The sequence below is a fragment of the Chaetodon trifascialis genome, chromosome 15 (genome assembly GCF_039877785.1).
Source record: "Chaetodon trifascialis isolate fChaTrf1 chromosome 15, fChaTrf1.hap1, whole genome shotgun sequence".
NCBI classification, from domain to species: domain Eukaryota; kingdom Metazoa; phylum Chordata; class Actinopteri; order Chaetodontiformes; family Chaetodontidae; genus Chaetodon; species Chaetodon trifascialis.
This window is the reverse complement of record NC_092070.1, coordinates 11,099,107-11,383,729: the sequence shown is the minus strand read 5'-3', so window position 1 is coordinate 11,383,729 and position 284,623 is coordinate 11,099,107. Positions and strand designations below refer to the sequence as shown.

The window sequence follows — 284,623 nt, the reverse complement described above, 5'->3', positions numbered from 1 at the left end:
GTACTCAATTGTAATGGAAACTCAACCAAACCAAGTAGAGTAGAGTAGAACCAAGTCGAGTAGAGCTGGAACTGTGTAATGGAAATGCGCCATATATGAGTTTTGTGAGCTGGTGCTGGAGCTTCCTCAGCCAGAAGATTTGTGTAGTCATCCCATCACGCATAGTACTTCAGATACGTTGGGAGTTTCCTGACCCCCAGGGAAGATACGCCCCCAACTGAATCTTGACTCGTAACTGGTGATGACCTCCTTGTCTGGATGCTCATATTGTGAGGACACGTCCAGCAGGATGTTTATCTTCAGAATCTCAGCTCTGTACTATGATGGGTCGACAATGATCTTCTCCATGATCATGTCCATCAAATCATCAATATACCCTGTGCAATACACAGACACACAGAAAAACGTGACTCATTAGTATAATTTATTAGATTATTCAACAACTGTTAATATAGTGACATTTTGCAGTTTGAATTCTGTATTTAAGTGTGTAGTTTTTGGTTTATTTATTGTGTGACATGTACAATATAAATGTTTGTTTTTTGAGTGGAAAAAAAAGAAGTTAACATGAATGTGGCCTCAGCCTTCACTGGTTTGGCTCTGCACTCTCTCTTCATGAACTTTGGAAAGCTCAGTTTGAAAAGAGGACCCCCTGATGATGTGGTGGTTTGTCCTCTAACAGCATTCTCACTGTAATGCAGTGCAAAAGTATATTTTTATGATAACAGGCCATACTTAGGAGTAAAACATGACAGCACTGTTACAGTGTAAATTCAAGCACTAAAGGCTGCAACAGCTCACTGCTACACTTGATCAACAGCAGGTAACTGTAATGATGCACTGGCCTATGTAAAGAGAGAGAAGTGACATCGGCTTTATCTTATGTGTATAGCTATGCCAACAGCTGCATGCAGCGTTAAAAAGGATCACTCATAAATAAAATCCAGAGAAAAAACGCTTGGAGTGTAAATTGTGCTGGGATGTAGCAGTCTCAACCATACACTCGTTTTGAAACGGGCTTTTCTAACATACACCAGTTTAGAAGATATTTCCAAATGCATTATTTTCACAAATTCCCGAAGCTTAGACCCGGTGAAGCGACCGTCTATGTATCGCTTGACCGACCTGGTCGCTGGGTTTGCATATGAAGACCGTGCTGATTGCTAACTAGAAGCTAGCGGTTAGCGTTAGCTTGTACTATATGGCAAAACGCTACTTTGTTAGTTCGTGTAGAACTGAAAAATGAAGACAGCTAAACATTTGTAAATGCTGGCATCTCCCTCGGACATGCATTAAATCATTTGCAAGACCAGAAACGTGATGCTGTACCAGAAGCTATGGTAGCAGCGAGCTAACGTTTGATGGCTGAAGCCGTAGTCTCAATGGCAAAACACACACGCTACAACACGCAAGAATTCGCGTTAATCTACAAAAGAAACACACAGCTAATTATTTGTATACTTACATGTCCCTCCTCTGCAGGTATTCCACGCAAAGTTGGAAGTGAGCCCTCCTTTAGACGAAGTTTCTCGGCTAATCCTGCCTCGTACTGACCGAGGTTGGGAAAACGGTCAGCCTTGGAGTGGTTAGCACACGCCAGCAGGTTTTTGCCAACTGTAGTGGCGACGTTGCCTTCAAAATGAATTCAATCCACGCCGCTCTTTTGTCCTCTGCGGCTGGGAGCCGATGGGCTCGTTCTAGATTTTTTGATGCCTAACATTCTCAAGAGCTCTTTGATGAGACGACTCTCGAAGTCACGCCTTTGGTCAGAATGAATTCTGGATGGCAGCCCATAATGCACAAAAAAAAAAAAAAAAAAAAAATTCGACCAGCACCTTGGCGACGGTGGTTGCTCTTTGATCTTTGGTCACATATAAGCCTGTGCATAATGGGTAAAGTGGTCCGTTACCACCAGAACGACAGAAAGTTTATACACACTACATCGAGAGAACCACTGCTGGTTATCTGTTTCTAAAGTGAGGCACTGTGAGGTAACGTTGTACGAACGAAACACCGGCCACACAGGGCAAAAAACAAACAAACAAACGAACAAACAAAAGAAGAAGAAGAAGAAGAAGAAGAAGAAGAAAGCTAGTGAGAGACATGGCTGACATAAAGGATATCCAAATGAGGTAATGAAAATTGTACTGTACTCTTCTGGAGGTTTAAAGTAGTTTTTATCTGTTGGCAGTGAAAAGCGTTTGAACAACTAGCATTTTTGGATTTAATAAGTTAATGTTCAAAGAAATCTGACAAGAAACTGCAGTCTGGTCAAAAAAAATATTTAGACATTTTAGGAGATGTGAATGTACATTTTATATAAAACCAATTTCGTATTTTACACATCTGCATTTCATAAAAGAACATTTCACGTATGCAGTCTTATGAGTCATAATAATGGACAAGTGTACTCTATAGTTAGGTCCCATCTGTTCTGCAGGTGAGGAATGTGTCACACTGATCATCATCAAAATATGCAGATTTTGAACATTAATTTTTGAATTCATAAAGATCAATTTACAATTGAAATGTGGCATTTACATGACTAAGAACAGTTTACAGTCAGATGCATTGATTCCATTTATTTTACTTTTCTTTTCTCTTAGTTTACGATGTGAAAATTCTGGTGAAGAACCAGAAACAAATGGCAGAGAGGCTGAAGAAGAACATAGCAGAGGAGAAACTGAAGAGACTGTGAAGAAATTGCAAAGCCGAAGCAGATGGCAACTTGTTTTGATTGGGATATTTTTTGTGATTTTTATAAGTGAGACCATATATCTGATATTAACACAGCAAAGTCTGACCAGAAGTCTTGCAGAATCACAGCATATGGCAGAGATGATCCTCACTATGCGGAATAACACCAAGCAGTTTCAAATAGAAATCAGTCAGCTGAGGCAACTTCTGAACTCCACTAATGAAAACTTCACCCTCCTGGGAAGTGAGTATGGCCAACTGGAGCATCTCATAAACGCAGCACTGTATAACGTCACCTTGCTCTCCACTGAAAAAACACATCTGAGCCTGCGCTTGAAGAACACATCAAAAGAAAAAAAACATCTGAGCATGCTCTTGAAGAGCACATCGCAAAAAAAAACACATCTGAGCCTGCTCTTGAAGAACATGTTGCAAGAAAAGACACAGTTGGAAGTGGAGAACAAAGATCTTACCATGTTTCTAAACTCGACCCTGGACAACTGTAACGTTGTGCAAGAGGAGAACAGACAATTGAACCTGCTTCTGAAAAAATCACTGCACATTCTCAGCATGACGTCTGCAGAGAGCAGACAGTTGCGCAGGCAATTATACAATGAACAGCAAACCTCCATGCAGCTGGAAGCTGAAAATCAACACCAGCGTTCAATCTTGTTCTCCAACAAACTGTCTTTCCTCTGGAGATTCTGCAGCGAGAGCACACTGCAGTGTTCACGCTGCCCGCCTGGCTGGAATGAGCACAATTCGCGCTGCTTCTTCCTGTCCCAGGAAGCAGAGAAGTGGGAAGATGCTCGCAGGCACTGTCTTGACTTGGGGGCTGACCTGGCTGTTGTATCTGATGCCGAAGACCAGGCATTCTTGACCAACATGACATTTCAGTTTGTACAGCGGCACCCTCAAGAAAACTTTCATTCAGCGTGGATCGGTTTGCAGGACATGGTGAGGGAGGGCACCTTCATCTGGATCAGTGGCAACAGAATTCATTCAGATGTCACTTACTGGAGGCCTCTGGAGCCAAACAATGCCATGGCCTCCTGGGACAAAGAGAAGGCAGGACAGGACTGTGTGGCAATTGTCCCGCCAAAACAAATTGTACAGGAGGGTTGGTTAAACTCTTGGGATGACATTGTTTGTGTTGGCAAACGGCACTACCTGTGTGAGACCATGGCTCTCAGTTGACTGACAGACCTGCAATGATGAAGGGCAGACAAAAATCTGATGTATATGGGTGATTCTTTAATTCTGGGCACTTTTGACCATTGGAATTTTTAAAAAATAATATTCTTTAATCTCTGTTTTTTCTATTTCATAGGGTTTATCAATTGGTCTGGACCAAAGATCTTAGCATAGCTTTGATTGTACTTCATGATCATTTTGATATTATGATGCTTTTTTCAAAGTTGTCACAGCAAAATGTCATTACATTAAATGTCATCACAACAATAAAACACTGATTTTAATACAAAATGATTTGACAAGCCAAGTTTTCACAATCATTCCAGTAAACACAAAACATGCTCTTTAAGAATCATGTCCTCAATATTTGTAAATACATTTAAAATACATTTTAACAACATGTTCTCCCTAACTTTAATCACTTGGTAAACTCATATGATGGGTGCCAATCCAAAAATGATAAAATAAAATAAAAAATTTCAGCAGTTTTCAGCACTCCGGGACCTCCCGGTGAATATCAACCAGCTTATACAAATCATTGGAACAATGTCATAAAAGGACAAATACTTGTAAGAAATACAGTATAGTAAGAAAATAGTATTTAACTCATTAAAAAACTTATATCACACTTATATCACACAATATAAAAACTCATCATGTGCAGAACCTCAATAGCAGAATTAAAGTGTCTTGCTTTATTTTTAGCACTTTTTTAAATGAACAGCATTCAAATATCACTTTGTAAAAAGCTATTTCGACAGTTTAGAGTGTGCTACCAACATCAACCTTAGACACAAGTTTGTTTCATTCCCTGAGGGAGCACAACATCTCCCACACATTCTCTGGTAGCCTCATGTGCCTTTTTGTAACTGGCTGGGGCTCTGGGACAAGACCAAACAGGTCATGTGGCTGATACCACAGAACATCATCTCTCATAGGCCAAAAGAAACGGTTCTTCCCAATGATGCTCATTGTTTTCACAAGGGTACAACCTGCTGCATCTACATCCTGAATGATGCCTGGATACACATCTTGGTCATATTGAATGACACACCATTGTCCTATCAGTTGATCTGTGATCTCTGAAACAGGGACAAGTGTTGATGGCTGTGTGTCCATCTCAGGTGGCTCCAGGATCAAATTCACCAGTTTGCATCTCTTTTCCTTTGCAGAGGTTACACTCTCTGTATGCACGTTCTTTTGTTGGCTTTTCACAGCGTAAGGTCTCGTCAGGGTTTTGACTTTGTATCACTCAGTGATAGGTTAGCTTGTCAGCCATATACTGCACATTGGCATGTATTTTGCATAAGCGGTATCTCTGCCGCGTGAAGCAGGTGTCACAACCCAAAAAGGTTGGTTTTTGCAAAACTCTGTATATGACAGCTTCAACAGTGGACTTTCCATCTTGAACTTTAGATAAAGGTTGTGAAGTGTGTCATTTAGAAAACGCTTCTGCTTTTTCACCTTCTGTCGGGTGAGTGTCTCCCTTTTCCCTGTTGTTGCTCTGCTGTTATCGTCTCGTTCAAAGAAAATCTTGATTTTCTCAGTGGTATTCACACTGATCATGTTTTTGTAGTGAAGACCAGCGGGCCGTTCGCTGTTTTTCCACATCATCTTCTTGTACTTCTTTAGAATCTTCAAAGCCAAAATCTTTGACACTATATATATATATATATATATATATGTGTGTGTGTGTGTGTGTGTGTGTGTGTGTGTGTGTGTGTCTTAGTTACATCTGACTATATATTTTGTTATTATTAGAATCTTCACATATAAAAAAGGAACAAAAATGAATGAGTCCTCCATACAAATGTCTAGAAGGAGAGAACTACTGCATTTCCCCAATGAAAACTCTGTCATCTAACGAACAGTTCATCTGGAGATTTGCAAGCGGGTCAGGTGAGAAACCAACACGCTTCGGGCGATTGCAGAAAGATCAAACTACAAGTAGCGAGTGTGGGAAGCTTATTTGTGACTGAACCCCTGTCAGCTCCTCAGAGGGATTTTGTTTAAATTTGAGTGGGAAGGTTGTAGGTTAGAGAATGGCAGTGATATCAGGGTAGGCAGACAACATTAATGTGGTACTTAATGAGTGAATGTTTCATTTTTCATTCACGTCTCTCACAAAAGGGGGTGCTGTTTATTAACTGTCCACTTGAGGTCCTCAGTCCATTACAAATAACTGGAAAATGAAAAAAATCAAAATCAAAAATCCACAGGACATTGAATGTAATGTGTTATGTGAAAATTACTTTTCAACCTTTTCAAAATAATGGAGGTTGAAGTAGGTAAACGAGAGGTGATTTCACAAAATAAAATGGCAGACGTAATACATTTTGCTAAAACCACATTAACAACATACCAGGATGCTCCTTACACCTCATGTCTTTCAGTGCCAGGGACAACTTTGCTCCCTGCAGGTGGGAATCAGCACTGTGGGGCTGGGATCAAGCTGACACTCCAGACTGTTCTCAGCAACTCTAGAGTTTCCTCCATAAGCACAGCCTGCAGCACCAACACACTGTATCACATTAAAATTCAGAGCATCTCCAAAATGTCTCTGAATTGCCATGTAGTGAAGGATACTGTGGTTTTAATACGGAGGGTTGTATTATTATTCAGGATCACAGCTGGTGTACTCTTCAGATTACAGCTTTTCACACCCTTCCTGTGCATGCATAAACTGTAAAATCTCTCGGATTAACTGGAAAATGTCACAAAGCCGAAAACGGGCCTGTTTTTCTGAGGTCAGGAAAAGTTGGAACTGAAACAGGTTTCTCAAATGACAGCAACAAACATACATTGACTTGTAGAATATGATGCATTGCTGCAGATTAAACAACCCAACAGTATATAAAGTAGCCAAAATGAGCTCAACCTTAAACTCTACAGCAGTAAAATGCAACATAAAAATTAATGTGGTAGTAATATAAATCCAGCAACATTCAGTAGGAGCACATTTTCCTGTATGAGCTGTCTGAACCCCAGGGATTTTTTGTTATTGGGTATCTTATTGAAGTGAGTTAACTCTTTAACTGGTGCAATACAAATGCAGTGGCTGAGAGAGTCTACTTGTGTGTTTTTAACAGCGAGATAATTTCCGCCCCTGGTCTCATCCACCCACACACACTAACCCTGTGTATAAGCACCACGCTCTTTACTTGGTACACAACAGAGCTAGCAAGGAAATACAAACCAACACAAGGAGAAGTTTTGGGCTTGGCTTGATAAAATTGTTTTACCTTATTCGATAAATGTACTGATATTTTGGCCATTAAGAAATACAGCAGAACAGCTGACAGGAGCTCCTATGGTATTTAGTCTGTATGTATAGCGCAGCAGTTACTTTTTTGTCTTGACATTTTTTCAGAAATCAGAGGTGATAATGTATTCTGTCTTACAGAGAGTGGCATGACTGCCACCTCTTGACGTCACCTTGAAGCTTTTTCCAGCGCAGTGTCAGACGTCCAGGGCCCCAAACATCAGCACGGTCACGCTTTCCAATAATCACAGCTTCACAGCGCACAATCTAAGGGTAATGAAATACAGCCCCTTTAAACCCCACATCAAACTGTGCCAGCTTCTAGTACACCCCTAAGGATCAAATTTGAAACAGAGAGGAGAAATGAGGTATGATTTATGAAATCCCATGCCTCTCATCTCAGAAGAAAAAGACATTCTTGTAGTGCATACCCGTTCAAAGAAACATCAAGCAGAGCAGGGAAACTTAAAATTAGCCTCCTAAAATCACTGAAAGACAGGAAAATCACATTATTGCCTGGGAGCAGGCTAAAATAATTACATCTGAGAGCGATACATTCCAGCATTGGATTAAAGAGGATATGGAGAACAGGAAATAAACCCAGCAGACAGTGAAACAAGATGAGGTGGGCAATCAGCTATATCCCACACATGCAACACCATGCTGATAAAACTATAACAGATGCTACATTCATGTTTCTTCCAGTTGAGCAGGCATATTAGCCCAGAAAGCATACTTTACCACAACACCTGTGAGGTTTTTGTACAAAGACTGCAGACTTCAGAGCATGCTAAAAAAAAAAATGTTGATGTTAAAAAGTGCTCCCCAGTTTGTCCACATAAAGGTAATATGCTACAGCAGGCACGGAGCAATGCTAGGTGGTGTGCAGGTGATGCTTCAATCATAGAGGTGGTGTGCAGGCAGCTGTGATTGCCAAAAGACATTCAGTATCCAAAGAGTTGGCAGCTGCAGCCACTTCTTATTCAGGTGTAATGATGAGCTCAGAATTACTAATAGTAAATCTATAATGTGTCGGTCTTCTGATATCAAGACGGATTGCAATGCTCTGGACTCTGAGGCACAACATGACGAATGACTCTTCTCACAATCTGCTCGGAATCAATCACCATGATGTATGCTTCCAGTGCCCTTTCATATTCAAATGAGGAGGACGCTGGAGTGTACAGTCCGAGCAGCTGTGGAAAGAAGAGCCCATTCAGGAGATTTAATGGAGGGATCATCATCTCGTATCAGTCATCTTGTCTTGTCTCTGTTTCCCTGTCCCAATTTAGGATCTCCATTATCCAGTGTCTGTCAGTTGTTTAATAGCGATTTTCAACTTGTTAAGTTGAGAAATATCATGTTAACATGTTGAATTTACCAGGTGTTCATGATTAGGGGGTCATCAATTACTTCTGAATATTGGGGGAACTGTTGCAAGGTATAAGTTAAATTAATCACATGGCATTTAATGGCCACAAACCTGAAGTGCTGTTAAAGGAAAGATTATACTTTTTGGGAAATGTGCTTATTAACCACCTTGCACAGATTTAGGTGAGAAAATCGATACTACTCTCATGTCTATAGTATAAAGCTACAGTCAGTTAGCTTAGCTTAGCTTAGCACAAAAACTAGAAACCGCTAGCATGGCTTTGTCCAAATGTAATAAAATCCACCTATCAGTCCTGTTCAAGTTGAAAGTCATATTCCTAGGCTACTGTAAATTCAGGTATCATGGACTTAGCAGCCCTTGTTCACACAGGACACGTTGGACAACAACTCATGTTGAATTCATTTAAATGAACTTGAAGAATATGGGTTTCTTCCACATCAATCTGTAATTGATACTTCAGCTTTCAGCCTCCCAACACACACCCCTGGGTGCAAGTGTGTATTATTCACTGCGTGACAGCTGGAAGGCATTGCCTCCCCCCGAGCTGTGACTCGCTGATTAGCAGCCTTATTCTCTTTTCATGCTTCATTTTTTCGGTAAAGATATCACCAGTCTAAGCACTGAATAAGATACCCACATATATATATGGCAGCAACATTTATTCTTCTGTGTGAACAGACAGCGTGGTGTGTGGGAGAAGATTCAACACCGTGTTCTGCCATCACGCTTCACAGGTGATGTTAGAAAGAGGAACCAGAGGTTTTTGTTTTGCTTGTGAGGCCACTCTATGCTGCCAGAGGCAACTTGGTGACACCTGATAGTGGTGACATGTAATTAGTTAGCTGTGACAAGCCAGGCAACAGCTGTGTCCGTCACCGCAGCTCAAATGAAATCAATTAAGGCCGATCAAAGTGGGAGATTTTATCAGGGAGATGTGACAGCAACATGCCATTCTGATTTATTTGTTCACCCTGATGCCCCTGCGAGCACCACGCTCTGATAGGACTGCCTCTTATCACACACACAAGCACACTCACACACACCCCCTGCTATATTTTAATGTCACTCTGTGTTGCATTGAAGAATAATTATCGGGCCATTACGGAGATCTAGCAGCTCAGGAAACAATTCTCTGTAATTACATTGTCAGCCTGTAGGAAATGACTTGCTTCTGCATGTGGCTTAAGTGATTGGAATAAGTAACTCCTGCAACTATTTTTATTAGATGTCTCAAACAAGCTGATGTACCAGGCAGACCATTTCTGCGACAACTGGCAAGACAATTATTTCTCTCTTGAAGAAATAATCGGTACTGACAGAAAATAACATAACTGTCCGGGGAAACTATGAGGAAGACCGTAAGTTCCCTGCGAGAATTCTCTGCTGCGACTGTCCTCTCATGTGGAGACACCAAAACAATTGCACACAGAGGTCAGTTCAGCTCCTTCCATTATCCAACCCTTAACAGAGTCAAGGTTTAACTCTCAACAACAAAAAGGAAGTCAGTGGAACTGATTAGCCAAGCACTGAATCATTTATGAAACATCATCTTTTTTTGCCTGCTAACAGCGAGCTGAGGAACTCATCTGAAACGTTTCAGGGAGAAAGAACATCTTTAATCAAGGATAAACATCTTAATGATTTACCACACAGGATGTGTGTTTTGGCACAAGGCCATTCACTGCTGAAGGGAAATCATCTGTGGCAGTACCTGCACTGAAGAAGCCCAGCAAAGCTGAAAGAGCGATGAAAGCGCCATCATGATCGCTCCAGATGAGTACAGAGATATGTAGGGCCATGCAGGAAAAGCCTGGAGCAGAAGGCATGCTCCTGTATAGATTTACATTCATTATTATGATTGCATGAGAGCGAAAACATTTCACTGTAATGAGGACACACGCGTCACTTGAGCTATACTTGTGGTTTATTTCTGAACTAATACTTCTTATGAAGTCAGCTGCGTCATTCTGCAAATCTAAACAATTGACTTTCACAGCAGGTGTAGAGGCAGAGTTGCTCAGTTGATTGGTCTTCATTCTGCAATGAAATGAGGACTCAGGGAACTAACTTAGTCACTGTTGCTATGCCTGGCAAGCCTAAACCAAACAAAGAGCAGGACAACAACATACAATCTTGACACCTCCAGTCCTGATCAGGTCCTTTTTTTAAATGTCACCCCACACAATAATTTGCTGCAGTTAGTTGGTGTCATGCCCCTTGCCTTTGCAAAGAACACTTGGTTACTGAAGGCACCTTTGCTCTTTTGTTTTTTGATTGTGTCAAGGCTGAATAAGAAAAACACAACCCTCCAAACTCTTTCGATACTCGAGTATTGCTTAACAGGCCTGCTGGTCCAAATTTGGGTTGCGAAGCTATGACTGAATCTCTGTTTGTGAAAAGACGAATGGTCAATTTAGAGGGTGTAATCCATCTTCAGAAGGTTGATTTTAGAGCAATCCAACTTCCTACTGGTATTTTAGATGCATAATGAAACTGGTACGGTACACCAGCTTTTAATGATATTGTAAGATCACTAATCCTCTCACTGCCTCCTCAGAAGCCAGTCAAACCAAGAAGAAGACTGCACTGTGTATCTAAACATTGCCTTGGGCAGCTGGATTCACAAGATCATGTGACGTGAGAATCCATCTTGCCAGTGAAAGGTTAGTGTAGATGCTGCTGTGGCATCAGATATGTCAGAACTGGAAAGCAAGTCTTCATTGAAGGAAGAGCAAAGAATGACACTGAAGACTTTTTTCCAGCTGGCTTCAGCGAGACTTTTGCTCTCCTATGCATTATATCATATGGTTTGTTGATCCGATTGGTTGAAGTTAGCCTACGATAGACGGCAACAGACAGATGGTTCTTCCAATCATCTGGCAAGTATTTTTTTGAAAGTGCCTGCCCTTTTCCAAACAGTTTGCATGGACGATTTCCCAGATGGTTCTGTGTAGCAAACCATCTGGTGAGTCAGGTTAATCAAAACACACTGTCTGAACATTCTCAGGACCTTTTATGTATTTTGTCCTTGGGTATTTTTGATGAATGTGACCCTTTAAGTACAAGCATTTGTATCCCCTCACTTTCCCAGCTTCAGGGACCAACTACAACTTTTAATGCTGGTACAGCTCTTTTCTTAAATCTGTCTCTCTCTCTCTGCAAGTCATCACTAAGAACATACCTGCACTCCCACATTCAGTCTCTATCATCCTCCCTTCCGTAGCCCTCTCACCTCCCTCATCAATCCATACTTCACTAAATAACTCATGAGGACATGCAGCATGCTGACTGCAAAACTGTGAGACACCTTTGATCTCTTCAAAAACTTTACATCAAGGTCCTAACAACGCTGATCCGAGAAAACATGTTTTTCAATGATTCCCGTTTGAGAGCTCTGGCCTTTTACTGTACAGTATATCCTTGGTATGGAGTTTGTAGAAGACCACTCTGAAGTTCCCCACAGAGGCCCTGATAAAAACATACAGTATATATATATATTTATATATATATAGACACGCTGCTTTTCCTCTTCTGTCATCTCTTTCCCACTCCTCTAAAAAGCAGCCCCTGGCTTCTGATCCATACACCTTGATTCTTTTCCCTACTTTTCATTAATTGTCATCTTCTATCGTTTCCTTCCTCTGATTCATTTTCTCAGCAGGACGGTCAGTCTTTTTCCACTTCTCTCCCATACCACCAATTCCTCTCACACCTTCTCAATCACTTCTATTACAGCTTGACAGTCAACTCAGACAACAGGGTCACCAGGGCGAATGGACTGCCTATAAGGGATGAGGATCTGTCTCTCTCACTCTCTGAGCCTACCTTATTTGTCAGGACTAAAGGTATGCAATCACCAAGCCTCTCTGATCTACCTAAAAGCTATGGCCCAGACAGCCAGCCAGCCCTTCTCTTCAGTCAAAAGCTGTCACTTATTTTCCCACACAAAGCTGTGGAGGATTGGTTCGTATATGTCTAGCGTGCTACACATTCAGCTCTACGGATTCAGGAATGGAGCAGCTGTTGCAATTGTGCAGGGGCTGACAGTAAGACAGCTGTGACAGATGCAGTTTGGGTGTCTGTTGCTGGAGCTGGCAGTGGAAGCCATGGAGGATGACTGTCAGGGATGACTCAGTAACTGAGAGTGACTGCAGAGTAGCCTCTTGACTTCTCATTGTGCTCTAGACTGCCACTCAGGGCATGCATTACAGTAGAAATACATACAGATAGGCCTAATGTGAAATGTGTCTATTTACTGTAAGAGGGTTGAATATCCAGCAGTATGAGTCGCTGCCTGGAGGCCATAACTCTGCTGGCAGGGGGCTGGAAATGTAGCAAATATGAACATAAGAAAAAAGATTTCCCAGGACTCATGACTTAGACTCTTACTTGAGGGAAAAATTGAACTTAAGTGGAACCATCACAGAATATATTTGCACAAAAAAGCACCCTCACCTGCTTTCCAGCCAAGCTTTGCTCCTGGTGCAGTTTTAAAGAATAATTCAACATACATGCTCATTCACTGTATTGCCAAGAGTCAGATGAGAAGATTGATACCACCCTCGTATCTGTTGGGTACGACCGGCAGCCGGTGAGCTTAGTTTAGCCAGCATAAAGACTAGAAAAAGGGGAAAACCTACCAGCACCACTGAAGCTCACTAATTAACACTTCATATCTTGTTTGTTCAGTCTGAACAAAAACCAACATCAGAGCCAAAAATAATCCTGCTGGCTGGAGCTTTATATTTATCACATGGTTAAGAGAACGGTATCAAGCTTCTCGTCTAGCTCACTGTAAGAAGGTGTGATTAAGTAAGAGTCTATAAAATGAGTTTCCGAAATGTCTCACAATTCCTTTAAATATGCCATGGCTGATTTCTTGGGCTCTTGGGGGCAGTGGAAACAAATCCTGAAGACAACATTGACTTATCATCACCTTTGAAGTTGCACAGCTGGCGAACTTTGGTCCAGTATTCATTCTCTTTGCACTGTTCTTGGTCCCCACCAACTTCTGAGGAAATATCTGCCTGTTTAGATGCTAAATGCTCCATTATGCTCATCAGCTCGTTGCTAACTGTGCCTGCCTGTTGTTCAGTGCTGAGCATGAAGTGTGCCGTGGGTTTTTTTTTTTTTTTTGAGCTTCTTAGCTGAAAACAGACGCCTGCTGCTGCCACTGAAAGTGATACCATGAGAGTGGTGAACCAAAACAGTAAAGTTGAGGGCCGACAGCTGAACAATGAGCTGCCACTCGCTATAAAACTGAAAGTGAAGGGAGCCGCAGATTCAGGTGATAATTCTCTGTAGCTTCACCACTATGAACAACCCCTTTCACATTTATAATATGATATAAAATATAGATTATACCTGCTTTAAGTGCAAGTTTGGTTTGATTCAAACAGGGGGATAAAACCTCCATAGTGTTTAAATAATTCTGCCACAGAGTCTGCATTAATAATGAGATCGTTTGAGGCAAAAATCGCTATCTTTAAGCAGTATCCATGGGAGTTGGTGTGTATATACAGTATATATTCTTCTCTGAAGGTGTGAGGCTGAAAACCAACATGGACCTCTGTGATTCGATATGTGCTCTGTTTGCACTGCCCCCTCACACCTACCTGTGATGCTTCTGAAACAAAGCTGACTTCACTGTGGTAGACAGGAGAGTCTTATCATAGAAAAACAGAGCTCTCTGCAAATGATGAGCAATCTGTTACCTCAGGTGCTACACACACATCCAGTCCTGCGAATACAGGCACACAGACCTCTGGCAAGTCTCAATTCTCTTTGTTAAGTGCAATCGAAATATTAGTAGCAGTGATTGCTGCAGCTGAAGTGGGATTCTGCGCTCACCTCAAGTGGGTTTTAATTGACGAGGGGTATACAAAAAGCACAAAAGAAGAGTGAAACAAGCTAAATTTTCAAACCAGCTAATTAATCTGCAAAATGAGCAAGAGTGCAATCACAAGACAATGTTTTCATGGAGTGAAGTAACACGAAAACAGGAGCAATCAGTTATCTTTAACAGCTGTTGGGCATTTCGGACATTAACAGCTGTTGGGTGAGCAAACTGAACACAGGCAGAGATGGAGGAGGAGGAGTGAAAAAAGAGAAAGTAGGTGGCAAACACAGGGAGATGATCGTTTTCTTCCCATCACTTACGGGATATCAAAGATTTGTATATAACTGCATAGCTTTATTGGTAAGCTGCTATAACTCATATCATTATAACTAATAAAACTAGAGCATTTCTATTTGAAAATTCTATCCAGGATACACATCACTAACATGTTTGATATTAAAAGCTCTCTCAAATTGACTAATGTGTCTTTCACAATGCACTTCTTTAGTCATAACAGGCACCTATTATTATTGGAGAAAGGTATCTGCATACAATATGTGCACACACACACACACGCAAGCACGCACGCACACGCACACACACACACACACAAAGAGCGGGGCAGCAGAGTCATTATGTGTGATGCATTTATCTTTGTGGGAGGCAGCGGTAGGGCAGCGCAAGCAGAAGGCAGCTAGTCTCCACTCTGTCACACACACCAAAGCGAGACAAGAACGAGCAAAAGAGAGAAGTGATTAGAGATGAGTAACGAACGCACAGCATTAATGTAAAGTGGTGGTAATTGGTCATGGAGAAGTTTTCATCATCTGAAGAATAAATGACAAAATAATTTTAATCTTGAGCAAAGGGGGAGAGAGAGGAGAAGGAGGAATCTGGATAAGCTGAAAGAGAGCAGGGAGCGAGCAGGGAAGGCACTGTGGTGTGAGTGTGAGGCGGCAGGAATGAAGATGTCCGCTGTGTGTGGAGAAAAGTCATTTATCCTAGTCTGCATGGCCTCTCTCTTCAGAAAAGGTGGTCTGCTGTGCCATGAATCACGCTACGTCATGGCCGCTGTCTGATTCTTTAGCGAAGAAAACACACTGAGAGCTGTTCTCTGGTAGCATTCACTGCTGAATCAACCAACAAATGCACTTTGTCCCACTTATGATCCATACATTACATTGTGTATATCCAGTATACAGTATGCAATCCATTCATATGTGTAGATGTGACAGGGCCCAGTTATTATTCTGTTAAAAGCATATAGTGTGAAAGGATCATTCTCGTCTACAGCCATGCTAACAGCCCTGTGAGACATCACACAGCATTTGCGCACAGCTGAGCTTTAAGTGAAATGCTAACAGTGCTGTTTCATTGGTAAAATGTCTAACATAGTACTGAACACAAAGCACAATGCAAAGGGGAATATTATCAATTGGCAAAGCAAATAACCAGATGGTGGCGCTACATGAGAAATCAGCTCAGGGTGCTAAGCAACGGGAGCATGAACGCCCAAATCTCCAAACCACCAAAGTGAACCTCATGGTGGCGCTAGAGGAAAGGTCAGTGCATTACTAAGTCATGTCGGTATGGATAAACAGAAACCAGAGTCTTGAAAAGACTGCATTTCAGAAGGTGTTTTAAAAAAAAAAAAGTCTTAGTGAGCCAAAAGTCAGCTTGTGTGTGATCGAGAGGCCCAAACGCAGAGGAAAAAATATCCGTATACATGTGGACTGGGCCTATGGCAGTTCTTTCTTTCCAGGAAATTCATGAAACTTTCCAAGTGCCGAAAAGCTACACTAGAGGTGAGCCTTTCTCTGTGCAGCTGAATAGCAAAGTACTTGGGTTCAGCACTTCAGTCCACTCTGAAGTGGTATATTTATATTTCTTATTTCTTTATAACTTGAAGTTCCAGAGGTTATTGTTCAACACTTGAATTCTCACCATAAAAGCCCTGAAAGATTCAAAGCCTTCCTCACCACAGCTACCTCACACACAGTATATTCTTCCATCAATTTCTGAGGAGAAAGAGAAAGTTCAATATTAGTTCAGAGATTAGAAATTGAAGAGGAGGACTGAGCGTATTTTGAAAAAGTCCGCACTATCAGTCAAAGAGACACCAGCACCATCATTAAATGAAAACTGGCAAATTCGAACTCTGTCTTTTCAGGACGTCTCATTAAAATCCTCTTATCTTGGTGGAGTTTTCGGCTTCTGTGGAGCGGCAGTGCTCCTGATAATGACTTTAGTGACATTGCAGAATTTCTGTGCATATTATAATGTCCATCTGTAAAGGTGATTTAAAATAGCTCCAACTGCTCAGCCTCACTTATTGGTTTTATTCATGGAGCCCACACAAACAAAACCGAGGGGAGAGAAAGATTACAGGGGAAATATACCTGGAAAGTTTCCGTCTGAAAATGCATCTGTATATTTGCCTCTGAAGCTGCTTGTGAAGCACAGTTGATGACACACTCCACCTAATTTAAAGAGTATTTCAAGTTATGACTGAAGCCGGTAAATACCGAATCAAGGCAAAGCGCTTATCTTGATTGGTTATATGAATACAAAACAACATGATTGTTGTGACTGAACTGAAGGACATTGTTAATAATCACAAATCTTTTTACAAAGCTCTTGTTTGATGTTTCTTTTTCAAGTAAATTGGCCACATGACAAATCCGCAGCACGCCTCCGTCTTTCAAGAAATAATTAGTCTACAAGATGCCTCTGTTCTGTTTGCTATCGCTGACCATATTTCACACTGTGGGGAAACAGAATGTGGTCACATTGAAATTCAGAAAGCAATCAGTGTGCATTATGAGGCTTTACCTGCTTATGAAGATGTGCAAAACATGTGGAAGATACACTGAACTCATGGAAAAATCCCATCTGTGTCTCTAATGTGTAATAAGTTACACATGTCAGAAACGCTGGAGAGAGCGGATCATTTAATGTCAATGTCACACTTTGTGTTTCAGAAATGACAAAATTCTTTCTTTGGAGATAGTAACTGGTAAAGTGCTCCAACAAATTCGGAGATATGAGGTCACTTATAAAGGTTACTCAAAGTAATTTCTCTGAAGAAAGTTTATGGGGAAGTGGCAGATATTTGGTTGAATTATTGTTAATAGCATGAAAAAAGTCATTACAAGGAGCTTTGTGAAGGTAGCACCACCAACAAAGGAACAATGTCTAATAATTGTTGAAGAAACCTTAATGAAAAAACTGAGGCGCATCGCGAGACGAAAAGAAGCACATGCTGGAAGAAAAACCGACATTATACGAGACTGAAAGTGGTGATATTGAAACAGAGCTGTAAAGTAAAATTTTTGTTTTGTTACTGTGATTGTTTAGTGTTGAAAACTCTTTCCCAATGAAGATCTAAATGAAAACCAAACCAATTAATAAAAAAAAAAAAAAACAATTTTCAGTGATAAAGAAAATAACAAAAAATAGTAGACTTACATGTTCTTCCAAGTGGTCCCTGAATGCAACACAGAAGGAGTGGTTAATATCATGTCAATGCATCATGGTGCGTGCCAACAAAATGTAAGCAGATGGACAAATTATTATTTCTTTATTGAAGTAAAAGACAACCAGTGTGGACCTGTAAGGATAAATTATCTTGGATAAAGTTAATATTCTTCAGCAGAGTTTGGGTGACCAACAAGTTTTCAACAAGTGTATTCCTTCCTCCTCTTCAAACTGGAAGTCTACCAGTTGTACTTTGAGAGATGGGGAATCCACAGTCCTGCTCTGAGCAGAAAGGCATCCTAAATGTCAGCTAAAGCCGAAATGAGGCTTCAGCAGTCTGAGTTAGACTCATCAACTAGGTATCTTTCAAAAGCTACCATCTTATCAGTGCAAATTTCTCTCTTTGTGTAACTGTTCCAATGCAGCAGCTGAGCAAGAAAACACTGTCTGGTTAAACATTTTAGGGGGAATTCTAGAAGATATCTTTATTTGTTTTAACAGACTGCTAGAGCTCATACAACCCAGAAAAAAAACAAAAAAACCCCATAAAAACAAAGGAAACAGGATGTGCTCATTTGCTAATCCTTTAACATATACTTGTAGATTTTAGTAAATATATTCTTATTCTAAGTATGATGCAGCAACATGTTTCAAACGCAGGAGCAACTAAAGACTGGGACATTCCACATGTAAACAGGCTCATTGGTAACAGGTGATAGTGTCATGATTGGGTATGAAAGGGGCATCCTGGAAAGGCTCAGTTGTTAACATGCAAGGATGGAGAGAGTTTCACCACTTTGTGAACACATGATTGTATAAAGGATATTAGTACAAGTCCAAGCAGACAATATGCATATTATTTTCACTTTCTTACAAGTGTAATGTTATTTCTATGAGCTTTTATCAGTGTTAGCAGACTCCTAAAATCATGGAATATACGCAACAATAACTCGATACTGAAGGAGAAAATGCTCTCAGAGCTCTGCCAAGGAGGCAGTTAGTGCGCAATTCCAAACCAACATCTCAGCTACCAATGAATGAGTCCTTATTTCAGAAACAAACTCCTCTTCAGAATCCCAGGCAGCAAAAAAAAAAAAACTCAGTTTGAGAATCTTAAAGGCTGAGTTGAGTTTGAGTTTGAGTCTTAAACAGCTGTGGCGTTACCTCGGAGAGTGTGGGCAGTGTGCTGCTGTTGGCACCAGAGGACGTCCGGCCAGGGAGTCGAGCTGTTTGATGGTGGATCCACGGAGCAGAGAGGATGGGGTTGGACAATAATCTGATTCTGTCGAACAGATGAACTATGAATTATGGATTTATTTGGCTTTTTGCCTGGAAGTAGAAATCTAAGCTATGATCACTCTCAGGACGGACTGGACCTCTTCCACTGGTGAGTAATGTTAGATGTGCACATCTGAGGCCCATCGGACTGGATGGGAAGCTTTGTCACGCTGGATGTGACCCATATTATAGCTGAAAAAATAATTGCTGTCTAGAGACTTTTTTTGTATATCCAGGTTACTTTTTTGCATTCACGGATTCACTCGCGGGCGGCCCGGAGGCCGGAGGTTCCCCACCCGTGCTTTAAACCCTGAGCCCCTGTCTGTCAGCCTACAGTATAATCCCATACCAAAATGATGCTGCGATGTAGCGAGCTGAGAAAGCTGTGATTTTATCTGCTGCTACCAACCATCAGTCACTGTACAGTAATTCTGCAGCTCATCTCTGTACTGAAGGTTGACGTCTGCCTCTGCAATTTGCACAATAGTTTCTGCTTTGATAGAAAGTTTATCTAGAAAACACAACACAGTGTGAGCTTCTGTGAGGGTGAGAGTAAATGAACAATGCTGAAGAATATTGTGTTATAGACAAATATATGCTTCAGTAAGAGGGAGGCAAAAAACCCCCAAAACATGGATGTAGGAATCTCTGTACTGGAACACGATTGTCATCTTGTATCCAAAGACTGCTTTACAAACTAGCGCCGTCTGCATATAAATCACAGGCTGAAAGACGTAATTAAGATATTTCCGCACGCGCTTTATGAAACTGGCCATAAAAGATGGATGATATCTTATAATTCAATCAACTTTTTTTTTTTTTTTTAAAGAAAATGAATGATGATCATTTACACTCATTTCCTATCATCAATAATGGCAACATCTTTCTTTCCCCTGTGTTTTATTAAACAACACCTATATACAAATGTTTTCATTACAGGACATGTAAAATAGTACATCTCAACACCGTGTAAATGGCTTTGGGTGCATCTAGTACAAATATCCAAACTCCACTATGATACTTTACATACTCACACAACACTGAGTAAACACACTTGTGAAATTCAAGCATTTGAAACGACGAAGCTCTCCGTTTGATTGCCCACGATTTCTTTACCAATGTCACCGGCCCATCACAACACACATTTCATCACGGCCTCTGCAAAGACTGTGGTCCTAATGCAGCCATGGAAACCTTTAAACCCACCAGATTCAAAGTACAATCATGCAATTCCCTGAGAGGTAATACCTACTTTGGCAGCCGGTCCCTTGGTCAGAGGTAATGGAGCAGAGTCACTGCGCTGTAAAACAAAGTTTTACAGCAATTCACCACAGACTCTGCTTTTTTAAGAGTCTCACGGGACAGCCAGGATTCTGCCTTAGAAAATAGTCTCCATCCACGGGTCCTCCTCTGGTCATAGGCAGTCCCTGCACAGTGCCACCTGGCCGTTCCGATAGTCCCTGCAGGGGCAGAGGCGCTGGTATTTGACGCTAGAGCCGGCACAGCTGAACAGCAGTGGATCCTGCTGCAGGCCACATTCGGCATGCTCTGCTGAGAAGGCAGGGAAGAGGTGATTCATCTCGAACTCCACTCCCTCACACTGCAAGTCCAGCCTGGAAACAAACACGAGTTTAAAGGGTATTGATTATTATTCCTAATGCCACACACTTACATAATTAATATTAATGTTAGCAGGATTGCCAGAGGATATCAATGATTATCCCACTAATATATTTAATATGTGTGTTATAGTGCTGCCACTTGGACCTCAAGGAATGGAGAGAAATATTACAGGGAAGAGGTGAGCTGGTGTCGTCTTCTGTACTTTGTGTCGCTGTATAATTTTGAAAAGAGAAGTGCAAATGAGCCATGTTAGTCAAATTTAGTGTTGTAACGGGATGAGCCCCTTGAGGTGCATTATTTTGTTTTCAAGAAGGTCCTTATGAGGTGTGATGGTGCCTCGGGCAAGAAAACTGCTTCATTTTGTGTTTGAGGACGGCTGATGTACTGGATATCACTGGTAATCACTGGTATAAAAGGCCCAGTGTGCAAGATTTAGAGGGATCTATTGGCAGAATAGGGCAGAAATTGAATCTAATATTCATAAGTATGTTTTCATTAGTGTATAATCACCTGAGAAATAAGAATCATTGTACGAATCTTAATTTTCGTTACCTTTTTCACTTTTATCTTAGTTATATATACATGGGGAGCCAATCCTCTTCCATGGCACTGCCATGCTTCTACAGTAGCTCAGAACAGTTGCTCTCAAGGGGGTATTTTGCGTTTTTAGCAGCCACCATAGGGTGAGGTGAGGGCTATTCAGCTGGTTGTAATCTTCACGCTCACCGCCAGATGTCACTAAATCCAACACATCCAAATGTACACCCAAAGATCTTTATGTCAAATATAAAAACAGTTTCAGCACGTTTAAGAAACTATCCAGCAGAAGAAATGATCCAGTAGCACTAAGAGCCATGTGTCAACAGGATGAAATGAAAAGATAAAAAAAAATGTTCATTTAACAAATCATGCTAACGAGGAAAACATCTTACGCGTTGAAGGCCTCCTTAATGTTAATGAAACGATACAAGGCGGGTTCACAGATTAGTCCTGCACTCTGGCACGCCATCACACACGACTGGCCCTGCAGCGAAGCCAAGAGCCGCAGTGCGCTGAGGGGTGGCCAGGATGCGTAGTAACTGCTGTTGGAGGCCCAGGTTAGGATGCTGGAGTTCGGCAGGAGAATGAAAGGACTGGGAGGGCTGCCCAGCCAAGCTCCAGATGAGTTTACAGGAGGAAACGGAGCTTCAGGGGAGCAAAAGTCCTGCAGGTGCAAAGATAAAATGACCCAGATCTGTAATATTTTCAGTGTTAGACTGCAAACACTTTGACCTGTCAGCTACAATAAACATGATCCTCCAGTACAGAGCAGAAAAATATACAACTTCTGGGTGGCTGTTACAGGAATAAGAAAAGAACCGTTACTGTAAATAAGGCACTCATCAGCCGTGATGACGTGATGACATGATAGGAATGCAGGTATGCCTCCCAAAACAAATGAGGTCAGGAGGCAAAAGGTCAGGAGGCACTGGTGAGAGCCCTGATTAGATTCACCCTCCAGCTGGGGCTATTCATAAGACCCAGGTAATAACATTTCTCTGACATGTCCCAGTGGACTCCAGACCTGTTTATTAAACAAGCTCTTAGTGCCTGCAGGCAGTAACTAGGCTTCCAATCTCTCCATCTCTGCTGCACTTCCACTGCTAAACAGACAACATGCATGCCACACACACACACACACACACACACACACACACACACACACACACACACACACACACACACACACACATCAGATGTACCATCTCCACTCATGTCTTCTTCCCCTTGTCCTGTGCACGAGCAGGAACGCCACCTGATTGGCTGGAATAGTGTTGTACGGCTCGGTCCTGAGAGCGCCTTTGTTTCTTTGCTATTTTCAGAGGCAGGGCTGTGTTCAAAACCCAGATTTTTTTCAGTGAACACACACAACGGACAGCTAGCGGACTGTGAGGAGATAATTGCTGAATATCAACAGTCTCCGGAATGACTCACTCCACCTTTAAGAGACAGAAATGAAGAGCAAAAGTGTGTGGAGATGCTACAATTTGTAATTCTGTTTCTTTTCCTATTGAATTTGAACAGTATATTCCAGGTGCCTCTCCGGGGATACACAAATATGTAGGTTTTACATGGTGTTTAGCAGAAGTTATTATCAAATGATAGCATGCTGTAAAGTGGAGCATTTTGTATGCGGTGGCTTGTAAGAAAATTCCCAGGATTCATCAGGTTTATTGTCTCCAGCAATCATCGCCGTCATTGTTGACGGGGCTTAATCATTAACAAAGCATCTCTAGAGTTACATTTTTCTAATACTACCAGTATGACTCATCAAAGTCGGAAAATTTCCAATCCTACACATAAAGAACAAACCTGGGTCTTATTTTTGGAGATTTGATGGTAATATTTGACTCTGACAAACGAATGTGTGGTCAGATGAGCACACAGTCTGGGAAGAACTTTCGTGATCATCTGTTGGGCTCAGGTTTAGTGAAGCTGTTGCTTTCCCAGGTGTCACTAATTCCAGTTTCCAGATCCCCTGAATCATAGGTGGCACTTTCTGGCCCACTGACTCATGCGTTCTGGCAATGACCCTCTCTGAGCTGAGCTATTCAACATCACTGCATGATCCAACAGACTGAGCAATGCCAAATCAAAGGCAAGCACAGGTGTTACTAATAACATTAATCATGGCTCTGTTCTGTTCCAGTGTCCTAGTAAACCCAGTAAGAACACATTTACAGGCGCAAAATATTCTTAAAAAAACAATATTCCTTTGAAGCTGTTTACATGGCTATTGAAAATGAATATCCTGTAATATACTCATTTACCTGCAGCTGTGCATGCTCCGATTAACAAACACGGCCGCCCTCTTTCATTTGTTCAACCACCTTCTGGAAAAGGTCGGCGTTATTGCACATATCCAAAAATGTGCTGATATCCAATTCTTTCATAATGTTTAAAGGTTATGTGTGTTTAGGTGTGTTTTCTCCCTCTGACCAGAAATGTGTGCTTTTCTTTTGTGCATGCATCTCTTCCACAGCCCTGGTAAACTGTTGACAGGGCGAAGAGCTGCACAGAGCTGACCGTAATCTGCAAAGAATGTTCCTAACGCCTGAAAAACATCAGCATACCCCACATTTTAATCAGAAGCTGCTCCTTTCAGAATAAGGCCGAACAGAATATGCTATTTATATGCTGTCATTTACATGCCATTACAATGCCATCATAAATCCTACAGATGACGTTTACAGGGGAAGAGATTCAGCCGCTCGTATATAGCACGAGGGTCACAGTGGGACTGGAGCTGTGCCAGTGGACGGAGGTGAGAGGAAGTTATTGTGGGAGATAACGAGGATGAGAGATTGAGTCAAAGAGTAGAAAAAAAAGGTGTGAGTGACTTGAGAAGTTGGAAATGAAATTGGTAAAAGTCTGAAATGGGGGAAGAAAAGGTTAAAAAAAGTGGAGAAAAGAAAGGGATTCAGAGTCTGATTGGGAGTCTGACCACGCCGGGCGGGCAGTCACTGTCGGTCACGGCACGTTGAGTGCGCGCGCGCGCGCCTGTGTGTGTGTGTGTGTGTGTGTGTGTGTGTGTGTGTGTGTGTGTGTGTGTGTGTGTGTGAGAGCCAGGAAAGAGATGGTGTCAGGCAGAGGCTAATGCATTTCCTTAACCTGCCACTGCCACACATTATCCCAACACAGCATGATACTGTAGATGCACCAGAGGACAACACATGTCAATCTACAGTATATTTATGCATGTATACATGTATGTATGTGTTCTGGTATTTTGGTATTGGCTGTACCATGGATTACATTGGCCAATAACATATCTTGATTACTGATTAACCTTTATTTGAATGAACAGTTGGATAACGTGCATGTTTATGTATAAGCGTTATTTTTGTCTTTCATCGATGTCCTCGAGGACCGTCACAGAGGAACATTAGTCACTGCGCAGGTCTATTAAGCTTGCAGCTGGCACCTGCTCAGGATTAAATAGCTGACCCAGGCAGGGTAGGAACAAATATTATGAACAATTGAAAAGTTCCAGAAAGGGGACTTCTTTAATAGTACAGTCTATGTAGTATACTAGTTAGCGCTGTCAAAAATATCGCGTTATTTACGCGTTAACACAAATTTTAATGGTGTCATTTTTTATGACCTGGTGAACTTGTAGTTATTTATAAGCTGTGGCCACTGCTAGTAATGTAAGAAAAACTACAGGATCTGGTTGTAAACCGGAAACAAAGCAATAGGCGCCCCATGCACGTGTTTGGTCTTGTCTGCTCGCTAGCTGTAAAAGAGTAGGCTACCGGTTTGTGTGGGTGTCAAGCACGAAACGCCGAAATGGATGTGAACAAGATTCTGAATGGAAAGTTTAGTTTCAAAAAGTTGCCACATGGGTCGACTGACAAGACCAAAGTTATCTGTGTGTATTGTTGGTGTGAACTGAATTATCACCGTAGCACATCCAGTCTGAAATAACACTTGATGGTCAAACACACGGCGAATGTGAATTCTCCGCAGCCTCCTTGTCAAAACCAGGCGACAATGGATGGCTTTCAACAGAGGCATATGGATGCTATTATGTTGAAAGGAAACCTAAGAAAGGAAAGTTTAAGTCATAGTTTAACTGCACTGTAGCCTGAGTCCTGTTTACAATGATGTGCACTTTGTAACTTTATTTTGGATCACCCTGTTTTGATCTCTTAGAAAGGGTTGTTGAAGGAGCTTTTTTGTAACCAAATATTTTTTTTTTTTGTCATCTGTTTATTGACAGTGTGAAGTTGTGTGAGATTTGATTCATTCAAATGTGAATGACTGCTCAAAGTGAGAATGTTAGTGTGAAATATAACACTACACGTTGCTGTTTTCAATTAAAAAACATTTGCACAAAGCAAGTCTATCCACTTTTCCATGTTGATAACAGTATTAAAATGGTAATTAATGGGACATTTAGAATAGATAAAAATGTGCTATTAATTTGCGATTAATCGCGAGTTAACTATGACATTCATGAGATTAATCGCGATTAAATATTTTAATCGATTGACAGCACTAATACTAGCATATAATATATAATAGTATAATGAAGTCTATTTGTTGAATTCATATCAACTCAATGGACATAACATGCTCTAAGGAGGAGGTGACCTTGTGCAGTTTTATAACTCCAGTTGCTGTTGTAATTCTTCTATTATCAATCGTTTATTCATCTAATGTTGCTTGAAATTCCTACAAGCATGTGCTGAGATGAAAACAGTCAGTCGCCACGCAATGACCAAGGTAAGCGGAGGGATGAGAGATTCAAGAGGGCCGCATGTGTTGACTGACACTGTGGTTTAGATGGTGTGCATCTGCTCCAAGAGAGACTATTCAATACTCAACTGGCTTGCTCACGAACAAGGGTCCAACATGCAACGGTACGCTCCTCCAAATCAGTTCAGGCTTCAGAAAAGAGCCAATTAATCCCCCCCTCCTGTCAATGAAGAAGCTGAGAGGCCTCACAATGAGCAGAGGCGAACAAACCCTCCATTCTAATGCTGAGATGTTACGCCTCCTGCACACATTCATATTCTGTCCAAGTATTGTGTTTACAACCATCAAGACACGTTCTTAAAAATAGGGAGATTGTAGGTGGTTGGAAAAGCTCATGTTTGGTAAGTGGCCCATGTGTTCAGTCAGTTGCCCCTGAAGTGTCCGGTCCTCACTGGAAAGAGTCGAAACAAGCCTTAAAGGTCCAGTGTGTAGGATTTAAGGGGGTATACTGGCAGAAATGGAATATAATATTCATAGTTCTGCTTTCATGAGTGGATAATCTCCTGAAAATCAGAATCGTTTTTCTTTATAGATTTTTTGACTACTATCAAGGCGACAATATGGGTTTTAATGTGCACCATAACATGATGCAATAAGAGATGACACATGTGACACGATGCACATTTCAGCCATTCCACTGCTCAACACATGGTGGGAACATGTAAAGAAACACATGGATGTAAACAACGCAGGTTTCAGACTTTTGAGAATAATCAGCTTTGCAAATGTCTTAAGAGGAAGAAAATGGATGCGTTTGTTCGAACTCAAGGACACACACAATGTGTCTTGATGAGCAATACTGAATATAAACTGTATATAATACAGACTGTTTGTTTACCAGAGAATTCCAAAGGGAACCTTTTAAAAAGATTGTAAACAAGTGGAAGGTTCCTGACTTTCAGTCAATTCTATGAGTCAAGCTACAAAGACGTTTGATCCTACATTTTCTGCAACTCGATAGCATCTTCTTATTAGCCTGGTAGATACCCACATCATTCAAACTCCACACCTCCAGTTTGTAACCCGAGCGTTCTGTTGTCTCTGAATCTAAATTGAAACGACACTACACTTACTTTTCTGCCAGAGCCAAAGACAAATTTATGCATCCGTTTTGTGTTTCCCACACATACATGCTGATTTTGAGTAGCGATTAGTGAAAGAAGAATTACTACAGTAACACTAGATGACACCGCCTGATCGCCTGAATGTATAAAAGATACATACTGTACATGAAACATATTGGACACAGACTGCCATTTCACCTAAACTTTATAGCAATGATCAAAGTGGTGATTTAGTATTATTGATGAACTAAGCCATAATAGTTCTAGTCACAAATGACTGAACTGCTCATTTATTACCACAGGTTACTCAAGGGTGTCACCAGCCGCAGTAGTTGAACCAGAACAAGTAACTGAACAATTAATCTTGTGGTTCCAGCTCACATTTCACCTCTATTTCTATGTTCGACTCAACCAAGCTGTGACTGACCCGGTCTGCTGGGAGGCAACATATGCACCAACAAACAACATCTATCACATCATTATGACCCGAACCAGCTGCCTGCTGAGTTTTCAGACCCACCTGGTTCTGAATGTAGGCATGAACTCTTTCAAGCATCCCCTCACAGGTGTACTCATATGGCAGGAATGGCTCCACCTGCAAACACAGATGTGCACACAGATGAAGAAGCTGTGGAGTGGAGAGAAAGAGTGTGTGTGTGTGTGTGTGTGTGTGTGTGTGTGTGTGTGTGTGTGTGTGTGTGTATACATGTGTGTGTGTCCACGGAACCAAGCAATTGTAATTACAGGAACTGAGCATCTGATAGTTAATCAAAGCTGACATATTCATTAGCGTAATTGTGAAAGGCTTATATCATGCCACGAGCCACATATTAAAATCAATGACATAATACATCACAGGTGACAGCTTTAAAAATTGATTTCATTATTTTTAGTGATGACTACATAAATACGTCAAACAATGGATTAAAATGACGGCAGACCACTGGTCACCAGTGCTGAGGAGGCTCATGTTTTTGTGCATTCTGGCTCCTCTGGGTGCAGCTATCAGTGTGGCTGTCAAGGCTTGTCACTCATTGTCTCACTTTTGATGGCAGGCAAAGGATTAAAATTCACACAGAGCGCTGATCAATAGCTTCTCTTTCTGCTCTTTCATGCTAACAGCCTTACAGACAACACAGCACTGACAGGAAGAAACAGGGTTGCATTAATTACCTCACTTTGAAACATGCTGTGGATTGATGACAGATTAATTAATATTAATTATGAAATATATCAGAATTGGACACACTTTCAGTGCAGAGTCCCCTTTGAACATTTCCTGTGGTAGCTAAAGTGAGACCTCATTGTTTACTATCAGGTCTTTAAAGCACTCAGGCTTTTAAATTGATAAATGGTTCCTTTTAGTATTGTGGTCCTTTTAGCACTCTGTTATTACTTTATTTCAGTTTAATGAAATGTATCTGGCACTTCATCAGCTATTCAGCAGTGCAATTTGCCTTTTGGGCATCTTTATATAATAGAATGAGACGGAGAGAGAGAAAAAACACTTCATGGGGGGCGATTTGAATTCAGCAGTGGAAAACATTTTTAAAATGACTGTGCAATTTATATACCTAAACTGATTGCATTGCTCGGCCGCAAAAATATGTGAGCGACATTCATTATTTCATGCCATCATTGTTGACAATAAAATGAAACGTTCCTGAGGAGAGTTCTGCTGGGAGCAGCCATGTCCCGTAAAAAGCACACAAACCCAGCTGGCGAGTACGATTGGGCAGGTGTCACAGGCATTTTAGTGCTTCTTTATCAGCCGCCTGTTTCCTCGTTTCCATCATTCACTGTTGCCATGGTGCCATTAAAATCTGAGGCAACAGTGTTTCAGATGTGCAGGCAGCTCTTGAGCTCGAACATCAACAACATGAGCAGCGGCACTAGAAACAAACCTTATCCAAAAATGTGTTGAGAATGTGCTGAGCTGGCACTGAATACATATCAGTGAACCCCCTGTAGCCTGTGCTGTACACAGACTACCAGCTGTAGCTGGACCAGCTGCGAGTTACATTATCAAGCTTACATCACATATACTAAACTACTACTGTCCAAATACTAAATACGTTAAAGGAATAGTCTGACATTTCAGGAAATGTGCTTATTTGCTGTCACAGCAGGACATGGTAATTATGAAGCTGCAGCTGGCAGTTGGTTAGCTTAGCTTAGCACAAAGACTGGAAACAGGGGGAAACGGTTAGCCCGGCTCAGACTTAATGTAACAGAATCCACCCACCAGCACCTGAAGCTCACTAATTAACATGTTGTGTCTTATTTGTTTAATTGGCACAAAAACTGAAGTGACCGGCTGCCAGGCAAGAAGCAGACACTCTAGGAAGTCACTGCTCCCAGTCATTGTTTTTAAACTGTTTTTGTTCAGATTAAAGCTACGAGATATAACATGTTAATTGGACATTTTTTAAGGCTAGCTGTTTCCCCCCCTGCTTCCAGTCTTTGTGCTAAGCTAACCAGCTGCTTGTGATAGCTTTGTACTTACATGTAAAGATGTGAGAGATGAATCACTTTTCTCATCTAATTCTTGGTAAGAAGTCGAATGAGCACATTTCCTAAAATGCTTTTGTCTCAAGTGTGTCTGAATTAGATACACATAGACAGGTCAGGTATGTTGGTCAGGATCATGGAAAGTAAAGCCGGTCAGCCTGCTCTTCCTTTCCCCAAGGATCTACTTTTTAAGCATTTGCCAGAGCCACAATTGGTACTTCATTTTGCCTCTATCAGCAGGAAAACACAAGGTCTATTTAACACACCTGGCAGGTAGAGAGGCACACATGCATCTTGGCACTGCAAGACTCTTGGCTGTGGGCTCAGTGTTGTTGTGGTGACAGATTGAGCACAGCGTGATTGATTAATATGATCTGCTGCGGATAATGCTCACTGCCTGTGGGGCTGGCCTCTGGAAAACTGCCATGTAAACCCAGGTGTGTGCACAGTTTACCTACTGAGCCGCTCAATATCTCATGCAATTAGCGATGCGGAGAGCTGAGAGGGAGCCAGCTAAGCATTTTGCTGTAATGTCAGATGCCATGATTAAGAGCTCTATTAAAGGCTGAGGGCTTCAAAAGTGGGTCAGAGTAGAATATGAGCAAATTATCATTATTGTCATCATTATGCAGCAGTGTAAAGTGTACTGCGGTAAACTACACTATTAGAAGACCATTATTTTTAATGATTTTGGAAGGCAAACAGCAAAAACTTAACATACATTGATCCTCATGATCTCTCGGATGGTTGCGTCAAACTCTTCAGAGTTGTTGAAGTCAATGGTGATGACATGCGGCCTGCCAATATACTGCTCTGCGTATGGATGCTGAGAGGACACCTGAGGGAGGAATAAATGGGATGTACTCATAAGCACATTAAAACAGCAGCTGAAGGTCTGAACAGACTGTGTATTTATTCTTATAGTGTATCCTGCAAACTCTAAAATGGATCGATAGTTGTAAATGTGTAAACATGTGGACGGGCTATATTTTGTACCAATGTCATTAGCCGTCACATTAAATCACTGACAGTGCTGATAAAGATACAATTGCTGGCTGAGATACAGACAAAGTGCATCTACCTTCCTGGAGGTGGGCTTCCCTCTGAAGAACTCATGATTGAGAGAGCTGTGAGGGGGATTAAACCTGGGTTGTAGGAAGATGCAGCCATTGGCTATGGCCTCCAAAGGGGCGGGACCTTCATAGGGGAAGCCAAATCCAATAAACAGCTTGACAGGAACATGAAAAAGAAGAAGGATGAGTTTTTACACTGAGCTCCTCATATCCAGGTCAATACTTGCGGAAGACTAAGTTCAACTCTACAAAAGCATAAAAACTTCATTGCAACCCAGAATTTGAGTATGCAAACATCTGAGCGCTTTCCAAGCTCACAAAAGCCTCAGCAGTGTTCCTCCCCCACCTTGGCCTTTCTGAGGAGCTGCTGGAGCTCCTGCTGAGGCAGCAGACCGTGGTTCTTGACAAAGGCAGGCACCTCCGGGGGACGCTGAGTCTCATAGTACACTGTCCCATGGATGTCCATGTAGCGATGCAGAATGGCAAGGAACTTCTCCTTTCCCTTTGAGACATACAGGGGAGCAGGCAAAATGCATTAAGGAGTTAAAAAGGGGAAACAGGTAGTAGCTAATTCATGGTTTCAAACACTGCTACAAAGGTGGGTCATCTTCATTTGCATTCGAATTTTTATTTTTTTAGTCCACCATATCCCTATTGGTGAGCTGACTATGTGTTTGGGAGACTGTTCTCCTTGGTGTGCAGTTTGGAAATATTATTTACCATCTTTGTAGAGCCGTTAGTTGAAGCAGCATGTGGCACGATGATTCAAAGTTGAAGTCTGTTTCTCTGAACTGATTACATTAACATTAAGCTATTTGTCTCATTTGACTGCACAGAAAGAACATCTGAAGATGCCAGCTATGCTTTTGTTAGCTTTTTGATGCCGTTCTATGTTTACTTAAACACGTTGAAGTTTAACCTGCAGCACAGACACTGCTATGAACAGCTGAATGAATTAAACACATTCATCAGCAGTACATGCAACCACTCTTAAAAAGGTGGGGGAGAAAAGCCTGAGGTGCTGGGGAGTATCACCCCATCCTGAGCAAAAATCTGTCAATGGAAAGCAGGTCTAATGAGCTGAGTGTGCTCTTGTTAGCACCTCCATCATCATTTTGCAAGGTGATAACTATCTGGTACCTGTGAGGTTACAAAAAACTTGAATCAGTATATATCTCCCGTGTTGCCCGATGGACACAATGTGTTGAATCAATGCACTGATGTAAAATTGAATGAGTTTATCTCAAAGAGTGTTTCTGGGGGAATGTTATGAATTATTCACTAATGCTATGTCTTCCAGGCATAAATCATTTATAAATGTCATTTGAGTGTTATTCCTCATTTTTCATCTTGGGCCATGTTAATGCCTTTGAGCAACATGGATGGAGAGCAATTCACATTTTCTTTTACTGAAAGTTTTACTCCAACTAAAATCTCTTTGGAAAAGAGAAAACACATTATTGGATTCATGTGATCAGCATGACAAACCACTTAAACTTCATTCATTCATGTTTTTAAATGTTGTTTAAACATTGTAAACATTTTATATGATGTCCCTCTATGCTAGATTACAGATGAAGCTCATATTTTCAGTAATAAATCTAAATGTTGGGGGATATTTTACATATTTAAGTTAAAACTTTTTTTTTTTTTAAGTATACAAGCTAGGCTCTTATATATAAATTCATGGTAACACATCTAAAGTGGAACATTTTTAGGCATTTGGAGAATCGATGATTACTTTAAAAAGCAGGTGTACTTACTTGAAGCTGTGTGAATCCATCAATGATGCACCATGGGATGATGAATACAGAAGAGTAACAGGGCGAGAACAAAAGTATGAGGAGGAGGGAAGTGAGCAGAGAGAGGCAGACATGGCAGAAAAGAGAGAATATGACATGAAGTATTAGTCATTTTTCCTCTCGTAGGACCTTTACAGGCCCAAAATCTGTCATGTGAACCCAAAAAGGTGGAGGAAGAGACTGCTCTCAACAAAGGAGTATTCATTGTCTGGAGAGACCCCGACTGCACCGGCTTTTCCACTGCAATCTCACAGAGTCACAAATGTTACTGCAGCAAGTCGTTCTGAGAAACAGGGAAAAGCTACGGCAGTGTAGGAACAAAGCTGCAGTCAGATTCAAGTGAACCAAACCTTGGGGGAGGCTGTAGCTCGCTTCAAAGATACAGTAAGAGTGAGAAACCTTGCCAGTGGCTCGAAGGGAAAATTTACTCTAAACAAAAAACAGTTGTTTCTCTACCATCACACTTCAGGACATCACAGGTTTTCAAAGCCGGATTAGCTATGAGGAGTTCCTGTTTGCAGTGTGCCCATGGATGTACAGACAACTATCACTGGGTTAGTTAGATACTGAAGAAACCTAAAAAGATGATGATGATGATGATGATGATGATGATGATGATGATGATGATGATGATGCAAATTCAAAATATACATGTGTCTGTGTTCAGATTTGACTTCAGTTATGGCTCCAGTATGTTTGCCGAGCAGCTCTCCTGCTGCTCCCCTGCAGAGGAACGCCTCGCAGTTTGAAAACCTCAGCCCTAAATGGTACTATTGATACTTTCGTAACTCAATAGTTTATCTATTTTTCACAAAAACAACTTACACTGCTAAACAGAATTTCAACAAAATTAAGGTGTTGTGTGTTAATTCACCCCATGTGTTGAGAACCATGCGAGGTATTAAACCATACGATAAACTGTGCATTGTCGCTCCCTGGGGCACATGGCATCTAGCAAGATGAATGGGACTCATTGTGCGATCTTGAAAAAGTTCCATCACTCATTTCGGAGGCTTAGGCCGTTAAACTGAAACAAAAAGTTATTGGAGTCCTGTGAAACCATCCAGGACGTGGTGGGAAGCCTCTCATTTGAGTTGGGAAATGTTATGAACGTTCCATAAAAAGTTTTATCCTTGGCAGAATAACTGTTACAGGTGCTACTGGAGTTGAGTGATAGAAGTTTGAACACACTGAAGCAGCTTTTTTATTTCTACCTGAATATTTTTTGCTAATAGATGCTTGCAGATGACTTGATCTGGGATTTATTGATTTAGATTTAGATAGATTTTTTTTGGTATCTATACGTATATTTTGCCATGCCTCTTTATATTGAGGCCATTTACAAAGTTTAGCATTTCAAACCATGCGCAATATCACTTGGTTGCAGATTGGTTGCAATTGGCTGGATTTTTACATGAAAGAAGAGAGCGAGGTCATTCCTCTTTCGTTAGCTAATACTGGCTGTGGAGATGAAATATCCTAATTGGTCAAGTGAGATGTATTGAAAAGTCTGAGTGTGCGGTCATTGTGAGACCAATTGTGTTACATGATTACTGGAGTTTTAATGGATACGATGTGGAAGATGAGCATTTTTGTGTTTTTCTTCATCTCAAAGGCACATTGGGTGTTTTTTTTAACTAACTTAATGACACAGAACAACTATAGATCTGAGGCTCTTCTGTGGATATCTTGATGCCGACGTGTTATGAATCCATTCTTTGTAAAACAATGTCTACCTCTCTCTGATGACAAAAATACTAAACAAATGTGTTAATTTTATTGACAGTTTCTGTGGGGTTTGTTGTGTGATACTGACCTTCCACATGCTGGCTTCTTTGCCGTACACAACAGCCATATTGTTAACCTTGTTGTGCTGAATGTTCAGTCTCTCCGTCTCATTCAGCTCCTCCGCCACAAAACCCATAAAAGAGTTATCAGGAGTGTGGGCTGCCAAGGACAAACAAAGCAATCGGCAAATACAATGTTACAAGTCCATTTTCATGTCTTAAAAAAGAAAAAGAAAAAAGTGATTAAACTAAAGGAGCCGCTGTGGAGATCCAGACTGCTGTGCATGTAGAGGATACAGAACAAAGGGGGCACTGTGGGAATTCTGTAGAGCTGAAATTCACAATGTTTTATAATGAATTATTTAATTCATTTGTACGGCAGAGTGTGGTAAAAACACATATTTTCAGTGCTAACTTCATCAATTAATGAAGCCATGTTATGCTTTTTGGGTTTTTCCCTTTCCTTAGGATTGTTATGTAGTTTTTTGTGCTTGTACAACATCTGGAAAGTTGCAAAGCCCAAAGTTCATGCCAAAGAGAGTTTTTGTCTCTCACAGAAAACACTGCTGCTCAAATGCCTGAAACGCCCTGCAGTCCAGCCTTTTCTTCTGTGACTTGACCAGCTCAGAGACCATCCTCCACCTACACCTACGCGATTAACCACGCCCCCCGCCGACAGATGGTTCGTTTACGATGATATTCGGAGCCGGCGAAGTTCCTCGTAAACTTGCCGTAAATCGCGGAAAATCAACGAACTTCGCGGGGATTTACGGAAATGTAAAAAAAAAAATCGAAAATGTGGTTTTTCATGCAGTGGTACATGCTGAAGGATGGATCTAAGATGGTTCAAAGAAGCTGTAAGCTTTGCCATATTCATGTTGTTTTACTGTTTAATTTGTTGATTAGCATGTTTAACTTTGTGCTCGCATGTTGCATGGCTAAGGTGGCTACTCGAGTTCTATAATACTGAGTGACAGCTATGTTGTTATATGAAGCATGTTCTGTTCTACGATCCCTGCTGATATGTGTGCATGTAGCCTCTCTATCATATTCTGTGTATCCCAGTCATTTGGAAAAGAGGCCCCACTGTGTGAGCCGTTCTGTGACGCATAAAAAAATATACAAAAACATACAATGTTATGAACTTTTAACTTTCAACCATCAATGTGTTTGTGGTGGTTAAGATATACAATCAAACTACTGCCTCCTGAGGTACAAAGTGGTATTACAAGACAAGATGGGCCTAGGTAAGTTGGTGAGCATGCTAACTTCAGTAGATATCTTTGCAACACAATACATACAGCCCTGATCCCTGAGCCTGTGTAGTGTAATATCCTTTATACAATCATGTGTCTCACAAAGTGGTGAACCTCAGCATTCCAGCATTGTTGCTCCTGTCCCAAATTGTTTGAAATGTGTTGCTGGAATCAAATTCAGAATAAGCACATACTTACAAAGATCAACGATGTTGTTGAGGTAAACATTGAATATATTGTCTTTCTACTGTTCTATTGTCAAAAAGTATTATAAAATTGTGAGTGTCAGGCTCTGTGATAACACTAAGTGCTTAGGAAACGGTGAGGCTGCCCATTGCCGCTGAATTACTTCAAGTTTCTCCTGCCACCAATTCGACCACGTGCCGTGTGCGTGCATGTGTGCTTGTGTTTTTGTACATTTCTGTGTGTATTTATGAGTGTATGGCTGGTGGTACTTGGTCACAGTAGGAAGCAAGCATTAGGCATCTGCACAGGCACAGCTGTTCCGAGTGGCGTTTCTGCCCCCTGTTTGCCTCTTATGGGCTCACAATCTGCTCACGCTCTCAGCGACATAAACACAGACATATGCGTGCCCACATACATGCGTCACAACGCATCATGTTCCCACAGCAGCTACATGTTCTCAGAAAGAGCTCAGAGAAATTAAGGCTCACGTACGGAACATGGTCATGTACTGCTGGCTGTGGAGGTTCCAGTAGCCCCAGTTGGTTCTGTAGCCATGCAGGGTGGCGTACTCCTCGTGGTTGTAAGCAGGCTCGGTGCCAAAGGTGTCAATCACCCGGATGTGGCACCTGGGACAAAATAAGAAATGGGCTGAGCTAAAATTAGAACAAAGATGTCTCTCACTTTCAAGTCATACAGTCTCCCCTGAATGAGTGAGAGAGACAAACAGCAAAGGCAGTGAAAAATAATTCTATTGGCTTGGTTTATTTCACCAAATGTAGCACAGTATGCACAATCAGACTCTATTAGAATAAGTTATAACATGCTGTTTGAATCAGACCACAGCAACAACATGACAGCCGTGTCAAAGCACATTTTCTCATTCTGACTTATGAGAGGTCCACTCAGCACTGTAACTGTCTTGTTGTCTTGGTTTGTAAAGCTGTCTGTGGTGATGGATTTCCATGTCCCCCCCTCACTGAGCAGAGCTTACATGTGCCCCAAGGTGAGACGCCTGAGGCTTAAATCACAGCCTTGTTTCACAGCTACCACAGGGGCCTCTCTGCTGGAAGAGGCCATGACACAACCTGTCACAACACATAGACCAACACTGTTCTCCAATATACGGTTTAAAAGAGATGCTTAACTACCTCATCTTACTCTTTGGATAGACTGGGAAATGCTTAAAGTTCTTTCTGATAACATTAAGGCAGCACTTCAGTGGGAATAGATTACACTCCTTCGACTGCACGAACTCTAAAACATCTTAAAATATGTTGCGTTCATGTCCTTTCAGATCAAACTCAAACAGAAAAGAAGCAGAGTGGAAGAGACGTTACGGGTTTAGTTTACAACGCGCGGCTTCAGATAAGTTACATCCGCACCTTATCAGAGCTGAATATTCACACTGGGAAGCCAAAAATCAATTGATGTAATCCAATCTGGGAAGATTTATCAATGCCTTGCATCTCTAATCAGTGTTGGGGCAGAAGAGGAAATTAAAGTATTGGTCTGACAGTGACAGCTGAGGAGTGCTGGTCGATCAGCTGACCTTGGTCTGGAGCTGATTGAAATCTGTGGAGGTGTTCACCGTTGCCCCGCCAGAGCCTCATTTAGAGAGTTCACAATGCAGGTGAATCAGGCTGAATTATTGGGAAATACATGTCTGCTTTTCAGTTATTTAATGGATGCAGCACCCTTCTCCTCTTATACATTCAGAGTGGAATGTGGAGTGAAACAACTGACTCGCAACTGTATTATTCTGTTTTGTTTTCCTTTTTCATGTTTGCATTGTTTCTCTTTATTGGCATAAAAGAGAGGATTTGCTTTGACACTCTGACTGCTCCAGTGCTGCCCAGTTGGAACCCAAGAACAAAAACTCAACCAAATAAATGTACGGAAAGAACAGACACTGCTGGGTCTTATTGGAGTGTTTGATCATTTTCAAATACATGAGTTGTTTTCTGGCAGTTCTGTAAATAACTATGCACTTGTGTGCAGGCTAACTCATTCATTTCAAGCCGACAACCTACTTAAACTTTCCTCTGTGATGCTGCGAAAATAGGAAATGACATCACCCCAGAAGCCTGCACCTGGTTGATTGATCACTGTGTAAAGAGCCCAAATTGGATGCCTCCAAAGGGAGAATTTTGCTGATGCACAGTGAAGCTACTGGCCTGTAACAGCAAACAGCCAATAAGCCAATAGTGAAGTATTTCAAGGCAATTACCGGTAACAGAAATGGACAAAATAAACAAACACTGCAGCTTGAGCTGAGTGAAGAAACACAAATGATAGCTTTTGATGAGACACACATAGAGAACGAGATAGAGTACAGAAGACTGACTTGTGCTTCCTCAGTGACAGACCCATGTGCTGCTTCATTTGCTGCAAGCCGTGGTAGTCGGTATAGATGAGGTCAAAGGGCAGAGGTCCTGTCAGAGGGCAGCTTCCTCTTCCTGGGGGGACCCCCAAAAACCTGCAGACAGGTCAGGTGTGCTTTTAGCGTCAAACCGAGGAAACTAAATGTGATGTGGGCAAAATATTAAGGTGCAAGTGTGGCGAGCTTTTACACTGGTACAGGTGAGACTGCAGTCGACTGAAGATGTCAATCAAATTAATTAAAGAAATTGCTAATATCACTGCTCCAGTATTGTTGTCCCTGCTTAGCGCTGTCGCCTCAGAGCAACAAGATTCCCATTTCCATACATACATACATGTAGAACTGGTCCACTGCTCCAAATACTAACTGGAATACTTTCAATACACCAAAATACTTCTTAAAAAAAATCAGGTGACAAACCAGTTTCGATGGGACTGCCCTACTTTTTCATGGCTGTTTCTCTGAAGATGTGTGTGCTTGTGTGTGTTAGTGGTTGCATGTACGAGTTGATTGTGGTTGGGGGAGAGATGGACAGAGAGAGTTGAAGACAGGAAGAATGACAGAGGCCAGTTGTGTTGTGAAGCATGTCAGTGAGACGACAGCAGAGCCATTCAGCAGAACAATGCAGAACTCGATGCGACAGGAAGTCACCCGGTTCATATGCACAACTTAACATACACACACAAGAATTCATATTATCTGAGACACGCAGCATGTTCATGTAAAAACATCCTTAGCAAATACAGAGGGATGGTTGCATTTGAGCATTATTGGTGCTAAATCTGCCTTTGTCATGATGCCATCTGAGCACTTGCAACATTTGTTTTCTCTTGCATTGTTTGCTCTCTTAGCAGACTTTTTCGGCATGCTGGGAGCATAGGTCTATGGATGGCAATGTCAGTCAGCCTGTTGGTCCGCTGGTCCACCGCTTTGGTCCAGACTGAAATATCTTAACAACTATGTGACTGACATTCATGATCTACAGAGGATGAATTGTAACAACCTTCGTCCTCACAGTGAAGATGATAAACATTACACCTGCTTTGCCAGCCAGCCAAGCATTGGCTGTGCCCAAAATCCCTTGTTTATTCATTCACTACCCCATATAATAAACATTCAGCTTACACAATAGTGAGCAGTAAATTGGGATTTCTGACACTTACTAATCATCATTATTTTGTGTCATCACCGAGAGCCGTTGAGTTGCTCAACATTAATTTTCACATCTGTAAAATGTGAAGCATTATATTGCACAATTGTCAGTAGAAAGTATAAATATATAAAAGATACACTTGACACATATCGACAGTCCACAATATGAAAACAACTTTCAGTACTCACGGATCCATTCTTAGTGTTCCTTTATTTTCACATTTGTTCCACAATTCCCATTATTAATGCGAGAGTCCAAAGGCATAATTCATGATCAAAAAATTAAACGGTCAAAAAACATTTGCTGTGATGCTCTTCTTCACCTTCACAGAACAGAAGGACTCACCGTACCACCTGTGCACTATACAGTGTAATTAGATACTCCACCCATAACCAAATATTACTAAGATAAATTCAAACTAAGAGAAAAATAAATAGTTTTCTTTCCTTAATATTGTTAACATAATGCAATTCATAATTTACTGTCTACTTAAATTAAATGAAACTCAAATTCACTGTAAAACTGAACTAATAAAGACCATTATAAAATGGCTTCTACAATATGATATAGTACACTATATAATAAATAGGTTGTGATTTTGGCCACAATGGTTGATTAACACAGGGCTGCAGTAGAGTATGGATTAATCTAGTTTTAATATTGTTTTATATCATTTTCCACACACATTTACAGTAACATTCTTGCATATTATATAATTAAAACTTGTGAGATTGCATGTCAGTGTTACATTGAGATGATTCACCCTTGTTACTTTGTGGCTCTGTGCAGTGAACCAGCCCGCTTAATCAGTCTCATATACCGAGAATCTGCTGCCTGAAACATTAAGTCATAAATAAAACCAGACAACAGCAGTTACAAAAGAACCTTGTGTGACCAAAAACAGGAAAGACAGGAATATAAATTTGTTGCCTGCTATAACAAACTACAGCACAGCTTTCGAGCGTGCTGCTTTCACTTGGGATCAAGGTAGCACTTTGTTTGAGAAAAAAGCAATCAAGTGTGTCTGTTTTCATTACAAGAGAAAGTATTGCTTTGTCAAATTTCAGCAGCTCTTAAGCACAGAAACAGTACGGCAGAAGAAGTGGATGTACAGATCTGTAAAATACTTTATACACTAAATGCAGTTTATAAGATAATGAGGCATGAAACATTTTTAGACAGTCTGTAACAGAGGAACTAGAATATTTCTATAAATACAGCCTCACAGTTCTGTATGACCACTGCACACACAAACCACACACTACTGTTCTTGTGAGGACATCACATTCAGCACAGAGGATTTCTACACGTTAATGGAGGGGCTAGGAACACAGCTAACGCTAACTAATACGAACTATATTTAACCCACTAGTAATTTTAAGATTTTGAGTTTCCCCTGGCTTTGGCAGAAAATGCAATTAAGATGTGAAAAATGTCGAGCTACATCTACTGTGGCCTCTTTCATGCAACGTGATTCATTACAGGGGCTATAAAATAGATCCTGAACCGAATTACTTGCAATAGAAAATGGACTGAATATCAATTAACTAAAGCTTACAAACTGTAAACTCTCTGAGATCAAGGGAGTTTGTGGTATATAAAGCTTCATATTTCAAAGAAAAAGATACCAAAAGCAAAGAAAGCATCTCTGTGAAAGACAGAGGTGATCAAACTTGCACAGGAAGAGAAAAGACTGTGTTGACTCACTGTTGGCTGGAAAATATGGAGGCTTTTTGTGTTGTCCAACTGCAACTGCAATGAAAGTTTCTGCAGCAGGAGCCACAGACCCATGACCTTACACTCTTTCTCTCACTACCTGCTTCAGAAACACACACTGCACAACCCAGAATCCACACACACACGCACACACACACAAACACCTACAAAACAAGAGCCTATCGATCTCTGTTTGGACACTGAACATATTTAGTCAGCAGTGCAGTCTTGTGGAAACAGACATGGGTGCCGGTTCCCCAACAGAAGACGGGATAATGAGCAAGAGCATGTCAGTTTTTAGCTGCGGTCACTGAAAAGGTACACACCCAGGCAATTCAGTGCTTACACAAACAAAGACGTGCTTCACTCAAGCTGGATTTCTGTTCTCCATATTGTGGGCAGGATGTAGCCAGGTGGATACAACACTGTGCAGCCGACGGCATCTTCCCACAATAAGGGCCTAAAGCAGGAAAGCAAGTATTGGGCTAAATTTTTGGCCTGATGATGGCGCTGGACCAAAAGTTAAGGGAACACCAACGTTTTTGCAGTTCATTCTGTGAGGGACATGAATATCTGAACCGCATTTCATGTCATTCCATGGAATATGTCATCCACAGAGCCGCTCCACCAGCACGGCTGCAAACACCCAACACATAATAATGACATAGCTCTCACAAACACTATGAAATCACAGATGAAACTCATTCAAACATGCTGAAGGGGCACTTTGTGGAGCGGTCAATCATATGTGTGTGCCGTTTTCTGCGCGTGTGTATTCTTTCAATCAAGTGTGTGGTTTCACCTACCAGTTGTGTGCGTATGTGGTATAAATTATGGCTGTGTGCTTTCACAAGTGTGTGTGTGTGTGAGGTTTCACTGTGTGAGCTTTAGTTTGAATTATGGCCTTTATAGACCCTCATAGTTTAATGCCAATGTACACTAACGTGAGAGCAGATGTATTACAGTGACTGAGTGCAGGACTGCAGGTTACTGCGCTCCTCACTGAAGACCCACTGAAGCTGCTGCTGTTCAGAGGTTTAATTGGATATATGCAAATCTAGGCAAACTTTAAGGGAAGAGCAAAGGGATTAAAGTGCATTAAGGAGCCGGCAGTGCGGAAATGGGGGCACACACATAGTGTACTGTGACACACCAGCATGTACACACATACAGTATGCATACACAAGCAGGCACAAACAACTGTGTCCTCTCGTTGGGTCTTCATCTCCTGCACAGATGCTCAGACACACACACGAGATTAAAGGATAAGGCTGGCATTATTTTATCTTTTTATCATTATCAACAAATCCCATGAAAAGACCATCACCACCAATGAATGTATCTCCCCCAACAAGAACCCACTGTGCCGCCAAAACCTGACACAGCCTGTGCCTCCGCGATTTACAACTCCATTGTTTTCCAGCAACTATCCAAAGCATGTAAATGTCGTGATAATTTTGACATTTTGCTTTATTGTGATGAACGCAGCAAATGTAGTTTCTTCCTCTCAGCAGCATAAACAGACGTCATGCTCAGCGATGTCTCCCAGACACAGAGCTACTCTTCAAATATTGAAAATGCAGTTAGAGAGTTGTTTCGGAATAAATCACGCTGCCTGCATTCATGCTGATGAATAATGTATGTCACTGTGTGGAATCTTATGTTTCTGAATGTGCTTTTAAAAGGTTTTGGGCGAGTTGACACAACGGCATATGCTTTATCAGGCTCTGACCACACAGACAATGAGTAAGTAGGATGAATTCATTCACTCATTTTATTCAATAAAAAGATCAAACAACGTCAGCATAATCCTTTAAAGGACCAGTGTGTAGGGTTTAGTCTAGCAGTGAGGTTACAGATTACAAGCAATTGAATACTCCTCGCCTCATTCTCCCTTTCCAAACATGTAGGAGAACCTACGTTGGCCAGTAAAAACTCAAAAAGGGCTCTCTGGAGCCGTGTTTAGTTTGTCCATTCTAGGCTACAGTAGAAACATGCAGTACAACATGGTGGACTCTGTGGAAGAGGAGCCGCTCCCTCTGTAGATATAAAGGGCTCATTCTAATAACTCTTATTTTCAGGTGATTATACGCTAATGAAAACATGCTTCGGAATTCATATTCCATGTCTGCCAGTAGTGGCCCCTAAATCCTACTCACGGGTCCTTTAAGCACACTATGAAAGTGACTTTGATGACCTGCTCAGAATGAGAGGAGACATACGTTTTGACAGAGGGACTGCAGAGAGAAGAACAAAAGGTGCAAGATTTGCGTGCATTTCTGGACACCACTTGAGAACCACCATCTGGCACAATTTCTGTGTTTCACAGCGAGCCGCTGGCACCATGGCAACTCTCCAGTTTGGGGAACGGGAGAGAGCCAGAGCAACAAACTAGTGTAAGAGACTCCATAGTCACACTGCATTACTTCTTAAAGGAAGGGTGCATATGTCCAGCAGGGAGGGGAATTGGCTGAGGGAGATTCCAAGGGGCTGAGGCTGGGGGCAAGGAGTTTACTGAGGGCTGCAGGGCAGCTGCAGAGAAGGCTCGCAGCATGAGGGCAATGACATGGGCAGAGAGGAAGGTTGATGTGCCACTGTTTGTGAAGCAGAGGGAGTGGGGTCTGCATGCTAATCGACCACTTGAGACAGCAGGAAAGCAGGAGGAGATAAAAACTCAGATGTTGACGCTGGTATGATCAGATACAGCTGATGTGCCACTTTGATGTGCGAAATCTGGCGCAAATTTCATTTTGAAACAGCTTGTGAAAATCTTGGCTATAGCAGCGTAGGAACAACACTGTCTTATTTCCTTTTGAACAGCTAGATGTATGAAGAATAACTAGGGCTCATTATTTTCAGCTCTTATTAAGTAAAGAAAATGAAATGCATCTAGATTTATGAGGAAAAAAACCATCAACAATACAAACATCTGGGATGAATTCTGATTTGATTTTTGTGGGTTTTTCTAACTATGGGGGACTGAAACGTGAAATCAGTAATTCATTTGTGTTTTCTTCGCATTTTCCTCCTTCTACTCTAGCAGCACTTTCTGAGCTGTCAACATCACAAGAGGACCTAATTTTCTTAAACTGTGGTAAACAGTATCCTTATGCTGCAACAGTTTTGGGTGTGTAGGGACATAAAACCCCTGAAAATTGGTTTTAAAATCTTTAAAAACAAACAAAAGAAAAGCGCTGAGCCCTGTGATTGAATATGAAACATCGTCCAAGGTTATTTTTTAGGCAACTTAAGGCTCTATAGTATTCAAAATTGAGGAATATCACACAAACCAGGCACCGCAATGTTAACCTCAATTAGCCCCCTTTCCAACACTGCTGTCCTGTAGACAAATCCTTATGTTATCTCTCCTGCTCTGGTTGTTCTTCACAATATTGCTGTTTTGCTTTCCATCTCAATGCACAGAAACAAAGGCACATCAATCAGGAGGCTGCGGGCTGAGAGTGCATCACCACAACCTGAGACTGGCAGTATGATAAGGCTCCCTGCTGGAGCTTTGATTTCAAGTTTCTTATTTCACCCTGGCCTACACACGCCTGTCATCACTTCACATGTTTGCAAGGGGAAACAAGGTGAAATAACCTGGTGACTGCGTTAATGTGCTCTGTCAACTGCTCAGAAGTCCCGCTTGGCATAATTGATATGGAACGGCCATCGGCAAAATGTCTACGCACAGCGGCACGTGTCAAACCAGAGAATAAGAAAGTGTGCGAGCCTGGGATACAGCAGTGTGGAAAAACGGTGAGATTACAGACAGACAGACAGACAGACAGACAGACAGACAGACAGACAGACAGACAGACAGACAGACAGACAGACAGACAGAGTGTGAGTGGACCCATTCTGTGTGAGACTGTGAGGGCTGAGCACTAAAACACTGGTTTCCTCAGATTATCTCTGCATCGCAAGACTACAGGGTGACAGTGTGTGTGTGTGTGTGTGTGTGTGTGTGTGTGTGTGTGTGTGTGTGTGTGTGTGTCTGTGCACTTCTTCTCCACTGAGCTGAGAGAACATGCCTAACTTGACAGGCTGTAGCTACTGTACACCTCCACCCTCCTTATTCTCTGTGTTTTCTCGCTCTGTCCCCCTCCTCCATCCGCGGATCCTCAGGTGCTGAGACGCCATGCTCTGTCGCCGGCTAATTATCCGCGTCGCTCTGGGAAGGAGCCGAGGGTAGATCCCCGAGCGGAAGTGTCAGCTGTCTTTACCGCTCTGCAAACTGCCGTAGGACCCTCCCCTCGGTGTGCGACAAGTGGCAGTGTTACAGAACAGACAGGGATGATGTCACAACACTTCACTCTCCACCTCAATTACAGTAAAGCCCAGGAAAAATGACTGCACTTCTCTTGTTCTTCTATTATTGGAGCGCTCCCTCTCGCAGGAGAGTGGAAATGATTGATGGATAATACTCTCACTTTGTCACATGTCACTAGTTTTACAGGAATTTGGTCATAATCCAGTTTGGACAAATGAAACTTTTGGCCTGATGGCAACCACAAATGAAAAGTCAGGGGATTACAACAGCTGTTATAATTTGTCCTGAGCGGGATACATCATGTGGGAACCTTATATGTCTGTACAAAGTATTGTGCCAAAGCAATTAATAATTAATACAAAATATTCTTATTAATTCTGATGTGTTTTTGAATCCTATATATAAAGAGAGAGGATCTTCAAGTGTTTTCTTTCTGTGTAGTAATTGCAATTAGATTAATTGCACAATCACAACCATGCTGCATCAGCGTATCCCTTGAGAACATTTTGCAGTGTGTGGAAAGAGAAAAACGTCTTTGTTCAGAGACAGCACCTCAGTGGAGTATCTGCAGGAAAAACAAGCTACAGATATTGCTGTAGAGAAAAGACTGGCTGAAGGGGGGATGTGTGAGCAGAACTGATTTGTCTAAAGCAAGACAGCAAAGGGAGACGCCAGCCAAAGAGCTCCTCAAAGAAGCCACCGGAGAGCATGAATGTTGCCAATTAGAGGCAGTTATGTGATGCAAACCAACAGCTTGACTCCCACTGTAACTGAGATCCCGGCGTGGCTAATCTGTCTATCAGAGAAAAAAGGTTAAGCATATCACCAATCCTGGCCACATAAGAACCACAGTAGGCCATCCAGTGATACTAAGCTCCTTTCCAGAGCCTGGGTGGGAAAGTGAAGAGTAGGAAATGTAAATAGATACAAGCCTGAGGGAATCTGTGGGAGCACAACCCACATAACGATCTGTCAATTTAATAGCATGTGGGAGAGTAAGAGTAAGGGAAGGAGAGAAATGTTCCCTTTTTCTCTTCATTAATAGTTACAGAAAGGGGGATTTATGAACGTTCAGCATCTGCCATTAACCGGCCAATTTAAGAACCTCATGAAAAAGACTGGGATATGTATGCTGGGTTGTGTTTTGCGGAGCTGCGAGCTGCAAAAGAATATGGTCAGAGCCTGATAAAGCCACTTGACTTCAATTCCAGCCCTCTATTATATTTTCTCTAAGGCTGAACATTTCATTTCCTCATGAACAGAGGCCAATGTCAGCCCTAATGGAACGCCACTGCACACTTAAACAAATATACATCATACACCAATGAAATCTCTCTCACTGCTGTAGCATGCACACAAACACACACACATATATGGGCTATATTCAGTTATTGGAAAGTATCCGCCCTAAGCCTGGCGGTTGTATCTTTGTGAGTCTTTGTCAGAACTTGTGCAATTTTCTAAACATTTCTGATGGTGTTCCCAATGGAGGCAGACCGCAAGTGTTTCAATACGCCATGACACCAATTACTGGGGTAAATAATAACACGGGCAGCACAAGCATTCCCTCTGCAGCATCTTCCCCATCTCACTGATCTACCTAGTCTGTTCATATCAAAGCAGCTTTCTTTGCAGTCCAAAATTTAAGATCAAAGGGCAGCTCTAACTCATCCATGCTCTTACCTGTTCCCTACAGCAATGGACACATACGGTAGAGAGCTCAATAATGAGCGCATGTTACCGCCCGCCTGTCTGGTCTAGCTTCGCACCACGCACTGGCAGAAAAGAATCGACAGCAAATCTCGTCTTGTACATAGTAATTTTCCCGAGCAGCCAGCGTAAAGCACCTCTGAAAGATCACAGTGACGAGAAAAGTCCAAGACAGGACTGGACCCGTCTGCTTTCTGAACACGCTTGTGTGACAATCAATAGTCCTATATTTTTAGATGAAACTGCGAGTGTGTGTGTGTCCACTGGTATAAGCACTTCTGTTTGTGATGACGAGCATCGAGCCGGTTATCGCTCCGGAGTCAGTGAGCTGCTGCAGGATGGAGCAGCACAAACTGTAGAGAAGCTGTCAAGCCTTCAGGCTGAAACGGCGCTGTGCAGGAAGGAGAGATAGCTTATCTCGGTGTGGCCAAAGGTGATCGAAAACAGTGTGTGTTGAAACAGCTCAGCGGTTGGGGCTGCTCATCAGTTGCAGAATGGACAACAAAGCATTTTCATTCAACAAAATAAGCCACGAGAGTTGTTAATGGTTTGCACTTTGGGAAAAGGACAGAAGATTCCTGCCTCAAAGATCACCAGGAAAAGCTGAGCATTGTCCAATGACTTCAGCAGTCCTGCCTGCAGCTCGAGAATAACCGGATAAGAGAGGAAAAAGTCAAATCTGAGCTTACCCGTGCAGCTCTTTGAGAGAAACTGAGATCTTGAGATTGTGTCCCAGCACATGGAGGGCTGTGAGGATGTCAGCCCATTGCACCATCTCACCCAGAGGACCCCCCTTCAGCACCTTGGGACTGAAGACGTCCCCAGACTCCTCTGTTAGAAAGCCCACGTGAACGAGAATCTGAAAGGACAAGCGAGAAAAGTCAAGGCAGGAGAGCAGAGCGCACTGCAGTGTGGTGTTTATGGTAAACACTTTGTGCAGTGTTGTTGTAGAGAAGAAGCCATTATATTCAGCAATTTTAGAGGTTTGGATTAATACAGTCACCAATGCTGCACAGTGAATAATTGAGATTTTGTGAGAGCGATTTCCACAAAACGCTTCAAAGGATTCACATATGAATAAATTCAGATATTTGGCATGGATCAGTGATGTCACATTTTAAATGCAATGGAGTACAATGAAAGCCAGAGAGCAGAGTGACAGCATACTCAAACCAACACAACTCCCAAGAAAGACAATCATACTGTGCGTGGAGTTGAAATGAAAATTGACCTGCTGAGGGCTAATTGATATGCAGAACGATACACGAGCCGTTTAATTGTGATGGGGAAGGGTGGAATTTCCAGGCTGTTAAATATGTAATGAAATTAGATTTCTCAACAGATGGCATTTTTTCAATTACTTTTGACTTGAAAAAAACTTTCAAAGACAATTTGATTCATTTACTAGACCATACATTTATTCATGTTTGTTTAGGAGCGTGACAGCTCTTCTAGTAGATATCAACATGAACCCTTTCGATGCCTGTTTGCACACTGTATGAATGTACAGATGCATATTCATGTTTCATTTTATATCGACAAGGCCTGCTTTAAAAAAAATGGTGTCGAGCTCTATTAGCATCTAGACTTTCCCTATGTCTCACTGGCTGGCAGGATGCATCTGACTGAGCTAAATTGGGTTTTCAGTTTTAAATCTTATAACTAGAAATGGCTCAATATACCACATACCAATCTAATTCAAAAATTCATTTCCTATGCTGCTGACACAATGGATTTCCCCTGTGTGTGAGGCACCAAGCTGTTCAGCCTGCGGTGCTGTCCACACATATGAGCACCACATGTCAGATGTAAAACTCTCCACCTCAGCAACAATGCCAAATGTGGTCAGACAGAAATCTCCATTCGGTCGGGGAGGGTAAGGCTTTTTGTAGTTTTGTATTTGGACATAATGACTTTTGACTCACCACACACTGACAGAATGAAAGAACAAAGTAAAAAAATGAAAAAGAAGGAGAATCATTGAACAGTGTAAGTAGAACAAAAACAAGGCCCAAGGCTGGTACGACGCTTGAAGTCCAGAGGAATCACAATGAGTCCAGTTGCCCTTGATTCAACATGCTTTGGATAAACAAAGTATAGCTTACAAGCCGTGGGCAGACGGTATGTTTCCTACGGTGGCACTGAAGAGTCATGATGACGCCTGAATCTAAATGGACCAAAGTGACATTTGCAGGTACATTTAAAGCACATGGTGTTTACTGTGCTGCAGATGAGCAGCTAATTGGCCATCTAGCCTGGAAATGACATTAGCAGCGCAATTTCCTCCTGTGAATGTTTGTTTGGTGCAGGATGTGTGATGTTTGCGAGTTAGATAAGAAGGAAAGTTAAGCATTAAAGATAATGTGGCTGTTGTTCAGAGTCACTGTGTTGTATAGCAGGCTGCTGTCTGTGTGACTCACTGCTTTACGCGAATATGGTTTCAAATGAGCCGATGTTACTGGTTATATGGAAGCAGGTTCTCCATCCACACAGATGCAGAACAGTGTTTTGAAAGATTAATGCAAAGATAGGAGCTCTGTCTATCATATCACTAAGCAAACTAAAAAATAAATGGATTTCTGCCTTTTGGTTTCTGTGCATTCTTATTTGTGTGCGCTTTCCAGAGCAGATGCGTGCGCTGTAGCAGGGGAAATGAAACAAACATGCAATTTCAGTTGGACTGAGTTAGAAGCGCATGCATCATTTTACCTTCATTATCGTGTCCTAAACACAAAGTAAGTCATCATGTTCAAGCCATTGTGCTTTCAGTACAGCCTGATTGAATATGACCATCACATCACTAATGAGTCATGACTCAAACATCACATGGACACCGAGTACAGAGTAACTCAAACACGAGAAGAAACTGAGAACAGCAAGGCAGAGGAGGAAGCAGAGAAGAGAGACAGGTCCATAAAATATCTCTCTTCTCCACAAATCTGTCCATGTCTGTTCTCTCAACAGCACTCAGTGTTTCAGCGATGGAAGCCGAGCCTGCAGGGTCTGGTTAATGGACAGTAACCATTACTGTCAAACACACCATTACAATAAACAAAGCCCTCCTCTCAGTGGGGAAGAAGCAGGCATTTGGGAAGAGCGTAATGTTATTTACAGAATGGGCTTTGATTTATCCAGCTGAAAACTGGCCGATGAAAGAACCTGATCAAACTAGACACGCACGCATGGCAGAACGCCAGGATCCTGTCAGCTAGTTTAGACGAAGCAAAACACTACAAATGAATCTCTTTCATTCCTCATGTTTCATTTAAGCTTGTGGAGTATCAAGCCTCTTTTCAGCTTCAGAGGGATTTGTGGAAAGCTGTCCACATGAGCAATATGACTAGGTGAAAATGACATCTAAAATACAATGCTGAGCCACATCACTATGAGCAGACCTACCTATAATTACACCCAGCCATGATATAATACTCTATGCAGATTTGGACACAGCATGCATGCAAATGTGTAGAAAAAGGGCCAAAGATGAAGGGGCTTCAGGCGAAATAAACTTGAAGTGCCCTAACTAAGGTTGCATTTTTATTTTCATAATGAATCATGTTATACAAATGCAAATGAGTTGGTTTCTGTACATTGTCTCCCTGCAGTGCTGTTCGTTTGTGTTGAGTGCACAGTATGTTTCTACTAGAGTGCTGAGTTTGAATCAGATTTAATGCTGAAAAGAGCAACTTAACTATAATATGACATCATTTTACCAATCATTTGACTCCAGCAATTTAGTATTATCCTTCCATTGTGTTGGGGGACTCACAAGAGACAGTTGCTCACCTACAGTGTGGATGCGAAAATACTCTGAGTCACGTATAGGTTGTTATTGTGTGTGCCAAGATTTCATAGCATTAGTCATGTGTTTGTCAGCGTAACTGATCCCACATGTCAGGCAGTGATAAGAAACCTTATACGTACATAAATGGATGTGTAGAGTGGATAAGGCAGAGAGCCACACTGAGAGCTGCGCACATTATTCACCAGGACTGTGGCAACTCTGGTGGAGTTTGTCTATTTTGAGCGTGACGGCGACATATCATACAGATTATTCTCTAATCTCTGCAGGTCTGAAACAAAGCGAACAGATCGACTGGTGGAATTTCTGACTGTGTCAACCACCACTTGGTTATTCTTACCCCTGCAGTCTACTCTGGACCAACAAAAACAGAGCAATCAAAGGCAAAAGAAAACGGCTGGCACCCCACAGGCAGCAAAAGAAGAACATTTCAGCACCAAACAAATCACTGTGTCATCAGCACATCACACAGCCACAAAAAGGCAGTAACTCGACCATTAAAGGATGAAAGTGTAGCAGCGTGGAACAGTACACTTCCCTGAGAGTGGGATGGTCTGCATGATATAGAATATCTCATCCAACATAAGTGATAGACATTTAACATTTACTGTGTATCGCCCATCCTGAGGATGCTTTTCGGGATACTACCTTCCAAGTAGCAGTATTCAGTGACAGTATTTCGTAAAAGCTTTAATATATACAATAGAAGGGACCTAAAATTATCGCCATTTCTTCACACGTCTGCTCCAGCAGGCTGAACTCTGAGACACTTTGCGGAAATGCCCTTGTAAATGTTAGAGGGGAATGTGCACCAGAGCTAATCAATGCCTGCTAGGAGTTCCTCTGCATCATTATCTACTTATGTCTGTTCCTCAACACTCTGCGATTGACGCCGGGTAGCCGGGGATAAAAGAAGAAAACGTTAGTCCAACAAAATGTCACAGCTGTTCTGGTAACAGCCCGGCATGTGGGCATTAAAGGACTGTCTGGCTTTCTCAGAACTGTTTGATCCAAAACATCCTGTTTTTTTTTTCTCTTCAATGCCTAGACAGATGGATTTATGTCAAATTAGGAGCTGAAGAATATGTTTCCAGAGTCATAGAACAAAACAAGAAAGGAAATCTGTTGAAACTGAGCAAAGCCCTTTTTACTGGCTCATCATCTGCAGTCACAGCCACAACACTTTGAAAAGATGAAATCACAACACAGGCTTGTTCTCTTATCCTCCACTTTCATCCTCCAGCGTGTGAACAATGCCTCATATTCACCCTTTTCTGCTCTCTCCAGTGGCTGCGGAGCTTGTCATCCAGCCGTCGAGCAGCGGAGGCCCATTGTGCCGCCAGCCTGCGTATGCGTCTCTTCATGAAGCTCAGTGATTCCTTCCCGGTGCCCACCTGCTCCAGGAGAGTGCCGATGTCAGACTGGAAAGCAGCCTGGATGACAGGAGAAGTAAAAACAATCATTGGAAAGGATTCAGAGAACTTCTGCATGTGGCCTTTTCATAAACCAGTGTTTCGCGTCTTTATGTGAATCTTGTGCAGAGGTTCTACACCTGAAAATAACATAGAACAGGCTGGTATTTAGGTTTATAATTGGCCTAAAGCAGAAGGGTTTGGATACTAAAAAGAGCTCCAACTGCATAGATATTATAAGGCTGTTTTACACATTGTCATTGGAGGTAGTTAAGACAGTATAAAGAGCACAGAAAGCCTGTCACATCCTGTTATCTGCTCGTATCAGATAGGTTGCCTGAGGGATTCCTGGATCATCCTCATAAAGAGCCTGCTCTCATTTTACATCTCTTCCTCTGCCCACTATAATCACTGCATCACAGCGCAATACCAGCATGTGAGTATTAATCAATGGAGTAAGTGCACGGGGGAGCACAGAGGACTTATAAAAATACAGAAGAGAAACCGATGCATACAAACTGTCTCTCAAACACACATACTGTGAAAGAAACTGAGATGCTCTCTGAGGTAAAATCAATATGCAGAGCTGAACTGTACTCTCGCAATGCAGGTGAATTATTGCTCTCAAGAGCAACTTGTGTACGGCACAGCAAAATGCAGAGCACCCGAGGGAAGCCTTGGGATTAGTCTCAGTGAACTCAAGCTGGCAATTAGAGCAGAAGGTAGAGCTGCGGAGTGAATTCACATCAGGGCCCGCCATGCCGGCTGTGCGTTACTCTGGGGAGAGACGGGGAGGAGGAAACGGAGGCGAACAGTGGGATAGACCTTGAGGAGCGATTGTAAGCCGAACGCATCATGCGCACGGCGCTGAAATTAAAAATGAAACGATGCAGGGAGGCAAACAGCAGTGAAAACTGGGGCTGACAGCCAGCGCCCTGTGAGAGACAGAGTGCAGTTGGGTGTTTAGATTCTCCCAAGATCTGCTTATCAAAAAATGAAGCAATAAAGATAAGATGACGAGCAGCTCTGTAGCATCAGCGTCAAGCTACCGAATCTACAGCAGCAGATTTTTTTTTACGGTACCTTGATGTTTAGCATTCTGCTCTTTCTATTTCTCCTTTCCTTCAGATTCCTTGTCGTTGTTAAACGCTTGACACCTGTGAAGAATGTAGACTACTATGTGCCTCTTCAACCGAGTCATCAGCCGGTCCCTCTCACTGCCAGCAAACATTTTAACTGAGAGATTTTCATAATTTCTCCCCATGATCTTCTCCTCGCGAGATGAACAGATGTGAGGAACAGATTGACTGCTTGTGCTTTTGAGGAATTGCACTAGTCTGCTGTCGTGCTCTGTTCCCACCCTCCTCTCCAGCTAACTGTGTTGTTGTGGAACGATGAGGAAATGTCGTGTTACCTGTCTCTTGGGCGGAGGCTTCAAGGTGGGTGTGGCAGTCTGGTTCCTCCAGGCCAGTGGGGGGCAGAACCACTCCACCTCACTCAGGTAGACAAGGAAGGAGCAGTCGGAGCCGTCCACACCATAAAAGGCATAGCAAGGATCTGAGGTCCAACGAGCACGCATCCACTGGAAGGCAAAGAGACGGTTGTCTCTCAAAAATGTCAAGAATACTCCTTTGGAGCACAACTTCATTATTAGCAAACTTTTACATTAAAAGAGGTAAAAAGGTGTCACAAGAGTTTCTTTAAAGTCCATCTCTAAGGTCCTCCCATCATTTTGAAACTGACAAAAGGTGAACCTGTGGAACAGCGCATCGGCACTTCGCTGTCACAGTTTAACTTCAACTTCAATTTGACGCCTCTGGTCCTTTATTATGGGTTACATGCACAGAAAGAAAGATCCATTGCCTTCATTAATGATTTGCTTTCTGGGTCAAGCGTCTATGGCTTTAACATTTTTCTTTGTGGGCTGCTGGTGGTGGACATCCAAGTTTAGGAACCAGACAGGATAATGAAATAATGAAAAAGTCTGGCTTTGCTATTAGGCTGAACTAACTTTAGGCTAGATGGTTTTCAGGAGGTGGTGGCTTTTTTTTTTTAGGGAGGCGAGGATTTTCCTGAGCTCCATCGCAGATGACATGTCCGACCCTTTATTTGGTGAGCTCAAGTAACATCCATCTTACTCCCACAGGGTAGAGAGTCTTCTTTTTTCTGCCGACAGATCTGAAACTGTTTTCTGTTCAGAAATGCCTGAAACTGTGCGGTTATATCAAAGCAGGTGGGCTGTACACCCAACACAGAATAGAACAGTCTGTAATTAGTACATATTACATGTATACAGTGCATCCATATAGTGTGTGACTGATTGACTTATGCATAGAAGCTAACTTTGTCCATAAACAGGATGACAGAATAAACAACAATGCACCTTATACATGAATGTTTTTTTTCTTTACATATGCTGTATTTGTACACGTGGTAGACTGTTAATGCGCACCTCTTAGCTGCAGCTATATACTGAACAGATGGTGCATGGTTTTCACACCTTTTGTCTCCAAAATGTTTTTTTTTTTCCAATTCCTCACTAATTTCAATACATGTTAATTAACAGCCTTTTCAACATGCTGTAATGTTTATTTTGCTACTTGACCTTGTTTCATTACTATTTTCATTCTTGGTGTTCCTTGCTGTCAGTCAGAATTTGTTGCTCAGACAACCCGGCTCTCTACGAGGAGCCTTTATATATCCTCTTATCTTAATATACAAAATTCATGTTGCATCAAGGTGAACCACCAAGAGAGGACAACGTGATGCTTGCTCTGTGCGTAAAATTGCTAGGACTTAAAGTGAGATCTGAAGACTTACATCCATCTTGCTGGGACAGTCTGGATAACGGGGATCTTTAGGAGTCTCACATTGTCCTAATGTTCCATCCCTAACTGGAGAAAAGAAAAATGCAGGGTATTTTTCAAAGCCTACACACACAGAGACCTCACAAATCAGCAAAAAAGTTGTTTGGATTTTTTTTTTTCAGTCAGCACATAGAAAACAAAAGTCAAACAAAAAGAGGAGGGTGAAAAAAACAAGCTGGCAAAGTACATCCAGAGTATTAACTGTGTTTTTGGTTGTTTAAATCATGTTGTGTATTACTTTATTCCATTATCTAGAAATTCTGTTGATATATCAGAGAGCTGCATACAACTGATAAGTATGAATAGATAGAATCACTGGGCTTTGAGCCTCTCGATTGATCATTTATCAAACAGGTCTTTACAGCATTTCCCCCACGCCTTAAGTCTGATCGTCTTTTACATTAGAGCATATATCCTCGTGCCTTTAGGGTGAGCAGAGATACATTAGAGAATAGAGATAACAAGGAGCTAACAAGCTCCTGTAAAGGCTTGGCCTCCCCTGCTGAATGGCTGGTCTCTGTTCCATCCCACTCGCTGGATTTCTCTTCTTGCTCCCTGTTTTTCTTCTCTTCCCATCTTTCCTGTCTCTTCTATTGCTCTCCTTCCTTTTCCCTTCTTTCTTCTCCCAGCACTAGCAGGGCTAATTAAAGGAGCAGTTGCAGCTCCTCGGCCAGCATCCCGCCAAGTGTCACAGAGCGCAACCACGGACAACCAACTGCCAGCCATTCTGTCTGATTAGTGTGATAACGACGGACCTCTCACGATGAAAAGCGCTATAGCCTGTCACTGACAAAACTTAGCCGGGTCTAGATCAACCTCTTTTTAAATAATATCATACATTATGACAACAGACAAATTACCTGACGCTACTTTAATGAGACAGTGAGCTGAAGAGTCATAAAGTGCAATGTAGTCGATACAGGAGAGGAGTTGAATAGTGAATTAAATTGCACTGTCTGATTTCCATTCTGTGCCCAATAAAGAAATTGAGAGTGAAGGCTAATAAAGAAAGCAGACAGGCTTGGATCCCATTAACTAGGTAGCAATTCATCAGTATGATTTAAGCATCCTTCATTCGCGTGGTTATGATAAGGCAACAACAGAGGAGCACTGTGCTGCATAGGAGGTCTCCCACCCTGACACAAAGAGCGGCTTGCTACTTGAACGGGTAATGTCGCGTGAATAATGTCTGTCATGTTCTATATGATCAACCAGCAAGAGCACGTTAGACATAAATTGTGCATTCAAGTGTTAGACTGGATCCAGGTTTGACAGTCGGGCTTAGAGGAGAAGTGTCTGCAGATTGAATGGATTTGAGATGGACGGGGGGGGATTCATCTGAAGGGCTGGCTGGTGTGTGTGTGTGTGTGTGTATGTGTGTGTTTCAAATACCTCTATTGCTGGCCATGCTGCGCTGTAGGATTTGCTCCACCCTCACTGCCAAGTCGGACATGTTCTGGGCTATGGCCTGAATCCGCTCCACTAACCCTATGGGCTGAATCCTGATCACGCACGGCACACACAAACACAAACAGACACATACAAAGAATAGGAGATTATCTAAAAATATGCCAGCAACAACCATCTATAATTCTCTTCAAACTGCCATCAGGCACCTTCAAAAGAAACACTATCTTTCTTTTATAGCTTCCCTTCATCCAGCCGTATTTGTTGTTTTCCACCCTTCACAGTGAGTGTGAAGTAGTGGAAGAAATGCTAATTGTCTAGAACTTGAGGCGTGAAATCGAAAAAGCTTTTAAACACTGACAGATAATTTATTTGTCGAGATAAAAAAGTAACTCGGAATATTAAAGCGGGACCCCGGGGGAAATAAAAACAGAAGACAATTAGATTGTTAGCAAATGTGTTTCACTGCACTTGACCTCTGTGGCCTGGAAGCTGTTTGCAAAACAATCAGGAACCAATATTTACTAAGGAGAAGGAGATATGGGGGATGAAACTCAGAGGGAATAAAGAGAAGAAGAAGAAGAAGAAGAAGAAGAAGAAGAAGAAGAAGAAGAAGAAGAAGAAGAAGAGCATTTATAATATTCATCACAGTGCAGCGCTACAGTTCCGAGAGATTTTGGAAATCTGTAACATGTCTATGAAACAGAGCACCAGCAAATGATCTGAAACTTTGTTCAGTCCAGAACGTCAGTCCCCGGAGCCCAATTTCATCAAAATATATTCCAAGGCTTGCTACAATATGTGCAGTCTTTCCAGAAACAAGCCCTTGGCACATTAACTGCTCTACAAGGTGCAAACACCAAAGGAGAAGAGATAGCTTTCCAAATGTTTCTGCCTGTGTAACTACCTTTCTGTACAGTCAAAGGAAAGACGCCTGAGAAATGCACTGCGGGAAGCTGCATTAGCGGCTAATGGATTTATGCAATGAACTATAAAATATTCTTGAGACAGAAAAAATATTCTATTTGTTGTCAAAAAAAAAAAAAAATCTGAAGTTTAAAAGTCAGGTTGACTGTAATTGTCATTTTCTGTGCAGCAAGTAATGATCTTCATCGTTGATTAATCCAAAGATTCATTTCTAAATGCATCTGTTAACTGTTGGGTCTAACGTCAGGAAATAGTGGAAAACATTTGGAACCAGTGAATTTGTGGCATTTTTTGCTTGAAATATTACTTACAAAATTAATCGATTATCAAAATTGCTGGTGATCCTTGTAGATGTCACCATAACTAACGCTTATTCACAAAAAGAGGAAAGAGAAAAAAAATTACAAATAGAGAAAACAATTGATTATTAAAACAGTTGGAAATGAGTTTTCAATTAATTGTTTCAGCACTCCAACCTAAAGTTGTAAATTTCTCTAAAATCCCTAAGTGACTGGGTGGAGGCTTTTATTTTGGTGATTTTTTTTGGAAAGAAACTCCTTTTATTTGATTTGCATTTGTTTATGATGTTACACTGTCACACTGAGTTTGGGCACTCGTAAATATTTAGTAGCGATCATCATTTGGAAAACAGTGTGTGTTGCACTCGCTGGTTGAATTTTGCAAGAGGAAAGCTTGTAAATACTTTATGCTTGCAGTTACTGGTGGATCCCATTAAAATGGTGGAAAGTCTTTTGCAGCGTGATCCTCGTCTCTGCTCAACTCAACACATATTCAGGCCCACTGGATATCATCAAAAGTAAACCTTTACCTCAACTTCTGCACATCAACGCATGACTTTAATGATGCGCGCAACTGCATGTGTTATAATCAACCGGCATTCATTCGTCGTACGACCGTATCATTGCCCTGTTTTACATGGAAACAAACACTCCAATGAATGATTTTAATGAGCTTCTCTTGTTGTGTGGTAGTTTTGCTGGGATTTACATTTCTCATTAAACAGCTCTGAATATGTAAACTCAGGAAACTCACAGCAACGAACGGAGCATTGCTGAGCCAGATGAAGATCGAGCAATAAAACTCTGATTTCATTGAGGCAGCGTGTATTTCTGTGCGTGTGCCAGGGGAAAGTAAGCTAAGCATGCTTATATGCATAACTTAACATAATCCTAAACCCCAATTACATTTTTCCAAGTTGCGCCCAGGAGGCAAGTGGTGGCCAAACCTTCTCTTCTGTTCTCCTCTATCCTTTAGAGGAGCAGGTCAGCACAAATTAATTGCCAATTACACAGACGCTCCGGTACAGGAAAATACACACACACAGCAATGATTGTTATGCAGTGGCACAAAAGCTTCGGCTGTCTGTTACAGCAGACACAGTCCTGGTCTCAGACTGAGCCATCGCATATTTACACTGCAGGGACCCGCGTGAGTCTGTCTGCTGTTGAAGAGCATGAGGACAATCTAATTGCTTTTTAACGATATACCAGGTGGGCAAAGCTTTTCCCGCGTAAAGATCTCACACTGATCTCCGGGGTCAACCCTGACCCTGAGCCATACAGAGTTTTTTAATCACCTGAGTGACATAAAATACAGCCAAGAAGTATCAGCATGAGGTACATTTTAACCACCAAGTTGGTTTTAAAACTATTTGGCCTTTGTCACTGTAGCATTTGCAGTTTACTCCCTAAGAAGCCAATTAAATGACAGAACTATATGACTGAGAGTATATCCACGGGGCATTTTGTGGAGAAAATTAAATTCTGTTAGTGTAATATGAAACCGCAGATAAAAATAATGGCATGCGGAGATTTGGCAGGAGTACAATAAATATCTCCCCCCAGGCTTTTGAAAAGTCAGGTCAGGTGAGGTGTGGCACCTCTTCTGTCATTGTTCATTATTTGTAGTCGGCAGCAGTTACACAGAGGCCGGACTAAATTGCAAATGTTATTACAATGCCTTTTAATATGATCAGAGGTGGTTACTGTTATTGTTTGGCAGCGCAGGCTCTATTGAAATGGATTTCAGTGGAGATATTTCCCGGCTGTGAGGAAGAGGGAGGCGATGTCCGGGAGGGAAACGAGCGGCAGAGGCAGAAACAGGAGGGGAGCTTCCTCTCCTCAAACCCTGAGCAGGTGCGGGCACGAGAAAAAAATGTCTGTTGCCACGGCAACCATAGAGCACCCACAACTCAGGGCTGGCAGCAAGACCCCTGCTCTTTTTTTTTTCTTTTTTTTTGATATGACAGTCTCTTTCATTTCTCCAGCTGCCCAGGGAGAGGAATGGGGTTTGTTCCAACACATATCATCCTCTTCAACACCAGGTTTCCGCAGCACGGGTCTCTTTTCACAGCAGGCGCCTACTCCACTGGGATGCTCCAGGGCTCCATACTTGGCCCGCTTCCTTACTTCACACTGTATCTCTAAGGATGTCTTCAGCCTCCATGTTTTTATCTTACCGTTGCTATGCCAATGAATTTAACCTTTAGCACACAGGTGAGAGCTGAACTGAATATTCTGCAGTTCGACCTTGACAGCTTTGAGCTGCTGCTCTTTCCCAGACTTTCAGCATGATTCCATCACAACTGGCAGTGCTACAGCGACCGACTCCAACACTTTCCAGTTTTGCTGATTTAAAAAAGTTAAACGTCCTTGGTCAGTTAAGACTCCTAAGTCGTCAGGCTGGCTCTCACGAGAAAGAGGCCTTTCATAATAATTAGATCATATCTGTGTAAGCCAGAGAACCAGGATATTGATCAAATGCATACATCCTATATGTGATGTAGACCACAGTGATGGTTAAGTATAGCTATCATCAGCAGATTATTTAGTCACTGACATTGAAGACATAGAAATTTTATCCAAATACACATCAGCCCCACCCCATACCTCCAGTGTAGCTTTTGTACTTAGTATGTCTGATGCACAGTTTTTGAAAAGCGCTCCAGTGAGTACCATTGCTTTTAAAGAATGAGAACAAAGTGCTTTTTCACCAGTCTACTCCAATTTCCTCATGTCTGTGCGGATAATACGCAGCCTTCCTCAGACACCTTACACAACAGCACGTTACATTTGCCGGATCTAAAGTGAAACACATTTGACAGGCATTAGAAACCAACCAGACAATGGACACCAAGATGTTGTACCTGTCCAGGGCCGAGCTGAGCTCATCCAGCCTGTGGGTTTCTGTGGTGTTACCCAGTTTAGACAGAGCATCCATCCTCTTCATAATGACCTCCAGCATGTCACTGATTTTCCTCAGCACCCCACGGGATTCTTGGCCACCAAGCACTGAAAAAGACACACACAAATAATATGAGACAAATATTACTAAAGTAAATCATGGAGACTGGTAGGAGTAGGATAAACAGTAAAGGGGGGAAATAGGTCATTCTGGAGAAAAGACCAACTGACGAGGAGTGTGTAATAAATTAGAACAAACAATAAAACTCAAGTGTGGATTTGACAATTTGATGGCACGGCACAGTGTGTTTCAATGTAAAGTCATTTGGCTTTATGGAGACGAGGTCATATGAACAACACAAAACTGCTTGTTGTCTGATTTCCAAAACAACTTTTCTCCAAAATATTTACTGTACAAGCCTTTCAAATTCAACAATGTAGCACAGACTCGCTGAAGGTCACTTTGAAATCCATTTATTTCATGTCCTGTTTTACTGTTGGTTTACTTAGAAACATCACTTCAGACTCTACTTTCTTTGTTCCTCCATTACCAAACCAGCAGGTCCTCAGGGGCCAGCTTCCAGCAAAACACAGGAAGGCAAATTAGTCTGATGGTATTGGTTTTGTCTTCCAGCTCGGCTCAAATTATTAACGACCTGACTGGTGGTAAACCAGAATGATGCTGCCAGCAAACACCTAGTCAATTAACGCGCCTGCAGTTACAAACATTAAGGTCAAAGCAGGTCTCGGACTGCATTGCTTGTGAGTTAAGGTCCTGACCCCGCACTGTTTTCTTTGATCGCATTAAGCACCACACTCAATGCTGAGCGTAATCATTCATACCTAATTGCATCACAGTTCAAAATCACCAACGGGTTCGTGAAGACAGCACAAGCAAAAAGTTGCTTTTGATGAAGAAAATTCAAAGATTCAAGATAAATAATGCCACTCATGGAGCTTGGGAGTGAATTTGTGGCTTGAACCCCCGAGAAAATAGCAGAGACCAACAACAGCCCCGTATTGTTCTTGCGGAGTGTGAGTTAAAATGAAGCCTCACCTCTCGGCGTTCCCTCATCAACTGCATTAGGCTTTAGAAACTGCAATGTGTGTGCACTCACTTCTGCTGTCAGAGTTCATTTGTCACTGACCGGCAGAAAGTCACCTTTCTCTGAAAAGAAATTCTATTACATCACCAGTAAATGAAATAAGGACCAAGCCAGCCACTTCTCCTGGTCTGTGTGTATGTGACTGTGTGTGGGTAGTTTAGGTTTCTACAGGGAAGAAAAGCACTCGGCATCAGAAACAAGAAATTCAGAAACAGTTGCAGCTCAAAAGCGAATTGTGTTAGCCGGAGCCAACACATCCCTCCAAATCTCTTCCCTTTATTGCTTTTACATATTTTCTGTTTCAGCTACCACAGTCTCAGTCATCTCTAAAATATCTTCAAACTGGCCAAAAGACGTCTGCTTTTGAATAATTCAGCAGTTAGACAACTATTTTTCCTTCCACAGACGGCAAGAGAGAGACTAAATTAATTCCCATTCAGGCTCACAGTCTTATAGCAGCAGTTTATCAATACATGTGATGAAGGAGAATGATACAGGATAGGAAAGGAGATGAGACTAAGGAAGGAGCAGAGCACTGTAGGACACAATATTACTGTATTATCCAAGTAAACACAGTCTGAGGCTTTCTGCAGGTAACTGCAAGACCAAACCTTCAGCACCAAGATCTATAGAACCCCCCCCTCCAAACAATTCTACCATTGTTATGTGCCTTTAATTGTGAGGATATCTATAGATTTTCAGAATATTTGCTAAAATCAGAGGATCCTCTACCAGCTACTGTGTACCCGCTGGCTGCACTAAATCTAAACAAAGCCTCTGTGCTATAAAGTGTGGGAAGAACATTTCTTCACAGCAATGCTCCTTGCACACATTGCGCTCGTATATCACCATTATTGAGACCGAACACCCTTCCTACACAGTACATTTTTAGAGCTCAGCCTTATATATGTTTGTAATCAACTGTTCATCAGGCTGCTTTTTACTCTTGCTTCTTGCCCCCTCTCGGGAAACACTGGCTAATGTGGTTTTTCCGATGCACAGTCCGGGGTGCTGACAGTGGTGCAGCAGGAGTTGATGGTATCTATGTGCTAATGCACAGCCTCCTCTGTGTCATTCCTCATCTGCTGGTTAATAAAGGACCAATTTAGCAGCAGCTAATCTCCTTTAACGACTCAATTTCGGAAGTGCCACAGCACAATCGATATTATGAACAAATTCCAATTAGATCACCATTTGCACTGTAGCCTGCACTGCGAAACACTGGCCAACCAGCTACAAACAGCTGCCCATAGAGACTATGCACTGCTGGTGAACCTGTGTCTCAGCCAAAGCCTTTCACCGGTCTTATGTGGCTATATGCAAATTATTTTCCCGCCCTCCCCGACCAGCTCTCACTGTGCTCTCACTTTCCCCGTCACCAGACCCGTCGAAAAAGAGAGTTGCGACCCACTTTGATCTCACCATTACAAGGTCACAGGGTTCATATATCTCTAAACAGCTCCTGTCAACCTGTTTGAACGGTTTCCAGTGAGTCAGCCGGCAGCAGAGACTCCATTTGCAGCAACTTTCAGTAAATACTAATGCATAATATGAAATGATTTCAAGGTTGACTACACTTAAATTCAATATATAATATAATTTTTTCCTGGAGAATGGCGAAGAGACAGCAATAATCAGTTTTTCTGTGTTTAATTTGGGAGAGAAGGAAGGTGGGACTGCTCCCATAACGTAGAATACATTGGCAGTATGTATGCATTTCCATATTTACCGTGCTTCTATGGTCATAATTACTCACATCCTAATCTTATCTTATGTTAAGACGTTCACACAGCATGCACAAGGGAATACAAATGAATGAAAGCAACTGCTCAATTTAGGCAAAGAAAGAAGTGCAATCAATAGTGCAAAATAGGCAAGCAACTGCATTCAAGCAAATATTTAAATATTTTTTCTTTAAAGAAACTCATTCAACCCTCTACAGGGAGAGACGGTGGAAGAAGACACTGTTCAAGTGTTCAAAATAGCCACTGCAGTCTTACACTAGCTGTTTGTAGGGAAAGTCCAGTTTTCATAGGCACAGTATCTATCAGGCAGGACCAGGGCTAAACCCTGATCATGGACGAAGCATTTATGCCTCACTCATGTCCACTTTGTTCCTCCACCCATGGTCCACTCTTTTGTTGGTCGTGCTAGATGCAGGCCTTGATGTCATGGCCGCCGCTCACAAAACTAACAAGCCATTATCTTATAATACACATCCACTAAAGCTGGCTACATCAAATACCACTATTGACTACATGAGAGGTCAGCTAATGCCTGAAAATGTGAAAAAAAAGCTGTCTTTTTATAAATCATCCAGGCGAGCGTGCTTGGGAACATTAAAAATGAATGGGGATCAGTGCAGGTCTGCCCATCAACTGATCCCCACGCTGTCACACATTCTCCTAATTCTCTCATCTGCTCTGCAGTTAAACCGTATGCACTGCCCTCCAGCTGCAGTTCTCCACCAGATGGTCCACTGGGCCGTTGCAGTGTTCGAGTCGTTTGTCTGCTCGTTGCTGAATTCTGCTCGTCAATGACCTCAGCACACTTTGCTCTGACCTCACCTGTTCAGTCTGAGTCATGCTTTTAAGCCCTCACCCTGAGCCAATGCAGCCTAAGCATTTTACATGACTAACACATTAGTATTTTGATAAGCTTAAAAAAAAAAAAACATCTGAGTGTTACATCTCCAAGTCAGACGCCAACAGGTGCCACCGCTTTTATTGATCGATCCGTCCAAGGTTGATTTAGATAAGGCCTCTAAAAAATGATCTTGGTCAAACAGCATTAAAGACTGAATATCTTTCTTGAGACATCAAAGATTCAGCATATTACATTCAATCCCCACGTCCTTGGATTTTAAATAGTGATACTCAATTGATTTACAGAGAGCCATAGTGAATCACTTCACAAACAGAATCATTTTTACAAAGAGCAGTGGCACCACCTCAGCCCTCATGCAGAGTGTGGATTAAGACGCTGCTTGACACAATCTTGGACGGACGATCCGGACATAGAATCGCATTTTTCCCCGAGATGCTCCAATATTCAGATGATGGATGTAATTTCTGCACAAAGTATATCTAATTTATTCCCTGTTGAGATAAAATAGCAGAATACCGTAACTTAATATGCTGCTTTAGTCAACCTTCTCTTTAAATAAGGACAATGAGCAGCACTTGCAAGGAAAGCTCATGAGCCGTCAGCCACAAACACACACACAAAACTGCCACAACAAAATAACTGATGTAAGAAATAAGCAATAAAGTTGCTGCAATAACACCAGTCTCACCTTATTTCTCCAGGAAAATGAAATGACCAACAGCACAAAGACCATAAGACCACTTCAGATCTACTGTTCAGCACCTTGATTACATAGGTGGGTGCCCAATATAACAGAATCTACATGTGGACAGGAGGAAAAGAGTCTTCTTCACTGTTATCACACGTGTTTTGAGTGATGGAGACGTTTTTCCAACGGCAGCATCAACAGAATCCAATAAAACATATAGTTCTGTAAGACCTCATGGACAATTGATAATAGCAGTGTGTCATATTCAGTATAAATGAAAAAAAGATTGGCAGTATGGAGAGCCAAAAAAATAAATCCTGTCATCTCTTACATGCCTGCTGGCTGCCTAGTTTTCTTCATGGGCGAGCTGAGGGTCAGACCTCTCTATCTCACCTGTCACCAGGATAAATTCACATCTTCCCTCCTGCTCTGCGCTCTGACATGCACATGCACAGACAGACCTTTCCCTGCCACTCCTAATTCAAATATTCATTACAGAAAAGGCTGATTTAGATTGAGTTTCTCTCTTCTTTTTTTGGCTGCCAGATCCAGAAGCTATTAGAGCTGAAAAACCTCCGTCACTTATCCTCTGTGCGGCTCCAGCCTCTTATTGCGTCTGACAGCCTGGAAAAGGGAAGAAACTCGCACTATTTTTTAAAACGTGGCTCTCTGTAGCTTCAATTAAAACCTGAATCTTTTTTCCTGAGTTGTTTCTTCTGACCCTTCCCACAGTATTTAGGCTAAGACGTTTACTTTGAAGCATAGTGATGTTTGTGCACTGAAAAACTGCAGCCTACTGTTTATTGATCCACCACAGCTTTAAACCATTAAACTGTCATTTGATTTTCGATATATGGGTTGTGTAGACTTTTGAAGGGGAAGAAAGGCTTATTTAGATACAGAGTTCAAAGTCTGCTCATATGTATACCTTTACTAAAAACCCATTGTACCTAAAAACACGGCATACAATCATTTTCCAGGACGGGAGTTTAGTAGTTTTATTCTCTTTTATGCTCTATTCTCAGATTTTGCAGAACCATAAAAACATGATGAGCATTTGCATAAACATATTTCCTGTTTTCACACACACACACACACACACACACACACACACACACACACACACACACACACACACACACACACACACACACACACACACACACACACACACAAAATCTTGCATGAATGCAAGACACAACAAGAATAGAAAATGCTACATAAACCGAGTCTGGAAGTGAATTTCCTGACCCAGTTTGCAGCTCATGATCGACAACACATTTGCTTCAAAAGAAGCTGAAATCGACCTGCCTACCACACTCACTTCAAGTTCATATTATACAGTGATAGAGACGGTGTGTTGTCGCTTTTCAAATTAGTGGCCAAACTGTCTGTGGATTAATTACTTTGAAAGTGATTGTCTGGTAACATTTACAGTGCACATTTTCACTATTAACTAGTTGCTTCTTAGCATGTATATTAAGAGTTAACTCAGCCATTAACCCAGAGTTTTCCCTCAAAGACCTCCTAATTACTGCTTATTCAGAGTAATAACCCTAACCCCCAGAATAAGGCATTAATAAGTGCTTAACGATGAGTACTGAAGAGCCAATATGCTACTAATATGCATGCTGATATGTCCATGTGCACGCAAATCCTGCCTGGCCACCAACAGATAAAAAGGTAATAATGTTGCAGCAGCTAATTTACAGAGTGGCAATCAAAACTAGTGGTGCTACTTCGTATGCCACTGTTTCCCCCAGGAAACAATGCAATCAAGCGATGGGTCGACGTCGGCGTGTCTACACACAGTATTAAACATACACTGAGCGCTTCTTAACAGTCATTGCTGTACGACTAATAAGCGGCAGTGGTGACAACAGTCTGTCTAAAACGTCTCTCTTGATGTGAAACAATGCCACTAACATCAAAAGCATCATTTATTTAAAGCATAATAAAAAATGCTGATTGCCACAAAGCCATAAACAACAAAGCAATCCGAGACACGCCTGCAGCTGAATCTTGTCGAGTGTCACTGCCCGCTTCAAACAACAATCAGTACAACCTCTGTTGTTGTACCTGCCTCGCAATCCAAGAGAAAATCACTGGTCTTTCCACAAGGTGACAGCAGCATGAGACAGAGTGAACAATGAGCATTTCTTATTCACACCTCTTTTTTTTGCAGAGGCGCAAAGCCAGGCAGTCAGGCACACATTCATTTCCAGTTATTCTAATCTACCGGTGAAGTTCCATCAGTAGGCAAAGGTCAGTTTATTCTGTTCATAACATCTACAAACACTGGATAAGAGCGCTTCTATTTCGGGCAGATTAGTTATCCCCTTTCTCATTTCAAACGAAAAACTGAAGTTCACCGCTTTGGTAGACATGCAAACGCCACACCACAAACGCGATGTCCATTAGGACTCATTTCCACGCATCGCATAGTGAAGTCTGCTGAGGCGTGAAATAAAAAAGTTCTGTCAGTGTGAAAGGATCGCAGTCAACAGGATAGTGAACATGATGCTCCTTGCACACCTGATGCTCTGCTCAGTGATGGATTCAAATTTGGCAAAGGCAGGTTTTCTTTTACCTTTGTATCATTTCAGCAGTGCAGCCACCAGCATGTGAGAAGAAATTTCAACATATATTTATAGCAATATGGATTCAGCACGACAAATATAAAAGGAGCAAATGTAAGAGTTTGAATGGGTAAAGATTTAAGCTTTAGGTGAGAGATGCATTACTCTGTTTTCAGCAAAATATGTTTTCCCGTAATTTAGAAGATGTAGGTTTAAAAAAAAAAAAAAAACTCAGGTAATGGGGCTTGCAGGTTGGAATAGAAAATGCATTAACATCTGAACCATTAGTCTTGCTCTGACCGGGTTAAGACTTGAAAGCATCCAAGGCCCATTTCTCCCTTTGTGGCAAAGCTGCATTAAGACCTCGGTGGTAAAAAGACACACTGTGAAGGTGGTCTTCAAAGAGCTTATTAGAAAGCCACAGTGCACCTCTGGAGCCTTTAAGATATCTAGGATCAAATGCCTCCGCCTTTCATGCTTCCCACTCTGGTAGAAATAGTCTCCCTCTGCCCCCCCTCCCTTACTTCTTTTCCACATCATTAGTTTCCTGTACCTTCAAAGGGACGTGAAGAATGAAATGCATGCATTTTAAATCTGGATATTGCTTACAGTAGTATCCCAGTGCAACTAAGTGGTATTCTAGAGTGTCAAAGAGTGCACACTTTGATACACAGTAATATAATAAACAGTACATAGAAATCTATAATTCTGCAGTAAATAGATCCTGTGGAAATCTGGAAAGAAGGTGTAAGAGTCTTGATGCATCTTAGATAAAAAAATTTTTAGAGAGACAGAGCTGGAGAGAAACATTTAAAAAGAGAAAAGTGGAGGGGGACAGAAAGGCAGGGAGAGAAACAGCAGCAGTGAGACAATAATTACATATTTTTCTTCAAACCTTTTGCTCTCCAGACAATTGTTGCCATTCACAAGACGGGCACTAAACGAGGCAGTGGCTGCTCTCAGCACAGCCTGGCCATTTTGCTTACCCTTTCAGATTCAAAATAGTGCGGATGTTAAGGTGCCCCCGCTGCTTCTCTGACATTTCTACATTTCCTGCATGAGTGCATGTCGCACACATGTTGGTGCACAGGCTGACAACATGGGTGCAGGTGCATGCGTGCTCCGCGGCTCTCCGCACCGTCCAGCAGCAGAGGCTGGATGGGTGTTTACAGTTAGTGCCATCAAGGTCCACTGAACAGTTCATCCTCGCTCACTCATATTACGCGAACTCCCCATGCCGCTAATCCTCATTCCCAAACATGCACATGTGCACAAACACACGTACGCACTCTGGGGGTGAGAATTTGCACAGACTGGCTCTCCCTGGTCAGCGGCGAGGCAGTGTTTAATGAGCTCGAGGCCCGATGCCTTCCCTTGACTGCAGCCTATGACTGGTTAATTAATCAGACAGCTCTCTTGTTTTCCACCCCCCCCCCCCCGCTTGATCTCTCCTTCACCCCAAACCAGCTCTGCATACACTAGTTTGTAAATAGGTGAAATCCTTGGAATTGTATCCCATGATGACACCTGCATAACTTACATGCACCAATTTTCCCCAGGAAGGGCTCCAGCTGTCTTTTGGCAATAAATAAATAGATCGGCAATGATTTCTTGAAGTAAAACAAGGACAAAACTGAAAACTCCCTGGATTAAATCGGAGGTTTCAAGTCCCGCATCAAGAAAACTGACTCGTGCCTTTATTTCAAGCCGACTCGATTATTGTAATGCACAATTCACAGCTCATTCAAAACTCTGCAGCTCGGCTATTAACCAGAACCAAGAGCAGAGAGCACATCAGTCCAGCTTTAGCTGCTCTTTTGTAACATTCAGAATTGATTTTAAGGTCACCCTCCTTGTATACAAAGCCCTTAATGGACAAGGACCAAGCCACATCGCTAAATCCCATCCATCGTTCACCATTTGCCTTAAAGAACGCTGTGATCATCTGCTGCTGGTCTGCTGGAGGTTTCCAGCAACAGTTGAAAAAAAATTGAGGATGCAGCCTTTGTCCATTACGCCCTGAAGCTCTGGAACAAACTATGTACAGATATGAGGGAAGCAGCTCGCTGAATATTTTTAAAAGAAACCTAAAAACTCTCCACTTTAGCCTTCAACTAGAAAACTATGTTGTTTTCTCATTCTGTGTGCTAATTTTATTATCATCATTACTCAGTGGTTTTATTACCATCTCATATTATGCATTCTATTTTCATACTTATTTTTTTATTTATTTTCACTACTATTATCAAGTGGGTTTTATTCTCCATCTTATTTTAAATTAATTTTCTATCCCTTTTTTATGTTTATCCTTAGTCTTTTTTAACATGAAGCACTTGTTGCATGTGATGTGCTTGTTGTAAAGCACTTTCAGCTGGATTTCTTCTATGAAAGGTGCTATACAATTAAAGTTTACTATTTTTATTATGACTATGTGCCAATATTAGTCCAGTCATTCAAGTGAATCAGTCAAAACCAACACTATCTTTAGATCTTACACAACCACCACGAGGCCACATGCTGGTCAGTGATTGGCCCAAAGGTGGAATGCATTATTCATTTATTATAAATTTAGATCAGCGTAATATTTTCCGTACAAACTCCAAATAACGGGCGTCCTTGGATGGGTTCTGATAGATGGCAGCGTGGCTTCTCCCCGTGCCAGCTGGTACCCGTCACAGAGGATGACACGCAGCGTCAACCTTGTGCCATGCAGAGATAAAAGGTGAGAGACAATAGTCCAAAAGCTAACACTGACTCTCCCAAATGGCTGCTGCTGTAGTGATTTATATGCAGAGGCACATAGCGCAAACACAGAGAACGTGCTGAGAAAGATAACAGGTTGCTCTCAGGGAGGGGGTCTCTGAAGTGTTTCGGACTTTGTTTCTAGCTTTGATTTGTTGATCTCCGCGAAGGCAAGGTCAATGTTGCTAGCTACTACTACACCTGAGCGGCCATTTGGACTTTTTTTGAGAAACAATTTGATTTATCAGAAAGGAAGTCATCAATAAGACCTTTTTATCACTAAAACAAGTACTGTTACTTTCACATTTAAATCCTCCTCCCAGAGTGATTCCTGTTTGCAATAACCTATTTTTGCTTGATTGAGCTTTCCACATGAATCCCAATGGGGAACTACTTCCTCTACATGATGAATTTTGTGTCTCTGCTTTATTCACCTACATGAGTCAACATAACCACAATATCAGTATTCACAAAACTCAAGCTCTACAAATAATCAGCCAACTACTATAAATGAGTTCATGTAGGTCAGGACGGAGCCATGTGGGCACTGAGCAGAGATGAAAGCAGGTGTAAAAAAAGATGGAGGAATGAGAGGAGAGAGCAGCTTCTCCGTGCGACAGTGCCCCCCCAACGCACTCCCGATGAGCAAAGTGAGTCAGCCCACTGGCGGCAATCAAGGAAGCCCCGTGAAGCTCTCAGCATGTTCCCAGCCTGTTCATTACCAGCGCAGGGCACAGCCGCTGTAGTAACAGGCGACCAAGCAGCAGTGACATGCAAACCCAGGCTTACCTTCGGCCCTCACGGTGAAGGGGGAATCTCCGGGTCTCTTGGCTGAGAACTGGCCCCCGAGAGAGGTCATTAGAAAGCACAGGCTGAAGAAGCCAATCCCCACCACGAAGATCCTGCAGACAAGAGGGTGATTACATCACACGAGAGAGTGACAAGGTTCGAGCTCATGAGGCAGACAAAGAGTGACAGTAGAAGAAGAACATTATGAAAAAAGGCATGTGTGCAAGAGAGTTCACTTGGAGGCGAGCTCTTTGAGACAGCATCACTCTAGGACCTTTGTGAAGCTTTATGGAGCGTGGACATATTTCCCAAAGTTCATGTTGTACCAATGAACCCACAGAAAAGCATTGTGTTCTCGCTTGACTGTGTCGGCTCAAATGAACCATCACATGGATGGGCTGTCTGCATCGCGCTGTGCTCAGTGAGCTAACATCCCAAATAAAAGCATTAAAATACAGGCGAATGGCTGCAGGGTTTTTTTTTGGGGGGGGGGGGGGGGGGGGGGGGGGGGGGGTCAGTGAACATTTCTCAAGTTCTCCCGCTTTGAAAACAGATGCTTTGGATCAATTTGTTGAAAACAGCTCGTCTCCAGGAGTCGAAATGTTTGGAAACAATCCTTTTGGGGGGGGGGCAGGACAGATTGTCACATTTCCATTCTGTACACCACAGCTTGCTTTCTTGAATTAGCACAAGGCAGACAACTGCCAACAGAGAGGCTGCAGACCCTCATCGAGAGCCCGAGTGAATGATGGCGCCATATTAGTATCTAACATGTGAGGTAATGGTGAAAAACTGGGATGTGATGTTCAGGGACGCCTGCGTGCTGTGAGAGAAAACACAATACTTCTGATTCTGCAGCAAGGCCTCTTCTCTGCCATTCACTGAGCTGAGTGTGAGAGGTGCTGGCCTGGAGCCCTGACAGACCATAATGTGGTAACACTGCGTTTACTCAGAAAGCTGTAAAACATGAGGGAACTTCACACCTGACAGTGGCTGCCTATCCTGGCCTGCACACCATCACTGCCAGTGGTGAGCACTCATTCCTTAATGAGTCCTGGGGCTTGTGCATAAAATATCTGGTTAAAGCCAGTAGTTAGTTTTAAGGAGTTAATGACTTTGCGGCCGCTTGATCTGCCTTCGCTGGTCTCCAGCTGAGGGAGGTGAAACTTTTAGCTGAGTAAGCAAACGTTAATCACGTTACAGCACAGCGGGCTCCTCGTTGCTCCAATTAAAACCAATGCGCTGAACTTGCACGATTTTGCAGAAAATTGTAGAAAGCAATAATTATACGTGACATCAAGATATGCATTAAATGTTTACATGGCGACTTAAAAACTATCGATTTTGCATCTTAGTATTTTTCCCTTTAATGGTGCAGAGTATTATTATTATTATTATTATTATTATTATTATTATTATTATTATTATTATTATTAATAATAATAATAATAATAATAAACGTCACAATGTATGAAATTAGCCAAGGAAATGTAATCTACTGTCAACATTTTACTCGTCAGTGAATAGAGAAAAGGTTTCCCATTCTTACCTGAACGGTTTGAAAGTGAGAAGACATCTCCTCACCATAATGAAAAGGTCGGAGCTGGTTGCAATCATTTTCCACACACGCAAAAAGCGCCGGATCTCCTTAACATTGTGCAAGTCTGTGTGGCAATCAGCGTCAAAAGCGTAAGTTTGGGCCGGAGAGCCGAGGCGAACAGGCACCAGCGGTCCGCTGCGTGAGAACAACTTCAGCGGGAATCCCGGCGGTGCGTCCTGAAGCGGCGGGTCGACAGTCCTCCTTCAGGTCCTGCGGAGGAGTAAATAGGAACAACAACAAGGACAAAAAGTGTGACTGTCCTTTAATCACGTCTCACTGTATCCCTGATCAAAGTCGTGGAGCACAATAACACAGGACCGCTGACTTCCTTGAATTCCTTGAAACTGACTGAGTCTCTTTCTCACTGTTTGAGCACCTCTTTGGCCTGATAGCGCCATCTAATGATTCAGACTGGAAGACGTATTTCATTTGTGTGTGTGTGTGTGTGTGTGTGTGTGTGTGTGTGTGTGTGTGTGTGTGTGTGTGTGTGTGTGTGTGTTTAAGAAAGCAGAGTATGGATGAAGAAACAGACAGAATTAATAAAAGCATCTCAATCCAATCCAAGTTGTAAAAGTCAGATTAAGGTCAGTGTTAGTGATGTTCTTCATGACGTGCAGTGTCTGAGACTGTGTAATCTGATCTAACGATATATTAATTTAGCAAAAAAGATCACTGCGTATACACACACAATCAATCTGTGTAATCTATCGATGACATGCAATGATTTTCAAAATACATTCGGCACAATTTCTGATATTGTACATCGTTCATTCACTTTCACTTCATTCCGCTTCACAGTTCAGCACCGCGGACAGCTCCGACTGAGCGGCGGCAAATTGACAGCAGCTCAGCAGCGACCCCCAGCGGACTGAACGCAGAATACACTGAAACAACTGCTGAATTCAAGGGGAGCAGTAAATCTCATTTTCGTAAGGAAAACATCACTAATCTTCATGTAAATGTGAAAATAATGATTGGCCCGTCTTTGTGAGATATTTAAATTAATTCGGTACCTCCCTGATTAAAAGGAAATGTTGGCTTCTAATAAGTATTACATTAACAAGGCTGATCAATTCAGTTTTGTTACATTATTGAAGAGTTGGAGTTAACACACAGTACAGATGCTGCTGTGGTGGCTTTCGCATCGATTGAATGAAATCTGGCATGAGTACAGACGGGCTTTTGTCATTTAAACTGCGTCATATTTGTGAGCATGTCTTTAAAAGAACTGTGGATGAAAACATATAAAAATAAAACAGGACTTAACTTCAGTGTAAATCTAATGATTTACACTGAAGTCAAGTCCTGTTTTATTTGAAATGAGAAATGAGAGACATCAAAGGACGAAACACACAGAAAGGTCGTCTCGGGCCGCATCCACTGTTGGCCTAATGGACAGCAAGCAGCAGCATCCTCTGTTGCCGTGACAACTGTTTCCACTCTTGCTACCATGTTGGGCCTTGGCTCTGCCTGTCACTGCTGTTGCCTCTTGGCCCACAGCCTGGTGAGAAGGATTCTGCTGACATTACAAGGCCGGCCTGAGATTTAAAATGCACCGCTGATCAGCTCGCACTCACGCACTGTCAGATGACAACATGGCCGGTCTTCACCTGTCAGGCCGCAGGGCTTCATTGCAGGACCGAATGACAGAAAACCTCAGCAAGATACTGGTGAAGGAAAGCAGGTTATGCGTGTGTGTGTCGGATTGACAGAAACATTCCTTTAATTCGAAAGAAGCATCTACCTTTGTTCATTGAAGCTGACCCTATGGATGAGAAGATGAACCCTCATGCCACCCATTGAGAGTTTGGCCGAGGACACCAGCAGCACCCTCTCAGGATATCTCTCAAACTTTTTTCTTCCTTTCATGTCTTTTTCTTTCCTCCATCTTTTGAGAAATCCTTGTCTATATCGTTGGATTTTTCTTCTTGCTCTTTAGTAATTGTCTCCTGCTTCACGTTGGCCTCTCTGCCACTGCATTATCCGCAATATTTGTTATCTCACTGACAAATAGAGCCTCGCTGTTTTAGTCCCCCTATCTTCCTCTCTGCCTGTATATTTGTCTCTTGAGTATCCACTGGCACGGCAGTTTCCCTCTCTCACTCCCACAGTTTGATTTGGACTCCCTCTGCTTTACTGAGGCTTCACAAAAGGAGACGCCCAAGGACAAAGAACTCTTAAAAAGTATCGCCTTTAAACACCGTATTTGTATTTAACAGAGAGATATGCTGCACATCTGGGAAAAGTGGAAAATACAGGCTCAGGTGTTATAAATCGGGAGAAAAATCAAATGCACGGAGCACTGTAGGTTTGATCACAGCAGAAATAAAACCCAGACATACAGTGAATCTTTAGTATATCTGGTGTTTTTACTATTGTTTGTCTGCCAGCAATGTGGGAGAAAGTCATGAGCTGAATGCTAAGCAGGGCAGTTCTCAGTACTTGGGCCCACATATCTTTCATTCTTTGCTGAGCTTCACTCAAAGCAGCTAAAAAAACAAAGACTCTGACAAAAAGTTCCTGTCTCCAGTGCCCTTCTCTGGACTCGACCTCCATCATGTTGGTAGCGAGAATGCCATAATAGTTACTGTAAGTGTCTGAGTAAAGGCAGGGTAATTATGGGCTTTCAGGGGAAAGAAAGCTTTCTGTGCATTTAAATATGATGCAAACAAAGGATGGCAAACACTCATTTAACAAAGTGGCTAGGAAATGATTTTAGTGACACTCAAGTTCATGCACGGTTGATTTTTGAGACTTTTGGTTTGTTTCAGAAGAATTGGCTGTGACTAAAACCTGAAGAAAGGACAAACAGAGAGGTCAGATATCAGATATTGGAGGCCGTCTGAAGACAAACAGTAAACGCTTATCCTTTAGGATAATATTACTGACATTATATTATTATGTCAGAGTTGACATGCTGTACTTTATTTTTCTCACACACCCTGAGAGCCTCTTACAGATAAACACAGGTACTGTTTTTTGTTCCAATGAACGGTTCCTTCTATTGAACCGCATGTTGTTTGTAAGTGTATATTGTTCAGTTTCTTCATATACCTCAACTGTCACTCTTTCAGTTTGTATGCTACCACGCTAACAGAAACTGGATGTTTCAACCCTTTTATTTCTTTCAGTTAAGCAGTTTCCTGGCGAGTTAAGGCCTGTAGAAGAAAATCTTGGACCCTGTACAGACATTCTCTGTAGCCCTCTCCCCAAATCCACATCTTGCCATTGTATCATTGCGGGCCCGCCCAGTGTGACGCCCCTGCGTAGCTAACTAGCTATTTCAACCATTCATCCATACTCTTAGGTAACTATTTTAGCCATTTAGACCTTATTTTTATATAGTGCACTCTTTCAACCATTTATCCAGTGCCTTTATATAACTTACTATATAAGCCATTCATCCATTGCTTTTAGTTCAACTCGCTACTTTAACCAACTTGTGCCATTGAACTGAGCCGCACTGCTTTTTGCCATTGACTGACTCCACCCGCGAACACTTGAAAGACATGATTTTATGTAAAGTCTTTATTTCCATCTCTCCAACCTGCCACCAGCAATGCATGATGAGTTGTTTCTCAGAAAGGAGCTCTCAGCACGTATCTCGCCTCTCACTGATGGATCACCTGCTTTGCATCGCCATAAATGTCCATAACGGCCATTAATGTAACTGAGAGTGATGCACAGCACTTGTGATGCTCCAGTATTGGTGCTGAAAACGTAGATATAGTCTTGATGTTCATTTATGCAGCTCCATCAAGACTGAGATCCATTAAACTCTTAATAGCGGTGCATGAAATAGCAAATGAGCTAAAAGATGTGTGAAACTGACATCTTACAAACCCCAGGGTCCAACAGAGAGGATCTATGAATCTTCGTCGCCACGTCTTTCTCCTCTCTCTCCTCCCTCTGCAGAGGCTTTCACGCTTAAGTAACAATTTAATAAAATATATACTTGCATACTTAAATACTTAAAATGCACTCCTCAACAACAGTTTCAGAGCGAGTGTGTACATTCTGTGTGAGTGACTGTATGTGCAGAGCAGCGCCTCGCACGGCATTTTCAAGGTTTCTGGGGTTTTCTTTGTCACCGTCATGCTGCACTGCATGAAAAGAGCTGCATCTGTCAACATGTGGGAATTCTAAAAACAGGTGTGAGCTCACGTTCTCTCTTACTCAGGGGTCCGCGTATATAAACAGATCAAAGCTGTGTGAAAGGCAGACTTCCCAGAAAACCCTGCATGCATTTGTTTTTTGGAAGACTGGTGGTATTTTGGGGGAAATTGAAGTTTCCAGTGAGTTGACTGCTGGTCAGGTTCACTCATTGCATGCAGAAAGACATACTGCTCTTTGTGCTATATTCATGTGACCGCTGCACTAATAAGCTGCATTACAGTTCAGCATTTTAAAGAATGAAACACATTACAAGCTCATGAAATATTAAGGACGGTAGCTATATTGGTGCACATTATGCAGACTATGAAATGTAAGCACAAACAGCGTGCACTCATATCTTGATCAGATTTGCCGTCTGACTGTCCTCAAAGGTAGCCCACGTCCAAATCAGTAACTTGCCACTGTTCTTGTAATGATGAGTATTAGCTGTGTTAGCAACATTGGCTCTGATCTGTATCCTTACTGAGGACTTGAGGAAAACTTCACTGCACACTGGATGGACCTGAACTCTTTAAGATGTTTATCTGCCATCACGTTGTGTTTCAGCTCAAAAAAAGAGGAAATAATATGAAGACTGAACTCCTCTGTGCTGTGTCTTAATATGAGTTGTACAATATCCCATTGAAGTGGGAAGGCGTAAAACTGCAGACAGACATGGATATCCTCAAGTTTGCAAGACTTGTGAAGTGAAAACAGCGCAGTAACCTTGAACTTTTTAAAAGAGCTCAAATTAAATGAAAAGCATTTAGAAAAACACAGGGTTTGTAAGGCTGCGCCTGTGTTTGCTCAGCCTTCATGCTGTGGTGCACCGTGGAAGCACACATCAGTTTCATTCATTTTGCAAACCGGTGCTGGCAGAGTGAAATGGTTCTCATCAGTTCTTTGGCACAGGCAGGATCTTGACACATTAAAGAAAATCTTTCCCACCACTACAGACTTTGTTTTCTACTCCTCTTGTCTGTCTTTCACTCAGGAGGAACACATTTTCAATAACCCCAAGCTGAACTGCTTTCAACTCTGACATATCTGAAAAATAGTCTGGCAATTTTCTGATTGTTTCGATTTACAAGAAAATGCTGTTTCACTTACGTACCTCTCTCAGTCTGTCTGTCTTTGTTGTGACTCCAGTTGCTCTTGTTTGGCCATTCCTCACCTGTCCACCAGGTGTCCTCATTGTGCTCCCTGGCCCTGCACACCTGTGACTCATCACTGATCAGCCCTGACCTGCTGCTTCATTTCCCAGCTGCTCCACATCTCCAATTACTGTCTGTGTGTTAAGACAGGAGGGTACTTTTTGGCTGCTGTTAGCCAGAATGTTTAATGGCTTTATTATTTTCACACATGCCTGCCTGCATCAACCTGTCTGGACACCATCTACCTATTCTCGCCAATTTTCCCTCAACACAAAAATCATTTCTGGTCTTGTTATCAATAGTTATGTGATGGAATGCGTGCTTGGCTCTAACTGCAAATGTCTTAATATTTGTGCATGCAAATGTACTTTTGGGAAATTAGCTGAACTAATTATAAGTCATTTTAATAATAGTTGAACTTTAACCTTAAACCCTGATGGCACCTCTGATGTACTGTTTTTACAGCCAGACAGAGGTATTAACTCATCTCTATTGCAGTTTTTATGTCATACTTTGGTGTGTCTCCATGCTTCAGATTAAGATAGATTTTGTCCACTGTGTAAAATAAAGAAGAAACACACAACAAGCATTTCTCAAACTATAAACTTTACTTTATTTCTATTAATGTGATGAAATTGCTCTTTGATAAGTATCCTTATATTGACATGTAGGCATCATTTACACCTGGTACTAAAATGCAATGTATCTATATATATTTGCATTAGGGAAACCACATGTTAATGCCAAATTTGTTATCTGAATAAGGAAAAATGTCGGGATCGACTGGACATTTAGAGGCGTCGCCCAACAGGTTTAAAGAGCTTGTAGGACCCAGAAGTTGAACGGTAGACAAATCAATGCAAGCAGATTATTAGCGCAGTACAAATGTTCAGAATGTGCAGTTCGCTGGAGCTTGATCCGGACAGGCGACGAGGAATAGCAGATGAGGGAAGATCAGGGAGACAAGGCAAGGAAAATTTGGCTGACTTACAGCAGGAAAGGAAAGCCAGGTGGAGAATGGCTCAGAGGTTTCTAGGCAGAGGAGACAAAACACAGATGTGAGATCAGGAGCACAGATTAGACCAGGAAACACAAACCAGGAGCTGAGACAGTACCACACAGGACAGGCTTTCCAACCAAGCAGCAGCACACCAGACTTGACTCATTTCATCAGCTGATCTCAGTCTTCAGACAGCTGATTGGTCAGACTGCATCCTCTTGATTGGTTGGAGGAAAAACCTGCAGCCACGCAGCTCTTTGTGGAATAGTTTGGACATGCCTGATGTAGGATAACTGCCAACTTGGCAAAGACTGGATCTGACTGTAGTTTATATACTGTGAGTGCTGATTGCTTGATGAGCCTCAGGTGTGCAGGTGGGCTGGCAGCAGGAGGGGAGCAGGTGAACCAAGTCCAGGTCAGCCCAGGCACAAACAGAGACACACTGACAGGGAGAGAGAGAGCACACAAGAAACACAAGGGAGGGAAACAAGAGACAAGGAAACAAGCAGGAGGATACTGACAATCCTGACAGTAGTGTTAATACTGATCTAAATGGGGCCAATCTGGAGTTTGTCTTGCATTGTGATTGGATCTCAGCCAGGTGTAAATGTGATCCTTATAGTATGACCTCATTCTCAAAAACGAAATCCACAAAACAAAGTGAAATGTTACCTAACTCTGCCTCTTCATGCTAGTTTAAACAAGCCCAGCAAAGCTGCAGCGGCGAGCTCGTCTTCCCTCTCAAAAAATGAAGGATACCAGTATTTGGCATTCCTCTCCTTCACCTGGGGTGTGCCATGTTTGTCGACGAGTCTGCCACCCAAACCTAAGTAATGTGCATATTGAGATCCAATCATAATGTGAGCCAAATCAAGACACAAGGATGCCTATCAGGTGTAAATGCAAAGATCGGACTGGATGTGATTCTCCAGATAATGTATGCAGATACACATTACATTTGATTCCAGGTGTAAATGGAGCCTTAGCTCCACACAGAGGAACCTTTGATTTAAAAAAGAAGAGAAACTGATAATGCCTCATCGTGAGGAAGACCAACTTATTATTTCTCGCTTCCCCGCCTTTTCTCACAGGCTCACTGTGCTGTTGGGAGATGTCTGGACAGATAGCTTTTCTGCTGTTTCTGCCAGTTTCTGGCTGGTACAAGCAGATTACTTGCTTCTCTCTTCATAATCAGGCCGATCCTCTGCACACACAGTACAGCTCCTTTCCACTGTTTACTGTGAAAGTGGAGAATGTGGGTGGGACGTGTCTGTGGTTTTAAAATGCAGAGGATGAAAGTGATACAAAATCAATATATCTTGAGTGCAATTCTTGCTGTGAGTTACAGACAGACGTGAAATGTTTCGCATAAATTATTTACGCTGAGCAGTTGATTTGCTCTCAGCAGGGCAACAAAATAACTTATATCTTGTGCAGGAGGAGAATCTTGAAAATCAACCTATTATGCTTGTATCTTCTTAAAATATTAAAGTCTGCACTAGTTGTTCTTTTGGTTTGTTTGTTGGTTCTTTAGGCAAATCAAAATTCAGCGACTTTGAAAAGAATCGTACAATTTCATTGCCCGCTCTCTGAGGACAAAACCATCACCCTGCTACACTTATTCTTGAACAAACAATAGCCAATCCCTGAATAACAGAGAAGATTTAGTGTTTTCAAGAATTCATATAACAAACTCAAGTGCCACGTTGCTTCTTTGGAGAAAAAAAGAGCCTTTAAGTCAATCTTAACCTCAGCTTTCCCAGCACTGCCTTGTGGGGAGCTCACATCATTTTGGAACCTGCCTCCAGAGATAAGTGCTTTGAGTGAGTCAGAGTGAGAAGTATTACACAAACCTATCTGAAAGGAATCTCCTCCAAAGCATAAACAAATAAACTGGTGTAAAACAGGCTGTTTACAAAGTGACTGAGAGAATATATGTCACGCTGATGTATCAGATAAAGCGATTTATGTTGTGTACGCTGTCATTTGTTCTGTCAGTGAAGGCAGAAATGTCACTCGTTTTTCATCGTCTTTACGCAGCTCATACCACTTTAAATTCAGCTGGTCGATGTAATCTGTAATTGACACTCAGAGTAAATCTCTCAGAGATTCAGAGAGGCTCTCGGGTGATTAAAAGGAAGCATTTCAGTCTGACAGCCTAAATTAAGGATCTGCACTGTCAAGTCAACAGATAAGTCAGAGAGCGGTACAAACAACCTCAGGGACAAATATGAATGAACATGAACTGATGTTATCCTGAACCTGCTAATGTGACAAGGCTTAAGCCCCAACTTCAACTCTCAGTTCTTCTTCTCCTGACCTATCAAAGGATGACAAACATGGCTGGTGTTACAACTGCAGTCGTAGTCTCTGTTAGTTCTTGTTTTTCCTTGTCTGTATTATATAATTTTCTTTATGCAGATTGGAGTGTGTCATGGCGGAGACGTGACTGGTCAGTGGTTTCCGGTCTTGGCTGGTGGATTGGCTGTTTCCAGAGGTGCGAGTTATAAAAGGATCCAAGGTGGCGGCCGGCGGTGGGACAGTAGCACGCATTCAGCATCTCCCTCTTCTCCCAACCGGCCACACGTTTCCTAGTAGGGGTGCCAGTTTTGTTAACTTATTGTTTTCTCCTGTGTTGTGTAGTTAGGGAGGTAAGTTTCATGTCTTTTGGTTCTTTTATTTTGGTAGGTAAGTTATATCTTCCTCAAGTAGAATTGTTTTGTTTGTTGTTTTGGCCTTGGTCCATCCTGAAGCCATTATTGTTTGGAACCTTCTGTTCATTCATTTTCTGTTATAAATAAATATTGTAATCACTGGTGAAACTTGCGCAGGATCTGTGGCTACTTGGGACTTGGGGAAGATGGGGGGCTCTTTTCCTGTTGTGCCTGTGCACCCCTAAGCCAGGCGTAACACTAGTAATGGGAACTACAGCACTTTCTAAAATATATGTATGTAGCCTCTGTGTTTTAAATATAGAGGCACACAGAGTCGATTATGTGATAAATAAATGTGTGCAGATCGCTTTTTAGAGTAAAAACCGATTCAATCCACACATGTTGCTAAAATGAGTATGACTTTTAAGGCTAAAAATAACAGAACAATAATGTTTTCTGTCAGAAAAAAGTGTAAGTTGGAGATGACATACCAGGAAAGCAGAGCCAATTTGCGAGACATGATCTGTGTGTGTCACTTATTTTCTTTCCATGAGCGTTTCATGAAGGAGGTGGGAAGCGAAACCTCGGCTCTTCTTCGTGTCTCTCGGTCATTCATTCCAGGGCATGTTAGCTCACGCTCAAGTACAACCTGACACCACATGATCTGAGGATTCTTTTAAAAAGCTGAGGCTGACTCAGTGGATGTTCTTCCACACAACACGTCCTCTTGGGCTCCAGCACATTTAGTGAAGCAGACCCTGAACTGCAGGACCGCAGAAATCTACACTGGATGAAAGACAATTGGTAGCTGAGTGTTCAGGAGAGCACCATGGTGAGTGCAGACGAGCTTGTTTTACTTCATGTAGTAGCTCTCTGTTTGGCTTTCATCTGGTCCATCTAATGAGATATATATTGGTTTTAATACAGAGCAAAGTGATGAGTTTGTACCCTGCTGTGAGGACGCGGCACGTTCATGGCTGGGTTTCTATCATCTGGTTCACTTTGGCAGTCACTGGTGAGGCTTTGTTTTGTGCATGAAAAGACATGTTCGTCAGAGTGCTTTTGTAAATGATTTAAAAGGTTGTGGCTTATAGAAAATATGTGCTCATCATTGAATGGACACTTATGATTTCAAGAAAAAGACGAATTGTAAGAGGAAAATGCAAACAGGAGACCTTCAGTCACTGACTTTTTCAGTCGATTTCTCTTGTATTTATGGTAAATCTCCTGTTCTAAATCCGTTTTGGGACTTAGAGGAGCAATTCAACATCCTGGGAAACACAGTAATGGCTGTAGCTGAGAGACGGATGAGATAAACGATGCACTCTCACGTCTGTGTGGTGAATACACAGCAACAAATCTTTAACTTGGCAACGCATAACATGCAGCTAGCATGGTTCTGCCCAATGTCAGTCCAACACAAAGCCCCATGTATCGCAGTTGTCACACTTCCGTTTCAGCATGGATCAAACAAATAAGACATCATGTGTCAAGCAGCGAGTTTAGACATGCTGGTAAGTGGATTTTGTGATATTTGGACAGAGCAAGGCTGGCTGGTTCCCCCTTTTTCATGTTTTTGTGCTAAGCTAAGCTAATATCGTACAGACTGTCTGCAGCAGCCCAAAGTCCAAGTCAACTGTAACTCATAGAGAGCATCTCTACAGACTGCTTTCACAGATAATTATAACAATTTGAATCTTTCTATTGACCTCAATATAGTTACTTAATGGTAATGGTAATAAAACGTCACTGAAACTGATGAATGATGTGATTTTGTAGGAATCGTTCTTTGACCTAAACATCCCTCTCTCTGATAATTCAGTCAGTGACGGTGTGGAGCTGCAGACCATTTCCCAGGTGGCGGCACGGTGTGGAGAAAATGCGACACTGACATGTGAGGCCACATTACATCATTCGGATATCACATTATTTACCTGGCTCGTTAGAAATAAAACGTGTCAATATGGAGACCTCAAACCTGACCCTGAGCTTCTGTGTGAGAGCTCGGCTCCGACATCCCAGTATCACGTTCTCACTGTGACTCTCCTCAACGTGATGCCGGTCAACCAGGGAAGCTACCTCTGCAAGCTACGCTCCAAAGTGGGAATAAAGTCTGCTACAACTCTTGTCACAGTAGTGGGTGAGTTAACTTCTAATATTTATTTTTAACATTTTCTGTCATTCATCTTTCTAAAAGACCTCGATCTTCGTAGATTGTTCTGGAAGTTCTAATTCGTCCATCAACGGGTCTCATGCTAAGTGCTGGTTCGGTGGAGTTTACCCCAGTGGCATCATCCACTGGTTCCAGGGGGATGTTAACTTGACGGACTCTGCCAGCACAGAGGTAGAGGAGGACCAACATGGAAGATACAATGTCTGGAGCACGATAGATGTACAGAAAGGAAACTCAAGCCAGCCTTTTAACTGCTCACTGTGGATACCTTCCGCCAGGAAGTACACCTCCAGTCGTCAGCTGGCTAAGGTTAAAGGACAGGAGTCATCAGGAAGCATGGTCAGACTGCAGGGGATCTTTATAATGGTGGAGATCATGATGTTGAAATTAATGACATGAAGAAGCCAAGAAAAAGGTTTTCAGTGCAGGATTTGTTTCCAGGTGGCATTTTGTAAAGCTGATTAGGAGTATTAGACTTCCTCCACAGAGTGGGCAGTTCTGGTTTTACTATGATCATTTTGTTCTGGCCCTTTTGCCTGCTTGCTGAAATCATTCATATCTAATGACTGTGAACTGTGACTGTGCTGAAGGACAGAATTAGAAATGTACAGTTTAAATGAAAATAGGCTCCTTTTCTGTTTTCAAGTTACATATTCAGCCTTCTTTTACTGGTACTGGTTTTATGCTCACTGTAACCTGGAAACTATGTTTAAAAACCTTTACTTCATCCTGATGGCCAGAAGGAGGCACTCTTCCCATGCAAGGATTTCCTGACAGCTCGATTCAGCATTTTGAATTCACTGAAGTATATGAAAGGAGAGGAAATACCTACTAGTGCTTCATTTGAGTGGATCAGCAGTTACCTGAAAGGTTATATAAAAAAACATGAAAATCTATAATACAGTAAGTATTGGGTTTTTTTTTTTTTTCAGTAACTGTTTTATTTTGTCTGAGAACAGATGTTTAGATTCAGCTCAGTGCCTATCGTGGACACCAGTCTAAATACAGCCACCGATGATTTTGTCTACACAAAATGTAGAGGATATTGTGTATTGAAGATTTCATTTTTTTATAAACCTGCTTTATAATCATGCTACATAAAGGAGTGAAATATCATTTCATGATGCACATGGCATTCCTCAAAGCTAAGTTTCTCCTCCTCTGAATGGGCAAATACCTTCTGCCCTGGCCACATGCGTTTGTTCATGTTTGGTGTGACTGTGTGCCACAAGTTTAGGCACCTGTACACTCCTCTCTGCACATGTGATGTTTTGGCAAGCAGTCAGTCAGACAGAATGTCACAGGTGCTGCCTCAGTGTATCACCAGGCTTGAAAAGCATGGAAATTTTACCCTTTGCACATACAGTATTCTCTCTTTTTGGACTAGTTTGGGTTTTAATAAAAGGTTCACTTAAGGTCACCAAAGGTCACAAAGCTTATTGAATGCGCTTTTGTTCCCTGCACTGTATAATTCCTCTCCTCAGTGGGGCAAGTTTCACATTTCACCAGAGGTTTTGCTCAGGTGGATGGTGAGAAGTTAACAGTAACCGATCGTCTGTTGTGTTTTCTGCTAGCTTATTGTTACAAATTTCTTCTTTTTTGCGAATCTGATATGATCATCCAAATCCAGAGGAGCTGATGAAGTCTCTTGCATGAGTGCCAAAACATCCTCAGTGCTTCACCCATCCAGTGGATAGATTAAGAAAAAGATGAGAGATGAGGCACTGAGACAATATTGCTGTAAGTCAGTAAGCTGGGCAAGCAAGAACACGTGCAGGTATTGCGTTGCACAGTTATGCTCTCACATGCTTGGCTTTCATCACAGCAGAGACAGCTAGGCTACACAAACAGGAACACAGCCTGAAGAATGTGAAAGCTGATGCATCAGCGCAATAGAGGAAACTGCTCTCCTGCATTAAATCCAAGGTGTGGATGTTGAATCTCTGAGAATATAAAATGCATTTTCTAACCTGCTGCTGCACCACAGATGCGGACAAAAGACGTCCATCCTGAGGACCTTTTACTTGGTAAACCAAGCTACTGGAGCAGGAGAGGCAGTGTGAGTGTCACGATAACATGACCTGAGGAGACCCCGCTAAGAGCAGATACGCACTACAGATTAGTTACCAAGGACAGAACACAGAGACTGGATTTATTTGCTCTAGTAGAGCAACAGCAACTTTCAATGTGTGTGAGTGTAAGTGCGTGCGTGCGTGCGCGCGTGCGTGCGTGCGGGTTTACTGGCTAGATGTTGTGCTAGATGTTTTGGACAGAGCCAGGCTAGCTGTTCTCGGGCTTGATGTTAAGATAAGCTCAAAGGCTGCAGCTTCCCACTTAGCATAACAGAGCTGATGTTTTCCCATCTGAATGAAACACTGTTGCCATGTTTTTCTTCTTCTGGTCCAGAAAGTTGTTCCTCTGAAAGACCAGCAATTAGATGTGCTTTGCTTTCAAAGGATTTCTCATCAATCGCAGGTCAGACTCATGCGCATCTGAGATCAGTTGCATTTGCTTTTATTTGCAGTCATTAACATTCGAGTTCAATGGTCATGCTGTGCTGAGTTCCTGGAAAAATGAATGGATTGTGGTTTCATACAGAGCTCTTCGTGGAACTGGGAGACTTTCATCAGAAAAGCAATTCTGTCAAATAATTAGCCTATTTATGAAACTTATTTTGACACGTGAGGTTGGTCTAACATGTCAGCTTCTACTGCTTCACACATGATCTGAACAGTAGATTCATCATTTGTCTGCTGATCTTCACTCTGCAGAGGAAACAGTGTGCAGCCTAACAATTCAAACCTTGTCAGATACTGTACAGCTACACACAAACACCTGTCTACAGCTGTTGGGTAGGCGGTGAACGATACCCAGGGCCATTTTTCCTTTCTAGGTGACTGACAGTTTAGCCCTCATGTTCATAGGCGCCCATGCAGAGCTTGACTGACATAATGATGGAAATTGCAGGATATTACTGAGAAGCATGCGGCAGATCATGTCCTGCATTAATGAGGAGAAGAAAATGAGAAAATAAATAACAAAGAAAAACAGTGCGAACGGTAAGAGGACTCATGATCACAAACCTCTTTCAGATCCACAGCAGCTGCCTACTTCTGCTCTTACATGCAACAAATTATTAGCAATCATCCTGAGGATCAGTATTGTTTCCTACGTCTCTCTGTCAGCCACATGTTCTTTCAACTGTCAATTTATATGCAGGCAGCTCAGGGTGTATGTGTCCCCAGCTGCTAAAGTGGCAAGATTTGATTTCATGACAATAGTCACAAGACTGCATGAACCCAGACCTGAGTTCACAGCTCCTGCTCAGCCTTATTCTCACGTGAGCAGAAAGTGGATTCTCAGAATCAAGCACAGTGGAGCTGTTACCTACTCGTCCGTTTGCTTCATTCGCTTTTTCACACAACCATTGTATGTCTGTGTATGTGTGTCTATGTATATGTATGTTGCAGGAAAGTTGGATCTTAAGTGACAGATTCATCATCCCACACAAACATCACTGACATTCAAACTAAACACAAACAGATCAATTAAGTCTTGCAACAGGAGAGAGTTTCTAACTTGTTATGAAACTCTCTGACTTTAATACTGATGCTTCTATGTTGCTAATATTTAATCAAATGAATAGTTCTGATTACCTTGGCACCTGGCACATCAGATACTTGTGAAAAGCTAAAGGGGAGTTCAGACAGAAAGCAAAGGGAATCATCAGACCGCTGCTCTGACTGCAGCTTCGCTGTCAGCTGGCTAGCAAAGGATGCTCTGACCCTGTGAGTTTGAGCGTGACATTGCAGGTCTTTCTGTAATTTGATGTCGAGGAGTTTTAAAGGTAACTTCGGCTGTTCTGTCCTGTATGCAACAAGTCTTTTCGTTTGATATTTTGACATGTGACAGGAGACAAAACAGGTGAAATGAAGAACATTAACGATAGATAATACTTAGGAACTATGAGCTACTTTGGAACTAGTGATTCACTAAGTCGGGTTGATCATCAAGACATAAGAAATGTCATAGCTCGTTAAGACTTTGGTAATGTGTGAATCAGTTGCTAGGAAACATCTGACATACCATCCAATCAAATGCAATGCAAACAGGAAGTAACTGCAGTATCACAAGCGAGCATAGCTTTTAAAAATGACATTTTTATTGTCAATTAAGATATAAAGAGATAGAGAAAGTAAGTGGTATTTATATGGTTTATAATGACTGCGAAATGTACTGTTTAGGGCAGATTTTATTGGCATAACGTGCCATAATTTGAGGTATTTTTTGTGAATTCAGAATCAGTCAGTGGCACTGACAGTGAGTAATAGAAGTTTGAACAGGCTGAGCTGAATTTATCATGTTTCAGGTCAGCCCTGTTCTGCGTCACCTCTTTAGCTTTTCACTCTGGAAAAGGGTTTTGTTTCAGATGTGTAGATGTTCGATGTGGCAAAACTTTCAATCAAACCCTGCTCATGCTTGTTTATGCACCTGCTCCTCTAATGTATCGCCATCCGACTAAACAAACCCATCATTTCACTTCAGCTGCTGCGCAAAATAAATCTGACAGTGATTACAGGCACTATTTTATGAGTCACAGTGACAATTTAGATGAGCAAGTGGGAAGACGAAAGCTAACCTGTAATCAGTAAATGTTTTTAATTGACAGCAAAAGCGGAGCTCTGCCGCAGGAGAGCCATCAAAAAAAAAATAATAAATAAATTTAAAAAAAAATCCAACATCAGACATTGAACAGTTACATAACCTTCCAATTATTTTATATAACTGTGACCGTTCAGGCTCCTCCTCTTCACTCTGATCCTCTGGCATTCTTCCATCTGTGGATGCTGAGCACTGTCAACACACACACCCATCACAACACTTACTGTACACACACACACACACACACACACACACACACACACACGCGCATGGTCTGCAGCGACGTGACAAAAGCACCAGCAAAAGTGATAAAGACGCCACATCTAGCAGATAAACAGCTGTATTAAAGAAAATGAGATCAAATGTTGTTTACTGTCTGTGATTCAGTGACAATGCAGAACAATAAAGAGTGATCTGTTAGTTTAGTGAAACAGCACAGTTGTCTTATAAAGCCACATCACTCTCCTTCTTTTCAGCATCTGCAGTACACTGTGATTCAATGATTAAGTAACTGGAGAGTTGAAAAAGTGTGTGTATATGTTTCTATCACTTTAAAAATATGTCAAATTATGATGGATTTATAAATATGGCTGTTTGGGTGCATCTTCTTTCAGCTTCTTTGCAGTATGGGTGTTCAAACTATGAGATTTTACTGTCAGTTGTTTGGTTTTGATGTATTTTTATTATGTTTTTATTATCTTTTGCATTTTTATTGAGTGATGGTGATTGTATCTGTGCAATGCAAACATGTATTGATTGCAGTGTACATTTATTTTTGGTACGTGTCCAAGCTGTTGCCAAGGTAACAACTAATGAGGATCCAAATAGACACTTATTTGTCTGTGAGAAGCATCTTGATCTTTATCTCATCTCAAGGCCGGCTGAGGTGAAACTTCATATTTGGTGGAGACGAGGATCCATAAGACAAATAATGAAATGATGCGTTCTTAAACATATAATGTGATGCTGTTCAAGCCCAAACTTTAATCAAACAGCTTCATGGGGACATACACAGAGCTTCTGGTGGCTGCAGAGTGATGGCGATGAGAGGCAGACAGGTGTAAGATGACAGCTGTTTGAAAGAACAGCCTTAAAACTATGCATATAATTAAAACAGCAGCAACTGTTGTACTTACTTACTTACTGTTGTTATCATTACAAATATTAGCACTCAGTATTTCTGTAAATAAGGATGAAAGCTGCTGCTGTGCTGGGTCCACTGAAGTCTACAGTCGTCCCATTGGTAGACATCGCTGGTTACATTACTATCCATTATCTCGCTGCATTACACAGTCAAACAAAGCTTAGGGTCATGTGCCCTAAAACCCAAACAGAATCAAGCCACTACGCCTTCGCAATGAGCTTCATGACTCTTAAGAGTTTTCACACTTCCGCCTCAGAGACAGAGTGCAGTGTGTGTGTGTGTATGTGTGTATGTGTGTGTGCTTCCCTGTCCACAGCTGGCAGCTCACTAACATTAGGAGCCACACTGGAAAATCGGACGAGAGCTCAGCATAGTTGAACTCAGTGACTGGTGAGGAGGAGCACGTCACTGCTGATTCCACACAATCAGCTCTGTGTACAAACAGTGGAGCGTTATCACTGCGCTTTAAAGCGTCACTGTGTGGAGCCACGAGGTGTTCAGGGTTAAACAAATAAAACAGACACAGTAAAAGTACAAATGAGCCAACAATCAGTGACATAACTAAGGAAATTATTAAGTTAATATCATGGTAAATGGAGTGCTTCTCTAGTCTGATAACCACTCAAAGTGCTTTTTACCACACAAGTCTGCATTCATCCATTCACACACACAGCCATTCTATGGTGGCATTAACCATTCACACACACTCACACACTGTGGCACAGCATCAAAGCCAGCGATCGAACCACCAACCTTCGGATAAATGCACCAACAACTCTCCCTCCTGAGCCACAGCTGCTCCAATTATGAAATGCTGCTCCATCACTCGTTTTCAGAAGAGTTTCACTGGATTCAATTTTACATTTACAACAATTTTAGAATAAAATGCCTCTTTTCAGAAGTCTGTTCATATTTCATATTGGCATTTTCCCCAATCACAATGTTATTGTTTCATTTGGTCGTACGTGTGCGTTTGTGTGCGTATCCATCTGTCCGCAGTAAATCTTCTACTGCTGGACCAAAGCTTGACATTCTTTATGGATTTTTAAGACTTTGCGCTCAAGGAGCTTTTGTGGTTTGGGTGATTCACAGTTTATTGGAAAACCTATTTTACTGACTGTAAAGTTCAGCATAGCACCAATTCAACATGTATTGCACAAAGTTCAGCCCACTGAGCAGGTTTAAATCCATACCACTACTTTTTCTTTAATAATAACAATAATGAACTTTCTTTGTATAGCACCGGTCATAGAGTATTGAATTGGTGCTCAAAGTGCTTCGTAAGAAAGAAACCACATGCACCAAGTGAGTGCTTCATATGGAAAATACAGAATGGACATAAAAACAGATAAAAGATGAATGGAAAATGAAAAGAAAAGACTTTATTGATCCCACACTGGGGAAATTTAGTTGTTACAGCCAGTAAATATTAAAAAAAAAGAATAAGAAAATAAAGTAGAAATAGACTAAAGATGAAAATAAAAATAAGGATAAAGCATCAAATTACTATTTGACCTTAATGTATATGATGGAGTTTTTTCATTTAAAGATAACAAAAGTAAAAGAAAACGTGTGTGTGTTGGTAGCATCTTCCTCCATTTCAGCCATGCTGATGCATATTTAACCAAGGTTTGTGCGCGCCTGAAGTTATCTGCAGCTCAAGAGTGAGTTCACCTTGAAGAAGGTCTTGAGAGGCACGACACAAACCCAGGGCCTTCAAAACAAGAGATGAGAGGGTATGTTTATCTTGCACGGGGCAGAATATGCTTAAAGATGGAAAACAGGCATCTCTGTAGTAATTCTCAGTGGGTCCCTCGATAGCTGGGATTTATTATTCAACATTCCCCTAAAGCAGCATGTTGCATAAATTATAAATGGACTCACTGACTTTACAGGATATTCAGATGCGGGGCTAAAGTCTGACAAGATAAATTGGATCACGATAGTGCTGACTGTAGTCTCCATGGTAATGATCAGCAGCTGGGAGGCAACCATGATAATGATAAAAAGGTTTTTGCAGGTTGTGTCCTCCATTTTTCCAATATACTAAAAGTGTTTATATATTCTCAACCATCTCCTTGGACTGTCACGCTGTCAGGATTCGTACTTCCATGTGAGTAAACACTGTGGTGATTGAATGACTTTGAAAGAAGAAAGTTTACTCTGTCACCTCTCACAGCAGAACCAACCCAGGAACTTTACTCTTATTATAATTTTCCTGGCAGAGCTGAGGGTCAGGTAGTTCTTTGCGGATCTTCTTGAAAGACTAGTCAGATATTAAGAGCAGACAGACTCGTGACGAGAGCAGCACATGCATTAAACCAGCCCTATAGGGGCATTTTTGCTCCTGCATGACAGGGAGCAACGCAGACCCTATGAAATCACATCATACTTAAAAAGAATGCTTAACGGATCAATGTGTAGGATTTGGTGGCATCTACATTCACAAATCCCTTTCCAGTAGTGTACGAGAACCTACAGTGAACACAAAACTCTATAGAGCCTGTGTTTGGTTTGTCCATTCTGGGCTACTGTAGAAACATGGCAGTGCAAAGGGTGGACTCTGTGAAAGACAACCCCAACATCTCTTCAGTTCAACAAATAGACGCTATATATTCCTTGAAGTCCTCCCTCTCTCATCAGGCAAAAAAAAAGAAAGATAAACAAAACAAGAGGAAGGGAAGCGCAAAGACAAAGTAGCACTATGGACAACAAACAATCTGGTGAAGATTAAAGTGAAGAGCTGGGGTTTATATACTGCAGGAGGTGATTATCTGATGGACCTCAGGTGCGCAGGTGGGCTGCAGCTGAGGGAGCAGGTAGCCACGCCCCGCTCAGCTCAAACACACACACTCACACAGAAAGAGAGAAACACACACGAAACACAGCGGTCCTGTCAAACCCTGACACTCTTTCTTATTACATCCTGACATTTTTATGGGCGTGATAAGACCCCAACACAAACGGGCAGAGGTCGGCCTTTACGGTATATGTCAGAAGCTGATCTGGCAGGTTATTTTACGCTGATTGCACACTGATTTAATTTGCATGCACTGTTCATGCTGTTCAATGCATGTCGATTGGCAGAACTGAAACTGAAAAGTAGCAGTATGGATTCAGTATGCTGACTGAGGGCATGCAAAGCCAAATGTTAATTTTCTTGAATTAGCCTCTGGACCTCTTCACATAATTTCATTTCAGTCCTGCTGTAGACTGAAAATTAAGCTTCTAGTTCTATTAAACTTTATCATAATAATCATAACGGTTAGTATGGTATACACCCTCTCCCCTCCATCCCAACTGTGCATTTTTAACACTAACGCTGATGGATTAAGTACTGATGGACTTATTTTATCCGCTCACTTAATATGCTCGCTCCAGATGTCCAGAAGAATGAGAGACAGGTGTCAAACAAAACTTTGTTCTGATTTATTGGTGGGAAAAACGCCTTCAGAATGCTGGGAAGATATATAGCTCGTGAGAAATAGGTCAGTGTTTGGCCCGATGACGATGGGGTTAAAAAATCTGTCATAATCTGTCTTCAAGACCTGAGGCTGGTATCCAAAAGGTCTGGGGCAGTGGCGAAACCCAGGACACAGATACAGGAAATGACTCAATGTGCTGTCTCCTTTCTGGGATTAAGACAGATTAAACAGTGTGTGCTCATCTACTCTACTGTAAAATGTAACTGTAAGCACTCCAGGCTAATTGGCTCAGTACCTACAGTGACCAAGTATTGCAAAGGGCATTAACTGTGCTACTATGTGGGATAAAGGTTGAATCAGAAAAAGGGAGCCAAGAAGCCAGTGGAGTAACGTTAAGTCTCCCATGATGATTGTGGCTCCGTCCTGTTTGATTGGGGAAGTTCACATTCTAGCAAAAATAACCTTTTATCCATCCATCCATCCATTATCTATACCGCCTATCCCTTTCGGGGTTGCGGGGGGCTGGAGCCTATCCCAGCTACAATGGGCGAGAGGCGGGGTACACCCTGAACCGGTCGCCAGCCAATTGCAGGGCCACATACAAGGACAAACAAACACACTCACGCCTATGGACAATTTAGAGTCATCAATCAACCTAATGAGCATGTTTTTGGTCTGTGGGAGGAAGCCGGAGTACCCGGAGAGAACCCACGCATGCACGGGAAGAACATGCAAACTTCACACAGAAAGGCCCCGTCTGACCCGGGGATCAAACCGGCAACCTTCTTGCTGTGAGGCACATGCACTACCTGCTGCACCACCGTGCAGCCCAATAACCTTTTAATTACAGTTTAATTTATAATAGGCCATTGTACTGTGATGCTTGGACCATAGTTCTGCTTGTCACACAAGAACAATGCTGCTTATTTACCTTGCGGCGTAGCTGGATTCAAGAGCACGAGATCACACAAGATCACGTGAGCCGAGAATCCATCTTGCCAACATTCAAGTTACTCTTTGGACCAATCAGCGTCTTAGGAGGAACTGCTGGCAGCTGCAGACCGGCCCTATTTTCCGATGGCGGCTCCTCTGCAGGTGAGCGTAGATGCTGCTGTAGCATCAGATATATCAGAAATAGACAGTTTCTTCACTGAAAGATGAGCAAAGGGAAGGCTTTTCTTGATGGAAAGGATGTTTTTCGGTTGACTTCAGCAAGAGTCTGAGTGAAATCAAAGACCCATTGTTGCAAAAATGACTGCAAATTTACTGTTACCATGTGCTGTGTAGAGTGCTTGGTAGGTGCAGCAGCAGTAGCTGAGGGGAATGAGGTTTGGTGCACAGTCAATTTATCATCCCATCATTACTACATGTGCCGAGGAGTAGCTGTCACAAGGATGTTTGCCTCGTTTTGTCACATTTAATCTGTTACAGTGTGACTTGGCTGTCTAGTCTGTGGACAGTATCAAGAAACCAGGAAGCAGTCACACCTCCACCACCAACAAACCTCACCTGACACAACCGCACAACAGTCTGCACAAGCATACCAAACCACCAATAAAGAAGATGAAAAACTGGAAAGTTTCTGCGCAGACTTCAGTGTGGAAAATGTTGTGGAACAGTTTGAAATGTAAAATTGGGTCAAGTAAAAAAAGAAAGAAAGAAAGAAAGAAATAAACAGCAATAAATATGGGCAGCGGCAGCAGCAGCAGCAGCTCTGACTTCACGCTCCAAGGAATGTATCCAGAGGAAAAAACTATCTATGAATATAATTGCACATTTTCACCTCGGAATCCCTCTGATACGATATTCTGAAAATAAAACTACAATTTTGAGAAATCCAATTATAAGTGCTGCCCCATGGGCTTCCGTCTCAAGCACTCACTAACAGCATAATACTGAAATGTCCAATCATCTGGGGAGGGCTAGCAGTGCTCTGCTAAACAATAATGGCGTTTATTTAAAGAGATAATGCTGCTGGAGGTGCCAGTGAGGAGCAAAAGAGCAGCACTTATCCTGTTTTATAAGCTGAACACTGAAACTTCTGAATATTTAACACCTCTCTGCCAAGGAAACTCAAAACCAAGCACTGAATCATCGAGCCTCCAGACAGAAACCAGCAAAGCGCTGTTCGAATGAAAAAGATGCTTGCTGCAGACGGCTCCCCGATGCTTTGGACAACAGCTGAAAGCAGGCTGGGGAACTCTTAACCTCGCAGTAATGAGCACAGAGGAGCACATAACATCTGCAACGGTCTTTGAGGATATGTGAGAAGCTTTCTGAGGGCTCTGTTTTCGTGAATCCCAGCAGTGGAGCACAGATTGCACAAGTTCGCCCAGCCCAGCGCCTCCGAGGTGTGCCAAATGCACTTTTGGTGATTTCGTGGTGAGGCTCACATTGTGCACTTGTGGCACACTACATACATCATAGAGAGGCTATATTAATATTCACAAGGTGCTTTTGGACTATCTGCATGACTCAATAGGGATTTATAGCAGCTTTTTTAACTCTCCATCTTCTTAGGCAAAACAAGCCAACTAAAACGTGCTGGATGATCAGAAAAATGTATTATCACAGAGCTGAAATCAGAGCTGATTTTCTGCGCGAATTAAACTTTAAATTTCCATGTTTCTGGGGAAAATATTTACAAGTTATATAAAAAAATGAATAATTTATTATACTTTTATATCATTATATAATTTTATATAATTTATTTATATCAATTCATAGAATAATCTATGACTCATGTCTTTATTCATGTTTTTAATTAATGTTTTCCATTGCATAACAGATCAGTTAAAAGTCATAAACAGAAGAACTTTTACCAGGTTGTGAAGAAAATCTGCAAAAAAAAAATAAAAAATCCTCATCAAGGAGCAAAAATCAGAGAAGAAGTGATTCGTTCATTAAAGAGCTAAAAAGGAAAACTGGAGGAGGATAAGCACACATTATTTATTTCTTAAATTTGACAAGCTGGCAACCCTGGACTAATAATCCAGTAGTATTATAAATGATGTACTAACCACTTTTTAAAGCCATCAGGACAGCTCATGCTGGTACAAAGTGATGCAACACTCAAGACTTTTTCCACTTTATATATCTTGCGACTGCGTGGAAGCTGAGTGAGTGCCTGAAAAAGGACACTGCACATCATACCTTCCTGCCATTTCACACAAACCTAAAATAAATATCTGCTGCTCCTCCATGCCTCGTACCCAGCTGTCCTCCCCCTTCAAGGCCACAGGTTGCATAACAAAGTCCTCGTACACCCAGTCCAAAATGTTTTGAGCTTCATCATGGGATTTTCTGAGTAAATATGTGTTCTTATGTGTCTCCACCTCGCCGTCCGTCTCTAATGGCCTGTCAGTGCTGCAGACGTCTGATGCACACAAAGGCTCGTCTTCAATCAATCATGACACACTAAAGAAGCTGCCAGTGTTGTTTTCTCACACATCTGCTGACCTAGAAAAAGAAAGCTGAAAGAAGACACTTGGCTCTATTGTGCTGATTCAATTCTTATAAAGATATGAGGTGAAAAAATACATTTAAAAGTTCATTCTCAATCTTTCCATTTAGAGTGAACTGAACAGACAGGCAAAGCCTTATAACAGAGAGGACACCTTCAGCTGTAATGAGACCAGGCTCCACTGGCTAGCTGCTGTTGTTCCTGCCCCCACCATCGCCACCACACCTCTCATTATCCAGGACATGATGTTCCAGAGCCAAAGGCCAGTGTCAGAGGACCTGTAGCCAAAACTTCAAGGGAGGAGGTTTGAACACACACACTGGTGAGAGTGACCTGCATGTGTGCTCTCATTCTGCCTAAAGTCGCAAAGCCACTGAATGAAAAGGATGGATTAAGAGACAGGATAAGAAATTAGTGGGCTGGTGTTAGTGGGTTTTCTGCCGTACTCCGTGTTCACACACATGTAAAGAGAAGCCTGTAATAACAATAGGAGAATATGAGAACAAGATATAAAAAGAATTTGCATATGAAATTTAGCAAGCTGTCTCCTGAGTCACATGTGTGCTGTGGAGCTGTGACGAAAAGCCAAAATCCTGAAATACCCAATTTCTGTCAACGCTAGTCAATCACTGGTTGGTAGTTCTGGTCTTTCATTTTAAAATTATTCACAAAGCCTCCACAGGGGAAGAATCCATCCAGAAAATCTTCCGTCAGATCGCTCCCTCGTCCAAATCATTATCATGCCGTTTCTTGTGCGAGACGGATGATGGAGCAGCCTGCAGAACCCGACATCTGTGTTACATCTATGTCAGGTAATGTAACTGCAACTGTTCACCCCCGCCAAAATAATGAGACAGTCCATCAAAGTCACGCCAGCGTGGCCTGAATCCCTGCTGCAGTTCATGGAGGAAACAGTTGGGGCTTGTAAAAATGTAGATGCTGGACATGCGGCATAGTGATCAGCCAATTAAATTTGTGGTGCAAATAAATAAGAACAAACCATACTGTTCTGCTCTGCACATGCACACATCGGTGTCTATACATACACCAGTTTAATTAGATTAATAGCTATTGACCTCGTCTTTACTCTATGGCGAACAGATCGTGCAGACCCGGTGTCTGTTCAGATTGGAGGCCTTAGATTGCCCGCTTCACTCAACTGGAAAGAGCAAATGACTTCACAGCATGGTACAGTGTTTTTTTGGGTCAGCCTTATTGTACATCTTTGTTTATTTATGCCACACAAGAAGTAGGCCTGGAACACTCACGTGAGACACTCCCATATTAGCAATTATTAGGAGCTGTTTGTTTTGCACTCTAGATCCCTGCATGCAGTGCAAACTTTGACATTCCAAGTATAAACTGTCCTTGTGTCCTTGTGACCGGAGTACACATAAGCAACGTGGGACACAGCTACACGTTCTCCTCGCCACGTCAGGCTAACATGCAGTGACCGCCGGGTTACCGCTCAAATCACACCCACCCCGCTGATCAAACGCACGCAAACAATGCTTACAATACAATTATAGATAATTACCCAGCAATTGCACATTATCATCAGCACTCCAGGGGATCTGGCTGAAATGTGAGGTCACATTGTGAAGAAGAAGAGGTGGCAATATCAACAATCTTTCTCCAGAATAACTCACCCCACCTTTAAGTAAATGTCATCAGGTACCATCTCCTGAAACTCGATCCTTGCATTTCTCTTTGCTTTTCTTAAGACGCTGCTGAACAAACTGCAGTTACACAGCCAGAATAAACATCCCTCCCCTCTTCATCATTTGTCACTGGTGAGTCAAGCCCTGAGAGAGTGTTCCCCACCCAATGAAACCCCTTGTTGTCTGAGAAGAGCACGTCCTGCCATCAGCACACCTCTGGCTCAGTTACACCTCTGAGCCAGTGAACTGGACAAATTCAACCACAAGAAAAGTGACGCGATCATTGAGGTCATTATAACTGATCCTATGATTAACTATAGCTGTCCAGTGCTGTGCTGAGCCCTGCAGATTGTTCTGCAAACCCCCGAGTGACCAAGACAAATTCACTTTCTCTTCCTCCGAATCCCTCCTTGTGTTGTCATCCCTCAAAGTTCACGTTATTCTTCTACATTCATGACTTGTGATACTGATAAGAATGGGCAGTTTGAGAAAAATCAAATATACAGGCTCCCATGTTTACCGACGTGAAGAACCTGAGGGATGGAGATGAATTGCTTAGGGGCCTTGAGCTTTAGTTTCAGACCAGTTTCGCCTACAGAGAGGGAAGGAAGCAGAGGTCAGAAAGTTCAGAGTTAATTTCCCAGAGTCCCTCGCTGAGAAAAATGCAGCACATAACAGTAACATGTGTGATTGACACAGACATTTATTGTCAAAGAGGCTCTGCTGCAGCACTGCAAAAGAACAAGGTTTGTGTTCTCAGCAGAAAATACGATTTACACACATCTGTAACACAATAATGAACACAGGTAGACACACACGGGGATGTAATTGGTTTAAATACACACTCATCGCCCAGACATGGTCCAAGAGGGACGCAGGTGTGAAATGTACCTGGGGTGTAAGAACAACTTCTGAGATGGCTGCATTAAAATATGGCCGTGGCTCTAAATCACATACTGACATAATGCTGAGATGAAATGGGCTTTTCATGTGCTTGATTAGCCAATATACCCCATTAGAGGTCATAACCAGTCTCCAGTGTGAACAGCTGGACTTTGAATAATGAATGACAGGTGCACAGTTCTACTTAGAAATCCCTTTGAGCTGAGGTAATGGATTTGGTGGTATCATAGCAACAAGTGAAAAAGTCTGGGCTCGGAGATGGGAGAGATCTGAGTATGATAATGATAACTGTAATCCATTTTTTTTTTCTACATTGTGCGAATTGAATGCAGACTGTGGAGCTTCCCACACAGCTGACATTTGAATCCTGGGAGCGCTGCATAGACAATGATACCAAACACGCTCTTTTTAATTGAGGTTAGCCAACCAGCGGTGATCGTGAAGAGCCCGGGAACAGAACGTCTGTCCCTGCATTCTCAGCCTCAGACACGTGAGCAGACGACAGTGAAGCGTCACCCTTTGTGACCATTGGCCATAAGGGTAATTAAAACCAGGAAGAAATGTCCAACGACAGGACATCTATTCTGAAATAAATACGACCTCAGATCAGCCTGTAAGTACCATGTTTGGACATGGAATAAAATTATAAATATATGGAGTAAGAGGGCGTTCACAACCTTACTTTGACTTTAAAGTTGAGTCTGTGGAAGTCTTGGTGGATCACATGACACTGATGTTGTTCTGGTCTGGGCAGTCCACTTAAGACTGCTTTAAAGTATATTTCATAAACTGTAAAACGAAAGAAAATCTAAATTTCACCAAAATAGATTAAGTCTAATTTCCCTAAATTTGAGCCCAAAAAGTGCCTGTGCCTGGAGAATCTAAGGCACAGATTTCCCCTCACGTGACAAAACAACCAAAAAGGTGAGGAAATAGACTACATTCTGTTTACTGTAGCAGCTCTTCTGGGCTTTCAATCATATCACCAGATCTTCATCAAAGGACAGATCACATGATGAAGGTGATCAGAACAGATCCTACATGAGCCCTGAGCTCAGGCTGTTAGCTCCACTGCTGTCTCCAATAAAAGTGTGAGATGAAGGATTCATGGATAGTTGAAGTATCACACAGATACATGAACACATACTGTGACATCTTCAAAAATACTGAGAGTGGATGGAAATATCTTCTGCTTTGCACACTAAGAATTCCAAGTAACTTCTGTCGCCTGTTTTGTTCTTGTACTGCACTTGATTTGCATGAGTCTTTGTGATTGGCTGCTGTAAGTTCAGACAGCGAGGGAGGCACTGCCCTCTCCTGATTGGCTGGGAGCAGAAGAGGGCAGGAGCTGTGTGTGAACATAAATACAGAGTGCAGCCTGACAGGCACGTTCATCTGCCATCACCTCCTCTCCAACACAACTCCGTCCAGCTCCATCACTGACATCAAGACCAGTTTCCAGACAAGGCAGAGGAGAAGAGGATAAAGGACAGAGCGGAGACAGTGTTCTGAAGAAAGAGAGCGTCATCATGTCTTTTGAAGCAAGGGAGAAGAAGGAGGTGCGTCTGGTGTTTTTGGGAGCAGCTGGAGTGGGGAAGACAGCCCTCATCCAACGCTTCCTCAAAGACACTTTTGAGCCCAGGCACCGGCGCACGGTGGAGGAGCTCCACAGGAAGGAGTACGAGGTGGGGGGCGTCAAAGTCACCATCAACATCATGGACACCAGCGGCAGCTACTCCTTCCCCGCCATGCGTAAGCTCTCCATCCAGAACAGCGACGCCTTTGCCCTGGTCTACGCCGTGGATGACCCTGAATCCCTGGAGGCGGTCAAGACTCTGCGAGAGGAGATCCTGGAGGTCAAAGAGGACAGGTACACACCCATTGTGGTGATAGGCAACAAGATAGACCGTCACAACGAGCGTCAGGTGTCCAGCGAGGACGTGCTGTCCACGGTGGAGCTGGGCTGGAACCACAGCTTCCTGGAGTCCTCTGCCAAAGACAACGTCAACGTGCTGGAGGCTTTCAGGGAGCTGCTCCAGCAGGCCAAACTGCCCAGCTGGCTCAGTCCAGCGCTGTGCTGGAGACGGGATACCTTCCCCAACGAGAGCAACAAACGACCTCCTATGAACAAGACCAACAGCTGCCTCATCTCTTAATGATGTGGAGCTGCTCAGCGAGAAGAGAGACTGAGAGAAAACTGGCCAAAAAGACACTGAAAGGACTTTGCTGGTGGGGAGAAGCAAGCCAAGAGACGGCGTTAAATGTGTCAAGATTCAAATCAAACACTGAGTCAGTCAACTGCGTCTCTTCATGAGGTGTAACAGCACTGCATCGGACCAGCATGAGGCTACAGTGAAGAAAACAGATATCACCTGAAACACATGAAAGAATGTGGTTGAACAACAGTGAAGTGAAAAAAATGAAACAGACGCTACTCGCTGTGAATGTTAAAAACAGATGCAATGAATGGTGATGGAGGCAGCGTTCTGTATCACATCTTCAGCTTTCTCTTCAATCAATATTTGATGTTTCATTTTTTGTTTGTGTGTTGCTGGATAACCCATGTAAAAGTCTGTTTACATAAGAGAGTTTTCTGAATAAAGTGAACAACACAAAGAGAGCCTGACTTAGAAACTGTGTATATATATATATATATACAGAGTGTAATTGCAGCACAGCAAACATTATGTTGTGAGTTCTTGTGCAGTCTGTCCTGCAACCCTGAAACGCTGCTTTGCAAACCCTCATGATGCACTTGGTGTGAACATTACTTTGCATACTTACTGATGCTTTTCTTTCTCTTATGGCATTATTGGGTTTGCCTCACTGGATAACTGTAAATATTTTCTTTTCCTCATTACTGTACAAGACCAAGGTGATGTTTCATGTTCTTATTCAGTGCTTATTGCAAGGTAAATAAAAGTTGTTATTTAAACCGAGTATTAAATGATTATAATTCCACTCCAGGATGTATTGGGCTGACAAATTGTCAGTTAGTTTGGTTGAGACTCACGCTGGTCTGACCAGAAATGCAAGTTTTAGAGTGAAAAACAAGATCTTCTACATCTCCTGACCAACTCTTCTGTTTTAAAAGTGACTGGCATTGATTCACATGCATCTGTCAAAAACTCCCTGAAAAGCCATATTGATATTGAGTGAATTATCCCAGTGAACAAAAAAACTAAAATACAGACTTATTCATTGCTCTAACACAGCTGTGTTTCCATCACTTTTGGGGACATGACATAGACTTACATTCATACATACATACCCTATGGGTACTTTGTCCCCATAAGGATGGTGAGTCCCCACAATGTGACTCTGGAAAACAGATTTATGTCCCTACAACATCAGAAATACATGGTGTGTCTCTCTCTCTCTCTCACACACACACACACACACACACACACACACACACACACACGTTCTGTTTTTATCACTTGTGGGGACATGACACAGACTTACGTTTATTTCCTGGAGCCTTACCCTAACCCTAACCATAACCACTATTTGCCTGTTCCTAACCCTGTACCTAACTTAACCTTACCTAACGTTGTGTTTCACACACAAAACATTACTTCCAGCAGCTTCCTGTTCTGCATTGCACTGCCCTCTGGTGGACATTATTCAGCAACTTGACTGCAGGGCAATGAGGATGCCACAGCATCACCAAAATGAGATTACAAAGGAACCAAAAACCCTGTAAATGACATCTGTCTCCAATTACAGGGCATGAAGTCCTGAACATCCTATTGTGTTTCCTATTGTGAAAAAGGATGATGGGATACCGCAGACACTTGTAAATACACTATACTAATATTTACGACGACTGGTTAAGCTGATCAGTTTATTTGTTCTGGACACTTGAGTGTTCTCTGAGACCTTCGTGTGTACACTTCACACAATCTCCTGACTTGTTAAATAGGTCGAGAGAGGGCGAGAACAAGGTATGCTTCCTCTTTCCAAAAACATCCAGAGACAAGGTGCATTGTTTCCCCAGAACCAGACGAGGAAGTGACCTGTGATTATCAGATCTCTGGTTCCTCTTCGTGTCCTGTTTTAACTCACAGCTATGTGCAGTCGGTCCGCAGCGGCACACAAACTCGTCTTTTTTGGCTCGTGGACGGACACGGGGAGGCAGGCTGTCCTCTTTAAAAGCTCAGGTGCGAACTCAACATTCCATTCAGGTTGTAGATAGAAAATGTAAACCAACCAGATGTAATGCAGAAACGTAGTTAACAGATTCTTTTCAGACACTGACTGAAGCCTTATTATGGCAGCTCAAACTTCGACAGTAAATGAGGAGTGCTTCCATGTGTGTCTCTGCTCCTCGACTTGGTCAAAGCTCCTCAGTGTTGCATCAGTTCCTGAGCAGTTGTGAACAAGTACAGGATCAGATAATACTAACAACACTGCACTGTGCATCGCCGTTAAAGGTAAGCCTTCTCACATGTCAATACACTATTCTAATGTCAGTATTATCCCTCACTGCTAATCTGTTTAAAACAATAAGATAAGCTGATAAAAAGTTGAATCAGAACAGCCAGCAAGGAGAGGAAAAGATCCATCAATTAGCTGCATCACAGTGTCTTAATCAACACCTATAATGTAATCAGAAAGCTTACTTTTCTGCTCTGAAATGGAACATTTTGACTGTGAATTTCATTAAAAACTCAGATCAATATTTAAATTAATTCATTTAATTAATAATTTTCTTCTATGAGGCTATGATTTTATTTTTTTGCATTTAAAGATGTAGATAGCTGTCAAGATAAAAGAAATATGATCATATAATACTGTACAGCATATCCACTTTGTGTGTGAAGGTTCAAAATATGTCGTCTTCTGTCAAGTTAAAGCAAAATATTGACATTTTAATACAGACTTTACAGACAGACACTGTTTTGGGATGCTCTTAGGACAAGAACAAGATGCCCATTCCAACCTATAACCTAATTATACATAATAAAATATAACTTTACTGTAATAAAGTAAATAAACTGCACCCATAAGGTCATTCACCAAAGCACAATAATATGATTCCTTTTTTGGTAGAGACAAGGCACAGCAAGAGGCAACCGTTTTATTTCCATACACATTGATAAATGCCGTAGAGCGAGACAGAAGGGTTAGTGCCTAAACTACACGTCCTCAACATCAAAGACAGGTCAGGAGAACAGTGGATACAGAGAAGACATCATGGAATACACAAATGACAGGTTTGATACTGCAAGCTACAGCATTTGTTACGGACAGCCTCCAACGACACCGGCGTGAGCATCTAGCTGTCAAACAAGCATCCATTAGCACATCAGGGGAGAAATACAGTACCTATAACACAACCAGAGCGGTAAAAAGCAAAGATGTACAGTACTGCTGTATGGAAGACATTCTCTACAAACATTTTGCAACATGTGAAACAGGAACAAAGCATCAAAAACAACTGAAGAAATAATTATGCATTGGCTTACGTATAAAGTGTATTCCCCTGAGCAAAAGGCTCAGTCAGCATAGAAACACACTATTTTCACCTACAGCATCACTTCAAAATTTACTCAGAGAGCAAAAAAAAGTGCACATGTAAAAAAAACTGGAAACACCACCGACATTTGTGGACAAATATTAACACCATAATGGCGTTTCTGCATGATTTTTTGCCAATTTCTTAAAAAAAAAAATGCACCTATTTAACATTACTGCTGGACTTTTTTTTTTTTTTTTACTGCACATCCTGTCTTTCAGACAGCCATCGGTTTCCATTCACTTTACAACAAGTTGCCTTTATAAAGTAATGCACCTAAAGCATGAGTCAAACCAGAGCTTCAAGCCTTCAAATCTGGCTGCATACGTGAGCCCTCCTGTCCAAAGGTCTAAGTTGAAGGGTCAGTTGGAGGGTGTGGATTACTAAAAACACTTTTCCAACACATAGGTACATTAGCACATAAGCCCACCACACAAGCAGACTCTCAGTCACATCACCAGATAACAACACTGTGACTGAGAACAAGGAAAACCAAGCAGGAGGCAGACTGTGAAGATTCCTGCAAAATGATCTTCATAACAAACCAAAGTGAATTCACAATTAAAGCGTTAAGAAAATCTTTGCTCTGCTTTGAAAAATAGTCAGCAGTGATGTTTAGTATTGTGGTTTTGTAGTTAATTGGCCAAAACAAAGGTGGTCTTTTTGGATGTAATCCATCTGCACAGTGAAGATACTATCAGTCACCATCAGACAGTGAAAATAAACACAACATTGGACTAAGTATGTTCAGTATACTGCTGGAGATGTATGGCACATTAAAGGGTCGGCTCATCTAAATAAGTGAATCAAATGTGTCCCTCTCACTGCTATATGTAACCATGCACAGCTGGATATCTGCTACAGGCGCAGTACAATGGAAGTATATGGAATTTAATTTGTGGTCTTCAAATCTTTTAAATATTTGCTTTTCCAGAAAATAATGTCCAAGTGATTCAGGATCATCTGCAGACCTCTGTGAGCATAGCAGAGACTTAATTCCTTTAACTCCACAATTCAGCCAAATCTACTGAGTGCCATAAATTAAACTACATTACCATCCATTGTACTGGGGTTACAGCAGGAATCACAGCAGCAGATTTCCCCCAAAGCCCCATCAAACCAAAACCATCTCCTTGGCTAGATACTGATGAGGTTAAGTCGGAAAAAAATCTTAAAATTTAGTTGAACTGACCCCCTAATATATGCATTATAAAATGGCCGCCCATACATTTCTGCAGAGACTTCTTGTGTCACATCGGACAGTTCACCACACATCCAAACATTCCCACAAATGGTGCAAAAAAAGCTGCATAAAAATATATAAATCGGGCACCAGTAAGCAGGAGTTTGCCCAGTCTCGTCTGTGTGGCTGGAAACGGCACGCCACGTTTAATGGAAAGAAATCAGAAATCACAGTGTTGAGCTGCCGTGAACATGAGAGCGTCTGGATATGGCTGGTAAAGCACAAAGTCCTGTTACTGGAGACATCTCTCTCCTCTCTTTCCGCAGGTGGAGCTCAGTCATTAGATGTGAGGTACTGCAGTGTGTGAGCAAGACAAAGACGAAGGCCTCGAAAAACGACTGGACGCATCAAAGCTCAAAGTCACTCGTTTGCTCTTTTGTCATCATTTCTCTGCAAGAATAAGATGCACTTCTCAACCGAACAAATACATTTTTACAACTTTAGATAAGAAGTTAAATAACTGGCTAGTTCTTAGAATTTCAATTTCCTTAAATGAATTTGGATACAAGTGATCCTGACACACATGGAACGTGACAGTGGTGTGTTTTTTGGGAAGTAGCGCCCTCACTCACTGTCAGACCCACCTCGTCTCTCTCTCTCTCTCTGACACTCTCTAGTCATCCGTGGTGATGTTGCGGAACAAGTAGGCCATGGACTCTCCGTTGTGGATGCGCCGGATGGCCTCAGCCAATATCATGCTGACGTCCACAGTCTTGATTTTGGGACACTGCAGCTTCTGTACTTCATGGGGGACTGTGTTGGTCACCACCACCTGAGGGGCGAACAAGCGCAAACACTGTGTTTAGTCTCAATGAGATGGTGTCCATATATATTAGAAAACAGTTCACCAATATGGTTTCTTGTCTGGCTGACTTCTTAAGAAACACACTAGACTTGACGTGGAAGTCAAAACTGCAAGTAATATGTTCAAAATTAGATATCACAAACCTAATTATTGAAAATATTAAACTAATTTGTCAAGACTGTTTTCTGAATCCTGGATAGTCAGGAGGAACTGAAAATAGAAACTAACACTTCACAGATACTGTATGCAACTGCGGGATGGACTGACCCTGTCATTGTTCTAAGCCAATTTCATGCCACAACAATTGAGCTGATAAACGTTGAATTCAGAGGAAGTATTTTCTCTTCCATTGTGTCCATAAAGAATAAATGAGAACTAATAAACAGCCACATTTCACTGCCTACAAATAAGCTCTTCAGTTTTGCCTTCCTTTGTCACTTCTCCTTTTGCTTCCTTATTGATAATTAACAGGAACGATATCATCGCACGACAGCTATGACATATCAGGTTTCATTCAAACTCAACAGTGATGGCTTCAACAGATTAAAAACAAATATGAGAGGAGACACAAGTTTAGGTGTCCTCACCTCATCAATGGCGGATTCCTCTATGAGGCGTGGAGCATCAGCAGACAGTAAGCCGTGTGTGGCCATGATATAAATCTTATAGGCTCCTCTCTCTTTCAGGATCTCTGCAGCTGCAACAAAGTCTCCTACATCATCTATAATGTCATCCTGAAACAAGAGAGAAAAATAGAATCTGTGGCTGAGACTTAACACCACACCCCCACCTCTTTCTCTTTGGTTAATCAGGTGGCTGTCCACACAGTATGACTGGCAGCTTAGGATAAAGGCAGGAACATATGAACAATAGTATGTGACCACAGCGACCACAAATGAGAGTTATGAGGTAACAAGAAATGCCAAAACCTAATATACTAGTCATAAAGTCAGTGAATTGGCTCAATAGGGTCCATTATAATTATCTAAAGTTTGCCAAAGTTAGCATTAGCCACCATAAGCTACTGGTCGTACCTGACCAAATTAGGCTGTAGGATGAAAAGTTCACTGAATTGTGCATCAGTCTGTTTTACTGATTATGGATTCAACGTTTTACATGTACGAGGAAGAAAGTGTTACTACTTCTTTAAGAAATGACATGCTTTAAGGTGTGAAAATGATTCAAAAACACAATTAGTTCACATTTGCCCAAAAAAACATACTGTAGGTGAGCTTTTAGTGGCAGTACATGAGTGAATTCATGACTTATAATCAACTGAAATGCTTTGAAACGCTGCAAATGAGAACTATGAGAGAGTCATAATTGAAAGATGGCAGAACAGCTCACACTGACAGCTCAACCATGTAGGCTATTAGACAGTGACTTCACCGCAGCTTACCACAATGATGGCAATTCTCCCTCCCACGTCCCCGACCACAGTAATGGGAGGTTTCTCCTTGGCCATCATTACTGCAAAGCAAAGCAGGGCTGGTTACCTGTGAGAGCACTTCAAGGAGGTTATACGTACTGCATTTCACCTAATCAAAAGCAAATCTCAGTAGATTGGGTAAAATGGGTTGAGAAAATGTGATTTAGGCAAATTTGCACCCCTAATTATGGGGTCCTTATTGGGTGATGTGAATGATTTGTAGAAGCTCTGTAATACAATGCTGTATTAAATTTAAAATGGCAATCAAAAGTTGAAAAATGTTTCCCCCCATTGTACCACACCTACCCCAAGGAGGTTAAACTGAAATGCCAAACTTAGTACAGCACATGCCATGCAAAATCAAATGACAGGGTTTTCTGCCCAGGATACCCAATCAGAAGGCAATGTATAACCGCCTGGACACACACAACCTCAGGCCAGGCTGTGGCAGGCATATGGCAGCAGTCTGCATATGAACCAGTATGCACCACCAGACAGTCGTATTTCACACAGGACAACAGTGGCTGACAAGCACTGATGAGGGTTTCTTCATACACACTTGCCAATGTTCTGGGGTCAGTCCTCAGTCGAACATCACTGCTGCCAGCGGCTACTTTTACATGCACACAATAATCTGATGGCATCTCGCATGCCAATCACAGGCGATGCAACAGCTGCTTTTCTTTTTAACCAATACCAGAAAACAAATATACTTCAATTATTCACATCCAGGCAGCTTCGTCTGTCCGTGGGAGCACTTCTGAGCTGAGCTGAGCTTAAGTTATCTATCAAATTACCTTCCCTAATCAGAGAGTGTCTCTTTGTTTTGTAATTGACCTGATGTCATTGCAAATGATGGACACCCCTCAATGATGTCTTGAGTGTAAATTAATGTTGAATGAGGGTGAATTAAACTGGGATTAGATTAAATGTAGAGTATTTAAACGATTACCCATTACACCCATTTTTGACACATAACCCAATCTTAGAAAAACGCAGCTGTATTTAAAGCATTGTCGTGCATGTAAATGTAGTCATTCAAAGGGTATAAGGAAACAATCAACTGGTAAACAATCAGCCAGCCAAGCCGATTGTAAAGGAAAAAGTATACAGAAGCAGAGAAAAGGAGGAGCATGCCTTGCAGAACACGTTGCTGAATACCGTGAGTCCCACAGCATCAGAAAACCTGGCAGTGTCACATTCAGACTTTTACCACTATTAACCAAAACAGCAAAAGCCACGTTGTTAGCAGTACACACACTTCCCAAAAATAGATTTTTAAAGCTTGCTGAGATACTGCAACAAGCTACCTGAGAAATGTTTGGTCAGATGTCTTGGAATTAATTGATGTTGTCAATAAAACCCATTAATCAACACGATCTTCTGAGAGATTTGAATATCTTAAAGGGAAATTTCAACAACAGGTTGGCCTCACATTCCAGAGACTTCTACTGTAGTTATAAAACTTATACTCCACTAAATATTATTGGTGATAAAATAAACTATGCTTTTAAGCACGGTATTATCACTGAAAATTAATACTTTGATTTGGGCTGTTTTTAATGTTTTAACATACCAACCGTTCCATCCATATAGTTTCTTCTTCCCGTCATTAGATGTTAGGTTTCACAGCATGCGCTACTGTCAACGTCACATGCACGTATGACCAAATGTTAATCAGGTTTTTAAGAGCAGGTTTAATATGGGTGCACTATGTGTTGATTGGCAAGATGAGTCCAGATATTTAAGTAAAAAAAAGTAAAACATAAAAGAAAAAATGTTTGGCATGGTTCTGGTTTGATTTATGGATTTTAAAATAAAATCAGAACACAACAAAACAAAGAGGGGTTTGGCCATCTTGTAGAACTGGCTGTCTGGAATCGTCGAAAGGAACATGAGAGCTTATTACTTCAAGTCGAACATGCCATGCAAGTAGCATTTGTTTAGAGCACACTGTAGCTGATGGGCCTGAAAAACTTGCAAAATTGTCTTGGCACTAACAACCAGTTTGCGCGTTTCTCGCTAACTCCCCCTCCTGAATCCAGACGGTATTTTCACAAGATGCAACACAAACCCTTTACTTTCACATGCACGATTTGAGGAGCCATTTGAAGAGGAATCATTTTATAGTCAGATGTAAGTTAATGTTTACGGTCGTACTTGGGAGCTCTATGCCAGGGAACGGAGCTTGTTGTTTGCCTGCTATTACCAACAAATAAACACCACGTTAACACAAATGCACAAATATTTGACATGACAAACACATGATGCCAAGACTTGGAAAATCCTCTCGCTAGGTTGACAGAAATTACAGAAAGTTCACATCAACGAATCAGAATCATTGTGTTAAAATCTGAAACAAGTTCTTCTTCAGGTTGAAGCATTTTGTGGGTTATTGTTCCAAAGGAGGATTTTTTAAGTCGAGGGTGAGAATATAAACACAAGAATAGAAATATTATTACTAAATAATAAAGTGAATACTGGACGCAAATACTTTGGAGTCATTTGCCAATTACACAGTCATTTGATATTATTATATAATGGCCTTACGAGGAATTAACACTGTGCAGTAAATATATTAAAAGCTGTGTGCCAGAGTCTCGTTAGTATTTCTCACCAAAAAGAAATATTTTAAAATCAAAGTATGTGCCAAGACACAGGCAGCAATTGTGATTCTATGATTATTAAGCACGTCACTCTGTAAGTTAGGAGTTGCAGCTTGCAGAGGATGCAGCATGAGTAGAAGTAGTGTATCTGTGGAATTAAAACATGCAGAAACAAAAAACTTAATTTCTTGGAATATGGTTGATGGCATGAGTGAGAAACAGCAGAATCTACAGCTCAACAACAGGTTAGCACATGAGAGCTGTATTAGGCTGTCCGCAGGATTTCTATTATGAATGCAGTGAAGAAGCTGAACTAACAGAAATCATAAGAAATTTCTTGGTGAGTTTGACAACATAGTGACAAAGAAAAGCACCTGTGAGAAACAATTAACAGGAATATGTTTTTTTTTACGGGTAAACATCAAGCTTTGCACCTACAAATCTGCAAAGAAAAACATCAACAGCACTCTACAGAGATGGGTGATCTTACAAGGAAGCTCCAGGCCTGTGTGTCCGGTGGTGTTGCGTACACATGGTGGGGAGTGTCTTCCATCAGCCATGTCTGACTCTGAGCACTGAGCCTCGCCGTGAATCACAGCCAGGCCCAAACGCAGGCGTTCTGCATAGGACTGAGCCCTGAACAACAAACATAGACAAAAGTCAGAACACAGTGATGAAACCTTAATCCTCAGTCGTTGGATGGAGCGAGGTTCACCACTTTCTGAACACATGATTGTCCATCCATCCATCTTCTATACCACCTAACCTGGTTGGAGCCTATCCCAGCTGTCAACAGGCGAGAGGCAGGGTACACCCTGGACCGGTCGCCAGTTGATTGCAGGGCAACACAGAAGACAGACAACCATTCATGCTCACACTCACACAATTTCGAGTCACCAATTAACCTAATGAGCATGTCTTTGGTCTGTGGGAGGAAGCCGGAGTACCCGTAGAGAACGCATGCATGCACTGGAAGAACATGCAAACGACCTTCTTGCTGTGAGGCATGCACACTACTTGCTGCGTCACCGTGCAGCACACATGATTGTATAAAGGATATTACTACATGGACTCTGGAACACTTCATTAAACTTGTAAACACAGTTTGTTTGCAAATGATTGCTTCTGTTTTTATTGACATTTTAAACAGCATCCCAACTTTTTTGGAATCGGGGATGTATGTAAAATATACTATATATGTATATTAAAATTTAATCTCAACATAACAATGCTAACAGAAAGTGGAACTAGCAGAGTTGAAATGTGCTTTTGTTATTATCCATCACTTACCTCTTAGCTGCTGATGGGGACTTTGCCACAATGATGGCATTTCTGTAATCAGGAATCTGATAAGACGAAGGAAAACAGACGTCAGTGCTTCATATATCAGATTGGTTGATTGATTTGGTTTATAGATGGTGTTCCCGACACTTAAACACACACAGCAGACATCTGAGTGGAATTAGCACCTCTTCTTGGATGTACTGAATCAAGAAAGGGGAGGCTCGCAGGTTGTCTACTGGAAAGCTGAAGAAGCCCTGGATCTCCTTCTGATGCAAGTCCATGGTGATGATGTGTGTTAATCCTAAAAAAGACAGGTGAGTAGCACAGACTTAACACGGTTATTTCACTGTAAACAATTACATTGATAAAAAGACATCACAAATCAGAGGTTGACATTCATTTTCCTCTCTTTACCTGCTTTAGCTAACATTGAAGCCAACAGCTTGCTCACGATTGAGCCCCTCTTTCTCATCTTGCACTGTTTGCTGTAGGGAAAGTAAGGAATGACTCCAATGATGTTCTTTGCACAGGAGGTCTTGAGGGCGTAAGCCATAACCAGCAGCTCCATAATGGCTGTGTTGACATCTCTGGTTGTGGGAAAAAAGGAAAAAGAAAAAGCACACGGACTAAAATGACATGTAAACTTTAGCAAGTGATAACCTTAAAAACCGTGTGACAAGGACTGACTTGGTGGTGAATTTGTGCAGGTAGGCAGACAATGTTTTCTTTTTAATTTCCATTGCCATGCAAATGACATGCCTTTCTCTTACTCACCGTGGTATGGTCTGAATGATGAAGATAGTTTGTCCACGAACAGATTCCTTCACATCCACTCTAGTTTCTATTGTGAAGAAAAAGACGGGGATGCAATCGGTAAATGGAGAAATCTGCATTTTAATTTCAACATATAACGCTGTGCACATCTAAATCACAGTATATGGCCTGAAACCTTATTTAATAAATGGAAAAGAGTTTTATTTGCAAGGCTAATCAGACAAATGCCTGACATCACCGAGATTACAAATCCTGCCATCCCACAGTAACAATCATCAGTCTCCACTGTTGATAGCATTTGTTATTTTACCTATAAAGCCATAATGTTCCCCCTCACCTCTGTTAGACTCCTGATAGACCACAGACTTCCCCAGTTCAACTCCCAGCCGCCTGTGAAACAGGAGCACTAAATTACAGCTCGACTGTAACCAGGTGTGACCAAGTTAATGATGACACTGCTCTGCCAAGTCTCACAAGTAAACCAACAGGAGACATTTGGCACGTTATCCATTCATTCATTCATTCATTCATTCATGACCACACAGACTTGTTGGCAAAACATCTGGAAGCGTTCCTCAGTGGTCAGTGTCACACAACATACGATTTATGTCGCATGTTACACAACAATTAAGTATCAGATATTTGTCCTTGTGGTCGCTCAAAGTGGGACGTGATGTCTGAGTATGAGAACAACAAGGGTTTTTGTTTAACATTAACAAGAAGTCACGTTACTGGAAAACAAAAGAAACTTAACACTGTACTTACTCTGTTATCTTCTTAGCCAATTCTGTGCATGCTACGGAGGAGTTTGCGGAAAAGACGCGATAGCCACTTTTAGCGACGTTCATTCTGCTTCTCTGAGTGTTTTCTTTCCCCGACACCGACAGCCGTGTTTTACAACCGGTCACAGCGTATGTGTCCGATTTTCTTCTTCTTACGACGTTGTCGTGAGCTAACTAGCTAGCTAGCTACCTACAGCACACTAGCCTGCTAGGTGAGCTACTTACACGAAATTACCGTCACTTTAAGGCAATAAGCTTAGGAAGAGCATAGCTACAGAACAAATATTTAGCACTGCCTCTATTTTACTAATGTATTCGACGGCTGGCGGACAAACGGCTGACACCTGTCACTTTGGTACTACTGTAGCCTGCTAAATGTGACACCTCGAACTACGGAGTCCGCTATGGGTCAATATTGCCGCCTACGCTTTGCGGAACAGGCTTTGGTGGTGAGTCACATAGATATGTATAGAAAGGCCTTTCTATACATATCTATGGTGAGTCATTGTAAACGTTATTTCGGTTTAATTATACCCATTAAGTATTTTATTTCGTTTTCCTTAGAAGTAAGGTCTAACTATATTATTTATTTATTTAATGATTTTTTTTTTACGTTTTTTTTTTTTTTTTTTTTTTTACGTTTTTTTCTTTCCAATTTTTTCTTCTAGTGTATCAATCCAATCTTGAAGACACACCACGTGCAAATTTTATCAGTCAGTGTGGCTGAAATCTCTTATCTCTTATCTAATCTCTTTTTAAGGAAAACATTTTTTTTTTTTTTTTAAATCATGGATCGGCTCAAAAATGATGTTCAAGTGAAATAATGTTGTACTGTAGTAATAATCTCTCAACCTAATTATTAGGCTTCTGTAATCTTAATAAGCAGGATGATGCATGAAGCATCATAGTTTAATGACATTTTAGGTGATTTTAGATTAGATTAAATCATATTAACTGATGTATTCTGCAGTTATCTATATGGAAAAAATGTTGTGTTTACGTGACTTTTGCCCTCTGTTTTTCACAGAGGGGACTTTCTCATAGATAATTAATACATATGATAAAATACATTTACATGAACTGCCCACATTTCATTCATCTCAAAAAATGCCTTTCTGACAGCACCTGAAGAGCAGTATTTCTCCAATTGTCCACTAGATGTCATTACTCGTCTGCCGTGGATCTATTGAGTAGACTTTGTCTTTGGATGCAACTTAATGAGATCATGAGATCTTTGTTTGTCAAAGAAGAGAAGGCTGAATGTGATTATTTTAAACTAAGAATGATTTGCTAGTGTGGTTGTGGACAACAGATATACTGCAGTACTGCAAAATGTATCTGGGTTCCCGTCTAGAAACATAAACCAGTACGGACAGAGAACATTGATCTACAATCATTAACCAAGTTGCCTTGTTTGTCTGATCCACTACTTCCTAATCTGACCCAAACTATCTGATCCCAGACCGCCTGGTCTGAAAATCATAAACCTGTGCAATAAGAAGCTTGATACATGAACTCTGGTCATGTTTTTAATTGGGAATGCCCGATGGACTTGAATAGTTTCACCTTTAACAAAAGTTAGAATATTTACTACATGATTCTACTGTACTAAGTGGCCATAACCCTGCTGTACTGCTGTTGGGGAAGATCATACAACTGCTTCCGAAGATAATTTTTCTGAGATATTTGAGATACAGCAATCCCGGAAATATGAGAAGCGTCTACTTTAAGCACAGGTTTTTCACTCCCTTGATTGTTAACGGTATACTCCCAAGGACTCTGTCAATGTTTAACAAGGTTCCGTACGTTGCTGGCACCTACTGTACACTGTACCTCCCCAGTGAGGCAGTAAATGTCACCTCAGTCTTAGCTTTTGCTACACTATCTTGTGTCTTTTCTATTTGCTCTCCTTTGAATGTTAACTCACATACTCCTGGCTAATTGGCCCTGTTGGTTCAGCCCACCATAAAACTTGATTAACGACATTCTTAAGTTTTCAACTGTCGCAACAAAATGAGATATGAATTCCCTCTGATAACCCCTACAGCAGAGGTGTTAAATGCATGCTTTTGAAAAAGTGCAGTGAGAGGTGTGTGGGTCCCTTGAGGGTATGTGTGTATCATGAGAAAACAAGAAAAACTGACTGAAAAAAACACTGATATAACCTGTATCTTGTTAAATAGAAGTTGCCCTATTTCTGATGGGCGTCACGCTGTTTAATTCTCAGTCAGCAGAAGCGTTTTGACACGTACGTCGGCAGGGCTTTGTGAACAATTCAATATCGTTACAGGTTAATCTCCTGGATGGTCTGCAATGGTGACGATGGAGGAAAAAGGTCAGAGTGGGCTCCTTTATCTTATTTTAACGTCATAATCTTACATCGCATCCATGCACGCACTCCATAACTGACTCTCTTATTAAGGATTTGTTTCCTCATCTCATCATGTTTTCATCAAACGCCACCTACAAAGGTGAGGTGGATAGAGTGAGAAAGAGGGAGAGGGAGGGAGGGAAGGGAGAGTGTAAAAGAGAGCGTGCAGAGGCTCCTCCTCGTTCGCTGCGTGCGTTTCTTGTGTTTTTACAGCCTGTTCTTCACTCACACTCTCGCTCAGCAGAAATTCAGAGGTGGAGAGCAAAGATTCTCACTGGGAAAAAGGGGGGGAGGGATTTTCTTCCTCTCTCAGCAAGAAAGGGACATAAACAAGAAAAAAAGGTATATAGTGTTTATCTCGAAGATGCATACTCTCATCAGAGCCCTGCCTTCTGCATGTGCTCAACTCTGCACAACTGTGTTCCCAGATGGAGAGGATGCAGGGAGATGGAGAGGTGGACCAACTGGAGCAACCAAGCCCCCTGACTGACAAGGAGAGGGTGATGATCCAGGACTCCTGGGCAAAAGTCTACCAGAACTGTGATGACGTTGGAGTGGCCATACTGGTCAGGTATTTCTTTTCCTTAGTTTACTCTCCTGGTTTATATGTTTGAATTTTTAACACGGGTTGAGCACAGAGTTAAGGAGACATTTCTATGAAGAAAAAAACAGTAGAGAGGTACCAAAGGCGACAAATGCTGTATATAATTAGAAGGGAGTGGTTGCATATTTACCGATCAGCATTCATATGTCACACAAAAGCGTAAGCACAGTATCTAATTCCTATTTCGGGACTTTTCATCAATTTTCTCCTCATTTCTGCAACTTTAATCAGTTCACTAGTGATAAGGTCAAATTTGCATTTCCCCCTCAGTCATATAACTGCACCTGCCAGAGTCACAAGACCCACTGATGCTTTTCTGTCACAGACAGCTGCAAACATATCATCTAAACCAGTTTAAATCAGGGTCCAGACTGCAGGATTATCCTCCTGCAAAATGCAGTTGATGTTACATTTGAATGAGTTCACAGACTTTACGAGTTTCTGTCCAAAGGAAAGGAAAGGAAAGGAAAGGAAAGGAAAGGAAAGGAAAGGAAAGGAAAGGAAAGGAAAGGAAAGGAAAGGAAAAGTTCTGTCATTTTGCAAGTCATATTCTCACTTCTCCTCCTTTTTTCTTAATCCTACTTATCAAGTAGCAGAGATAAAGAATAAACATTATAATCCGTCAGTCAGACATCTTTGGCATGCAAAGGGTTCCCTCCCCTTTAACAGGCCGTGTTTTGAATGCCTCTGTAGAGGGCCAGGTAACCTAGAGTTGCATGACTCCATCACTATTGATCAAATCTTTGAAATCAAGGGATGAGATGTTCGTTGTTGTAGGTGTTGCTGCACATTTTTCAACCGACTTTTAAACATTTCTTTGTGAGCATGCAATGCTTGCCCTGTTGTTACTTCGAAAGACTTTGATTGTCTTTCCAATATATCAAATAACAAGATTCACTGCCAGTCCCAGCAGGCCTTTATAATCCTCTGTGACTGCAGGAGATGAAAGCAGAGATGGAGTTTAGTGAAAACTGTGCAGTAGCCATCAGTAAAATAATGTATTTTTTCACCAATCATTGACTCTTCAGTATCCCACTCATCTTCTCTCTATGACATACATGTTAAATGAATTGAAATAAATTGACCCTTATTTTCCACCTCCACATTCTTTCACAAAGACCCTACAACCTTGAGGAATTCCAGGAATGGGGGCAGATCCATATGTATGACCGTAAAAAATTCTCCTTATTGCAGGACGAGCAGATAAAATATGTGCTCTTCCCGCTATAAGGAAGGAACCTCTACGTCAGCTTGGATCCTTGAAACTAACTGTCTTTAGGGGAACAGATCAGATACAAAGTAGCAAATTATAGCTCTGAAATGAGAAACTTTCTCTGGATTCAGCTCTTCAGTTAGTCTTGAAGAAGAGATAAGGAAGGATTAAGACTCCAATGACCATATAAAATACTAATGAGGCTATTTATATGCAACCACAGGTCATGCAATTACAAGAGAGAAAGATTAAACGCTGCAGTTCCTCATTAGTTTGCCGTGAAACTAGGAAGACTTTTCTCTAGCGTTTGCCAAGGCGCTCCACCCAGAGCTGAGAGATTAAGGTACCGGCTTCAATCCTCCTTCATTTCCAAACATTTAAATTAACAAATGAAACTCTAACATCTAGCCATATGCTTCAGGGCTAACAGAAAAGCATTTGCTGTCTTTTTGTGTTAGTTGCTTCAGAGACAGAGGGAGATGGGACACCAGGATTAGATAGCCAGCGAGAGGCATTGGCCCTCATCCCAGAGAGTGGGAGGGGGAGTTTTTAGGCTCTTCTTGGGGGTCAAACAGGGATACAAATCAAAGAAAAATGTCTTTGAACTGAATATTCTTTCTCAGAAAGAGTGTGGAGTGAGCCAAAGAAGTATCAGACCTGGATCTTGAACAAAAATGTGAATAATTTGATATTTATGCCACACGAAACATGAAATGTTAGCTGTCTTAATAATGATTACACTCTCAACCACAAAGTAAAAGGTGTTCTCCGGGTAGCCTGAGTAGGCAGTGACATTCATTTTCTTCATCTCATCGCCCTCTCTAATTAGCACATTTCACCTTTTCTCAGAAATTGTGAAATGGTGCAGGATCCTATGCTCTTTTTGTCAAGGCTTGACAGGAACCACAGTACAAAACCAGTCAGACACCTGAGCCGACAGGTTCACATGGGGTTACCACATACAGTAACCAAGAGGGCTGTGTGAATTCAGAGGCCAGCTTTGTGTGAAATAGAAAAAAAAGAAAAAAAAAGGTTGATTTATTCCCTGAGTTTTATATATAACAACAAATAAATAATGGAATATAAACGAATGTGTAATTAACAATTAATGCTTCTTCAAAACCCTAATTCAACAAGTTCACTATCACACAGGGTTCACACGGAACAGTCAATTATGTCGATATTATATATAATATCGACATAATTGACTGTTCCGACAATAACAAGACGATATATTATATAGTCTTATTATTGTTATTATATATTATATTATTATCAAAGCTAAAGCTGTTATGAAACAGAGTTCCTCCCACACATAATCACAGCTAAATCAACCCTCAGGAAAAACCTGTTATGAGCGTTTTATCTGAGGCTGCAAGATATATTTCGACAATGTGAAATGATTCATTAGAGTAAATAAAGGGGGCATAACGTGTTATTTTTGCCCTGTACGCTAAAAAAGTAATGGTGCCAAAGTATGCAGAAAAACAGACAAGTCAATGAGGATGAGGTGAACTGACGAACTCATCATGGTTATAACAAGTGTGCATAACAGATGTGTAATATCTACAGCTATTGTGGTTAATAATTTTTATGTCTGAGAGGAGATGTTTTTCCTTCAGTTTTTAAACCACTTTCAGATATACAGAATACATACCGTGCAGTACCTAGATGGTACTTTAAAGCAAACATTTAAAGTGAAAATATGCAGCACTCTCATGTCAGTATTTACTTAAGATATCTTGCCAGCTAAAAAAAAAAACAGAAAGAATAAAGAATGTTGGTTTCAGAATCGAGCTGGTGTGGGCTGACAAGTGATGAGATTAGCTGAGCTTCGCAGCAGCTGCTCATACCTCTCATGTAGTCTAACTCTCCTCCTTTGCAGGCTGTTTGTGAACTTCCCCTCATCCAAGCAGTACTTCAGTGACTTCAAGCACATCGAGGAGCCGGAGGAGCTGGAGAGGAGTGCCCAGCTTAGGAAACATGCTCGCAGAGTCATGAATGCCATTAATACACTGGCGGAGAGCCTTGATGACTCAAACAAGGTGGCCTCAGTGCTGAAGCTGCTGGGCAGGGCCCACGCGCTCCGGCACAAGGTGGAGCCTGTGTACTTTAAGGTAAAATGTGCGCGAATGAAAAAAGAAGTCACACACACACACACACACACACACACACGTTCAGACAACTCTAAAGGTTAGGATGCTTGTGTTTAACAAACTGATTAGTTAAAAAAAAACATTAAAGCTGCATAAAGACATTTTTGACCACTAGAGGGCAAGAAGTAGCAAACATTAACTGCAGATGAGCACAGAAGTACATAAAGGACTCTAGAATCAAGACTGGTATCGATCGTCTCATCTAACTCTCTGCAAGAAAGCAAATAAGCATATATCCCAAAATGTCAAACTATTCTTTTAATGGACCTTCAAGTTCTCTTAAGTACTGTCCTTTGCTGTGTCTTGGCCAGATCCTTAGTGGTGTGATACTGGAAGTGCTAGGAGAAGAGTTTTCAGAGGTTGTGACACCAGAGGTGGCCGCGGCATGGACCAAACTCCTGGCTAACGTCTACTGCAGTATCACAGCCGTCTACGAAGAAGTGGGCTGGCCTAAGCTCTCGACCTCAACTGGGTGAAGCTTTTAATCTGGGTTTGTTGGACCATGAGCACCCATTGTTTTAGGCCACGGCCTCATAAGACGGATGAATTGACTGTGCTGACCACTGAAGTGAAGCAATGTATCCTTACACATGTTTTCTGACAAATTATGGGGAATACAGTTTAAATAATCTAAGATAATCATGGGCTTTGGAACATATTCTCTACATAAGGGCGTGTGTGTGTGTGTGTGTGTGTGTGTGTGTGTGTATGTGTGTGTGTGTGTGTGAGAGAGAGAGAGAGAGAGAGAGAGAGAGAGAGAGAGAGACAAAGAGAGATACCTAAAGTAAAATCTCTCCGATTTATTGTTTTATACTCTTGTAAAGGACCGAACCATTCAAAGGAGAGAGCAAAGAGGAAGAAATGCAAACGCAAACCCAAAAGTGGAAAAGAGGTCACATTTGACTTGGATGTGCCTTTGACTGAATGTGCATATCTAGAAACTGCCATGTTAATGATCATGTGATGTTTTTTCTGATGTCTCCTTTTTTCAGTCTGTATCCACTTGCGGCCCCTTTATGAGATATCGAGAGGACTTTTTTTTTTTTTTTTTTTTACATTTTTAACAGTTAATAGTGATGATTTTACATTTTTTCATTATGACTCACCTTTGTATCTGTAAGTTTGAAATAAAAAATGCAAAGAAAACACTGGGGTCTTGCCACCATTTCAAATCCTTTCATATCTGCTCTAAAGTGTCTCTCCTGCATCTCTGCTCACCATTACGTTGCCAACATTAGACCTTTCCTCTCTCCACGTTTGGCCTACTGCTCCCTTATTCTCTGCTTGAGTCAGCAGTGCTAAGTATAATTGGCTCAGCCGCTGAAACAGCCCATTTATCCCACTACGCTCTCTGTTTTCATAATACGTGAACTCCACCTCTGCTCTTGGCCAATTAGGTTTATCCAGATACACTGTAATTTGATTGGTGTGTTGATCTGTAAACCTGCGCTGTAATGTGCCGCTCAAAGCCAATTTCAGCAAACCCTCTTACAAAATGCAGCAGTTTTTTGACAAAACAAAAAAAGCGACTATGTCGAGTTTGAGGTGGTTTGCCATGTTGACGACGCGGTGACGAGGTGGGTTGTTTTCAGAATAGAAATACACAGCATGCTCTGTTTACCTCCTAGTCCTACCAGCGCGAGCCAGCACCCCCCTCCTTGATCCTAGCTAATCCTCGGAGCTAATCTCCCCAATCATGAGTGAGAGCCAGGAGGGAAGACAGGAATAGTCAAGCCTGTTTCCTCACAAACTCTGCCTTTTACCATTCAAGCCTTTTCGATGGGAGGAGAAGTCTCAGTGCTCTAAAACCACCATCAGTCCCAAAGGCAGGAGGTCGTTGGGGGTGTGACCATGTGCACCACTATGATGGTCCTCACCACCATCGCTCTCATCCTGCGGCAGAGATTCTCCAACAAAATCAAGCCGTGAGTACTGACCATGAGATGATTGTGATTTTTAACTGGCAGTCAGTAGATGATCTGTCTGTGTTTTCAATCACAAGACAGAAATAAGAGAGTCTTTTCATTTTTATTAAGGTTCAGTCCTTTAGATTTGGATTCAGGCTACATTTTCCAGTGCCTGACAATATAGACACATTCAACAGCTTGAATCTTCTGGGAAAAGCTTTAAATTCACATAACATGCTTCCTCCCATACCACGCATACAAACCGAGAAAGTGCATGTCTTTTTCATGTGTGGGAGAGTGAGGGAGGTAGGGTGAGACTCATCTGCACCATTGATTTGAAATCACTCCTGTGATTATTTTAGGGTTCGCCTCGAGCTGCGTGTGGATTAAGTGGCTTGATACATAACAACAGGGTATTCCAGTTTTTTTAATGGAGACGTGAATGGAGGGGAAAGCATCAGAGCTCTTGAGTTTATGGCTGCTAATTGACGCAAAGTGCAGCCTTCTCAGCCCCCGGCCCTGCTCAGCCACTCACACAGCGGTGGCAAACAATACCTGGTGGCTGCAGCACCATGCAGCATGGCAACAGCTAGCTGACACAATTATGAGCTAATAAACAGCAAAACCTCCATTTTTTTCCGTGTTTACTAAACCAGATTTCCAGATAACTGTATGTTCAAGAAGGCACTGTGATGGTAGATGTGGAGCATTTAATATTGAGTGTTATGTATCATCCATCACAGGCAGAAAGAGGCTGTTGAGAAAGACGTGCCATACATGAAGAGCAATGGAGCAGCAGAAACCCAAAAATGACAACAGTGAGCATCCCGGGGTGAGTACACACAAATGGTCAAGATGTATCATAAGTCCACAGGAGGCTTTAAGGGGTAGTCCTATGATGTTGTATCGCACAGCAAAGGCCCACATATCCTGACATTTAATACTAAAAATGAGCCACTTCAAATTCCATTGATGCAACTTGATGCATGTATTGTTAGAGTACCTTGCCTGGTGAACACACACATACCTCCAAACTCCACACACCCAGTTTATAAAACTATTCGAGTAACACTTTTTTTATTCCTTACAAAACTGATGAGTAAACTCTTACAAAAGCTCCTTGAAAGGGACCATGTAACCTCTGTGGGCCAGTTATTTTAGAGAAATGGGCACAGTGTTCAACTGGTACACTTTCAGTTAACTAATTCTAACTAACTGATTAATTGCTATTAATATTATTATAATCACTGCAAAGATGGTCAGCTAAACATGCACAAAGTTGAAATAAAGTTCAAATATATAATCATTTAATATAGATTGATTTAAATGGAGTAGTTTTGTTAAGGAAATTACTCAACTGCTTTTAAACTCAACGCAACAAATTCAACTCAAACAACTCTTTCAGAGCTTTGTCTTATTATAAATCATCTAGTTATTTCCAGAAACCTTCCTTGGAAATTATTAGGAAATGGCAGACCTTTGAAATAAAGCGTTGCTGCTTGTTGCTGTGAAGCTGTAGGCTGGCATAAGCCTCTCACCAGACAAGGACGCCAATACTGGATGATTCTGCGAAACTACGATCACTGACAGTCTCTCGCTCACACACCTTCCTGCATTAGCTCTGCAGCATTAGACGTAACACTGATGTAATTCCTGGCAGTATTGGGCTGAGGTGAGGTAACCCCAGTCATGTCATTAGGGTCATTTTCTGAGACTTGACAAAGCTCCTCCGGAGCCACAGAAGATGTTAATGCAACTGCTGATGAGTAAACTCAACTCAAGGCTACAAGTACTTTTGCTTTTGGTGCTATGTTTTTTACAAAAAAAAAAAAAATCATGCTAAAGCTAAATCTAATCAAATCTTTAATCTCAATTAATTCACACTACAACACCACATATAAAGACCAAAACTGAGAATCCCAGTAAGTGAAAGTGAGGCAGGAAACCATCCAGACAAACAAAGAGACATTGACGTGTGTGTGTGAGCGTGTGTGCAAGTGTGTAAGTGTGTGTGTAATGTGTGTCAGTGTGTTAGGGGAGGTTTACAGAAGAGGCTCCAGACAAGGGAAGAAAGTGGAGCAGTGGAGCATGTTACAGACGCACAGATGCATAAAGAGCTAAGATGCCTGCCCCACATTTAGCTTTTAAGTATTCGCTGCTACACTGCTAATACTAAATGATTCAAAGGCAGAACAACAATCCATCTCTTTGCACGGTCATTATAAATACATTACCTCCCTACAAGCACATAGTTTAATGCAGCTGTAATAGATCGTAACATAATAATAATAGTAGTAGTTGTAAACTAAATACTGCAGGTCACGGTTTGTGATCTTTCACTTATCTGAATGATTTTCATGGAGGCAAGTGTATTCAGCTGAGTCAGAGTGATTCACTCTTTTGTGAATGATTATTTTCCTACATCATTCATGACTTTGCATGTCAGCTTTTACTCCCCTCGTGCTCCTCCTCCCCTGCAGACATGAACCCAGGCCAGAGTGGGAAATCATCTGAAGTCTGGTGAGCATCAGGTGAGCTGCTGTATTTGATGAACAATAAAACAAATGGACAAAGTGTCAGAAAAAAGTGGACAGATGTGTGTTTGCTTCACAACTTTGGAACGCAACTAACCATGATTTGTTTTCATATCGTCTTTTCAGCGGCCTCTGCTATCAAGACTTATTTCACCAGATACTACAGGAGAGATTTCCTGTTATGTTTTTGGTTGATTTCTCTCATTGATCTGACTCTGATTCATGTGCACTTGACAGCTCACACCAAGACTCCCACTAGTTTTCTTTTTCTTTTTTTTTTAAAGTGGGCTAGAAGAACAATAAGACCGTTTTGATCATGGCTTCCCCTGTGTGTCCTGCAGATGCTGTCAATTACAGAGACAGGAAAACAGCCACTGAGTGAATTCCAAGAAGATGAAGCCTGACAAATGCTGTGCAGTCACCATGAAAACCGAATTTACGATATTGTTTTCTGTTTCAGAACAGATGTGATCAGGGTTTGATAAAACGTGTTGTGTGCCTCCACATAAAAACCAGCCACAGTCATTTCTTTGATTCAAATCTTTTGCATGCTTTTAAAAAGGTGCGATTTGTATTAAACATATGTATGAAGATAGGATGTATCTTAAAGAGTAGCTTCTCTTAATATCTCATAAGTGACCTAATTTCTATTGAAATAGGGGCTGAAGTCATGCATAGTATTGTGCATGGCAGGTGTGGCCATTCTGTGAATCCCTTTAAGGTTTATGTTGTTCTCAGGGGGGAAGCTCACTGATTAATTAAAGCAATGAAATGCATTTGTGTACCTTTGTGTGCTTCTGAGTGTCTGATTGTCTCTCGTATGCACAAAAAGTAACTGTTTTTGACTTGTTGATGACCTGTTAAAAAAGTTTATTAAGCATTTCCCACTTCATGTCAGGCCACCTTAGTTGCATTGTCATCACCATGTGCTATAAGTACGTATTTTCCCTCTTTTTGTGCAGTTTAATCTATCGAGATAACTAGTTGAAGTGCTGCCTGCAAAACTTTATCATGACAGAGAATGCATAAATACTCCCCTCCAAACAACTCCGCTCTGCTACACTAATACAGCAACAAGGAAAGAAAATAAACACTGGCTGTTTGCTTGTTCGCTGTAGTCATGGAACACATATCAGTTTTAACACAATGATGAAAAAAGCAAACAACATGTGGTGTTGGCACGTGAGTGTGATCCCAACTCTGTACCACCTGACAGCCTGTGTTGTGATGATGGAGGTGGAGGAGCATAGGAAGGAATGGTGTTAGAAGCCAAACTCTAAGAAATGGGTTTCCAGGGGTTGTCATTGGACTGATTAAGAGTGCAACATCAGGCCTACACCTCACTGAATAAAACATAGGCATAAAAAGATAAATGATTCAGCTCTTCAGCCTTCATGTACCTGATTTGCTTTGACTATTTTTTTTCCGAGCTCTAGTGCCACCTGGTGGTAAAACTGTTTTAGATTTAAATTTCAATAAATGACCAAGCAGGTTAAGGTGCTGAGGGAAGTCCAAAATAAGACAAAACATCATTCAAACGCAGCCCAAAATAAACATCTTTTCAGAATGACATTTCCCTAAATGGTGCGTTAAAAACTACTCTGCCCACAATGCACTGCGAACTGTAAACAGGAAATGTCCGTCTCGCGCCGGTTTGTATGGTTTTTGTGTTCGCGTTACTGCTGCAGTAAATCTCTGATGCGTCTGATTTGGCTTTTGTTTTATGTACGGCTCAGAGCTTAAACCTTGCACAGATTATCAGAAAGTTTGTTTTAGAAGACTCAAATAGCCTAAGTGTGCAATATGGCTAACGAATAGCCCTGTCCATGTATACCATCTGACGTTAGTTCGTAGCGGCAGTGTAATTTGTTTCAGTGTTTCAGTTGCTACCATAAGCAAAACTGGCCATTTGTCAAATGAAAAAGCATGGAGCAGGACGAAATGTAGCCATATTAACTGACTACAACCATGTATTGTGTCCTTCACATGCATGCTGACTGGTGGAGCAGTGGTTACCAATGGAGACAGGAGACGCCTCATCAGATTTAGCTAGGTTAGCTTGCTAGCTACTCTCAAATGTAACGCTCTCTGGAGAGATTCAACATGGTGAGTCAAACATTATCAACATTTTCACGATTTATCAGTGCAAACACGATCCTTAAAGGAAGTTAAGTGCATGTTTTCAATCACTTTATATGTATACATCAGATTTGCTCTTTGCAGTGGACCCCCGAGTTGCATTAGCATCTTGCTAACCTGTTCAGCTGTAAAGTAACTCGTGCTTCCCTGTTGATTGCAGGCTACAGTGCAGAAGGGCAGATCTTCCAAAAGTAAGTCCTTCAAGTGTTATTTGACCTTTGCTGTATTCATTTTACCTTTGCAGCAATCAACTTTCAATGAAGGTTATTTATAGAGCCTAAAATCACAGCTTTGTCTCAGAGGGCTGCGCAGCACTGACGCCCTCATGTCTATAGATCCTCAAATCATGTAGAGGATCCCACCACCATAACACAACAGTAATATAACAGAGAAACAGATGCACTTACAACTAAGAGCTTCAATGTTAATGCTACAAATACCCTCACGCTTTTCTCAAGGTTCATTTGGAGATGACGATTTGCTGGACAGTTTATTTGATGATAAAAGTAAGTGAGCAGTTCTGCAACTTCAAACCAAACAGTTACATCATTATGACTGTGGTATTACTGCTGTGAAAGTTTAATTTTGTTTTGATATTTTCTCTCAACAATTCACTCACCAGAACACCCAGTGAGGGGGAAAGCAACTCGTGGCGGACCACTGCATCGGTAAGTTGGAGGAATTCAAGAGTTGCATATCATTAATTATAAATTTCAAGTCTTCCTCTTTCAGAGTTACCTCATTTTTTCTCCTCCAGCTCTTCTGCCACTGATAACATCTTCAGTATGCTAGCAGAGGAGGTGAAGCGGGATGGTGGGGACACTGAGGTATGTAGGCAGATGTAGATATGAAAAGGGACACTTCGATACACAATTTTATTGTCTCTTTGTTAATATTTTCTTTGCTGTCCAAGGACTCTGACGTCTCAGCAGCTGATCCCATTGACATACTGAAGAACATGAAGGTATTAACTGTGGAAATGTTGACACAAAGTTCAGCTTTGCAGCTGTCGCTGCGTGGTCTGAGGTCCACTCAACGGTGCATGTTGTTTTCCTGTTTATCCTCCTTGTACAGGACATGGATGATATGGATGCTGACCTTTTTGCATCAAAGAAAAAGCCAAGTTCAGCTCCTGCACAAACAAAGCCGTTTGATAATGAAGGGCCGAAGAAAGACTCTTCCTCATTAGAAAGTGATGTGAAACCAGAGGGAGCAGGTAACTCAGTGCATAAATTACTTTCTCATCATTAGCTTCACATTGTTACCGGCTTTGAAGTTTACTTTAATAGCAGCAATCAGAGAGAGCTGTCTCTCCCCCTCTTGACTCAGATGAACCCACCGCAGGAGGGAAGAAGCCAAACTCGTCTGCTGCACATAACTACAAGAAGTTCACCTTCTCTGGTGAGTGAGCCTTCCTGTCCCGGCCGAGCTTCATATCACTCAACAGCTGTTTACTGAGAGCTTTGATTTGTTTTTCTCAAACTGTTGCATTGATTTAGACAGTGGTGGTGACGATGAAGGTCTTGATCAGACAGCTGGCACTAAAGGTACATTAGTGCAGATATGTGTTTGGTCCTTGCATTGTCGTTGAAGAATATCAGCTTGTAGTTTCATGGGTGTCTGTGGGTAGTTTGGACAGGAGAGGTAGTCTACAGGTGCAGTTGAATATCCAACACAAATAAGATCTGGACATAGATTGGCTTTTAAGAAACCCCAGCACTCAAAGAGAAGTGTCCAATCAGTGTATTGCCATATAGCGAGTGACTCGTGAGTTACAGTTTATTTGGTACACCTGTGCAATGTCATGCAACCCAACGCAGCTCCAGTAAATCCTCTATTCGTAGAGCTCACAGCCCTTTATTAAAGGGTTTTTCAGCCATGTCCAGTAGCAGTATATAAAGAATCTTGTTTCTGCTGCAGATCCAGACGACCCCCTGGCTGATCTGCTTGATGATTTACTTCCTGATGAAACTCAGCCCAAATCCAAATCTAGCATTCAGCGGGCCAGACCTGCAAAACCTGCGCTGTCTCCTGCAGCATCTCCCATCCTGAAAGCTGAAACGCGTGAGCCTTAAATGACCCAGAACTCTTTACTTTCAACCTTTAGATAAACACTGAAGTCCTACAGGGTCACATGTGTGTATTCTTTGTTCATCAGCTAAGGCAGCGAAGAATCGAGGTGAGCTAACGTTTGATGATGATAAGGACGACCTAATGGGTGCTCTCGGATTTGACAGCGACAAAAACGCTCCAAAGAAAAAAGAGACTGCACTCTGGTCCAACAAGGAAAGGTAACAGCTTTGTTTTTACTCTTACTGTTTCCCTCGTATTGTTGTCTTTATTTATAGTGCTCAAATGATAAATAATTGCTGCTTCAGTGCTTTGGGCTGCGGCTAAAAACAAAACATTGACAAGTGTTTCACAGAGCAGCATCTTTCAGCATCAGGCATGTCGGTTCTTTTCTACTTCGTTTTGCCTTCCCTTTGCCTGCTTTTTTCTTTGCCTTCCTTTCTTTCTTAACATGATTTTGTAATCTCAGGAGTGAGGCTCCTCAGAGAGCTCGCACAAGACTTGATGAGATTCTGGAGAATTTGACTTCACCTCGTCCTCTGGAGCAACCTCTGACGGGCGAGAGGAAGGACCAGCCTCAGTCCCAAGAGAAGCAGCAGCAAGAGAAGACTCCCAGTGTGAAAGGTACCAGAGCACCGCGGTCCTCTGCTCAGCATAAGTATGACTTCTGGAAGAATCAAGTATTTGAAAACTAATTTTGTTCCTACTTATCAGAATCGCTTTTAGAAGACGACCTCACGTTTGGCTCCTATCAGCCCACGCTGGTGTCGACACCTGAAGGGCGCCAGTCCCGCAGACAGTCTGTCAGGTGTGTGTGAAGTCCAGTCATAATGGTTTCTGGTGTTTTTTTGTCTGATGTGCTAAACTGAACACTACATGTTTTTTTTGTTTTTTTTTGGTAATCATCAGATTTTCTACAGAGGATGTCAGCTCCTCTACCCCAGAGAAGAAACAAAAACCCACCTCCACACGACAGCGCAGCTCCGCTGACTGGCTAGGCCTCAAGACAAACGACGACCGTACCTTTTGGGAGGGTGATGCCAAAGAGACCAAAGGTTCAACAGAGTCTCCAAAGGCTCCGTCGTCTCCTCCACTCGAGAGAAGACCCTCCCTAACTGGTAGCCACGCCACATCTGCTGCAAAAGTGGCAACAGACACCCCAACACCTACTGATAAAATCCCCAAACAAACCAAGCTGGAGGTCTCTAAGAGCCAGAAGCGAGAGGAGGAGGAGGATGACTGGTTAGCAGGAGCACTGAGCAGGAAGAAGGCTCAGTCGGTGTCAAGCTCCGAGACAAAAAGGTCCAAGCAGGAAGACTCTTTAGGCCTGGGAGAAGAAGTGGATCTGGAGTCGATTGTTAGGTACCGTGGAAGCCGCACACACAAAGGAAACAGGATGACAGAAGAAGCTTGTGTCTCAGCACTGAATGATAGTTTGTTCTTCGTTTCAGTAAACAAGACACTTTACAAGCTCCCAGGGGCAGAGAGGACACTCTTACATCTGCCATTGAAACTAGGTAAGATATTTATGGTGTATATCCTTTAAAACCCATGTCCTCTAAATGACGATATTTTACTACTGTTGTTTCATCCTCCTTTTATTTTCTGCAGCAACACTTTTATTGGACAGCCCAGCCCCACCGCTCACTCCACTCCTGTCAGAGAGCAGGGGACAACGCAAGGTACTTAACTCAGCTGCACAGTGACTCATCCAAATATCTGTTTAGTTTGCATAGGAACCATCATTTTCAAAGCATGGGCACAGCACAGTGGTCATTTACAAGATCTCATTCTATCTTGCATCACGTCACGCTCTTAATCTTAGCAAACCGTCTCATTCTGCTCCTCCTCTCGCACAGATACCATTCCCAGTTGCCCTTCAACTCCACCACAATCCCCCTCTAAAGTTGCAGAGTATCAACACGCCTCCCAGCCTTACCTCCCCTCCACCTCAACAGCCGCTCTCCCTGCTAAAATAGACCTTGAACAAACTCTTGGTTCGTCTCATCCCTCAGATTGCCCTCCTCAAGTTCCTGGTCCTGTCCCTGCTGCTAGCATTAGCCAGCCTCAGTCCCAACCCCACCACTTACCATCCGATAAGGGATCCAGGGTGCTCCCAGGGTCCAGTCAAGCTTCAGATGAAACCCAACAACAGCTGCCATTGCTCAACCCTATGCCTGCTATGCTGCCTGGCTCAATGTGGTGTAGGTAATCTTTGAGAAATCTGAAGTAGCTGTAGATACACCATTTCTTTAATATCTAATGTGAGCAGCAGGTCAGTATGATTGTTACTTGTGGCTGTTTTCCTTCCAGCACTTCCACAGCAAAACCAAATGCAGAATACGTCGGCTGCCGTCCAACAACAGGTAGTCGCTCATCAGCAATTTCTGCAATCAGGTTGCCATGATTTAGGAGATCACACGTGTGGCTTTTTTAATCCCTTCCTTATCTTCTGAAAAGGTGACGCAGCAGCTGCTTCTGCAACAGCAGGTTAGGAACATAGAAGTCTTTGCTTGCAGATTGATTCAAAATGGCATTTATCAGCTGGTTTGTTCTTGACTTGTTACTCTCCTCCTACAGATAATGCAGTCTCAGTTGCTGGGTCTGGGGGGTGTTGTGGATGCAGGAGTCCTGCAGAGACTCAAAGAGACAGAGCAGCAACCTGGGGACTATCGAGCTTTACAGGCTCGCATCATCCAGCTGGAGGGACAGGTACATGAATGCAGTTGTAGTGATGAGGGAGAAATATGAGAACTGCACGTCTGCTGTATTTTCAGGAAGGAATCCCATGTGCCTGTGCAGCCTTAACCGCCTATGTGTTATTGTCCAGGTGAAGACACTGCAGATGGAGCAAGACCAAAGCCAAATGTTGCTTGAGAATGTCCAGCAGCGGCATAAAAAGGACATGGAGCTCTTGGAGAACGCACACAAGTAATTAGACCAAATGCACACACTCTGTCGTGCGAATGTGCAGCTGCTGTGCACATGTTTAACATACATTATGCATAAATCCCAAGCAGCTTCTGTGTGTCTGTATGCATCACACATACAGTGCTCCAAGTATTTCTGTGCATGTCCAGGGCTCGTGTGAAGCTGCTCGAGGAATCAGCAGCCCAGAGGGAGACGCAAGTGCGGCAGGAGTGTGAAGACCTCGTGGAACGCCTGGCCACAGCGACGCGATCGGCTGAGCAGGAACGCTCAGAGCTGCAGTCTCAGTACCAGCGCAAACTGGCCCAGGCCCAGCAGGACAGAGACCGCGAGGTGGAGAGACTCAGAGACCTCCAGAGGTACACCACGAAGCCTTTTCTACAGCGATAGATTGATTCTGTTCAGCAGTTAAAATCAACACACTTCAACCCAGAATCAAAAATACATGTTTTTCCTCTTACCTGTAGTACTATTTATCCATCTGGGTTGTTTTGTTGTGACGCCAGCTGTGTCACTCTGCGTCTACTCCATCAACCTTAGTCTGACATTGCTAGCTTGTGGAGATTCGTTTATGGCTAACCAAGACTGCTAGCTAACGTTACAGCACAGCCAAGGATGGTGGCATTAATGTTTACACCCCACACTGTCACGAGGACGAGCCTCTCATCTGCGCAGTGGCACGGTTGGTGGATATAGTTTGATTTTTGGAAAGAGACGTTGCTTTGAGTTGTACCATTTAGTTCCATTATATACATTACACATATGCATTATACTCAGCAGCTCACATTAAAAGCATCTGGATAGATGAATAGAACTATAGGTAAGAGAAAAAAATGTATCTTTATGAGTTTTTGAGTTTACCCCGTATATATCCTGCTTTGCCACTAAGGAAATCTATATTGGAGATGAAGAAAGACCACGAAGACCAGCTGCAGAGACTGAAGAAATTAAAAGATGAGGAGATCGATGCCGTCACAAGCGCAACATCTCAGACCAGGTAAGGTGTTGTCCAAGGTCACCGCTCCCATTTAAAGTTATACTAGTAATTATATGCTAGATGATATACAGTATGTTGCACAATGTTTTTATTCTATTTTAACAGTGAGCCTGGGCCTATTCCTTTTTTATTGCTAATTTCCTGTATCGAAACAGATTTTCAGTGTTGCCCTTGGTCAGAGATTTAATATCTACAAGTATGTCTGCGTTTTTTTTTCTCCAGGTCTCTCGCAGTGGTCATTGAGCAGATGGAGCAGTTCTCCTCTCGGCTCGGAGAGCTTTCATCTCGGGTGGAGAGCACACATGAACACACGGCTCATGGCCTGGAGCAGGGGGCACGGCACAGAGACGAGCAGCTTCGAAGTACCTCAGATACACACATACGTGCACACGCATTGTTCAAATAGGTCAAGATACAAGTTGTCTAATAGCGCGCTGTTGTTGGTATCACATTGCAAGTGGGTTAAGGTCGTTCTCTAATGTTTCAGTTATGCAGGACCGTCTGGCCCAGCAGCAGAAATCCATGGCGGAGGAGAGAGCTTACCTCAAGGAAATAATTTCCAGGATGGACACTCAGCTCAATGAACAGCAGAGACAGCTTGAGAAGGTCAGGGTGAAATCGGCCTTTAGAAACAGACTATTTAGAGGGTCGCTGCATTTGCTTTGTCATAGCGGTAAAGCACCAGTGCATACAGACAAACACCTGAAATAAAACTGATGCTTTCCCCCTCGAGGACTGAAGATGACATTTTTTCTGTACACCTCAGGAACGCTGGAAGATGACAGCAGAGCAGGCCAAGGCAGAGTCTACTCAAAGAGGCCTGGAGGAAGAGCGGCGTGCTCTCAGCATGCAGATCAACATGGAAAGGGAGGAACTCGAAAGGGCTAAGGTGAGGCTGATGAACGTCCACATCAGCTTGAGTAGCGGACAAACGCTCCATCTCCATTCCATGCGTCTCCCCTTTCTTTCTCCTCCATCAGAGTGCTTTATTGGAAGAGCAGAAGTCAGTGATGCAGCATTGCGCAGAAGAGAGGAGGAAGCTGGCAGCTGAGTGGGCCCACTTTCACGCCCTGGAGAAGCAGAGGCATGAGAGGGCAGAGCGGGAGGTCAGCAGTCTGTTGGAGAAGAGAGAGGGCTCCATTATTAGTCTTGCACAGGTGAGCTTCACAATGGAGAAAAGAGCTTCTCAATGTTTTGACGGTCTTGTTTTGTGAATTTACTCATTTTTTTACAGGCTACTCTGTTATTTGAGTAGGGTTGGGTAGGGTCCATACACAATAATTTTCTTTCTACTGTAGGAACAAGCTGACCTAAAGCTTCATACTGCAGAGCTGAAACAAAAGGAGATGACTGTGGCACAGGAGCGAGAGACTCTGGAAAGATTAAGAGAAGAGCTGGACAGAGAGAAAGAGAGAATAAGCAGCACGGCCTTGAGGCTCAAGACACGAGCCCAGGAGGTGGAGGCCTTCAGCAAGGTAAATCCACACCACACGGACTCCTACGTGCGGAGTGGACTAAACAATATGTAATGCGTGATTGTTGACCACACTGTGTTCTGTACAGCTCGCTGCAGAGAAGCACGAGGAAGGAGAACGAGCGTTGCAGGAGTCAAAACGTGTGGAGGCGGAGCACGAAGCAAGGCTCGCAAATATCCATATGCAGACAGAGCGGCTGAGGCAACAGGAGCAGCGAATTCTTCAGGTGTGTGTCATTTCAGCTCACCCTTCAGATTAGTCTTCTACTTTACGAAAAACTATGAAAAGCACATAAATGGTAACTGTGGTGGGACCGAAACACGTTACAGGAGCGAATGCGGTTAAGTCATCTGCAGAAGGAGACAGAGAGGCTGAAACAAGACCCTCCGATTTCCATTTTATCACAAACGATTCCACCCATTTTCCCAGGTGAGGGAAATTCTGGCTATCCAAAGTCTATGATTAAATAAAAACTAGTTACTTATACAAATTAAACCCATTTAATATTAGGTTTTGTATCTGCAGACTCTGCTTCAACGTTTCCAAACCCTGAGCTGGCGTCGACCCTGAATATCCCTCCTCCTACTTCAGTTACCAGCTCTCAGTCCATGGCTCTTCAGGCCAGTCTGGCTCTGTGGAAGTACACTGCAGAAAAGGTAACCAGTGAATACACACTTTGTGCAGAAGGTATAAGAATGCTGAAAGTCAGACTGTTAGTACTAAACTAATAACTTCATGTTCTGATCTCTGACTGTGCTCCAAAGACGTAGTCACATGATCGTTTTGATTGGTGCATGACCCAACACTGAAGACAGCAAACCTTCAAACAGCTTTTTGCTCAAAGATGGCAAGTGCTGCAGAACGATACAGAATCAGTCTGTGTGCATGTACAAGGAATTTGACTCCAGCTTAAAACACTGCAATGTACTTGCACAGGAAAAAAAGATTGAATTTACAGTGCATGTATGTTATGCCTTAGAATAACTTTCAGACACATCCCATCACAGCAGTAGGTCACAGTTGTCTCTTGCAGTGGTCTAGTATTATGTGACATCAGTCATCAGTCCTAAAAACAAATCACTGTAACAACAGTGAAGACAACCTCACAAGAGACGGTTATTATTAGACACTCAAGGCGTCAGATTCCTTGAAACAAACGAAATTCAAATCAACACAAGTAGGTTACTTTAGAGGATTTTATTGTTTATATGAAACACAAACAGGCCAATTACACCAACATAACACACCAGCTTTTCAACACATGTACAGTTAGTGACAATGACCGCAACATTTCAGGTTTGAAGTTTGTGTTCGTAGCTACTTTCTGTTCCTGCACACAGGACCGTGAATACCTCCAGGAGGAGCAGATCTTCTTGGACAATCTGAAGAAGAAATCTTACAGATGACCTTTCAACACAGATTGACCGACTCATGGATTCATGTCACATTTCACGTGCAGAATACTTGACTTTTATACAACACCTCTTGGGTTTATTAAACGTGTTTTCGATCAAACATGGTTTTTACTTTGTCTACAAAACAAATCTACAGTGGTGTCAGACTTCTGGATCAGTGCCAAGCTGATGTTGTCCACTTCTTCATGGATTTCACCTGAAAGTTAAAAAAAAAAAAAAAATCAAGACTCACTAGTGTAATGCAAACAACTATTGTGAATGAAAGCTGTACTGGTCCTGCATCTCTAATCAAGCCTCAGGTTACCATGACTCCACACTGAAGTTCGGACAGGGATAAGTTTTTATCATCACTGGCTTGACTTAATTATCAAGTGTTACACTTGCAGCATTTACCTGTTCAGCTCATCTCAGCACCCATGTGTCACCTTGTGGTCTTCTTGGCAGAACTTAAGCCCTATAGGGAGACATTTTACATCTAGATCATCCAAATGTTCAGTTTATGCACACCAAAAGGCAAAAAGGTCGACATTTCTCAGAACTGCTATTGCAATCGTCAGTTATCGCATAAGACGGCACTTCCTATGCAGCAGTTTTAATCACTGAATCAGAGGCAACATGGATGACAAGAACAAGGTGGTACAAACCTTTTCACTATGCTCCCCTGTCCTTCCTTCTGGCAGTCAATGTCTGGTGGAACACAGGAGCCATGAACCTGCAACAACAAATTTTATTAGTGCTAATCAATCAGCAGCACGTGACAACACACGTCAGTCTGCTGCAAGTCAGATACCATTGGTTTCCACACTTCGTTTTTTCAGACAGGGATAACAAACTCATCATATGCACTGCAGAGACGAATAAAAGCCATCACAGCATTTCTCACGTGTTACCTTTCATTGCGATAATGAAGCCTTCTCTGACAGCAAGGCGAGCCTCGTTCCTCATCAGCCACAGCTGCCTGTTAAATTGAAATATATTAAAATCACACTTTAGATCTTGTAATCAACACAAGCTCGTGACCAAAGGAAGGCCACGTGTGGCCGTCCCTCTATTAAGTTACGCAATGCAAATGATCATATTGTAGTCATATTAATGTACGTGGTAGTGGGTTTAATCCATATTCTCTGATTGTCTAAAAATCATTTAGTTTACGTCCCCATTTGTAACAATTCCCCAACACCTCCTTGCACGTGTTAGCCAAAGTTGAGGACAGCTAGCAGCTAGCATGCTAGCACAGTCAGTATTAAACCGCCTTTAGACTTCCATACACTTAATACTCATTAATAACTCATCAAATGATTACCTGTCCACGGCGGCTCATCAGCTTTAAACTCCATATTTTGACATAAACTCATCACAACGTGTAAAACCAGCATACTCTACTTCGCGCTTCCTAGCACCGGTCCGCTCTGCTACCAACGAAGGAGCGCAAGACTGGAAATCTCGCGTGATAACCATTTTATACGTCTTAAACGTCACATCCCACGTGATTACTGACCGGGTGTGGTTAAAGTTCGACTTGCAATTTGCTTTCAAAAGTATTTCCATAAATACTACACTGATTGCTAATTTAGCCATCATTTCACAATGAAAATATATGATGTAAATGATTGTAAAAATTACAATTATCCGAAGAAAATACATAAGCTGATCATATGAGAGGAATGAAGTCACAATTATGCGCATTTAACCGAGTTTTTATTTTGTCTCTTTGTACATATTGTTTTACATGATTGGCCTGATGAAGTGAACAGTGTGTTTGTTTGCTAGTGTTAAACTCGGTATTCAACAAATGATTAGACATAAAAATACCTTATAATCAAAAACACACCTGTGCTGAAAGAAATCACATATTGTCATTCAAGAAAACAAAACATTTCAATCATTTAATCATTATAAGAACCTTTCAACAGTTTGACTGCAATCATTTTCTTATTTTTATTTTCTTATTTATTATTATACTGTATTTATTATTTTTATATCTATGTACATAATACATTAATCAAAGAGGCAAATTCTAAGTGCATGTTTATTTCAGTGTAAGTCAAAATGAACAAATTACAGTTAAGTCTGCTTTTGGACAAGTCAATTCAAGTCCACAGGCCTCTAAACTGGTTCACGAGGAAATGTGTTATATAACTGAGGTTTATCATTTGGATCACACTCAACAAACAACTTGAAAATCTCTGATGTCTTCTGGAGGACATTTAGGGGGCACAGACTGTCAGTGCATCTAAATTTTTAATGGACTAATTCCATGATGAAAAAATTGATAGACCTTGCGGATATCCTGCACAAAATTACACAACACACGAAAGGAATTCATTTGTTGGACAAATAAGAGATGTCAAAGCGTTTGTAGACACACCCCTCCAGTTATTTGAGTGGCATGTCCACCTCAAAGATGGACAAACTGTACGTTCTGTTTGTGGCATCCTGTAAACACAAAAGCAACTCTAGATAACAGATCATGTAGTTTAACTACAACCACATCTCATGATCTTCATCGGAGAATGACTCTTAGTTCATCCCCTCGTTCTGAAAGTGCTGTTATTCCTGCAAATGGGCCCAAGACTCAGCGTGAATTGGAGAAACTAGTTAAAGAAGTTCAAATATTGCAGTATCTGGGCTCATCGGACATGACAGTTCACAGAAAGAGTTTCCTGCAGGGGCGGTAGGAGCGTCGGATGCGCTCTCCTCCACCTCCATCACTGCCATTCCCGCTTTCAGTCACTAGGGAGAGACTCTGAACTAGGAAAGCTGCTTTTGTCACTCTCAAAGGGTCCCACAGCAGACACAGAGGATCAGAGTCTGCTCCGCACCGCCATCCGCACACCGGCCTGCGGGACGCGTCGCACTCTCCGTGCGGGATGGAGAAAGACGCCTCTGAACCGGACCCATCCCGCCAGCGGAACGGGGTCGTGGGCGTGCTGTACGGGGAGTTCACCGACACGCTCAACGACAGGGTCCGGTACTCGGTGAGCCTGACGGAGAGCGCCTTGACCATCCAGAGGATCTCCTCGTCACCCGGCCGGACTAAGGTGGTCTATAACTTGGCTGACTGTGTCGGCTGCCGGGCGTACAGAGGGCCGGACAGCGTGGACGTCGGCGCCTACTTTACAGCCTATTTCTACCCGTTCAAGAGGCGCTGGATGAGCGCCGGAGTGGCCCGACAGAGAGTGGAGCAGTGCTTTCGGGTCGCGCTGGTCCAAGACCCGCTCGCCAACCTCCAGGAGGCTGAGAGGTGGGCTTGTGCCATCAGAGATGCGTCTGTGCTGCATGCGCCCCGGAGAGACGGTGAGCACTATGGGAAACATCAGCTTGAAAGCTGAGAGATTAACATGCAACTTTATTATATTTATCACAAAAAACTACAGGCCTGCTTGTAACAAAGGGGGTGGTTGTGAAGTGAAGATGATAAAATAGCGTTTCATGAAGTGTGCAGGAGGCTGGAAACGCACCTGATTATTCTCATGCTCATCACAGTGATTTCACTTTTCTTTGTACATGAGGAAAGTCCTGCAAAGTGAGAAAATAGGCAGATGAGGCTGACCTGACTCTGAAAAAGCCCCACATGATAGATTAACCACAGGACATCCTCTTATTGCCAAAAACAGGTTTGGCACAGAGGGTGCACACATCTCTGTCACTCACCTGCTCTCCCTGCTGCCAATGGTGATCCAGCAGCAATCACAGCTGCCTCATTCATTCAAACAGCCGCATAAGAGTGATGATCCTGGACCTGGAGCCTGCTGTACACACACACACACACACACACACACACACACACACACACACACACACACACACACACACACACACACACACACACACACACACACACACACACACACACACACACACAGAACTGATCATTTAAGTAGTAGGATTTTTCTACTGATCCTCCGTCAGCACAGAGTGTAGCCACTGCTCAAGCTTTGTTATTCCTACTCCATGAATTCCCACTGAGACTTAATTGTTGATGGGTGGAAAAACCACATCAAAACAAAGCCTGTTTTTCATCCAGCTTCACAGCGGCTTCGTCTAATTAGGTCTCATCATGTCTCGCTCTGTTTAAAATGCAGACTGTCCTCAGGATCCTCTGTCTTCCCATCTCATTAGCTTCTCTGTGCTCCATCCTGGAGTACAATGAAACAGTAATTAACATGAATACAATATGAGAAATGTTTATGCCGCTAATTACCCCTATCACTCATTTGGGAGAAACTTGTGATACTTGCTGATGATGAGACAAAGCTGTTTGGGACCCTGTTTATCATTGGAGGGTGCAAATTCTGAATCAGCTACATCAGGTCAGGTGATATCCTTCTCCTCATATAGAAGTATTTAACTCTTTAAAATATAAAGCAGGCATGCACTCCCGGGCTGTCAGAGCAGGGCAGAAAGGAAGCGGATATTTGACTTGACAGTGACGAATTAGGAATGTTGGATGGAGGTGAGCGTTGGTGTAGGGGGATGAGGAATGAGGTCGCCGTCCTGGTAACAGCCTCCAGGTGGACACTGCGAGCACAGACAGGTGGATAAAGAGGCAGAGAGACTGGACTGTGTGATGAGGAACATCCAGCCTCCCCTCTGGTCTGCAGCCAGCAGGAGTTTGGGTTTCAGCCCTGAATGCAAGGCAGGCAGGCAGATGGTAACCTGAGAGGTAACTGGGTGCCCCCCCACTGTCCTCTTACTGGACTCATCAAAGACCTCCCGCTTGGGGGTTTTCAGATCACACACATTAACGAAGCAGATCAGCCATCTAACAGCTTCGCAGGGTCTCTCATCCCCAGATTTTTTTTTAGCCTTCTTTTGAGCGTCTCAGTGATGACGTGATCATATCATTAATTTATGAGCTGGTTTTAGCATTCCACATCCAGGCCAGCCAATAATACAGCATTTAACAGAATGTGTTATGTGATTTAAATGAGTAATGTTGTGGTAATAGGTGCAGCAGAATAGCGGCCTGGCGTAGAGGGTGTGTGAAAGTCAGCGTGATTCACTAATCCCTTATAGTGTATTTACCCCTGAAGTTAATTGCGTGTCATCTCATCTGGCATTGCAGATGGAAAGGTTGGATTAAAAGTGCAATTGCAGCGCAAGACTGGCATTTAGTCAGAGAGCTATTGCCGTGACGCACTTTCACACAAGTGTAAAATTAAAAAACACTAAACATGTGAAGGTAGCGTTCACAATGAGGCCATAACTCCACTAATTTACTCTATAGCACAGCTAGTCTCACAGGGTTTTTATTCTCACTGCAGATTCATTGGAATGAATGAGCTGTTAATAATGAAGTGCATACACTATGATACAGTCCTGCACACGCTAATGGTCTGCTACAGTATTTCCCCCTCTGAGAAGAACCACAGTGAGATTGCATGCAAAGGAATGAGATGATGGTTACTCGCTTTGACTTTTTCTACCAGTGACTGCCTTTATTGTTGCTGGCTGCATCCTCTTCTCCTTCTCAAACAGCTGGAAGGAGGTCAGATACAGATTTAACACTATAATTTTACATTCTTCTGACTCCATTTGTGCTATAATGGTATTGTGGATTGTCTTGACTTCTGTGTCTGACCCTTTGAGTGTGCAAATTCCTTCAAGCGCAAACGTAAGCATGACTGTTGCGCTGAGTGTGTGTGTGTTGGGGTAACAAGTTGGAGAATTCAAAAGACAGGGAGGAAAGAGTTGCACTGTCTGCCAGCAGCTCCAGGGTCAGGTGTGTGTCTGTCAGTGTGTGATCTCTGCTCCCCGAGCCTCAGCTGAGGCCGTCACGGCTTCCTCATTGAAGGAGGGCTAAAATGCGTCACCAGACGACCTCTCACCCCCGTCCAGCATCTCGGTCCCTCCGGAGCCTTTGTCCTCCTCTCTGTGACACACGGCTGTGATGGCCTGTCAACACCCCACCCCTCCACCTCCTCCTCCCTCCAGCCTGGCGATGCCTCAGTGGGCAGTTGTGTTTATACTCTTTGGACCTCCTCTCCAGCAAACACTCACCCAACCTCGGAATGCAGCTTGTTTGCAGACACGTCAGTCCGGTCTGGATATAGAGTTATTCCTGAAACAAGACAGCTTTCAGTGTATAACCCACATATTTGTTTCTGCTTTAAGACTTTTCTTGAATGGTGTCACGGTTTAACAAATCCCACCTGTGTTGCAGTATGAGACACTGAGGGTACATTACATCTTTATTTAGCATTTTGCAACAATCAGGGTACACTTGTGGCAACGAGATGATAACTGTCAGCTCAGCGCTTGTTAGCACTGACACACCCGGTCTGCCTGTCGCTCGGCTGCCTGCCTGTGTGTGTTTAGCCACTTGTAACTGTGAAATACACACACTGCAGTTGAAAGTTTGCTTGCCGGTGTGACGGGATGGATCTGCCTGCAGGTGTCTGACTTCACATCACAGGCGGCTTTCACATACACCCTCATTCCGCTCTGCATCTGCCTTCGTGTTACACGGGCACAGCTGAGGAGGAACGTCTGAGAAAAAGCTATTTTCACAGACAGAACTTTGGGGCAATGCATTGAGAAATAATCATGAATTAATCAACATAGTATTGAGCTGCCTTGAAATTGGGAGTCTTTTTGGTTGGAAAGACTTCAAATCCTTTAAATCGGGGGTTCCCTAATGTTTTTGGCTTGGGACCCGTTAAAACAGTGCAGTGTCTATTTGTGGCCCCCTCCTTGGTGGTTATGAGCAGCAAATTTTGTGTTTTTTCCAGGCGATAATCTTGTGACCCCTCAGATTTATCTTGCGACCTCTTATATTGTGTTCCACATTTGGGAAGCATTTGCGTTTTGTCTTTATATGCAATTTCTAACCTGCGTATGAAGTATTCTGACAGCAGATCAGGTCACTCACGCTGAAACAACCTGATTAAATTTCTTTGCAAAATGAATAATCATTAATAATCTCCAGAGAAATTTTGATCACGTTTATGCATTATGAGAATAAAGTTTATTAGCCACACCTAGCTAAAACTAAATCCTCCTGTCATGAAGTTTAGAATATTTAGTTTTTGCTGAAACTTCGTTGGAGACGTGTTGTGATCGTTTTAGAGGCTGTGGCCTTTGGTGCAGTTGAATTCGTTTATGCTGAGAGGTGTTTCTAATATTTTGCTCACCACATTTTTATCAGTGAGTAGACTTAATATTAGAAACACATCTTAGTTGACCCCAGTGGGTCAGGACATTTCTGTAAAACTTAGCAAATGCAACCTTTGCGCACAGTGTAACCACTCATACTGTGAGTGATACATATGTAGCTACTGCATGTATGAATGTAGTCAAAACGTACTCATCTTGATTTGTTAGCTGCTATGTTACATTACATTGCAAGTAAAAGTTATTGTCATTGATTCATCTGCTAATTATTTTTCTCAAGTCATAAATGACTGTCACACCTCTCCAATATCCGAGGTGATGTCTTCAAATTGCTTGTGTTGTCTGACCAATGCTCTAAAATCTAAAGCTATTCAGTTTATTAAAGCATAAAACGAAAAAAAAAAAGGATATGTGTATGGAAACTGAACGATTAATGAATTATCAAAAAAAGGTGACGTATGCATTGTTTTAAATTGTCATCATGTTTCCTCATTACAATACAAAGAGAAAGGGAGATGTAAGATCTTAGAGAATTCCCAGCTCCTGACTGTTTTCAATCAGCAGAGTTAACAAGCAGATTCCCGTGAATGACAACTGATTTGAGTGCAGTGTGTCAGAGTAAAGCAGCGTGGGGCTGAAGCTGTAGCATGATAATAAATTGCCACTTCTCTTCACTTTATTATTCATTATTCTGTTTGAATCACTGAAAAAATCTGAGATATGTGCATCCATTCAAAGATCTGGATCCATGTGGGAATGCTGAACAATGCTGACATTTCTCCACCTTATCTGTGCTTTAAACAGCGTGAATCCAATGTCAAAGTTGCAAGAGAAAGCTGCAGGTCTGCATTTGTTTAGGTTTGACCTTTGCAAGGGTGTCTGTGGCTTTATTAATGGCATGCTATTCAGCTCAGCACACTTGGGTGCAAAACCTGAATCCAAAGCTCTCTCGCTGTCAAAAGCCAGTTTCCACTATATTCTGGAAGTGTGAGGGGAGCTTTTGTGTGTGAAAAGCCACATTGTGCTCTGACACAAGTCAAAACAACAATGATAACCCCGTGTGGGTGAGTGGAGGCAGAGTTTGGCATGTGCCTGTGTGTTTTTCGCACTCTCTCCTCACTTTTCCAGGTGGGTTCACACCTCTTTCTCAGAGATATTTTTGCCTCTGTGTCCTATCATCACGGGCCAAATGAGGCAGAGGGTGGCAGCGGCAGCTGCGGTGCATCCCAGGTCAGGAGAGGAGAGGATGAGACACTCAAACAAAGCACGGCGCCTTCCCGTATTTCCCTCAATTCATTTACGTGATGAACAAAATGTGGTCACATCTTGTGCTTCTGCTAATATCGCCTGCCTGATACCAAAGTCGTGTCATCTGCAGCCAAGTAATTATGGTGGAAACTGATAGTGAAGTTTCTATCCTCCCCAAACCCCAAAATGGATTTTATTTTTTGTCCTCTCAGATTCATTTGATATGGTCTCTGGTGAGTCTGTGTATGCTTTAAAGGTCAAGGGCATCTGCTGAAAAATCCACCTCCAGAGGAAGCTTCTCTGCGCAGTCACTTCAAAAAGCTATAAACCCTTTCAGCTGCCCATATTACAACTCAATCCTCCTTCATAATTCAAAGTGAATGGAGACTTGATGAGGTGGAACAAGTAACTCATTACTCATTAAGGTAAAAGTCATGTAATGGCTATTAATGCAATGAGATAATTTGATCTTCATTACATCACATTAAAACCACTTGGCAGGTTTTAGCCGACCACTGCTCAACCACTCGAGCTCATGCCTCCTCTCTATCTCATCATCTGTACAGTTTAACTTCTGGGGCATTTTATAACCAACGCACCTGTCTCCTCCTGTCTCTTAAAGCAAAATTTAGGGAAATGTACTCATTCGCTGAGAGTTAGACGAGGAGGTTGATACCACTCTCTAGTTTGTGCAGTAAATATGTAGCAACAGTTAGCATCTGGCTATCTTAGCTTTGAAAAAAGAGACAGGCTCTGTCCTCAGGTAACATAATCTGCCTACCATCATTATTAAACATATAATATCTTGTTTGTTTTATCCACACAAAAATCCAAGTACAAAAATGGAAATTTTCTGCTTTATGTGCCAGACTCTTTCCTGGATGGACCAGTAACCTTTCAGACGCTCCACTGTTTGCTTGGCAGCTGTTCCTGGTTTAGACAAACAAGATATGTGTTAACTACCAGCCTTTCGATAAGATAACTGGCTCCCGCCTGTAGCTACATATTTAGCATACAGACATGAGAGTGCAATCAATCTTCTAAACCAACTCTTGGCAAGAAAGCAAATATTTCCCAAAATGTCTAACTATTCCATTAACCGACACACATCTTTAATTTGTTAGGCTCGTCTATATTTTATACCTAATTATCAAAATTTTTATCTTCACCAAGTCAGTTGAGCGCTTGCTAAGTAAAGCATCCATTCTGCAAAAGTGCCCCAGAGCAAGATGCTGAATGCCTGTCAACCCCGGGGCAATAAAGTGCAGTCATTCCATTACTCTGTCGTCCCTGGAGAGGCATTTGCAACAGGAGGATTTCCTCTTGGGGATTAATGAAATGTCACAGAATTGCTATTAATAATCGGTATGATCCTGACTGAGAGAAATGTTGGCCCTGTCTCCTTGAAGAAAGCAGCGCGTCACATTAACATTTAGCTTTAGCTCTATGTGAATGCTGTCACAACCTATGACTTTTCTGTTTCATGCTCTTTTTTCCCCCGAGGTCTGAGCTTGTCCATATACACTCTGTGAAATATTTGATCATGCATAACAAGACCTCCTCTTGTCCTCTTGCTTCGTCTCTATGCTTGCCTCCGCTCACATCCACCTCTCTGTCTGCGCCAGGTGTGGTGTACATGGAGGTGCGTCGGCCTTGCAGAGTCATGATACTGGTGAACCCTCACAGTGGTCGCGGCCAGGCTCTCCAGCTCTTTACTGGCCATGTACAGGGCATGCTCACGGAGGCCGCTGTTCCCTACACCCTCGTCATCACAGGTCAGTAGCGTTCATGCAAGTACAGACCCTTCTTTATGCATTTTGCTGGCAATTATCTCAAGGTCACCCTGACATGGAATACGGTTGAAGGCATTAAACCTTCACAGAATAAACAGACTTCTATTTTCTGCAGCAATTGTGCTCTCTGCAGTTGTGATGCATTATTTGTGAAGTCACAAATTCACAAACCACATGTGCACACACACGCACGCACACACAGATGTACACTGATAGTCATTAAATTCTTGTTTCAGTCTCCCCAGCTGCTCCACATTCTGTGCGTGCTGCTGGTGGCTTTTTGTGACCTTAAACAGTGTCATGTGTTGGTTACTGTCATCAGAGGCTCTAAACTCCAAGTGACCCCCCTCTGAATACCAATGAGCTGCTGGGAAACAGGGAAAGGCTTTAATGGCAAAATGAAACATGCACAGTGCATCGTTTAGCCTTTGAGCTTTTACTTTCCACCGCTCTCCACTCCAACAACCAACCATGTTTGACAGGACCCACAGTTTGACAGGTAGGAATTAGCTGTCTCTTCCAGCATCAACTTGGCAGTGCATCAGTGCCTGAATCTCAAATGCAGCTCAAAGTCAGACAGAATATGACAGCAGGGAAAGAGGAAAAGGAGGCAGAAACTGTGTTTGCTTATTTGAGAAAGATCACTAATGCGCATGCTGGCTCTTTGTGTGGACTCCTGGGGCTTAAACAAAGGTCAGCAGCTGGATGATGATGAAAAAAGACAGAGTATTTATTGACGTCGACCCAGGTCGAAGAGGAACGGAGCAGAGCAGAGAGGAGGGGGGAGAATATGGGTCGCTGAGGGCCTTCAGTGGTCGGATGTGGTGGCCGGTGAAAAGTGACTACGAGTGGATTAACTGGCATAACCCATTTAGCCAGCACGCAGCTCCTTGATGAATGTATCACACAGCCTTTGCCCGAGGAAGGACAAGTTCCAATGGAGGCGCCTCTTGTGTCAGCATGTACCTTTTACATACTGTATGAAGCATCCAGTGTACCGAGCTTTATCTCTACCCTGGTTAACCTCAGAAGAGGGCAGTAGAGTGTGACACGAGGAGGAAAACGCTGCATTTAAAGTGAAACAACTGGAATTTACCCCAGATTTCAAGCGTGCATTCATGTACTCCCTCAACGGAGCGTTATTATCAGCCATAATCTGTGCAGCTCAAAGAGCAATTGACAGTTGGATTATGTGAAAACCAAGAGCCGCCTCAGGTTTAGGTTGTGTGTTTGACAGTGACCCCTTGAATAAGGAAGTGGCTGGGAAGTAAAGCATCAGTCGGAGGTTTGAAGCGCTGAGTCAGCTGTGCTGCTGCTGTTACTGCCTCTGCCTGTGTCTGTCAACACAGCACTGCATCACCGCCTCCAGCCTCCTCAGCGCACAGCAAACAAGCAGCAGCAGCATGGGAGAGAGAGGGAGGCCCAGGAGGGTGTAGAGGGACAGGTGGAGGTTGAGCAGACTGAAAAGAAAGGAGAGGATAGTTGTTTTTATTTTGCTCCCGTCCTCGATCAATACTTGAAGCCTGAGCGAAAAAATATTTCCTTCATGATGGCTTTGCATCAATACTCGCAAACTTCTTTGCTGTCTGCCTTCCTCCCTCTCTCTCTGTAAAGCTGTCTTCCACACACACACACACACACACACACACGCGCACACACACACACACACACACACACACACACACACACACACACCACTGGGGAGTCTCGGCTGGTAGGACTGTAGACTTTAATGCTGGCAGGACGAGCCCACAGAGACCCCCTGCAGAGGGACCCACTCAAGGATGCTGCCAATAAAACTAGGCTGAACAAATAGCTCAGTCCTTCGCCAGCGCATTAACCAACACTTAGATGCATACGCACACACACACACTCACATGCACGCAGTGAATGCACATATACACATGCAGATAATTGTCAGTCCACAGATGTTTGCAGGGAGGCTAAGCTGCCTTGGAGCTGTTGAGTAGCCACTGGATGGGCTAATGTGATGTGGGGAAATTGAATCTCTTTTCTGCCTAATCTCCCTGATCCTGCCCCAGAGGCTGGCCATGAAGGCAGCATGTCTCTTTCTCTGCCCTTGTTTTCATTTTGCCACTTTGCCCTACAATTTGCCACATTTTCCGTTTTATCTCTCTTATTTTTCTCTCACTTGTCGTTGCTTCAGAGCACCAGAACCACGCACGGGAGCTGGTGATGAAGGCGGACCTGTCGCAGTGGGATGCCCTGGTTATCATGTCTGGAGATGGGCTGCTGTTTGAGGTGCTTTGCGTTCACGCAGCCTGTTGTGGTTTCACAGTGACATGACAGCCAGCGTAGAGGATTTGAAATGCTCAGATGAAAACAAATCAAACCGAAATGAAATGAAATGCAATCCACATTATACTATGTATTTTTGTTTTATGTATGTGTTCAGCAAGTCATAATTAAAAACTTACATAAAAAAAAACAATTAATTAGGTTCTTATAACCTCTCTCTCATGGCTGCCATCAGCTTTGTAAGTAATTAGAAGCTCCGCCTCCAGGCTGTGATTGGACAGTTGAATTTATTTTATTTATTATCTATTTTGCCATGTGAAGCATAACTCCCTCTTAAAAAGAAAAAGGTCTCTTGCACCTTCTCCTTAAAACTAACAACAGTCCAGTGACGTTGGCAGCTCTGATGCTCTCTGCTGGACAACACTGAAATGCAATACTGTTTAAGGACAAAGAGCTAAATAAATATCATTTAATGTTTTTATTAAATTATAACAGTGAGTGCCCGAAGTGAGCTAGTACACACTGGTACACAGTGCCAATAAGCAGTACTGGCACACAGTACTCTCTGGTGTACCGTGACTTTTTCTTGTGCACCGGCACTTTCTACAGGCTGCTGGTACTCGTCTCTGCCCTCTCCATATCAGGTTCTCTGAGTGATTCGTAATGACCCTGAATAAACTGCATTAGCCAGGGGGCACACTTGGATGCTCACCTGTTCCCAGTCTGCCTCTGTGCTGTTCTCTGTCAGTGGCTAGTCAAAGGAACGTTACATTAACCTTACAATCCAGAGGTCTCCGTCGCAGGCTGAGTGACTTCACCGCACTGCACGCTGAAGTTTGTGTGGATGGCCTGAGGGACAATTGGACATAGAGCATGGGGATGCAGAGGTGCTTTGTTTGTGTGACTCACTAAAAGTAGAGAGAAGAGAAAGTATCCAGGGATTTCTCAGAGAATAGAAGGAACTAAGGCCATCCTGGCCTGATGACTTCACTGCACCACACACTGGAGCTAGTGTACACAGTCAATTATTTGCTCTAATAATTGAACTGGTTGTCCTTTCGGTTAAATACATTTTTGTTGTGATCATCAATATCTCCTTGTATCTTTGATTCGCTGAAGAAATTCAGAATGTAATGCTTAATTATTTGCAATACACACGGCATCATGTGAATGAGGGTTACCATTTATTTTTTTCACATCAAGCACAGGATGTAGTCGATACATACATAAAAAAAGAAATATACTTAACATTTTCAATCTTCCATAAGTCAGTCAATCACAGATTGAAATGATATAAATCTTCTCACCCCTGTTTCTATTCTGAGCACTTTTCAGGATAAGCTTCTAAAAAACTTAATTTGAACTCAGGCATGACACAAGAGCCCAGTACTAAAATCTTGATTATCATTGATTAAGGGTCTTGTATTTGCTTCACTGTTTTTAGTTTTTTCAACATGATCAGAATCAGAATTAGCTTATTGGCCAAGTACACATACAAGAAATCTGAACAGCTTCCTTGAACAGAGGAACACATTTTATCGTAACTTTTGTTCACACACACAGGCACTGCTTTCTATTTAGGACCATGATCTGATTTCATTTTGTATTTGTTCTTGTTCAGGTGATAAATGGTCTGATGGACCGAGAGGACTGGCAAGAGGCCATCCAGATCCCTCTGGGTATTCTACCAGGTGGCTCGGGCAACGCCCTGGCTGCCTCTGTCCACCACTACTCACAGTGAGTCAGTCCATTAATGAGTCATTTAAATGCATGGACCAACAGTACCAAAGAAGAGCAAAGAAGAACTTCCCTCAGCCTAAAAAAGAACAATTTATCTCCTTACTGTGTAATTATGCCAAAGGCTGACTGGGCACATCATTCCTCAGGAGGGAGGAGAGACAGAGCAGACTGGAACTGCTTTACTGTGCAGCAGAGGTCATTTCAGGCTGCTGATAACTCTCAAAGGAGTGATGTAATGGGTTTAGAAACTTGCACATTATGAGTGATTATAGTCCAGAGTGCAGCTGTGGAACCTGTCGACCCAGCGCTTGCCCAGGGTATCATCTCCATCTGCTGGTTAGCTTTGAGCACAACATCAAAGAAAGAAAAACAGAAATATAGTCTAAGAATACTGTGGTCATGAGTCCAAGTACCCCCCTCCACCTTCAGTTGCTTTTCCCAAAAAATGTCAAATGCCCTCCTTCTGCTCAGTTGTACTTTGTGTTAACTGCTAATTAGCAAGTGTTAGCATGCTAACATGCTAAACAAAGACAGTGAACATGGTAAACAGTAGACCTACCACAAAAAAAACAACATGGTATTGACTAGGAGCATGTTAGCATGCTGATGTTAGCATTTAGCGCAAAGCACCACTGTACAATCACTTGCATATTTTAAACTCATTCTTGTTGACTCCAGTTTTTCTCAGGAAATACACGTTTAGATATAAACTCTAGACATTATGGCTTTTGTTGAATGTTTAACCTCACATTGCCCTGTATGCAATGCGTAAACTAGGATGCGTAGTTCCATCAACGATTGCAAGCAAAAAAGCAGCCCCACACAACGATACCACTAAAAGCTTCATAGTTAGGATAAGTTCCTCATACTGGAATGCAATATTAGGTTTTCACCAAAGAAGATGCTTCTCATTTAAACCAGAAAGTTCTATTTTGGGCTCATCTGTCCACAGAAAAATGTTCAAACAGCACTCTGGCTCTTCCACGTAGCCTTTAGCAATCTATAGACAGGCAGTAGTGGCTTTCTTCTTGCTATCCTTCCTCCATTGTTTGTCTGGTGGTGGACTCAAAAGAGGCCTCAGACGTTACCCTGGGGTTCTTCGTAACCTCTTTGAGTGTTGCACACCTTGCTCTTGGAGTGATTTTTGTTTGAGGACCCAATCTTGTTGAGAGCAATAATGGTGTTTAATTTTCTAACACTAGACTGATGAAGGTCAGACTCTTAAGAAATGGTGTTGTAACCTTTTCCAGCCTGGAGACCATCAACAACATTTTTTCTGAGATCTGCAGGAATCTCCTTTGATAGAGGCATGGTACACTTCCACAAGCCTGTGTAGTGAAGACCAGACGATAGACGCATGTTCATATTCGTCAGTAGGGCAGGCACTGCTAAGCTTACACCTGATTGTCATCCCACTGATTGAAACTCCTGATTTTGCTCATTTAATAAGTGAATAATGTTTAACTGGGTCCTGGTTATCAAGTTTTAGTACTTGAATGAAGATCCGGTCACTTTTTTGGTTGTTTTTAACTCTTAATGTGTGCAAACATGTCTCAGGTCGCCTCCAGCGTGGAATGAGGAGCTGCTACTGAGCTGTGGTTTCATGCTGTGCAAAGGTCTGGTTGGCTCCATGGACCTGGTGTCGATCCACTTGGCCTCTCGGCAGCGCCTCTTCTCCTTCCTGTCCTTGGCCTGGGGCTTCGTGGCTGATGTCGACATTGAGAGTGAGAAGTACCGCCATGTCGGAGCAATCCGCTTTCTGATGGGCACCCTGGTGCGCCTGGCCTCCCTCAGAGTCTATCAGGGGAGGCTAGCTTATCTGCCTGTTAAGGAGCCGCCAAAACTTCCAAAAGGGAGCACAAAGGCTAACCACCCCCCCTCCACACCTCAGCACCTCTCACTCTGCTCCTCCCTTCCCTGTCGGCTCATCCCCAACACCTCTCCAAACCAGAACTCTCGCCACAATCACAAAAGCACAAATTCCAACCACAACACCATCACCAACTCCTCCAACAACGCTATCACCACCAAGAGACCCGAGACCCAGAGCGATGGCAAGACCAGTGCACCGGTGGACTCTCTGCTTCCTGGCCTGGACCAGCCAGTCCCAGAGAGCTGGACTGTGGTCAAGGAGGAGGACTTTGTCTTGGTGTTGGCTATTTACCAGTCCCACCTGGCTGAGGACCTGTGGACAGTCCCTGGCGCAATGGCAGATGACGGGGTGATTCATCTGTTCTATGTGACAGCAGGAATCTCCCGTCCCGCCCTCCTGCGCCTTTTCCTCGCCATGGAGAAGGGCGCCCACTTGGCGTGCGGCTGCCCCCACCTGGTGTACGAGAAGGTGAAGGCCCTGCGGCTGGAGCCCATGTCTCCACAAGGCATGATCACTGTGGACGGGGAGATGGTGGAGTACGGGCCTGTTCAGGCTCAAATCCACCCAGGACTCGCCAGACTCATATGTGGATAAACTTGGATTGTCTTAAGGTTTTTCTGGCTTTAGAGCTTTCTAGTTTGGCCTTTTATACTCAGTGTCAATTTCTCTATGTATGCTGTGTTTTCAGAAGTGCCAAAGACGTTTTATCAGCCTCTGAAAATTCCTCTATTTTTCTACAAAAACAACTTGTCCTATTTTTACGCCCTCCCACCCTCTCTTTCTGTCAATGTTTGATTCAGGGTCAAAGCCATGGATGGTTGTTCTTGCTGCTGGCTGGTCCCAGCTTAGGGAAATAGGGAGGAATTGTGTGTGTGTGTACATAAGATAGATCTTTATGTATGTTTGTGTGCACTCGTGTGTGTATGTGTGAGATTGTGCATGAGGAGCTTTGGCACATAGCGGCACGGTGCAGTGGCTGAGGAGTGCATTGTACACTTTGCTGTCTGACCTCATAAGCATGACACACATGAAGAGAAGCATATTTTCGCATCCTGGGAGGCTGGTGGAGAAACCACGCCCCTTGTCCCACCGTACTACAACAGGCCAACAACCTCCGTCCTGGGCTCTGAGAGCGCCGCCTCCCCCTCAGCGTGGCAAAGAGGAGCTTTCTCACTGAGAAGATAGAAATCCTCTGGGGATTTGATGTTGAAAAATCTTTAATCTTTGCATAGCTTATATAAAAAAAACTTGAATAATACCAGATCTAAGCATTAGCACCCAGTGAATTTAACCCCCCTTTCTCATTCCTGTGTGACAACTTCCTCCAGCTGATCATGCATGAAGTGCTGGTGGAGCAGAGAGAAACCTGGCCTGGCCGCCTTCACTGCTGGCCGATCCATTTCCTGTCCTGTCCGTTCTCTTACCCTGCTCCAACTGCAGCGATCATTAAACTGTAGCAACTGCCTCCACTCACACATAAATACACACTCTCACTTTCTTTTCCCCATCCCCCCTCCTCCTATGCACATACACTCATGCACGCACATCCCCTTGCATCTCTGCAGCACTTAGTGAGGGGGAGGGGCATGGTCTGCTACTGTGCATATGATCCCCATCTTAAGATTGTACTCTCTCTCCCTCCTTTGGTTAATGAGCCATCAGCACCTAATGTGTCCTTAATATTAAGCTTTATGTCTGCAAAAGTGTGCAAAATAGTGTTGGAGAGGGTTTCCTTTTAATCATACGAAAGCTTTTAAGTCGGCTTCAGTGCTTAACACTCCTCAGACTGGTCGCAGCTCTCTAAAGTGGAGAGAGCAGGGTTTCGCTCTGGATCAGTCACTGTTGCATATTGAGAGGCATGCGATCAATGTGAGCTGCAGGGAGTCAAGTGCTCTGCTCAGCTGTATGGCCTTTTTATGCTGGTCTGCTGGTGCTGTGGTGATGAGCATTAGTGCACCGGAGCAGAGGAGAGTGCAAATGTTAGCATTATCATCAGTGCCCCCCTCCACACTCTCACACACCAGTTTATTTCAGGTCACGACGGCCTCACTAGAAGTGCTACACCCACAGGTATGCAGCAGCTGAATATCATCATTGAGACAGAGTGGGCTGTCTTTCCTGACCTTAAACTCATATTCAGTTATAAACAGAATGTCAACAGCGTAGAAGAGATATACTGTGCGAATGCTGATGCATTTGCTAACACCAATTTGCTAACACTAATGCAGAAAGTGAAAACTAGAATGTTGACAGATTAATGGGGAACAAAGAAATGCTGATTACAAGTTTTTGAAGGTTTTGATGAATACATCACTGTCATCCTGAGTGCAGTACAGTCAATGCAATGAGCTGAGCTGCACATTATGTTCCTGCTGCTGCTTGTGAAAGGAGCGGAAATATTAAAACACCTTCACACAATGCAAACAGGAGGAAGGTCTCTTTAGGGCACAGGTCTCAAACTCATTCCACAAAGGTCCGAGTGGCTGAAGGTTTTCTTTCTAACCAAGCAGTCGCACACCAGACTTGACTCATTTCATTAGCTGATCTCAGTCTTCAGACAGCTGATTGGTCAGACTGCATGCTCTCAATTGGTTGGAGGAAGAACCTGCAGCCACACGGCCCTTTGTGGAATGAGTTTGAGACGCCTGCTTTAGGGACTGTATGAAAATTATTTGGGTGTGGCAGAGGGCTGAAACTTTTTTTTTTTAAATTCTTCTCTAGATTTTTTTCCAGCTAAGATATGATTGAAATTTCATTTTTAGGACTCCATGTGCAAGATGTTTGAGTGTTTATAATAAATAGCCTGCACCACCATTATGCAAATTAAAAACACAAAAAGTTATCCCAAAAAACGTTTCTCAACGAGACCTCAGCCTGACATCTGCAGATAGATGCTAGCTAGCGTTAGCCACCCGGCAGGTAGCGACAGACTGAATAAACTAGAATCCGCACACTGATGCTCGACTCCTTTGACTTTGCCTCTTGTAACCAGACACAATGCATCGTTAACAAACACAAACTGAGAGCTCAGATCAGCACGTGGAGACATCTTTCAGTCAGATCCACACAGATGTCTAGATGACCATTAAATTCACTACAAGAAACGAGTGCGGCATGTGTATTTTTTCAACTAAAAGTAAAAATAATCAACTTTCCCCTTATCTGACCCCTACTCAATAACTTGTATACAGTCCCTTAATGAACATACTTGTAACATACTTGAAGTTGACCTCTTCCATCTTCTGTCTTCACTGCAGTGCCGATTTTTTGCCTGTAACTTGATTTTACATATTTACATATATTGTATGATAGTCATAGCTTGTGTACAACATACTGTACCTTCTACCATTACTGTATCCTCAGTGAAGCTATCCAGGTGCTTTGAATGCATTATCATGCTCTGCAGGCAGCACTCATGAAACTGCAGCTGCCCACATGCACTGTTCATTACTAAATGTATAAAGTACATCTCATAGGGGTAGAGATTAGCTATGCAAACGGCTTGTCATGGCTGCCGATATCTGGAGTGAGGGGTCCCTCTGCTGGACCCTCTCATACGCAGTATTGCTCATTGAGTCACATGGAGGGCAGATTTTATCCTGAAATATATCTTTACGTTATACAATGCAATCTCTTCAAACGTGCTTCTTCTATTTACAGTCATGAGTGGATTAGTCTTACAACATTAAGCTCAGCTGCAGGAGACGCCGCATTCTGCATACAAATCTGCATTAATGGCAGTTAACATCCAACTTATTGTAATTTATCATCAGAGAAATGTACTTGATACTTGCAAAGAAACACAGCTGCAAACAGTAATCAATGTCAACATGTCGAGTGTGGTTACACTGCTGTAAACTTTTGGTACTATACTGTTACATTGTTTATTCCACTGGCTGCTTTAATGTAACAGCAGTGTTTTTTTGTTTTGTTTTTTTAAAAACACAAATTCATATTTGTCTCTGTCAGTGCTGTCATTGCATTTTCTAAGTGATTAAAGAAAGCTGTGTCACAGTGAATGAACTGAAATGAGACAAACCTCTGTGAGGCTGTGACCCCTATAGGTCTAGGAAGCCAAACGATGTTTTTATGATGAAGGACATTTACGTCATGCTGTTGCAGCCGCACTTGTCAAAAGCTGATGATTCACAGATTTGTGATGAATGTTTCTTCCGTTGTTTTGTTGTTCAGTGTAGTACTGTAAGCTGGCTTTTAGTACAGTAGATCAGGGGAACCACGTGGTATGGTTGAATGTGTTATACTGTTAGTCTGAAAAAATGATGTAACCTTTTTTTAAAATGTGTGCCACTTATTTGCAGCGTTTCACTTTGAGGTGCAAATAGGGAAAAAAAAACTTTCTCCAGAACGTGCCTTAGCCAATACCCAAGACAGAACAGTGCTAAAAAAAATCCTTACCACATAAAACTCACATTTTAGCAGTGAAGGATGATACATTGGTATGTCTCAGTGTTACACTCCAGGCTGTGATCTGTACAGGGTGCGATACAAACACAAAGAGGAGACACCGATTCTCTAGTTTAGGCATGAGACTGTGTGATATGTGCAGCTTTCTGGAAGAGGAATCGACTGGATTCTAAGTTTTAGTATCCATAAGGTTGTTATTGCATTCATCGGCTGTTGACAACCGGGTACTCATCATCTCCTTTGATTTCCTTGTAATTCTTTGTTTATAGACTTGTTTTTTTAAAGACCAATAAACATATTCATATAGAAAAATGCCTCTTTCTTCGTGATTTAATCTTATTATTCTTATTAATATATTTCAAACATATCCAGGTTTCCTCAGAGCTGAAAAGCTGAGATTCAGAAAAGGTCTAAACACGAAAAACAAGGAATCTTTGGTGGAAAACAAATTCATTTGTCAGAGCCGCCACTGATGGGAGGTTAAGGTTGGAAAATGAACATAATTTGAGCTACTGTCTTCAAGTTAGACCTGAACACTGTTTGTCACAAAATGTTACTGATGTGTGTCTTCCCTGCGCTGTTTGTCCCCTTTCCTCTCTAACTCTGCCCAGGTGTGCAACATCTGCTGAATGAGGCGCACCTGAGCTGGGCCTGAAGTGCTTAAAAGCTCCTGTGCCTGCATCAAAGAGAGGCTTCCGCTGTAGGGACAGCTGGTCTAGCTGCCTCTCAGCCTGGGTGATCTGCTGTGTTTTTGTTAGCTTTGCTAAATCGTCTTGGTTGTTTGTGTGTCTTTATGTTGTTATTTTAATTGACTTTGGTCATTTTAAAAGTTTTTTTGTGCAGTCCACTTGAATCAGTGGTGGAGAGTTGTTTGCTCCATAGGGCTACCAAAGGGTGGGGTTTAACAACATCATGTAAGTGGAAGGGAAATGAAAATCATTCACCCAACAATTAAGTGTTCTTTTGTTGTTTTAGTCATTGCAAGTTGATAAAATGTGAGTATATCTGGAAGCAGATGAAGAGTTTTTTTCCCCTCATAAACATTTCAAGGCCCATTTTCTTTTCTTTTTTTCCTCTTTTCTTTTTTTTTCTTTTGTCCTTTTTTTTTTTTTTTTTACAAGAGACATGTGCTTTGACATCAGAGCTCTGGGAACATCATTTGTAGCTTATGTAGCCCAAAACTGATGGTGCTGAGAGAATTCTTTTAGGGAAATACTTAATGATGGTATGACTGTTATATATACCTATAATGGATTCTGTATCAACTTGACAGCTACAGTTGAGAAAATTAAAACAAAAACACATAGTCGCACCAATAATTAATGGTCAGTCCTTTATTCAAAGCTCTGCTCGGAAACAAATGCAGTTTAATCTGGTTCCAGAACAAAGCCAGTGGGACCATGACAAGTCACCTTATTCATAAAGACCTTCTGATTTAAGATCAAATACTTTATTTTACTGGTGGAGCTGAAGAATCAGATCCAACTGAATCAAGGGTAGGGGGGCGCTGGAGGACTGTACAGCTGTGAACACAGAAAAGAGCCTCAGGATGTCCCTGAAGACAGCAGGATGTGGTCACTGTAGTGCACCTCATCTCTTCCTCCACCAGGAGGAGACAGAGGTTATATCTGAAATCACTCTTAACTATCTACCCAGAGCTTTAAATTTACTTATTGACGTTGTATTTTAGTGCCTGAATGGGCAATTTTGCACTATAAAGTTCACTGAAAAGTTGATTTTGGAGGCTGTTGAAACTGCAGCCATCAAACTGACCATAAAACTGGATTGACACAGTTTCAACAGGAATTTGACTTAATATTCATAGAGGTGGGGATTTATTGCAGGACCATCTGCATCAGTTTTAGCAGTGCAGATACATTGATTTGAGAATCCATGACTCTGGATGGCCTGCAGATGGCAATATTGTCTAACACCTTCTAAGATTTCAGTTTGAGCAGAGCATCATTTATGTGTGTGCACAGTTTAGTGGCCAGAGTGCACACATATTGTTCCACAGGAAGCCGCAGATCATTGTTGTGTGTCCTGTCTTTGTCCTCATCTGACAGCCACAAACAAGAGTCACAGTGAAGGTCACCTGTAAGCTGCCGTCCCAAATATGGCAATACATAAACAAAATAGAGCATTGGCTGTGCAAACATTTAACAAGTTAAGCAAAAGTTGTTATTTAAGACCTTTATTATCCTCCGATCACTAGTGGCTGTCTCTTATTGCACATTTTATCCCCCTTGATGACAGTGGAATTGACTCTCAATAGAGAGGAGCACAGATCCATCAGAGGAGGCAAGAACTCACAATGCGAGCTACTGTCTCGACGCCCAGGCAAAAATGCCTTCACAGGCGCCTCTCTATGAATGAGAGGATGAAAATTCAGCGAATACAGAAGACAGAAGCTCAGATCCTGATGAGATAATTAACGACCTTATCAACTGAATGCATGCAAAAGAGTCCGTGTTGAGGATGTTTGGTTGAGCTTCCTTCAGTCAGCTTGTGACATACACTCACACCTGTACAAGTCGTCTCCTGCAAGGGTTGAATACTTTCCACAGGGGCTTGATAATTCTTGCCAAGGGAGGGGATTCACGTTCACTTTCACCACCTGGATATATAATTTGAGGCAGCAACCTACAATGAGAGATCAAGAACGCCAGTGCTGTAAATTACTGTAAAGCATGCTGTAGATTTTTTAATGACAGGCTGCAGATTTATAGCATATCTCAACGCTCACGCCTCCATCACTTACCCCATGTGAGCCTTCCGTCGTCAGTATGCCAACTCAGTTTTGCCCACATAAGTGTTCAGGTATACCTTATTCAGTTGTCTGCAGAGTGAGACCAAACTAAATTGCCTCAGTGAAATTAATTGTTTTTCAGTTGGCAAATGAAGCGTCTTACAGTCTCTCCCTCTGTCAATGTCTTTAATTTTGTTCCCTCCCTTCTCTCCTCTATCTTAACCTTTTCTGACAGGATTAATTAAATGCCACTCCAACAATCAGCTGCATGCCAGAGGAGGGAGTGGGCCAAAGTGTGTGTGTTTGTGGATGTGCATGTGCATGTGCATGTGCATGTGCATGTGCATGTGCATGTGCATGTGCATGTGCATGTGCATGTGTGTGACCTTAAGCTGTTTTTTTTTTTTTTCTTTTCCCGGACCCTCCCTGCTGATCTGCCTGAACAGATCCAAAATCATATTTCTCTGTCTGTCTGTCTGTCTGTCTGTCTGTCTGTCTGTCTGTCTGTCTGTCTGTCTGTCTGTCTGTCTGTCTGTTTGTCTGTCTGTCTGTCTGTGTGTCTGATTGGCTTGGATGTCCCCATCTGTGGTGAGACTGGGGTTGAAATCTAACTTTACACCATCGAGCTTTCAACAAAACAACAAAGGCAATCTCAAGTGCCGTTCAAAATGTGCCCTGAGCTAGTCTCCAGATATCACAGTTTGCTTACTCTCCATCCTCTAAAGCCAGGTGTGGCCCGCTGCTCAAGGTGCCACTGTGATAGTCTTTTATTAAGCTGAGTGCTGACGTGTGAGTCACACTGTGGCTCTGTCATAAAAAACACAAAGCCTTTGCTTCACTAACAACTTTTGTTTCAGTAATCCATTTTCCATCCATCCATTATCTATACCGCCTATCCCTTTCGGGGTTGTGGGGGGCTGGAGCCTATCCCAGCTACAATGGCGGGGTACACCCTGAACCGGTCGCCAGCCGATTGCAGGGCCACATACAAGGACAAACAAACATTCACACTCGCACTCACACCTACGGACAATTTAGAGTCATCAATTAACCTAATGAGCATGTTTTTGGTCTGTGGGAGGAAGCTGGAGTACCCGGAGAGAACCCACGCATGTACGGGAAGAACATGCAAACTTCACACAGAAAGGCCCCGTCTGACCCGGGGATCGAACCGGCAACCTTCTTGCTGTGAGGCACGCGCACTACCTGCTGCGCCACCGTGCAGCGTAATCCATTTTGTTCTACCAAATTTCTACACTTGGACTTAATTTTTTTTGTTTGTTTTTTTTACTTTTACTGACATCAAATGCAATCAGTGAGCCTATAACAAACAGCTGCTTTACCTTTAAAAATGGAGGTTTCTGCCAGGTGAATGACATCTGCTTTCTCTCTTATCAAAAACAAACTGAAGCGCTCCACTAAATGAATTTCTTCTTTGAGCACTGATTTCTCCACTTAGCTGATGCTGAAGTCAAGATGACGAAGAGAGTCAACATGATAAAGCAAACGATGTTGATTAATGGATTAAATCAAGTATTTCATGCAAAAATGAATGCTTGTCAACTCATGAGATTTGCCTCAGCCTCAGCTGTACTTTGTTAGCATGCTAACATGCTACATGGACTGTGCTCTTATTATACCTCTATATTTGCTGAGGAGAGGGTAGTCTGACTTGGAGAGCAGGGGAGGGTCTTTTTTCTTATTCCAAGCAAGATTTATTTAGTAAGAAAGTACTTAAAAAATACAGCTTTCCTGTGTATTACAGGGCATAAAGGTGAGGTTTACATGCTGAGATCAATCCTGTCTCCACATCAGGGTTTCATTTTTCTCATCACCATCAAACAGGTCGCTCGTTGAGATTCATTTCCTCTGAATTCAGCGATTGTTCAGAGCTTGCGATTAATCCCTGCTGAACTGTAAATGTTAACTCCAATACTATAAAATGATTTAACAACAGTATTGTCTTTATATGTATATCCTGAAACAGGTTCAAGTCCAAGCTTTAATTCCAGTTTTAACACCTTTTTGTTATATCAAGAGGTAAATGGAAATTCCCTCCTGCCATAAAATAACAATACAAAAATGACTGTGCATTAGATGTGACATTTCAAGCCAAGCAAGTTGGCACCAAACTGTGACCTTTAGAAGCATTTAAACAAGCCTGTGCACCTGACTGTTTGGTGAAATATGTAAAGTGCCTCTCACGCTCTTCCTCCTTGCAGATCCAGACACATAAATCACCTGGGTGAGGTGCAGCTCGCATGGTCCCTTTTCTTTTTTTACCCAAATAGGGAGTCTGATCCCGTGCCACATATGTATTCTTTCTCTAAGTGTATTTGACACCCTGTCAGCTTGTATTATAGACTGTAGGGCCTCCAGTACTTGAGACCGTGAGAGAGTTGTTTTTCATGAAGTCTGTGCAGTCGGTGCCTGAATCCACACTGCTTTGTGCTTGTTGCTCCCCAAGGAACGCAGACAGACAGTAAAAACAGCCAGGTGATCAAACCATTGTACGGACATAACAATTGGTAAATGGGCGAGCCCTGCAATTTCTGCAAGTCACTGCCACAAATTTTAGTGTCTCGGTTTTCCACAGTTCTAACGCTGCTTCAGTGGCCTCTCTGCTGTCCCACCTTTTCTCACACCAGATTGCAACAACCAACGACCAGCTGTGACTGCAGCAAACACCCTGAAACCACCAATTTTGTTTAAAATTCAAAGCTGATTCGTTCCTCTCTGCATATAATCAGCATTTTCCTCTGATTATTGCTCACTGCAAGCTGTCTGTAGGTGGATGCTTTTAAACTGTACGTGTTTTTCTTGGTTTAAAGCTCCTGGTAGAGCCAGAAAGCAGACAGCTCACATTCAGGCTTTCACTTTTTCAGCCCAATCGGCAGAATAAATGATCATCATCATCATGAAAAAAAACATGTTTTGGCTTAAAGTACCTGGTTTAATCTCCACAAACACGGCTGGAAAATATATAGTTTCATTGCCACAAACACAATTTGTACTTGTTCACTAGTCTGGTGCTTGGCAGTCTTCTCGTCTTCTGTGCCACCGCCACCATCCCCTTCTCCTCTTAATGAGACACTGAGCTCGCCTACTGTACATGCACTGCTTATCTGAACTATGCCACTTTGATAACTATTGCAGAAATGTTGAAATTATACATGTATAACGTATAAAGTTAAAGTATCTGCGCTCTGTAGAAGCATATAACGCCAATATTTTATTCTGGGCTGCATATATACACATTTCATCACCACTTTGCTAAAAACATCTGGAATTTCTGCAGCTGCTGCTCCTCCAAGTTGTTAAAAATGTCTTTTGGATGGATCTTTAGGATTGTTGCAATGATTTGATCATATAGCGCCAACCAGCTCTGAAATGTAAATAACAAATTTAATATTACTACTTTTTGTGCTTCCTCATTGTAGAACTTCTCGTCTCTTACCTCTTATAACTGTGATTGTTCCTTCACTGGTGGGAAGCCAGTCAGAGATTCTGTCTGCTTACTTCCTGTTGCAGGTCGACAGTGACAAGAGTAAAAATGGTCAAAAAAAACACTGAGCTTGTTATGAACTGCCTTGATCAGGAAGCAAAGATAAAACACAGCAAACAATAAGACATGTCTGTGAAACCTGAGCTGCTAGCCTTCCACTGACACCTGTATTCTCCTTTCTGTCTGCCAGACGACAGCACCAAAGCAGCAACGAGGAAAAAATAGATTGAACACAGTCCCTGCTCAGACTTGACTTAATTCTCAGACTTCAGAAACTCTAACATTCACTGGTCTCCAGCTGTTTAAAGGACCACAGCTTTTTCTTCCTCTTCTGTCACATGAATGATGCTTCTGTAATGAAGAGACCAGAAAGAAGTGAACATGAAACTTAACGTCTTCATCCTCTGTCATCGCCCAGTGTCACAGAACGAAATTTAAAAGGAGACGTGTGTGTCTTTAATCAAGTCCAAACTGGCTAATAGGACACTTCATTACCCAGAGGAGCAAGTGAGCATGAACACACACTAATTAAAGAATGACTCACGTCATGTGTCGGAAATTGTTGACATCAGAGGATGTCTTGACTAAATCCTCTGTCCACCTCCACCTTCCTACACACACACGCGCACACACACACACCTCTCATATCTGTGTATCTGCTAGGCAACAATGTCTATATCTATGTGTGTGTGTCAGTGTATGTGTGTGAGCTGCTTAGCAGTTGAAGGACCCTAAGGGCTGTCCACAAAGCAAGAGACCCAAAAGAGGGCTGAGTCACCGCTTAGTGTTGTGCGCGTGTGTGTGTGTGAGACAGAGAGAGAGAGCGAGCCCATTGTGTCATCCTTGTCTGTACTGCGACCCCTGAGGCTGGGTGGGAGTCTGGCATTATCATTTATGATGAGCTTGGAGGGCTCAGCTGAATGGAGGATGTTACGATGAGCCCTATATGCCACTTTTGTGTGTGTGTGTGTGTGTGTGTGTGTGTGTGTGTTCGCTTGGTAAGCAAGTCCTCTCATCTCCATATAAATGGCCCGAGGGAGAGGGGATGGTTTCTATTTAAATGTGAGTGTTCAAGTGTGTGTTTCGTGCTATTCTGGGATTGAGCCGCCACTATCATACAGTCCAATCATCCACAAAAACAAAGCTATCATCACAACACTTCCATGAAGGCTCATGTGTGTGTGTGTGTGTGTGTGTGTGTGTGTGTGTGTGTGTGTGTGTGTGTGTGTGTGTGTGTGTGTGTGTGTTCACTGGTAAAGACATTTGCATGATGTTTGAGATGAGTGGTGAGGTAATGAAGCCTGGCAGTGAGTTGCTGCTGAGTTCCGGCTGCATGGCTCGCTGACTTCTGTTTCACAGAACAGGTTACCTGAGTCTGGCACACATTTACAGTACAGATGGCTCCATCGCTTTCTTTTTTTCTTTTGTTGCTACATGTCTGTCCCACCTAAATAACATTCCAGGTTCCACCCTCTTGATCAGATGAGAATAGACAGAACAGATAACAGCGAGCAGCAAACACACACTTGATACAGCGATGCATGCGTCTTTCTGCTGAAACTGTTCATTTTTTAAGCTTTTTTCAAGGCAACCAGTATTCTGTGTTGTCAGCTTTTTTGAGCATTACACAGTTACCGGTTTCTCTTGGTGGCAACAATGCCACGAAAAGACCAAAACCAGCAATGAACTGTGACATGTTCCCTCATTGTAGTTTATTTTGAGTTAGTCCCACATACACAGCCCTGTTGCTGTAAATACTCACTACAGCACCAAGTCCGATTAATCCATGGCTGAAAATAGTCCCCAACAAATGGCAAAGGACTCCTGTTGGAGATATTAAAGATATACATATATCTTCAGTAGGAACCAGTGGACTGACAGGGACAGACAGGGTGGTAAATACTGTGAGACGCACTAATAAATCGGTCCATAGCGCACTTAAATTGAAAAGTTGAAAGGTTAACTTGAGAGGAAGCCTGTCCGCACTGTGGAAGCTGAGGTCTACAGCCTATTTTGCAGACTTCATGTATCTCCGCGTATATCTCTGTCTCTCCGTCTCTCCAAGCCTCTCGCTTTATTCAGTTTCCTCGCCGTTTGCCTCTCAGTCACTTCAGATAAGGAGGGATTTTATGTTTCTCTCCCTCTCTACCTCTCTGCATCTCAATCACTGCTTTGCATCCTCCTTGTGTGATATGAGTGTGCGTCTGTGTGTGTGTGTGTGTGTGTGTGTGTGTGTGTGTGTGTGTGCGTGTGTGTGTGTGTGACTGTGACTCATTCTAAATCTGGATGTGTGACCCAGAAAACTATTCAAAAAGCATATTTCATCTCATGTCTATATAAATTTTATTTTGTTCCGATATCTGTCACTTTTGTGTCTTGCAGGGGACGCAGACAACATCACGCTGCTTGCACTTATTAGTGCATACAGTTTGTATACAGCACATTGTCATTTTTAGCATATGCTAAATATAATCATATAAATATATAATATCAAAATGCTGACATACCTTTTATGGATGAAAAATCCTGCAAATTATTCAAGTATGAGCTAAATACTCGTGATTATCCAAGAAGGGTTAAAACAAGGGCAACTTGGTTTGGTTGTAGATCCGTGAAATACTTCTCATCTTCATTTACACTCCAACCATTCAAATGACTGCTGTTACAACAGCCAGGAGCACTACAAGTCCACTTGCTCTATATTTAACCCTCCTTGGATATAAAGGAATACTTCAACTTTTTGGGAAACACACTCATTTGCTTTATTGCTGGGAGTTTGATGAGAAGATTGATACCACTCTCATGTCTGCCCCACAAATATGAAGTGGCAATGAGCACAAAAACAGGAAGCACAGGCAAAGCGCTAGCCCTTGTTTGACCCTTACAAAAACGTGAGTGTAAGAATGACAACAATTTGTGGTATTTGAGCCACATGCAGTGCATCCAGGAAGTCACTGCAGCTCAGAAAAAGTCCAACACAAAGCCGTATGTAACACACAGCAACCTTTAAAACGGCAGATTGTCTGTTTTGTTGGTGGATTTTGTTCCTTTTGGACAGAGCCAGGCGAACTGTTTCCTGTGTCCAGTCTTTGTGCTAAGCTATGCTAATCATCAGCTAGTTTCATGTATCAGATATCAGTGTGCTATTGATCCTGTTGTCTAATTCTCCACCAGAAAGTGAATAAGCAAATTCCCCCAAATTAATGGTTGCTTATTTGGGTTATTAGCTCTGTCCAGTATGTGTTTTGCATACCCTACAATAAGGAGATATCTCTTTCCATGTCTCTCCCTCTTGTTACTTCAGCATGCAAATTCAGGTGAGTCAGCCAGGCTTTGGACGCATCACTTGTCTCTGCTGGCATGCCATCAGTTTTTGCAGCACACGGAAGACAACTTCAACAAAGCAACTTCACACATTAAAGCTTCATGTTCGACTGTGAAAATAAAACATTGATCATCACACCTCAGCCGAAGGTTTTCATGCAGCTCACACAACCTCGCCATTTTTGTCAGGAGGAGCTTCTGTGCTCAATGTCTGAATATGAGGTAACATCTGATAAAAATGTCCTTTGGGATCATCTTGATTGTACTATTTGCTAGAGGACATTTGTTCACAACTCACAACCGTCTCTGACATGGATTACAACTGATATTTGCAGAATTGCAACGTGCTGGGAAAGGTGATTGAAGCTTCCACAGAGGGACCGTACAGTACCTCTGCTGGATCATTTTGAACTCTTTCCTGACAGGACTGGAGCTAGAAGAAATACGCTGAGCTAAATCAAATGTTTAGCACATCCTCTCCTCTTCTGCTTCAATGATGTCGAGTTAAGTACCTCAGTCGGCATGCAGAGCAGCCATTCACAGCTCCAAAGGGCGGCCATCCGTGATTCACAATCTATATTTTATTTCAAAAACGAATTCAATCGCAGTTTGCGGCGGGAGAAAATCTGCACCTCCCTCGCATCCCCAAACAAAATGAACCAAAGTTCTCACAGAGCCAAACAGTGATATGGGGGATTCACTGCAGTTAAATAAAGCTGCTTTAGAAGCAAAGACACAGACAAACATTCAGCAAGCGCACCAATTCATGCCTGCCTCCATCACAACATGACAGACTGGAGCGTTGCTCGTTTGTAGCTTTGTAAAACAGTTTGAATTATGTGAACTTCAGCCATTTTGCTTTCTCCGGCACATTTCCACTTTCCTTCAGAGAATCTCAAGTTAGACTCTGCAGGGCATCTGTATCTGTCTTCAGAGCAGCGAGCCTGTCCTGTGTGCTGTTTACTGCGCTCGTCTCCGCAGATAACTTGTGCTTTGTTTGGGCAAAGAAGCTTTGTGTTCCAGGCAAAAAGCATTTCGAATGTAAATGGGATTTGGTGTAAACAAAGAATAAATCAATAACCTCACTGCTTTAGTCTTTCACTGTAAGGCACAGAATGGAGGAATACAAAACAACCAAAAAGAAGCTCTGAGGCATCAAAAAACAGTAAGATAAGATTCTGCACCAACAGTTTTAGCAGTCAAATCTGCATCGTAAGCACTCTGTGAATGCGCAGAGGAGGAAGCACTTGGCCTGGCATAATACAAATGTGGGACAAATGGTCCCACTCAACTCATTTAAACACAATATATATATATAAATTATTTTTTATTTGTGTTCACCTGACATGAGGTCAGCCACTTGAACATTTACTTATCTGTCTGCTCGCAGAATGTAAAGTGCTGGAAGCGAACAGTGAATCTGTGGAACACCATGTTGTGATCACACAGAATACAGTGCATCTGTAAATACAGCATGTACGTTCTCACGGTTGAAACAAACTCACAAAGATAGTAAACAGATAGCCAAGATAGTACCTATTTTAACGTTATTTCATGTGCATTTTGATGAATGACTCCCAGTCACTCATACAGTTTTACTGGAAGACTTACCCAGGGACTTAACTCCTGGGTTTATATACCCTTTACGTATGTTCTTGGTGTTCATTTTGTTTAGCCATGCTAATAATTTAAACATACAATATCCAAACATTCATATGAAAATGCAGGACAGAAGGTCTGAAAGAATTCCATTATTCAGTTGTTCAATAACTGAGGCCAGGAGGGTGAAAAAGCAACAAGAAAACCATTCAGCGCCATGTAATAACTTAGGAGAGGAAGCTATGGTTCAACTCCGGATATCAGATGCAGCAAAATGAATAAGAATCACGTCTGGAAATGAGACGCCAAGAGAAAAACACTTATCCAGTCACAGTTTGTTTGGTTCACAAATGAGCAACAGAGTGGTTTCATACTGATAACTGCCATGTGGAAATCAGCTTGAAGCGCTTCCTCCAGCAGACGAGGCGACAACACAAGTCGCGGGTCAGATATTCACTAAAACCGTCAGCAAGAACAGCAACACTAGTGGTGCAGAGGCAAGTCTTTGCTGTGCAAACAGGGCTGATGCTGTCTTTTATTTGAACTTGCCTCATCTTTGGCCTGATGTGTTACAGTAATATAAAAATTGATGCCAGGATGGCTGATGGTACCAGACTAGCTGGTGCTCTTACGTCCCTGTACCGAGGAGCTGGTGCTGCCTCTCTTGCTCTGCGCCGGCAGCTTGTTCATCTTGTCCTTCAGGCCCTTGAGGCTGTACAGCCTGCTAAAAGAGATGCTAAATGGAGCCTTTCCTTCTTCCTGGTGGTGCCCCTCCTGTGGTGATACCGTCTGGTTCTGGGAGTGCGGATGGAGCTGCTGCACTGCGCCAGAGGAGGCCTGGGGTTTGATGTAAGGAGGCCGATTCGGCGACTGTCCCGCTCTCACCCTGCCCTGCGCTGCTACAGGCTGTCGAGAGGGGGGGCTCTGCTGGCCGTGGGAGCTTTCAGCCTGCTTCCGCCCAGCTGCGGACCCGCAGGCACCCGCTGACATTGGAGAAGGTGGTCTAGATGGTCTGCGAGGAGATGAGGCGTTATCCAACGTCTGGAAAGTACCATGCAGGGCCTTGCTATCTGTCTGGTTCAGCTGACGGCTTCCAGAGGGACGAGGGGCCAAGAGGGGTCGAGGGGATCTGGATGGTCGGGAAGGGGAGGACGGTCCACTCTCTTGATGCTGTCCTCGAGGAAGTCTGGGAGAAGTATGAGAAGGCTAGGGAAGGAGACGAGAGGGCCGAATAGAGGAAATGTATCAATACATTTGACTACACATTATGTCTAACACTTCAGCAGACACTCATCTTGTATTCTATTAGTGTGCTGGCAATGATGCAGTGGAACTTTCTTCCACTCTCACATGCAAAGCCGAGGGACATAAAGGTTTTCTCGCAAATGGAAGAGAAAGGTACCTCAGTGCAAATCAGCGAGATGTGTTTTATTGTCGCCTCTGTTAATATTACATGACAGAACTCAGTTGAAACGTGCCAACAACACCTCAGCGGCTTGAAAAGACCAGCGTTAGATAAAAGGCGTAGACTCAGGTCAGCAGCGACTGAAGTCAGCGACGCCAATAAATGTGAAACTATCAATCATTTACCAGTTCATTAATATTGCAAGCGGGGTGAACGCGCGCAGTGCATCATTAAAAGTGTGTCACTTTAAATCACACACAGACTCCTTTTTCAATAATGAACAAGTGTCGTGTGTTTCAACTTAGAGACGCTTGGCTGCTGCATACTCAACAGACCTTGATAAACACACACACACACACACACACACACACACACACACACACACACACACACAAGAGCAGAAATGGTAAGCTCGCTTAACACACTGCATATATGATATATAACACACTGCACACACAGTGAGTTCTCCTGCATTTCCAAAGGCACATTTAAACACACACACACACTAACTTTGTTAAATATTTGACACCATATTCAAACAGCCGACTGCTGAAGTCAGCTTTGGAGCTGACCGAGCGCCGACAGATCTGAGCTAATGACTGTAACACTGAAGAGAGACTTCATGACTTCAGCAGCGGAAGTTTTGCACCAGGTCGTTTAATTTTGCACTGCTGATATTGTATTGTCTTTTCAGCATGGTGTAGCAAAACCTAGTATGGCTCAAGAATCAATGAATATTTATGGACTTCATGATGAAATACTACTACGAGTCAAAGTCTTGCCAAACAAGACAATTTGAGAACTGATAGGACTCAAGTCTGTATGCTCAGTATGAAGCTACCTGGTTGGCTGATTTAGCCCAGCACAAAGTCTAGTAACATGGGAAAACAGCTTGCCTGGCTCTGTCCAAAGGTAAGAATATATGTGCTGCCTCACTGTTCATACCTTCTGTCCCTCAGTCTCTCCGGCTGACTGGGGCCTGGCTTTCCTCTCCGCACTGCTGGGTCCTAATGCTGACCTGTCTGCTGCCTTCTCTTTGTCTGGTCTCTCTCCTTCAGAACAAGCCTTCTTTGGTCTAAGGTCACCTGTGGACAATCGCTTTGGCTCTGCTCCCTCGTTGGTTAATCCTCCTGGAGTCACTCTTCTGTCGACCGGGCTCTCTGCTGTTGATTGGTTCAGCACCCTCTTTCTCTTGGGGGCTTGGTGTTGGGCCTCCTTGTTTTTTTCTGCTCTCTCTGTCAAGTTTTTACCTTGTTTAAAATGGTCTGCTGTTCTTTTAGCTTCCTCGCTGCTGCTGCTCCTCTGTGTCCTCTGGGAATCTCCCTCTGTCCTCCTCTTTTTATCCACTTCGCTCACATTTTCTTTCTTTGCGGTTTCCTCCTCCTCCCCCATTTTCACGGTCCTCTCAGGTAAAGAAGAGGAAGAGGAGATGCTAGCAGGCCAGGACAAACTCTGTGTTTCACTGTTAGAGGTATTACTGTCTGTAGTGCCTAACGTAACAGCATGAGGCTTATAATTTATGTATGTAGGACTAGCAGCAATGGTTTTAGCATTAGGAGTGTTTGTGTGTGTGACGCTAACATGATCCTCCGTTGACCCGCGGTTGCGGTAAGCAGCTCGGTCAAAAACAGGCTCCTGGAGAGGCGAGTCGCTACATTCGTAATACTCCTCTGAGGTTGTGGAGAGAGCGGAGTCCGCTCTTGGTGAGGCGTACTCATCGATGTCAGGTGTTGGCGTTCGAAAGTCTGGAGTGTATGAACGTGGATCCAGCGTGTGCGTTTGGGAGTCTGGGGTGGGCGTGCGCGGAAGAAATTCATCCGGACTTGTGGTGCGAACGAGAGCTATAACCACCCGCGACTGTTTTTCAGGCATCGGCGAACGCAAGTCTGGCACATGCCCGTCGGAAACAAGTGAGCAAAGGGAATTTTCAGGCGTGCGGGTGCTTCCCTGAGCTTTACGAGCTTGTTCTTGAAAGGTGCTGTGTGTCTTATGTTTGTCACTAATATCTGTGTTATGTGCTGGCGTGAAACGTGGATTACCTAGCTGGTCATGAGTGTCTGCAGCAGATGTGTGTATGCTATCACCAGCACTATCTCTGGACATGTGTGGGTTGTATGTGGCAGAAACAGGAGTGTATGGTGGAGCTTTTAAAGAGTCTGCAGTGTTTAATACACTTACTTCCTGAGGCGTCAATGCATCGTATGATATTCTCTGAGGTTCATGTGCGCTTGCGCAGTACGCTTTGAATTGTGTCACATTGTAACTGTTTTCATTCGGCACTTCAGCAAATTCACAGCCTGTTGGGGCTCGTTCTGGGGTCTGTACTGCGGCTGCACAGTCCATCTGTGGGGTTAATTTACAGTGTGTTGACGTCCAAGTCTTGGGCTCAACATCTTTTGGAATTATTTCTTGAATATTCACACTGTCTGCCTTTGGTGCACCACTAATCAAAACATGTGACTGGGTTTCTCGGTTGGTTCCAGTGAGCAATTGAATTCCTGCTCTGTCATCATGTAGTCCAACTGCTTCCTCATTCTTTGACTCTTGGGAAGTTCCAATCTGTTTTTGCTGTGGAGCTTCTCCAATATTTCGTCTGTTGTCTGCATCTGTTTGTGCTCCTGTTTCGCTTCCACTGTTGCTCTGCAGTTCTGGGACAGTCTCGGGCTCTTTTTCTGCTGATGTCTGCACTACAGCAGGCTCATTTCGGACCACCAGCGGTCCCGTGCCTGTCTCAGGCCTCATGACAACACTGAACTGCGGCAGCTTCTTGTCATCACAGGTGACGCTGTCTTTAATAACCAACTGGATAGTACGAGGTTTGGGGATGGGAGGAGTTTGAGGAGTCAAAGATGAGGATGAAGGGAGGGAAGGATTAGGAGTTGTAGAAGAAGAGGTGAGAGGAGAGCTGATGGAGGACAAAGGAGCACAGTCACTGGTAGTCATGCTTGTGGTGATGGAAACATGGTTATTTTCAGAAAGGGAGGTGGATGTGACAGACTGAGAGCACATGGCAGAGGTTGAGGGGGGGGAAATGTGGCTGTTTTTGTGTGCCCTGTACACAACAGCACTCTGCATGTTATAGCTAGTTTCTTCTCCTTCCTTGGTGTCTGATCTAGGGAGGGAGTCGGGCTTGATCTCAGCAGCCTGTGCATTGAGTTGCGTGCCTACCATTGACTCTTGTGCTGGTTGGAGTTTATTAATGTCCTCATATTTAGCAGTGAGCTGCCGGGGCTTGGCCACCTCTGGTAAGGTTTCCTCAGGCATGCTTAATGGACTGCTAAACCTGATGGCTTGGCTGGTTCCAAACATCTCAGATCTCTGTAGATGGACCTGCATTGGTTTACTGGTATCTCGAATGTTAATGAACCCAATCACATCACTGGGGGGGTCAGGCTCTGGCCAGGTGGGCAGGTATGACATCAAGCATGCTTTCTCTAGATTGGTGAGTCCAGGGTGGATGGGAGGAACCTCCTGTATGGCTTCTTTACTAGCCCTCCTCTGCCTCCTCTTCTTGGTGTCTGGGACCTCTGGGTTCCTAGAGTTCTCTGGACTTTGGGTCTTTTTGGGGCTGTTGTTGCCAGCAGAGGGGGTGGGGCTGTTGTTGGGGCTTGGGCTGCCTAAAACCAGGGCATATTTTGGGTTGTACAGTTTTCTAGCAATAGCAGCGGAAGGAGGAGGCACTGAGGCTAACTGCGGGAGGGGCTCTGGTTCAGGTTCAGGCTCTGTGGCGACCTTCCGGAGGTCAACTGAGCTGGAGCTCACATAGAGGATACGAAACAGCTTGTCGAAGGCATCCACCGCCTGGCCTGTAACAACTGTGATGAGATTTCTGTCCAGCCGCGATGACATCCAAGTGAAACTGCAGAATGCACAGTAGATACAAAGTTAGACTACTTTAAAGTTCACCAAGACATTACCAAACAAACACCTCCTCACCGAAAATATAAGCAAAGTCAGCAGCAATAAGAGAACAAAAGGCGACACAGCTCAGCTGAGGCACTGAGCCGAGAGTAAATGCATCACCATCGAGTGACTTAGTTGTGTTTATTTCTCTTGTACACTGGGTACATTTACAACCCGTTTGTCTAGCATGGAGAGAATTTACTGTGACTGGAGATTAATAGATAGTGCATTACTGTATTCATATCTCCGCATTCCACACTCTTAGAAACAAGGCAAGCCCATGGAGATAACTATTTCTTAGTCTTTATCTCTTTCTCAAACTCTCACTGACAAACAAGCACACAAACACACACATACACACACACACACACAGAGTTGTGACTCACCCTAACCATAACCATAACCATTACTTGCCAAAGCCTAACCTTTACCCTAACCTTAACACAAGTCTTCAACCTGAAATTTAATGATTTACGTTGTGGAGACAAGTCCAACGTGGCTTTGTAAACAGATTTATGCCCCCACAATATGAGTAATACATGGCCAGACACGCACGCACACGCACACGCACACACACACACACACACACACACACACACACACACACACACACACACACACACACACACACGCACTCAAACATATAAAGTGCACTGACCTGTATGATCCAGAAACAGCTTTGTCTCCATCGATGAACATGAATCTGTGTCCCATTCGCCCTCTGACCTTGGTGGAGGAGCGAGTGTAGAATTCTACTCCATCTGTGCAGCGTACACGAAGGTGCTGGAACACACACACATACACACGTCATACCTTCTGCTGATTTAAACACTTCATCTTTGACTTTCAGTCTATATCTTGAGTCAAGAAAAGAGGAAAATCACGAAATTACAATCACAACATATTTTTATAGCATCTAGTATCGAGCATAAAAAGAACAAAATTTATTTTTATGATTTTATGAGGTTGAATATTAACTGGATGATTGCTGGGCAGGGTTTGTGTAAATAAAATGAAAAGGGCAGGGACACACACCTGTTGCACTAACATTTGTAAAGCATTAACAGATACAAATTAGAACATACATGTGATTTAGGTTACATTTCTTGAACTGAGGTCTTTCATCTGTAAATCTAACCACGTAAAAGTGAAGTTTAAACAAACTCTCAGTTCTAAGTGTAACCCACAACCGCTTGTTAGATGTATGAGTACTTAGCAAAAACCCTATAGCCATATATTTGAGCACTTCTGAGTATTTAAACATACCGCATCCCGTGTAAACTCTGCGAATAAATCTTGCACAATCAACATCGTGTCAACTTCCATGGATTCTGCTGTTGTCTCTTGTCTTGTCTTTACTTGATTTCAGTGCAGCATCTGATGCCATGAATCACAACATTCTCTTCAATTATCTAAACCAGCTTTGTAGGAACATGCCTGTTTTGTTAATCTCTGTGTGAAAAACACAGTCAGCTTACTGTGCTTAAAATCTGGTGTCCCGCAGGGATCGGTTCTCTGTCCACTTCAGATGTTTCCTGCATTTGACTGTATATAAAAGTGTTCTTTTGTTGTTTGGTCCAACCAGACAATGCTGCTTTTAATTACCGTTGACCCGGTGGACTTAATTTGGTGGTTGTGAGTTAGATTTGAACCATCTCATTTGGAGAGGGCCTTCAGTTCCTCTAAAAGATACAGCTCATTAGCCATTACTGCCAGGTCTGGAACTTTGATGCAAGAAAAAAATTACACAATCACTTGTCTTGATGCAGCTGACCATTCCTGGCGTGGCTTGTCTCACAGGAGGAACACTTGTTTTCCTCCCTCCTTTGATTCCATCCTTAACTTTCTCTGCCTCTCATTCCTGTGGCTGATTTGATAAAATCTGTGTGAAAATACTGCCAAATGAGCTTGAATCGCAAAGCATACTGTAGCTTCTACAGAGAAAAACATCCCAGCTAACAGAGACACTGTGTCTTTTTTCTTTTCTTTTTTTTTTTACAAAATATTGAGTTTGCAGGGTGAATGGTCACTGACATAGAGCCTGTTCACAAACCCCTTCAGACGACTGAAGAGTCAGAATCTGGCGCCTACACACTCACCTGCTCCTCCTCCCTTCCTGTCTATCCACTCCTCCGCCTACCAACTCCCTCTTGTCACTTCCAGTTTACAGTAAAAGCTCAAGCTGTGCTCAAGCTGTCACACCTGTCTTCTACTCTCCCCGTCTATCATCATCATCATCTCATTCAGCAGTCTAGGCTCAGCTCCCCGACAGACTTGTCACACATTCTGCGTCAGTTGCTCATCGCTGTTCCACGTCACAATTGCCACTTGTACAGCTGTACCTACATTTTCTAGGATGCCAGTCATGGCCACAGTGATCGGCTACAGTCAGGAACATATGTTGAAGGATATCCATCCTTTTCTAAAATGTTACACATTTTTCTTTGAGAGAGTGGTACACATGTGCTGCTCAGTGTAAACTCTACAGAATACTGTACAAACCAGGAAAAGCTTAAAGGAAAGCTGTGAGACAGGCTGTGGTTTCTTAACATATAGCCAATTGTCTGTAAATGCAGGCAAACTTCAGGCTAAGTGTGCAGCTGCATTACTGTAGGAAGGTCCGCACTCCATGCTATAAAAACCAGGATGGAGTAAACAAAACAAACTGACTAATACATGAAAATAAAACTGGTATAAAACAGCCATCAAGCTGAGCTAAAACAGCCTCCTCTGTGATTTGTCAAATGTAACTGTCATATGTTTATAAAGCACAAACTGCCACTCGAGACAGATTCTGCTGTTTTCTTCCTAATCCAGATACAGATGGCACACGAAGTCTGTCAGGCTGTTACTGCCTTTGTGTTTCATTTTAGCTCCTCTAAGACAACTGGCAGTGGGTGTATGTTTTATGTGACTGTGTGTTGTCTGTTCCTGTATGTGTGTGTGTGTGTGTCCACGGGTCTGTCCACACACCTACACTAAGCATTTGTGCGCACACCCCATGTGCAGATACCTTCTGTTCATGTCTGTGTTTGCATTAACATCTCTCAAGGTCTCTTACATAGTTTTTCTGCATTTTTAACGTCTCACTTCTGACAGCCAGACACTAATCTATCATTCGGCAGTAAATAGCACTTTCAGCATAATTAGTTAAACACACTGGGAGCATTTGTGGAATTTATCCAACAGCGCTTCCACTGCATGTACATTTTCTAAATTATCTCCCCAGAGGAGGGAGGAACAACGCAGCAGCTGACTTCCACCCACCAAATACTGCACTGATTAGCTGTTAACCGTTAAAGGCCCATCAACTACTGTTCACCTGAGAGATTGGCTGACTTGAGTCACAACAATGGTGGTTTGGTGGCTTGGCAGCTTAATCAAAAGATTTATGTTACAAGAATACAATGCACTGATGACACAGTTGCATTTTTTCTGCAACTCACTTTCATGTGTTCCAACATGATCAAAAGGTGTTTTAAGAGCTTTTCATGGTAACCAGCCAACAATGGAATAAAACACAGACTAAATGAGATAAAAGATTCATTTGTGGTACAATGCCAACTGGACAGGCTTGCCGGTTGTGTGTGTGAGAGAGACAAAGAGAAAGGGAGGGAAGGCATGTGCTCTCAATTGGTCGTTTTTCTTTCACAGGATAATTTGTGCTCCCTGCGTTCAACAGCAGCAACTTAGAAATGTATTTCAAATCTCAAAATGAGGTGATTCCCCCTGCTTTCCAAAGGTCAGAGATTCACTCTCCACCAGTGAAGCATTTACTCTCTATAAAACTACAACATTTTGTCCCCACATAATCTGATAATGAACTTTCATTTCCAGTCAGCTTATTATTCTGGTTATCACGTTATTGTGGTCTGGTTATCATTGATCATGGCCTGAGTGCCATGAAATTCGAATGTCCTCCACAGAGGATGAATGAGACTGTTTTAAAATCATCAGGTCACAATTCTCATTTGTGCAAAAGCAACACAAAAATCTTTAAGTGCAGCTAAGCCGTGCTCTTTGTTGCTAAACATCAGACCACTGTGCAAAATGATCAAGCAAGTGATAATGGCTCACCTTGAGGTGTCCGGCATGCATGTTGGCCCTTTGACACATAGACAAGAAATGAGGTTGTGTTGCTCGTTCCAACAGGATGTAGACAGAAACCCTCCTCTTGAAACCAGCTTCTAGCAAATCTCTAAAGATGTCGACATCAGTGAAGACATCCATCACCACTGCTATAACCTGGGGACAAACACACACATACATATGCACAGACATGTGCATAGCTTATGCATGCAAATAAGCAAATATATACAGACAAATATACAGCTTGTAGTCAGTGTGAGAACAGAGTACTTGCGAAGATGACAGTTACATGACAGTGACAGATGACAGTGTTTACAATTTTCTGCCAAAACAAATAACATTCAAGTTGTTCCACAGGTTTTAACACTAGATCACAGAAGTTTTCCTTCGCAAAATACAACTCTGAAGACTCATTAAAGGGAGTTATGTCTGTTCCCCAGACCTCCACTTCTATGACGCTTCCATCATTCCATTCCATCCCTGTCTCTTCAGGAAAATGCCCATAGGATGTTTCAGTCAAATAACACATGCCACTGAGAACAGCTGCTGAGCAATAAAACATGTCATAAACTTCAGATAAGTGCACTGGATGAGCAGACAGAAGCACAGTCACACCCCTGCACCCAGGCACTTACATACATGCAAATATCCAACATATGATATTATGCTGCTGGCAGTTACGGTGCGCGACACTGATAAAACCGCTTAATCAATTTGCACTTTACTCCTGATTGTCTGTTTTGGTCAGCAGTCTGTACTCTGACCTCTGAATGACTCAACACATGGTGGCATGTCAACATTACAGTTTATCTTTTGAATGGTTGCATAAGGGCAGAGAAACAAGGGGCTGATAAATCATCAAATTAAGAGGCCATTAGTCAAATAGATTAGTATTTCAATTGATGATTTTAATTTTATAGTCACTCTCAACTGCTTATACTTTATATGTTTGACTGGAGACTGTTTGTTTGTTTGTTTGTTTGCTTGCTTGCTTGCTTGTTTGTTTGTTTGTTTGTTTGTTTGTTTGTTTGTTTGTTTGTTTTTCCGGCTTTACATGAGTGAGATGTAAGATATAGTGATTCTAAAGAGAAATGAATGGCTGAAACAAAAGGGACATTATTAAAAGAACCTCCCATAGCGTCAAAGTGTACAATATTACCCATTCAGTGGCCCACCGTACCTTTTGCGCCTGCGCAATCATTTTCCTAACAACCTCTTTGATATGCGCCTGACCGTCCAGCGGCGGCTGCGAGTATATGGTGGTGCGCGTCACCCCCCGGTAAGAATCGCTGTCCGGCCAGCCCAGGTCCATCTGCGGGATGGACGTGTCCGACAGCTCGGGCCAGTAGTGCAGCGACAGCGGGGGCTCGTCTTCCTCGGCATTCTCCGGGAAGATCTCCGAGTTCGGGTCGTAGGGCTCCACCGCCCCGACCAGAGTTTCCAACTCCGGGTCTGACAGGAAGCCCCGCAGGCCGCGAGCCTCCAAGTACTTAAAAAACGCCTCGCGACCATCCTGGAGGAGAGCCTCCAGCGCGAGCCGCTGGTCCTCGCAGTACAGAAACTCCGGTTTGGACTCGTGCGTCCGGGGGTTCACGTGGTTATCGTCAAGGCACTGTAACTGGGAAAGAGCCATGCTTCAAAAAACTTAACGAGAAACAACACAAAAACTTTAGAAATCCACCAAGTTTCACGGGGCAGTTGCTCTCCTAAACTTCTCTAGACTCTGGGCGAAGAAAGCCGCTTAAAGGCGTTTTAATTCCTCTTTTGTGGTTTAAACAGCTGATCAGTTTCACTCCAGACTTGTTACACATTACTTCATGTAATCCTCTTCTTCGGTCGACCCTGTAGCTCCTCTTACCGGCCATGGTGCACTAACACTCAGCCATTCTCATTCCCGCTGCGAATGAAACACCTGAGCGGCTGAAGAAACAGTGAGTGAGTGACATCTCGCCAACAGCTCCGCCCGACCAGCCCGGTTCGACAGGTGTGACCCTGACAGGCAAAACACCCACCCACACAAGGAAACGTGCACACCTTTGTCACGTGACATGTATTCCACCAGTGCCTGTGCATGTGTGTGTGTGTGTGTGTGTGTGTGTAGTGATAAATGGAGATGTGGTTTGAGTTTGACTGAGGGGAACAGACCATCGCTCCATTTTCAAAAGCCTCATTAAATCATTAAGGTGCCAGTTCCCCGAGCAGATGAGGCATCAGCTGAAAACCATCAGCAGATTATACATGAGTAAGTGCAGTGCTGTTGTACCTGCTCAGTCATGTGTCTTCACGCTCCTGGCAGGATGGGAGAGCGCCAAACTGTGCTTTGAAAAGATCAAAATGAAGCACATAATTACTTTACAGAAAGGCAAAAACAAGGTGAGAGATTAGGGCGGGATTAAGGGGATCGAAGGAGCATTAAGTGGAGGAAACAGGCTGTATTTTCTGTACATTTCCTTCAAAATAACCATAAGAAAGAGCAGCGTCTTCAACTCTAAACTACATGTTCACCTACACAGGACATAACGACTGAGCTTTGGACTCCTTAGCATTAGTTTAACGCTCTGTTGGAAGCGAGGACCACTCTCAGATCAGAGAGGCGCTTCAAGTAAAATCATGTACTTGATAATACTATGAAAGTAATTATAGTTAAATTCAGCCAACGCTTCTCGGTAATAGACGGCGAAACAAGTCTTCGCGAGGACAGCAGCCAAATCAAACACAAAGCCTGGAGGTTGTAAAACGCATTTTAATAACCCCATTTGAACTTGAAGTTGCTTCAAAGAGGCACTGCACCTCACTTGATTATCAGCACATTACAGTCACATGATGCAGCCCCGCTCGAGCTTTGCAGTTTGTGATGTAATTATATGCTATTTACTCCCTAAGACGGCAGGAGGAAAGGATGTTGGAGAAGAGGCTGACATGGCTGCTGCCTCACAGGAGGGAGGTATTACAGCCTGGTGCTCACTGTGAGGCGTTCATCAGCCAGTGTGTCTACATGCACATAAATTATTCATTTACTGTGATTACCCAGGATGTGTTCTCGGACTCGCTGGGATAAGGAAAAACAGTAAGAGAACATTTACCTGTTTGGTAAACGTTTGTTGCACTGATGACGTACCTGAGCACTATAATGGGACGATAGCGTCGCTGCAAAGGCTTCAGGTTTTATAACAGGTCTGGACTGACTGACTTGACAGATTTCCTGCAGAGGTTGGAGGAGTCAGACTGACATCGGCGCTGCATCCAAAATGCAGTCTCCTCATTTCTATGGGTCACTGCTTTGGCACAGTGGGGGGGTCCAGCGGCCTCTCTGTCTGCCACTGCTGATCACACATTTAGTGAATCACTGGGTGAGTCACTAGCTGGTGTCTTGCTGACTCATCGACCGTCCGTCTTGTCATTTTTCTGGACTCTCTGATTGGCTGTCCTGCTGGTTTTCAGGGTGTTTAATTGGTTCGCAGGCTGGTTGTGATTATGTCTCCCTTTCTCCGTGAGGGCCTAAACACCCAGAGGCTGTCAAACAGTCAAACTGGTTCAACTGTTTTTACGCCTGTGAGTATGACTGATGTCAGCGCCACACACCTTCCCCTGCCACTTGCTCTTTTACTGTCACTCTCAATCCCTTAACGGCTTCCTCTCCCCACATTTCTATCTTTCACCGGCGCTCTGCTTCCTCCTCTCTGTTTCCTCTCTCGCTGTTTACCATTTTCCCATTTTTATCCCCTCGCCTGTCTCATTTCGCCGCTCTCACGTAACTCCTCATCAGTTTCCTCCTGTTTGTTTCGCTTTCTGTGTCTCATCTGTGATTTTTTTTGTTTGTTTGTTTTTGACGTTAAGTATTCTTATGTTGTCTCACTTTTAATGTATGACTCAAATACGTCATAATAAATGCACTGGTCTGCGTCTCTCTCTCTCTCTCACACACACACACACACACACACACACACACACACACACACACACACACACACACACAGCACTTTATCTGCTCACTTCAAAGTGACTCAGCAGTTTTTTTTTTAAAAAAAAAAAGAATAGTAGAAGAAAACAGCAGTACTATTTCTGGTACACCTTTAACTCCTTTCTTCTCCTCCCCCGCTGGATGCCAGTGGTTTATTGACTAAATGTCATCGGCAGGCCAGAGGTGACTCTTGTCAGGAGGAAAGAAAAAAGCCGTTTGTTAAAAAAATAAGAGGAGACAAAAAAAGAAAGAACAGAAGCGATCGAGTCCCGGGGGATTAAAGGATGTAACCCTGCTTCCTGCTCCATTTTAAGCATCACGTCCCGGTGAGAGACGACGCTGCATTCCTCACATAGTACCTGTCAACTGTCATCTGTAGTGTGTGTGTGTGTCACCAGTTGAAGTGTCGTTCAGTCGCATGCTCGTAAACACGCTCAGATCTAACGCCTCTGGTTGACAGCAAGAATTACGTGCCGATGAGATCTCTCCTGGCAGGTGAATGAGTTGAAATGAGACATTTAAAAATGATGTCACACACTCATTATGATATGATTACAATGTTAGTATTAATAACACACATGCGCTTCAGTGGCACTTGGGGGGGGGGGGTTGCTTGGTGTGACAAATCCCCCTTTTAATTTCACTTAGCCAAAGGTCATGTCTGTAAGATGCTGTGTTATCTAACTAACAGACAGACAAAACCACAATCGATTTACAATGCCATAAAACAGAAGCTTTTTTTTTTTTTTTTTCGCTTGATTACTTTAATGATTAACAGATTGTTAAAACAGTGGTTGATTAATTTTCTCTCTATTGACTAGTTGAATTGACAATCATTGCTAATTGTTTCAGCGCTAACTGTGTGCACAAAGAGGCATCTCATGCAATGATGTGCACAGTCATGCCACTTGGTTGGGCACCTTGTGCATTGATTCATACACTGAAGCCAGCAGACTCAAAGCATTGACCGGGTGGATGTGCTCCGTCAGCCTACAGGAACACTCATACACTGTGTTTGGAAATGATTCTGGCCTGTGTCATCACCATAGTTATGTTATTACACCACAAACCCTCACTCTGTTGACTGATTAATATTTATTTATAACTTTCATCAGTAATGTGACTTCACATCCTTTCTAAGGAGCGAGTGAGGGGCAGTTTCAAAGTGTGACCGTACCTTAATGCGGAAAATGTCTGGCACTCATCCTATGCTGTTAACCTGCATTTTGTGGCACTCAGTGTCTAATATCATCGCAAATGTCATGAAATTACAATTTACACATGAAATGAGGTAGCTGTTTATGCATGAAATGTATTCCTTTGGCCAGAAAAGCAAGAAAAGCACAAAAATGGACTGCGTAGCACAAAAAGCATCACTAAGTACACATCTGTGTAAGAGATGAGGTCACCTGATAACTGCACCGAATGCCACATTTAAATAGCTGAAAAAAAAATCTGAAATATGGGCTTTGCTGCAGATGCAAAACTGCTGATATAGAAGTTAAAGAAATAAAAATGAAACCTAAAAAAATGAGTTGAGGTAACATCTTTTATATATATATGTATATACATATACATATACATATACATATACATACATATATATATACACACACACACAAAATGTGTGATGACATATGATGGACACACTTTGTATACCTTATCTAACCCACCTTTGTGTTAGTGTTTCCAGTCATTTACTCATTTATGTTACTGCTGAAGTCCTCTTTCTTCAATGTTATTGACCAATAATGCCATGCTTCAAGTTCAAACAGGTAAATATTTCACTTTATTTAAATGATTTGTCATTACAGGTTAAGGAAGACCAGTCCAAGTTCTTACCGTTAATCACATGAAATGTGGTTTTCTTAAATCTGTTGCAACAAAAGCTTTTTTTTTTTTACAATGTTTAACCTTAATTGTAATATATGTATTTTAAGATTACACATGAATAAGAATAAATACATCGAAACAAATGAATGTTCCATAAATTGAGTTGAGCGTATTACATTTTAAGCTGTGTGCTGTGAAACGAAGCATCGTCTGGGCGGCGTTCATCTCACTGGTCACTGTAACACAGTGACCTCCTTTACTGGTCCACAGAGCACAGGGCTGGACACACACACACACACACACACACACACACACACACACACACACACACACACACACACACAAAAACACACATACACACACCAACCAACCTCCAAACTCATGTACGCATGCATTCGCTTTGGCACACAATGAACATACATAAAGTTTGCAGGTTACATGTGGTCAGACCCATGTGTCACACACAAACCCCTCCTCACACCCACACACCCCAGCCCAGGAATCTGCTGTGTCAGCATCCTCAGTGTCTGGCCCAGATATTCACAACACACTGACTCTCTGTGTCTCTCCGCTCAGCTCACCGGATCTCCCCGTGGGAATGGTGGGAAAATACTGGAGCAAATCCCACCTCATCTGCAGCGGAGAAAACCTCACCCTTCCTCCACCGCCTCCCGTGGGCCACACACTGTTTGTTTTTTTGTTATCAGGTTAGTGTGAGTGTGTGTGTGTGTTGCTTTTATTCAGCCTGCACCGGTGCTGATAAGCTGTAATAAATGATCATGAGCGGGAGTATGTGGGTGTTTGGCTGTGTGTGTATGTGAGTTCTCCACAGTGTCTAGGTCCTTATCTTCATTTATTTCATGTTTTAAGAGAGGTTGAGTTGTGGGATCAGGTGGAAGCGATTGATGAGCCCGTAACAGCTGATTGGACGAGGCTTGTGATTGACAGGTGGCGTCACAGGGGAAATGAGTGGAGTCAGTAACATGATGAGCAGTTCAGGTGCAGCTCGTCAGTTGCCTGCTCCGAAAATCAATTGGCAAGTGCAGAGCGGGGGGGGGGGGGGGGGGGGGGGGGGGCAGTGTGAGGGGCAAGGTCAGGACGGCTCAGTGATGAGCCCGTGGGAATGGACGTGTATTTGATTGACGCGTCAGATCCAGGTCATTGGCAGTGGTAAATGGGCTGGACGTACTCCGGGGGGAAGTAGCCCACATGTCCATGGCAGCGACCCCTCCAGCGCAGCGAATCAGAGCAGTCGAGGAGTTCGATGACATCACCACGCAGGAAGCGTAGCTGGGAGGGGTGATGTGGGGCGAAGTCGAAGAGAGCGTGGGCATGATGGGGACGCTGCGGGGGGAAAAGGAGAGAAGGAGGGAGAGAGGGATGGAGGAGAAAGAAGAGAGGGTTTATGAAATACTGGTTTCACAGCTTGCGATGCATTCAGTGTCTAAACACACGTAATGCAGCAAAGTAAAAGCAATGCATTAGGGCAGTATATATATAGTATATATATAATTTCATAAACTTTTGTAAGAGATTTGTGTGGTAATTAGTTTGAACTTTAAGGAATAGTCACTTTGGGAAATAGGTTTATTTACCTTCTTGGACATCAGAGAAAAATAGACGTCTCTTTGACTTCACCACTTTTATTTGAATTTAAGCAACACTTTTATGTGCTGGTACTTTATACCTCTCAATATTTTTCACAGATACTGTCAGCGTGGATTAAAAATAAAATTCTGTTGTTTTGGAAAATTCCCCATTGAATGAGGTGAAACATTCATGGTGTTTTTTTCTCGGCTCAACAACAAAAGCTATGATCCAGTCAGTGAAGCGTAGTTTTAAAGTTACCTGTAAAGCTGTGTTGAATGAAAAAGCAGTGGCCTTGATTTCGGTTGAAAGGATCAGCAGACATTTAACAATCAATGTACTCTTTGTTCCTTTTGAGTACCACTATTTTATTTATCTTTTTCACTTAAAATTTATTCAGCCAGACCACAGTCACTCAGTCCATTCATATTAAATATTAATATGATGAGAAAGGTCTGACCAAGACAGCAGCACAGAGGCAGAAGAGGACCGCAGGCATGAAATTAAATATTCAGTGATGAGTAATAGTATTTTTACTCATTGATCTTGGTTAGTAATCACCAGTACTGCTCAGTTGATTGGGGAACTGGCCTGTTGGAAAGCCGTACGTGAGTTTTATCATAAATTAGGGTTCACACTGAACGCCACGTTGAAACTAGTTTGATACTGCAACTGCATTGTAGTTTCGTTACACCACAGAACTATAAGTTCACCTTAACAACTCGGTCATAAAGTTTAAACAAACCAAAATATTGTCACAGATAATTATGTTTCCACTTCCTGTGGCCAATCAGTGAAAAGCACCATTCTTAAAGCGGCGCCTAATCGTCGTTGCACAATTTACCACACAATAGAGAAGAAGCTAACGGCTAATAATAGTTAATGTTATGAGAAACATAATGATGGCCTACAATGGCACACTGTTAAATAATGAAGTAATAAATTAGTAGCTGTTATTTAGAAAGTTATCTAACTATATATTTGCACGCCAACACTATAACATTAGTGTCTGATGCCAGATTTAGTGACATTAGCAGCTCTGCTAGCCCCATAGAGTAATGCTATGCTGACATTAGTTTGTGTACTCTTGGACTTACTAAGAGCTTGTTGTGAGATTTAAGTTGTAGCTTAGGCCAACAGTGGGACTTTTTTATCTGGTGCGACCCTTTGACCCACTGCTGACATGAACTCATGAAACGTGACATCAACAAAGTCCCTGTTATATATCTCTTTACCATCCTAAGACATGATGGCTGTCTTTAACCTTTAAGTGAAGTTTGTCTGTGCATCATGTTTAAACAGGCCAATGTTAGTAAAGGAGGATCTTAGATTATCACTGCACTTTGTGCTTTATGAAACACTAAAAAGTGGGCTTTATCATGGCAGTTTGGTAGACAGGAAGGTCCACCTTCACACACACATACCTACTAAATACAGCACTCTGTTAAACTGTGATGTTTGACAGCAACTCACAACAAGGTGAGCCGCTTTCACTTCGACTGCCGCACAATGTGCTTTCTCTGCCTCGCTGTGTTTTTCTTTGAGTTCACAAAAGTAGCGTTTTTCTCCTCTCCCGATAGCCGGCCTCCTCTGATCTCTGTTGACTCGTGAAGTAAAAGCAGTTTAAGAGCAGCAGAATAAAAGCGGCTATTTTAAGGAGAGCGTCTTGAACTTAACTAACCTCTCTCAGCTGTCAGTTGCACTCACACAGAGAAAAGTGGATGTGATATGAACTGGGAGGGAGCTGAGAGACGGGAAGGAATACCAATATTGTGTTGGTTTTTTATGTGTTTATGTGTAGATATCCATGTTGCAGGTCTGGGCTTTGGACTGTTTTGTCTCGGACCAAGCCCTAATATAATGGCATCCAGGCAGAGGCAGCCGCACACACAAACACACACTAACCAGAGGGCAGGATCAGGATCAAGAGACGCAAACACAATCTATCAATCCCACAAATCTCCAAAATCCTCACAGACTTATCTTTTATGGTTCTGCTGATCTAGTCTAGACCTCTTGTGCACGTACGCTCTATGACTGTGTATCTCGGCGAGCGAGTATCTGTGTGCAGGCCTCTGTTTGCTCGACGCGTTTGCATGTGCAGGCCTGCGTGTTTTGTGCATACACGCTTGTGTGTGTGACAGCAAAGCCTTTCATGCAGCTTGCGAGGAGCAACGGGTTGGAAGGAGGAACATGGTCCGTCCGTATCTGCTGTGCTCGGCTGCTTTGTGATCATCATCCTCTCCAGCGCCTGCTCCAACACAGAGCGAGCACTTACAGTGGAACAAATTAGTCTGTAACATCAATGGACTACAGCTTTATACTAGATATGTCTGTACACACACACACACACACACACACACACACACACACACACACACACACACACACACACACACACTCACACACACACAGGGCATTTAAAGCAGAAGAATTGCCTTTGACACCACCTCTGTTTCCACTTGAAAATGACAAGGTTTCAAAAAGAGGTCAAAGTTTTGCATGAACAGGCTTTTTGTCTGAATAAAGAGCTTCTAGACAACAGGACATTAGGGATATGTTGTGGAGTTGAAATGGCTAAAAAAATAGAATTATTTCCCATCCTGCTATGGCGCGATAAGAAGTGATCTGGGGCCATGTAATGAGCTGATGAGGAATTAGTTTGGAAACTGCCCAATAGGAGGGACAACACAAAAAGCGCTGCAATGAGATCCGTGGACTAAGCCAGCCCTCGACCGATTGAGTTTATGTGTGAAACTGACCCATATAGTCAGAAACAAGAAGAGTCGAACAGTGAGAAGTCAGCTTAAGGCATTATTTCCATGAAGCATTTACAGTACATGGGTTGAAGTTAACATGATTTTTCTATAATCCTGTTTCCATGCATTCATTTAATAATCTAAAGGTCTAAAGGGAGCGATGCTAGAGCTAGTTTTTTGTGTTTTTGTGCTTTTAGTGTCACTGGCTAACACTTGTATTAGAGGAGAAGATGAAATAGTGTGCTGGCAACTGAAGAAGTGGATATACTATTAATATTTTAGATACACATGCAGCGAACACAACGTGGCTGCAAAGACAGAGTAGGGAGATGTGGAACAACTGGGTGAGAATTTCTGTATGATGCACAAGGCGGGAAAAGGTTTGCTGCATGTTGCAATTCAGTTTGGACGTTGTCTCTCTGACACCTTCATTTCTGTGAGTGAAACCTGAACCTGGTGTTTTAGAGACGTACTCTGTGAGAGGCATTCATTTGGTGATGGAGCTTTGTTGATGCTGAAGGCCATGACGCAACCCCACAGACACGAAGACCAGTTGACCATGATTTTATAGAAAATGACAGACAAAAAGACAGTTTGGATTCAGGCAAAATGTTGTGTTTTCTAATGTGTTTTTAACCTGCAGACCAGCCCACAGCCTAACGAAGATCGCTGACTGGAATCGCAGATGACCGTGACAGACTAAAAATCTTAGACGCTAATGGTGGGATGGAGATTATATGATACAGGCTGGAGAAACACATTCATGAGCCATTAAAAGATTCATTAATCAGCACTATTTAAGATGCATTTTAAAAATATATAACTTTAATGATAGGAACAAGGCTGATGTAGATGAAATGATTCAAAAGTCCAAAATAACGTCTTAATTAGCAGTACAAGACGGAGATTTAGCGCCGCAAACCAGTGTCCTGTGACATAATTAAATCTAACTTCTTGCACATGAAGAGCAGGTCCTCCGTTTTGACAGTGAGAAAACAAAATGCTTGAGATGCTTCCTTGTTGCTACTTCACGGTCAATTTGTACTGTTTAAACAGACAATATCTCATTAAAACAGCTGCACAGTCGACAAGGCTGCAGACATAAAGGTATGACGAAGCTGCAGTGAGCTGATGTGGAATGACAGATTTTCTCTAGCCATGTCGGTAAACACAGCACCTTCAGCACGCCACCCTCAGCTATGGGGCATGTTGTGACTCATATTATCTCAAGGTCAGAACAACACGGTGACCTGCAGTACAGGAAGAGTCCCAGCCAGCGTGTTAATGTTGGAATGAGACAAGCATACTGTACATGACCAACAAAAAGCAACTCCTATCAGATTAGAAAAGTTATTTTTGTAAATCAAAACGCAAATCCACAGGGTTTATAATGACAGCTGCACATCTGGACCATCTGTTTGTTGATCCGTTGTCAGTAACAATGATAAATTGTAGCTTTGTATTAGATTACATATGGCTGGAAGCTATCTAACATGTTGATGCATCTTTTTTTTTCCAAGTATCCTAATTGGCTTGTTCCAGAATATATTTGCAGCACAGTCGCTGATAAACACAGTTTTTGGACTGTACAGTCATGCATGTAAACAAGGCTCACCTGACACGCAAGCCTCATTAGACCCGAATGCTAATACAGAACAGCAAGGTGACCTATGACCACATCATCCAGACCTGAGGCAGAATAACATACACTCAGTACTGTAAACTGCCCGATGGACCTTTAATATTCCTCATGTGGTTGGTTCATTAGTTCAGAGCTGGAGACTCATCACATCAGAGGATCATCTGATAAAAATGATCCTGAAGATGAAATAGAATGAAATAGCATTGAATAAAAGAAGCTCACTGTGTCATCTGATAATAAAGATGATCCGTCATTACCTTGTGGATTTTTTTTCTCAATCTGTCCAATATGGTTTCTAAAGTTTGCTGAATTTTGTTGAAGTCTTTAATAATAACCAATAAAGCACATTTAAAACACGTTTCTAACATACTTTCCAGCACATTCAGTGTCATTCAATGCATGTATGACAATGCAACATGAGCTAGCTGAATCTAAATATGGACATGGCTCAGGATAAGTTAATTCACTTAAGGCGGTAAGTTGATGAGTAGACTTAATCCTTGTTTGGCCAAATTTAGTCACAAGGTATCAGTCACAGGACTATGAGGACTAACAATAACAAGCAAAGGTATCAGGATGATGTAAACCATTAACTTCATTTCCCAAATTAACACTTAGTTTAGTGGACACAGCAGTTCAGACCACTGACTGGGATACACAGGGACATAAACAAAACCCTCAAAAAGTGCTTATGTGTGAGTTATCTTCTATTAAAGACACACTTTTAACTATTCAGTTTATTTAGAAATACTTATTGGGGTTCATGAAGTTCATGTTTTCCAGAAGCTGGAGGGGATGTATCCCCTCCGAACCCCTTGGGATCTGCGCCCTGGAGCGGCCTAAAGATTAGATGCATGCTTCTGAATACACAATCACTGGATGAAGCTCAGGAGCAGCTGTGGAGATGTGGGTGGCTAAGTTCGTTTAAGAGGAGCACCAGCCATTTAACAATATTATCAAAATGAACTGAAGAGACCAATGAAGTTAATACGTGTTTAATCCATGGAGGGTACGGAGAAAATTGAGCAGCTCGGTACATCATCACACTAAAGTGTAATAGAGAATAAATGGAGTATGAAATAGCAATGAAGTTAACAGGCAGAAACATTCTGTTATGGTCTTAAATTCATTTTATAACAGCTTATAACTTATAATGCTGCTATTATGCAGAGGAGGTGACCCCAGCAGACAGACAGATGTTGCGGCGCAGCTACATAAGCTACTGTATGAATACTAGAAAATCAAATCTTCAGAAAACCAAAATGCTAAGAAAGACCTGGTGTTGTTTTCATGTGTTAGTCGCTCCAATCAAAGAGATTTAGACTGTGACAGAATTTAGGTCATATAGTTTTTCATACTCCCGTGGGACGACCGTCTTCAGTTTAACTACCATCATAACACCCTGAAGCTAAATTCGTAACTCGCACCTGCTCCAGCTGCATTTGTTCACAGGACTGAACATACTGTGCAACGTCCCCAGTGATTTAGAACATGCATGAAACTGTTCAGGTGCGAAGCAGGACGCTCCTAAGCAAGACCCAAATTTGTGAGAAGCTGCTTTGTGAAACAAAAATCTATTTTTAGGACCAAAAACCTGTCATCCTCATCTGAAAGTTTGCTGCACCGCCAGGTGAAATGTTGCAGCAGTCTGGCTGCTCAGCACCCCATCTCTGGATAAATGAGGTTTATGAGAAAAAGCATCAGCATCTGAGTTTCAAAATGACCTTTTTTGCGGTTTTTTTGGTGGTGAAACGCCCAAATCCTCCTGACTTTAATGCCGCATTTTACTCCATTACACAGCAGCAAGTATATGAAGGGAGGCGTACGAAGAGCTCCCTCGATCTGAAGGAGCAGATTTATTGAAGTAAAGCTCACACATCACAAAGATCAATAAATGTGGATCATCTTCAAAAGGACATAAGATTCAGACAGGCTTACACACTGTGGGCGTGAAGATATCAAACTATCATACTGATTCTTTTATTCTTTTTTTAATTAGAGTCATATTCAGCCATTAATTCACTTGTTTGTGAGAGCACTGCAGGTGATGCATTTTAAATAATTACTATGAGCCTTTAGTTTCTGCTTCGCCTTTATAGACATACATTACTGCAGCCATTCATAGCTTTCAGCTAGAAACAGAATACAAATAAGACTGGGACAAAAGTGAAAGAAATGCAATGTGCTACCTCGGCAGAATACCAATACCTGCTTGAAAATGTTACGAAACACCTTCTGGACATAGAAGGACGTATGTGCATGTGCGTATTCCCTCCCTCATTCCTATTAAGAGCGCTGACTCACTGGCCATTAAAACCCTCACTTCCCATTTAATCATCTCAAAAATACCCCAAAGCAGCAGTGGCAGGCTGTGTGCATGCCAGCACCTTAGATGCCAAAGCGTCTTCACGACTTTTTATTTACTTGAATGAAGTGTGGTGGGCTGGTAGTTAAGTGCAAGGTTTGATTTTCCAGCACAATGAACCAGGAGAGTCAAAGACCTGGTTACAAACAGAGCCAATCTGCAGGAAGAGCAAGAGGCAGCAAAATGGACGTGGAAAGCTGGAAGTTGTTCTCGTCTGAGCTGTTCATGAATGAGGGTATTAGAAAGCTTCTATACCCTTTAAAATGGCCACACACCTTTAACAGAAAGACAAATGTCTTTCTTTTTTCTGTTGAAATCTGATCTGAATTTAAAAATCCAGCTCTGCTTTCAGCTGTTTTCTTTCCCATCCCATCTGACCTGTATTCCTGCTCCCCTTAATTAAGTTTAAATGGATGAAAATGAAACAGAAATAAGTGGAGGAGTGCGGAACAAGTTGTAACTTGTGAGATTTTGACATTCCTTATTAATCTTGTTTGCTTATATGCGACTAATGGGCTCGTGGCCACAAAAGACGAGATGCATCTCTAATGAGTAATGTGACCTAAATGTAACTTGTCACATCCTGTTAATCCTTGGCTTAAGCACACCAGGAAGCTGAAAATTTGCTAAGTGCAATGTGCCATATAGAATATGAGATGCTATCATGATTGGGCAAATTTCAAAGATTCATGAGAATTTGAGTGTGCTGATATTAGTCTAAATGTGTTGAATGAATGTTTGGTTAAGCAGTGCAGGCTATGTCTGCAACGAAATGGGTACAACTTAGCCTGGGGGGGTTGGTCAGGTATTTCACTCAAAAACACAAATTTTGACCCAGAGATTTTAGGGTCTATCCTCAGTTGACCATGAATGTCAGCCCAAGCTAAAACAATCCATTCCAGGTCTCATTGCTGGATCCCTGATGTTCCTGCCTATTGTAAACCAAATCCTCTCTCCGTGTTGCACCTTCTCTCCACCCTGACATCACTTCACGTGTGTCACGCCGCATGCTCAGCTCCCTAATGAACGCTGGTCTGCTCCCAGCTGCCAGGCTCCAGAAGTGAATCTGATGTGATGAGTATTAGCACGCGGCTGGTGTTGCAGTGACACAAACATGCTGTCACGTCAGGACGGCTGTGGATCACATCCCTCGGTGGCGTCCTGGTTCGCCTGCAGGCGCAGCTCGCCTGCCACTCCCAGGAATACTTAACATGCAATGTGATCCCGTCTGTGTAATGACTTCACAATGACAACAACAACAGCTTCTCCCACAATGACACCGTCATGAGAACCACCTGTCAAGTCGCACTGTGAATAAACTGAAATTTGGGATACGCCTTGATGTCCTGCCACAGAATTAGAGACTTACTCTACATGTTAATATGCATGTTATCCACCCACCTTGCAAGTGCATTAAGAACAGGAATATCATATAGATGGTAGTAAAAACTTCAACCAGCTCTAAAGGAAAAATGGGCTAAACACAACAAATGTTCTGTCCAAACTTGATGCATAGCATCTTAATCATGACAGATATTTGAATAATAATTGCCCAGTAAATCACTTTTCTTTAGCGCTGCGGCGCTCACTCCCTCTGGCTCGGTGCCTGAGATGACTGATTTGGTTCTGCTCCAAACCGACGGCAGTCCTGTGATCTTTTATTACAAGCTGCACCTCCACGTCAAATCCTGCTGCCACAGTCACAGCGGCTCCTGAAATTTCATCAACATATGGAGCATTTCCACAGCTGTCAGCTCCATTAAGAACACTGGTTATGCCTCGAAGTCGTAGTAAAATTAAATATGAACACCTGGGCAGCTTGTTATGTTCGGCAAAAAAGCCCTGATTTGACAACAGAGAGGACAAAATCTATACTTTCCTGTCAAAATGCTGCTTTGCTGTGTCTTAAAGTGTCATCAGTTACGTGATTAAATGTCTGGTGGATTAAAGAGACGACGAAGGACGAAGGACAACAGATGTGTTTTAAGTGGTTTAGAGAGGAGATTGAAATGGACTGGAATAAATAGTGCTAAATCGATGCTGTGGGTTTGGGTGAGTTGATGCTGATCTGCAATGGGAACCATATGAAGTAAGAAAGAACATATGTTTGACTGTTTGGGACATCATAAAAATGATCTCAAGCTAAATTATTCATCTTTTCTTTGTGAACATGTCTGAGCCAGTCATGTTTCATGTGGGAAAAGCGCAAATATCCTGTTATTGTAACTGTAATGCATTAGATTACTCAGATTACTTAGTTATTTTGTTCTGTTTTCAGCTATGTTTTTACTGGATTTCCTTGTTCCTTGTTTGTTTCTGTTTCTTTCTTACTTCTTGGGCGTAGCTGCGTACCAGTGGAAGGTGTCCAACCCTGCGGTTGTGTCAGCGCTCGAGTTTAAAACATAACATTAGCCAACACTGCTGATGAACTTGTCCGCTGATAAGATATTTGTGCCTTTTGCTTTTGGCTGCTTTGTCTAAACACAAGAAGGCTTGGTCGCAAAGTGCTGGAGGCAGTTTAGATACGGGAAAGAAAGAAAAAGACAGAACCAAACAAACGAGGAGTCGCACACTCACCCTGGCGAAGTGCTCGGGGTCCCTCAGAAAGACGGTCCTCTCTTTGGCGATGCTGTTGCCATGGTAGAACTCCACCAGCTCGTTCAGAGAGGAGAAGAGCTCGTCCCACACGTAGTACTGACTGCAGCGGTCCTGCAGCACCTTGAAGTGCTGCACGTGGTCCCCATAACTGTGAAATAAGCAGACGTTTCATTTCTTTATGGATCAACAGTCTACACCAATCAGTCACTGAGTCATAGAAAGTGTTTGACGAGCACTTGAAGTAACATCTGTCCGAGCATGGAGACAAAGAGACAGTTGGACGTACATCCCTGAGTCCTGTCTCACAGTGTTTCTGTGTCTTCACATCACAACTTGCTTTTTGCATACAATAAATTTGGAGCAGCTTCAGGTGGAGACCAGCAGTCTTGGCCTTTGGTCCTCAAAACTGCTCCTTTAACTCCACAGCTGTCAGCTGTGGGGGCTGGCATGCACTTCACCACAAGCCTGCTCATTTGGACTCACCACTTCTTTCCTGTTTTATTTTAATCTTAAGTTATCTTTATTGAAAACCAAGCACAGTAAATCCATAGTGAAAAACCCGGTGATAGGACAACACTAAAGCACACAAAAATGTTCATATAGTCATTAAATTTATGAAGAGAAACGCACGCTGGTGCAAACTAGAGAATGGAGACAGTTAGTAGCGAGTGTTCTTTGGTGATAATTGGAGTTAAAACAGCGTACGGTCACATTTACATCTGCTCTGTGGGTCTTGGGGATTCTGTGCAAAGCAGATGTCAAACAGAAGTTCCACCCATTTAAATGTGCATTACCGTTTCAAAACAATCAGTCTTCCCTCAGTGTAACATACTAGAAAATGAACTGTTCCACAGGTCTGTGGTTTGTCTGTGAGGCCGCTGGTTTATAACATTAAATATCCCATTCTGATTCATAGAGGGTTGCTAGAGGAGGAAAATGATTGAGCGCAGCTGATAAATGGCACAAACAAAAATAGCCACAGTGTTGGAGTGCATGCCTTGTTGTTGTGATTAAAAGAGTTTGGTCGGTGTTCATTGGCAATCATACCTGCTCCCCTATCTTGCTCTGTGGCGGTTGCTAAGTAACTTACCAGCTTATCTTTAGAAATCTGGACATCTCACCATGATCGGATTGTTATGTAACCATATCTAATGTGCAGCAGAGGTTCATACAACTCCCCCTTATTTCCAAACACTTCACAGAAGTGGGTGTGTGTGTTAAGCTTATGTTAATGATTGTTAAAATCCCATGTTTGGAATAAAATCCTGCAGAGGAAAGCATCGGAATTTTTTTGGTATGTAATCAAACTCTTCCTAGAAATGACATGCCCCTGCTCTTGAATAAACCCAACATAGCTTTTGCGGTTTAACCTCACCGAAACTCCTCCTCTATCTCATCTGATTGGCGCCGCTCCAAGCTTGGAGAAGCAAAGTGAGCATCGGCTTGTTTCAGACAGAGTTCCTTTCTCTATTCAGACGCTGAGCTCCACGAACAAGCAGGCCTGACTCCCTGATGGCTGGATGGCATTCAGCTACACCTCCACCCTCCCCCTGTTTCTCAGCCATCTCCGTTTCTCCCCATGTGTCCTCATTTCTCTCCTCTCACCCTCACTCAAAAATAATAAAACTGTTGTCAAGTGTTAAAAAATAAAAATGGAGGGTGCTTTCTTGTTGAAAACATTCAAGCCCAAAGGAGAGGATTTTTGACTGATGTTTGGATAGACACTGTACCAGCCTCTGTAGCCTTTGAACATTAACTCATTCTGGGTGAGCAGCAGTGCTATCTGTCTCTCTTTTTTCCCCTTTGCCTGTGGCACTGCGTTCCTCTTCTCTATTATCTGACTTCTATCTAGCTTTTCCTTCCCTATCGCAATTCCTCTTGTTATCTGCTCCACTGTCTCTCCATCGCCGCTCTTGATTCAGCCCGATCCCTCCACGGACTCACAGGGTACAACACAAAACTTGTGATTGTCTCTGTGAATGACCTCCATCAGCCCCACCTGTCCCTTGTTGTCTGACACCATCTGCTGCACCCTACTGGTTGGGCTTTGTTACTGCCACCAGCTGTGCAGCTGTTAGTCTAGTGCCCTCGCCGGATAGAAAAATGGATGACAAAGAAAAAAGGAAAACTTAGATCCTGTGACAAGTGAATTGGGGTGGGGGGGGTTGGAGATTAAAGACAGGATGTAGACAGGGCAAGGACTTTCCCTTTAGGGTATTCACAATAATGCAATGTAGAATGAAACACATCAAACACTTCGAAGGAAGGAAGGGGGAAACAAGTCATCATTTTAAGTCATGCCTGTTCACCACATCTAGTTTCCTGCAGCTGTAAAGGTACAAAGTCACGTCTGGCATTTTCTTTCCAGTTTGTTTAGGTGTAAATTTTAGAATACAGAAACATTTCTGTTGTCCTGACTGGAACAACAAAGCTCCAAATCTGGAGTTATAAGGCAACATATTTATCAGGGGTTCGGCCTATTTCCTGACAGAGATTTCCATTCCGCCCAGCAGTTGTCAGCTGATTCACACGAAGCAGAGGATAAGATAAGACATGCAGCCTCACGACGCACAATGCGATAAAGATAAAACAGAACTTTGCGGGGCACTGCGATGGATTATGTCGCCAGACACTTTTCAACTTTGTACAAGTTGGAAAAGGATTTTCAGACTAATTCCAGCTAATATATGATGGAATTACATTGAACCTCTGCCCAAGCCATTATGTCAGGCTGTCAACTAGAGGCATTAAAGCTCTGATTATACAAGACTTAAAATTAAAAAAACAAAAAAAACAAAACAGATGTAAATGTTAGCATTTTATCAATAATTATGGCTATGTGTTTCCACAGAACAAGCTTTCCTCCTACATCCTATTACAAGGTCATACAAACAGTGGCTAATGAATGATAGTATTTTTAGAAACTATAGGTGACTTTTTCTCATACTGAGGGTTGTTAACATCCTTATGATCACTGACTAGGCCAACAATTTCATTGTGGTGAATGCAAACTCTAAATTAGATGAACAATTAGCAGCAGTGGTTTGTAAAAGCGAAGGAAAGAGGAAGGAGGAGGAGGAGGAGGAGCGAAAGCAGATGTAACTGCTGTATCAGTGGAATGTGATGCCATGTAGATGTTTTATTAATTATTACCCAGAGACATTAGAGAGCCAGTGTGCGTAACACAGACAGCATCTGTCTCGGCTTGATCACACACACACACACACACACACACACACACACACACACACACACACACACACACACACAGCACTCTCCAAGTGCCCTCTCATCTCCAACATCCAGTGTAATTAAGGCCCACAGCGATGGAGAGATTATTTTCTTTTTCCAAGTAAAGGATACGAGAGAGAGAGAGAGATTAACAGAGAAGACTGAAAGAGAGAAAATGAAATAGATGTAGAGATAGAACACACGGAGCGCAGTATACACTTCAGATGAGGGCAGAAGTTATTTTTAAAACTTTCGCTCCGCACCGGCACAATTCAAGACGCGTGAAGGTCATCCGTCCATCTATCTTTTCACTTTCTCCATCAGTCTATCCTCACTTCCCTGTTCTCTGTGTCTCTCATCCTGCCAACCCCACCCCCCTCTCTAATCTGCTGCTCAGTTTCTAAACCGCTGCAGATGTCTGGAGGACTTCACACAGCCACGCTGTCAATTTAACTCAGTGGCGTGCGTGTGTGTGCGTGTCAGTAAGGGATGGTCGTGTCAAGTTATCAGAGTGTGTGTCGGCCCATGCAAATCACCGATTCCATCAGTGTTTACACATGCCGACCACTATGTGTCTGTTAGGGTGTGTCTGTGTGTGTTTGTGTGTGTGTGTGTGTGTGTGGGTGGGTTGTATCTCATTTGTCACAGGTTGAGTGTAGCAGCGTGAGTGTGTGCACGCGTGTGATTTTGTTAACCAAGCATGTAAGTGAGGAAGAGGTTCAGCTCCTCCTGCAGCATCAATAAAGCATCGCCGTCACCTGTTCTGATAGATGGATGACAGCAGGAGGAAGTGTGTGTGCGTGTGTGTGTGTGTGTGTGTGTGTGTGTGTGTGTGTGTGTGTGTGTGTGTGTGTGTGCATGAGCGCGCGTGTGTGTGTGTGCTCTGAGGGCGCAGAGAAGGGGCTGAGATGGAGCGAATGAGGGGAAGAATGATAAAAGATGTTTGGTGGAGGCAATTTAGTCGAAAGTGTGTTGATGGTTCAATAAGCCTCTCAGACAGAACTGATATGAGCCTGAGAGAGGGAGATATAGAGTTTCTTCTCCAGTCAGTTATCATCGTAAAGAAAACGACCATCTATCTAAACAGATACTGATTATACGTAGAAAAGCAGAAATTTGCTTTTTTTGGCTTTTGAAGACGCCATCTCCGTATAAATTCTGTAATTTCCGCTCCTCATACTATGAATTTAAACCCTGAAGTAATTCTGAAAATTAGGACAAAACTGATAAGGTTCAGACGAGAACTGCTGTGATTGGTTGATCGTTTTCGGGAGGCGGGGCCCGTATCAGCAACTGGCAACTTTTAACGGCAATAAAGGAAACCCTTGTAATAAATATAGATTTGAGTGGTTATATAAGAGTTTCTCAGAGCCAGAGATGCTTCAAGGAAAGAAATGATCTAATCCGTTTAGTTAAATCTCAACAGACAGAGCCAAAGAGCCACAGGTTTTCCTGCTCAGTAACGTCACAGACCCTCCGGCTAGGCTAAAGCTACAGAGGTAAATGACTTAAGCGAGAAAAATCTATGATTTTAAGCACTTGGTGAGTCTCGTTCAAGCTTTTCTACCTTACTTCAGTTCAAACTAGCTAAACCAGCCTATGATGATTTGAGTTAGCCATGCTAGCGTTCGAATATTTTATATTTGTGAGCACGCAAACCACGTGAAAACAAAAAGTTTGCGCATTTTGAGGCTGCTGTACATGCTAAATTCTTCAAGGAGTGGTTTGACATTTTATGAAATGTGCTTTTTCACACCCTTGCTGAGAGTTAGTGGAGAGGATCAATACCACTCATATTTAGACAGTAAATATGAAGCAGCAGGCGAACGGCTGCTGGCTGTAGCTTCATATCTAACAGGCAGACATGAGTGGTATTAATCCGATCAATTTTCGGCAATAAAGCAAATAAGATATTTTCCAGAAATGTCTAACTGTTCCTTTAAGTGGATAGGATGTGCCATTGTATGTAGACTCAAACTGAAGTTGATTATATGAATGCAGAGTCCTTTAAAGCCCAACAAAATCCTGCATTTATGATTTTATGACATACGATTGCTTTTCTAAGAGTCTTTTACAAAACTTTTTGTACACCACTACATCACCAGATCCAGAGAAGTGAAGAAGAGAGAGGAGAAGCTGAGGATAGAGTAGCTGAGGAGAGACTACATTGAGAAAACTGAATAAAAAGAAACTGAGAAAAGAAAGGAGGAGACCCTCTGGAGGGTTTATCTCTCAGGGGACTGGCTGGTCTTATTTCAGCTCCACTGTCAATATGAGACAACAGAGAAATAAAAAGTTGTTTCATGCACTCTCCCCCTCCACCCGCCATAAGCTTTTCCCTCTGCTGTCGGCTTTATCTGCAGACTCTGCTTGCTCTTTCTCTCCGTCTCTCTTAATCTCTCTTTATTTTGTCCCCTCTTTCTCTCTGTATTTATATTTAGGACTCTCCCAAGTCTCTCTCAATTGTGTTTTGGTCTCTGCAACTTGGTATTAGAGTGTGAGCTGTGAATGTCAAAGAAGAGACCAATCTACTTTTCTACAAATTTTGGAAAATATCATGAGCGATATCTCCAAACCTCCCGTTTCATCTATCCATCATATGAAAATGACTTTTAATGGCTTATTCGCGCTCTTCCTTCTTCGTTCTTCTCTCAGAGTTAGAAGAAGAAGAATTCCTTTATTCGTCACATGCACACAACATGCATAGTTGAGGGGGGAAACTGTACACGCCATGCAATTGTGAAATTCTTTCCCGCTTTTTGACCCATCCATGGTCAGTCCTTCCTCTAAGGCAGACCAGGAGCGGTGGGCTGCCAGTCGGCTGGTGCCCAGGGACCCAAAACTCATTTGTCACCACTGGTCAGGTGGGGATCTTCTTGCATGTTTTTAGTGGGGGTATTTTTTATGGAGGATACCCCAGGTGAACACGGGGAGACAGAAAGGCCCTTACTTTTCCTCAAGCAGCAGGCACCAAAGGCATGGTGGAGGACACGCCCCCTGCGCCTGCAGCGGGATTCGAACTGGGACCCTCTAGCTGGTGACAGTGTTACCACCGAGCCACCATGCCACCTAGATGATCGATACCAGTGTCACGGCTGTATGCTAATATGAAGCTACAGCTAGCAGATGGTTAGCTTAGCTTAGCACAAAGGCTGGAAAATGTTAGTTAATTTCAGATCTGTGGATTTTGTTACCTTTAAACAGAGCCAGGCTAGCTGTGTCCAATCTTTATGCTAAGCTAAGCTAACTATATTCTTGCTGCAGCTTCATACTTAGAGCCATGCGAGTGATATCAATCCTCTCACCTAGCTCTCGGCTATATGTGTATTTCCCAAAATATCAAACTATTGCTTCAGTGGTTTAGGGATGCATAAAGAATGAACGCAACTTAAAGTCTCCCTTCACTCAAAAACATGTTCCTACAAAGACAACACTGAGCAAACTGTGACTGTTTAACAACCACAAGACAACAAAAGTCCTGTCATTGGTATTTTCCAACGGTCATATGTGTCGTTTTTGGAGTCATTAGCAATAGTCCTGTTTAGTCATTTGGGAATGAGGACATGTTGGAAATGCCTCAGGATATTTTTAAAGTTTTAGAAGGAGTAGATGTGATTTTAAGGCTTTTAACAAGATAATAGAACCTGTATCAGGAACACATTAATAGTCAAAATACAGTGCTTTATGTACATCTGAAAACAGGCCTGGAGGGAATCTGTAAAATCTAAAGGAGAATGTCCACACAAGGAAAACGAAGCAAACTGCTGCCAGCACCATGTACTGTATTTATTCCAGCGTGTTGTTGCATAACTTTACTGACTCACTTCTTCACCCCGTCATGCGGTTTCTGCCACATTTTCTCCACTTACATTCATTTGTCCAGCTAAACTAAACTACTGTATGTTTATTTGAGGCCTGTCAAGGGTCACTTAGTGTGAAATTGTCCTCCCCTCTGAATGATGACATTCATGGGACACTGAACCTGCAGCAGTGTGTTACTTAAAGCTCAATGAAGATTATGCAGCTGTAAGAAAAGCATATCCCAAAGAGTCAGTTCTCTTTATGGTTCCTCTTTGGAGACTAGTGATGACTGATGACAAGGAAACTGAATGAACGGCCTGATTCAGCGCTTGCTGTGTGAGCCATCAGCCACTGGAAGCATGAGTCAGTGATATCTGAGGCCATGTCAAAAATGGTGGCATCCACGCTGAAATGCCACAACAAGAGACAAACGGCTGAGTCTGTCCATTTCAGCCAGCAGGATTACAGTATGGCACCAGGCAGCATTAGTCCCCTTTAAAGTGCCATTTGTTGTTCACAGAGCAGCACTCTGTTTTCCTTTCTCTCAGTAGGAGATGGCCATGTTGAGTCCTCCCACATTCACAAGCACTTCTGGGTGGCCAGGAGGATTTTAGTGTGGTTGAAAATGTTGAGTTAATGAGGACATAAGACCAAGAAAACAAACAAGCTTTCAGATGGATCTGCTTTAATATTATTGTCGTCACTCTATATCACTGACATCAGTGGTAGGAAAGCACAAGGGTTTCTCAGACACCACACACACACACACACACACACATGCACGCACACATACGCACACATACACAAACTCGCTGACAGACATTGAGTTCAGACAAACCAGATCAGACCGTGAAAGCAAAGAAAATGTCTTGTGTGTATGACCTTCACCTGACACAAGACAAAGGCCACAGAGCAAACAGTTGTGTGTATGTTGTGTGGGTGTGTGTGTGTGTGTGTGTGTGTGGGTTGACCACCACACCGTTAATAAATGTGTAAAAGCACAGAGGACCAAGCTGCGATGAAACAACCTTGAGCTCTATCACACAGCGAGACATCCAGCAATCAAACAGTGACGTCTGCTCTGAGATTGACTGCTAGAAATATGTATATATATGTTTATATATACTGTTTTAAGGTGTAAAGGTCACTGAAGTCCTTGATAAACAAAATGATGATAGAACTTTGCAACTGAGATAAATTAAAGCAAGTTGTATGTGGACATGTAATTATTGTAATTCTCTGGTGTATCCACTCTTCCTCAACACCTGCTTTTGCCTCCGTTACTGATTTCCTGCCTTTTGATGACTCACAGAGCCGGTGCTCAGTTGTTACAGTCGCTACATTCAGCTGTGAGTTGTTCGTGTAGGTGGAAAGACTGATATTGACTGCGGAGTATGAACGAGGAAGTGAGACTATACATTTGAGAAAAAGTGAAAGCTGAGTCTCTTCTGGGCAATAGTCTGAAAAACACACACAAGAACCAAAAAAAGGGACCAGGAATCCTGCCTTTTAATGATTTTGATGTAGCTCAGCTCTTTTTCTTTTTTTTTTTTCCAAAATAGATCATTATAACAGCATTGTGGAAGACAAACATATCCTTTGGGCGAATCTGCCGCTGAGCAGAACGCTGTGAAAGCCCAGCTAAGCAAAATGGATTCCTCATCTCTCTCTCTAAAAGTCAAGGTTGGCATCAATTTGCTCCACTTTCCCAAAATAAGCTACTAAATAACCCATTGGGACAGTTTCACTGGCACAGTATGAATCTACTCCCCAGCTACATTTCTAACCACCTTTCAAAAAATATCCTGATCACCCCCCCCCCCACACACACACACACACACACACTCACTTCTATCTATAGACAATAAATCTCAAATTCAGACCACAGAAAGCTTTTATGAAGAAGACTGGACACCTTAAATGTCCCCAGTCCGAGGCATTACTGAGGACACTGAGGTCACGCCCCCGCTGTTTCTTCTGACGGCTGTAAAAAGATGCAGGAAGTTTGAAATCTGCATTGGCTGATATCTTATAGGCTGGTTCCAGTATTTCAAATCTTTATTCGCATTCAATGTATTTCGGGCTGCAAATGAATAAATAAAACAAATAAAAGGCTGATTATTTTCTTGGCAGAGATCGAATCATGAAAATTATGCATCTTCAAATTTGGTGACTGGAGTAAAGTATTAAATGTTCCTTTATTCTTCTTCTTTGGCTGAATAAACCATTTAAACCCTGTCAATTATCTGAAAATTGCATTGTCATGAATTTCTGGGTTGGGGGGGGGCTTGCAGTCATGATTTCAGTATTTCTAAAACCTTGTCCCAAGTGTGCATTTATCCTAATTTGAATGCATTGGAACGATAAACAAGGCTTCTATATTCAATAACCCGGCGACTGCTTTCTGATGGTTAATTAAATTTTATTTTGTGCTGGAAATGAAGCGTGAGAAATGCAGCACCAGAGGTAACAGGGGGGACTGCTTATGATACATAATTTTGTAATTTTGAGACTCAACAGAGGTGATTTAAAGCTACACCCGTATGTGACAGTGAATCATGCTGCCGCGCCTTGACTTTAAAAGGACAGTTCAAACTTTTTATCACAACTAAATATCCATGACATCTCCATACAGATAACAGATGGAAGTAAAACTGGCCCGTCGTGTGAATATCAGCAAACAGTCTCATTATATTAATAAAGAAATATATAAAACATCAAATATAAAACCTACTTTAACAGCAAGAGATGTTCATTTATAGTTCACCCTGACACCACATTCACAGCTTTGCGTGATTTTTTAACTTCACCAGCAGTTTTCCAGTAAATTACAGAACAAACTCCCTTCTTGGCTCCAGTCATGGCTGCGAAAGCCGATCAGATTGTCACGGACTGACGTCAAAGCCGGACCGAGCTGAGCCGGGACTGAAGTTCTCACAGTTACTGCTGTCAGGACGTCTCCTCTGACAGGGGAGCTGTCAGCACTGCAAGGACCACACACACACACACACACACACACACACACACACACACACACACACAAACAAACACCTGACCCAATTTTCAAGCTGCTGCACCATCCAGTAACAACAGCCAGAGAGACATCAACAGACAGCCAAGGAAACAAGTAGCATCAAAATCCTCTCTGTCCCCTCTTGGCAAACCTGTTTACACCCCCCACCCCCCACCCCTTTTTTTTCCATTTTAATTCGCTTAATGCAGACAACTTTATTTTTCCTTGCCTCCCCTTGTGTTAATGCTTCCAAAGGCCTGTCCTCAATCCACTGGGACAGAGATATCATGCCCAGACACTGACACAACCAACTGCAAAACAACCCACAAATCCAACTCTTAACCTCTTGACTTGAGCCAGTTCATCTTACAGCTCCAGCAGCCCAGAGAAGAGCCAACCCTGAGTTCCAAGTCTGGCCTTTAGTGCCAAAATTCAGACTCCACACCGGCGACACGTCCTGACTCTCCACTTCCAAAATCCTCACAGCCCGCAGGAGCACAGCACCAAGCCTCAGCTGCAGCCCTGACCGCCATCCCCCTACAAGACAACCGATCGGGCCCCATCAGCAGCTCCAGATGCCGCGGTGTGCCAGACAGGATTAGCTCACATCGGGCCAGAGGGGTTGCAGATCCTCCCTCTCCCTCCGCCCCACACCTTATCCTATTTGCCTTCCTCCTCTGCCTGCGCCTCTGATCCCCTGCCACCAACATAAACACCCACACACACACACACACACACACACACACACACACACACACACACACACACACACACACACACACACACACACACACACACACTCATGCGTGCTCACTCCAAATTTTATTAATGAATAAACACTGCCATGTAATTCTGCATGTGCAGGGATGTGTGCATCTGTGCATACAGTATATGTTTACATAGATGTGCTAATTGAATTAGATTGCATTAGAAGAGAAACTTTAATGATCCCTGAGGAGAAACAGGGCTGTTTGCAGTAATAACAGGATTGATGGAGACTATGAAGAACACAGTGGTGCATGCATGTGCAGAAAAAAGTTAAAAATTGCAAATATGACTCCTTGAACAATCCTTTATCTCCTACCTGACGGACATGGAGAACTCTCCAGGGGCGCTCTCACTCTCTCTGACCAGAAAAGCCCCACATTCCCTGTGTCTGAGTCGACTTTCTGCCACACCGCGAGATATACGACCAGCAAACCAGCTAGAGGAAAGAAAGAAAAGTCATCACTGGTGTCACTTTGTCATGCATGTGAACTGTGTCGTTCTGGGGTCGATGCAGCTACGATACAGTTTTGCACACTTGAACACTGAGAATTTGTTTGGATGTCTGAAAACTTAAGATGTTTGTATTTTCAGTGGAAATGGGGAGGATTCAAAAGAAAAAGCAGCAGCAACTGTACAGATCAGTGCTGACAGAGAAAATAAAAGAGAAGTTGAGGTTGAAGGGAAAAAAGTAAAATTAGCACATTTGTCAAGTTATTTTTAAGCACGCTGCTAAATATGCACGCAAAACAAATCCCTAGATGCTGGATTTCAGTTGTCAGCTGTGGAGCGTAAGTAATAGTGTCTTTTTTTTTTCTCATTAGCCTTGCTTAGTATAGCAGTTTGTTTTGATGCAAGGTTTGCATAAATGATGTTCTGCTTTCATGAACCTGTGCTCTGCAGCTACAGTCAGTTTGATGACTCAAGTGAGGGGAGCACATCTAATGCGGAGGCTACGTCGTAAGGCACCCTCGTTTAAGGTCAGCGGGTCAGAAGTTTGGGTTTTTAATTCACAGCTCTTTGAAGAAATGTGGAGGAGGAAAAAACGCTCGCAGACACACATCCCAAGTGACAACACATCACCCTACGGTACGCACAAACTTAAGTGGGCAATTCCAACTGGAGCGCGCATCACTGTTCATTAACGAGCCAGAGTCGCTTTAATGGCTGCGTTGTCAGTTTAGGGTTTTGTCACAGCAAAGAAGGAGAGCCCAGCTGGTGTATGGCCATCTGATGGAGAAACAGGGTGTACCAGCAGCTTCACTGTAAACACACACACACACACGGCTGTATCATGTGTGATTACGTAAGGCAGCAAGTGAGTGTGTCCCTTTGGGTAGGCTGCCTTATGCCGGAGTGCAGATGTCCAAAGCAGAGCAGAAAACGCCCCCGAGCTGCACACACTCACTGATGAGCTGTTTAGATAGACCAGTGCTGGATGTGTGAAATGTATTCATGTGCTTTACAGATGAGTTGAAGATGCAAGTGTGTGTACCTTTATCACTTACTTAGGTTGTGGAGACCTATGTCTGTTTTCACAGTCACATTGCGGGGACTGTCCTTCCTTATGGGGACAAAACGCAAGTCCCCATAATGTAAATCATGTACTTTTGGTGAAGACTTGGATTAAGATTAGGGTAAGGTTCCATTTAGGTTAAAGTTAGAGTAAGGGCTTATGGCTATGGTTAGGATAAGTCTGTAGGTAATGCATGTAAGTCTATGTAATGTACTCAAAAGTGTGCGTGCGTGCGTGCGTGCGTGCGTGCGTGCGTGCGTGCGTGCGTGCGTGCGTGCGTGCGTGCGTGCGTGCGTGCGTGCGTGTACTTACGCATGTGGCCGCAGGTTGATGTAGTTTTTCGGCACAAAACCTTTTCTGTTGTGAAGCTCAGCTGTGTACCAGTTAGGATCATCCTCCATGTTGGTGATCTAGGAACGAGCACACACACACACACACACACACACACACAGATGAAATATGGCCCATAATGATGTTGACGCAGGCTATTACTATCGGGTGAAAGGCCACTTTCATTTCTCTGTGGCTCGCTGTACATCAGTCTTCTCGCCAGGCCTCGTCTTCTATTATCCGGTACAGTGGCTTTCATTCATTCATCTGTGTGTGAACCAACGGCCCCGGCTCACAACTTCCAAAGCGCACAAGATTATTGGCAAGTTCCAAATGCCACACAAAGGCCCCGATGATTACATGGTTACACGATTACGCACACGAGGGCGAGCAAACACGTCTGACCTGAACTTCATTAACCTATAAATTTTGTCGCTGCACATAACTGAGCAGATGTGCTGAAGAAGAGCAGAAAGGTGGGGCAGGTGGTGTTGAATTATTTTCTCTGATGGACAGTTGTTGGCTCAGGAACACTGGGCTGATGTGGGCAGGGGAGGACAGTCTATAAATGTGAGGCACTGTCACCCGATATACTCTAGTTTCATCTTTCTCATTGCTCTTGTTGCTGTTTTTTCTCTTCGCTTGTCATTTTTCATTTAGTATTCTAATCCAGCTGTGACATTCCTTGTCATTTTGATATTTTAAGCTGTTGTTTTGTGTGCTATACTTGCTTTGCACTGACAATATTTTTAAAAAATCTGTATTTTCTTTATCTCTACCTGCAGAGCTGAGGTCCGGCACTTTTTGCTGCTGTGTTTTATCGGTGAGATTCAAATGAAACGTGTGCAGCTGAAACGCAACTATGATGAGAGAGCTCCTTTGGCTGTGTTTCCCATCTGCCAAAAAGTTGTCATGTCCCCCTCTCTGCCTTGAGGAACTTCATTTCATGCACCATCTATTTTAATGGCTTCACTGTGCATTTGTACAAGCATTTTTAAATGTGTTGCAGGCTATGCGATGATTTACTGTTCACAGCATCAATCATTGTTCAATCACAGAACTGAATGATTGCCCTTTAAATCAGCTGGTGGTTTCAATGTCAGCCAAACAACATTTTATTTTTATTTGAACAACCCCATTGCTATATTTTAGGCACCTTAATTAAACATTTTGGGACTATGCAATATGATGTTTCCTCTTGTCTGTAATTATTAAATCAAGCCACTGTGCCTCAGCCTCAGATAATTCATCTCTCTCACTCTGTGACCCACACATGTTAAATTTCCTCATCAAAATTTGAACTGAAACGCTCATGACACACTCTCTCTCTGTCCTTTTTGATTTTGCGCCTTCGTTCCACTTTGCCCGAGGTGAATTCAAAAGACACTTACAGCTCTTTCATTTGCAACGCAATCAGCCGCTCTTCTTCTTCTTCTTCTTCTTCACTTCCATTAGACAAGACACTGAATCATCAGTGCTGCACTGTTTATTAGTTAAACAGTAAACTGGAGTCAAACAAAGGTTTAAACTTCCTGCATCATGGAAAAAAATGCTTGTTTTGTTCATGTTCTTGGGAAAGAGCACAGTCTTAGTTAATCTAAGCTCAGTTGAATGCATTAATCATTTCTTTCTTTCATCTGTGTATGATTACGATATTTATCCATGACCACAACCACTGATTCAGCTGGGACTGTCAGACCATGCCAATGGATTTAACAATTACATAATTAACTTAACCTTAAAATAACAGCCTTAAATGCGTCAACGTTTCCGACTTGAGCATCTGCACTAGATTTTACATTTCTGAACAAAGCTCTGAATGAGACAGGTCAGGTGATAGCCTGCACCTGCATGCCTCGGTCTAAAAGACAGCCTGTTTCTGGACTTCTGACCTTTTGTTACACCACGAAGTGCAAACTAGCCCTCGAATGATGTTTTCTTAAACTGAAAATAGCAATACATTCATTTCAGTAATTCAGATGTGTACTTGTTATAGCTGAGGAGAATGCTGGTTGTGAGATTATGTGTAAAACTCGCCTGCGCCGACCACCTGGCTACTCCCCATGATTTTACTGGTTGCCAATAACAGAGGGGTCTGTCACACGGTCCAAATTCAATTTCAGTCCCAGATTGTCACATTCATGTGTCGAGGTTGAAGGAACAAAAGAAACACGTTTTTCCGTGCTCCACTTTCGAGTCCCCTGTGTTAAACTTGGCCCCACTGTCTTCCAGCTTTAAACAGAATGTCAGAGCAGCAATTTTTTTTTATTCAACAATGAAGCTATTTTTTATCATTTCATTATGAGTCTACACTGCTCAGCCTGATTGATCCCTTTCCATACAGCGACGACACAACAGGACATCATGAAAACAATGCAGGCCACTAGAATAATACACAAAAATCTTCCTGCTTTTGTCCGTGCTGCCAACAAGGTGTGAAAAGCACCTAAAGAAAGCATTTTAGTAAGAAATGGGGGCTTTAACACAGTGAAATAATAAATGAGCGAGTAAGTAGTGACAGGAAGTATCTAGATGTCCTTTTTTATAATGATGGACATTTTGCATGATGTTTCATAAGTTGTTGTGGCATTGTAAAGCTCAGGCCATCTGGTGCTGCAAGCAGGACTGAACAAATGTGAAAAATTATTTAAAGGTATTGTTTGACCCGCGCCTGAACCGGAGCTGAGACCAGACGGCAGTTTATCCCAGTGGGAAAAAGAAAAAGTGGCACATTAGCTGAGCAGTGTTTTAAGTGTCGGTCCCATTTCAGTGACAGTTAATGCATCGCTGAGGCCATAAAGCATGAGTTCACTTTGATACTGTTGACCTAGCCGTCAACATAAGAATAGTATTATGTCGCAATCTGCCGACTGAAGCCAACAGCTAATTTCATTGTGATTTACAGGTAGATTTAAAAGACTTTACCAAGTGATATCTGTACACAAATCCTTCAGCGAATAGAGAGTCACCTTTATTTACTGTAACAACGCACTGACATGGCAGCAAAACTAAATGCCATCTCATTTTGGCTGCATCATACGTTGACACCCTGAGAAAATGACTTTGCATACAGCAGAAATGAGAAGCTGCTTTATTCATGTGTCGTCTAATACTGGAACAGAGTCTGTCTGGGATGAATAATATACCAGCCCACTGCATACAGTCAAAGGTAAATTCCACCCTCAGGCATTATTATCCTGTTTGGCATAATCAAATACATGTCATGAGGTTTTTTCTTCTCCTCCGCCCGCCCCATCTACCTCTACCTTGAGTGATTTCCAGCATTTCCCAGAATGCCTTTCAGAAACCCAACAGAGAACAGGCTCAAACTAGTAATGTATGGTCTGCACAAGTGGCCGTAGCAATATCATAATGAGGGCAAAGGGGTTTTCTCAAACAAGAAAAAGTTAGAGCTGCTCCTCAAATGAAATTTGTCCTGCAGCAGAACTGCACTCTGGTCTATTTAGGCTTATACCAGTGGAGAAATTGATCTCGCTGTGTCTTCTACCATAAATTGGTCCATGTGCTGTAAGACCGTCAAACAGCTGGTGCCATAGCCTAAGTCCAGAGAGAATCTCTTGCTCTTTAAATCTGAGGTTTAATGCTGATGTCTTAGAGGGACAATTTTCTACAACAGTAATTCCCAGCTGCGCAGGAACTATCTCAGGACTGCACTTGGTTTGTTATCTGTCAGGAAAATACAGCAGCTGTAGCTTTAAGAAAAGGTTTATTTTGCATCCTGTGGTGAAAATTTGACTAATTTAGTTTGTCATTCTGGAAAAAAAAAAAGTTATATAAGAATATTGATATAGCTGTCATGTCTGCAGTCAACCTAGCTTAGTATAAAAGCTGGAAAAGGGGGGAAATGATTAGCCTGAAGTGTAGAAGATGTCAGTTCACTGTTTTATGGGTTTATTAACTATTTCTTGTGGACCAGCAACTCCAGCAAGTTACTAGTCCCAGTCACATATCATACCACCACAAGTCAGTTTTATACTTTCGTGCAAATTCAACAAATGAGATATGACGTGCTAATTAGCTCAAGGTCAAGGTCAATTTAATTTATATAGCACATTTAAAAACAACCAAAGTTGACCAAAGTGCTTTACAGACTTCTAAGCACTACAAAAACAACATACATGAACATGAAATGAAGAAAGGCAATATATATGCAGCCAGGATGTCAACGCCCAACTGAGCTGAAAGAATTAGAGAGCTTTAAACATAATAGTGGGTGAGTTTTGTTAGCTTTTGATAGTCCTTCTGCTAAACTAAGCGGGCTGGCTGCCGGCTCCAACTGCATACAGTATAGAGAGTAAGATCATTAGAGTGGTATCAATCTTCTCATCAGCATAGGGTGCAACACAAATACTTTTAAAGCTGTGGAAGTTTAAATAAGATCATCTAAATAAGATAATCTTCCTCTTTTCAGCAGCCAATCAAAAATGTTTCAGTGTTCCTAATATCCAATACAAGCTGAAGCTGTTAAGGCTGGTTTCTCATGCTGCTCTTTAGTCAGCAATGGCAGCACCTGGAAACAAAGTGTCAAGAGCTGGAGACGCTAAAGTTATAATTGTTGTAATTATCACAGCGGAGGCAGAGAGAAGGACAGAGGAGAGAGGAGAGAGGTGGTTGATCTGTTGGTCCACTACTCTGTTCTAGTCTCTAAGTACGTGTGTGAGACATGTGCTGTATGTTTGTGTATAGATAGATAGATCTTACCTTGAGCATGTCTCCCTTGTTGAAACTGAGTTCATCGCCCTCTGTGGCACGAAACGTATAAAGTGCCACAGCTTCCATGCCGAAATCTCCCAACACACACACACTCACACATACACACACACACACACTCTGGGACCCCCACTAAAGCCCCTGGTACAGGGGGAGGGGGGGGTGCACAGAAGGAGAAATGGGAAAAATAAAGAAAGAGATATAGGAAGAGGATGCAATGAAATAACAGATGGGAAGAGAAGAAGAGGAGCAAGAGAGGAGAGGTCTCGTCTGTCCGCTGAGCCAGAGAGCACAAGAGAGAGTCAGAGCAGAGGATGAGAGAGAGGGAGAGAGAGAGAGAGAGAGAGCTCGGCGAGGGGAAAAACACGACTGGCTGCTGCTCGGCAACACACTACCATGAGTAAAGCTCAGACAGAGAGAGCGAGAGAGAGAGAGAGAGAGAGAGAGAGAGAGAGAGAGAGAGAGAGAGAGAGAGAAACAGCAAGTAGGGGCGATGGAGTGGGAGGCACTTCCTGTGTATATATTTGTCTCACACAGTTGGTGTGGCTTCTGTGGGTTCGCTGTGTGTGTGTGTGTGTGTGTGTGTGTGTGTGTGTGTGTGAGAGAGAGAGAGAGAGCTGCTCTGATCACTTGCCTGTATGTGCATGTGTGTCTCTGTGTGGCTTGTCGTTACACCTCTGTCATCGTGCGAACCTGCTTTAGTTTCACACCTTCGGAGTGAAAAGTGAGCTCATGTTTGCTGTGTTAAAAAGGTCAGGACAAAGTGAGAAGGAAGCGAGTGATCCAACCCAAAATGAAAACATTTCAGTGATTTCTTGGCATTCATGAAACACCAGTGATGGCTTTAAGTTCATATGAGGCAGCTGTGGGGCCAGCACCTGTAACAAGGGCTTGGTTTCCCCTTTTTTAAACTGCCATGTCCTTTTTCCACTCCCCCGTCTTTAATTACATGCTGCATTACAATTCTGCCATTTCTTCTGCTGCATTCAACATGCATGCATGCTGGAACAGTGACAGAGACCAATCCCAAACTATCACACACACCAGATTGCATCAATCCATAAATCGGAGTGTTTAGAGATACTTATTTTTCTCAAATGTTGTGAGTTAGCCCAAAAAGTCACTGACGCTTGCTCTGATTAATGCAAAATATTGCAAAAATGGGCGCATCGGTGCTCACATAACATATAATACTTCACAAGGTTTGTTATTCTCTAACTAACAAACTTCAGCTCTTGTTTATGAGATCGAAGTTTTCCAAACTGCAGACTGAGGCCACAAGCTGTCACAGGATGAGGAAGCATTTGCCCTTTTGCCTCATCAAAACAGTCTGCCTGTAACTGTTCCGAACAATATTTAAAAAATATGTATATATATATATATTCTTGGGACTCTAAAGAACTGTTTCCCCTTGATTTTAATTGATTTAGCCTGCTACGCATGTGAGAAAGAGAGACGTGAAAAATCAACAGAACTAAATTAGAAGAAGACTAAGCAGAAGGGCAGGAAAACATGGACGGACTGTGGTTTCAATAGCATGACCTGTCCAGGAAATCCCCAGTCAGCTGGTCACTTGAGTCAGCCATGAGAAGAGGGACTGCAGGAGGAAGGGAGAAGGGCTGGATGTGTGGTGATGGAAGAATAGAAGAGGAAGAGGAGGAGAGGAAGTGGAACTGCCTTTCAGCTCAAGGGCCAAAGCACACTGTTGTCCTTTACTTTTTCCCTTTTGCTGTATGTGTGATGATTTCCCATAGGCTCCTACACGTCAGCATGTATGGCATCTCAGCTGGGAGGCAGCTCATTGCAGATAGCTGTAGATTTTGTGTACGCAAATGAACAGGAACTTTATACCAGAATGAATGCAGATATATTTAATTTCAGCATCAACGCAGTGATTTCTGGAAATTCAACGCAACCTCTACAGATGGGCATGCACCTGTTCTGATGCATTTCATTTCAGCCTGTGCATGTGTGCTAACTGGTCACTGCTGTGGTGTTTCTGTGTGGCACTTCCCATCCTCACTTGCCAAACAAGCGGTGTAGGCGGCACTTTTGTTCTTTCTTTGGATTTAGTTTCTTTGAATTCTCTGTAGGTGGTTCTGTTCTTTGTCTGCTCAGCCACGGCAGCGTTCACTGCTCAAACCCTTTTCTTCAGTTTGATTCCCTCAACTGATGCAATTACATCACTTCCTGTGTCCATTTCTAGCCAAGACAGCACCGGATGTTTTGAACGGTAAGTGTTAACACTTTCATGAAGCAGCTTTATCGTCATTGCTGACATTGCTGATTCTTTTCTCTACCTCAAAGTCTTCTCATGAGCTTTTGTGGGACATGTTTTACTGGCATCCCATTGTCTGTATTAACACAATTCAGTGGCCTGATGCGTCTGCGTATCCCACGGCACACAAGCACATCTACTATGCAAGCTAATGTTTTTCTGCCTGAGTGACGCTAACATTTCATCCTGTCAAGGTCACTGATGCAGAGGGCACAAAATAGCTGGTGAACAGGTTTGTGTGTGTGTGTGTGTGTGTGTGTGTGTGTGTACACGTGTCAACGGAAGCAAGTGGGCAACGATGGAAAAGCAGGTGGGCACAAAGTCTCTCAACTTCCCTTCAGAGAAAATGACAATACTTCCCTCCGTCTGCTTGGTCTGAAGGTTCAGTTCGTGTCTCATTAGTTTGTCCTCACTTTTGTTTCTTCTCTGTTACCACGCTCAGAAAAAAACGTCTGTCGTCTCAGTCCATTGATTCCCTTCCTCTCTCATATCCCCTCCTTACATCATATTGTTCTCTTGAAACTTTTTTCCCTTCTATTTCTCTCTTTGTCTTCCCCTTTCCTCTCCCCTTATCTAACTGGTTTTGCGAGGAATTCAGATTTAAAGCATCCACACGTCTACCTCGTCCTCACTGCCATGCATATATCAAATAGTGTCATGCTCAGGCTGTCTGAGGGGGAGAGGTAGGAAACATCAAAAGGGCATCAGCGGTGTGTGGTGGGACACCAGCACACAGAAAGTCATGATGCATTTCTGGTGAAACGGCTCCAAACTCAGATTGAAACAGTTTTATCGTGTGATATAGACTTAAATTATAACGACTCCCTATAATAAAAACACAAAGTACTAAAAACTATTTAACCGTTGAGAGGCACGAAGGCACTTTTTCCTAGAATGAAGGGCACACTAGAGGGCACTGCAACACTTTTTCTTGCACTCTAGGCCACCCTAAAGGCCACTTTATTGTGTTTTATCTTTGAGAGGAGCATTCAAGGGGACACTTTTGTCATATTTTTCTTTATGGATGCACCAGAGGAGGCGATTGCCCACCAGTGGTCAGCATAACACAAGTTGTCTTAAAGGAGTTCTCAGAGTTCAGCGACAAACTTTTGGATTTCTTCTCACACTGAGCAGATGAAGCAGTCACATTTCTGCTGCCCATATTTCATCACTGGGTCAATGTAATGAGTCGAAAAGCAGGGGTCGTTAATTTTAAAAATTGAAAAACTGGTGCACTGCATAGCGGAGAAACCCACAGACGATGTTATAATGTTGAATGTGTACAGGCCCACTGTTGTGCCTACTCTCGCAAACTATAGAGGCACATAAAAAATGATTACTCTCAGCACGTCTGTATTAGCCTTTTTTGGAAACACACACGCAAAAAAGTTTTTACTTTTAGCATTTACAAGTGTGTGTTTGACTGAATGATTGCCTGTGAGTCCCTGAATTATGCATGTCCAGGTGTAATTTTGTTTGTTTAGCATAATCGGTTACACGAATAGGAAACTGAAACATTCACTCACTGATTGTTGGTTGTTTGTCACTTAAAGGTTGAAATTAAACTCAGAGGTGAGCTCATCAGGTGGACTATGCATGCTATTAAGGAGTGAATGTCTACTGTTAAAGTGCTTTTTTTCCTTCTTGCTAACCTTCTGCAGTTAGAAATTGCACCAGCCCCGAGCGAGCATAATACCATTTGCATGTGTGAAAAGATTTAGCTAATAATCTGGCAGAAGTGGCAGGTATTATACATGATCCTGTTTCATGCTTTCTGTCTTCCTCTGCCTTTCTGCTGATTTCTGCTCCGTCTGGAACCATGTGTTCCACTGCAGGCCAAAAGACTGAATCCCGCCAGTCTTTTCCCTTTTCCATGTTACATAACTTTGTAGGTTTTGAAACTTATGCACCAGTTATTCATGCAGCCATCGGCCTCTTTGTACATTTGTACGTAAATTTCACACAAACTGTTGAAATATATTCTAATTGATGTGACTCACATGTGGCACTGCCTTTGTAACTGTGACTTACTGCAGAAGGTGCCTGATGAGCTGATGTGTGACACTCAATTATATAATTTGGATGTGATATGGCAAACACTATGAGCTTCACCAGACTGGTGTTCACTGTAGGACGACTTTATTCTCATGTGTTTCTGTTATTTTGACCACATGGATTCATTGATTAAAGTCTGAAGAAGTAGAGATGTATGAGAGTAGCAGTTTTACTCATTCAAACATGATACAGAGTGGTTTTCTCACCAGTCACACAAGTGTCATCGAAAGGCAGTTTGCTCCTGTCCACTTACAGGTCCTGTCTAGGTTTCGTAGCAGATTTAAAAATGTTAAAGGATAAATTATAGCGAGGGCTTGGCCAAGATAATGAGAAATGGAGGTTGGGATGTTTATGTAATACAATCAGTGATAAAATAATACCTAAATACCTAAAATATAATATATTTCGCACTACTGGTCTGACGCAAATGAGACTATACCTGGTGTTTTATGCTGCTCAACTCAATGATTACACCCAGTGTGACCAAGTATAACCTTGGTCATGCATGACACCAAAAGGTACAGCAGGGAAAGCTAAGGACCCAATGAGTCTCTAATGGGATATAAGTATTGTAAATGGGGGTAATTATATGAATGTAGTCAGGCTGTGCTGTTTAATGTTAATTAGCCTTAATGACTTTTTAAATATGGGGCCACCAGTGCTAATCGTGTATTAAAGGACACACATGGCTGCAAGGGTTCAGTTAAAAGGACCTCTGTAGTTGCTTTCACATTTAAATAAAACCCCCTCATCACCAGTCTTATAATAAAAAGTAGAACTCTCCTGACCTCTATTGGTTGAAAACGGACCTACAGGGGAATGATGTGACCTGATCTGCAGCAGGTGACCACACACTATATGAAATGCCAAAATATGAATGCAATTTCAAATATTTTGCCCTCAATGGAATAACACAGTCCAGGTTTGCACAAGCTGGAAAGGGCTTGATAATGCACTGAGGCAAACATGGTAACACTCAGGCAGACATGATTAGAGAGCGCCTACTATGAAGCAAGGTGGTATCAAGCATTGGGAAATGCTCTTATATGTCAAGGTGATTTTTTTTAAATTTTACGTTTGTTTTATGTGCTGTTTGCAAAATGATTTCTTGAATCAGAGATCAGACACAGCCCTGAGCCGTAACGCCTTCCTCCTGTCACCTCCAGTGTTGTCGAACAAACCAGCTTTGGGATGTAATCCTCTTCTGAACGGGATCATATCATAGCTAAATATTGACTGTTCTCGTGTGTTTCAGGACTTCTGTTTTTCATGTGGAAGCTTTTAATTCTGCTGTGATGAGTCATCAAATTAGCTGATAATCAGTAACCACGAAGTAGAACTTCTCCTTCTTCCTGGAAGTAAGTGACAGATTTTCAAAATGTCATCAACTTCATGCTGAGATGCGGAGTGTAATATAATTGCTTTTCTAGCGTCCAGACTTGCAAATGTCAGCTCTATTCTATTTCAAGCAATAAAACTACTGTGGCTGATAACAGAAAGGTATTGTTTAAACAGCCTGTTTGCACCAGGACCTTTTTTTTTTCCTCTTTGTCTCACGCAGAGACCAATAAACACACCTAAATCAGCTTGGCTTTGGCTTATCCTGTGCTCTGAACATAGCACAGAGAGTGAAGCTCAAGTCAGATACTCTATATAAAGACGGAAAGGCTGAAAGAAGAAAAAGATTAAAATAAAATGTCACTGCCAGCCAGGAAATACAGCATATTAATAGTACACCAAAAACTGCTTCCAAAATCCACTTTGGCTGTCTGCACCTAGTCCAGGTGTTGGCAACGTTTTTGTCTGAGCTGGCAGAGATGTAAATCTGTGACATTTTGATCCCTACCTCTATTTTTAACAGCCGCACTCTCCATCTACACATGCAGTTGTCTATTCATAGCTCACTGTACACTTTTCAGGGAACCTTTCGTTTCTATTCATAGAACCAGATTTGAATACGCAACCATTGGTTATGCATGTCTGAAATGTGTGAGGACTGTGTCCCCTCCCGGCCGCACACACACAGTGGAAAACTCAAAGTGATGGAATGCTGTCCTGCAATGTTTGTGTGTGTTACAGGTGTGTCAGCCCTCTCTCTCACACACGGCTACTCTTTGCATTGACAAATCATGACATGCACTTGCTTGTGTAATAAGCCTGTTTTTTTCTGTGTAGCTGATACAAGCATTTCTCTAAAAAGGAAGGAATTAAGCAGAGTTTCCTGAGAAGAACCTGATTTACCTGAGAGGTCTGTTCAGTCACTAGAGACAGGAACCATGTTTTAAAGCAGGATTATGCTGCCACTTTTGCACTACAGAGGCAGACACTGTCAAGCAGCCCTGTGACATCCCATGGTTGTACTCTCCCAGCAGTAAGGCCCTCTCGATTACATGCCATTCCTGTGAAAACTTGGATAAAGTATTTAATCATTATGATGTGACTCTGTATGGGACTCTGAGAGAGGCCATGCCTGTTCGTGTAACGCTGCTTTAATGACTTGCTGGGATGACTATAGTTTTCACTGGGGAGTGAAGGGGCTCTCTGTACCCCTGGCAAGTCAAGCCGCCTTGGTCACACCCTTCTCAGCTCGCCCCCCCACCTCCCACTCTGCCCGCCATGTTCTGGAGGAGGAGATACGTGTAGCCTGGCTTTAGCTGGCTTAGCATTAGCAACACATAGCTTGGCGGAGGCGCAACAAGCACCCTGGACGCCGAAATAAGTAGTATATTTTGATTTTTTCCTTGGAATTGGCGAAACTTGTTTATGGGTTTATATCCCTGGACTGACAGTAGAACGCGACGTAGCCAAAAAGATATGGTAAGTCAACGTCGGCTTTCAAGATAGTCTAGTTGTTTTGTTTTTCCAGGGTGTCCTGTAGCGTAAATCCAGTTTGCTCTGGTGATGTCTCCACCGAGCACCCGTCTTGGCTGCTAGCTTGAAGGATTGCTAAATAGCTTAGCATGCTAGTTGGCTTAGTCTTAGCACAAAAGACGTTGGGAAGGTGACTTGAATTGTTGTGTGTCTAACGTTAGATGTAGGGCTGGCTGTGAATCCAATAAATTGTAAGCTTCGTATCAGATTTGGACGCTCATTGGCCAACAGTTGAATTTTTAGCTGAACCACGGGAGTGAGGAGACTTGCGGCTGGCTAACCTAACGTAAGCCTTGCTAGCTTTTGATCCAACTTTTTCCAAAGCCAAGTTTTGATTACGTATTAAAAATAGAAGTTGATCAGTGGTTGGATCCGAGCGCTGATATCAAAGTCAGTGACAAAGACGGAGCGGAACAAATTTTGAAAGAAAACTAACTTCTGTTGGGTTATCCACCATCCCAGCCAAAGCTGAATTAACTAAATCAACGCAAGCAAGTTAACGTTGCTCGCTAGCTTATTTCGCTAGCTAACGACTACTTGTCGCAAGTTTGCGCTAAACTTGCTAACGTTAGCGGTAATCGTGAGTAGCGAGTGGGCTTGTTATTACACCCGATATATCAAAGTGATGTTGCACAAACTTAGATCTCTGTTACACCCAGAAGTGTTTCGTAATTCAAACAGGTCATTTGACGTAAATATTTGGAGGTATCAGCTAGCTCAAAACAAATGTTAGCTAAAGCTACTTTAGCTTGTGTGCTATCAATCGCATCAGTTCAAGGAAACGCAGTGATTTTTTGGGGGGGTTTGTTTATTTTTAAAAGAGCAGCTTCATTCTTTCTACATCCTGGACCAATGCACCATGCTTTCATAGAGATGGTTGCTAAGTTAGATCTTACTATTGCTAGTCTGTAAGGCAATCCTTGACGTCCACATACTTATTGAGATTTTTGTGGAAATTCTTTACGATGTGGGCGCTGTCTGCATACTTGCTCCGTTTCCAATCGGCTAACCCTGCTGGAAGGTACTCAGGTAGAAAGCATTTGTTAAAAGACACTTAATATTGGCACGATGTATTTATTTTATGTGGCATAATTGGAGATGCTGGTGTTTCGATGGGTGCTTTTTATTCAGACACACTAAGCCCACACAAACGTGGCCTGAGAGAGGGGCAGGGCTTTGTCTATTGTCACGATGATCAGTCAGTCACAGTGGGTGACAGATGCATCATCACCGTCCTCCTCCCTTCCCTGACTTGGCTTTGTCTCTCAGCCAGCCGGTCAGGGAGGACAAAAGGCGGGGTGACATGCCGATCAGAAGGTGTCCTCTCTTCCTGTCTCTTCCTCCCGTCTTCAGGCTTGATGCATATACTGAGTCACAGTCACTTTAGGGCTTTTGGAACACGTGTCAGTGGTTTGATTTTCTTTGGGTTAGACTTGATGCGATTGTTAGTTTGGCTTGTAGGAGCTTAATCCTTGAGCAGCTGAGTGGTTGAGGATTAATTACTGGTATATGTTGTTTGTGAACTCAAAAGAAGTAAGTAGATGGTCAAGGAACCGGCTGGATAACCTGATGTCACACCGTTGCATCTCCCCACCCCCCCTCTGTTCTTAACACACACAAAGATACGCTCTCTCTCTCTCTCTCTCTCTCTCTCTCTCTCTCTCTCTCTCACACACACACACACACACACACACACACACACACACACACACACACACACACACACACACACACACACACTCACTCACAGGCGCACACAGGCACCTGGTTGTGCAAGCCCTCTATCTTCAGATCAGCTTTACTCTTGCTCTGTGGGACTGTCAAGGTAGACCTGTTCTCAATGTACTGCTTCTCAAACCCCTTAATGCTAATCACAGTTTACCTAGGTCTTGCCAAGACACACCCAGACACCGTGTGCACAAACACAGGATAGATTTGGCTTGTTGTACTCTTACATCGAACAGTTCACTTGTGTCCAGTGTTCAGTTGTTCATTTCCTTCTTGTTGAAGGCTGTAGCAAATTCCTGTTGGTCATGACATTGTCTCACACTACCCAAAGGTTGGACTAGGGGGGCTTTATAATATGTCTTTCTTTTCTCATTCACCATTGCAGTCTTGATGTCAGTTGTAGATGGCCCTCCCTAACGAATTGATTTCATTAAAGGAATCTCACTTGTTGATAAGCACCAGAAAGACATGTTGTCTTTCTGTGCCATGCATTCATTATATACTTAAATTGTGTTCACATTCTGTAATATATTGCTACTATCAGGTTTGCACTGGAAATGCAGGTATTTTTTAATTCATTCTTTAAATGTAAGCATCACAGCATCAAATTATTTTGCAGTTCGCTGGCTAAAGGCTACTCCTCATATGCGACAGATCTTATAATGTTATCAGTTAAAAATGGGATTCTACAGTAGGACTTGATTTGAATTTTGCTGACTATGCATGTAATTGTGCATACCACTGAATGCAGTTAATGTTTTATATGACATGTATTTATCTTTTCTCGTCCCCTTTCAAAAAACTCTGGCTGACTTTGGGCTCAGGCTAACTTCCGCTGTCCGTAGATATACTTGTAGGCTGTTGAGCCGTTGCAGGATACTGTCAGTTTCCTGCTGATGCTTCAGTTCTTGCCATTTCTAAGCACTGAAAATCAGTAATTTCTCCATGAATTTGATAGCTTGATGTCAGAAAAGTCAGCACTGCTAATATTACAACAAAAACAGAAAATGTAAGTAGGTGTATTATAGTGAAAATATATAATGTTAAATCTAGTCCAATGTAAATCCAATATTGCCACGCGACAGTTTGTATCGCAAAATATGTGCAAGTAGATGGATCTCTGTTCTTGTTGTATCACTGTATCTCCCAACCACCAGGTTGATTGAATTATAAACAGTACTATTGAAACTGCATTTGTGTGTGGATAATGCATACAAAAATCAGTTAAATAAATAAAAAATAAAAATAAAAAAAAGACCCATGTATGTGGACAAGGCATGAAAGGGTGGCAGCGGATTATGTGTCAGTTCATCCAAGGCTGCAGGAAGTAGTCCCTGGACTAAATGATTTTTTATGGTTAACTTCCTGTTCTCGCTATAACAAGACATAATGACAGTTTGACAAAAATGACAGGCTCAGTGATTCAGACATAATGAACCTGCAGTGACACATGAATATGTATTTCGACACGCGCGCACACACACACTGTGTGCTGTCTCTTCTGAGCCTTGGGGCTGGAGTGATCCAAGCACAGAAGGACCGAAGGAAGGCAGGCCAGCGGTGTCTTGGGGTGGGGGGCTGTTCCGGGGTGTCGGGGGGTGGGACAGACAAGACAGACTCTCCTCTCTTCCTCGTTTCTGCTATGGGTGAATAGGTGATTATAGCAGCAGATGTGTCATTAGGTCTGAGCTGTATTCATGCGGATGCAGGGTGAGGAGGAGGGTGCCGAGGGAATGTTTGGAGGGGCATGCCCCACAGGAATCACATTTCACTGGTGCTAAGTGAATTTATGGGATGTGCCAAGTTGTTTTCTTACCCCTCTACCCCCCCTACCCCCAGCAACCATGCACTCACACTCCTTCTCGTTTCCTCACCCTCGTCCTCCCCAGCTGTCTTTCCATGGCATTGCAAGGCAGGAAGGCCCCTAAAACAAACACATACACGTGTAAATGTACACAGCCACTTGCTACTTTGGAAGTGTTGTTAAATGCAACAGTTAAAAGTCTGCATAGACAACTAATCACTTTTAACACTCTTCTCCTGTTCATGAAAGCGCTTGTTTGTGGGGCATGTCAAAGCATGCTTGGTGCCAGGATCAGATTACTGAAAAGGACAACTCATCATGGGTCTCCCCAGATGGTAGTCAGAGGAACAGCGGCCATGAAGCGATCTCTGCAAACCTAAGATGCTTTTCATTATTCAGAATGATGTTTTGAATCAGATTTGGTAAGTTTTCAGTTAATGTGAATGCGTGTAACTGCAGCAATGTGGTGCATGACAGTAGTGGGGGATAAAAGCGTGTGCGTGTGAGAGATTTTCTCAGGATAAATGATAATAAATCAGTCTCTGTACTAATCTGGCTGAATGATCATGCCAAGCAGATCGTGGTGTGGCGTCTTTTGCATCTGAGCTCAAACTATTATAATATCCTATTTCAGTGAAATTGATTTGTCTTTACAAACAGCCCCTATCACATAAACTTTAGGACATGTCTTGGCAAACAGAAATTGAGTCAGTGATATATGTGCATTTCATAACTTGATGCTACATGCTAAAGCAGCTTTTTTCATATATTTGATTGCATATGAAAGTTTAATGTGTAGGTTGTACAGCTGTGTGTCTGCTCACTCTTTCCATACCTGTGTGTGTGTGTGTGTGTGTGTGTGTGTGTGTGTGTGTGTGTGTGTGTGTGTGTGTGTGTGTGTGTGTGTGTGTGTGTGTGTCTGTGTGTGTGTGTGTGTGTGTGTGTCAGGAAGTGATTAGTAGCTGGGCTGCTGATCTGTTAGAAACAGGACAGAGGAAACATAAGTCACTCCACTAGTCATAATCAGACTGGAAATGGTTTATCTCCCCTGCCACCCACCAAAGGGTGGAAACACATTTTTACTCAGTCATCGCTCTGGCATCTCTCATAGCAATACACTGATTGCTAAATACTGTGGTGATGGGAAAGAGCGTAGATGAAGGTGCATTACAAAGTAAATTGTTCGAGAACGGTGCTTGAATTTATCTGAAATTAATTAAGCAACTTTGAGTCCAGTTCTGCTAAATCAGCTATTGCCTATTGTCTATTTTGGTGAATTAACCTCATGTTTCCTCAGAATAAACCTCATTTTTACATGATATTCAATTCAATTTAATGAAATATAGAATTCACAAAGTAGAGCTGGTTTTAATTCTTACTAACTTGAGATTTGGTGTAACTGTTATCCCTTGTTTTATTAGACGTTATTATATATATCAAATGCCACTTCCATAAGCAACATTCTTTGTAGCTAGTCATTGTTGATGTGATTGTTCTCAGTAACTAGAGAAATGCATCACTTCACTGTCTAGATTATTGGAGTGAAACACTGGCAAGGACATTATTTCGGCAGGCCCCATTTTGTGCATTTTTAATTCTAACTATGTTGTGATTTGTATCCCATGGGTCTTTTAATTGGTTCCCAGTAATCTTGTTTGCTTTTGAATGTTTTGTGTCACATTTCTTGTCCTCCAAGCCCACCCAATAAGCTACTTCACCACCACACAAGCCTGACTACCTTAGCATTATTGATTTGCGACACCCTCCCTTGCAATTTGCAGCTGGGGTAAGCTTACTGTAAACTCAAGTGAGATTACAAAACTGGAAACACAATTCTTGGTCACAACACCCTGGCCTTCTATTATATGAAGGAGGCAGGCTTTCTGCAAGTACATGGAAATTGCTTATCTAAGTGTGAAAGTATGAAACGTATTGTTCGGTCTAGTTTCAAAAAGGAAGGCAGTACAGCTGCCCCTATATATACAAAATTATCTTCACAATCTTATTGTTTAGTTGTGGAAATGGGGAGCACGCTCACACCTTAAAGAAAGATACTCTTGATTAGACCAGTGACTTCACCAGATGTTTCATAGTATGCCAGATGTTTCTCAATGTTTCTCTAAAGAAAGGTATGTTAAATATTATATGCTTCAAACGGGACTACTTAGGGGAATTTAATTAGTTGGGATTGTTTTCATGCAACATGAAATTTAAGTTGTTATAGCATAAAAGATGCTCAGCTGCTGGCACATTTGGATGTGATTCGGGCATGAAAGAGTTGTAGTATTTGAGCTTTTAATTTGGCTATATGTAGCAATTTTCTCCTTTCTCATTCTGTTACCTTTCTGAAACGTCTTTTTCTTCTCTTCCTTCCACTAACCTTTTATTTGTCTATCCTAGGTGATGGCGTGGTCACATGTGCAGCCAGCACTGTGTGTGTGGAAATGGTTTTAACAGACGCTTTTCTGAAGGACTCGGGAACACTGCCCTGGCCTGGAGAAGCCTCATAAACAAACGTACACAACACACACACACACCTGTGCTCCAAGAAGATTTGCACATACGCACGCCACCGCCGTGCCTTGAGAAAGGACGCGGGCGTACGGACTCATAACGCAAGCTTCTGCTGAAGCACACACACATCTACACCTCTGCGTGTGTTAGCCTCTTTTACCTTAACATTATTGGTGGCCAAGCTCCTCTCCTGTGTGAGAGCGTACCTTGTATTTCTTCCCGCCTGTCCCATCTCCACCGCCACCATGCCAAGCTCCACCATCCGCCGGCAGATGAAGAACATGGTGAACAACTACTCTGACGCAGAGAAGAAAGTCAGAGAGGCCACGTCCAATGACCCCTGGGGCCCGTCATCTTCCCTCATGTCTGAGATCGCTGACCTTACTTACAATGTGGTGGCCTTCAGCGAGATCATGAGCATGATCTGGAAACGGCTCAATGACCACGGCAAAAACTGGCGCCACGTCTACAAGGCGCTCACCCTGCTCGACTACCTGATCAAGACGGGCTCAGAGCGAGTTGCACTGCAATGCAAAGAGAACATCTTCGCCATCCAGACTCTGAAGGACTTCCAGTACATTGACAGAGACGGCAAAGACCAGGGCATCAACGTCAGGGAGAAGAGCAAGCAGCTAGTGGTCCTACTCAAAGACGAGGACCGCCTCAAAGGAGAGAGGTAAGAGCTTTCTAAATCAAATTTTAATCGATGTGCAGTGGTTAAAAATCTCAGCAGTCAACTTGTGTTTACACAAGTGTGGAATGATTTTGTGGTTAACATAAAATGCTGGCACACGATTCTGTGTAATAGTCTATACAAGGCTGTGCCCAAATCGCAGTTTACTACATCATACCTGATGCTGCAGGGTGGTTCATGTGACAGTGACTTTGCACATGTCCTCTAAAAGGGCCTTGTAAAAATGGTTAAAGGCTTCTTGTGGGCTGTGAGGTGGATGAGACCACACCAGACCCCGGCACGGCTTCTTCTATAAAACAATGACTTGTGCTTTCATTGCGTCCAGCTTTACTGCTGTGAAGCTAGGTTGATAAAGTATTGCCTTTTTACTTGTGACAGTTTAATTTCAATTACAGTATCAAGTGTAGTAGGAGGAAGAGCTCAGCCCCGAGACTTAGAGCAGAGGAGATCCTGCAGCATCATGGAGCCACCTACATGATGTGTAGACAGTTTTTAATGGTTGTTGCTGCTTTTGTCAGTGCAATTGCTGGAGACTGTTATCCGAACCATCGACAAACTACTCTATTACTACTTGTTTGGTTGTACTGTGGCAGCATTGTAATAATTTCCATGTAAACAACAAAAACAAAGGACAATCACAACACCAGAGATGGGGTTTTACCATTGGTTTTCCCCTTAGATTATCATATTGTGATTATCCCACTGGGAGCTGGGGTACTTTTGGACTGTTCGTTGTGTTTTCACACCTGTTAGTTTCAAACAAATATTGGTCAAATATAAGCAATGTTATTACACTTTAAAACCGCTCCAGAGCTAACATCTTTTTCAGCTCAGCGGTGTTTAGCAAACACCTGTCAAGTCAAATGTGCACAATGTGCTTCACATACAACAAATATGAACAAAATAGAATAGAACATGAATACACATTTAGGTACATACAAAGGCAAAATATCCTAAAAATGATTCATCCCCTGCCGCCTGTCACAAAGATCTCAGTCTTGTCATTGTTTAACTCCATAAAGTAGTGGGTCGTCCTGTGTCTAATGTCAATTATACAGTTGACAAGGTCATTTATAAGGATGTTGTTATTGTGTGAAAGTGAAATATAGAATTGTGTATCATTGGCCTGACTAGTAAGATACGTCGTGCTTTTGTATGAGTGAACCAATTGGCAGCATACAGTGTATAGATCAAACAGGAAGGGGCCTGGAACTGAGACTTGTGGGTCCTCAAATTGCCAGACTTTAAGTCAAGACATGCAGAGAATGTCCTGCATGTTAGGTGGAAAGACAGCCAGCCAATGACACAGCCAAATAGGCCAAATGAATTTTCTAGTCTGCTGAGTAAAGTGTTGCGGTCAGCAGTGTCAACGGCTGCTGTCAGGCTTTGTAATACTGAAACAGACTGTTTGTTTGAAGCACTGTTGACCTTTAAATCATTTATTACTTTTATGAGAGCTGTTTCAGTGCTGTGATTAGCCCTGAAGCTGGACTGATAGGATGTACCTCATACAGATTGTGGAGTAACTACGCAGCTGTTTGTAGAGAGCCTTATTTTTCAAGATCTGCAGAACTGCATCTGTAGAGATGTGATTTAGATGATGATCTCCTATTCTTGTGTCATTAGTTTCTTGTTCATTTGTCTTTTTACAGTTGCTTTATTTGTTTGTGCACCTTCTTGTAACACACATTATCTGAGACATAGATCATGTGTGACAAAAAATAGGGCATTGAATCATTTCCAGAATTGTACTAATTGGTCCAAGGTGGGATGCTTGTCATTTGCGTGGCAGTGTGTGTAGTCTAATTAATGGATTTGCTGTGGCATTTTGACTTGCAACATCTGAAACTCTAATTCTCAAGCTGGTTTTGGTAATAGATCTCATGTCATTATTTTTTTTGTTCTAGAGCTCCAAAGACCAGTTGTCCTTTTGTACCTCATGCTTACTTTGTCCTTTTGGGCATCACACAAAGGATTATAAAAATCTTGACCTGAGTAAGGGCCATCGCTCATTCTCTATTATGTTCATTTATTTTATGTGTTTTTTCCCCACCAGGTCTCAAGCTTTGAAGACCAAAGAGCGTATGGCCCAGGTGTCCACAGGGAGCAGTCAGATGGGTTTTGGCCGAGGCTCATCTCAGCCCAACCTCTCCACTTCCTACAGCGAAGAGTATGGCAGGTCAGAGGGCTCACCTGCCTCCTACCATGGCTGTGAGTAGTATCTTTGAGTTACCAGATAAGCTGTGCACACAGACACACACTTAGAGGGTTCAGTCCATATGAACACGTGCAGTACAGAAATTCCCATTATACTGTATTGTGTCCCATTTGGTGTAACTTTGGCCTACATCCTGAAAACCTTCCCCTCCCCCTGCTCTGTCTCTGGCTCGCAGTCCCACAGTAGGGCTGCATTCCTCAGCGCACACACACACAGAAAGAGAGAGAGAGAGAGAGAGAGAAGAGGAAGCAGAGTTCACCCCCCTTGCCTCTATCATCCACATGACAGAGGAATCTGCTTTCAGTGATACACTCACTCCTCTGGAGACACAGTGAGGGAGAGGTATAGAAGACAGTGACAGACAAGAGACATGTGAATAGATGAAGATATCACAGATGGAAACAAAGAAGTGAACAAAACTCAACTTGAATAACCTTCAGGCTGCTTTTTGTTCATGAAGTATGCACAGTATTTAATGTGTGTAACTAAAATGGCAATGAAGTGACACGTGTGGGGCTTATTTTCTCCAGATGCACATTACTTCTGCCTTCTTTAACTAGAATGATTTTTGATTAGTCTGATACCTTCAGAAGATATTCTAAGTTCATCATGCCAAGGTGGGAGAAATATCACTTACTGTATTCCTCTGTAAGTAAACAATATGCATAAGGGATCCTCATGCTTGGTAATAAATCTGGTGATAAGTCATCGTTGCTCTTGTGTTTCTGCACTTGAATTTCTGAAAGATGGAGCGAGGGAGAGGGGTAGACTTGAGAAGAAACAGAAATCCTAGTCAGGAAATGGGGTAACACAGAGAGGGGCAGAGGGGAAGAATGAAAGTTGAAGTGAAAGAATGAACCTTGGCCTCTTTTCCTTTCATCCTCTGACCCCCCCCGGTCCTTTGTACACAGCAGGATAGCTGTGTGTGCGCGCGTGTGTGTTTGTCTCTTGCCGTGTATGTGGTTTCAGTCTGCATTGATCTTGGAGCATGGAGGTGTGTCTTCATCTTTTACTTGTGGTTCACATTCCTGCATACACGTTATGTTTAAGTGTGTGTATGCGCTCAGAGGCGGAAGCTCGAGCAGCTGAGTCATCAGTTGAGAAAACTGAAACAGAGACCGGCCAGTAGGAGTGTGGCTGGGCTGTCACTGTGGGCGTTGCCAGGTGGAATTTTTGGGATTCCAGTCAAACTTCCTGAGGATTGTTGTCCAGACAGGGTTTGAATGAATGGCCATGAAAGTGTGGCTGTTGGTGTTCACAAGGCATATCACCCAGTCCCCAAAGTATATGGAAAGGTCTGAAATTTGTTTGACCTCACCTGTTAAAACATCTTTAATATAGTATACAGGTCTCTTTTTTTCTGTTATGATTTTTCTTATTCTTCAACATACTGCGTTCTTCATATTCCTGTGTGTCTCGTGTCTGCCTGATGTATCACTGTGCTCACCCGTTAGCCCAAGCTCTGAGATGGTATATCTTCAGGCATCGTTCCTTCTGTCTGTGTCAAAATAGGTGACAGGTTGTACAGTTACTGGTATCCCTGAACAAGGATTATCAGCTGCCCTTCAATCCTCAGTTTGGCTAACCTTTCAGATGTTGTGACATCCTTGGATGGAAAGGGTGAAGCATGGAGCTGATGCAGTGTGCTTGCCGCATTTGAAAAAGCCCCATTTGCATACGCCATGGTTGAGCCCAAAAAACAAGCGCGTCTTGACAGATGCTCGCCGCAATGGTGTCACTTGGTTTTCAGTGCGCTTGCATCTCTCTTCAAAGCAATGAATTTGCGCATGCAAAAGACAAAACATCTTTACGGCCTCTTAGGCTGTAGTTTTTATGAGGTCAGCCAACCAATAGTAAGAGCAGGTTTTGCTGCGCTTAATCAAGCTCCTGCCTTTGCAACACTCAGCAATGTACAGCTTGTACAGTTTCACGCTTGATTTTTGGAAGATGTCTGATGAAATAATAGGATCTGGATAGTGCATTTAAGGAACTGACTCACTCACCAGGTTTCTAGCAGCCACTTAATTCTTTTATCTGGAGAGACAAGAGACAGAGTGTCTGCAAATGTGGGGATAGTTAGTGGTTGACACCCTGGGATAGAAACCCTGTGTGCGATTATCACCACATAAATCTGCTGCAGATGACACAAGTGGTCATCAGCCCTTTTCACTTTCTCCAAAGCTCTGCTGTCTCTGTCCAGAGCTTGAATCGCATGCTGCACTCAGAATTTGAACTTTTTTTAATGTGTTTTCTATGTTGAATTTTTTGTTGGAGCAAATAAAGAAAAAATTCAGTCATTAAATTTGCCACCACACAAAAAGATGTGAACCAACTGGACTAAGCTACTGACACAAAGAGTAGTGGCACAAATACTGGAGGAATAGCCCAGAAAATGATGCTTTCCTGGATGCATTTTTGTGCTAGCAGGCAGAGCTGTGTATGTGAGGAATGCCAAGAAATTGTGATTATCCATATATGGTCCATTCCCACAGTGGTGGGCAAGAAACTAACATGTTTTAGTTGGCTTTGAATTTTGTTTATTTGTCTTTCTGACTGGCTACCATCTAGTGTTGTACTGTGTGTTACTGTGTCACCAGTTTAGTCTCTCTTTAGGCTTAGCGATTGAGAAACTGTCATTGAGACCCTCTTTTGCTCTCAGATTTTACTGTAAAGAGAAAAATTCCTTCCAATAAAGTAATGTAATGCCATATTATTCCAGTATATTTTCCGTGGGTACAGTGTCTCTTTGTAGTCTTTGGTACCACTGTGCTCACTGTCTATTTCAGGCAGGCTGATGTGGACGCCACGGCTCAAATCCCGCCAGCTAACAAAACACACCTTTACCCCTGGTACTTCTTGTCACTTTCCCTGGAGACACACAGCCTGGAGACCGAGTAAAGGAGACTTGGGTTTGACAGGGAGCAAGCAAGGCAGGGAGTGAGCAAGGAGTCAAGGAGGGAGGAGAGAAGTCGAGGAGTTGTAGATGCAGTGAATTAATTATTGAAAATATGTTGGTCGTTTTCATGAGTCATGCAGACATTAGGCTGTAATGCTGCTACTTAATCAACACACAATGACCTTAATATGTTGTTTTTACACAGGGACATCCCCAAACTATCAACTATTACGTAGGCAACCATTTCAAGGAAGGCCAAGCCTTTTAACTTTAATTGTTAAAAGGTCACAGTGTTCTTTCATGGAACCATTTGATGTCATACAAATCAACTCTTCAATGTAAGAAGACCTGCTGATGTAACATCCACTTTCTAGAGAAGCCTTGACAGGGCGGGAGCTTGTGCATCAAACTGTGACGTGTCAGATAGTGAAACAAACAGTCAGTGTTTCCCCAAGTCAGATTTGTGTCAGTGTTATTGTTATGTCTCTGCACTAAGGCCTTTATGTGTCTCTTCTCTGATGGGTGGCTATCAGAATCGTACACAAGATCATCATGACGTGATGGGAGTATCCACATCAGCAGCAGAACATGTCATGTGTTGTTAACACATTCGCCTTTTTATCTGCTGATGTGGAGAGTTCTTCTGAAGTTCGCACACATGCTATGTTGGTCTTTGCTGTTAGGAGCAGAGATGTATAGAAAAAAAACTGGGCAGGCAGAAGGAAAGAGACGATGTTTATTATTGTCAGTTGGAGAGCTGTGTTAAAGTTTGAGAGGAATTGCCTGTGGTTGGCCAAAAATCCATCAAAACGTTAAGATTTAAATTGCACTCCACATTTTTTGTCAACGCCTGCTGTTCATTATGGACAAAACTTTGGCTTTGAATTTGAGGAACAGACGCTCTTAAATCATACCACAGAAAACGCATGTTTTGTGTACAGCCACCTTTGTCCACCCACAGCATTCACACATGTACACAACTGCACCAAGCTGGACTGCTGAGAAATGATGAAACAGAAATAGTGACATCATATAGAGAGACAAGTCACCTCCCACACCACGGTTCCCACAGACAGACGAGCGTTGAGCTGAATACAGGCTACCTTTACCGAGAGTCTTTTGGCATGATGACTTCTTTCTCCTGTCCAGATTTTGTGTGTGTGCGCGTGTGAGTGTGTGCACGTTTGTTGCGTGTCTGCCACGTGCAGCGTCCTTGTGTTTTCTGTGCTGCCACATGGCCCGATGTAATCCAATAAACTGAATGGACCTGTCGTCCCTTCCAGGCTCCCTAAAGAAGCCTCTAATCATACACAGATAATTTCCATAGCCTGCGAAGGTTTTCAGTGTGTTCCATGCAGTACGTGATGGAGTCCCATGTGGCATTGATGTTAATATACGTTCTGAATGTGTCTGTTAGCCACGTCTCCTAATGCGGGTTCAGAACTGGAACAGGCCAGACCTCAGACCAGCGGAGAGGAGGAGCTACAGCTACAACTGGCTCTGGCCATGAGCAGAGAGGCTGCAGAGCAGGTATACACACATACACATACACAGAAACATGTGCTAACATGGCAGAGCATGAATCCACACTCGTCATTCTCTTTTCATACTGTGTTCCTGTGTTTGAAATGTGCAGATAGTTGACATTACATCTGTGGAAACCAGCTTATTGTATTTCAAAAGATGACTTAACAGGAAGCTATGAGTAATCATCTTTTGCTTCATTCTGCTTCAAGCCAATACTTTTCCCTGTCATGGGTCGTCCTACTGTGTGTGTTTAGGAGGAGCGCATTCGCAGAGGGGATGACTTGAGACTACAGATGGCCTTGGAGGAGAGTAAGAAAGGAGGTCCAGATTCGGCAAAGCTGCCCAAGAAGAAGAAAGAGGTAAAATACACACAGCATGGAGGCTCGAGTGACTCAGTTATTCCATTATCATGACCGTCCTCCTGAAATAGTCTTGTCTCTTCCCATTCTGTCTGCTGCTTCAATAGCAGTAGTGAAACCACTAACTGGCAGCAGACTGCCTAGTTTACTCTTCATTATTCTGCCTGAAAAGCTGGCTGACTGGAGTCTGAGGGCATGCAGAGCTGAAGTGATGAAGTAGGGCTGCATGACTGTGGCTCATGTTTTAACGTAGCACATAATGACATGACCACTGTCAGTAGTTTGAACGGCATCTGTGCCGTTGTCCTCTCCATCTTTTCTTGTCTCCGTTTGTCTGCACCCTCTTTCTTTTGGGTCTTTCTAACCCACTCTGTCTGTCTCTCTCCAGCCACAGTCATCTTTGATGGATCTGATGGATGTCCCAGAGCCCGGTGCCACTGCTGACCCCTGGGGCGCAGGGGCCGGGGCAGCTGCCGCATCAGAAGACCCCTGGCAGCCTTATGGTATACACACATACAGTACAGACGCTCTTCACTGGAAAGATGATACTGACATGCTGATTGTGGTTGTTGAGAAGTATTTGTAGAAACAGTCAGTTTATGTGTGTGAGAGTGTGTGTGGTCTCTGCTCTCCACCTGCAGCTTGCAGGACTGTGACTCTTTGTTAAATAGGAATGCTGCTCCACTGGCCCAGCAGCATTACTGCACAGAGGGGGCAGGAGGGTGGGGGTTTTTTAGAGGAAGATATCATGAAGGAAATGAGTGTGGAGGAATGGGAGAGGCAGGGAAGGAGGTGGTAGGGAGTTAGCTGTGTAAATGTCCCAGGAGGACAGATGAGTTCTAGTGTTAGTATGGGTCTGTTGAAATACATGCCTGCTATCATTTGACCTTTGACCTTTCTCACCTTTCTCTTGCTGTCTTTCTCTGTCATTCTTCACCCAAACCCCCACCATCCTCCCCAACATTGAACCTCTCGCATCTCTCCCTAGGGTCTGCCCCTAAGCCAGCAGCCCCAGTGGACCCATGGGGTGCACCTCCTTCAGTCCCACCCATGAAGAGCAGTGATCCCTGGGCAGCGAACTCCACTCCTGCCCCTGACCCATGGAGCTCTGCAGCTGCCCGCCCCAAAACTTCCAACGCAGGTGACCATCAGGGGGAAAAAGTAGCTTCTGTTTTTTGTTTATTTTATGTCCACAGGCATCAGTTTGTAGAACATATTTCTGGAAGTTTGCTTTGCTTGAGATCTTTCCCCCCAAAACGATTTCCCCTTGGGGATCAATAAAGGAATGCTGATTGTGAGTCTGATACTGATCTTTCAGTGCTCTCTATTTTAAAAAAAATGAGAACGATCTCTAAGCAGTGGCTGGCAGACGTCTCAAAGACTCGACAGCTGTGTCAGAAGGGGCTCACACGGCACACAGTAGCAAATGCTTCTGCACATCTGAGTACTTTCAGTTGCTTGTTTTGTTCATTTGTCTCTGTTGGTTTATTAAGTATCCATACTCATTCATAGTTTTCTGTTTCCATCTGTCTATATGTCTGTGTGTGTGTGTGTGTGTGTGTGTGTGTGTGTGTGTGTGTCTTCTGTGTGATTTTGTCTGTGTGTGTTTGCGTTGTCCCCTTTCAGGTAGCTTTGACCTTTTCAGTGCATCCAACGGTACGTCCAAAGAGGACTTCTCAGAGTTTGACAGCCTGCGCTCCTCCTCCTCTGTCCCCACTGGTACTCACCCATGTCTTCGTCTCTCTATTGACACGGAGTCTGTGTTGTTTTTCCTCAGTGTCTGAAATGATGCCCGTCTGCAGAGACAGTGTTCCTGCGAGGCACAGACACGCACATGTCTTGTCTTTGTATGTAAATGTCACCAGACCTGAGCCAAGACAGTGTGAGAGTCATATTTTTTCAAACAGTTGATAATTTTCCATTGCAACTGCAATAAAATGCTGCAGTAATAAGATCAAATGGAAAAATGGCTGCTTGCTCTGGTCTGGTCCGTTATCAGTGTGGTGTAATCTGATGCAGCTTGTGTGTGTTTATCGCCAAATACACTATTAGGCCTGTGCCATCTTGTTTATGGAAACCCTTCTAGATCTGATGTGATGAATCTTGTCTGGTGCATCTGAACCAACAACAGATGTCCACAGTTAAATGAAAACCATGCACAACTCCATTCAGGTTGGTGTTTGAGAGGGTTCCAGTGAACAGTTTAGCACCAGTCTGGAGTGTTTTTCTCATGTGGTTTGGCAGTCTCTGGGTGTGGGAGGGTGACATTGGTCTCTGACTCGAGCTCCAGCTCAAACATTTCTGATACAGTCAAGGACAAGGTGAGAAGAAACACAAACACAGTCACTTTCTCCAGGAAGGAAAAGTCGATGTTAAGGGAATCCACTCTGGCTTAAATCTACAGGATTTATGGGGCGTTGATTCACACTTGGCCAGTCTGATCTTATCATGAGCCTTATTTTTGGCCCTGCTGCATCTCAATTTCTGTTCTGAGAAGACAGTTTCCGTCTTTGACATTTCCTCTTGTGTGTGTCGCAGCTGGCATGCTGGGTTTGTGTGAGTGCATTGATGAAGGTCTCCATTGCTGTGTGGGTCAGCCAAGTTGTCTGTTGTCCTCTCATAAAAGCATCATGATCATTTTATTGCATCAACTCAGTTTTATTTCTGGTAAATGTGAATTTGGCTACTCGCACAGGTGGGTACTGTGTTGATTTAGCATATTTTGTATTTATATTGTACATATTTTAATGGCTTCTGCAATTCAGGACTATATAAGAAATGTAGTCTTCCTGGATCCAGGATGTCTGAGTGTTTTATTATAGTTTGTTCCCACAAAGAGAAGTTATTAACGGTTTTTCATCTGCGAAACACCCTCTGCTCTTTGTTCCACAGGTGATGGGGGCATAGCATCCTCCATTCCCTCCCAAGCCAGTCTCGCTAGCAGCGGCAGCCTGGACCTCTTCGACCCCCTACCCACCTCCTCATCTATTTCCATAAACCCGACTAGAAAGACTCCAGAGTCCTTCCTGGGTCCCAATGCTGCCCTGGTCAATCTGGACTCCCTGGTGACCAAACCAGCTCAGCCTGCGCCGATCGTCAACCCATTTTTAGCTTCAACAGGTGGGGAGAAGAAGAGGGCATGAGAAATATTCTGACTCCTACCACTGCTTTTGAGCACTTTTGCAGACTATCTGTGTCACATTGTAGAGATGTTAGTTCAGGAAATTAGTTTTTTAAATCTAAATCCACAGACAGGCTTTTTTAAGCAGGTAAAAAAACAAAAAAACGATTAAATTGTGCTCATTAGATAATGTGTGCTAAGCCAGGAAGTGGAGAAAGTAAGTCAAGAGGCATGGACATGCACGTGCAGGCCTGAACACACCCATCTGCACAGTTTAATGTTGAATCATTGACCATTCCCCGTCTGTGTTAGCTGAACACTCGAGAGGTGAATCATACCTAATTCATTTCAGCGTAGTAGCGTACTTTATAACCAACATGTTGAAATAACATTCTGTTCATCACAGCAACATTCACCTCACTGCAGAGCCCAATTCCACATGTGCTGTATGCTGCTATGGACTGCCACTCTGTGAGCTCAGTGACATTTGCTTTCTTCCCTTGTCCCTGAACGCATCTTTATTCAGGTGGCTCCGCTCCAGCAGCCCACGCCAACCCCTTCCAAGTGAGCCAGCCAGCGCCCCCCACACTCAACCAGATGCGGATCAGCCCCATGCCCGCCGGCTTCGGCGGCATGCCCGAGCCCATGTCTGTGTCCCCCGTGCCCGCTCAGCCCGTCACCATGGTCCCCCTGGCAGGGATGGCCCCCATGGGCCACATGATGCCCGGAATGGGCGTTGGCGCTGTGGGAGGTGTAGGGGTGAATGCAGGGATGAGCGCGGGGATCCCGGCCTCCATGTCCATGCCCCAGCCCCTGATGAGCATGCCACCCCAGGCCGGGACACAGCCCGCCGGAACCACCAACCCGTTCCTTTTGTGAGGCGAGGGGGGGTGACTTGCACCAGAGTAGCCCCCCTCTTCTCTCTCTTTTGCTCTCTTCCACATTGGCTCATTAAGAAGCTTCAAAATGAACAAGGAGATGTCTTGTCCCATTTATCCCTTTATAACCAACTCCAAGCCAGGTCGTAGTCCCAGCCTGGCCTCCTCCTACCTTAACACACTCCTTTACTCCTTCCTCTGTCTCTTTCTCTCAGTGCTACAAGCTGCCTAGTCCTGTGTGTTCCATACTGATCTGACGGTGATGTTGATGACCACAAACAGTTTGCATCTTTCTACAGACTTACAGAGTAGCAGCGGTGTTTACAGTTTTTCCACAGAGGCAGGACAGGACCGTCTCTCCTCCCTGTCCTCCTCTCATTCACTCGCCTCCTCTCCCTTACTTCTTCCCTTTGGATTGCTCCTTTCCTCTTCTGTGGTGGAGTGACAGGAGAGTCTGACTGTACTAACGCCAGGATCTTTATCTCTTCACTAGAGCTAATCTTTTATAAGCCCTGTCAGCTGGTGTGAGTGAGTGTGAGTGCACATCTCAGTACTTTTACACTGTGTATATTCCAGTGGGTTTTATTTACACACACTGGGGTACGGATGAGAGATGGGCAGATGTGTTTATACTCGTGTGTGTGTATGTGTGTGTTACTAAGCAGGGATTTTGCACAATTTTTTTCTCTATTTTGTTTTCTTTCCGCGACTGTTGGGCTCACCGTTACACCTTAGCTAAGGGAGGGAGGCTAGCCGTTAAACAACACACAGCGGCGGCGGCGGCCCTCAGCACCACTCGGTCACAACTCTCGTCTGGTCAGTTCCTGTCAGCTTGGACCTTTTCCTGGCCCTCCACATGAACTTCAACCTCCAGGGGTCATGAGATAAACACTGAACACTTATCAAAGGAGATGAACCCCTTGGCCCAGGGGTTCAAAACTTGGTCAAACGCTATTTTTGTGTGTGTGTGTGTGTGTGTGTGTGTGTGTGTGTGTGTGTGTGTGTGTGTGTGTGTGTGTGTGTGTGTGTGTGTGTGTGTGTGTGTGTGTGTGTGTGTGTGTGTGTGTGTGTGTGTGCTCGCGCGCAGGTGTACCATTAATGTCCGGATACTAACAGCTACATGTCGATGTATTTGTCACTGAGTCTCCCCCCCAGTATGTGTTTAGAGAAGAAGACATGAACTTTGATGGCGTCAGTGTTTTTCTATCTGAACATATGGATGCAGTGAGGGCATCGTGGGACAGTTTTTTTTTCCTTTCTTTTTAGTTTGTTTCTAGGGTCAAAGGGAAGAGGGGTGGGGTGTGTGTGTGTGTGTGTGTGAATGTGTGTGCGCAGTTTGCATGAGAAGATACATTTAGTTTCCAAGAAGAATGAGCAAGTTCCATTTCTCAGTGAAGTGGAAGTGACTTAGAAATTGCTTAAGTTGGTTTCTGAAGTGCAAAATCGAAACAGGGATAATGTAGATGTCCGCAGCCTTAAGTGTGTGTGCGCGTGTGCATGCACGTGTACATGCATGTGTTGTGTGTGCAGCCATTTATCAAGTGTTACTATGGTGTCAGGATTGCAAGAAAAAAAAAGCTCTGGGTTTAAAGAGCACGTCAGCCACTCAGCATTGTGAAGAGAGTTTACCTCAGAGTGGATTTACTGTGGCTAATCTATCTGCAAGAACATTACTGGGTGCACACACACACACACACACACACACACACACACACACACACACACACACACACACACACATGCACTCTCTCGCACACACACATAGGGTTGTTCCAGAATCAGCCTATTGATAGCACAGGGATTCCCGCAGCAAACAACGAGACATGTCATGTAAACAAGCAGTTGTTCATTTTGTTGGTTGTTTTTGTTGTTATTTACTCCGTAGATGTAAATGCATAGCCAAGCCTTTCAGACTTTTGGAGCTGTGTACTAGCATGTTATCATCTTCATTCTCTCTTTAGTCTTTTTTCTCTCATTCTAGTTTTTCACCCTATGGGTAGGCTATGTAATTCTCTTCTCTTAGAAGCACAACTGTTACCAAAGTCATAGCGACTGTGATTTCCGAGGACGTCATACTTTGAGTAGTTTGAACAGTAGGGTCACACTTCACTGACGTTTTTTTTTTTTTTTTTGGTCTGTTGATGGATGTTCATGATATCAGAAGCTCCATTGTTATGATTTTTGTATTGTAGAGCTCAGTGTTTAGGAGTCTGTGTAAGAAAGTGTTACTGTCGGGTGGATATCAGCACATGTACTGACAGCAAGCTGAGCATCTCTGTCCCTTCTTTAGGTTAAGAAAAGTGGGTTGATGAAATACAGCAGACGGTGTGTAGACCCTTCTTCTCTTTAGGTCACTGTAATCCCTTCTCTTCAGTTCTGTTGATATCACTGCCAATGTTTTTACTGTGGAGGGGTGTTTTTATTATTTTTTTCCTTTTGGTGTGAGTTGGCGCCCTCTCCTGGTCTGCTGTGGTATGATAGCTACACCACAGGGCCGTTGATATTTCCACTAAACGCAGACCTTCATTTCTCTCAGGCAAAAAGGAGGGGCAGCTCCAACCGTGTGTATGATTTTGATGATGATGATGATGATGATGATGATGATGCTGAGGGTGGTGATGATTTTTATGCTTGGGGTCCTGAATGAATGGATGCAACACTGACTAGCAGAGACCAGCAAACATTTTTAATCTTGACTAAATATATGCAAAAATTGGAGTTGGAAAAAGTAAAAAAAAAAAAAGATAAGAAGACTTATCGTGTGATGTGTTTTGCAAAGTTAGATTTGCTCATAAAGTCGTGTTTATTGAAATGCTACTATGATATTCTAGCTGAGACGTGTCACTTTCTCACTGGCCTTAATTTCACTGCGGCCTGACCTTTAAATTCACTCCAGTGATTGTGGAAAAGGTTCTTTCATCGATGCATTGGGAAAGAAAAAGAAAAAATAACGCAAACATTTACTAATTCAGCTCTCCCAGACAGTCAGACGACACTGCAGTTGAACACTTTTCTTGATCCCTGGCAGCAGTTTCACAGTCGTGGCTATGGTGCAGTGAAAATGTGGCCTGTGTGTAGCGAGCTCCTCTGCGTGTTACTATGTATTCACTATGCTTTTATCAAGAGGACTAACTGACCTTATGGACTGTCTTTATATGCATAAACAGCCTCCTTTACTCTTTTCCATGTCTGTCTATTTACCCTTCTCATAGTACTGGGAGCAGGCTGCTTTTTTTATTGGATACGTGCTCAACCTGTTGGCATTATAACTGTATAATATAATTTATCATTTGTACTATTGTAACATACTGTTCCTCTGTATACCTTATTATTCTGTGTAATGGGTTTTTGTAGGAAAAATCACCGTGGTATTTTAACGGCATCTAAACAAACGAACGCAGCAGGCCGCACCCTGTTGGATGAGGACAACTGTAGCTGCATTGGTTCAAAATAAAATGTGTATCACTTCAGCTCTGTAACTCCTGGTTTCTGTGTCTTTTTTAGATTATTAAACCAAATTTCTGGATTGAAAACTGACATTTTCATGAGACTCTGGGTAGGGTGGATTGAGTTAGAGGCTAAACAACTACAGCCCTGAAACGGTGCTGAAATAATCTAAAATATATGTTTAATACATTCAGATATGAACAATTCAGAGGTAAAATCTGCATTTATTAAAAAAGTAAAAAATATAGTAAAACAGAAATATTCAGGACCATACAAATATATCTGAGCTTGCTTACATTTGAATACATTCTAGAAAATTTAAGAAATTCTGCGCATTTTTCCTAAAAAACACTAGGCACAGGAGTGTGTGTGCTATCACTTTGCATTTTCCATTTCATGCATCACCCCCTCATCAATTGTTTCTAAAACAGTCATTTGTGTTATTATATTTTGTACGGTTGTTCCTCTGTCGACCAGCCAGATGTGGCAGACGGTGTGTTTGCAGGACTTGATGGTCCTGTGTCGTAGCCCAGTTTCTTCATGTCTTTTGTCATGATGTGAAAGGAGACGGTGACAAAGCCTTGGGAATGAACCCGTGTCACTGCAACACACAAATAATAAGCACATTGCACCAAACAACCTCGAAAAAGCTGTGACTTTTGTAAATATATGCTCATTCTGAATATAATGCCAGCAACAGTGTCAGTGTTTCAAACATGCTGGGACAGGAGCAACTAAAGACTGGGAACATTATGGAATGCTCCAAAAACATCTGTTTGGAACATTCCACAGGTAAACAGGTTCATTAGTGAGAGGTGATAGTATCATGATTGGGTATGAAAGGGGCATCCTGGAAAGGCTCAGTCATTCACAAGCAAGGATGGAGAGAGGTTCACCACTTTGTGAACACATGATTGGATAAAGGATATTACTACATCGACTCAGGAACACTTTGTAAAACTGTAGGACCTGCAGCGCAAATAACACATTACTGTTAGTGTTAAAAAGGCAAATACAGACAAAGATGCACAGCAAACCTTCTCTGCCTTCACCCTGGGCCACCACTTTAGGGTCTGTGTACTCCGGCCGCCGTCCCAACAGCCAGCTTAACAAAAAGAAAGACATGTTAACAACTACAGAGAGGAAAAGAGGCATTGACACTGCTAAGCGAACTCAGCTACCTGTTTACAGTACTGTATACACACAAGGGTTGCAGTTTACATGCAGTTTAAATGTAATGTAAAGCACAACTTTGCAGTGCATGAGCTTGAATGCACCACCTCAACCAGATCAAGTGGAAAGACAACACATGCTACCAGTGCTGCTGTTTCAACTGCAAATCCAAAGGTCCAGGTGTGCACCTGTGCATCTCTAATAGCCTACTGTGTTGGTGGGAGCTGAAAGGAACTGTGGGTACCTTTGTGTGTGTCTTTCCACACACTGATAACAGCAGCTGGCAAACAATACATACTGATGTGGAGTATTCTCACCACACAGGCTTAAGGCTGTTTCCGCAGTGGGTCTCCCAGTCACACACAGAGGAGCAGTAAATATTTGATAAGGTTCAGTTATCGGCCACTTCAACCAGCAGACAGCACTCCTCAGCCCCGGCACCACAGCTGCTGGGAGAGAAAACTAAAAACACGACTGTTCACACATCTCACCTCGTGAATTTCTGAAGTCTCCACGTGGGCTCAGGAACAAACATGGGGATGATTCGTGTATGTCTGAGACGTAAAAACACAAACAGACAATAAACAGGAAGAAGTCAGATCCTACCTTACTATGTTCAAGATTCATTTCTGTGTGTAAAACCATATCTGCAGGCTTGAGGCAGGGATACTAACAAGTTTCTTAAATGCAAGCATTAGTCCAACTATAACTGCCGCCTTTGTTGAGCTTTCTTTAAAAAAGACGAGAAAATAAGTGGAGGAAACACTGACTGTCCAGGTGTGAAGGGGATGTGTGTTGCTCCATAACCCCTGACCACGTCATTGCCAAACACATCAGGACCATACACACTCACCACCAGCTGAGGCCCTGGAAATGGAAATGTAGTCTTCATTTTAGAATTGTGATTTCTGAGGGGTCCAAAAAGCCTCACTGGCACCTCAGAGACGTTTATCAAAGTATGAATTAAGCTAACAGCTACGCGTGTGTCATGCTCACATCCAGCGGGGTTTGTGCTCTTAAAGGTTGTCTCCAGTGGAAAGTTCCATATTAATTTGTGTGAAGACTGGCTGCCCTTACAGGTTATTTGGGTGATGCCTTCCTCCAACCCCTGAAGAGAAACAGAAAACACAAAAACTTCTTAGTAAGATGATGACCAGCTGTGCTCACATAACCAGATTTCATGCACTCAATCAAAAGCTTTATGAATTTCACAGTAAAGGACAGTGACACGGAAAACTACTCAATTAACGTTATACAGTTAGGACTCTTTTAGTTGTTGCTTTGCTTTACATGCAAACATGCAATACTCTGCTTGAATTCAATTACACGCCAGTAGTATATAATTAAGATTAAAATACTGATTTGACATTGAACACAATCACAGCTCATGTCGGGAAGCCAGCTAACGTTACTCACCGAGGTGGGAGCCCAGTCGTGGCCGTAGACAAAGCAATATTTGCAGTACAAGTTGTCATACTCTGGAAACTGAAATGCAACAAAAACATCATCTTTATGCCTGGAAGTAATGAACAGAATTTAGACATGCCACCGTGACGCGGGTGTTGCTAACGCTGGCTGAAATTGGCTGCTAGGCTAGGCTAAAACGCAGAGGCACTACTCACGTTCGCTCCCTCAATTTGTCCGTTTACTGTGAGAAGAAACACTGCCGGGTTGCTTGTGGCCATTACGGCTTCCGTTTAATTTATAGATTGAAGGCGTCTTTGCTTTATGAACAGTTCAATCTAATTTATAAAACCCCTTTTGCTAATCATTGGTCTCACCACTCTCGTTGCTAAGGCGACGTTTGCTCCTCCTTACGGCAACCTGCTTGGTCCAGACGGAACGGAAGCGCGGAAACAAGTCATTGACCGTCCCCGAGATGGCGGCAGTGTACCAAACAGAAATCTACGCGCTTCCCAGTTGTATATGAAGTAAAGGTTGCATCTACCTTCACTGGAAACCAAGTCCTGAGTGCCTCTTCATCACTCAAATTAATCAGAGGAAGGCTACGATATGTGGCTGAAAGCTCGAGGAAAAGAGAGTAAGTTATAAGAAATGTCGGCAAGCAAATGTCAGAGCTGATTTTGCTGATGTGGCGCGTTGAGGATGCCTTGTTTTATGGGGTTTTCAGGGAAATGAAATGCTAATAGTGCGTTAAGTATTAGCAAACTCTTGTAAAACATATACATTGAACAGGTTAACGTAGCGACGTACCACAGGACTAAATAATGTTATATGTTATATGGAAAATATAACTGAGCCATGTTGTCATATAAAGTGCTGAATTTATCAGGCTAACCGCTGTTGTTTTTGCAGCTAATGTATGCAACTGCATTTGATACAAACATCATTACTTCCCCAAATTACCAGAGTCCATTGTTAATTATTTGTCAGGTAAATAAAGTTTGTCCTTCAAACACAAACAAAATGGCAGTTTTCCAGTTGGAAACTGTTTTCCGGTGCTTTGTACCATTGAGGATAACCAAGGGCATGTTCTCCAAAGGGTGATTTGTAGCTTAATATTTGGTGATAAATTAGAAATTAGATCAAAAGTATTTTATATACCAGAATTACTGTTGAAGTCAGACGTTTACCTACACAATTTAGTACACAGTGGTTTTCACTTCATTAAACTAACAAATCATCACAGTTGCAGTGGGTCAGAGGTTTCCATACAGTGATGTTGGCTGCGCCTTTAAACAGCTTGGAAAAGTCCAGAAAATGATGTAATGGCCTTAAAAGCCCCTGATAGGCTAATCGACATAATTTGAGTCAATTGCAGCTGTGCCTGTGGATGCATTTTAAGGCCTGCCTTCAAATTCAATGCAGCATCATGGAAAAGTCAAACGAAACCAACCAAGACTTCAGAAAAAAAATGTCTGGTTCATCAGTGGAAGCAGTTTCCAAACACCTGAAGGTACCTCGTTCATCTGTACGGCAGCGTCATGTTGTGAGGACTGCTGCACTATACAAAATAGATGTCGTCATGACAAAGGAAAATTATGTGGATATATTGAAGCAATATCTCAAAACCTCAATCCAGTAGAAAGCTTGTGGGCAGACCTGAAAAGGTGTGTGTGAGTGCTCAGTTTCAAGCTTTTGACCCAGGCTAAACAATATAATGGTAGTGCTACCAAATACTAAGTGTATGTAAACTTCTGACCCACTGGGAACGTGATGAAAGATATAAAAGCTGCAATAAATTGTTCTTAAAATCAAGTAGTGACTCTAACTGACCTTATACCGGATTTGTATAAATTAAATGTGAATGAATTGAACATTTCGATTAGTATATCAACTGTGAAAAAACAAAAATCACGTTTTACATAGACTTGTTTGGGGAAAGGTGTTCTGGTTGCTGGTTGCAATCTGCAACCTCACCTCTAGATGCCACTAAATCCTCCACACTGGTCCTGTAAAAAGCAGCGTGTATACGTCTGGATGTCCTGCTGTGCTGTAGCAAATAATAATTACAACAGGCTGTGTGTGATGAACCTGGCGACACCATGCGTATTTCTGGCCTATCATGAAGGTCTTTGGGCTCAAACTAGTATCTACTTTGGTGTAATTATTAGGCTGCGTGTCCATTTGCTGCCTTTGTTCAGATAATTAGCTGTGTTTTAGTTTTGCTTTGGAGAATGGACTGTTTCTATCAGCTCTGTCGCACACACCACTCACAGCTCAGCTCTGTCTGTCTGTCTCTCTGTTTGCCTACAACCCCCACCTCTCTTTCTTTCTGTCTGTCTGTCTGATAGCTTTCTGTGTGTCCTGCTGTCAGACAGCAGTGGGCCCCCTGAGTCTCTGACCTTTTATTACTGCCCAAACAGCAGCTCCCTTTCCATCCTCCATCTTTTTACTGCTCTGTTCATTTGCCCTCCTCGGAGCTGGTCTCCCTCTGCTCTTTCTGCTTCTATAATAAAGTGAGGGAGGCATTAATTTGCCATTAGGAAAACAAGCCAGTGTTACGCAATCAGCAGACAGACAGACAGACAGACAGACAGACAGACAGACAGACAGACAGACAGACAGACAGACAGACAGACAGACAGACCATCAATCATCCCCAGACACATTCAAGTAAATACTCCTCAACAAGTATCTTTGACGACAAAGCAGCCTGTGATACAATAAAAACTCCCTGAAGCCTCTTTTTTGCTGTATCCCTCTTCTTCTGCATACCATCGTATCACTTTTCACCTCCCTCCCCAGCATCTCCCTCTTCCTTCTCTTCATCCCACCACTTCGCTGGCCTTCCTTCCTCTCCTCCCGCCAATTTTGTGCCTCTCTTTTTGTTTCTCCAACTCCTGCAATCCCTCTGTCCAGACTTCATCTTCAATCCTCTCCCCATTGCTTTGCCTTGTCGTGCCAGCCTCCCGCCTCTTTCTCCCCAATGTCCTCGCTATTTTCTCCTCTCTTTATCCTCCTGGCTCCCCATCTTTCTACTCATTTGACCATGTAACATTCCTCCTCTTCTTCCTCTTCTTCTTGTTTTCATTCATCCATCATGTCTCTCCTCACTGGCTACCTGTCCCTCTTTCTCCTCATCTCCCATTTCCCTGACCCCCTTTTGATCCTCCTCCATCTCCCCAGTCCTCCTCCTCCCTGCCAAATGCCTGATTTAGAGTAAGGCAGCCTCACGACTGGCGGCCCATTTAAAGTTGCTGTAGAGTGGCCAGTCCAAACGGGTCATCTGGCCAAATGGGATCTAATCTTTCTGGACCTTTTTTTTTTTTTTAAATCAGAAAAAACACACAAATTCTGGCAACTTTCATGTTCGCACTTTTAAACATAAGCTGAGAAATCCCATTGTACCATACACCTCAGATGTATTTTTACCACAAATTTGCCTGGAAACAGCGATGGGAGGCAAGAACACATGAGAACACACACTTCACTGGTCACCTATTGCCCTTCGCAGCTCCCCACAGCATTGAAAGTCACTCTATGTTTCTCATATGTATTCCTTATGGAGATTTTTTTTATGTTGCAGAGCACACAATGATATCATGCCCGGAGGCTGCAGCATCTTGGGGAAAATGTCTTGCTGAAGTGCCCTTCACAGGTATTTGCTGTGTGTGATTCATCCAGAACAGGGAGAGGAACAGACGGAGAGATGGAGAGGTACGCTGAGAGAAATGGCGCTCCTGTTTTAGCCTCAACACACATACACTCACCATACAGATCACTAACAAACTGTCACAAAATATTATGTATGACAAGCGTAATTCAGTGAGTCATAATTTATCTAATTTTCAAATTGGTGCGCACACAGAATAGGCTCGCAGGAGTGAGACGTGCTGATGGAGGTTAATGTCTCAAACTGTGTGCGACTAATGGTCCGTGACCACGGGTTCACTGGTTTTGCTCCTGAGACGCGGCCCTGACTTTTAACCTGCTGCCCAGATGAGGAGAAAATACAAATGTGGGTTGGGGAGGACGGAGGTTGCATCACTAATACAAAAAAGAAAAAAAACATTAAGGACACAGATGAAGACGTAATCTGTTTTGGTCGGTTCAGATGAACCCTGGTGTGTTGAACAGTTGCTTGTAACTTGCCAGAGAATGAATCTGTCCAGTCAGACCTGGACTAGTACAACACAAGATGTTGTTTTGGGCCAGTGGATCTACCTCCTGTGTTTACGCTCTTGCTCCCGCCCCAGACACATCTGACCAATGAGTGAAGTGAACATTCTCATGTGGCTTGCAGTTCAGGACCAGGGCAAATGAGCTGTAGATGTGAATATGGCCTGAGAAGTATGCAAAGCATACATCCTGGAACTATTGGTCAATTAGACCTTCTCTCTCAGCTTCTTCACTCTCCTCTTCAGCCATTTTCACATGTCACAAGCATCAGTGTTAATGATGGCTGAATGCCATTGAACGGCTTCAGTTTCAGGGTCCCGGTATTGTGTATGCTGGCTCACTGTCACTCATATGAATTAGATGCGACCCCAGAAGGAACGAGGTTCAGAAAGAGGGACGAGATGGGTATGTTTTGAAAGGATTAGAGGAAATATATTCCGAGCATTTCATTGCTGCACATATCAACATGCTGACATTAGAGAGTCTCAAATTGTGAAAACTACCTTCATAACTTCAGTGACTTCTTGCCAAACTAACAAGGCAAATTGTTTTGCACGGTTCTTTTATTAAAGCTGTCCATTAACTCCACACCAGCTGTTCTCAGCGTCTTTACAAAGACAACTACCTGTGTAATGATACCTGTGACAGTCGGTACATTCAGCCTGTCTAAGAGAAAAACCCTTAAACTGCCTGCTGCGACCCTTCACATTCAGTTTAATGAGCTCTTCCTCTGGCTGACTCTGCCGCAGTCGAGACTCTCTGTCTCTCCCTCTCTCTGTTTCTGGATAAACTGTCAGCAGAAGTTTCTTGTCTACGTCGTCTTCTTGTCTGCCGAACCCGGACTGCTTTCTAGTGTGGCTGAGTTCTGCAGTTTGGTGTCGGTGTGTGTTTGTGTGGTGCATGCATGTAGGCGAGTGTGTGTGCGATCTCATCGTCGGCCCAGTTTAAATCTTTTAGTCCTTCTGGGAGAGGCACCAAAACTCTGCATCATATTTTTAAACCGCTCTCCCGTCCCCCTCCCCCAAATGTCTCCCTGCCTCTGTCTCAGAGTCCTCTTGGCTCCCAGGGGTCCATCTGTCCAGAATCAGGCTCGTCTGTTTGCTTAACTCTCCCTTTAACTTTCGTAAACATTACAGCAGGTTTTCCAGTTTCATTCACAGTCAAGTCAGCGATTATGTTGACATGGAGAAATACTCTTATTCGCTTTTCTTGCTGAGAGTTAGATGAAGCTTTAGTCAACAGGGGGCGAGCTTAGCCTGGCACAAAGACTGGAAACAGGGGTAATAGCTAGCCTAGCTCAGTTAAAGGGTAACAAAATCCTCCTGCTTGCTCCTAAATTAATACACTAGCTTATATCTTGTTTTGTTTAATACATCAAAAACATAAGTGTAAAACAATACTTTGCAGTTTCAGGAGGGATAACTGCCTCACTGTCAGATGTGTCATGTTAAGCTGATGTTTATCTGAAAGTGACGATGCAAGGATGAGTGGCTCATATGACCCTCTAAACATGATCCTTACTTGTGTCCAGTCCATATTCTGTATAAGCAATCATGGCATCGTGGCAGTGTTTCACCAATCTTCTGTGTGCATTCTTGATTGTTTGGAAACAGTAACACACATCTGCAGCCATGTTTGCTTTGTGTGTAAGAATAAAACCTGTCAAACCTCAACTGCTTTGTCTCAAAAACTCAAAATGCGTTCAGTTGACAGTAAAAGAAGCTTCTGAGGGCTGAGCGATAGCACGGCTGGCTGGTGAGCGAGGAACCTAAATTCCCAGGCAGCATCAGCCTCATCTTCCCCTCTCTGAGAGCCTGTTCTGCCTGCGGGCTATACCAAACATCCGTGTAACCTCCACTGTCCTTCACTGAGGAGGAGGCAAAGGGGAGGAGGGGGAACAAGGTGCTACAAGGGCAAAAAATGAGAGAGCTATTGGTGGAAAGAGGCAGCTGTTTTAAAGTACCATAATGGAGTGAGCGATGGAGGAGAGGAGCAGCTGATGAGGCCGGGGTAGGGAATGGAGACATAGATCTGAAGAACTCAGAGGGGAGTTTATTTAGATATTCATCACTGGAGTGTGTCTTTAAGGTCAGCCTGGTCTCCTGAGCTCCCCAGTGCAGGAGTAATAAGTCATGACGCTGTTGGCTCTGGTTGACAACAACAACAACAAAAAACAGCTCCCAGGGAGAGCTTTATGTATTCCACCTTGTCAGACAGGAGCAGATTTCCAATGCATTACATTTGTTTAATGTACATAATTAAATCCCTGCGTAACCGACGCTGCTGCTTGATCATTCCAGGGTTATTCTGTACATCTGCTGCCGAATTAGCTTTCAGTCTTGCGTGTTATGCTATTGATTTCTTGTAATGGTGGTCGATCAGCAAATTAAGCTTTGTTCTCATGCTGCTCTGTGCCTAGACAATCCAGCAAAGGTCTGCAACCTGAAACCTACAGTGGGTATAAAATTAGGCGTTAAGTTTCAGACCAGTCACACAATCACAACATAGTCACGTCAACAAAATAGAAGAAACGTGCACAATCACTGTCAAACTATTTTTTCATCTGTAAAAGCTACATTTTTAAACAGTAATAAATTATAGTTGTGCAGTTGTGTGCAATGTATCAGCCAGTTCCTGTGCTCATTTAACTTTTAGAGCTCTGTAATTTTCAGCATAAAGTCATAATTTGCATCTGCTCGGGCAGACCAGAACGGTTTTGTAAAGGCGCACACATGCAGGAAGCCTCAGCATCCTGCCTCGCTACTGTAATTTCACTTCATTATTTGCCCATAGGAAGGAGAGCAGGAAGGCCAGAGGGGGGCTGTGATCTACTTGTGTATTCACACCTGCTCATCTCCCACATCTGCTCCAACACCTGGCAATTTCTGAAACACAGCAGAACTGCTGATTGAGCAGAGGCACACCTGGTAGGCTGGTCAATGCAAGGAATACACCAGATGAACAACATTAACCTCAAAGTAATAGAAGAGCAATTCAACATCAGCTTTTGCTTTTGTGGCCTCCAGTGGTTTCATTTCTGCAGTGATGTAGATGTGTACCTCAGTGCACTGTGACATCAGTGCTGGGCGTGGTTACCAGAGGACACGTCAGACCACAGCCCAGACTTAAAGCTTTCAATCACCGAAGGCTTTTCATCCTCGTATTCAGCCTCTCCACTGACATGAGGTTGAACGTCATTTCTCAATAACTGCCCGTTTCAGATCTCACTGGGAAGCTGATAAGCACAATGAGAATAATAGAAAAGCATCTAACAAGATAATTACTCAACATACCAGACTGACACATCTCATAAATTCCCACTGAAAGCTGTAGACTTCATACTGATGGTATAAATTGTAGCACTGTCATTGAGGAGCCATCAGTGTTTGAGCCCTGCGCACACTGACATGACACCTAGTTTAAGGATAACAAAGATGCCGTTAGCCCCCCGAGCCCCCTCTGACCCTGAACACAAGCAGGTTCAGAAAATGGACGGTTGGATAAAAGGCCTGCATGATCGTCTTTCACATTTTTCCTCTAACTGGACAGTTGGAGGAAGCCAGAATGCCTTCACTGTGTTCCCAGCTGTTAGATGTATAATGGATCAAGTGCCATCTTGGTGAAATCATCAGATTGCATTATTGCTCAGGATAGCCAAGGACTACAAGAACATCTTAAAGTACCAAGTGCACCATATCGTGTGAACTCAGCCTGCCTCATGATGGACCCATATAAAATACACTGCTAAACTAATACAAGAGTGGGTTCAGATGACTTCGCATGCTTCCCCAGTCACCTGATCTGAACATAATCGAACCTTAATGGGAAATAATGAAGCCTAGAGTGCCTTTTGTTATGTAATTTCTCTTTCCTCCACCCCCCCACCCCCCACGTACCTCCGCTGTGCTCTGGGACTTGAAAGCCTTTGTAGGATTTTTAACCTTCATTTAACCAGACAAACTGTTTAAGGCCCCATTCTTATTTACAGTAACAGCCTGGGGGGAGTAGTTGTAGAGGGAGGTTGGGTTACACACATTCACTCATCAGTCGGCACTTAAGTGCTACAACAGTTTCACAGTTGGGGGTGCAGCAAGCTTTTTGTGCAATGACAGAGATCTGGAGAAAAGCTTGTCCGATAATTTAGGAGACTTTGCTGAGCCAAAGGCAGAATGTTGCTTGAGTCTGAGTTGAAGGCATGAATGTCAAGGCCAGTGTATGCTTGAAACAAAAAAGTTTGGACAATGTCTGTGGCCGTTCAAGCTGTTCTGAAGGCAGCTGGAAAGCTACAGAGAGGGAAAAATGAGGTTTGATATAAGTTTGTAATGTTACTGTTGCGTTCATGTCCTGACAGTTACCATAATGACCAGTTTCTGTAGTGTTCCCATCAATATCTGATCTGTGATTAAGACTATGAAACTCTGATATACCTAACTTGGTGTTTGATCCTGCAGATGTGCCCAAAAACCACACAAATATGGACGACTCACATCAGATAAAGACCAGGTAAGCCATCTCAAATTTAATGGATACAGTGCAATATTGTCAGTGCACATATTTTTAACCATCACCTTCCAACTCTCTGTCCTGAGTTATCTGAGGATGCGAGTGCGCGCAAGTCGTAAACATGAAAATATTTCCAATCTTTTGCATCCGCCCCATAAAACCTAAATGTGACACTGGTGTCTTGTGACAGGTGCAGTGAATATCTGCGTTCGCAGCACCTGTTGAATATTCATCCCAGTCTCTAACCTGTGTCATCTGTGCAGGGTCACAGCACATTTTGAGCAAGAGGTGACGTACATCTTTTCTCAGGGAACTGGTATAAGAGATATTTTAGGCTTTTTGATTATATATTCACAATTAATTCAGTCTATCAAAGGGCTAATGTGGTCAAACACATTCACATTCACACACAGAGGCACCTTAGATTCTGCACTTCATGTAACCTCTGTGTTTGGACTGTGGGAGATGGATGGAAAAGTAATACATTTTACCTTAGTTTAAAACACACACACACACACACACACACACACACACACACACACACACACACACACACACACAGAGGAACATGACTGGTGACTTGCTGAATCCATTTATCCATCCTCCATCCATCCACCTCACCTCACTGACATGTTTGACTTTCACTGTCACCAAGAGCAGCTGAACAGTGCTGTTTAAGAAGACACGCACACACACACACACGCACGCTGACCCTTAATAGACAAACGCAGTTGCTCTTTACTGTCAGTGGTTTCAGCTTTTTAACATGCGTCCCCTGTAGCATTTCCCTGACAGAGAAAAAATCATGATATGACTGAATATCTGAATAATGATTTCCATCCGCTCTGTGTAACGTGTGCGCGTCTGTGCGTGTGTGCGTCACAGCTAAACTCTACCGAAATGGCAGATGTCTGCGTGTTTTTGCTTACAGAAAATAACGGCCCTTAATCAAACTTTAAACAGCAGATGTAATGACTCAGGTAAACGGAGCCGCTCTGTCTCTGCCTGCGCAATTTTCCTCTGAGTGTGCGTCTGCAAACGAGTGAAAGAAAGCAGGTCAGGCGCAGGTGTCATCGATTTATGACTGGCGTCTGAGGAATGAAGAATGCATTTATTATGGAAGCCCATCAGCGATTCATACATGTCTGTACGTGTGTGAGGAAAGAAGGAGGGAGAAGGGTGGAGGCACAGAGCATCATCATTTATGTGACTCCTCCATTAGCCTGAGTGCTTCCGTGACAACATAATGGCCGTCGCCCAGACAACAGGGTCACTGTAGTTATGAACACACCCGGCAACTGCTGATGTCGATGTGGAAGAGTGAGTCCCAAAGTCCCACCAGGCTGGAGTGGGCAGCACTAATACACACACACACACACACACACACACACACACACACACACACACACACACACACATACACACACACACAAAAAATCTCAAGCTGGGCCGGGCAAGTCTTTGGGATTTAAGAGGTTTTTTGAACTAATCAATAATGAAAGGGATGATGGGAAATGACGAGTGAGTGAACGAGGAAGGCTGGAGGGATACAGCGAGTGGCTGAAAATGAGAGAGATGGAGAGCCTTCCCATGAGAATCGTTTCCAATGCAGCCCATTTTCCCAAAAAGCATCTCTGTGGTGAGATTATCTGGTCCATTATAAAGCGCTGGACTGAGAAGTGCTCGGGATGCTTTCTTGATCTCACTCATGTTTACTGTAACTGAGGTCAAATGGATTCTGAAGTAACAGGAGCGAGGCGGAAGGGGGAGACAAACATGGGGGATGAGGAAAAAGTAGCGTAGAGTGTTTAAAAAGTAGTAAAGTGAACAGTGTGTCGATCCTCCCGACCAACAGCTAAAATCCACACAAAAAACAAAAACAAGGACTTGATGTCACATTTTCTGTGAGGTTATTCCCCAAATTATCTCTGCTTCAAGTGATTTTCTGTGTTTTTCTTTTTTCTCCTCTGTGTTTTAAAAAATCTGAGAATTTCCGAATCTTGGTTGGCTAATTAGGAGAAAATGGAGCCCTTCCTCTGTTTTGAAAACAACTATTCCCACTATGGAAAGCAGGGGTGGGGATGTCCGGCAGTTTGATCTGGCCCACAAGGCAATTCAGAAATACAAGAAAAGGAAGAATAAAGACAAAAAAAAACTTTAGACAGCAATTAGTTCTTTCTGGGATGAAAGAAAATAACAAAGTCGTTGACTATCTTGTCCTTGAGGTAGGTTCCTTCCAGCTGTTTGCCTGTCCAGGTCACAGTCAGGGTGAATGCAGCATGCATGGAGCGGTTACGTCGCATTGACGACACACATCATGGCGACAGTCAAGAAAACTGGTTGATCTGAACGTATGTTTCACGTGGAACCAGCTGATGTGCTCGAGTTCTATAAGCTTTAAGTACGTTCTATTTTCCCGTCCCGAGGAGACGTGCAGTGAAGTTTGTGTCTCTATTTGGGACAACCTGCTACTGTGCTGCAAGTACTATCATCATCTGTACCATCTAAGATGAGAGGCCTTACAAAGAGAAGCAATTCCAGTTGTTGCATTAGAGGTTCGTGTGATATATGTGTTCAATAATTTAGCATGGCCCTCAAAGGATCTCGTAAAACTTAAAATGGCCCTTGATAAGAACGAAAAACTGCAGAGAATAACTTGGCTGGTTACCAATAGACAGACCAACAGATGCTTTGTGATAAATACCAAATGTTAGCATGCTAACATTTGGTATTTATCCTGCTACATGTTGTGTTATAGTTATTGTGGAGATGTTAGCATGCTGGCATTAGCATTTGGAGAGCACAGAGCTACTATAGCATGGCTGTAGGTTAATATTTATGTTTATATTTAGAGAGCAAAGCGATAAATATCAACACCAGCAATGCTGCAAGAGACCATATAGAGAAATGTGGAGGCGGTGACAAAGATATTAGTAAAGGTTGCAGTTCATTCCTCACTGATCAGCTCATAACATCGAACCACTGCAAGAGTCCAAACTTTATTACCAAGAGACATATGGAGGAATGAAAGATATTACTGTCTGTGTAACATCATGAGAAACTGTGTGTGTGTGTGAGTGAAACCATGTGCACAGCAACACATACAGCTGTATCACTGTGTGTGCTTTTGTGTTAGAAATGTGCAGAGCAGCAGGCAGGGTCCCACAGGCAATAAAATCTATATTTCAAGAGCTGCAGAGATGCTGTAGACTTCTGCCTGCTGCTTTGAAGACCAATACTAGAGGGGAGAAATGGAGGGTGGAGGGGGAAGGGGGGGTAAAGGGGAGGTGAGAGTGGTGGTGGGTGAAGGGGAGGAGGTTAGGAGAAGAGCCCAAGGACTGCAGGGAAAGAAATGGACCGAGGGAATATGACACACATAATGAATAGAGAAGGATGGGTGCTAAGGCAGAAAAAAGAAAAGTCTGAACTGATCATGATCACCAGATGCACATAGCAAGAACAAGTGCTGGTGAAGCAACGCTGCCAGATCCTACGCTGGAAAATAACACTCCACATGATAGCTGGCAACAGACCAGTGCTGCTCAGCAAATTACAGAAGAGATTAAATGGAAATTATGACTCACTTATCTACTGTCCCTTCATCGTCACTGTCTACAAATATGCCCTCGACATGCTCGGAGCTCTTGCGGGGGGCACGGATTACAGACAGGGTTTACAAAAGATAATAAAAAAAATAAGGGCTTGGATGTAGAAAAACAATAAAAAATATGTCTGACTTCCAAACTTTCACTGTGTGACTCACTCCAAGCAGCACAAATCATCAAAAGATTACTGAGTCATGAGAAGAAATGAAATATTAGGATTATGCATTGATGTGGTGTTGTGATAATTCCTTCCTTTTTATGGTTTTGTCTTAGTCAGTAAATTATTTCTTTATCCTCTGCTGGAGGTTAGTTTTTATTACAATTGAAAATGGAAAATTTATCTAATTTGCAACCTCAGAACCCTTTTTAAGTGTTTAAAATGTCGTAAGAAACCGACCATTTACTTCAATCCTTCATTCAGTGTGTTGACGTAACCTTTTCAAGGACCTACATTACCTGCCAGGCTTGAAAAGGCCAAAAACATTGTTTAGTTTAGTCAGCCATTCGTGTGAACATAACACACTGCTTTTAGCTTACAGGTGTTATTGAACTGGATGTATCGCGTATGCATATTAATATAGTTCAGTCTATTTTATCTGTGCTCTTCATTGTTGGATGTCTTATAGATGAGCTCGGTGGAAGTGGTGTTAAAGAAATATCCTAATATGGATGCTTAAAGAGTGAGTTCAGAATCTGAAAATCTCGTCTTTGCTGACCTCCAGTGGTGAACCTTTCCTCTTGCTGTTGTGATGTACAGGCGGACTCCAGGACCCTGTGACATCACTTGTATGACCACACCCAACCAATCAGTGATGCTGGGTGTGGTTGGAGGTGAAACAACCTTGAAACTTTCAACCAGTGAGGGCAGCAAAACATCACTTCTCAGGCTGAAGTTACACTTTAATTTTCCTCTGAGTTTGACCTGCAGTATGTGGCACAGTTCCAAAAGTTTTATGGAGAATTAATTTCACAGACGATACATAAATCTTCAAGCAAAATGTCCCAGTACTAGTATGGGAATATAATATAGTAAAGCAGAATACTTGTATTCTATTATTCTTGTTAGTTAATGTAGAATTTTGCACATCATATATATTTCCATATAGATGGTTGCTATTTATTGCAGCATACGATTCATAGTTTGCATATTTACATATTTCATATTTATATTGTAGTGATGAGTACATATTTTATTTTTACATATTCTTTAAGATATTTCTTATTTCCTACTCTATTGTGTTTACTTGTTCTACAATGGCCGTAACTGACCCAATTTCCCCTCGGGGATCAATAATCTGATTCTGAAATAGGAAGTGAGAGCAGAACTGACCACAGAAACATATCAAACACTGATTTGTTGTTTAACATCGTGTGTGATTCACATCCATGCTGACTGGATTTTGTGGTTTTTGATAACTTTGTTCTCTATTTAGTCATCTCTGATGGCTACTAGCAATGATGTCTACGCTCGTGTACAGCACACAGAGGGTGAGTGTGGATGTATGAGCTGATGTGTGAGGGATGTTCAGATGATCTCCCCACTGACAATGAGACTCTTTGAAATATTCAAATGAGAGGTGTTGCTATGCCTGGAAGATAATACCATGGGACATGGGGTTAATATAGAAATGAATAATAAGTGCTATTCACGCATTGATGTGATTTGTCCTGGTGGGTCACATGAGAGCAGAACGAGGCTCTTGCTGAATTTTCAATATGCTCTCTGTCATTTTTCTGCACTGTTATCACTGGAGGGAAATCACTCTGACCGCTTTCAGAAAGGACCCGATCTCTGATAACCAATCAGCAAACCGGTCACTGAACTCAAGAACGTGCAGAGAGATTCTGGCATGATGTGAGCATGCACATATATTTTAATGTGTCTGAACACTCGGTGGGAATGAGCCATGGGAGAGTTTGTGCCTGTCTGTGCAGATTCCCACAGTTTCTGCATGTGCGTGGGTGCATGCATGTGTGTGTATGAGTGTGTGTGCACAGGCATGCATTAACTCATTGCAGAGTGGATGGCTATGCTCTCAAACAGCACCGTCTGGTTGCATAGCAACAAACTCATCCCACTCCCCTCCATCCCCTCGTCCTCCTCCTCCTCTTCTTCTCTTCTGTGTGAGCGTTTGAACTTACAGTGTAACCTGAAAACATTCTTAATGCCGTCACACACTCACCTCCGAGTGCACCGCTTTGCTTAAACGACACCACAGCATGTGTGTATGTGTGTGTTTGTGTCTCTCGGCGTGTGTGTTTGTGTGTGCCATGCGTGCCTCTTATCTATGGATTCCACAGAGCCGAACACATGAAAGAGGAAGGGAGAGGAAGAAGTCCTCCTCCCAGCTCTGCAGTATCACCGACAGAGAGAGAATCAAGCTTGCAGTTCAGCTTTCTACTGTGGCTGAATATTGATGTTTTTACTCTGAATATCAGCGAGGGCTTTAAAGTCTGCCCTGCTCTTACAGAAGCTTGCTTTCTTCATCTCTTGCTTTCTTTCTCTTCCTTCATCCTCTCTTTCCTGCCCCTCTCTCTCTCTCCCTCTCACACACACACACACACAAACACACACAGACACACACTGACAGTCTCAGCTTCCACAGCAAAGTGGGAATTCTGTGTGTCTTGACAATCACATTACCCCCCCTCAACCGCCGCCTTCTCCCTCCCAATGTTCCCTGTGGCCTAGATAGAGAAATATGCATAACCACTTCATTTACCCCTGCAGCTAAAGTAGTACACTAGATAATTCACAGTACTAACAGATGCAGCAAAACTGAGTTTTATCATCCACTTGAGTGCTGTATTACCGTCCTGATGTCGCACTATTGCCGCCGTCGCCGGATAACATGCCGCTCCAATGTATTGATGTGTAACACATCCAGCCTAGAGGCATCATCTCCATACTGAACAGTAATCATGACATGGAATATAATCATGGACACAGTTCAGAACAGCAAACCCACACGACTATAGCTCCAGATTAGGCTTATCTGTGTTGTAATTGTGAGTGTACAGATGTGTCACTATGCATGCCTGTCGGTGTGTTTTATGTGTGCAGGGGGAGCTGCGATATGTGTGCAGTTTTATGCATTCACCAAAAGGAGAAGATTGGATTTGGATAAAACCGATTGTAATGTTGGTATCTCACTGTGCAGCCAGCAGTGAGCTTGTTATGACCCAGTAATCCAAACATTAATAAAAAGTTAAATCCTGCCAGAGGAAGGCAAAACAAAGCAGGATCGGTGAAATGCTAATACTGTTAGCTGCATTGCTCTGCATAAAGGCAGGCACTCCAGATGAAAGGGACTTCATAACAGCCATAAGAAAATGATTGTTGTTGTTAAATGACTCAACATATTGCCTGCTGCATGCAAGGTGGTGTGTTACAGCTGGGCAGTGTGATTATATTTGGTTATGTTTATGATATCCAGCCTTTCCCACCATGGGGAACATCCTGACACAATAACATGATGACAGTCTCAAAGAAAACAGAGTTACTTTTCAGATTGAAGGCAAATGGCACTCTGTATCTGCCAAATGGGTAAATAGACAACTTGTCTATATCAGCTTCATCAGGATATAAAATGTCAGTATTGTATATAAAAAAATCCATGTGTTGTACATCTGCCTCCTTTACCTTTAGTGCTGGACCGATCAGTGTTTTTATAATTAACACTGGATTGGAACACTGGAGTCTGCGGTCCTGCTGCCACAGCTGAATGGCAGGGCGTGGGGTCAATGTCCTTAATTTTCCAGGTGGACCGTCAAGCGCTTGAGGAGGATGGACACTTGGACTGTAGCATCCGATTTATCTTGGGCCTGGTGGTGGAGATCATCACACTTTTGGTACAACCCGTTTTTCAGAACGGACTGCTGGTCTGGTTTCGATCAGTTGTCACCATTCCAGACAGAAGAACTTGCCTTAAATCCTTTGTGAGTTCGTCTACCTCTGCAGCAGCCTAAACCTGTGCCTCAGGTTTGCTCTATTCTCTTTGTGATGAAACACATGCAGGCCTGATAGTAGCTAGCTGTTTTGCCACACGCTGCTCTTTACTGAAGCTTTGAAAGCCAGCTTCAGACAGTGGTCCATGTAGTGGATTCTCTGGGTGTGATTATCTGCTCTTAGTCTGCTGACCGCTCTTCATTCCTCCCCTGTCATCACTGACATTACATCAATCGCACATCCTACCAGCTTGTTCTGCCACCTGTCCTCTCCACAGACTCCCATCATCAAGTCAGCTATGCATCAGTGATGCTCTCTCCCTTTGCCTCTTCCACTGCCTGCATTCCAACAAAGTGCACCTCCACCTTGCCTCTCTCACACGGGCTTGATGAGCAGGAATCTGTCTGCTTCTACCTCTACTCTAAGGGGTTCCTCTCAAATCCAGCTATGTACAGTGCTTTTAAACACTGCGGCTTGCTTCCTGTTCATATAGGTGTTGCCAGGGTTTATTCCTTTTTTCCATTGGATCCATGATGATGCACAAAGACTCACCTCCTACTGGCATTTGGAGGCTTTACGATTCTTGATAGCCTCCGGTTTGGTACCCATAATAAAGCTGTTGTTTGTCTTGCTGCTTGCTGAAGTGTGTCGCAGACAGAGCGAAACATTGACCAAATACTCTCTTGCCAGAGAAACTTGCCAGTCTCTTCACCGCTTGTCATTGAAAAATCAACTTTTAGCTTTTAGTTCATGAGCTTGAATTGTCTCCTCTTGCGCAGGCCTTCTTAAACCAGCTGTTCTCTTTACACCTGCAGTGAAACACCACATAGTTGTTAGAATAGATTAGTTAGCTGGTCAGCTGTGTGAATTATTTTCAGGCTTTGAATTTCATGTCCAATCAAATTGGTGTTCAGTGGCCTGAAGATTACTCTCATTTGTTGGGATGCAAGAGGAGATGTAGCTAATACCCCCTTTGTTCACCTGCCACTTCACAAATTCATCAGCATTTGGCCAGCGGTGGGTGTTAAATTCCAACCTTGTTAAGACCACATGAATAATGACTGTTGTTCATTCCAGTTAAACCATGGAAAGAAAGGAAATGAGAATTTGTCCAGGTGGCAGTTTAACCACTGTTCAGCTTGCCATGCCAAGCTTTCTAAGCACAAGGCCCTGTTGGCTCAACGGGGCTAACATCTGTCCAGACCTTGTTTATAGAGGCTGTTTGCAGAAGGTGGATCAGATCACACTCCTGCAAAGTGCATCACACTTTGATTAGAAGAGGAAGGTGAGATGCGTCATCCATGGCAGGTTAATGATGCCCTACACAACCCTGTGGAGCTGTAGCTTTATGTGCTGAAGCAGCTGTCTGCAATCATTTCAGCATGTTTGCTCAAATCTTGATGTCCTATGGCTCATACAGTCAGGGTACAGCTACCATGAGCATGAACACGCGTCGTTTGGTCACTTCTTGTTCTTCATAGCTGTAAATCTGAGGGCAGTTTCGATTTCTTGTTCGATTTTACTGTACACTTTATATGACCAGACTTTTATCTCCTTCACTGGGCAGGATGACTTTAAATCACTCCTCACATCACAAACAGCATCCTCGCTCTGAGGCAGGTGGGTGCGGGTGAACGAGGGAAGGTATGGAAATGGTGGACAGTAGAAAGGAAAGGAGACAAGGAAGCAAGGATGATGTGACTAGAGGAGAACGGAAGGGTCACTTCAGCATCTAAACTTCTGTTAAACGTGCTTCGCCTGGCTGACAGGATAGGTTGCCTCTGTGTCCTCTCTCTGTCCACAGCCACTGCTCATTGCTGTCACAGGAGCCTCCTTGCAAACACCGTGCACTGAAATTACAAGACAGTTTTGGGGCTGGAGTGTTTTCGTGCTGCACTTTGCAGAGATCATTTGTCAAACACTGTTCGGCATTGTGGCTTGGATTTCTGAAGGCAGCAACCTTTTTTTGTCTGTCCAGCTGCTTGTACTTGGGGCTGCTAATGTTTTGTACCCAGTTTGTTTACTTATTGCCACTCTAGCCAGCTCTGCTAGCAGCTATGAGCAGCTCTTAGCTGCTCAGAAGAATCGAGGAGTCAATACCGGCACTCTAATTGGAAGCAAAGGTACACTTTTTTAGTTTAGACAAGCAAGTTGCTCAGGTACCAACTAGTGAAGACACACCTTTTGAGAGAAAATCTATCATTATTTGACTGGTTGGGCCACAAGGGGCATCCCTCTTAGTTGGTTGCAGACAGTTGGAAGTCCTGAACAAGAGTGTGGGCATCGAGAAAGGGCCTGTGCAGATAGAGTGTGGATAGACATTCACATTCATGTTACACTGAGCTGCTATTCTATTAAAAGTGGAATGTAAATTAGTTGATTATCAAAAGATAAACTCAAGTGGAGCAGGAATGTAGAGTCGGCGTTGATGTGTGATGTCTGCTGAGAGCACCATTGGTGTCTTGCCTATGGCACCAGCAAAGTCAGAAACTGCCTTGTTTGTTGCTGCCAGGAAGGCAAACAGCCTCATTTCTTGTGATGACACTTTTCCGCAGGAACACCCACCTGACACCAGGGACAAAACAAAAAAAAAACCCATAAATGGTGTCTTGGAGAGTCTCTCAATGGGGCAGTTAGTGTCAGGGAGGTTTCTAATACGTAGGTATTGCATTGTGCTTTGTTTCAGTTGTGTGTGTGCTTATGTGTGTCTAGACGTGCCTGGATCCATATTCATCAGCCACTGTCTAGACCAGACACAGTGATGGCATCTCATTAATGAAACATTAACCAAACTCGTTCAAGACAGCTAAGTGTTAGCGTGTGTGTTAGCTCAGATAATGCACAATAAGCACTTGAACTAATTGATACTCAGGTATCAATGAAAGTAGTCAATGAATTATCAGAGGCATGTTCACAGACACAGAGAGGCTGAGGCTGCTCTGTTTATGTGAACAGTGTTTGGCTCAACTTTACTTGCATTTATCAGTTGTCACTTGCCAGCAACAGAGTGAGAAACAGCTCACTAGTTCCTGTTCATGTCTGCACTGACATCTTGTCTTCGTTTTACCAATAACACACTGTAAACAAAAGCAGTATAGGGATAATTTACAATATTCAGTTTTCTTTTTTCAATCTTCTATAACAGCACTGTGATTTCAAACAAAATGGGAATTTGAAAGCTTGCCACTCAACTGGTAATGGGTTAATTACTTGCCCTGCTATATTGATTCTTACTTCCCTGTCGCTACGTGTTGGTGCAGACACTTGCAGTCATTCAGTTGTGCTGTAATGGTTTGTGAGTGTGTTTAACATCCCCGATTTATTCAATCCCAAATTAGAGGGGACGCCAGCTTCAAGTCTTTATTGATTTAGCAGTTATTCTAAATGATTCCATTCAGGATATTTGCATTAAAAAGATCTGAAAGCCCTTTTAGAGTTAACCTGAGGTCTGGAATTGGCGGAAAATCTCAACCCTGGTGGGTATAATGTGAATATAGAGTCTGTCAGTGAGCCTCTGCGTTGTGTGCAAATGTCTGCGTGTTTGTGAGCATATGGACATGTGTGTGTGTGTGTGTGTGTGTGTGTGTGTGTGTGTGTGTGTGTGTGTGTGTGTGTGTGTGTGTGTGTGTGTGTGTGTGCTGGGTAAGGGATCATCGCGTTTGCAGCTGTCAGTCTGCAGAATTCAGGACTGGTTGGAGGGCAGAGGGATGGATGAGGGGATAGTATCCATTACTGTGAAAAGCCAGGCAGCTTCACCACAGTGCCGTGCATACAATACAATGGTGTGTGTCTGTGTGTGCGTATTTATGTGTTCAAGGTTATATTACACCCTTCTTATATGTGGACATTTTTGCAGAGTGCATAAATCTGTGTCTATGTCTATTTGTCTCAGCGTCAGATCTCTGCACCTGTTAAACACAGGAGCAACAGAGCTGATGAAAATATACAGAGAAAGAAAGACGGATGATATATTAACTTCAGCATACCCACAACACAACTCCTCGTTTTTCTTTCTCCATTTCCCACTCCCCCAGCCCTAAAATACTTATTGCACGCAGTGTAAGTTTCATAGGCCAGCTGCTCATTTGCTTTAGAGACATCATCCTCATTGTGTCAGCAAACATGTGTTTGTGCGTGTGTATGATTTACACAATATAAAAGCAGGATCATGTGATGCACAGAGGGTGACAAGAGGTAATAGTTTGCTAGCTTGAAAGTAAACAGACGTATTAAATGAGCATTTGCGTGCGACTAGTGTTCAGTGTATTTTTCATGGGACAATTAATGCTAAACTTTCAGTGCTGCCGTATGCAAATGTGGTGATGGTAATCACCATAATGTGGCTCTCATTTATGTTCCTATTTTCCCTGGTTGAGCACAATAGCATGAAATGTAATAGGCTATATAGTCACATGCTGCTGGGTTTATATGGAGGGATACGCTGACCCATATTGCAAGGGATTGGTGCATGATGTGAGCGGGCATTCTGTCTCTCCCTCCCGTACACGTAAAGACACACACATTGTTATCTCCACCCGACTGCACGTGCCGTCATTTCCGACCAAAGAGAATGTTCTGTTCCTTGCTCCTGCTTTTCTCGTCCATTTCATCTTTTTCCCTCGCACACACATGCTTCCTCTCTGAGAAGTCGCTCCATCCTTTCTTCCTTTACTTCATCGCTCAGTTCAGGTTTAGCTTCGTTCATGAGCTTTGGTAGCACAGAGTACAAACCAGTGTCAAGGCTTTTGTATTCATCACTGAAATAAATTATGATAATGAACGCATAGGCAATCATTGTTCAATTAAATGTTACTGTGTATGCTGTATTTGCTTTCTTGCTCACATGACCACATCCCTTCCCCGCGTCATAACATAAATCATTTAAATTGTAGGGTGTTAATGTTAAGAGTAAAGGTTTGGCTTAGGCTAGAAGTGGTTATGGTTATAGTTCGGGTAACCCTCCAGGAAATGAATGTAAGTCAGTGGAATGTCCTCTGAAGTGATAGAAACATGACTGTGTGCATCTGTTCTCCATCCCAGTGTTTGTTTTAAACATCACCATTATGTGTACTGCTTTTGACCAATATATCGAGAATGGCAGGAGTTTGGCTACATCCACACTCAACCTGTTGCTCCTGACTTTTATTCTGAGCTCAGTCATTTAAAGGATGGGTTCTGATCTTTTCATTGTTTCTTTCGCTCTGGCCTTATATTAATTTTGGCTGGGAAATGTGACCAGCAGATTAAGTGAGCTTGACAGAAGGAAAGAAAAATGACAGAAACTGAACCCAGAAGTGAAGCAACAGATGTTCTTTTTTCATTTGTACCATTTCCACTTAACACATGAACCCCCTGTAAAGCTCTAGGAAAGGATAAAGAGAGAGAGAAGCAGCGTTAAGCCACTGGTACGGCTCCATCTCTTATTTGCACTCACAGACATAGTCCCACCCTCTATCTCTTCTGTCTCTCTCTGCATCTTTTTGACTCTTTGGTCAGTAACCATGAGAGGGCTACAGGCTGTTCTGGTCCCCAGCTGATACTCCAAGTACACAGTATGCAGAGAAGACACAGGTATTTTCCATATCAAAAATCCTTCTTGTCCTCAGTGAAAGACGGTTCGTCACCTTGGCTGACCGAGTGGCCTCGTAATACAGATGGGATCCATGGTTGAGCCGCGGCGAGGTGCTACAAATAGAAAATAAGATGTGCTAAGAAGAGGTGTTTTTTCAGTAAGACACAGAGGGAGAGATTGACAGCGTGAGAAAGAGCCACAAATTCACAAATCCCCTCTGCGACAGCCCCTCGGAAGGGATTTTTGCCAGAGAATTGAGTCTAAGAACTCCCGAACCTGAACAAAATGAGAGCAGAAAGCAGATTATTGGGGCTATAGTGACAGATGCTTTTTTTCCCCTCCTGAGAATTGGGCCACACTATTGCAACTCAAGACGCGGTATATTACAGAGGGAGTGCATCAAATGTACGTGTGGCAAATGCTTTTTATCTATTGTTCAGGTTGAAGTTGATAGATTTTCATCTGCATGAACAAATACATTTGCTTTGCCTTGAATTCATAATAGGGCTCCGTGTTAATCTTGTTCGTTGGATAAGTCCCCCTGAGAGCTCAATTTATGTGGCGTGGAAACAAATCTGAACATTAATATTTGAAAAGATGGTGTAGTAGACATACAGCGTGCCCCCAAATCACTTTACATTCCATCTGTTTGAATTAATAGCCTTCTGCATTCCTCCACTCCTGCCAGGTTGACCGTGTCGTGGCGTTAAATGTAATTGTTACCCGTTTGTAGTGTTAGTGCACTTTGGGGAACAGAGCGAAATGATCTGACATGCAAATGCAAATTGGCATGGCCGCACAGTTTTGGCCATAATGTTCTCTGCACCAGCTGGTCAATTCTGAGCCTTGGCAAGCTCGCCGAGAAGTGGCGACTGACTTGCACTGACGTGTGGTGTGAAGCAGCGCAATTTGATTCCTACAGTGAGACAACTGTGTTGTCAGCGCTGTCAGTGATTGGCAGTGTGGCAAATCAGATCAAATCAAAAGAGTTAGTGGAGAAGAGTACAAGCAAACAGAAGAGGATATGAAGTTTGATGTTTGTTGTCTCGGTTTGGTGAATTCTCAATATCATCTTAAGTCATGCACAAAACCACGTCTCCAAAATCCAAACTTTTCTTTACACGTCCATGTTTTTACATCAGTTTTCCTGCTTCCTATTGCATTAAACCAGTGGCATCAAAGTATATCTGACACTATATGGGACATTCTGTCGACAAATAAATAAATAAATAAATGCTTAGGGCTGCCCTGCTGTGCAAAGACGGTCTCTAGGATCACAGTTTATCATGAGAAACAAAAGTATTTATGTTAAAACTATGAATCTAGGCTACCAGGAGCGCAGGCCGAAGGTTTTTCTAATGCATTTTAACAGTTTGAAATTTACAGCTGACTAATGACACTTACGTAAGGGAGGGCAGGGTTATATAATCACTGTCACAGACAGCAGGAAGAACAAAGAACAGATTTCCTGGTCTCCGGTGTTCTGTCCCAATCTAGCTCCTGACGGTTAACTAGAGAAGAGTAATGTCGTATAGCTGCTATGTATAGGACTAAGGACAGATAAAAATGTAGAAATCATGCAGAATTACCGTAGACTTTCTAATGATTTGATCATTGGTTGGATCCAGACCTTCATCCGGATGAACTTCATATGATTCCATGCTGCAGTCTGAGCTGAATAACAGTCATAGACATACATGCATGGCAGTGGCTGAATCAGATATTTACTACATGATTGCAAAATGTCAAACCATCACTCACTAAAATGTTCATATTATCTCTGTTTGTTTTTATGTCCGAATGGTATCAGGATCATATCGGCACTCACAGCATTTAGAGAATTCAGGTGTCCTTCTTCATGTGGTTGTGCACCGGTGAGGTTTAGTGGGCCATTAAGGTGAAGAGGCCCCTCCTCCAAGCTGGGGGCCGATCACTTCATCAATAATCTGTACCCGTACCTGACCTCTCCTAATGACCCCGGCATGTGTGGGTCCAGTCCACAACTGGAACTGCAAACGCTGAGTTGGACAGCCTGAATAGTTACATTTGAAACTGCTTTCATGTGCTTCCTTCAGTGTTTCATACTGTAGCTGAGAATGTGACAGCATCTGGCAGCAGCTGATAATATGGCTTTTAACCTTATTTTGAACACAGCGTTCTGATGAAGGTGATTTGATGGGTTGAATATAAAACTATAGCCCTTCAAATGTATGACACCATGCAGAGCAACAAGTAATGACACTCCCATCAGTGTGCATTACACTGTCACTTTATCTCCAGTAGTCTTGTTGCTTCTGCAGTTTATCCTCATTCTGGGCAACAGAGCCCTTTAGAAATACCAGAGTAGATTGAGGTACAAGAGCTTGTGTGAAGATGGCTCCCCTAGAAACACTCCACTTGGACAAATAGAATCAGAAAATTTTTTTGTACTTAGAGAATGAATGGCAAAAATCTAAGATAGAGTGTGTGACACGCTCTGTCAAGCAGTAGGATTTCAGTTTGCTTTATTGCAGAGGGTTAGATGGGAAAATTGACCAGCAGCTGGTTAGCTTAGCTTAGCTCAAAGGCTGGAAACAGGGGGGAAATGCTAGCCTGGCCCCGTCCAAATCTGCTTACCATCAATCAGTGTGAAGTCCCATTTTTTTTAAACTCACAAAAAGCAAAGTGTAAGAACAACACATTGCATTGTTAAGGGGGGTTTAAGTAGCTAGCTGTTAGCCAGTGGCTTCCTTGTTTCTGGGTGATGAATATATTGTTAGTTGTTTTCTGCTTGCAGAAAATTAAGCTAGTCTTCGTCAAGATGTAGACTGTTAGTGTAGTTAGTGAGCTTTAAGGATGATGTTAGCCTGAGCCAGGCTAGCTCTTTCCACCGTTTCCCATCTTTGTGCTAAGCTAACTGGCTGCTGGCTACATCTTATTTAATGTTTGCCAAAATGTCAGACTATTCGGACACATATAAAATGAAATGTTGGAATTTAGATTACTTCACTACCCTTCAATTTAATAATAATAGTAATAATATTTCTGTCATATTGTGACCGTGTTTGAATTGAGATACTGTTATATCAGTTGTTGTCTTAATCAGGTTGAATATTGCCATCCCTGTCGTCCTCATTATTGAGTCAATGGCATTGATCAATGACCCCTTTGACTTCTCAGATACATACAGTATATTCAAAACTTTATTTATCAGCCCTTTTAAAATAAAAGCATTCCCAGTGAGTGCTACCACTGACTGCTTCTTTAGCTTTCTGTGTGTGCAACATTCACCACCTGATTAATGGAAACCCATGTGGTGTGTTATTGCGCATACACACACACGCGCACACACACACACACACACACACACACACACACACACACACACACACACACACACACACACACACACACACACACACACACACACGTCCATTAAAAAGATTTAACTAATCTAGGTAGTGATTTGTCGACGTAAGGTAAACGATATCCGTGAGATTTTACTGTCCCACTGTGCCGGGAACTGTTTTACACACACACAATAAACCTCTCGCTTTAATTACCCGATCCTTTCAAACACACACTTTTGCAAACACACATACTGCACTCGCAAAGTGTATCCCCCTTCCTTTGTGCACCTAACTGTATGTAACCTGTTTACACACCAACACACACCATTAGTTCCCCTTCATTTATTATTGACAGCTGAGTGACCGCATCTTTCCAGCTCTACTGTAACCAGAGGCCTGAGGGTTCAGTGACAGGTCGCCTAGAAACCCTAATGACATCACCCACCTCTGTGTCTTGGCCGTGTGTGTGTTGTGTGTGTGTTAGCAGTCATGCCTGTAGCTGTCTTTGCATTTACGCTCGTGAGAAAGCGAATAAGTGATTGATTGATTTTATTTGACACTGTGTAAGAAACATAAATAAAAAGACTGCAGGCGGGGAGGCCTGTCAGCGAGAGCAGGGATAGCTGTCAGGACTCTGGTGACTTCACCGTCGTTCCATAAATCCTTTAAATCCTGACGCACAATGCTCAACTTTTAAGCTTCAATTTACTGCTGAGCCTCCCAGTGTAGTCATGGTGCTAATTCAATGGAATAGTCAGTGATGGATTGGCACTCTTAATAACATACCTGCACCAGCACTTGTTTGTTAGCATCCCAAATTGGTTTCTTGGGTACCAACAGCACAAGCAATAATTAGTTCAGATTTGGTATGTTTTTTGCTTTTGCATCACAATCACAAATCTCAACAGAGCTGGAAGAACTAAGAGAGAGGAGAACATGTTGGCATCAGTTAAGAATAACATTTTAACGAGTTAGATTCAGGTTAGCAAAGATAGCAAAGCCACATGTACAGTAAAGTGGAGGGTCATTGATTAAATGCATGGGGCCTTCATGGTGACACCAAGTGGAAGCTGTGTGCCACGTAATCACAACATTTTTGAATCCAGCTGCTGGTCTAGCTGTGACTCCATACTGTCAGTTAACAGCTAAGCTGACCTCCCACCCCCAAAACACTTCAAAAATACCCCTCAAAACATCAGGCAGCCTGTGTTGCATTATGCAAAGTTAGTCGTCAGTGTAGCAGTGGAGTGTAAAATTCAGTTTGGGAAACCTTTCACTTTTTTGGGCCACAGAAACTTAATGAGACTCAAAAACAAAACAACATATAGTTCATGTTCTTGATGATATTTAAATAAAATTCACCACTTCTCCTTGAAGTGTTGCTACCAGATAAAAATCAAGCACTAGTGATTGCTCAATATGACTGACTAAGATTGTTAAAGTCTGACGTTGATTGGGTTTAACAGTGTGCTGAAGTCAGCATGTGTGATCAATGATCTTTTCTTCTACACCTCTGTTCGCAGTGTCACAGTGGAGTCCACAGGACAAGCAGTCAGCACGCGTCCCTTTTCTGAATTCTGCTCGGCAGAGCTCGTCTCATCTCAGTGTCACAGGAGCAGGGCGTTTGAGTGGCAGAGATTTGTTTTCCATTGTGGCCCTGTGCAGTGACGCGCTCACCTCCACTGTGACAGGATGGGCCCTCGCACAGTAAATACATTTTGCGGGTACGGTAACACGTAAACACACAGAGGATAAAAAGAAACACACTTGGGGGGGCAGTCGATTCACCTGAGAGTCTTTGTGTGTGCGTGAGTTGTGTTTCCACGTGATGTGCATTTTAGTGTGTGAATAAATTGTGTGTGTGTGTGCAGGTGTGTTTCAGGATGTGATTGAAGGAGTATTTTATCAGAGCGGGCTGAAGGCTACTCAGGGCTGAGAAAGATAAACTTTGCTGACGCTAAAGCTTCTGTTAATGCTGTCACTCTTTATCCAGCAGCGTCTTGGAGCTCGACTCGCCTTCTCGCTCACATTTTATTAAGCGTCTTTCGAGGCTTTCTGCAGCATCGGTTGTGATTTTGCTCCATTTATGAGTTATTGAGTCAAAGGCTGTACGGGCTGACAGACCACAGCAGGAAACAAGATCCAGCTCCCAGCAGCAGTGCCTGGAGCCTGGATGGGGGTTCTATGGTGAACTCAGCTGGCAGTGTACATAGATGGTTTGAGAAAGGCACGCAATGATTTCCCCGTTGCTGCTCCAGTGACTTCTACTGGTTGGCCAGCATGTCTGTCCAGTGGTGGAGTCGGGTGGGATCGAGGGCCTGAGGGAGAATACCGTGTCCTGGTGAATTATCATTATTATTAGTATTATTGCTGCACTCTGAATTTAAGTGGATGCACGACTCATCTTGGAGGGAAATGAATGATTTTTAAAGTTGTCTCAAATTACGTAGATTGTTTTTGCAACCTAAAATGTGACCGTTAAAGGAATACAGTAGTTTGACATTGACATTGCTTATTAGTAGTGCTGTCAGGCGATTAAAAAAATTAATCTAATTAATTACAGGATTTGTAATTAATTAATCTAATTAATCGCATTTTAATCTCATATCTGCTAAAGGTCCCCAAATAAAGAATTTGAATTCTAGGACATTACAATTCACTGACATTCACATTACAGCTGGTGAATTCTTTTCATCACTGTAGTTCTCGACGGTAGCTGGAAATTAGAGTCAGATGACGCTATCTGCAACGCCTCTTTTAGGCCCTCGTCTTCCACAATTGAAATCAGCCTGCAATCAGCAGCAACCCACTTTGCGATTGAGTTTGTCAGTTTTTCTGTCGTGGCTTTGCTCATTCGTTTTCCTAACTCAGCAAGTGTGGGTTGGCGGAGTGAGCTCACGGTAGCACTAGCGGCACTAGCAGCAACTACATGTTTAGTGTTTAAATGATCATTCAGGCTGGAGCTGCTACGGTGATAGGAAAATTCTTTTTTACACAAGGTACAAATCACTGCGTTCTTGTTAATAGTCCCGTCTTTGTTCTTTTTATAAATAAACTTGCCGTTCAAAGGTCCAAGTAGGCTTGCCTCGCTCTCCGGTGTCGCATCCACGTCTGTTGTCACCCTGCTTTTGACTAGTAGCGCAGGTAGGATGCAGCCTATGGGTCACTCAAAGGGCCAAATTTAAAATGCTTGCGCATTGACTTGCCACTCATGATTAATTGCGTTAATTTTTATAGCGTGTTAATTTGCAGCGTAATTAATGAATCTAATTAACGCGTTAAACTGACAGCCCTACTTATTAGCTTTCTTGCTTCCTAACAGGACTGATACCACTCTCATGTCTGTTCAGTAAATATAAACAGCCATCAGTTAGCTTAGCATAAAGACTGGAAACAGGGCTAATAGCTAGCCTGGCTCTGCGCAAAAGTAACAAAGATCACTGCACCTCACCAACACCCACAGTTTTTGTACATACTAAACAAACCGATGGCCTGTGTCACCCTACTTCCAGACTTTAAGATAAGATAAGCTAATCAGATGGTGCTTGTCAGCGATTTCCCAGAATATCAAACAACTCCTTTAAAGCACCGAACTAACGAGGAACCCCACTGCTCCATCTCGTCCTCTATCATGTGATATCCCTGTTTTCATGACACAAATGCTGAGAGCTGACAGCTTGTTCATTTAGGCCACAGCGAGAAGCTTAATATTGATACAAGTATAGAAGTACAACCATACACCATTATGTATGGCTGTGATGGCACAGTACTGTTCGCAATTAAAAAACAATTATTCATTTAGCAAAGGCCCCAAGGCTTGCAATTAGGCGAACAATACCAACAGTGAGACAAATTGAGTTCATATTAAACTGTTTTGCAGTAGCAAAATATTCTTTGGGGAAAACAAGCCAACGCCCAGATTACATTTCTAACATTTAGTCGCACGACACAGGGGGATGCGAGCCGAGGTGGTTCGTGAGAGCAAAAAGCAAATGACCGTGATTCGTCAGAGACTCGTCGGATCTGTGTCTTTCCAGTGCTGCTGTACTTCTCTCTCTGTTGGAGAAATACAATCCTGAGCTGTGCTCTGAATCACAATCACCTTATTTATCTGAGAGCATTTGTATGTTGGAGGAAATTGTGCTAACAGTTTGGTGCCAGACAGAGAGAACATGAGCAGTAAATTAAAATCGCAAGCAATCTATGAAAGCGCCGTTTCTGCTCTCTTAACGGCACCGCCCACGAGCACACGCGCACACGTGCACGCACTCACGAACACGGCTCACCCTTTCAGTCTTTCTTAAACTCTCTGTCTGACACACACACACACACACACACACACACACACACACACACACACACACACACACACCTGTCAGAGAGCAGTGTTTACCCACAGTGTCATCTGCCTGAAGGAGTATTTTTCCTGGTAATTGGACCTGACCATCAGTTGTCCTGTAGTCCTGCCTCTGTCTCAGTAGCTGCTCATGACAGTTTCTGTTTCCCTCATTTGGTTGCTGTCTCGCACTTTATATGACTCAGACTCATTTGACATTGAGCTGGTTATTAAATCAAATTCATCTTGTGTCAGAGATTTCTCTTCAATGTCTTGTTCATACTGCTGCACATCTGTGTTTTCTTATAGAGGCTTTTTAAACATTTGTGTCTTGGTTATTGAATATCTAATTGACCGTAACAAATTTAAATTCACATCCCTTATTAATTTTATATGGGTTAATGGCATTTGTTGTAGCCTGCATAAAATGCTATCTGGGTGCAGTCAAACACACAGTATGTACAATCTGCCACTCGGGGTCTCTTAATCAAAACAATGAAAACAAAAGACACGGTTCGATGACGTCATGTGGGACCACTGTCGCAACCACTGTTGCTGATAAAAATCTATGTGACATTACTCAGGCAGACATACATTTAGTAACGTTCACTGACTTCCTTCCTCAATCTGAAGAATCATCTGACGTATTCATGAAGCCTTCAAGAGTTGCTCCGAGCGATGACATTCTGAGAAAATTGATGGAATTTTAATTTTTTTCTGAGAATTTCCTCTTCCAGTGAAGGCTTGATTGTGGTAAAGATGAAAGGTATTCAAAAGGCATCTTTGCTCCTAAGGTGAAAAACTGTTAGGAGTAGGGAGGAGGACTTAAGAGTCTTAAGAGTTTCTCCAAATGCTCAGTGACAGTGAGTTAATAAAACACGACGGATTAGATCGTGCAGCGATAACGTTTGCAGTTGATATCATTCCAGATCACATCTCCTGCCCAACACGATAACACCAGAAATGAAAGCGATCACAACACTCTGGCCACTTGAAAAACGCAGCAGTGCAGCAGTGGCGACTTGGGTCTGTCGCAACCTTCCATCAGCAGAGCGATCACACAAACTATTACAGTGCTTTCACAGCCTCATATTGTAGCTCAGTTCATCTCATTTCCACCGGATGTCCACACCTTGCAGACTCACAAAAGGGCATTCATGGACATGAACGGGCTTCCCCATCCGTATTATCGAACCATCAGAAAATGCCAACAGAAAGAGGGCCCACAGCATCAAATTGATTCGGCTGCAGACTACAAGATTTTGGGCATTGTTGCAACATGGCCAGGCTCTGCACATAATGCCAGGATACTGTCTGAGAGCGGCCTGAGGCAGCTTTGTGAAGGGCATTATGTGCCAGCCAGTCGCCTTTGTGAGGGGACAGCGGCTAACCATGCAAACCGTGGCTCCTTACCCCTCACCTCCATCCAGACTGGGCATTGGCCAACTGAAAATGAGATTTCATGCGTTACATGGAGAGGTTGCCAGATAAGGTCTGCAAAGTCATGACAGGCTGCGCAGTACTTTACAGCATCTGCAACGCCAGACAAATCCCAGAACCTCTAGAGGACAGTGATGGTGACAGTGATGATGATGATAATGAAGAGAGTCACCCTCCACAGGGGAGGAACTTGTTCCAGAGCCTTACAGCTGCCCAATTTACAAATCTGCGTTTCAGGCAAGTTACAGTCAGTGTGGTCTTAACTGGTGGCTGTAATGAACCAACATAGCACACAGTTTCTGAAGTTATAGCAACTAGAGGGGGTAAAGGATATGACGTGACCAAATAGAATTACGCATTTCACTGGGATTGAACGTTGTTGCTAACATTTGGGAAACTCAACAAAATATACAAATAGTTTTTAGACATTTTTACGCAGAAAGGTTACGTATCATACCTTTAAATACATGTTATAGTATATCAGGGAATCAGGCGATCAAAGTGAAGTATTTGAGAAGTTACTGCCACATGCTTCACTTCCTCTGTGATGGTGATATTATACAATCTGAAGTGTCTGATGCAGTAAACCCCTCTCCTCTGACTCTCCAAGTAGATTCAAACAAGTGCAACAAATGATTTCCTCTCAGTATGTTACGCAGACTTGTCTGTAAACCTCTCCTTAACCCCCCCGCCGCTCCTCACACCCCTCCTCCTCTGACTCATCCTCTTTTCGCTGACCGCAAGTTATCCCACAGTCCCACTTCTGTCTCGACAGTCCTCCTGACACTTGGCACCCGCCTGTCCCTCCTTCCCTCCTCCTCTTCCTCCTCTATTCCTCTCTCCTGATCAGTTGACAGTTGTGCACTTGACATTTTCTTGCCGGCTTAAACATGTGCGACTCTGCTCTCTCCATCTTGTTTCCTCATGATCACTTCCTCTGACATGTTTCAGCTCTGTATTATTGTTTTTCATCAGTATTTGTGGCTAGCAATTTGTAGAGATAATGTACAAGACTGCTGCTAGCTAACAACAAAAGCTGTTCTATTGATCTTGTGGGTCTCACTGTCATGGAGGCTGCCAAGTCCACTGCCACGTTCAAACCACGAAGAACAAGAAGAACCACCAACCTTGTGTTAATTGACAGAATGAAAGTTACTGAATCAGGCAGTCTTGCATAGCCAGACCTACTTCCACAGCACTGTATCAGCACTGGAGAATGTTCTGGCTGCACCCATCATCATTCCCGTGCAGAGAGGAAAGAAAATGCTCCGGCTTCTTTATGTTTTTTTGAAAACCAGTCACAATCGTCTTGGCGGTGCAAAGCCCAGGATGCAGCCCACAAGTGCCTTTGCAAAATAGAGCTGAGGGGGAACTTAACTTAAATCTCCCCAAAACCTCCTGGAATACACACGCTAACAGAACAAGAGGGAAATGGTTTCCCGTTGAAGTCCATAAACATCGCACCTCTCTTCTATATCAATTATAAACATTACAAGCGCAATTTTGTCCCAGCTGGAAAACCTTTAAGCAAATTGCAGATGGTGGTGGGACAACTCCAGGAAACCTCAAGCCATAAAAACACATAAAGTGCTTCTCTCTTTGTGAGTTTTAATTAAGTTTAACTGGGAGTGGCCGTTCTATTTGCATCCTTTGACTCATGTCTCGTATTATTTCCTGTTTGTACAAAATGGAAACATACACAGATTGTTTGTACATTCATTTCTAATGTCTTGTATATAAAAATCAGTAGACTGTGAACAAAACTTTAGTTTTGACAAAATCTTTATTTAGACTACTGCACTTGTGGACTCCTGCCTTAAAATATGAATCACAACTGCTATTTTAAGTGACTGCAGGAGTCTCCGTGTTGTGTCTCGTGAGTAAAATGCATTTTAGATACAAAGTGACATGACTCTTCAGCTGGGTTTGATTGCTGGAGCAGCTTTTCAGTCTTTTGGCTCCAGCTCAGTCAGTGCAGGCGTTCACTGATTGATGTTTGCCGTGGCAGTGTGTGACAGCTCAGACACTCTGATTTCCAAGCTTACCATTTTCCTCCAGACTGTCTCCTTTTGTGCTCTTTGTCTGTTTGCATTCACACAATTTGAAATAAACACTCAGTCTGAAACAGTTTCAACTCAAACCGATGTTTCATCACTTCCATTCATTGCACCTTCAGCAAATCTGTGTCAGTTTGACTCTCTTAACATTTAGCTTTGACTTTGTCGGCATTCATGCCCCCTCTACACTTTTGTGGCCAACTCTGGTGTTTAAACACATTAAGTTCCGAGATAAGGATGTGCTTGTACACAAACTTTTATTAACTTCATAAATATTTTATTTTTGTTCCAAAAGCTTCAAGAAAAAATGCTTAAAATTGTAAATGAAAATATTTTTTTTTTATATCTTAAGGAAAAATAAAGGTTTCTTACTTCCTGTCAAACTTTATTTGAATGTCCATGAGTTAATTAAACTGAATTCTGGCTGTAGTTTTACACCTGTAACAGCTTGTTAATGGTTCTAAGCTTTTTTCCATAAAGATTAGCATGAGGAGAAAAACGATAGAAAGTCTGAAACACACAAAGCCTGATGACAAATGCAACAGAGAGAGAGAGAGAGAGAGAGAGAGAGAGAGAGAGAGAGAGAGAGAGAGAGAGAGAACCCAGCTGTTCCACTTAGTGCTCCCCCTAGTGGAGAGAAACACCTTTTTATTATGTTAACTAGATATGCAGCATTTTTCTGTTGCATTTGTTTGCAGTGTGTTTGCTGTTTCTATTTGTTTTGGATTTTTTCTGAGTTTTTTTTCAATTGACATTGACGTTTTGGAAACTGCAGCACGTTCCTCCAAATGGAAATGTTTTGGGCTGTTGCACCGCGTTTCCCCTGTCGGTCACCGTATGATATAGAGCAGATTTCAACACTCAGGCTCAAGAAACACTCTGTTTAGAAAAATTAATTCTATTCCGGTAAATGTCCCAGCTGAAATTATTTATTGTGTATGAGTTATTTCTGGTGTCTCAGGGGTGATTTTAAATGCCATCTGGATTGACGTCTGCTGTTCCGCAGAATTAGCGACTGACGCACCAATTGGATTACAAGGGCTACATAACCAGCAGCAGGGTAGAGCAGCATCACTCTGCAGATTAGATTAGATGATTAATGATCATCGTGAAAATAATAGGCTGTCGCAGCAAACACGGCACAGCCCAGGGAGAAAAATAGCAATAGAATACACATAGACACATAAATACTCCATTGCATGTTACGGTACACAGCTGAGTCATTAACAGGTACGTATTGCAAAAATAAATACAGTCTAATGAAATGACACTGTTATTAACTGTATCGTGTGGATGAAATATTAGGAACACCTCTCAGTATCACAGTTCTGCCACGACCACACCTCATGAAGCTGAATCTTGTTGTATGACTGCCGTGTTGCGCTGCAGTGGTTGTAGCTTTGTGTGCAAGCAGACCGCTAAGTGAATCAGAGGAGGTGCGTTGAAGAACGTGTACAGAAAGGTACAAGTGTGCGGTTTATTGTATGTGACATTACAAAGAAATGGAAAGAAAGTGCTTGAAAAGAGTTCTGCTACACTGTGTGCATGAACAATGTTACATTATCAACCTTCTCCGGCGAGACCAATGTGGTCCAGAGCCAGCAGCTGCCCGGTGGCATTTACTAAACCATGACATCTTCCTTTTACCTTCATCCAGAGAAATGTTTGACATCACAAGCGCAAGCTTAGTACATTAGGGCTTTTTCCTTCTTATTGATTACATGGGTGGTCCCAGTCAGAAGCCCCCTAATCGCTCCAGTGTTGGTTTAATTCAGAGCTGGGTCCTCTGACGGTCTAATCAGCTTGAGACTGTGAGGTCTGGGTCCAACCTCATCCCTCTCTCAAAGCAGCAGCACGTGCTGGCGTTCGGAGATTCGAACCAGCTGACATCAGTGCAGCAAGCTTCATTAAGTTCTCCTCACTGCGTCAACCTCTCCCCTCCTTCTCCATCCAACATGTCCTCCCCTGCCCACTGCCCACCTCCCCCAGCCTGTCTTGGAATCCCCTTTGATCTGTGCCATGACAGCAGCTGCACTGTGCGGCTTTCCAGAAGCCCATAAATCAACTGACAAGAGCTCTTCCTCTCTCACTACACACACACACACAAACACACAAAGGTCAAAGGGAGACACCAAGTTGTAGCCGTGTTTTAGGGAGTGTGGCTGGTTGGTTAGTTTACAGTAAAGCCAATGGAAAGCTTCGACCACACATGGGATTGGCATAATGTTGAAGAACAGGGTTGTCGGGTAGATTTATTACCCGTTTACTCTCCATGTCTAGCTTACAATTACCCAATCACTTTGCACTGCATGGGCCGGCTGTGGCTCAGGTGGTAGGGTGGGTTGTCCATTAGTAGTTGGGTTGCTGGTTTGAAGTGTCCTTGAACAAGATGCTGAACCTTAGAAGTGCTTTGTTCTGCTCGCAGGTTAAAAATAACACATGAGTGCAGTCCATACTAGAGACAGCTCCAGACTGAGGTTTTCAACTGACCTGAATCCCTCCCTGCACAGCAATTGTCTTGACAGAGCTAGCAACCACAACAAGCCTTCAAGTTTCGAATTTCTCCACGTCCACATGGTGTTCACGGGACTGTAGTAAGAGTGATGCTTGGTAACCACAGAGCTGAGAGAGTGTCGTTTTTCCAAGACCAAGCAAGAGCAGAAATGAAACTGTCTGTATTTGTGCTTTATATTTATAGAAAGTACAGGGTAACCACTTTTTCAAACCCCCAAACTGGAACCCTTCGATGTACCACACATTCAAGCACGCACAATAGGCAGTTTCATCAGGAAGGGGGGCAATTACTTCAGCACTTCACACAGCTACCGAGCACACCTTTCAACACCGTCGACGCCATGAATGGAGCGTTTTCGTTGCAGGGGTAATCCTCCTCCTGACTTTCTCTTCACCAGGACAGCTAACAGTTACTAACAGTTTCTGTCAGATAGAGCTGACACTTGCCCATGACTCACTGGCTAGCAAAAGCCTTGACAACGAGACATTGTCTGGCTGAGACACATGCAGACATACGAGTATCGAATTCAGACGCATAGTTGCTTACATCTTCTGCAGTTTTTGTATATTTTTTCAGCTGTGCAATAGTACAAGCACTGTATTTTTTACCCATATTTAAGTAATTAGATTTTTTTACACAACAATATTTTCTCAAGTGCAATTCAGCACATTAGTAGTTGATTTTTTATTTTTTTATCCTGCCATCTTTTCATACTTTGCTGGCTATAACATCTTAATTTCCCCATTTTATCTGATCTTCTCTCATCTGAGCCCTGATATGTCTGTGCATCAGCTACGTTTTCTGCAAACACCACAGGCAAGGCAACGTCGACGATTGACACAAATATTCCTTAAGGCAACATTTCAAAGCTCAAGACAAAATCATATCCTGAGATTACTCAGGCAACGCCATCTGCTCCGAGATGCAGCGCTCTGATTGGTTATCTGGATGGGAAGGTGATTATCACTGAGTGATGTGTAGGTCCACTGACCCAGGACAGGCATCCTCATAACCTCTGTAGGTCAGGACTGTGTGTGTGTCTGTGTGTGTTGCGTGTGTGTGTGTGTGTGTCTGTGTGTGTGTCTGTGTGAGGGTGCGTGCATGGGTGCGTAAGATCAGTATCAGCAGGTTGTTCTCCTGTGAGCGCTGTATTCAGATTAGGTCACACCACTGGACAGTAATCCTTCTTTGATGAACATATGTTTTAATCCTACACCCACCCTGCCACAGAGACACACACACATACGCTTACACACACACACTGTAGGCTGTAGGTGCCAAAACACATCAGTTGGGGGAAAAAAGAAAAGAAAAAACGACGGTAAAGGAAAAAGAAAAAAAAGATCAAGGCTTTCTCTCTAAAAGATGGACAAAAAAGCAAGTATTGAGAGATTGAGGGAGAAGGAGATAAAGAGTGTGAAGTGCCACAGAGAGAGCGAGAGATGGACGGATTAAACATGAGAAGCTGCCAGGACAAGGACCTTTTGGCCTCACACACACACGCACAGGCCAGGAAATGGATTAGTGAGTGGGGTTGTTTGGAGGCAGATCGAATGAAATGGTGATTCACTGTGTCTGTTGAGAGAGTTTTAGAGGGTGTGTGTGTGTGTGTGTGTGTGTGTGTGTGTGTGTGTGTGTGTGTGTGTGTGTGTGTGTGTGTGTGTGTGTGTGTGTGTGTGTGTGTGTGTCACTGTCTCATTAGTGAGAGCAGTCAAGCCAGCTCCATGGAGGCGATGCCGCCGCAGACCTCGTTAGGAATCCTCTCCCCTAACCTCATGATACACAAACTCATGTACACACACGTGCACATGTGCCCTCTCACACACACCAACACGCACACACTCGTCGTAACAGAGGGTAGCTCTCAGATCTAATAAGTCATATTTACAGGGTTTCAGTGTGTTTGTGCCTCTGTGTGTGTGTGTGTGTGTGTGTGTGTGTGTGTGTGTGTGTGTGCGTGTGTGCATGCAAGCGCTCTTCTTTGTGAACAGAAAGGCGGATGATGAAACTAAGCTGAAAGTCTAGTGAGGACGGAGCAACCGAAGCAGAAAGATGATAGCAAATACGATGGTGCATTTCCTGTCTCTATACACTCACTTAGAACTTTTAGCTCAGTATTGACTTTTTAATTGTCATCTATTATGTGGCTAAATGGAAAAAAATGAAAAGGAAAGTGGGATTTGGCTGTAGTTGGTTCCAGCTCAGCCTCTCTCACTTACTGTAACCCCATTCAAGCGACAGCGAAAAGAAGAATTCAGAGAAATTAGTTTTAGTCGTTGTAACTGTGGAAAAGTAGCGCTTGCAGCTCAGAATGGGTGCATCTGTCAACATGACACGAGTGATCCACTTTCAGATGACAGTTCATAAAAGTTTCTCTCTTTCTTCGTTGGGATTTCATTTTCAACAGTACGTTTTTGGCCTCTTCGGGGTCTGACAAGTGTTACCTGAATTGTCAAGGCTCCAACAAACCTCTTTAAAAATGTTTATCTCTATCTGTATAGTGCAGACGTTGAGGTGCTGCAGCTCCACACACTAGTGCAGCAGGAATCATAACTTTTCAGAAAGCTAGTAATATCATGTGCTGTCATACATGCATAGCAACTATTTTGACAACCTAACAGAAAGACTTGGCTGCCTTATGCACATGTGCCACATTGAACAGCAGCTATAGATGCGTCTGCTATGAAACGCAATATGGCAGCAGTCTGTTTAAACGTGGGGATTTTAATGAAAAGATCATCTTATTCTTCGCAATTCAGGTTTATATTAGAATAGCCGTGGGTAACACAAACCAGCTAATAGGCTGGAGACAGACAAACACACACACACTCGCTGTATGTGCTGACTGGTAGCTGTGACTGGTCCAGATGGTGGGACAGTGTGGTATTAGTGGATAATGTGAGGGAGATTGGGGAGGGCCCTCGGCGGGGGTGAGAGGGTTAAATCTCTCTGATTGGAATGCACAGCTGCACCAGCACACACACACACACACAAATGCACGCACATATCATCACACAGCTGAGTATGCGAGGACTGCGCAGAAGTTTCTGGAAGTGTGGTGAGGCCTCACAGAGCTGTGTGACTCAGCAGTGGAAGTCTGCTTCCTGCTGTCCGTTTGTCTGTCCGCCCATCCTTTTATTTATCTGTGTGTCATCTCCACCTCTCTCGCTCCTTTCTCTGTCTCACCTTTATTAGAGCGCCTCGCGCTCACGCTCAACACACACACAGTGTCGTATTTACTGTCTTTGTCTCACTTTATGTCCGTCTCTCAGCAGGAGCTCGTAATGTGACAGACTGCAGACTCGTCTCACAACTGTTTCAGACACACTCAATGGAGTGGAAAGTTGAGCAGAAACACACCTCGATGGGTTTGAGAGGCAGATGGTGGAAGGTGGGTATGTCCACCTAAAACATGTTACCCGCATGTCTTTAATTGGTTTCTGTTGTTCTTTACTCACCACTTTCAGCTGACAAGCTCAGTTATACAATGAAAACGGGGATCATTTGAAACCAAAAGACAGTCAATGTCAGCTTACGACATAGCTTTTGCTATTTGAGTTTAATTGTCTGGACCTTCTTACACAGCGCTTATATTTTAGATGATGTGATGTAAAGTTCTTAAATAAACCTATACCTACCTATAAAAACAAAGGTGGGCTACTCCATGTTATGTAACCATACCATTCTGTATTCTCCTCAGTTGTTTATTTATTACGCTGTGTATCAGGGGTAGGGAACTGTTTTCCTATCAAGGGCCATTTCAATTTGAAATCATCCTTCGAGGGCAATGCTAAATTATTGAACAATGTATCACACTAACCTCTAATGTGATGGCTGGAACGGCTTCTCTTTGGCAAGGCGTCTGATGTCAGATAGCAGTGATGACGGTGATGATGCTACTCCCAGCTGTTTTTCCAGGTTTGGTTCAGTCAGTCTTGAGTAGAGCTGAGTCTTTGCGAGAATCAGTCTTGAAAAGAGCTGCTCACAGCAGTAGGTTGTCCAAAACAGAGACTCAGTCTTCAGGGAAAATCCTTAGGACGTACAAGAGTTTATAGAAGTCAAGCAGAGGGAGGTTGTTGTACTTTGAGCTCGTTGTTGCTTTGCCTATGACAAGCAACACAAACCGACAACACGGAATCAAAGGCTTCGTGTTGCAGGTTGTCAGGCACATCAGCTGGTTCAGCATTAAAAGGTGCAGCGAATATGTGTAGCTCCTTTTGTTTATTTCTCATGTCCAGAAACCACTCACCAAATGCCTGCAGGAGTTTTCACACTCAGCAGCATATTCACATGTCATAGCGGGAAAATGCACTTTCCAGTTGCACTTGCCACAGCTTTAATTTCACTTCAGGTGCTTTCACATTTGAAAGCGGATAGCTGAGAAGCTGGCTGGGACCTTGGAGCTTGATGGTCAGCTCTTAGAGGTGATGTGTAATCAGACGCGCCAGAGCCTAAGAAACTGTTTGGAAAAGCTCAGGCACATTCAGAACAAGCATTTAGTAGGTGATTGGATGAGCTATCTGTCTATCACTTGAACAGATACCAATGAACTATATGAGGTTGTAGGACTGAAGCCAGTCTGGAGAAGAGCAGACAAAGTTTAGGGATTCACTTCATTTAAACTGCAGTTGAGTTATTTTGTAGAAACCAGAATTGAAATATATTGGAAAAGATATATAATTCACATGCATGTCAATCTGATGACGCTGTTAGGTGAAGAAACAGATGCAGATGTTCCTGACTCAGCTCAAGATTTAGCAATAAATCGCTGACATTGTGTTTTCCATGCAGACATCAGCAGGGTTGTTTGTTTGATATGTGACCGTCCATGCATGTGTTAATGTCACACACAAGGCTGCGAGACTTTTATTCAACACCAGATTATAATCCAGATGCCACTGTCATTACTGCTGCCATGACACATCATTCTCTCTCCCTCCCTCCCTCCCTCCCTCCCTCCCTCCCTCCCTCCCTCCCTCTCACTCTCCCTTTGTATACCTTTAATAATTCCTGTCTATTCACTCTTTCTCCTGTTCTGGTCTCAGCCTCTCTGTCTCTCTCTGAGTCAGTTTGAAGTCTACCAGTAGGGGTGTGTGTGGGTGAGGACGCCCTGCAACCTGCAGGTCTTTGTATTGAAAATGAGGTTTATATTTTTCAAGAGGCCAGCAGGCAGTCAGCGCCTGTGTGTGTGATTGTGTGTGCGTGTGTGTATTCCTTTTTATTTTCGACAGATGAAAGCAGAGCGCAGACACTACAGAATCACACCAGAGATGAGAACAGCAGTCAGGATTAGATCCACGTGCACGTGCAGACATTCTTATGTGAGACTGAACACGTTCTCAGCTATTCAGATGCCCAGATGCAGATAAGATAACTCGGTGTTTGATGTTCCAGTAAACAACCTAAATCATTTATTGATGAGATAGTTACACTCAGTCTGGCAGGATTGCATAAGAGAGATTAATTTCATTTACTTATATATTAATTTAACATGGACAATACAGATAAACATTATAATTACACAGGGCATCTAGCGGAAGCTAATTTAAACCCCTAATGCTTTTAAATTCAGGATTAAACATCTGGACAAACAACTGGGTACAACAGAGGATCAAAAGAACAGCAGATGAAACAGACTGTGCATGTATATATGCATGTGTATTTGTGTGTATGTATTGTGTATGCACTGACGTGTAGGTGCGAGAGTGTGTGTATGTAGGCGTATGTATATATGCCAAGTAAATCCATTCAAAACTCGTTCAGTGTTAACGTCTCTGTTGTTGTTTAAGCCATAGTTTCAGTTGTGTATTAATGGACAAACAGTGGCCACGGCAGCTGGTAGAGATGTGTGTGTGTGTGTGTGTGTGTGTGTGTGTGTGTGTGTGTGTGTGTGTGTGTGTGTGTAAGCAGGAGAGGAGAGGAAAACATAGTTCCACTCCACAAATTTGTATTTTTATTTTTAACTTTTCTCATATCTTTGCTCTTTTGAGCCTCGAACAGTTGTTTAAGTTGAGAGAGGGAAAGGCTGTTTGGTGGAACTGCGAACAACTCATGGTCACAAACCAAACAAGCTGTTTAATCTTTAACAATTTCTGTATTTTATAAGCTGATGATATTTTTTGATGTGAAGTCTTAATATGAAAGTAGCTCATAAGCTGTTGAATAAATGTAGGGGAGTGAAAAGTACAATATTTGCCTCTGAGATGTAGCGAGATGAGTGAAAGTATACAGTTGCATAAAATGGAGTAAATGGCGGTTACAGGTGCAAATGTTTTGAGGTGTGGTGAATAACAATCTTCACTTTTAAATTGAGGACCTTTGCTGGTCAGCCTTGACTGACTGCAGTCACCAAATTCAGCAAGTTCACAAGGGGTTGGAGGTTCATGATGTCACCTGCACGTTTCACTATATTCAGATGCTGATGTAAATTTCACTTCAAATTTCACAGGCTGCTCTAAACCTACAATGGCAGGACGACTCGCAAGTCAGCTGCACCCTGCAGGTCATGAAACAGAGCCTCTATCTGTGGCTGCTCTGCGTCAGATCCCCGTCACACCAGCATTGATAATTGTAAACTGTCTTGACAGCGCTGACCTTTGATGGAAAAAAGAGCTGCTTCTCATATCCTCAGCCTTGCACCATTCATTTTCAGGTGTTAGCAACCGAACTAGCTTGAAGCTTGGAGTGTTATGACGGGCTAGCGCTAGCATGCTGACAGCTAGCTGCCCAGTTAGAGTAGCCCTCCAGGTGAACAGCTCTTCAGGTAGTCATCATACCAACAAGTTTCCATAGCATATATCATAGACAGAAACACACAGTAACACACACACGCGCTTAACAGTAACACATTTACATGCGAGTGAATGCAGACGAGCCAATAGATGATGTGTGTACACAGGCTGCATGCGGATGACGGCGCATCTAATGCTTTTACACCTCACACACACACAGGTGTTGTTCACGTGTCATCACGTATGACTGAACGCTCTCTATAGCATGACAGATTTCCCTTTAAAGCCGCCTGTCATGCTGTGCCATACTGCCGTGTGTGTGTGCATAAAGCGGTCTGCTGGTGTTTGTGTGTGATTATGTAACTGTTTCCTCTGTTCCTGTTGTGTTTACGAATGCACAGATCTTTTTTTTTTCCTCTCCCATACCCTAATTAGAATGATTACTTTGGCATGCAGCTCGAAAGAGGGGTGAAAAACAGCCCCTAAAAAAAAAAACCTCTTTCATCCTTTCTCTCTAACCACGCCAGTCTCTCTTTCACTTGCTTATGTATCACAGTGTACTTTTCTTAGCCGGATTTCAATAATACATCAAGAATATGCATATTTCAGTGTCTTTGTGCAATACACTTGTGACACACTGCACATGTACAGTATATAAGTGCCTTTGCTGCTGCTGTTGAGGGAAGCCCCCTGAAGGAAGACACGCAGGGTCTCCCCCACCTCTCCTACGTCAGCAGGCCTAATGAGAAGACTCCAGCCCCCAGAGATGGGGGGGTTGAGTGGGGAGTAGATACGTAGATACATCAGACTAAGATAGATCAGAGGACAAGTCGAGATAGAGCAGAGAGAACCCGAGATCATGCTGAAATCTTATTAACTTTTCCTCGACTTTGTTGTTTCCATTCATTACTTTGGAGACGTCTTTGATG

The 284,623-nt window shown here is 42.7% G+C and overlaps 11 protein-coding genes, 2 long non-coding RNA genes and 2 other non-coding genes across 23 annotated transcripts; 7 read left to right on the top strand and 8 right to left on the bottom strand.

Moving 5' to 3' along the window:
- Positions 1 to 18,330: 18,330 nt before the first annotated feature.
- Positions 18,331 to 73,050, bottom strand: LOC139344014 (alpha-1,6-mannosylglycoprotein 6-beta-N-acetylglucosaminyltransferase B-like). The gene is made up of 18 exons (XM_070981898.1): positions 72,654 to 73,050; positions 71,105 to 71,217; positions 60,557 to 60,701; positions 56,449 to 56,558; positions 55,010 to 55,083; positions 53,604 to 53,771; positions 52,046 to 52,210; positions 47,665 to 47,834; positions 38,088 to 38,219; positions 36,236 to 36,369; positions 34,327 to 34,461; positions 33,765 to 33,769; positions 31,059 to 31,214; positions 30,721 to 30,867; positions 30,361 to 30,477; positions 27,649 to 27,723; positions 21,696 to 21,967; positions 18,331 to 20,753 (listed from the first exon to the last, which is right to left on the bottom strand). The coding sequence occupies exons 1-18, from the start codon at positions 72,719 to 72,721 to the stop codon at positions 20,555 to 20,557; spliced, it is 2,385 nt and encodes a 794-aa protein (XP_070837999.1). The 5' UTR covers positions 72,722 to 73,050; the 3' UTR covers positions 18,331 to 20,554.
- LOC139344013 (uncharacterized) lies at positions 23,228 to 85,262 on the top strand. Its single transcript, XM_070981897.1, has 5 exons — positions 23,228 to 23,240; positions 82,423 to 82,499; positions 82,595 to 82,682; positions 83,490 to 83,807; positions 83,881 to 85,262. Exons 2-5 carry the CDS (start codon positions 82,497 to 82,499, stop codon positions 84,237 to 84,239), a joined length of 768 nt encoding a protein of 255 aa, XP_070837998.1. The 5' UTR covers positions 23,228 to 23,240; positions 82,423 to 82,496; the 3' UTR covers positions 84,240 to 85,262.
- Positions 85,263 to 100,493: 15,231 nt separating this feature from the next.
- rasd4 (rasd family member 4) lies at positions 100,494 to 102,030 on the top strand. The gene has a single exon (XM_070981342.1). It carries the CDS (start codon positions 100,628 to 100,630, stop codon positions 101,252 to 101,254), a length of 627 nt encoding a protein of 208 aa, XP_070837443.1. The 5' UTR covers positions 100,494 to 100,627; the 3' UTR covers positions 101,255 to 102,030.
- A 2,137-nt stretch (positions 102,031 to 104,167) lies between these two features.
- On the bottom strand, positions 104,168 to 113,953 carry LOC139343408 (phosphoribosyl pyrophosphate synthase-associated protein 1). Of its 3 annotated transcripts, XM_070981056.1 has the most exons (12): positions 113,526 to 113,737; positions 113,098 to 113,150; positions 112,761 to 112,827; positions 112,401 to 112,573; positions 112,172 to 112,287; positions 111,993 to 112,048; positions 111,193 to 111,338; positions 110,257 to 110,298; positions 108,067 to 108,137; positions 107,255 to 107,401; positions 106,447 to 106,634; positions 104,168 to 106,252 (listed from the first exon to the last, which is right to left on the bottom strand). In XM_070981056.1, exons 1-11 carry the CDS (start codon positions 113,606 to 113,608, stop codon positions 106,476 to 106,478), a joined length of 1,113 nt encoding a protein of 370 aa, XP_070837157.1. In that variant the 5' UTR covers positions 113,609 to 113,737; the 3' UTR covers positions 104,168 to 106,252; positions 106,447 to 106,475. The 3 variants fall into 3 exon arrangements, with proteins under 3 accessions (XP_070837157.1, XP_070837159.1, XP_070837158.1); XM_070981058.1 differs by lacking the exon at positions 110,257 to 110,298 and having other exon boundaries at positions 113,526 to 113,921; XM_070981057.1 differs by lacking the exon at positions 110,257 to 110,298 and having other exon boundaries at positions 104,168 to 106,634; positions 113,526 to 113,953.
- A 2,156-nt stretch (positions 113,954 to 116,109) lies between these two features.
- Positions 116,110 to 121,011, top strand: LOC139343674 (cytoglobin-1-like). 2 transcript variants are annotated; one of them, XM_070981428.1, is made up of 4 exons: positions 116,110 to 116,255; positions 116,342 to 116,484; positions 119,616 to 119,847; positions 120,198 to 121,011. In XM_070981428.1, exons 2-4 carry the CDS (start codon positions 116,342 to 116,344, stop codon positions 120,360 to 120,362), a joined length of 540 nt encoding a protein of 179 aa, XP_070837529.1. In that variant the 5' UTR covers positions 116,110 to 116,255; the 3' UTR covers positions 120,363 to 121,011. The 2 variants fall into 2 exon arrangements, with proteins under 2 accessions (XP_070837529.1, XP_070837530.1); XM_070981429.1 differs by lacking the exon at positions 116,110 to 116,255 and having other exon boundaries at positions 116,340 to 116,484.
- Positions 121,012 to 121,557: 546 nt separating this feature from the next.
- On the top strand, positions 121,558 to 125,103 carry LOC139343728 (uncharacterized). Its single transcript, XR_011603109.1, has 4 exons — positions 121,558 to 121,811; positions 122,537 to 122,625; positions 124,274 to 124,324; positions 124,669 to 125,103. It is a non-coding gene; the product is annotated as an uncharacterized lncRNA (long non-coding RNA).
- A 1,253-nt stretch (positions 125,104 to 126,356) lies between these two features.
- Positions 126,357 to 135,463, top strand: LOC139343999 (fas-binding factor 1 homolog). The gene is made up of 32 exons (XM_070981873.1): positions 126,357 to 126,433; positions 126,627 to 126,657; positions 126,925 to 126,972; positions 127,089 to 127,134; positions 127,224 to 127,293; positions 127,380 to 127,430; positions 127,541 to 127,682; positions 127,796 to 127,867; positions 127,966 to 128,013; positions 128,387 to 128,530; positions 128,625 to 128,757; positions 129,006 to 129,160; positions 129,251 to 129,344; positions 129,446 to 129,898; positions 129,988 to 130,053; positions 130,148 to 130,218; positions 130,396 to 130,740; positions 130,850 to 130,902; positions 130,997 to 131,026; positions 131,117 to 131,248; positions 131,367 to 131,467; positions 131,617 to 131,823; positions 132,354 to 132,461; positions 132,684 to 132,823; positions 132,949 to 133,067; positions 133,228 to 133,350; positions 133,442 to 133,618; positions 133,760 to 133,936; positions 134,025 to 134,162; positions 134,266 to 134,365; positions 134,462 to 134,592; positions 135,277 to 135,463. Exons 1-32 carry the CDS (start codon positions 126,431 to 126,433, stop codon positions 135,340 to 135,342), a joined length of 3,774 nt encoding a protein of 1,257 aa, XP_070837974.1. The 5' UTR covers positions 126,357 to 126,430; the 3' UTR covers positions 135,343 to 135,463.
- On the bottom strand, positions 135,116 to 136,787 carry LOC139344000 (uncharacterized). 2 transcript variants are annotated; one of them, XR_011603127.1, is made up of 5 exons: positions 136,655 to 136,787; positions 136,242 to 136,309; positions 135,996 to 136,063; positions 135,745 to 135,805; positions 135,116 to 135,547 (listed from the first exon to the last, which is right to left on the bottom strand). It is a non-coding gene; the product is annotated as an uncharacterized lncRNA (long non-coding RNA). The 2 variants fall into 2 exon arrangements; XR_011603126.1 differs by lacking the exon at positions 135,116 to 135,547 and having other exon boundaries at positions 135,734 to 135,805; positions 136,655 to 136,769.
- On the bottom strand, positions 135,640 to 135,710 carry LOC139344193 (small nucleolar RNA R38). The gene has a single exon (XR_011603137.1). It is a non-coding gene; the product is annotated as a small nucleolar RNA R38 (small nucleolar RNA).
- On the bottom strand, positions 135,882 to 135,955 carry LOC139344194 (small nucleolar RNA SNORD49). Its single transcript, XR_011603138.1, has one exon. It is a non-coding gene; the product is annotated as a small nucleolar RNA SNORD49 (small nucleolar RNA).
- A 1,434-nt stretch (positions 136,788 to 138,221) lies between the features above and the next one.
- LOC139343717 (sphingosine kinase 1-like) lies at positions 138,222 to 153,820 on the top strand. Its single transcript, XM_070981486.1, has 5 exons — positions 138,222 to 138,648; positions 145,341 to 145,490; positions 147,676 to 147,770; positions 149,389 to 149,504; positions 151,065 to 153,820. The coding sequence occupies exons 1-5, from the start codon at positions 138,222 to 138,224 to the stop codon at positions 151,972 to 151,974; spliced, it is 1,698 nt and encodes a 565-aa protein (XP_070837587.1). The 3' UTR covers positions 151,975 to 153,820.
- A 13,211-nt stretch (positions 153,821 to 167,031) lies between these two features.
- Positions 167,032 to 178,273, bottom strand: LOC139343065 (uncharacterized). The gene is made up of 5 exons (XM_070980462.1): positions 177,560 to 178,273; positions 176,368 to 176,535; positions 172,949 to 173,073; positions 169,333 to 172,246; positions 167,032 to 168,188 (listed from the first exon to the last, which is right to left on the bottom strand). The coding sequence occupies exons 1-5, from the start codon at positions 178,010 to 178,012 to the stop codon at positions 167,598 to 167,600; spliced, it is 4,251 nt and encodes a 1,416-aa protein (XP_070836563.1). The 5' UTR covers positions 178,013 to 178,273; the 3' UTR covers positions 167,032 to 167,597.
- A 3,833-nt stretch (positions 178,274 to 182,106) lies between these two features.
- grapa (GRB2 related adaptor protein a) lies at positions 182,107 to 210,904 on the bottom strand. 3 transcript variants are annotated; one of them, XR_011603087.1, is made up of 6 exons: positions 210,503 to 210,899; positions 205,763 to 205,860; positions 204,254 to 204,373; positions 193,104 to 193,272; positions 182,487 to 183,517; positions 182,107 to 182,452 (listed from the first exon to the last, which is right to left on the bottom strand). XR_011603087.1 is itself a non-coding variant. In XM_070980467.1 (5 exons), exons 1-5 carry the CDS (start codon positions 210,578 to 210,580, stop codon positions 183,332 to 183,334), a joined length of 651 nt encoding a protein of 216 aa, XP_070836568.1. In that variant the 5' UTR covers positions 210,581 to 210,904; the 3' UTR covers positions 182,107 to 183,331. The 3 variants fall into 3 exon arrangements, 1 of the variants encoding a protein (XP_070836568.1); XR_011603088.1 differs by having other exon boundaries at positions 182,491 to 183,517; XM_070980467.1 differs by having other exon boundaries at positions 182,107 to 183,517; positions 210,503 to 210,904.
- Positions 210,905 to 217,468: 6,564 nt separating this feature from the next.
- epn2 (epsin 2) lies at positions 217,469 to 238,933 on the top strand. Of its 3 annotated transcripts, none has more exons than XM_070980465.1 (11): positions 217,469 to 217,661; positions 223,648 to 224,437; positions 226,512 to 226,666; positions 230,987 to 231,099; positions 231,351 to 231,455; positions 231,844 to 231,958; positions 232,444 to 232,596; positions 233,082 to 233,111; positions 234,348 to 234,575; positions 235,103 to 236,427; positions 236,542 to 238,933. In XM_070980465.1, exons 2-10 carry the CDS (start codon positions 224,007 to 224,009, stop codon positions 235,453 to 235,455), a joined length of 1,683 nt encoding a protein of 560 aa, XP_070836566.1. In that variant the 5' UTR covers positions 217,469 to 217,661; positions 223,648 to 224,006; the 3' UTR covers positions 235,456 to 236,427; positions 236,542 to 238,933. The 3 variants fall into 3 exon arrangements, with proteins under 3 accessions (XP_070836566.1, XP_070836564.1, XP_070836567.1); XM_070980463.1 differs by having other exon boundaries at positions 233,082 to 233,174; XM_070980466.1 differs by lacking the exon at positions 233,082 to 233,111.
- A 174-nt stretch (positions 238,934 to 239,107) lies between these two features.
- Positions 239,108 to 241,904, bottom strand: b9d1 (B9 protein domain 1). The gene is made up of 7 exons (XM_070981420.1): positions 241,697 to 241,904; positions 241,491 to 241,559; positions 241,071 to 241,182; positions 240,845 to 240,941; positions 240,566 to 240,628; positions 239,939 to 240,006; positions 239,108 to 239,502 (listed from the first exon to the last, which is right to left on the bottom strand). Exons 1-7 carry the CDS (start codon positions 241,757 to 241,759, stop codon positions 239,345 to 239,347), a joined length of 630 nt encoding a protein of 209 aa, XP_070837521.1. The 5' UTR covers positions 241,760 to 241,904; the 3' UTR covers positions 239,108 to 239,344.
- Positions 241,905 to 284,623: the final 42,719 nt, after the last annotated feature.

Excerpts from the sequence above, each read along its gene's own strand:
- LOC139344014 (XM_070981898.1), bottom strand. The coding sequence starts at position 72,721 with ATGATTGCAACCAGCTCCGACCTTTTCATTATGGTGAGGAGATGTCTT. Across the intron at positions 36,370-38,087 it reads CTGTCACTGAGGAAGCACAA|GTGCCACATCCGGGTGATTG; the intron begins GTCAGTCTTCTG and ends ATTTTGTCCCAG. Across the intron at positions 27,724-30,360 it reads GAGAGATCATGAGGATCAAT|GTGGAGCCATTCCTGCCATA; the intron begins GTATGTTAAGTT and ends CTGTGTTTGCAG.
- LOC139344013 (XM_070981897.1), top strand. Across the intron at positions 82,683-83,489 it reads GTTCACTTTGGCAGTCACTG|TCAGTGACGGTGTGGAGCTG; the intron begins GTGAGGCTTTGT and ends CTGATAATTCAG. Across the intron at positions 83,808-83,880 it reads AACTCTTGTCACAGTAGTGG|ATTGTTCTGGAAGTTCTAAT; the intron begins GTGAGTTAACTT and ends CGATCTTCGTAG.
- rasd4 (XM_070981342.1), top strand. The coding sequence starts at position 100,628 with ATGTCTTTTGAAGCAAGGGAGAAGAAGGAGGTGCGTCTGGTGTTTTTG.
- LOC139343408 (XM_070981056.1), bottom strand. The coding sequence starts at position 113,608 with ATGAACGTCGCTAAAAGTGGCTATCGCGTCTTTTCCGCAAACTCCTCC. Across the intron at positions 112,574-112,760 it reads ATCATTCAGACCATACCACG|AGATGTCAACACAGCCATTA; the intron begins GTGAGTAAGAGA and ends TCCCACAACCAG. Across the intron at positions 107,402-108,066 it reads GGAGAATTGCCATCATTGTG|GATGACATTATAGATGATGT; the intron begins GTAAGCTGCGGT and ends CTCTTGTTTCAG.
- LOC139343674 (XM_070981428.1), top strand. The coding sequence starts at position 116,342 with ATGGAGAGGATGCAGGGAGATGGAGAGGTGGACCAACTGGAGCAACCA. Across the intron at positions 116,485-119,615 it reads GGAGTGGCCATACTGGTCAG|GCTGTTTGTGAACTTCCCCT; the intron begins GTATTTCTTTTC and ends CCTCCTTTGCAG. Across the intron at positions 119,848-120,197 it reads TGGAGCCTGTGTACTTTAAG|ATCCTTAGTGGTGTGATACT; the intron begins GTAAAATGTGCG and ends TGTCTTGGCCAG.
- LOC139343999 (XM_070981873.1), top strand. Across the intron at positions 129,161-129,250 it reads GAAGACTCCCAGTGTGAAAG|AATCGCTTTTAGAAGACGAC; the intron begins GTACCAGAGCAC and ends CCTACTTATCAG. Across the intron at positions 130,741-130,849 it reads GCTGCCTGGCTCAATGTGGT|CACTTCCACAGCAAAACCAA; the intron begins GTAGGTAATCTT and ends TTTTCCTTCCAG.
- LOC139343717 (XM_070981486.1), top strand. The coding sequence starts at position 138,222 with ATGGAGAAAGACGCCTCTGAACCGGACCCATCCCGCCAGCGGAACGGG. Across the intron at positions 138,649-145,340 it reads GCATGCGCCCCGGAGAGACG|GTGTGGTGTACATGGAGGTG; the intron begins GTGAGCACTATG and ends TGTCTGCGCCAG. Across the intron at positions 147,771-149,388 it reads GAGATGGGCTGCTGTTTGAG|GTGATAAATGGTCTGATGGA; the intron begins GTGCTTTGCGTT and ends GTTCTTGTTCAG.
- LOC139343065 (XM_070980462.1), bottom strand. The coding sequence starts at position 178,012 with ATGGCTCTTTCCCAGTTACAGTGCCTTGACGATAACCACGTGAACCCC. Across the intron at positions 176,536-177,559 it reads TGATTGCGCAGGCGCAAAAG|GTTATAGCAGTGGTGATGGA; the intron begins GTACGGTGGGCC and ends GTTTGTCCCCAG. Across the intron at positions 168,189-169,332 it reads GAGAGACTGAGGGACAGAAG|CCTTCTCATACTTCTCCCAG; the intron begins GTATGAACAGTG and ends CTCCTTCCCTAG.
- grapa (XM_070980467.1), bottom strand. The coding sequence starts at position 210,580 with ATGGAAGCTGTGGCACTTTATACGTTTCGTGCCACAGAGGGCGATGAA. Across the intron at positions 204,374-205,762 it reads ATCAACCTGCGGCCACATGC|CTGGTTTGCTGGTCGTATAT; the intron begins GTAAGTACACGC and ends TCTTTCCTCTAG. Across the intron at positions 193,273-204,253 it reads GAGTTCTCCATGTCCGTCAG|TTATGGGGACCACGTGCAGC; the intron begins GTAGGAGATAAA and ends CTTATTTCACAG.
- epn2 (XM_070980463.1), top strand. The coding sequence starts at position 224,007 with ATGCCAAGCTCCACCATCCGCCGGCAGATGAAGAACATGGTGAACAAC. Across the intron at positions 233,175-234,347 it reads CTCCTCCTCTGTCCCCACTG|GTGATGGGGGCATAGCATCC; the intron begins GTACTCACCCAT and ends TTTGTTCCACAG. Across the intron at positions 234,576-235,102 it reads CCCATTTTTAGCTTCAACAG|GTGGCTCCGCTCCAGCAGCC; the intron begins GTGGGGAGAAGA and ends ATCTTTATTCAG.
- b9d1 (XM_070981420.1), bottom strand. The coding sequence starts at position 241,759 with ATGGCCACAAGCAACCCGGCAGTGTTTCTTCTCACAGTAAACGGACAA. Across the intron at positions 241,560-241,696 it reads GACAAATTGAGGGAGCGAAC|TTTCCAGAGTATGACAACTT; the intron begins GTGAGTAGTGCC and ends GTTGCATTTCAG. Across the intron at positions 239,503-239,938 it reads CCAGGGTGAAGGCAGAGAAG|TGACACGGGTTCATTCCCAA; the intron begins GTTTGCTGTGCA and ends TGTGTGTTGCAG.